The sequence below is a fragment of the Erinaceus europaeus genome, chromosome 4 (genome assembly GCF_950295315.1).
Source record: "Erinaceus europaeus chromosome 4, mEriEur2.1, whole genome shotgun sequence".
NCBI lineage: Eukaryota > Metazoa > Chordata > Mammalia > Eulipotyphla > Erinaceidae > Erinaceus > Erinaceus europaeus.
In genome coordinates, this window is record NC_080165.1 from 14,514,474 (window position 1) to 14,770,543 (window position 256,070).

Below are 256,070 nucleotides of genomic sequence, written 5' to 3' on the forward strand. Positions count from 1 at the left end.
TGTTTGTCTTGTTGAGTTAGGTGGGTTTCCTGTAGACAGCATATTATTGGGTTGTGTTTTCTGATCCATCTTCCTACTCTGTGCCTTTTAATAGGTGAAGTCAGGCCACTGACATTTACTGATATGAAAGAATGAAGATATTTTAATGCCATTCTTGTAGAGTTTTAGAGTGTTCTGACATATGGCCTATTTATGGTGGTCTGACTGTTTATAGGAGAACTTTCAGAACTTCTTTCTGGGCAGGCTTGGTGATACTTGACTCCTTCAGCTGTTGCTTGTCTGAGAAGACTTTTATGCCTCCATCTAGTCTGAATGACAGTCTAGCAGGATACAGTATTCTTGGTTGAAAGCCTTTCTAATTGGCTACTCGATAGATATCTTGTCATTCTCTTAGGGCCTGTAGTGTTTGTGTGGAGAAGTCTGCTGCTAATCTTATGGGTTTTCCTCTGTAATTGACTCTTTGCTTTTCTCTTGCAGCTTTCAGGATCCTTTCTTTATCCTTATTCCTTTCCATTCTAAATAGGATGTGTCTTGGTGTCTTTAAGTCTGGGTTAATTCTGTTTGGGACTCTCTGGGCTTCTTGAATCTTCATGTCTTTGATGTTGTCTAGACTAGAGAAGTTTTCAGCTATTATAGCCTGAAGAATGATTTCTTTCTCTCCCACTCTTTCTTCCTCTGGTAAGCCAATAATGTGTATATTGTTTCTTTTGAAGTTATCCCATAGGTCAATGTTGTTGTTTTCAGTATCTCTTAATCTCTTTTTGAGATCTCTTACTTCTTTTGTAGTTGTCTCTAATTCCTCCTCAATCTTGCTAATTCTGTCTTCAGTCTCATTGATTCTATTTTCTCTCCCCTCTACTGTTTTCTGGAGTTCATCTATTTTATTACCCTGTTCTGGTACTGTTTTAGCTTGTTCAGATAGTTGTGTTCTTAGTTCAGCTATTTCAGCTTTGAGCTCTCTGATAACCTTGAGATCATTAGTGTTTTCTTCTAGAGTCTCATTTATTGTTTCTGTATTTCTGATGACAATTCTTTCAAACTCTTTACTCACTCCTGTGATTATTTCCTTAACTAGTGTTTGGATGTTGACCTCATTATTTTGTGCTTCAGCATTTGGGGGGCTTTTACCTGGACTCTTGTCCTGGTTCATTTCTCCAGTATTTCTTCTTGTTGGCTTAACCATTTTATATATTATGAGTTCCCTCTCTCAGTACTTTTCAAATTACTGATCACTATTGCCTGGATTGTCTTGTGTCTAAGTAATGTAATTAAAGGGTTCACAGTGGAGAAAGTTAACAGTTGTTTCAATAGTATTTTAGTCCCTGAGTTGGAGCTCAGTGGCTTAAAAGCCTCTTTTAGAGAAATTCCTATCACCCGCCCAAGCTGGTTTCCACCCAGGTAGATCTACCTGCGAACAAGTCCTGGCCCTCTCAACTTACATTGAAAATGGATTCCAGAAGAATTTAAAGACAGGTGCTGTCTTTGTTGATCTCACAGCAGCCTATGACACGGTCTGGCACCGTGGTCTCCTAGTCAAGATCTCAAGATGCCTGCCTCCATGGGTGACCAACACTATATCGTTTCTTCTCCAAAACAGAAGATTCTGGGTGCATCTGGGTGACAAGTCTAGCATATGGAGACTTGTCTCAAGTGGCCTCCCCCAGGGCTCTGTTCTGGCTCCTACGCTATTTAATATTTACATCAATGACCTCCCAGAAACTTCTTCAAGGAAGTTCATCTACGCCGATGACATCTGCTGTGCAACTCAGGCATCCAAGTTTGACATCCTTGAGGAAACACTCACGAAAGACATATCTCTGATATCTTATTACTGTAAAAAATGGAGACTAATCCCTAGCACTGCAAAAACGGTATCATCTGTTTTCCATCTACACCATGCCTCGGCCTCGCGTGAGCTTAATGTGCAGCTTGATGATACGAGAATCCTGCATGAAGCCCAGCCAGTCTATCTTGGCGTTACTCTCGATCGCACTCTGTCATTTCACGAACATCTCATAAAAACTGCAGCAAAGGTGGGCGCAAGGAATAACATCATTGCAAGACTGGCCAGCTCCTCATGGGGCGCGAGCGCTTCCACACTACGATCATCCTCTCTGGCATTATGCTATTCCACTGCAGAATACTGTGCCCCAGGATGGTTCCGTAGCCCCCATGTCCACTTGGTCAATTCCAAATTATATTCCTCCATGAGGATAATTTCTGGAACCATCCGTTCTACCCTGGTTCCATGGCTGCCAGTTCTTAGCAACATCGCCCCGCCAGATATTCGTCGGGATGTGGCATCATCTAAGTTCATTTCCCACATCTGCGCTCGAAAAGACCTGCCAATATAAGCGGATATCTTCGCCCACCCTGTTCAACGTTTGACGTCTCATCATCCAATCTGGTCTCCTACGCCTACACTGAACTTCTCTGTTCCAGACTCTTGGAAACAGAGTTGGCAGTCAGCTGAGGTAAAGAACAAACACCTCATCACAGACCCCTGCAAGCGTCAACCCAGTCAACCCAGCTTTGACCTAGCACGTTATGATTGGGCCCTCCTCAATCGCTATCGAACAGGCCATGGCCGGTTCGCCGCTATGTTCCATCGCTGGGGAGCCAGAGACGACCCGAACTGCCCCTGTGGCTACAGACAGACTATGACCCACATATTCAATGACTGCCAACTCTCCAGATTCAAAGGAGGTCTCAAAACTTTACATCAGGCTCAACCTGACGCTGTTGACTGGCTACGGAAGAAGGGCAAACGCTAGAAGAAGAAAGCCTCTTTTGTGCTTTTTCTTCCCTGTAGGCTATGGAAGCCTGAGGGCTTTTAAACTACAAGTAGGCTTCTTAGCTTAATCACTGACTCCTGACTAAGAGATAAAACAGGGTGTGGCAGAGATAATCCAGTGGTTATGCAAAGAGACTTTCACAGCCCCACCACTATGCCACTGAGGTATAGGTCTTCTCCTGAGTTTCCTGGTTAGTTCCCTGTCCCCTGGTGTCAGCCCAGGGCCTCCCTGCCACTGCTTCAGATTCTGAGGGCAATGGAGACTCAGAGTTGCACTTGGTGAGTCTCAGGGGAGACTCTCCTATCCTCCCCTCAGCTGTCCCCTTGTTAGTGGAACAAACTGGAGATGGTGTCTCAACTGATAAACTGCTGGACTGTTACCAGCCATTTATTTATTTATTTTTTAAAATTTATGTCTTTATTGGGGAATTAATGTTTTACATTCAACAGTAAATACAATAGTTTGTACATGCATAACATTCCCCAGTTTCCCATTTAACAATACAACCCCCACTATGTCATTTATCATCCTTCATGTTACCAGCCATTTAATCTCTCCCTAGGCTCCTCTCTGACCACCAGCCACATGTGTTTGCACTCACCGGTGATTTGGTGGGTTCCTGAAGTCGTTCTAATCCTGTCTTGTTTTTGGTCCCAGGTGGTCTCCTCTGGTACTCCTCTCTCTCTCCCTCTCTATCTTCCCTCCTCTCTCCATTTCTCTCTGTCCTATCCAATAACAATGACAACAGCAACAACAACAATAATAACAATAATGACAATAAATAACAAGGGCAACAAAAGAGGGGAAATAGCCTCCAGGAGCAGTGGATTCACAGTGCAGGCACAAGGCCCCAGCAATAACCCTGGAGACAAATAAATAAATAAAATAAAATAAAGTAAAATAAAAAATAAATAAAACCGTCTTCCAGGAGGGGCCGCTGTGACTCACCCAACAGAGCATACATATTACCACCCATAAGGACTCAGGTTCAAGTCCTGGGCCACCACATGAAGGGAATATTCATGAGAGTGGTGCTGTGATATCTCCCCTTCACTTTCTGTCTCACCTGATATCAAAAGGAAAAAAAAAAGAAAGAAAAAATGACCTTTTGGATTGGTGGAGTGGAGTCATGCAGTCACAGAGCCCCAGTGATAACCCTTGTGGCAAAAAAAAAAAAAAAAAGAAAGAAAAAGATACCTAGGAAGCATGAGTTTGGGAACCAGGTGCCCAAGCCTAGAGTGCTGGTTAAGAATGCAGACCTTGGGCCAGGTGGTGGCACACCTGGTTGAGCACACACATTGCAGTGTGCAAGGACCTGGGTTCAAGTCCCTGGTCCCCACCTGCAGGGGGAAAGCTTCGCAAGTGGTAAAGTAGTGTTGCAGGTGTCTCTCTGCCTCTCTCCCTCTCTATCACCTCATTCTCTCTTTATTTCTGGCTGTTTCTATCAAACAAAATAAAGATTAAAAAATTGTTAAAAACAAAAATGAATGCAGACTTCTGGGGTGGGGAGCATGGGTGGGGCCAAGATGGTGGCTTGAAGACAACACCTGACATACTCTCTGCAAGATGACTGCTTTAAAGCTAGGAATTCTGGGTGAGGGCAGGATTTCCAGGCCAGTGGTTGAGGAAGTATGCAGGAGGCATCAAGGTGGAACCACAGCAGAATGTTGTAACCCATCCTTAGGCTGGCAGTGAGCAGCTGAAAAAGACAAAGGAGCCACGTAGCTGGCTCCACCGAGTTGCAGACGCTACCATGACACCAACCTGACTTCCTTGGACAGAAGACCTCACCAATGTACCATGGAGCCCCACCTCTCCAGAGCTCTGCCCTACTAGGGAAAGATAGAAACAGGTTGGGAGTATGGATCACCTGCCAATGTCCATGTCCAGTGGAAAAGAAATTACAGAAACCAGACCTTCCACTTCTGCACCCCATAAAGAATTTGGGTCCATACTCCCAGAGGGGTAAAGAATAGGGAAGTTTGGGAGTCGGGCAGTAGAGCAGTGGGTTAAGCACAGGTGGCGCAAGCACAAGGACCAGCATAAGGATCCCGGTTCGAGCCCCCGGCTCCCCACCTGCAGGGGGATCGCTTCATAGGCAGTGAAGCAGGTCTGCAGGTGTCTTTCTCTCCCCCTCTCTGTCTTCCCCTCCTCTCTCCATTTCTCTCTGTCCTATCCAACAATGATGACATCAATAACAACAACAATAATGGCTATAGCAATAAAACAACAAGGGCAACAAAAAGGAATAAATAAATTAATTAATTAAAAAAAAAAAGAATAGGGAAGTTTCCAATGGAGGGGATGGGATATAGAACTCTGGTGGTGGAAATTGTATCATTTTTGCTTCCAGCATTATCACTGGGGCTCACAGCTTGCAGTACTAACCCACTGCTCCTGGAGGCCATTTTTTCTCTTTTGTTGTCCTTGTTGTTTGTCAGGCATTAAGCCAGCTCCCCCTGCTCCCCCTGCATTCCTGATACTATGGCCTATTTACATAATCATTGTTTTCCCTGAAAGATCCCCACCCACTCCATTCCTTTGATCTATCTTCTTTCTACCTTGAGACCCTCCCCATCTGCAGGGTAACATTAATCCCACCAGTTAAAACCCTCGCAACAGTTGCTAAGGAAGCTTCTACCTTCCCAGCCTGCTTTTGCCTTTCTCCACCCCCTTTCCTAGTCATTTCTGTTTCCGACTTGCCACTTCCGGTTCTATCCCATTAAAGCATTGTCTCTCTGATCAATAAAGACATTGCATTATCACTCCGCCATGAGTTCAAGACTCTCTCTCCTGCATAGCTGAGTGAGTAGCAGCACAGGCTGGCTCCAGTCAAGTTCTCTCCAACCCAGAGAGCACATGCCCACGAAGAAGCACCCCCACACTAGCCTGGCAGTTGTTTAACGTTGTTGTTATTGCTGCCTTTGTTGTTGGACAGGACAGAGAGAAATCGAGAGAGGAGGGGAAAGCAGAGGGGGAGAGAAAGATAGACACCTGCAGACCTGCTTTGTGAAGCGACTCCTCTGCAGGTGGGAAGCTGGGGACTGGAATTGGGATCCTTATGTTGATCCTTGTGTTTTGTGCCATGTGTGCTTAACCCATTGTGCTACCGCCCAGCCACCGAATTGTATCCCTCCTATCCTATGGTCTTGTCAATTACTATTAAATCAATAATAATAATAAAAAGAGGGAGTCAGGAGGTAGTGCAGCGGGTTAAGTGCACGTGGTGCAAAGTGCAAGGACCGGCATAAGGATCCCAGTTTGAGACCCCGGCTTCCCCCCTGCAGGGGAGTCACTCAAAAGCAGTGAAGCAGGTCTGCAGGTGTCTGTCTTTCTCTCCCCCTCTCTGTCTTTCCCTCCTCTCTCCATTTCTCTCTGTCCTATCCAACAACAACATCAATAACAACAACAATAATAATTACAACAATAAAACAACAAGGACCACAAAAGGGAATACATAAATAAATAAATAAATAAATGACAATAAAAAGAATGCAGACCACTGGGTTAGGGAAGTAGCTCATGCTGCTTTGCGACAGCCCAGGTTCAAGCCTGGCCCTCCTTCACTGCACTGGAGGAAGATTTGGTGCTGTCCTCTGTCTACCTCTCTCTCTCTCTCTATCTTCCTCTCTCTGTCCTTCCCTCTCTCCTTCCCTCTCCCCTACCTAAATATAAAATAAAATAAGTAAGTAAATCACTGCATACCTCCTTGTGGAGCTGCATTTCCCAAGCTGTGTGACCTAAGCACATCAACCAACCTCTCTGAACCCAAGCCCGCTGGTCCATAAGCCATAGTGAGTCATAGCTCCTGCCTGCAGGGCTGTCAGCTGCACTGCTGGGGTGGAGCTGTGGGGCATTGCTGATATTCTAGCAGCAGGGGAGACAAAAGCCTCGGGCACTTGTCTTAGTTGGCACCATCTTGCTTCCTGGTCTCTGCTCTGCATGCCTGCAGCACCTCCTCAGACCTTGGTGGGAGGAGCTACTCCAGCCCATCCATCGCTGTAAAGGGTACAGCTGGGGGCATCTTATCTCAATGGTTTGAAGGGGAGTCATGAAGACACTGGGGTGGGGTGGGGGTAGGGGGAGCAGAGAGGTACAAGAGGCAGAATCAGGGAAAGCTGTTTGGAGGAGGTGACTTTTGAAGTGGGTCTTGAAGAAAGAAGAGAAACTAGGCAGAGGCTCAGGCAATTGAGGAAGCCAGCCTATTGATGTGTGGGCATGCCAGCAGGCAGCTTCTAGATGGCAGGCCTCACACTCAGAGCACTTTGATTTCGAGCAGGGACAGAGAGGTTCCTACTTACCTCATGTTGCAGACAGACAGAGTCTCAAAGAGGTTCACCCACAAACCCAAAGCCACACAAGCACAGCAGGGGGACCAAGAGGTCCAGAACCCAACTCCTCCCTCATCCTGGCTCTACCTACATGCTCCCAGCTCAGCTCAGGCCCAGGCCCGAAGTCCTCTGTCTGCCCAGCAGCAGAAACAGCAGACTTGGCAGCACTTACATTCCTCACACAGGCTGGCCAGGGTCCAAGGGGCAGTAGCTTTGGAATCTTGGCCCCGACATGTTTGAGTTGTAACTGGGGCCTGTGCTTTCGGGTCCCATCCCCATCTGTCACAGACAGAGCTGGGGATGGGGGGTTGGGCGTGGGGTTGAAACATCAGAGAGGTTGAGAGCTATGGGACCCCAGCAGAGGGGGTGTTTGGGGCCTCAGTCAAAGGGTAGGTACGGAGGGGTCCACGCCTGCCTGAAGCCAAGGCATGGAAGGGAAGAGTGGGCCTGCCCCAACTTGCTCTGTGGTTTCTGATTCAGTCAGCGTCCAAGCCATTGAGCTGAGAATTCCCACTTGGGGGTCGAGAAAGGGTGGTTCTAACCAACCTGACCACTTCAAGCAGGGTATCTGGGACAGTGCAGCAGCCTGGCTCCGGGCAGGGCTGGCAGGGAGCTGCAAAGCCTGGCAGGCCCTGGGCTGGGGCTGGGCTCCCCTGGCGCTGGCTCTGAAAGCCACCTGTCTGGGGCACTGAGTATTTGGTGTTGTGGGCCTAGTGACTGATCCCCTTCGCTGCCCCCAAAGCAATGTCATCGTGAAGAATAAAGTCCCTTTCTTCTGCTGCCAGCTGCTCCAGCCCTTAGATGACCCCATCTCCTAGAGCTATTGCCACTTCAAACACATCCAGTAATAGGGTTTAAAATCAAACCCCACTCCATCCTCCCAGTCCAGAAAGACTGTCCAGTCTGGGCCCCGATGTGCACAGCAATGCATCTGGCTGGACCTTCTCCTTCCAGTCAAATGGCTAAAAATTCATCTACTCTTTCAGATCTAAGATTTCTCTCACTCTGTTCATCAGAGGAACAGGTTCCAATCTGTATCCAGACTTTTTCACACAAAGCACTAAGTCTCTCAGCTGGGTGAGAGAGCTGGATATCCCCTTGCCTTGGGGAGCTGGAACAACCCTGATGGTGAGGGGCAGGGGGACATACTGGGGGTCCCTCATTTCGCCCGTATTCCCCCCACTCTGCACTGTCAACAGCGCCCCTGGATTCTTCCTGTGGGGAATCACCCCACGACATGAATGGGCTAGTTCTCTGTCAAGGACTGAATTTTAACTGACAAATTGGACAGGTTCCCTGAGGCAAGGTTACTGCGCTTTGTCATTCTCGCTAAAAATGTGATTTATACGCTATTCCTATTTGCTAGCCACTCCTGTTCCCAGGAATGAAGAGCAAGCACGCAAACAGGAGATCTACCTGATAGCCCAGCCCTGTGCACACCCGCGCTGCCCTGGAGTCTCCTGGAGCAGATGAACAGACGTGTGGAAATCCAGAGCCAGCAGAACCCAGGGAGCTTCATTTCATTAAGTTTTAATGATAGTGTGAACTGCCAAACGCTGAAACATTCAGGACAGGGCAAGAGTACCCCACGATTTACTTTCACATTTTATATTCTAAAGGAAAGGCCTAAGGGTCTGGTGAAAGAATCTTTCTTTCCTGGTACTTCTGTTTCCAGAAAAGAAAATTCTCTCTCTCTTTTTTTTTTTTTTTGATAAAAATTAAAAAGGACATAGTACCTGCAGTACTGTTTCACGGCTCCTGAAGCTTCCTCTCTGCAAGTTGGGGCTGGGGTCTTGAACCCAGTTCCTTTGACACTATAGCATGAGTGCTCTGCTGAGTGTGCCACCTCCTGCCCCCCCCCAAAAAAAAACACCTTAGTTTGGTGGAAAAAAAAAACAGTATGTGCAGTTCTTTAAGCACAGTGATTTTTATGAAGACAGACTGTCAGATAGCAGGAACCAGTCCTTGCCTTCCACCGGGCTTCTCTGGGGAGAAAAAGGTTGAGTCTTTGGTTTCTTAACATCTGGGGTGTAAACTGTAAACGCCCCCTGGTCCCACATCACCAGAGCTGCTCAGAGTCGTCAAAATGGGCAGATGTGGATTTCATCTCTTGCCTCTGATTGCTTGGCAGAAGTCAAGCAGCCATTTTTTTTTCAACCATGTCTCCATATCATGAAACTTCCTAAAAATCTTCAAGGCAGTAACCTGAGCTGGTGAAAAATGATCCTGAATGTCAATAGGACAAAGCTTCTCTTCCAAGATGTAATTAGGGGAGCTGGAGTCCTTCTTTCATATTTCACTTGACAAGCATCATTTTCTTTCTTCTGCCTGCCCAGAGAAGCCTTCGGCACGGTTTTGTGAGGGAGAATAGTTAAATAAACATATTTATATAACAGGAATCAATTAAATGGAATCTATCTGATAGTAATGTTCATTTTGCGCAATAGTGTGTGTGTGTTTGAAAACCATATTAGTTTTCTTAGGTAGTGCATGCACTTTGTTTGATTACGTGCATACTTGAGCCTCTAAATTCTTTGTTTAGAAGCAATGATTTGGGGTGGGGGGCGCTGAGCAGTGGAAAACCCAGTAGAGTGCCCATGCTATAGCATGCAAGGACCTGGGTTCGAAATCCATGGTCCTTGCCTCCGGTGGGGATAAGGGAGCTTCAGGAAAAGTGAAAGAGTGCTACAAGTGTTTGTTTTCCTCTTTATATTTACCTTTTCCCTATTGGGTTATCTGTCTCTATCTAAACGAAAATAATAATACTATCAGAAATTCAGGCATGGGAGGAAGGATCACTTGATATAGTCTTTAGGCCACACCGAGGGACGTCTGATGTGGAGACCTCACAAGCCCGTGAGTCCTAGGCTGATCAGATGTCAGCTGGAATCTGGACCTCACCACCATGAAAACTTCAGTGAATAAAGGGCATAAGCACACATGCAGAGACAAAGAAAGCTCTACTGGTGGGGGAACAGAGCTGTATGTCCCTCCTCTCTCTGTCTTTCATCCTTTACGTGTTTGTTTGTTTGTTTTACAAAGAGAAATAAAGAGAGAGATTGGGTGCTGGTGCACCTGGTTGAGTCCACATGTTACAATGCACAAGGACCAGGGTTTGAGCCCCCGGTCCCTACCTGAAGGAGGAAAACTTTGCAAGTGGTGAAGCAGTGCTGCAGGTGTCTCTCCGTTTCTCTACCTCTCTATCTCTCTCTACCCTCTCAATTTCTGGATGTCTCTATTCAGTAAATAAAGACAATAAAAATAAGAGAGAGAGAGATTGCATAGCAATGAAGCTTCCTCTGGTGAGAGTCATATGCAAAACAGCAGGTGAGCATATTATCGGGTGAGCTATCCTGTCATCTCTCTCAACTCCAGGCCATAGTCCACTCCATTCAGGGCTGGGTGACTTCTAGTGCCAGGAGCATGGGGGAGAGAGGGTGACTGTCCCAAGCTCGGCAGTTCCAGCAGCATCTTGGTCTGCTCCACTAGATGTCAGTAGAAGCTTCCTCCTCCAGGTGCCACGATCAAAAGGTCTCTAGACACAGCCCAACGTCCCCTGAGGAGTAAAAATCATCCTTGTCTGAGACACTGCTTTCAAAAAAGAAGGGTGTTCACTTAGCATCATTATTTATAGGGAACATAGAATCTGCTGGTAACACCTTGAAAAGACAAAGTATTCTGTATGGGGTGAATTGTAGAGAGGACGATATTGTCTAATGAGCACAGAGGACTGTCGAGAGGATCTGCTCGGCTCCTGTTCCCAAACTGCTTTTGTTTAGATGGACTTAGAATCCTAACTCAAAGATTTAGGCTCTCGGGGTGCAGAGACAGTATAATGGTTCTGCAAAACACTTTCATGCCTGAAGCTCTGAGATCCCAGGTTCAATCCTCAGCACCACAGATGAGCAGTGCTCTGGTGAAAAAAAAAAAAAAAAAAAAGCAATTCCAGGCTTTCTCCTCAAATGGTGTTTTTTGTTTGTTTGCTTTGTTTTACTGACAGCAAGGACTGTGCCCCTGACTTGATATCCATGAGTCAACTTCACTTTCTGTGAGGGTCAATATAAAAGTTTCAACAGTGTGTGGGGGAGACAGTATAATGGTTATGCAAGGAGATACTCATGCCTAAGACTCCAAAGTCCCAGGTTCAATCCCCCACACCACCACAAATCAGAGCTGAACAGTGCTCTGGTATTTTTAAAAAAAATTTTCAGAGGCAGGGGCTAGGCAGTGATGTACTTAGTTGAGTGCACATGTTACCATGCACAAGGACCCCAGTTCAAGTTCCCAGTCCCCACCTGCAGAGGGGAAGCTTCATGAGTGGTAAAGCAGGGCTGCAGGTGTCTATCTTTATCTCTCCTTCTCTATCTCCCTTTTCCCCTCTCAAATTCTCTTTGTTATATTAAATAAAATATACATTTAAAATAAAATCTTCAAAGGTAGACCTCACTCCTGAAGAAGATACCCCTGCTCTCAGCTCAGGGAAGGTGGGTAGAATGTAGAAGTTGGAGGTGAAGAAACAGTTTCTGGTCTCAGGTTTCCCTGCTGGTGTCTGAGCCAGGACAAGAAACAGCGCCCTTACCCAGTGCTCTTTCCAAGAATCCTCCAAAAGCAGGTGGGTGAGCCCCAGAAGTAAGCACCTGGTCCAGGTCTTGGTTGCAGGTATGTCCCGGATTCTGCAAAGTCACTTGGGGAGCCAGCCCTATGGTCAGTCTTGCAGCAGGAAGCACTTCCCCCAGTATCCACTAGGTGTCACTCTGGTACCAGGTGATAGCTAGAGGCCCTGGCCAGAACAGTTCTCTGTAAAGCTTGGGCCTTTTCCCCTCAAGGCCTTCAGCACAAACCGTTTTCAAATTCTTCATCGCAGAGATTTTTGCTTTTCTGCTAAGTGACCCTCCCTCGTTCTTCCCTGCCCGTTTCCTAGTTTTTGGTTTTGCTTTATTTTGTGGGTCCTCATCTTGCCGTCCTGCTCCCATTCAGATGTGACTCTAAGGGCTAAGGCTCCCCAGGAGAACCTCATGGGAAGGACCCCTGTAGGTGACTGGGAGGGCAGGAGGGACCACCCAGGCTACTCACCCGCCCACCCCCATAAGTATCCTGAGCCCACATCCCCTGATTCGGTTGCTTGACCATGTGATTTCTTGGGGGTGGCAGGTGACCCCTTTCTCCTGAGTTTCACTTTCTATTCTGTGACCCTGAATAACTCCCACCTTTCTCTGACCTGCACTGCACAGTGAGGCTTCGGTAGAATGGTTGGTGGTTTCTGTTACTGAAGGGAAGAGAAAAAAAAGCATCTAATAAGAAAATAACTACATGATAACCATCATGGAGGCAAGGGACATATTCAAATCAATAGTAAGATTAGGAAACAAAGAAGCATGTTGCCACACAGGGGGTGGGAAGCAAGTAGCCTGGGTGGTCTCTCCGCCCTCCAGTCATGTACAGAGGCCCTTCCCATGAGGTTCTCCCAGGTGCTTTAGCCCCTGGAGTCACATCTGGATGGGAGCAGGATGACGGGATGCTGCCAGAGTGGGCCCACAACCTGCCCAGAACCAATGCTGAGCAGTGGTCATATTCTCACAGGTTTCTGGGAGGGAAGACCTTTGTATACAATGTAGGGACAGGGGATGAACTCAAACTCAAACTCAACAACAAGAAAACAAATGACCCCATCCAAAAATGGGGAGAGGACATGAACAGAATATTCACCATGGAAGAGATCCAAAAGGCTGACAAATGAAAAAATGTTCTAAGTCTCTGATTGTCAAAGAGATGCAAATAAAGACAACAACGAGACACCACTTCACTCCCATGAGAATGTCATACATCAGAAAAGGTAACAGCAGTAAATGCTGGAGAGGTTGTGGGGTCAAAGGAACCCTCCTGCACTGCTGGTGGGAATGTAAATGGGTCCAGCCTCTGTGGAGAGCAGTCTGGAGAACTCTCAGAAGGCTAGACATGGACCTACCCTATGATCCTGCAATTCTTCTCCTGGGGATATATCCTAAGGAACCCAACACATCCATCTAAAAAGATTTGTGTACACCTATGTTCATAGCAGCACAATTTGTAACAGCCAAAACCTGTAAGCAGCCCAGGTGTCCAACAACAGATGAGTGAGTGGCTTGAGACAATTATGGTCAGTATACAGAATGGAATACTACTCAGCTCTTTAAAATGGTGAATTTACCTTTTTCAGCCCATCTTGGGTGGAGCTTGAAAAAATCATATTAAGTGAGATAAGTCAGAAAGAAAAAGATGAATATGGGATGATCTCACTCACAGGCAGAAGCTGAAAAGCAAGATCAGAAGAGAAAACCCTAAGCAGAGCCTGGACTGGAGCTGGTGTGTTGCACCAAAGTCAAAGACTCTGGGGTGGGAGGCGGGGAGAGTTCAGGTGCTGGAACAGGATGGCAGAGGATCTGGTGGGGGTTGTATTGTTATGTGGAAAACTGGGAAATGTTATGCATGTACAAATTATTGTATTTACTGTCTACTATAAAACATTAATCCCCCAATAAAGAAATTTAAAAAATATTTATAAAACACACACAAAAAAATCAGAGAGGACACATAGAGGAAATGTTGAGGAAAAAGGAGGGTCACCCTGTGGGTGAGTTCCCAGCCTGGGGCATAAGCCCAGGATATCAACTCATGTGCCAGCCCTGTACAGCGGGTGCCAGAGTTCCCTGTGCACTGGAGGGAACATGTGGGCACTTTAAAGGCAGTGGGGTGACCCCATAAGAGGCCTAGTGATAGAGGCTGGGTGGTAGCACAATGGGTTAAGTGCACAGAATGTAAAGAGCAAGGACCGGCATAAGGATCCCAGTTTGAGTCCCTGGCTCCCCACCTGCAGGGGAGTCACTTTACAGCACTTCACCTGTGGTGAAGCAGGTCTGCAGGTGTCTATCTTTCTCTCCCCCTCTGTCTTCTCCTCCTCTTTCCATTTCTCTCTGTCTTATCCAACAACAACAGCAGCAGCAGCAATAATAATAGCAACAACAACAATGGGAAAAAGATGCCTCCAGGAGCAGTGGATTCATAGTGCAGGCACCAAGCCCGGGAGATAATGCTAGAGGCAGGAAAAAAAAAATCTGCTGATGACAGTAACTGTTATTGAGCCCTTAGCTACTATATGCTGGTCATGCTCCGTTTACTGATTTATTTATCTATCCTTATTTATCTACCCTTTTTAAAAAATCTTTATTTATTGGATAGACACAGCCAGAAACTGAGATGGAAGGGGGTGATAGACAGGGAGAGAGACAGAGAGACACCTGCTTCACCACTTGTGAAGCTTTCCCCTGCAGGGGGGGATCAGGGGACTCGAACCTGGGTCCTTGCACACTGTAACATTTGCGCTCAACCAGGTGCACCAACTCCTGGCCCCTTATCTATCCTTGTTAATTGTCACCAGTGTTGTCGCTAGGGGTCAGTACCTGCACAACAACCATTACTCCTTTTTAATTTTTTAATATTTATTTATTTATTCCTTTTTGTTGCCCTTGTTGTTTTATTATTGTAGTTACTATTGTTGTTGTTATTGATGTTGTCATTGTCGGACAGGACAGAGAGAAATGGAGAGAGGAGGGGAAGACAGAGAGGAGGAGAGAAAGACAGACACCTGCAGACCTGCTTCACCGCCTGGGAAGTGACTCCCCTGCAGGTGGGGAGCCGGGCCTCGAATTGGGATCCTCACGCTGGTCCTTGTGCTTTGCGCCACCTGCGCTTAACCTGCTGCGCTACCACCCGACTCCCTCCATTTTTATTTAATTAAATTAATTAATTTATTTACTTGTTTGGACAGATAGAAATTGAGAGGGGAGGGGAGAGTGGGGGAGACAGGGGGAGACAGAAAGTGAGACCCCTGCAGCACTGCTGCACTGCCTGTGCAGCTCCCCCCCCTTGCAGGTGGGGACTAGGTCCTTGCACATGGTGATATGTTCGCTCTAGCACATGTCTCGCTGCCCAGCCCCCTCCACACCAAATGGTGTTCTAAGAGTTTCCAGTGCCCTCTCACTGAATGTCCGCCGTGGCCCAGCGAGACAGCTGTGTAACAATGGTCCAGGCCGACTAGGGAGGCAGGTGGACCTGGGCCTGCAGCTGGGAGTACTGAAAGCAGGGAGTTGGGCCTCTGCACTTGACCCACAGCCTACCTCCACCAATCTCCACTGCGAAGGCTCTGAACGAGATGAAGGGCCAAGCACTTTCGGGGAGTCTTCCCCCAGGGCCCGGTCTAAAGGAACACATGCCAAGAGCAGCTAAGTATGAAGAAGCAGAGACAACAATATGTAATTACAGGGAGCCTAAGACTTCATTGCTTATAAGGCATCCTCCCTCATATGTAGTCACACTGGGTACTCACATTTGCTTTGTATAATGGGCGAAGCATTTATTAGAAACTCCATTTCATGGAGAGGGGACCTGAGTTTTGGGGACTAGTTGTTTCTGACTGGAACCTGCCTGTTCCACAAGTCATGCTTAGTGGGTAAGTCTACACACACTCACACACACTCACACACACACACACACACACACACACACACACACACACACACTTTTTATCTGTGGACCTCACACATTCATAATCTTACCACTCTGGTCTTTCTTTTTTCCCTTTCTTTCTTTCTTTCTTTCCTTCTTCCTTCCTCCCTTTCTTTCTTCCACCAAAGTACTGCTCTGCTCTGGTTTATGGTAGTACTGGGGATTGAACCTGGGACCTCAGATACTCAGGAGTGAAAGTCTTTTGCAGAGCCACTATGCTATCTCCCTGACCTCTGATCCCTTTTCTGTTCAGAGAGAATGACAGAGGACTGGGGGGACAGCAAAATGGTTCTGCAACAGACTATCATGCCAGAGTTCTGAGGTACCAGGTTCAATCCCCAGCACCACCATAAGCCAGAGCTGAGTAGTCCTCTGGTCTCTCTCTCTCTCTCTCTCTCTCTCTCTATTTCTCTCATTAAAATGAGCAAGTAAATTATTCTGAAGAGAGAGAGAGTGGCAGAGAAGGAGAGAGAGGTGCCACAGTACTGGCATTTCCTGTGGTACACAGCACCTCCCATGAAGTGCCCAGTCTCAGACCTGACAAGGTATTCACCCTCGTTCCTGAGCAGTCTCTTTGTTTCCCTCTTCCACCTCTTGGAGGGAGCAGGCACACATCAGATGCCTACTATGTGTCAATCATGCTAACAGCTCATTTCTTTTGTCTTTTTCATAATATGCTTACTGGATAAAGACAGAGAGAAATGGAGAGGAGAGGGGGAGACAGGGAGAGAGACCTGCAGCCCTATTTTACTCCTCGCAAAGCTTTCCCGCTGCAGGCAGGGACTGAGGACTTGCACCTGGGTCCTTGCAGATGGTAACAGGTGCGCTCAACCAGGTGAGCCACTATCCTGCCCTGTTAGTAGCTCATCTCAACAAACATTGGCAACATCCCTCATTTGATTTTCTGAGCCTGAGAGAAGTCCTCACAGGGAGGTGGAACCAGGCCCCACACAGGTCTGATCATGAGGCTGAACTATTTTATTTCTGTCCTATCTGAAAGCTGCTTTCCAGCCAGTCTGTCTCCCCTACACACTCACTACTGTGGACGCCCCCCAGTCTTCAGCAGCCCCCTTCCTAGATCTCTGATGCCAATTTACCTGGAGGATTTTATCTCTGAAAATCAGAAGAAGGGAGAAGGGCTCTAGCTTAGCACTGTTACAGCCAGAAGAACCCAGGAGGATTCCTCACAGGACTAGAAGGTGGGAAGAAAACCAGCCAACAAGAGGAAAAGAATGACATGAACACTGGGGGATTAGAGCTGGGAAGACAGAATAATGGTTACACAAAAAGGCTTTCGGGCCCCAGGCACCAGAAGTCCCAGGTTCCATCCCAAGCACATCACAAGCCAGAGCTGAGCAGTGCTCTGGTCATAATAATAATAATAATAATAATAATTTAAAAAGCAGGGCTGGGGGAGATTGGGACAACTATAATATGATGATTAAAGGTGGGTAAACTTTGGTGGAAATAATTCTGGCGTGAGAAATGTCTGGGTGGAAGTGGCGGCAAACCCTCGTTTCCATGCTCAGGAGAAAGGAGAACAGAATGTGGGTAGAGAGCAGGTTGGGGTGCACCCCTGTAAGTCATTTGGCAGAGGGACAGAACCCCTAAAACTAGGCACTGAAGTCCTCAGAGAGCAGGCAAATGGTGAGCAAAGGAGACAAGACAGGGATACCAGACCTGCACCCCTTCCCACACCTCCGTCTCGCCAGCAGACCAGGTGACCTTCACCCCCACGCCGTGCCACCCAGCCACACCCAGGCTTTCTGTCATCATCTGGATGGTTCCAGCTGCACCAAGAGTCCCACTCCCTGACCACAGCTTCCAGTGCCGAACCCGCTCTGCCCCAACCATTTCCTGCTCTCCTCTCCCTATTCTTCCCACCTGGGCACGTGAGCCCCAAGCCCCCCCAGACCTCCCCACCACTGTGGCCTTCCTTAACAGCAAGGCCCTCTGTCCTTCCGCCCTGCCCATCCTGCCAAACTCCAGCCAGGGATTTGTACAGACACCTGTTCTCCTCTCGCCTCCACCCATGTCTGCACTGTGCTGGGAGAAATCCCAACCAATGGTGTCCACAAAGCCCTGGGGCCCGAGGTCAGCTGCTCGAGGGGCACAGCCTCTCCTCCTCTGTGGGCAGCTCATCCAAACCACCAACCTCTCCTTCCTGCAGATGACTCAGCCTTTGGTTCACAAAGGATGCAGGGAGCTTGAGCATGGAGCACCGTCTGTGCTCACCGTGCGTGTATTTCCTGCCTGTGCACCAAACTGTTTACTGTTGTGTTAGCTCACGGACTTGTGAATGACCTTCTTTATCAACCCCCTCTCTTTATTTCTTTCTCCCTTTCTCCTCCTCCTCCTCCTTCCTTTAGATCAGGAATCAGGGGCTCATTCTCTGCCACTGTGGTCAATCAATAAATGCCCATCGTGGTGGCTAATCACAAGGTTGGTGGCCAAAGCCATTCTGTCACCTCGGTGGGTAGATACCTCCCAGAAGGTATTAGCATATGACACTAAATCCTTTCTCTTGGGCCCCATTCTCTTAGGTTCCTTCATCTTGTCTTCCCCAGATGTTCCTGCTGCTAATATTTCTTCCTAAAAGGGTCCTTGCCCAACCAGCTAAGCTATTTACCATGGTTCCATGTGCTTCAGTCTGTCACAACCTTGGCCACTTGTCCTTCTGTGGGAAATGGTGGGCCAGGTCCACCCTAGCAAACTCTTTCTCTGTTGGTTCCAGTACACATCTCTCAAAATTGCCCCCAACAGGGCCGCACTGAACATTGAACCAAGTGTGATGAGCAGAGTGATAGTTGTCCCCTCAAAGAGGGCCACTTCCCAATCTCTGTGGACATGCTACATACACAGTGAGAGAGACTAAGGTTGCTAATTACTTCATCTTGAGATGTGAGTTTTTTTTGGTAATCGACCCAGCATGACCACAAGGCTCTTTCTTAAAAGTGAAAGAAACAAGAAAGACGTCATAGGTGGAGATGAGGCGATAGGTACGGAGGACCAGAGGGATGACAGTGTGAACACTCAACTCTTCAGCCTTGTCCCTGGCTCTGAAAATGGAGGACAGGACCTTACACCAAGTAAGTGAGTGGTCTCCAAACCGGGAAGGGACCAGGAAACAGACTCCCCCTAGTCTCCAGAAGGCAATGCAGACCTGTCTTGGTTGACACCTTAATTTTAGCCCAGTGAGATCCATTTCAGTCTCCCCATGCTCCCAAACAGTAAGATGATACGTTTGTGTTGTTTCAAGCCACTTCACTTTCCTTTTCTTTTTACTTGATAGGACAGAGAGAATTTGAGGGGGGAGGGAGAGGGAGTAAAGGAGAAAGAAAGATACATAGAGCACTGTTCATCACTCATGAAGCTTCCCCTGTGCAAGTGGAGGTGGGGGGCTTGAACCTGGATCTTTTCGCATGGTAACATGTGCACTCAAACAGATGCACCTCTGCCTGCTGCCCAAGCCACAACATTCAGGATGACTTGTTACAGCAGGAGTCATCACAAACTGATATTACACCAAACAACCACACCTGTGAGCCAGGGTTTTGTTTTTTTTTCCTCCAGGGTTATCGCTAGGCCTGACTGCTAGAACTATGAATCCACTGCTCCTGGTGGCTGCTGCTACTTCCTCTTCTTCTTCTTCTACTTCTTCTTCTTCTTCTTCTTCTTCTTCTTCTTCTTCTTCTTCTTCTTCTTCTTCTTCTTCTTTTTCTTCTTTTTCTTCTTCTTCTTCTTCTTCTTCTTCTTCTTCTTCTTATTCTTCTTCTTCTTCTTCGTCGCTAGGTTAGAGAGAAATTGAGAGGGGGAGGGGAATTAGGGAGGGAGAGAGACAGAGACACCTGCAGACCTGCTTCACTGCCCATGAAGTATCCTCCCTGTAGGTGGGGAGGGGGCGTGAACCCAGATCTTTGTGTGGGTCCTTGCGCTTCGTACTATGTGCACTTAACCACTGCCCAGTCCCCAGAAGGGTATCTTTCCATCTCCGTCTGATCATAAAGAACTCCCATTCGTGTGGAGAGAGAGAGAGAACTTAGCAGTGTGTGTCTGGGGGTAAATGATGTGCGTTTGGTTCACTAATTTTACCTTCCAGCTTTGCTACTGCTCAAACCAGATTTACTGCCTCTGTCTTAAGAAGGACAGCTGTACCTTAGAGGCTCTGAATATGGTCACTAATGTCATGATCAGGCATTCCGTGCTCAGCAGGGTCCAGCAGCATGTCAGGAGTTTGTCTTTTTCTTTTAACAGGTTTGTAGGTCTGATTACATTTATTCAGTTGTGTAATACCCACAACATTCCTGTTTTTAAAACATTTCCATTATCTCTTTCCAAATCCCCTTGGGCCATTTGTAGACTATCCCAGTCACTACCCCAGCCCTAGCAGACAAACCCAGATCTACTTTCTGTCTCTACAACATCTGCGTTACCCAGAAGTCTCCTATAAACGCATTTATGCGATGTCATCTTTTTGCTTGGTATCTTCCACTTGGGCTTCTTGTATCTATCTCCCCAATCTAACTGATCAAAAATGCAGTGCCTCTTGCCTCTGTGTGAGCTTAAGGGAATCTTCAGCTTAGTCCCCCCGCCCCACAGATGTTCTTTGTCTTGCTTCATAAACTCTTACCCTGTGCACCCACAGTTTAATATTTAGCCAGAGATTTAAGCAGATTCTTATCTGGTTTCTGGAGTTCACTCTGTGGAAATTTATCATTTTTATATACGGTTGAATCGCTAACATTTTGCTCAGGATTTTTGAGTTAGTGTGTGGGTCATGAGGGCTATCGGTCTGGTTATCTGCTTGTGCAGTTTTGTTTGGTGTTGAACACAAGGTGATGTTAGCCTCATACACTAAGTTGGGGAGTGTTACTGGCCTATTTCTGACTTTGGGGACTGATACTATTTCTCCCCTACGGGCACTGCAGGATTTATCATGGAAGCAGCTATGCTGCTCTTGAGTTGGTTTTGTGGGAAGACCATGAATTGGCCTGAAAACTTCACTTTGAGTAAAGCCTGAAGAATGGCTCCATCCTAAACAGCCTTTGCAAGTTTCTCCTGAATGATTTTCTGCTATCAGTTTGTCCATCGTGACTTTTCCGATGACCAATAGATGCTTATAGCTAAGAGCTCAATATAGACAAAACCAACACCAGCATACTGTGTAGGAAGTTTAAGTCCATGGAGAGAAGATGGTAAGAGTGCCACTAATCTCTGAATACTCGGTGTTGAGTGACTCACGAAAGCTCATGTTACATAAAGCAGGTTCTGGTCTTTATAGATTATACTTAGCAGACTCCTCTGCTCTGATGTCAGCAGATCTTCTTTCTTGTCTGACCTTCAACCTTCTATGACCTCAGCTGCTAGTGAGGACAAAGAGAAAGTTCTCAGGCAGGCAAGAAATAAGTCTGAGCCTGTGGCTTTTAGTCTCTCCATTTCTTTATTACAGCACAATATACATAGTATAAAATTGGCTATCTTAAGTTTTCTATCTTTTTTTTTATTAGTTACTTGAAAGTGCCTTTCAGCCTTCTCCCATTTTTAGCTTTAACCTTTCTTTCTTTCTTTCTTTTTTTTTTTTGGGGGGGGGGCTACCAGGGCTTTGTGTCTGCATGATTTCACCATTTTGGGTGGAATCCTTTTTTTCTTTCTTTCTTTCTTTTTTTTTTTTGGTGGAATCCTTTTTCTTTCCTTAAGGTAGAGGAGATAGAGGGGGAGAGACAGGGAAAGGAAAACAGAGAGAAGGGAAACACACCGCAATATTCCTCCACTGCTCCTGAAGCTTCCCTGTGCAGGCGCTCCCATGTAGTGGCTAGTGGCTTGAACCCACGTTCTTGCACATGACAATGTGCACTTTACTGTGTAAGCCACTCCCCAGCCCCTAAACCATTTAAGTGCAAAGTTCAAGGGCATTAAATGCATTTCAACTTTCATGAAGTCCAGTTTGTCTATGTTTTTTTTTTTTAATTTCTTTATTGGGGAATTACTATTTTACATTTGACAGTAAATACAATAGTTTGTACATGCATAACATTTCCCAGTTTTCCATATAACAGTACAACCCCCACTAAGTCCTCTGTCATCCTTTTTGGATCTGTATTCTCCCCACCCACCCACCCCAGAGTCTTTTACTTTGGTGCAATACACCAACTCCAGTTCAGGGTCTACTTGTGTTTTTCTGTTCTGATCTTGTTTTTCAACTTCTGCCTGAGAGTGAGATCATCCCATATTCATCCTTCTGTTTCTGACTTATTTCACTTCACATGAATTTTTCAAGGTCCATCCAAGATCAGTTGAAAATGATGAAGTCACCATTTTAAATAGCTGAGTAGTATTCCATTGTGTATATAGACAACAACTTGCTCAGCCACTCATCTGTTGCTGGACACCTGGGTTGCTTCCAGGTTTTGCCTATTACAAATGGTGCTGCTAAGAACATATGTGGACACAGATCTTTTTGGATGGGTGTGTTGGGGTCCTTAGGATATATCCCCAGGAGAGGAATTGCAGGTGCCTATGCTTTCTTTTGTCATCTGTGTAAAGGTGGCATTTTGAGGGAACTGGGGTACCAGACATCAAAAAGTATTCGGCTGACAGGGCTGAAGTGATAGTTCAGTGGAAGAAGAAAAGTGCTCAGGTGGCGCAAAGATGGTTTAAAGCACAGCCATGTCATACATATTCAGCTCATTTAAATCTCCATAACACAGCATATATTTTAAATGATTGGCTTGATGAAGCTGAATATTTACCATTCTTTTTGTTCTTTTTTCCTTCTTATGACTCTCATCTTCCACTTGGGGTAGTTTTTCCTCCTAGTCACATTCCTTATATTATTTATTCTAAAGATCACTTAATTTCTTTTGTCACTGAGATTATTGCTGGTGTTCAGTGCCTGCAAAATGATTTCCACCACTCTAGGTGGTCACTTTCTCTTCTCTCCTCTCCTCTCTTCTCCTCTCCTCTCCTCTCCTCTCCCTTCCCTTCCCCTCCTCTCCCTTCCCCTCCCCTCCCCTCCCCTCCCCTCCCCTCCCCTCTCCTCTCCTCTCCCCTCCCCTCCCCCCCTCCCCTCCCCTCCTCTCCCCTCCCCTCCCCTCCCCTCCCCTCCCCCCTCCCCTCCCCTCCCCCTCCCCTCCCCCCTCCCCTCCCCTCCCCTCCCCTCCCCTCCCCCTCCCCTCCCCCTCCCCTCCCCCTCCCCTCCCCCTCCCCTCCCCCCTCCCCTCCCCCCTTCCCTCCCCTCCCCTCCCCCCTCCCCTCCCCTCTCCTCTCCTCTTCTTTTCTTGGTGGAGACAGAGAAACTGAGAGGGAAGGAGTACAGAGGGAGGCAGAGAGACACGTGCAGCCTGCTTCCCCACTTGTGAAGCTTTTCCCCTGCAGGTGGGGACTGGGGGCTCGAGCCCAGGTCCTTTTGCACTGTGACATGTGCGCTCTACAGGGTGTGCACCCCCAACCCCCACTCATTGAGTCGCCACAGTGCAATTTGGTTTCAAATCTAGAACTTCTATTTCTTTCCTTTATAAGTATACTATATCACTTTTTATGCTTCAAATTCTTACTTGGAATTTTGAATTATGGTTTACTTTTTCAAAAAATTACTTTGTGTTGGTGATTTAATAATGGTTACAAGGTTAGACAATTTCATGGGTATAGTTCACATTGTACCCACCACCAACATTCTGTACTCACCTCCATCTTAACACCCTCTAATAACCACCACAGTTCTCAGAGAATCCAAGAGGCAGTGTGGTTACTTTTTTTTTTCTCCTTCAAGTTTGCGTATTTTCTTGTCTTTTCTTGTCTTTTTAATTTATTTCTTTATTGGGGGATTAGTGGTTTACAGTTGACAGTAAAATACAATAGTTTGTACGTGCATAACATTTCTCAGTTTGCCACATGACAATTCAACCCCCACTAAGTCCTCTGCCATCCTGTTCCGGGACTTGAACTCTCCCCCCACCATCTCAGAGTCTTCTCCTTTGGTGCAGTACGTGTGTTTTCATTATCTATATTCCGTATATGAGTGGAACCATCTGGTTGCTGTCTTTTACAGCTTTACTTAATTCACTAAACACTGCTGTTTCCATCCATTTTGTCCCATAGAGTACAATACCATATTTTAAAATAGCTAAGTATTATTTCATTGACTATATATTCTATAATTTCTTTATTGGGTCATCCTGTGATGGCTGTGTAAGTGGCTTCACTTTTTGACTAATGTGAACAGTGCAGCTATGAACATAGTGGTGCATATATGCCTTTAAGTTAGTGTTTTCATGTCCTTTGAATATATGTCAGGACTGGTATAAAGGGGTCATGAAGTGTTTCCATTGCTCCTTGTTTAAGGGCTCTCTATACTGTTTTTCACAGGGACTGTAACAGTTTGCATTCTCACCAGTAGTGTAACAGAATTCCTTTTCCTTTACATCCTTGCTAGCACCTTTCACTTCCTGTTTTGTTGTTGGAGGCCATTCTCACAGGTGTGGTTTTAATTTACATAAGTGAAGTGCGACATTGCTTCATGTCCCTGGGCCATATGTACATCCCTTTAAGAAAACTCTTTCACATCTTTTGTCCATTTTTTTTTTCTTTTTTAATTGCCACCAGGATTCTCCCTGGGGCTGGCTAGGGACAAATGCAACATTCCTGGCAGCCATTTCTTCCACCACACATTCCCCCCACTTCAGAGCCGCAGGCTAAAGAGTCTTTTTGCATAACCATTATGCCATTCTTCCCCCACCCCACCCCTTTTCCCTTTCCCGAATTTGACAGTATAGAGAGAAAGGTAGTGGTGGGGAGGGAATAGGGAGAGAGACAGAGAGACAACTGCAGTAAGTGCTTCACAGCTTGTGAAGCTTGCGCCCCTGCAGGTGGGGAGTGGTGACCTGAATCTAGGTCCTTGTACATGATAACATGTGAAATTAATCAGGTGCACTACTGCCCAGACCCCCCTTTTTTTTTTATCAGGTTATTTGGGTTTTATTGTGAAACTGTATGGTTTCTTTTCTTTATCTTTTAATTTGATAGAACAGAGATTAAGAGGGAAGAGGACTATAGAAGGGAGAGAGAGAGAGAGAGAAAGAGTCCTGCAGCACTGCTACACAACTTGTGAAACTTTCCCCATGTAGATGGGGAGAAGGGGCTTGAATTGGGATCCTTGCACATAATAACACATGCACTCAACAGAGTGTACCACTACCCAGCCCCTAAAATGTGTGACTTCTTTATAGACATTTGATGTCAATCCCTTGTCAGATGTGAGATATACAAATATCTTCTCGCAGTTATTAGGCTGCCCTTTTAAAAAATCTATGTGGAATTTAAAAAAATTATCTTTATGGGGGGTCGGGTGGTGGCGCAGTCGACTTGCATAAGGATCCCGATTTCGAGCCCCCAGCTCCCCACCTGCAGGGGAGTCACTTCACAGGCGGTGAAGCAGGTCTGCAGGTGTCTATCTTTCTCTCCCCCTCTCTGTCTTCCCCTCCTCTCTCCATTTCTCTCTGTCCTATCCAACAATGAACAACATCAACAATGGTAATAATAATAACCACTACGAGGCTACAACAACAAGGGCAACAAAAGGGGGAAAGAATGGCCTCCAGGAGTGGTGGATTCATGGTGCAGGCACTGAGCCCAGCAATAACCCTGGAGGAAAAAACAAATTATCTTTATTTATTTATTGGATAGAGACATCCAGAAATTGAGAGGCAGAGGGAGATAGAGGGGGGAGAGACAGAGAGACATCTGCAGCACTGCTTCACCACTTGTGAAGCTTTCCCCCTGCAGGTGGGGACTGAGGCCTTGAACCCGAGTCCTTGTACACTGTAACATGTGCACTCAACCAGGTACGTCACCACCCAGCCCCCCTATGTGGAATTTTCTTTTGATGTATAGAATCCCATCTGATTCAGTGTAACTCCATTATTTATTCTTGCTTTAGTTTCCTTTGCTGATGGAGCTGAGCCTCCAAATACATGTTTAAATAAGTACTGTGACAGTTTTCAATAAAATTTATGAAAGAGATAGTGGGAAATATTTGGCTTGTAGTTTGCTGACCCTTGCTCTTGATAATCACACTATTCTCTTAGTTTTTCCCCTTTCCGTGCCAAAATTTTTAGTTTTTAAATATAACAGATATTTATAGCATTGCTTCTAAGCAGAAGACATTGAGAATGGTACTGGTTGGAACGAAGAAGACAAAGTCCCTGCCTCTAAGGGTCTTAAATGCAACAAGCACAGTACAAGGCTGAGAAAAGTCAGTGCCAGCAGACATAGACTGACATAAAATGTTTCCGTAGACCAGGTTATAAAGGTTTACATTTTTCTAGTGAGAGAATCATAGGCAGAGATAGGAAGGATGCATTGTTGGATAGAAGGGCCAGACAAGTGAGGGTTTTTTAATTCACTTGTCAACTATTTTCCGTTTCCTTTAGCAGAATTCAGTTATTTCCTCTTTCTTTTCCTTGATGGGAGCATATGCATTTGGTTCAAATCTTTTTGCTCTGCACTTCTTTTTACCTCTTCCTCAGTTTCCCTTTATCCTCTTCCTCCTTTCTTTTAATTTTTACTTTCGATTGTTGAGTCACCGCTGATCCATTTCTTTCACAGTGGGCTCAAGACATAAACTTCTATCATATATTTCACCTGAAGTTTAATTTATGTACATGAACATGGTGACACTTGCATCTAAGTTAAACAAGCTTATTACATGTAAAAACACCATTTAGCCCAAGTGAAATATTAACTTAGTATTAGTTCTGTCAATTCAGTCAAGGTTGAAATCCTCTAGTTGATTCTGGGCAGTTAACAACACCTATTGTTTCACTAATTTGATACCTTTTTGTTTCTCACACTTGCCCATAGTTCTACTCTGGTTTGTCCTATTCATCTCTCTCTCTCTTTCTTCTCTCTATTTTTTTCTTTCTTCCATCCTTCCTTGTTCCTACATTTTCTGAATTGTGATACTTCCATTGGTGGCATGTTATTTCCTTTCTCTGTTTTAAAAGATATTTAACATTTATTGTTCATTATTTCAACTAATCATCACATAGTGGGACCTTTTTCAGGTGTTGAAGATAAGATGTATTTTTTTTTTAATATTTATTTTATGTATTTATTCCCTTTTGTTGCCCTTGTTGTTTTATTGTTGTAGTTATTATTGTTGTTGTCGTTGTTGGATAGGACAGAGAGAAATGGAGAGAGGAGGGGAAGACAGAGAGGAGGAGAGAAAAGATAGACACCTGCAGACCTGCTTCACCACCTGTGATCCCGGGGTTCGAACCGGGATCCTTATGCCGGTCGGTCCTTGTGCTTTGCACCACGTGCGCTTAACCCGCTGCGCTACAGCCTGACTGCCTGTATTTTTTTTTTTAAGTAGACAAAATCTCTGCCGTCTTGGAGCTTACATTTGCATATAAGCAAGATAGAAATGTAACAACAAACAAAACAGTATGATTAAATTTTAAGCACTGTGAGCAAAAATTCATGACACTCATGAAACCAAATGAGAGGGACCAAAGCCAAATTCTGCTGCACCAGCTTTTGAGTGAAGCAAAGTCTGCTATATTATTCAGGCTTGGAGTTTATTAACTCAGCTCAAGGCCTCCTCTTCCACGCAGTGTCGACTTTTCCTCCATGTGGTGGTGGGAGTGGGTGAGAAAGCCAGGAGTTGGGTTTTGGGACAATTGGGGAGGCGGCAGAGGCCCCTAAATGCTTCAACATCTCACAACTCTTCCAGCCACTAGAACCATGGCTCCCCCTCTAACAAAGTGGTTAATGTAATCATTGTAACAGGTGCTTGGAAGGAGATGGGGATTGGAACCCCAGGGACTCTTGTTTCTAGACTTGCATGCCAACTGCTTAGATTCGAACCAATTCATTAGTCCCTAGACACCCCCACCCCCTTAACCCCCCAAATCAGATTGTCATGCTCAATCTTTCTGGGGCATTGTTCCACCTAGGGATTTGAATAGCATGTTACAATTTTCAAAACTGATAAGGGAAACTCCAAGAAGAAAAGGAACAGTAGGGTAATGGAGGCAGACTGATTAGAGACTGTCTTTGGAAAAACTTTTGGCTTTTGGTCTGAGTGAAGTAAAAATCCTTCAGAGTTTTGAGTAAACTATTGACTTATATCTTTTAAATATTTACTGTGAACAACAAGGGAAACAAAAGGGAATAAATATTTTTTTAAAAGTTATAAAAAAACAAAATATTTGACTATGGGGAGGCCACAGAAGAAGCAGAGACTAGGATCATATCATATTGTTCCAAACAATATATTTGAATATTTCCAATAGGGAGTGTTTTCACAAAGAATTAGCTATTTTTTGTCTTGCAAATGAAGGTAGAACATTCAAGATCTGGAAGCATGGTAATACTTATGTATGTGTGTGTGTGTAGACTAATAACTAACCAGATAGGGTATCTGGTAGACTAATAACTAACTAGGTAGGGTGCCTGCCATGGTGGGTCTAGGTTTGAGTCCTGACACCACTTAGGAGTGACTTAGCAACATGGGCAACTCTGGTGCTATGGAGTCTATCATTCTTTGTCTCTCTGTGGATTAGAAGTGCCTTGGGAATGGTAAAAATCACACATGTGTGAGGTCCTGCACCATCTAAAATTATGTGGCACCTGAGTATGAACTACTGTGCATGACAGCACCTGCCCCCCCCCCCCCCGTGGCCTCCCCAGTCCATCATTCTTATTCTACTTTACTCAGTGAGCTAGAGAAGACAGAGACTGAGAATAACACCAAAGCACCATTCCATCAACCATGGAGTTAGCTTAGCTGATTCCTATCTGCGGTGCTTCCAGAGATGGAACCCAGGACCTCACATATAGTAAAGGCATGTCTTCTACCCATTCAGTTATCTCCTGGCCCTATGACGATACTTTTAACTGTTCTCTGCTGAAGAAAAAAAAAAAGGGGGGGGGGAATTTTGCTTTGTAAATCTAAGGACATTTTGAATTATTGAGCACTTTTAGGTGATCTAATAGGCACAAAGAAACACGTGCGGAACGCTTGAGTAGGGGTAAGGCTGGATTGCAATCTCAAGTAACCCGCCTGTGCATGATACATTTCTCCAGCATACTATTACTTATTTCTATTAAGCAAAAGACATCCAAAGAGTCATATTATATACTCCATTCTCCAAATCACAATTTCAAGGGTCTGCATGTATTTTAAGTGATCCTCATAGTAATTTGTACAGTCCTCCTTCATAGCTGTGCTTGTCTCTTTTTATCTCAACAGTTTTTGGGTTCCTTTAGGATTAGGTCCTAGCACAGGCTTGGCAATCAGGGGAGGGGATGGGATACGGAGTTCTAGTGGTAGGAATTGTGTAGAGTTGTACTCCTCTTATCCTATGGTTCTTGTGTTTCCTTTTTATAAATAAAAATTATAAAAAAAAAGAAAAAAAGAATGCTTGTTGTAAGTACACACAGTATGATACGTGATAAAGGGCAGCATAAAACATTCCTTTGGGAACAAAACGAAAACAAACAAACAAACAAACAAATAAAACCCCAACTTTTAATCCTCTTGGCGGACAACTCAACTTCTTGACTTCTAATTGTATTTTCAGCCCTTGATGAGCTGGAACAAGGTATTCTCAACCCTGGTAAGCTGCCTGGTAAATGAGCATGCATTTACAGGGACATGAGCTTCTAAGGTCTGACTTTTTTTTTTTTTTTTTTTTTTTTTAGTTTTCAACTTGCAGTTTCTAAGGTCTGACATTTTCAGGCTGGTGACAGTGGGCTGCAGTTCCCAGAGGGCAATGACCTACCCACTTCAAAGAAGGGCCCAAGTTTTCCTCCTCCTCCTCCTCCTCTTCTTCAGGCGGAGAAGCAATCACACAAGCCAGACCTTCTACCTTTTGTGCCCCAGAAATAATTTTGGTCCATATCCTTCCAGAGAAGGATAAAGTATAAGGAAGCTTCCAATGGAAGCGTTCTGGGTAGGACACAGAACTCTCCCGGTGGGAACTGTGTAGCATTGTGCCCTTGTTATCTTACAATCTTGTTCACATTTATTAAATCACTAATGAAAATTATTAAAAAAGAGATCTATTTATTTATGGGGGGGAGAGGAAGAGTCAGATTCATGCGATGTCTGGGCTGGAGCACCCCTTCTATTTAGGGGGTGGGGATCCCCACAACCTCCCAGATCAACAGCCCTGTCCTAGGGGCTGTCCCAGGGAGAAGCGTCCTTTACCCACCCCGCCGGGGGCGCCCGCTGGCCCTCCTGCAGGGGGAGACCCTGCCCAGCACCTTCTCACCTGGGGAGCCCTCCTACAGGCGCACCCCCACCCCGTGTCCCAACCCCCCTAGATGTCCCCCTCCCACCTTCAGGGGGTGCTACTCCCACAGCCTTTCCCTTGGGTCTCCCTGCACCCCCCAGACCTTCCCATGGGGGCAACTAGTCTGGTACCGCTCCTCCCTCAGGGCATTCAGGGCGCGCCTTTGCCCCAGGCCCCTGCCCTCAGTTTGATCACCCTCCCCAGTCCTCCCGCCGCCTCGGGCCTAACTTCCGCCGCGCCCCCTCCCCTCGGGCGGGACTTCCGCCCGCGCCCCCTCCCCCGCCGCGAGTCGCCTCCTCCCCCGCCCGAGGCCCGCCCGGCTCGCGCCCTGGTGCTCGGGGACCCGCGGCGGCGGCGGCGGCGGCGGCGGCGGCGGCGGCGGCGGCGCGCGCGCGCGAAGGGGGCGGCGCTCGGCTCCTGTCTGGCCGCCGGGTCTCGCGTGCAGGTCCCGCGGCGGCCGCTCCTCTCCCTCCGCTTCCTCCGCGCCGGCGTCCGGCGCCAGCCGAGCAGCGAGTGCAAGATGGCGGCGCCCAGGCCGCCTCCCGCCAGGGTGTCGGGCATCATGGTGCCCGCGCCCATCCAGGACCTGGAGGCTCTCCGCGCGCTGACGGCGCTCTTCAAGGAGCAGCGCAATCGGTAAACGCCCTGCGGCGGGGCGGGAGCGCGGGGTGTGCGGGACGCCGCACGCGGCCTGGGCCGGAGCTGCTGAGCCCCATCCCGAGGGGGCGCGGGGAGGTTGACACCTGGATGCCCCCGCCCCCGCCCCCGCCCCCGCCCCCGCCCGCCGCTGCAGGTGCGAAGACGCGGGGCGGGAGCCTCCCCCGGGAGCCCCTGGCCGCCGCGCAGTGCACCGCCCCGGGTAGGCCGCAGGGTCTCGGCGGGGCCGCCGCGCAGTGTGCGGGGTGACAGGTCCCGGGAGTCGCGGGTCTGCTGCTGAGTGGACCCTGCGGCCCACTAGGCTCTCCCGCCCCTGCGAGGCCCGCAGAGGTGCCTGGCTGCGACAGACCTGGAATTGGGTTCCTGGCCTCATCAGCCGCGCTTTCTTCCAGCCTTAGATTCCTTGCCTGAAAATGGGAATACGATGCGTACCTCCCTTTCTGGATTGTACAGAGGATTGCATGAATTAAAGCACGAAATAGATATATGCCTGTTTAGTCAATGCTTGCCTGATTGCGTTGTCGTCTTCTCTTGGTCCTCATCCCTCATCTGTCGGGTAGAGTAGGAATATTGTTGGACAGTACCTCCCTCTCCGGTGAGATTGTCAGAAGGATGAGAGAGGATGGTTATTAAAGCCTTAGTGTACATCTGGCATGTTGTACCGAACGAATGGTAGCAGCTGATGTTCTCATTCAGCACATCTATTGATGGTTCCCCAGTTGCCAGGTATTGAAGTCAAACAATGGAAAACCCCGGGCTGGCAAAATAGTTCATTGGGATACTGCACCGCTTTGTCCTGTGCACTACCCAGGTTGGAGCCCAGCCGCCACCACTTTGAAGTAAGCCCTCTGGTCTCTCACTCCCTCTCTGCCTCTTTGTCTCTGTCTCTTTTTATTTTAATTAATTAATTATTTATTTTCCTTTTGTTGCCCTTGTTTTTTATTGTTGTGTAGTTATTATTGTTGTTGTTATTGATGTTATCGTTGTTGAATAGGACAGAGAGAAATGGAGAGAGGAGGGGAAGACAGATAGACACCCGCAGACCTGCTTCACCGCCTGTGAAGCGACTCCCCTGCAGGTGGGGAGCCGGGGGCTCGAACTGGGATCCTCACGCAGGTCCTTGTGCTTTGCGCCACGTGCGCTTAACCCGCTGTGCTACCGCCTGACTCCCTTCTCTCTCTCTCTCTATCTCTCTCTCTCTTTCCTCCAGGGTTATTGCTGGGGCTCAGTGCCTGCAACATGGATCCACTGTTCCTGGAGGCTATTTTTTACCCCCTTTTGTTGTTCATGTTGTTTTATCGTTGTTGTGGTTATTATTATTGTTATTGATATTGTTAGATAGGACAGAGAGAAATGGAGAGAGGTGGGGTAGACAGAGAGGGGGAGAGAAAGATAGACACCTGCAGACCTGCTTCACCGCCTGTGAAGCGTCCCCCAATGCAGGTGGGGAGCCGGGCGGGATCCTTGTGCTTTGCGCCACGTGCGCTTAACCCGTTGCGCTACCGCCAGACTCCCTTCTCTCTCTCTTTCTTAAAATGACATCCCAGAGCGGTGCTATGAAACAGGTTCTTTGCTAGGATGTATATGACATGAACCCCTCCCCCCCTTTTTTTTGCAAGCATGGTAGAGATACTGCAGAGTAAACAAAACTGAAAGATTTAGACAAGTGGTGGGACACAGGGAACTTGTGCGCTGTAGGATAGACTGATGAGACTTTGGCTGCATGGTTTACAGGTGAACAGACTAGTATGAGCAGTATACAAAGGGGCCATATGCTGCTTTTGCAGGACCACTGAGAGGATTAGATAGAGTGTCCATACAAGTATTCTGTCCCGTTTATATAACCAATAGGATAAAATCCAGGACCCAGAGCTAATTTCCAAGGCCTTTCTTGATTTGGTCTGTTGTGAGCAGATTGAATGGGAGGAACATGAAGATTTTTTTCAGGTAGTTTGGAGTTATGGATCAGGAAGAACTCGGGGTACTCTTATGTGTGTGTGGGAGAGGGTGGAGAGTTATGCCACAGTAAGATTAGAGATAGGGATCTAAGAAGCTAATACAGAAGCCCCAATGAAAAATATTTACAGGGTTCACTCAACAGGGGCTAGATCAGTTGGGTTGGTTGGGAGAATGAGGAAATGAAGATGCCTCCCACATTAGATCAGACTTTCACTGGGGCAGTGAATGTCCTTGTTCCAGGGAGTGTGGAGACTGAGAAAGGGGTTTTGGGGTTCAGGGTGAGGGAAGTAAGAGCTCCTGATGGGTTATTGTTGTTACTGGCAGGGAGCTGTGGCCTGGTGCTGTTTCATTGCTTTCTTTAGGCAGCTTTTTTGTCTGCCTGCCTTCCTCCCTCCTTCCCTCCCTCCCTCCTTCCCTTCTTTCCTTCCTTCCTTCCTTCCTTTACCAGAGAACCGGTGGATTAGATTTACGGTGGTGCCAGGGATTGCACCTCAGAACCGCAGGTGTGAAAGTCTTTTGCATAGCCACTGTGCTATCTCCCTAGCTTGATGGGTTCTTACAAGGACCAGCTTCTTGTCCTGGTTTGATCATTGTTTCTTTGTGCCTTTAGGCAGATTGCTGTTTTTCAGGAGACTGTTCCATGGGGTATGGACTACCACCCTACAGCTCCCGGAGGGTCTCTTCAAAGCAATGACAGCAGAGGGAGGATTAGCCATGTCAGGAGCTGCATGGAACAGAAAGTGAACTGAGGAGGACCTCCTTTTGTCCCCTCAAGCAGAAAACACCAATGCTGAGCTAGACTGAGAAAAGCCAGAACAAATGAACAGTCTTAGGTGAAATAATAGACCTTGTGGGCCTTCCCATGTATTTGATGCTACAAAACTAGCTTCCTTCTATGGCAGAGTAATAGAAGTGTTGTAGAGTGGAGAGAACAGTGACTTGGGAATAAGCAGACCTGGACAATAATCCTTGAACTTCTTTTTTTAAAAAAATATTTTATTTATTAATGAGAAAGGAGGAGAGAAAGAACCAGACATCACTCTGGTACATGTCTGCCAGGGATCGAACTCAGGACCTCATGCTTGAGAGTCCAATGCTTTATCTACTGTGCCACCTCCCAGACCATAGTCCTTGAACTTCTTATCTTGAAAATGGGGATGATAATGCTTACTTTGTGGGATTTTTTTTTTTTTTTGGTGAGAGTAGTATATGCATAACTACTTTTTGTATAGTAGATGTCATTTATTTACTGCCTACTATTAAAAATAATTGTGGGCTAGGGAGGGAGATAAGGCAGTGGTAAGTACACACAAGAATTTCCTGCAAGAGGCCCTAGGTTCAATCCTCTGCACCACCAATAGCTAAGAGTTGAACAACACCACGATAGCAACAAGAACAAGCTATACTTGTAGGTGATAATGGAGACCCCGTTTAATCTCCTCCTTCTAGAAAGCAAAGCTGTTTCAAAAGGATGATAATTTATTCTTTTGGATTTATAGGGAAAGGACCCTTGGATCTTGTTACAGTTTTTTTTTTAATATTATCTTTATTTATTTATTGGATAGATAGCCCGAATTTGAGAGGAAGGGGGAGACAGAAACAGATACCTGCAGCCCTGCTTCACTACTTGCTAAGCTTCCCGCCTGCAGATGTGGACTGGGGACTTGCACTTGGGTCTCTGTGCATTATAACACATGCACTCAACCAGATGCACCACCACCGGGCCCCCTTGTTACAATTTTTAGCAAGCTCCAAGAGGGAGAAAATTCTCATTCCTTATAGTAGTTTAATCAATAGATATGCCAGAAATCCTTTGATATTCTTTTTAAATTTTATTTATTATTTTTTTTTATTTAAGAAAGGAGACATTAACAAAACCATAGGATAGGAGGGGTACAGTTTCACACAATTCCCACCACCCGATCTCCGTATCCCATCCCCTTCTCTGATAGCTGTCCCATTCTCTTATCTCTCTGGGAGTATGGACCCAGGGTTGTTGTGGGTTGCAGAAGGTGGAAGGTCTGGCTTCTGTAATTGCCTCCCCGCTGAACATGGGCGTTGACTGGTAGATCCATACTCCCAGTCTGCCTCTCTCTTTCTCTAGTAGGGTGGGTCTCTGGGGAGGCGGGGCTCTAGGACACATTGGTGGGGTCTTCAGTCCAGGGAAGCCTGGTCGGCATCATGCTGGCATCTGGAACCTGGTGGCTGAAAAGAGAGTTAACATACAAAGCCACACAAATTGTTGAAGAATCATGGACCCAAAGGTTGGAGTCGTGGAGATGAAGTGTTGGGGGGTACTCACTGCAGACTCTAGTGTACTTCTGCTTTCAGGTATATATTTTGCCCCAGTTTATGAATACCTGTGAACATATGCTCTATCTCACGGAACCTGGTCTATATCTAGGTTTTGGGACTTTGTTAGTAAGTGAACCACCTGGGATGGAATTAGAGAATACTATGAAAGGAAAGGTCTCACCTGAGTAATGAAGCTGAAGGGTTGTCATTCCACACCTAAAGTCTCTGGACACAGTCTGAAGTGAAGCATGCTAGGGTGGCACTCGTTGCGTTGATTAGGTTGTGATCAGTGGATGCAATATTATTTGATATGAATTGAGAGAAGCATGCAGGAAAGTGGGCCCTACCCTAAGGTTCCAGGACTGGGGAAAATGTAGGCTCTATAGTGGAAATGTGAGGTTCCTGCTGCCTTAGGGTTCAAGAAGACAATGGATAATTATTGTTATCATCACATTATTTGGTAATTGGGTTAACTTTGAAAAGTCCCTTTGTTAGGGTTTGCTGTAGATATTCTGTCTTTTAAGGGGAGGAGGTTATTCTCCCTTTGATTGTGGACTGAACTTTCCAGACTTGGTTTTTAAAGACTATATAGACTATGGTGGCTGTGACAGTGTGTGACTTCTGAGACTAGGTCATAAAAAGCATTGCAATTTCCTATTTGCCTGATAGCCAGCTGTAATGTCATGAGCATCATGGATACTCAAATGTCCACGTGGGGAGATACAGCCTTCTGCTAGCTGCCACCGATGTCTCAGTCACACTGACACCTGTGTACATCCTTGTGGCGAGACTCTGAACCAGAGCCACACCCTACTTAGCCCTCTCACTTCTAGTCCTCAGACCTGTGTGAGACCATACGTGTCCTTAGACTGCTGTTTTTTGGGGGTAATTTGTTGTATGGCAATAGATCATTAACATACCAGATTATTGTGTTTGTGCTCTTTTTTAAATATTTATTTATTTTCTCTTTTTTTTTGCCCTTGTTTTTCATGGTTTTTGGAGTTGTTGTTGTTATTGATGTTGTCCTGTTAGATAGGACAGAGAGAAATGGAGAGAGGAGGGGAAGACAGAGAGGGGGAGAGAAAGATAGACACCTGCAGATCTGCTTCACCGCCTATGTAGCGACTCCCCAGCAGGTGCGGAGCCCGGGGCTCAAACCGGGATCCTTAAGCTTTGTGATGTGTGTTCTTACCCCACTACCGCCCGACTCCCTTTATGCTCTTTTCTATAGTCTTCATGTACTCACTTCTTGAATAGGATAGTTATTAAAAATCCTTTAAACAGAGAAATTGAGAGGGGAGGGGGATAGATAGGGAGAGAGACAGAGAGACACCTGAAGCATTGCTTCACCACTCGTGAAGCTTCCCCCCTGCAGGTGGGAACCAGAGGCGTGAACCTGGGTCCTTGGGCACTGTAATGTGAGCACTTAACCAGGTGCACCACCACCTGGCCCCTAAAAAGTTCTCTCAGTAGCCCTGCTCTCTTTCCCTACCGGGAAGATTATATCCTGGTTGTTGGATTTTCATGAAATCATGTAGCATTGGAATCTTTCTTTCTTTCTTTCTTTCTTTCTTTCTTTCTTTCTTTCTTTCTTTCTTTCTCTTTCTTTCCTTCTTTTTTTATATTTATTTATTTCCTTTTTGTTGCCCCTGTTGTTTTTATTGTTGTAATTATTATTGTTGTTACTGATGTCGTCTTTGTTGCATAGGACAGAGAGAAATGGAGAGAGGAGGGGAAGACAGAGAGGGGGAGAGAAAGACAGACACCTGCAGACCTGCTTCACCACCTGTGAAGTGACTCCCCTGCAGGTGGGGAGCCGGGGCCTCGAACTGGGATCCTTGCTCCGGTCTTCCTGCTTTGTTCCATGTGCACTTAGCCCACTGTGCTACCACCCAACTCCCTGGAGTCTTCTTTCTATAAATTCTCGTACTCAAACTGATGCTTCATTATTCTTTCATATGATAAGCTTCTTGAATAAAATGTACGCATACATTTTTACTGGATCTCTGACATCCAGCATAGAGTCTGATAATTGTAGGCGCTAACAAATTCTTGTGGAATTGCTGTTTTTTGTATAGTTTTATATGCATGCTTGTTCTTTTTCCATACTTATGTAGACATTTATATATATATATATAATTTTATTTTATTTATTTATTTATTTGCCTCCAGGGTTATCACTGGGGCTCAATGCCTTCACTATGAATCCACTGCTCCTGGAGGCCATTTTCCCCATTTTATTGCCCTTGCTGCTGTTATTGTTGGATAGGACAGAGAGAAATGGAGAGAGGAAGGGAAGACAGATGGGGAGAGAAAGATAGACACCAGCAGACCTGATTCACCGCTTGTGAAGTGACACCCCTGCAGGTGGGGAGTCCGGGGCTGGAACCTGGATCTTTATGCTGGTCCTTGCGTTTCACACTCTGTGCACTTAACTCACTGTGCTACTGCCCGGCCCTCAATAATGTGTGTGTGTGTGTGTGTGTGTGTGTGTGTGTGTGTGTATGCCTTTTTGGTTTGGCTTATTTCTTCCTTTTTTTTGTTTTGCCTCTAGGGTTATTGCTGGGGCTCAGTGCCTGCACTAGGAATCCACTGCTCCTGGAGGCCATCTTTTTCCCATTGTGCTTTCGTTGTTGTTATTGCTGTTGTTGCTTAACTGGGTATGCCACCACCTGGCTCCCCATAGACTTTTTTTTTTAAATTAGAGACAAAGAGACAGTGAGGCAGAGAGAGAGAGAGAGAGAGAGAGAGAGGCGACACCACTGAAACTTCCTTCAGTTGATGTGGGCAGGCTTGAACTTGAGTCATGTGCATGACAAAGCAGCACACTATCCAAGAAATCTGTTTTGCTGGCCATACAAACACAGTCTCTCTCATTTTAAGTACTGAAGTATGAACCTAGGATATCGTGCATTTGTGATACTGTTAAACAGCCACTTGACCTAATTTCTATACATAAATATCTGCATATATTTTTAGAGAGAGTCAAGGAGAGATGCCAAAGCACAGCTTGGTTTTCCATAGATCCCATCCTCTTTGATGTCTGTGGTGCTGGGGATTGAGCCCAGGGTCTCATGCACAGTAAGGCATATGTTTAACCTTCAGAGTCATCCCCTGACTCATCATAGGATCTTTCTCTCTGTCTCTCTTTCATTTTTATTGATTTAATAATGATTGATAAGACCATAGGAGGAGAGGGCTACAATTCCATACAATTCCTATGACCATATTTCCATATCCCATCCCCTCCCTTGAAAGCTCTCCTATTCCTTTTTTTTTTTTACATATATGTATTTTTTTATTTATTTAAAAAAGGAGACATTAACAAAACCATAGGATAAGAGGGGTAGAACTCCACACAATTCCCACCACCAGATCTCTGTATCCCATCCCCTCCTATGATAGCTTTCCCATTCTTTATCCCTCTGGGAATATGGATCCAAGGTCACTGGGATGCAGAAGGTGGGAGGTCTGGCTTCTGTAATTGCTTCCCTGCTGAACATGGGCATTGACTGGTCCATCCATACTCCCAGCCTGTCTTTCTCTTTCCCTAGTAGGGTGGAGATCTGGGGAAGTAGAGCTCCAGGACTCATTGGTGGGGTCGTCTGTCCAGTGAAGTCTGGTCGGTATCATGCTAGCATCTGGAACCTGGTGGCTGAAAAGAGAGTTAACATACAAAGCCAAACAAATTGTTGAACAGTCATAGACCTAAAGGCTTGAATAGTGCAGATGAATGGTGGTGGTGGGGGAAGTTCTCCATTTTGTAGATGGCTAGTAGGCATATTTTAGTTATATTCCAAAGGGCCTGTGACTATACTAGTTTTTTTTTTCCCCTCGAGCCTGAAATCTGATATGTAGGTGGATCCAAGTTATTGTCTGGGGAGATGATGTCATGGCTGGAAAAGGGACAGAAAGCTGGATCAGGGAAGAGAGTAGCTCCCTAATATGGGAAAGGGGTATAAATATTGTTGACTGTAAACCTCATTGATTTGATTTGGTCTGGGGTCCATATTTAGCTTAGGAACCTATGTGATGTCTGCATCCCTATAGATCTGAACTCACATTCTGTGGTCATGACTAGGAACATTCCAGGTTGCCCCCATATCAACCCATCTTCCTCAGGTGTAGCACAGAGTATGTTGTCCATCCTCCCTTCGGAGGATGGAACATTCTCTACTGTTGTTGATCCAAGTTGAGGGCAAGGTCCTATGGGGGCCCCACAAAGGCATCTATTTTGCTGTTCCTGATAGAGATGACCGGTAACAAAGGAGAGAGGGATTTATTTGAGTTCTAGGCCCATCATGTCTGTTTGGGAATCTCAGGACTTCCTGAATAGGGCCCCAGCTGATAGGGTGGCCTGATAGTGACTAAAGAGTCATCGTTAAAGTATGCCGGTCTCTTGCCCTTATTCAACTTTTGCAGTCCTTGCTTTGATCAGGTTGGATTGAGTGAGAGAACTGTAATATGAAGTAGGTGAGGAGGGTATCTATGTCTAATTAGATACTATTTCATCAGGAACTTTATACTGACCCACTGCAGACTATTGTGTACTATTGTGGCTTCTGTAGCTGCTTCTCCATTGGACATGGGCACTAGCAGGTCAATCCATACTCTCAGCCCATTTCTGTCTTTCCCTCATGGGGCAGGGCTCTGGAGAGACAAGGTTCTAGGGTACATTAGTGAGATCATCTGTCCAGGGAAGTCAGGTTGGCGTCATAGTAGAATTTGCAACTTGGTTTCTGAAAACGCATTAAAATAAAAAGAAGAACAAATTGCTTAATAATAAAGAACCTAAAGGAAAGACTATAGCAGATGAGATTTGGGTCTCGATTTTGGAAAAAGCTAATAGGTCTATTCTAGGTATATTCCAAGGGGCCCATGACCACTAATTTTTGCGTGAGTCTGACAGCTAGCATGCAGGTATTGTCTGGGGAGATAGTATCAGAGTTGAGAATAGGACTAGAAGGCTGGACCAAAGGTGTACCAGCAAGTCCGATAAAAGCATCAGTCCAAAGCAAATGACCATGGAAGAAATGCCAGGGGATGAAACGCTGCATGTCTGTCTTGATGGGGAAGGTCAACCACTGTAATTCTGCTTTTCTGTAGAGAGTGAGCTTTGGAGTCTGTGAATCAGTTTCTTCAGGTTGTGCCAGGTCACATCATTGGTTTTGGGGGCGGGGCAGTGTTGGAGGACAGGGGTCCAAATGGATTTCCGGGGATTCTATTTGAGCAGATGCTTTTTCATGTGAAGACGACAGCTGTAATTCACTTACTTGTGAAACAAAACTTGTAGCAGATTAGAAGTTTACTATAATTGATAACTCCATTATAATTGGTTTAAGTACCTTTATAATTTTGGAAGACCTTTCTAGTATGATTTTAAGGTTGTTTAAACAGTTTAAGCTCTAATAAGAGATGGAAAGGTAAACAGAAGAACCATGGTTAGAAGCCTCAGACATAAGAATCATTAGCATAACCATTGCACTATCTACTCCACGCATAACTCATACAGTTTTCAAGATTAAACATTTCACATTTATACTGATGTAAAAAAAAAATCAAAAGAGAAAAAAACCAGGTTTTTTGGACTGTTTCTGGATGTCTCCAGAAATCATGGCTGCGTCCAGCATTTTTTTTTTAAAGTCAATAAGTTTCCAAATACTCAGAGCAAAAATGGGTTGTACAAAATTCAGTCATTCAAATCACTCTCTTTCAAAATACAACTGAAAGCAGACAGCAAACTTAAGAAGATATTCAGAGAGACCAATGAGGGGGGAAGTGAGAGAAAAGCTGTAGGTAGTTTTTTTTTTTCACCTTGAACCAGATTATTTAGATCCTGCTATGTTGCATCATGAGTTCCTGGAGGGCGTCGTAGTCCAAAAAGCTCCTCAGAATTCCATTTAGGGTGTTTCTTACGGTTCCTGTGGGATTGCTGCAGGCACCTATTTTTAAAAATGTCTTCCCATCAAAGAAAGAATCGAATCAGGAGGGTAGAGCTAACCACGTGCCTCCATTCTTGGGGACTGCCAGGGAACTGGAGAATGCTCTTCAAGTTAGAGTACTCCTTCTCCATGGGAAACATGGAAGAGGGAGTCCAGAAAGTCCCAGGGGAAATCTCCGCGCATCTCCCAAGCCCTACGATCACGGTCATAAGGAACCAAAGTGTGGCCCAGAGCAAAATGTTCAGAGACAGAGAAACTGTCTCATGAAGAAAGAGTAGAGGCTTTGGGAAACCTCTTCATAAGTAGGAAGGCAGCCCATGGTGGATGGGTAGCCAAGCGCTGTTTACTTATCTGGGGGATGGGCTGGTTAGGTCCCACATTGGTGCGCCATATGCCGGTCCCTGTTCAGCCGCCAGTGTGCTGGGCTAGCTTCACGGGTGGGAGACAGACGACCAGGGACTCATGGCTGAGCTGGGAACGCAGTTCAATCTTTATTGGTGAGCGGGGATGCAGTGCAATCAATCAGTCTCTATTCATTAGAAAATCCTGTCCTTTATATCTCCTGAGGCAGAAGTGTCAGGAAGAGGAAGTACGTAGGATGGGGGGCAGAGTGGAAAAAAAGCACGAACCAGTTGGGATTAAATGGTGGAAAACAGGATGTGATTAGGAGAGGGGGTGGAGTAGAAGAAGAGCAAGAGCACGAACCAGTGGGGATTAATCCAGTGTGGGTCTCAAACAAATCAATGATTATGTAAATAGACCACAGCATCAAGCAGTGCAGGGGAACCTGGCATGACATGCATAGAAACAGAAGCTGAACTAGCCAAAGGAGAAATGTTGACCAACACAGGCTCCCTATTCCTCACCTGTAGGGAGGAAGCTTCATGAGCAGGGAAGCAGTGCTGCAGGTGTCTCCTGCTTCCCCTTCCTCTCTCAATTTCTCTGTGTCATATAACAGATGAATAAATATTTTAAAATTGCAACAAAAAGTGAATGCTAGAGACTCACGTGATGTTTGAGCATAGGGATGCAGATGATTTCCCATGAAATGGCTGCTTTAGGAACTAACATTTATAAAAATCATACCATACATATTTGTCTTTTTGGTCGGGTGAGAGAGAGACAACACAGCACTGCTCCGTGCCCAAGAAACTTCTTCAAAGCAGCTGCTTCCCTGTGATGATGGTAACTCAAACCTGGGCCCTTGCACATGGTAATGTATACAGTCTGCTGGATGAGCTGTCTCCTGGACCCTTTTTTAAAAAAAAATTCTTTATTGGAGGATCAATGTTTTATAGTCGACAATAAATGCAATACTTTGTACATGCATAACATTTCTCATTTTTCCACAGAATAATACAACCCCTACTGGGTCCTCTGCCATCCTGTTCCAGGACCTGAATCCCCCCACCACCCACCCCAGAGTCTTTTACACCAGCTCCAGTCCCAAGTTCTGCTTGTGAATGAGATCATCCCATATTCATCCTTCTGTTTCTGACTTATTTCATTTAACATGATTTCTGCAAGCTCCATCCAAGATGGGCTGAAAACAGTGAAATCACCATTTTTACTCTGAAAATGTCCAATAGTTCTAGTTTATCTATCTCTTCACTTAGCTCATTCATTCTTTATTGATTTTTCTGCCTGGATTCTCTGTTAAGTGGAGAGAATGGGTATTTAAGTCCCCTACTATTACTGTGTTGCTGTTAATATATTGCTGCAGCTCTTTCAGCAGATGTTTGAAATGTTCAGATGGTCTCTCCTTGGGTGTATAAATGTTGATAATTGTTAAGTCCTCTAGATCCTCTGAGCACTAAGTAATGTCCATCCCTATCTTTTTTAGTTTTATTTATTTTAAAGTCTACCATGTCAGATATAAGCATAGCTATTCCTGCCCCTCCCCCTTTTTGTGGTCCATTGGCTTGTCTGGTAGTTTTCCATCCTTTCACTTTGAGTCTGTGTTTGTCTTGTTGAGTTAGGTGGGTTGTGTTGTGTTTTCTGATCCATCTTCCTACTCTGTGCCTTTTGATAGGTGAATTCAGGCCATGGACATTTATTACTATTATAGATTGAAGATATTTTAATGCCATTATTATAGATTTTTAGAGTGTTCAGATATATGGCATGTTTATGGTGATCTGATTATTTATAGGAGACCTTTCAGAACTTCTTTCAGGATAGGCTTGGTGATAGTTGAGTCCTTTAAGTGTTGCTTATCTGAGAAGGTTTTTATGGCTCCATCTAGTCTGAATGACAGTTTAGCAGGATAGTTTAGCAAGATTTAGTAGTCTTGGCTGAAAGCTATTCTCTTTGAGCACTCCGTAGATATCTTGCCATTCTCTTCTGGCCTATAGTATTTGTGTGGAGAAATCTGTTGCTAATCTTATGGATTTTCCTCTGTAAGTGACTCTTCTTTTGCAGCCATCAGGATCTTTTCTTTATCCTTATTCCTTTCCATTCTAAATATGATGTGTCTTGGTGTCTTTAAGTCTGGGTTAATTCTGTTTGGGACCCTTTGGGCTTCTTGAACCTTTATGTCTTTTATGTTTTCTAGACTAAGGAAGTTCTCATCTATTATGTCCTCTAGAATGCTTTCTTCCCCTCCCTTTCTTCCTTTGGTAGGCCTATAATGCATATATTATTTCTTTTTTAAATTTTTTTATTAAAAATTAAAAAAAATTGCTTATTTTCCCTTTTGTTGCCCTTGTTATTTTTTATTGTTGTTGTAATTATTATTGTTATTGATGTCGTCATTGTTAGATAGGACAGAGAGAAATGGAGAGAGGAGGGGAAGACAGAGAGGGGGAGAGAAAGACAGACACCTGCAGACCTGCTTCACCGCCTGTGAAGCGACTCCCCTGCAGGTGGGGAGTCGGGTGGCTGGAACCAGAATCCTCACGCCATTCTTTGGCTTTCCATCACGTGTGCTTAACCCGCTGTGCTACTGCCTGACTCCCGCATATATTATTTCTTTTGAAGACATCCCATAAATCTCTGTTGTTGTTTTCAGTATCTCTTAATCTCTTTTTATTTTACTTTATTATTAAAAAATACTTATTTATCCCTTTGTTGCCATTGTTGTTTTTCTTTGTTGTTGTAGTTATTATTGTTGTCATTGTTAGATAGGACAGAGAGAAATGGAGAGAGGAGGGGAAGATAGAGATGGGGAGAGAAAGACAGACACCTGCAGACCTGCTTCATTGCCTGTGAAGCAACTTCCCTGCAGGTGGGGAGCTGGGGACTCGAACCGGGATCCTTAAACTGGCCCTTGCACTTTGCGCCACATGTGCTTAACCTGCTGTGCTACCGTCTGACTCCCCTCTTAGTCTCTTTTTGAGATCTCTTACTTCTTTCTTAGTTTTCTCTAATTTATCCTCAATCTTGCTTATTCTGATTTCTGTCTCATTCATTCTATTCTCTCTCCCCTCTGTTGTTTTCTGTAGCTCAGCTATTTTGTTACTCTGTTCTGATACTGTATTCGCTTGTTCAGCTAGTTGTGCTCTTAGCTATTTCAGCTTTCAGTTTTCTAATTTCTTTGAGATAGTGTTTTCTTCAAGAGTCTCATTTGTTGTTTCTGCATTTCTGATGACAGCTCTTGCAAACTGTTTTCTCACTTCTTTTTTTTTAAATTTTTTATTTATTTTATTTTATTTATTCCCTTTTGTTGCCCTTGTTGTTTTATTGTTGTAGTTATTATTGTTGTTGTCGTCGTTGTTGGATAGGACAGAGAGAAATGGAGAGAGGAGGGGAAGACAGAGAGGAGGAGAGAAAGATAGACACCTGCAGACCTGCTTCACCGCCTGTGAAGTGACTCCCCTGCAGGTGGGGAGCTGGGGTTCGAACCGGGATCCCTACGCTGGTCCTTGTGCTTTGCACCACCTGCGCTTAACCTGCTGCGCTACAGCCCGACTCCCCTGTTTTCTCACTTCTGTGACTAATTCCTCAGCTAGCATTTGGATGTTGATCTCATTCTTCTGTGTTTCTACCTTTGGAGGGCTTTTAGCTGGACTTTTGTCCTGGTTCATTTCTCCAATGTTTCTCCTTGGTTTAACCATTACTACAGTGTGTTATGAGGTCCTTCTTTCAGTACTTTTCAGTTCACTTATCACTCTAGCCTGGATTGACTTGTGTCTAATTAAGGTACTTTAAGAGTTCACAGGGGTGGAAATTAACAGTTGTTTCAATGTTATCTCAATCCCTGAGTTGAAGCACAGTGGCTGTTAAAGCCTCTTTTTTTCTTTTTTTTTTTTTCCCCTGTAGGCTATGGTAGTCTGAGGGCTTTTCACCTATAAGTAGTTTTTTTAGCTTAATCACTCACTTCTGACCATGATATAAAGCAGGGTGTGGGAGAGATAATACAGTGGTTAATGCAAAGAGACGCCCACACTCCAAGGATCCAAAGTTCTGGGCTCAATTCAGCTTCTCTGCCAAGCGGGGTCCTGTGAGTTTCTAAACAAGTCCCGTTTATAGTCTGTAGGTTCTGAGGCAGTTATTCACCATGTTCTCATCAGAACAGTGTGGAAAGGCTTATATTATACAGTCCCATCTCTAGACTACCAGGATGTAGATCTTCTCCTGAGTTTCCTGGTTAGTTCTCTGCCTCCTGATGTCAGCACAGGGCTTCCCTCCTACTGTCCCAGCCTCCGAGGGCAGTAGCAAATGGAGACTCACAGTTGTATTTGGTGAGTCTTAGGGGAGTCTTCTCCTCCCTTCAGCAGTCTTTTTGTTGGTAAAGCAGTCTGGAGGTAGCTCCTCACTGGCAAACTGCCAGACTGTTACCAGCCCCTTGGGAGTAGAGACAGGCTTTAGCTCCAGGAATCTCTCCTTAGGCTCCTCTCTGTCCACGAGCCAAACATGTTTTTACTCACTGGTGACTTGGTGGGTTCCCAAAGTAGTCCCAATCTCGTCTTGTTGTAGTCTCAGGTTATCTTTGATATTCCTTGTTCTTTAGAGAAGTTTCTCAACTGGGTAGAGCTGGATAGCTGGGCATAGTTGTGGTCTCTAGATGCTCTGGTGATTTGGTGGGTTCCAAAAGTAGTTCTAGTCCTGTCTTGTTATAGTCCTACGTGGTCTCCTTTGATATTCCTAGTTGACTGAGAAGAGGAGAGGAGAGAAAGGCAGCTGCTGCTACTCTGTAGCTCTGCCTCCAGAAGTTCCCTGGACCCCTATTTTTAAACCATCGACAAATCAAAACCGTAGCTATCAATACAGAATAGTGATACAGCCTTTATTGAAGATGTTACTGCACATGATTTGGCAAGGACCCATGCCTTTCCCGTGCAGAATCAACAGTTGTTAGAGTTTTGCTTATGCAATATTCCCAAACTGCTGATAGTTACTATCCTTTACAAATTACAAGTCAGCTTGAATATAGGCACGCATTTACCTCACAGTCTATGAGGGCAGGGATCTGGGTGCTGCTCAGCTGGGTGGGGCTGGTTCGTGTCTGTAGTGACAAAAGCAGTGGTGACAACACCTGGAATGCTGCTGACCAGGTCTGTCACGGCCTGCAGATCTCACTGGAATTGAAGGACCAGAGCCCAAGCTTACTCACTTGATTTTGGACAAGATGCTTACCTCCTTACTACTGGAACCCTTCCTTAGGCCTGTTCTTGACATGGCAGCAGGCTTGTTCAAAGGTAGTTACAAAGGGAGAGTCAGTATGGGAGCTGGAATAACCCTTTAACCTAGTCTTGGAAGAGACCTGCCCTTGCTACTGTATTGTCTTTTTCATTTTTTTCTCTGTCAGAGCACTGTTCAACCCTGACTTTGATGGTGGTGCTGGGGATTGAACCTGGGTCCTTGGAGCCTCAGGCATGAAAGCCTTTTGCATCATTTATTTCAGCTGTTGAAAAGTTTACCACTGTAAGAATACCCCTTCCTCCTGCCTTGCTTCACTAGTAGATACTTGGATTGTCTCCATTGTTTTTAATTCAGAGAGAATTATAACAGAAGCCCCCTTCCCCCACCTGAGCATTGCTCAGCTCTGGCTATAGTAGTGCCAGGGGTTGAACCTGGCACCTCCATGTCTCGGGAATGAAAGTCTTTTCCATAATCATACTATCTCCCTGGCTCCAGTAGAACCATCTTTAACCATGTCTCCTTGTATATCTGAGCCGTAAATCCCCCCCCCCCCCCAGCAGAATCTGAGGCAAGCACTTGCATGTGATGTAATCAGAGGTGACACTCCCCTCACCCCAGCAATCAGGAATGTGGTGTGGAGGCAGCTAGACATGGAAGGAGAGACAACCAGTGAGGGATGCCATGATGTATGGGCTCAATCACTGGGACTCCTTGAGGAACATTCCTCTGAATTACCTGAATGTATGTAACCTGCAGCCTATTTGAGTTGCCTCTGGGCTCATTAGCCTAGACAGAGGCTAATGGCCTCGTGGCCTGGGAGGTGGCGCAGTAGATAAAGCACTGGACTATCAAGCATGAGGTCCCACGTTCAACCCCCCGAGGCACATGTGCCGGGCTGGGCTAGCTTCACGGGTGGGAGACAGACGACCAGGGACTCATGGCTGAGCTGGGAATGCAGTTCAATCTTTATTGACGAGCGGAGAGGCAGTTCAACAATCTAATCTCTTCTAATCTCTCTTGATTAGAAAGCTCTGTCTTTTATGTCTCCTGAGCCAGAAGTGTCAGGAAGAGGAAGTATGTAGGATAGGGGGTGGGGAGAAGAAAAATAGCGCGCGAACCAGTGGGGATTAAACCAATGAAAGCAATGATTATGTAAATAGACTACAACGTCAAGCAATGCAACAGAAGGGGTCTTAGAAGCAGAATTTAGAAGCATACCAACACACATGTATGTACCAGAGTGATACATGGTTCTTTCTCTCCTCCTATCTTCCATATAAGTACCATGCACTAACCGATTGCACCACTGGAGCTCCGTCTCCTATCTTCCTCATGAATAAATGAATTCTTAAAAAAAAGAAGGTCCAAGGGTACACAGCTGGGTGAGGGAACCATGAACGTTTGCCACACGGTCTGCTCTAGACCTCCTCTTGTCTGATACTGTCCACTCTTACTGACCCCTGTAAATAATAGCTACTTAGGATCTATCTATAAGAAAAAGCCGGGGAGAGGATGCTAGTGCAGTCAGCTACGTCCCTGCTGCTGCGCCTGGCCCAGGGTGTTGCAGGTGGCGGTCATGTCCCTTCCTCAATGGCACCCTTGCTGTCTGCTAGTACTTCCACTGGGCTCTGATGCTCAGGGGTCTGAGCCTTCGAATGCTTTTTTTCCAGCCTGGCTGCTGCAGTTATTTGTTTTTAATTATCACTGAGGGGAAGCACCAAGGACATACCTTCCAGTTCTCAAGTTCCAGGTCCACTCCCTGTCCCCTTGTAAGGTGTGGGTAACCCTGGCTCTTCTTGGCATACAGGGTCTGTAATGGGTCCTGCCAGGATACTAACACCTTTATTTACTTGCTTATTGGTTTATGGTTCCCAAACTGGTCATCCGAAGACTTCAGTTTCAGGGCATTGGGATCCAAGACTTAGACCAGCACAGTTTAGAATTATGGGACTGGGATGCCAAATTCTGTGGGTGGGTTTCTGGCTGGGATTAGTGAGGAAAGGACCAGTTTTCCTTAGATTAGTTCTCTGTGAGTCATTAGTTTGTATTTTCCCCGTTTGGGCCCATGCCTGTCTGTGATATCTGCTGCTGTTGGGCATTAGAGATCCAGCCCAGGGCTTCATATACCCCAAGTACGTGCTCGAACACTGGGCCACATCCCCAGCCCCTATAATGGTTTTGCACTTTATTCTGCCTATTCCCCAGTGCCCTGAACCTAAAGCCAGAGCTTGTGTTGATGATTTATGTCACTGTGGCACTGGGGATGTTGTATATCTGTCACTGAGCTGGCCTGAGTTGTTGGTATGCTTCTAAATTCTGCTTCTAAGACCCCTCTGTTGCATTGCTTGACGTTGTAGTCTATTTACATAATCATTGTTTTCATTGGTTTAATCCCCACTGGTTCCCACGCTACTTTCCTTCTCCCCACCCTCTATCCTATGTACTTCCTCTTCCTGAAACTTCCGCCTCAGGGAATATAAAAGACAGAGCTTTCTAATGAAGAGAGATTAGAAGAGATTAGATTGTTGAACTGCATCCCCGCTCATCAATAAAGATTGAACTGTGTTCCCAGCTCAGCCATGAGTCCCTGGTCGTCTGTCTCCCGCCCGTGAAGCTAGACCAGTAAATGGCGCCGAACAGGGACTGGCACTGAGTCTTTAATCACATCCTCTCTGTGAACTTCTCTTGGCTTCCTTCTAACACTGGAGGTACACAGCTTTATATCCAACCTCGACAGAGGCCAAACTGGGCTTTGCTTTCTGCTCCAATGCAGGGGAGTTCCCTTCTGCTGCCAGGCTCCCCAGTGCTCTCTTCTCCACACTGTAGCCCTGTCATCTTGCCAGAGGTGATTTGCACATGGCCTCTGACTGTTCTGGACTGGTTCCCCTCTTGGGTTTTACACTGATTATATCTGCTGCCATTCAGCTTTTGGTGTGTGGAGATACCCCACTTTAAAGTTGGGCAGTATACTTACCCTTTAAAAGCAATAATTTTCTTGCCTAGAACAGAGAGGAGATGTTTAAAGTGTGAATTCCCTCACTGCACTTTCATGTCACTATGAAACAGCCTTTTACACTCCTTTTTCTGTTCTTAACAGAGGAAGAGACTGTCTTCCTTTTGGTTTTTTTTTTTTTTTTTAAATTTTTTATTTAAGAAAGGATTAATGAACAAAAACATAAGGTAGGAGGGGTACAACTCCACACAATTCCCACCGCCCAATCCCCATAACCCACCCCTTCCCATGGTAGCTTTCCCATTCTCTATCCCTCTGGGAGCATGGACCCAGGGTTGTTGAGGGTTGCAGAAGGTAGAAGGTCTGGCTTCTGTAATTGCTTCCCCGCTGAACATGGGCGTTGACTGGTCGGTCCATACTCCCAGTCTGCCTCTCTCTTTCCCTAGTAAGGTGGGTCTCTGGGGAAGCTGAGCTCCAGGACACATTGGTGGGGTCTTCAATCCAGGGAAGCCTGGCCAGCATCCTGGTGGCATCTGGAACCGTTTCCAGAAGAAGTGATCAGAGCACACGCTGTTAGCGGCTTCTCAGTCCGCCATCTTCCCCTCCCTCCCCCCTTTTGGTTTTACTAACACAGTGCCTGCTTCATTTTGGGTCCTCAGTTCATGGGCATGAGGAGAACAGTGAGAGAGCCAATGGCAGTAATGAAAAAATAACTTCGTAGCATGGACTGAGGCCAAACACTAATACTCGTTCTGATCCCTCAGAAGCTAACAAATTGGGTTCTCACACTGTTCATTCACTTAGTCCTTTATGTAAGCACTTGACACTATGCTGGGGTAGTGCTCTTTCTAGTCATTGAAGCAGGAGTAGCTCACATGCTGTGTTCAATTTATAGATAAACACTTCTGGTGCTTTCCTCATTCTTTTGCTCACCCACATGTGCTAATTTCCCCTCAAGACATAACTATCATTTTGCCTCCTATTGAAAGCCCTTTAAAATAAAAAGATCTCTTTTAAAAAAACATATTTTTTAATTATTAATTAATTAATTAATTTCAAACAGAGCACTGCTCAGTTCTGACTTATGGTGTTGCATAACCATTATGCTATCTACCCCCACCCTAAAAATATTTATTTATAATTATTAATTTATTTTTTATTGGGGATTAATGTTTTACAGTTGACAGTAAATACAATAGTTTGTACATGCAGAACACTTCCCAGTTTTCCACATAACAGTACAGCCCCCACTAGGTCCTCTGCCATCATGTGATCTCTATTTATTAATGAGAGACAGAGAAAGAACATAACCCTGGTGTATGTGATGCTGAGGATCAAACTTGGGAACTCTTGCCTGCAAGTCCAGGGGTCCATCCATTGAGCAACCTCCAAGACCGCTGAAAGTCTTTTTAAAAATTTTTAAGTGCTCTGCTCTTTATTCCCGTTAGCATTCTCTGCTTACTTTTTTTTTTCCCCTCAGAAAATGTCAAGAGTATTTTAACCACTTAATCACCTGCCAGCGTCCCTAGAACGAGAGCAACCAGATGACAGGACCCTTCTTCCTTACGTCTGTGCAGACGCTGAGGCATGACACACGCTGAGATCACTCATGTTTTCATTACTACCTAGAATATTTTAATCCTCTGGAGTCAGTAGATACGAAATGAAACAGTAACAGCCTTAGTAATGCAGGTACAGAAAAACTGACCAGTAGGACAGATGATTGGCTTCAAGGGGGTAAGAAATATCTTGATATTCCTAACTGCTTATATAAATATCAACCAGTTCTTAGAAAGAAAGGAAGTAGAGGGGTCTGGGATAGAGTGATAGAGGCTGATCATGCATGAGGCCCTGGGTTTGCTCTCTGACATCCGGGCCAGATGGGTGGGGGAAATTGTGTAACTTTTATGCAGACAGACTCTCATGCTTGATGACCCGAAGTCCTAGGTTCAATCCCCAGCACCACCATAAACCAGAGCTGAGCAGTGCTGTGGTAAAAATAAATAAATAAATAATAAAAACGAAACAAAAACAGTAAAGAAAGAATTAAAATTTTTTTAGAGGCTGGGTGTTGGTACACCTGGAAGAGCACACTGATTACAGTGCCCAAGGACCTGGGTTCAAGCTCCCAGTCCCCACCTGCAGGGGAAACTTTTAAGAGCAGTAAAGCAGTGCTGCAGGTCTCTCTCTCTCTCTCTCTCTCTCTCTCCTTCCCTGTGTCCCCCTTCCTACTCAGTTTTCCTTTGTCTTTATAAAAGAAGAAGGAGAAGGAGAGAGAAGGGAGAAGGGAGAAAGGAGAAGGAGAAGAAAAAGAAGTAGGTCCCGGTGGCGGGTCACCCAGCTGAATGCACATGTTACAGTGCACAAGAACCCGAGTTCAAACCTCCAGTCCTACCTGCAAGGGGAAAAGCTCTGCAAGCGGTGAGGCAGGGCTGCAGTTGTCTCGGTCTTTCTCCCTCTCTACTTCCCTCTCAATTTTGCTGTCTCTATCCAGTAAGTAAAAAAAAAAAAAAAAAAAAAAAAAAAAAAAAAATATATATATATATATATATATATATAAAAGTAATTTATAAAAAGAGGAGAAGAAATAGAGCACTTTGAAGGTCAAGAAACTACAGAGTTAAAAAATAAACCTGGGGGGGGGGGCAGGTGGTGCTACAGCCAGTTAAGCTCAAATAGTACTGTTCTGAAGGGTCCTTACAAGGCTCTGGGTCAGAGCTCCTGCTCCATCTGTAGCAGGAATGCTTCACCAAAGGAAGAGAGAGAGAGAGACAGGAAAAAAGGGGCCGTAGGAGTGATGGATTTGTAGTGCTGGTACTGAGATCTAGTGATAACCCTGCAGGAGAAAAAAACAAACCAAAACTATTTACCTGTGTGCTTATATGCACATTCATATAATGTTCCCCTAAACATGCACTGACCCTTCGGCCAGCAAGTCTTTGTACCAGAAGCCAAAGCCAAAATAAAACAAGACCCCCGGGTAAGTTTGCATGAGTTTTCAGCTTAGCTAAGGGTGCCATGTGACGCCTTGACTCAACCATGATTCAGACACACTTTGTTGAGACCATCATGTTAAGTAAGATAAAGAAGAAAAAAGTGAGACTGTGATGACAGTTCCCTTTATTTTACCCACTCCACAGCACATGGGACTGACTGTTAACAAGGTGCTCTGACTCAACTTCCAAATACAGATGCAATTGTGAGCCACCCCTCACATTCAGTTATCCTGAGTGGACTGAATAGACAGGAAAAAGTTTGAGCCATCAAATCAAAATAAACAAGGTTAGGAGTGTGACCAAGAGTTTCCTCAGAAGAGTGTCTCAGCTCTCTTTCAGCCTGACTTTGTAGTGGTCTCTGGACCCAAGCGTAAGGTCACTAGACTGTGGGAAAGCATACTCAAAGCAAAGGCGCTCTGAGATTAGCACTAGGTTGAGTCAGCCTTGACTGCTTAGGAAAGTGTCTGCCACACAGTGAAAACAGTTTAAGTGCTAGTGGCTGTCATCAGCAATGACACACACACACACACACACACACGTAAATTAGAGAGAGAGAGAGAGAGAGAGAGTGAGAGAGAGAGGGAGAAACAATACAATACTGCTTCAACACCTGTGAAGCTCCCACTTTTTTTTTTTTTGCCTCCAGGGTTATCACGGGCTCGTACCTGCACTACAAATCCACTGCTCCTGGAAACCATTTTTTCCCCATTTTTGTTGCCCTTGTTATTGTTGTTGGATAGGACAGAGAGAAATGGAGAGAGGAGGAGAAGACAGAGGGAGGAGAGAATGACAGACACCGGCAGACCTGTTTTACCACCTGTACAGCGACCTCCTGCAGGTGGGGAATCGGGGCCTTGAACTGGGAACATTATGTGGGTTCTTGCGCTTCATAGTTATGCATGCTTAACCTGCTGCACTACAGCCCAGGCCCCCAAAGCTCCCACTTTTAGTGATGCTCCCATGTGGTGGCCAGGGGCTTGAACCTGGGTCCTCATGCATGATAAAGTGTGAGCTCTCCTGGCTAAGGCATCTCCTGACCCTACCTTCAAAGTCTTAAATGGCAAGATAGACCATTACTTGATAGAAACCTCAATAGTGTAAAGATATACCCTCCCCAAACTGATTGTGTTTGCAACGTCAGTTTTTAAACAAAGATTTATTTATTATGAGAGAGAAAGAGAATGTGAGGGGAGAAGGAGAGAGGAAGGAAGAGAGCACTGCTTAGCTCTGGCAATGCCATTTTTATGGTTTATTTTTAAAGATTTATTTATTTATTTATTCTAGAGGAGAAAGAGAACCAGAGCATCACTCTTGACACAGGTGATATTGGGGATTGAACTTGGTACTTCATGGTTTTGTTAAGTCTAATACTTGCTGTGTCTCCTCCTGGGCCTCTGGTCAATACTATTTTTTAAAAATATATGTTTGTTCACTAATCCTTTCTTAAATAAAAAATTAAAAAAATATATGTTTGTTTATTATTGGATATAGACAGAAAGAAATTGAGAGGGGAGGAGGAGATAGAGCGGGAAAGAAACAGAGACACCTGCAGCCCTGCTTCACCACTTGTGAAGCTCCCCCCCTGCAGGTGGGGACCAGGGACTTGAACCCAGGTTCTTGAGCACTGTGATGTGAGCACTTAACCAGTTGTGTAAAAGTCAATACCATTTAAAATTGTAAAAGTTAATTCCATTTAAAATTGTAAAAGTCAATACCGTTTAAAATGAAAATCTCAACAATTTGTTGTTGTTGTTTGTTTGTTAAAAATGTAGACATTGTCTTTTAATTTATGTGGAAACTCCTCCTAGGTTTTCTCTGATTTCCTGGGCCCCATAAATCTTTCCGTGACTCCTTTTCTGACTCCTCAGGTATAAGAACCCCTCTCGTGCTCTCAGCAAAATTCCTTCTATTCTCCTCTCTTCTGAAGCTTCCTTTCATCTTCTTGATCTAAGTGAAACGTGACTCACTTATGAGGCCATGTCTCTCCCAGAAGGTCTTCAAGGTGGGAGGTTCCCTCCAGCCCACAGCCGTTGTACTGCTGGACTTGAAGGTGGTGTGTGGATATTTTTCTTCATTGCCACTGCCACTTTCAGATGTTTTTTTTCTTCCTTTCATAACCCCTCCAATTTTTCATCTCATGCCAGAGTGTACTAAGTATGTAGTTACTTGTCCATTTAAAGATTTACGTGGGTCATTCTGCCTTCTTCCTTAAATAACTTAATTCTGGTTCACCGTTATCTCTGCATTATTTGTTCGGGCTTAGCTCTTAGCTGTATATTTGCTTTTCTTTTTAAAAATATTTATTATTGGATAGAGACAGAGGGAAATTGAGAGAGGAGGGGGAAATAGAGAGACAGAGAGACACCCGAAGTCCTGTCTCACCACTTGTGAAAGCCCCCACCCCCCCCCACCCCCCCCCCCCGGCAGGTGGGGAGCAGGGGCTTGAACTCAGGTCCTTGCACACTGTAGTGTGAGCATTTAGCCAGGTGTGCCGCCACCCCAGCCCCTTTGGCTACCCATTTTTTATTCCACTTTCCAGGCCCCTTTCACTGCCTATATGTCCCTGTTGTTCCTTATGATCACATTTTCCTACTTTAAAATATTAAATTAATTTTAGTTATTTGTTTATTTTTGTCACCAGGGTTATCACTGGGACTCATGACCTGTTTGGTTTCATTGCTGTCCGTGGCTGGCTGCCTGGCTGGCTGGCTGTCTTTCTTTCTTCCTTTCCTTTCCTTTCCTTTCCTTTCCTTTCCTTTCCTTTCCTTTCCTTTCCTTTCCCTTTCCCTTTCCCTTTCCCTTTCCCTTTCCCTTTCCCTTTCCCTTTCCCTTTCCCTTTCCCTTTCCCTTTCCCTTTCCCCTTCCCTTTCCCTTTCCCTTTTTCTTTCTTTCTTTCTTTCTTTCTTTCTTTCTTTCTTTCTTTCTTTCTTTCTTTCTTTCTTTCTTTCTCTTCCCCCCTCCCTCCCTTCCTCCCTTTCTTTTTTTTCTTTCTTATAGAGGGTAAGCAATAGAGGAGTGATACCACCAGATTGCACCACTGCTTGTGAAAATTTTCCGTGTGAGTGTTCCTATGTAGTGACTGGGGGCTTGAACCTTGGTCCTTGAGCATGAGAAGATAAAGCCTTTGCCCTACGGGGTGAGCTATCTCATATTCCACTTCTTAGTCCAGTTGTGATCTGTGGACAGTAATAAAAGCATTTATTTGTATATACATCATCAATCCCCCACCCCCTCTTTTTTTTTTTTTTTTTGCCTACAGGGATATCTTTGAGGCTTGGTGCTGACACTACAAGTCCATTGCTCCTGGGAGCCTTTATTATTATTTTTCTCCTTTAATTCAGTAGGACAGAGAGGAATTGAGAGGGGAGGGGAAGATAGAGAAGGAGAGAGAGAAACACCTACAGAGCTGCTTCACCACTTGTGAAGTGTCCCTGCTGCAGATGGAGAGCTGGGGGCTCAAGTCCAGGTCCTTGTGCTTACTACTACGTGTGCTTAATACTATGTGTGCTTACTACTACGTGTGCTTACTACTATGTGTGCTTACTACTATGTGTGCTTACTACTATGTGTGCTTACTACTATGTGTGCTTACTACTATGTGTGCTTACTACTATGTGTGCTTACTACTATGTGTGCTTACTACTATGTGTGCTTACTACTATGTGTGCTTAATACTACGTGTGCTTACTACTATGTGTGTTTAATACTATGTGTGCTTAATACTATGTGTGCTTACTACTATGTGTGCTTAATACTACGTGTGCTTAATACTATGTGTGCTTACTACTATGTGTGCTTAATACTATGTGTGCTTACTACTATGTGTGCTTAATACTACGTGTGCTTACTACTATGTGTGTTTAATACTATGTGTGCTTAATACTATGTGTGCTTACTACTATGTGTGCTTAATACTACGTGTGCTTAATACTATGTGTGCTTACTACTACGTGTGCTTACTACTATGTGTGCTTACTACTATGTGTGCTTACTACTATGTGTGCTTACTACTATGTGTGCTTACTACTATGTGTGCTTAATACTACGTGTGCTTACTACTATGTGTGTTTAATACTATGTGTGCTTAATACTATGTGTGCTTACTACTATGTGTGCTTAATACTACGTGTGCTTAATACTATGTGTGCTTACTACTATGTGTGCTTAATACTATGTGTGCTTACTACTATGTGTGCTTAATACTATGTGTGCTTACTACTACGTGTGCTTACTACTATGTGTGCTTAATACTACGTGTGCTTAATACTATGTGTGCTTACTACTATGTGTGCTTACTACTATGTGTGCTTACTACTATGTGTGCTTACTACTATGTGTGCTTACTATGTGTGCTTAATACTACGTGTGCTTAATACTATGTGTGCTTACTACTATGTGTGCTTAATACTATGTGTGTCTAATACTATGTGTGCTTACTACTATGTGTGCCTAATACTATGTGTGCCTAATACTACGTGTGCTTAATACTACGTGTGCCTAATACTATGTGTGCTTACTACTATGTGTGCTTACTACTATGTGTGCTTACTACTACATGTGCTTAATACTATGTGTGCTTAATACTATGTGTGCTTACTACTATGTGTGCTTACTACTACGTGTGCTTACTACTATGTGTGCTTAATACTATGTGTGCTTAATACTATGTGTGCTTACTACTATGTGTGCTTACTACTATGTGTGCTTAATACTATGTGTGCTTAATACTATGTGTGCTTACTACTATGTGTGTTTACTACTATGCGTGCTTATTACTATGTGTACTTACTACTATGTGTGCTTACTACTATGTGTGCTTAATACTATGTGTGCTTAATCGGTGAGCCACTACCCTCTGCCACCCCCCGCCCTCGTTTCTCTTTATGTAACTGTTACACTTTTTCTGGTAACACTCCATCTCTAGTTCAATACAACTTATTTCCTGTGCTCTTGCACCCAATTAGCTGAACAAGGCTGGAGAACAACTAAGCCAGCCTTGCTGACAGCTCTCACTTTAAATCGCTCACTAGCCTCTGCTAAGCATTCTCTGGTGGTCTGACCTCATTTCTGTAGTTCTAGTCACTTCATTCTCCACGACTTCTTTCTCATCTTTACACTCTGCTGCCCATTTTCCGGAGAGTGAAACAGGACACCCATTAGGTAATGTCCAGGGATTCCCATCACTCTCTCCACTTACCTGTACGTGTGCCTGTAACCTGCCTTCCTTTCTGCTCCTGGATGAGCCATCTGGCTCTGCACTGAATTTCACTCCCAGGAGTGCGCGTTGCTCCCAACAGCTCTCATTCCTCTCCTTTTCTTAAACCACTTTTAATCTTTTTTTTAGTTTATGTATGTCTGACGTTTTTCAGTTTTCTGTATAACAAGTCAACCTCCCTAGGTCCTTTGACATCATGTTCCAATGTTCCAGGAGCTGACCCTCTCCTCTTTTACTTTGGTGCAATTTTTTTTTTTTTTTTGGAACCAAGAACTCATGCAAGCACAACTTCAGCTTTAGTGCCTGGTCACAAGGGCGGGGTGGGGCGGGAGACACCGTTAGCAAAAACACTTCCTCCACTGCTAGAGCGTCCACAGCGCTTGAGCCTGGGCCCCTCACAGCAGTGTAGGGGCACCCTACCCCTGGTGAGCAATGCCTCCCTAGCCACAAAAATTTATTTATTTTGTATGAGGAGGAGGCAGAACTCTGCCCCACCACAAGCTTTACCAGGGGATTGAACCTGGTATGCAAATCCTGACCTCTACCCATTAAGCGATTTCCTCAACTGGGGACATTCAACTAACTTGGCAGAGGAAAATCAGGAAACCTTTAAGTTTTGGTATCCATATGAAGAGCTTTGTTAGAATGCAGAGTGTTTATTGTTTTACTGTCTCTCTCCCCCCTCATCCCCCCACTGCCCCTGCCCTGGAGGTGGACACCCTCGTTGTTTTGCTGTGACCAAGGTTGTCAGGTCCTCAAAGTCTAAAGCATTAGCTGTCTTCTTAACGTGTTACAGAACAAGTTTGCCAACCTTGCAAAATGGATTGGTTAAAAAATAAAAATAATAAAGGAGTGGTCTGGGCAGTCAGGACCTAAAGAGGGGACAAAACTGTAGGAAAGAGCTTTAGCAAAGATGGATCTCCAAACTTTGCCCTAGGCTGTTTCAAGGCAGGAGAACGAAACATTTTTATTTTCTGTTTTTGTTCGGTCCAACGCAGTCACATCAGTAAGTGAGGTTTCTGGTTTTTAGTAACAAGCTGCTCTTGTTATTTTAATCTCCGTAGTTGTGTATGTTTAAATAGTTTTCCTCAGCGACAGTGGTTAAACCACTCTAAGGCACACATGCCAGGTTTTAATTAAATCTAAGGTATTAGAATAAATCTTTTAACAAGGATGAAAGTCTTAGTTGTAGCAGTACAATGATGGGCATTTAGTTCCTTTTCAGTAGGAGGTGGTACCTGATGACTCAGCTGCAGAATGTGTGTATCTGTGACAGGGCAGTCCTTGAGCCTGGTACGTATAATCACAGGTAGTTTTCTTTAATTTTACTCAGGCAGGACTTGCCAAGATTAAAACCTACAGATCTGTTAAAACTTGAAGGAAGTGAAATTCTATCTTTTGTGTAATTCAAAGGCTCTTTTCTGGGGGGTTGGAGGGGGGGCCCTCTGTAATGTAACATTTCATTTATATGTTGTCTTCAGGGTATGCATTCCTATCTAATAGGAATGTCTAACGGTTGAATTTTAATTGTCCTCATAAGTACTTTCTCCCTTCTGTGAATGAAGTAGCTAAGCTTTTTAAAGTCTTTGTGAAAATTTTCTGTTAGTTTGGTTAAAGCAGAAATGACAGCAATTATTATTAATAACATTCATAATATAGAGATGATTGACTGGTCTTCACTAAGCTATTTCAGTGTTGTTAATCATTAGACATTATTTAGCTTCCTTGTCTTGACAGTGAACACAGAATTTGCAGATGGAGTACATTAGAGGACTACTTTGGATCTGTAATGCCAAATAGCTTTCTTTCAAGATTGTAGAGAAGGTAAAGAAATAAAGACAAAAGTTAAATGTTTTCATAGTACTTACTGTTAGTGCCTAAAAGCTCCCCCCATCTGATGGAAGTTCTTAATGTATTATGTTGTATAAAATACACATTAAATGTTAGGGATTATATGCCTCTAGAGCACAGGATTTTTCTCTCCCATTCATTTTGGAGGGATCCAGATATCTAAGAGATTGTCTCTGTTCTCCAGAAATTTAAAATATGTTAACTTGGATTTCACATTTTTCCCCTCCTCCTTTAAAGTAATCCATTGTAAGCTGCTTGCAGCAGACCTGCAGTCATCATTATGTGCCAAGTCTGTGAAACAGTCAGATGTCACTCTGAGTATGTAAAGTCTCATCACTATTTTATTAATTTAATTTATTCATGTAGAAGATAGGCAGAGAGAAAGAACCAGGCATCACTCTGGTATGTGCGCTGCTGGGGATTGAACTTGGGATCTCATGCTCAATGAGAGTCCAGTGCTTTATCCACTGTACCACCTCTCAGAACATTCATCACTACTTTAAACTTGAGCAAAGACAATTGGTATTTGCCAGTTCTGGACAGTAGAAATGCTGGGGGGCGGGGAGGGGGAAGGTGGCTTCCTACTTTCCTGGGTTTTCTAACTGGACAGATAGAAAATGAGTCTAGTTGATGTGGACAAGTGTTACTCTTTTCTTGTGCATCGAATCAGTGGATCAGAGATGGGAGCTGGTTCTCTTGGTATCGTGGAGGAATTTTTGTAGCAAAAGGCTTGAAAGAAGATGCAAGTTTTTTCTAGGCAGAAACATGTGTGGGGATGATGTGGAAAGCGCATTCTGGTGGAGGACCTACTTTTGAGCCTGCGCAAGGTTCCAGGTTGCTTGGTGTTTCCCGGACTCCACTCTGTGGGATTTCAACTTGAGGAGAGTAATGCCAGCACTCACAATCCCCATTTATTTTTTCTTTATCCTGCAAATTACTGTGTGCTAGATGATTAGTCATTAATAGCTATTAAAATAGTTATTTGCATTTCAGGAAACTTTTGATTGGCTCAGTTGAATGCATTTCTTTTGATTAAATATGTAATAAAGGAAAAAAGAAGGTTGCATTTCTAACAGACAGATTAACATGTAACTGGGAATTTATCACAGGGTAGTCATGAATTTACTGATTGTTCTTTAGCTGGTCTATCAGTTATCCTAAGAACAATACTTTTCTGGGGAGGGGGGTTGAGAGAAGGGGTTGAGTGGGTGTTGACTCCCAGTCAGGTAGTGGAGGAGGACTTAAGTTGCTATGCAGATACCTATCACAGAAAAACAAGAAACTATACCCACAAATCTAGTGATTTGCATTATTTCTCTAATCAAAACAATAAAAAAGAACAATGCTTTTCTTCTATCTTGTTTAGTCTAATACTTACATATATATATACTTTTTTTTTTCATCAGAGCACTGATCAGCTCTGGTTTTTGGTAGTGCGGGGGATTGAACCTGGGACTTAAGAGCCTCAGGCATGAGCATTTTGCTACCTATCCCCACCTAGTCTAGCATAATTCAGTTACCAAACTTGCTTTGTTAGATACTAATCTTGAGTGAGGCAGATACTGAGATTTCAGAGAGTGACTCAGGTCAGGCACATCGGGAGGGAGCTTGCAGATAACTTTCTACAAATGAAGAAGGAAATCACATTGGCTTGGGGCTAGGTGGTGACGCACCTGGTTGAGTGCACATGTTACAATGCATAAGGACCTGGGTTCGTGCCCCTGGTCCCCACCTGCAGGGGGAAAGCTTTGCAAGTGGTGAAGCAGTATTGCAGTTGTCTCTCTTTCTCTCTCCCTCTCTGTCTCCCCTATCCTCTCGATTTCTGGCTGTCCTTATCCAGTAAATAAAGATAACTAAAAGAAAAAAAAAAAGAAATCACATTGGCTTCTTCATCACAGGCCCAACTACCTGTTTCTTAGCTGCTTTAGTGGCAAAAGAGGCTGTCTCGTAGACTATTCACATTACAGAGCTCAACTCTCTTTGCAAGATTAAATAACAGCATCAAGGCTTCTTGCAGGTGGTATAAACAGTGGTAGTTAGTTTTTGCTGTAGAAATTATAATTACTCTTAGCACTCTTCAGAATGCTTTAAACTCTTGGGTTTTTTTCTTAGCATATCCATGTTTGTGATAGGTTTTACGTTCCTGAAATCTGTCTTGAGAGTGTTGGTGAATGTTCTTTTTTTAAAAGCATCTCATAATGGAAAGTGACTTACACTTAATTGTTTCATGCAATTAATGAGGTAGGATTAGTACTGTGCCCTTGAACGCTGATTTTTTTTTTTTAACTTGATCTTTCAGTCACTGAGACTCTGAGTAAGAGCTTCATGATCCATGTTCAAATAGGACTGATAAGGGACACTTATTTTATGTGTAACTTCCCAGTTTTCAGTTGATTAGTTTATATTCTTCCTGTTTTCAAGAAATTTATTTGAAGTGCTTTAAAGAATACAGTTAAACCAGGTGGTTTCACTCATGTGGAATCTAGAGATCTGATTTACATGAAGTTGCCAAAAACAAACAAGCAAAAAAATCCAAACAAAACAAGTGCAAGCAAACTGTTTGTAAGACTTATTGAGTACTATGATGGTTACCTTTGGGAGGTGGGAAGGTGGTGGTGGATACAAGACTTTGGTGGTGGATGTGGTGTGGAACTTACACACTGTGATCTTACAGCCTTGTAACAAACTATTAATAGCAGCTAAACTTGAGAGAGAGAGAGAGAGGAAGAGAGAAAACAACGTAGTTAATATAAAGGGTAAAGATGAAAATTGAGAAGGAAAAATCCAGATAGAAATAAGGAGGTTGGTACCCAGTGCTGCAGGATTCCTATTTTTAAAGATGGATCGTATTTGGCTCTAGACTTATTAAAAGTTCAGAAAGGGCACAGGGATGTAAATAATGTGACTTTCCATGCACAAGACACTGGTTCAAGTCCTGGCATCACATGGGAGATGTTATAGTAGCAGGGAAAGCTCACCTTCTCTCTATCTGAATCAAAGAACAGAACCCAGGAGAAGCAAGAGTTGTGTAAGCCTCCGGTTCTATGGGAAACAAACAAACACAGTTTATGTTATTATCCAGAAGAGGAAAAGTATGTCACCCCATGTGGGAAACGCAGGTAGGAAGTATCATCTGGATCCTGGTGTCCACACCAGTTCCTGAACGTGCATAGCACCCGGTGTTTAATGCCAGTAGCTGTATGTATACATGCATAGCTCCCCTGTCACCTGGTTTAATTCAAGAGTGAACTGTAGGGTGCTGTGATTCTACAAAGAGCAAAGGAAGACAATTGATATGGTCAGCATTAATCTGTGAGACTTTCAAACTATACAACAGAGAAATTTTTCTTCTAAAATAGATCTTTCTCATTTCTTTTTTTTTTATTTTTTAAATCATTTGTTTATTGGATAGAGACAGTCAGGTATCGAGAGGGGAGGGGAAGATAGAGAGGAAGACTGAGAGACACCTGTAGATCTGCTTCACCACTTGTGAAGCTTTCCCCCTGCAGGTGGGGGCCAGGGTCTTGAACCTGGATCCTTGTACATTGTAACATGTGCACTCAGCCAGGTGTGCCACCATTTGGCCCCACTTTTTTTTTTTGATTTAATTATTTTTATGGAAGGTAGGTGGAGACCAGAACACCACTTAGCTCTGGCATAGGGTGATGCCAGGGGTTGAACCTGAATTTTAAGTGGTGACACTTAAAATTTGGGGCCTCAGGCATGCATGTCCTGTGCTCTAATGCTGAGCTGTACCCCGGACCAGATTGCTACTTTGGGTTCGGATTTTGGAATGAGGAAGTTGGCTTGCATGGAGGTGTGCCATGTTGCATACATGCCAGACACTTGCTTTAGTGACTCTGGAATGATAATCAGTCGAGGTGATACTCCTGGCATGAGAGGCATGTGGAAATTGAGATGCCCAGAGGAAACAGTCCTAGGTTTATTTTTTCTCCTGGGCACCACCAGAACAGTACTCAGTCAGGCTTATGTTCTTTCTCGTGTTTCTTGGCTCTCTGTCTCATCTATGTGCTTGGATATATGTTAGTTTTCAGCTCAGCACAATCTAAAGAAGGGGCAGTATATTCGATCCCCAGGCAGACTCTCATGAAGACTGTTTCTCATGGTTGTACTGAGGTGCATAACGCTGACTGAGGACCTAGAAGTGGTCTCTCGGATATAGAGATGCTGTTTTAAGGGGAGTCATAAGCCACTCACCTGAAACTGGTTCTTGGGTTGTTACAGGGAGCAGAAACACTCAGTTCAGACTTCTGTTGCTGGAATTTGGTGGCACAGCCCCTTGCTACCTGGGTGATATGGACATTAACTTAATCTCATCTCTGCTTCAGTAGTCTTCAAAATGGAGAAGACTGTTGGCATCATAAGATTAATGCAGAGATTAAAGGACAGAACATGTGGAAAGGAACTGGCTAGACTCTCTGTCTTTGCGGCTCCTATCCCTGTGTCTGGACACCTTATCCCACCTCCCCACAGCATTAAGTACATGCAGTGTTTTAAATAGGACATTTTGATATGAGACTTCTGTCTTCAGGTTTGTAATAATTGTATCTTTTTTTCAGAGAAACTGCACCCAGGACTATCTTCCAAAGAGTCTTGGATATCTTAAAGAAATCTTCTCATGTTGTTGAGCTGGCCTGCAGAGATCCAGCCCAAGTGGACAACCTGGCCTCCAGCCTGCAGTTAATAACAGAATGTTTCCGGTGTCTCCGAAATGCTTGCATAGAGTGTTCTCTGAACCAAAATTCAATCAGGTAGTGTTCTTTGTCTATAAGCCTTTGTCCAAAGCCCTAGGTTCAATTCCCCACAGCACCATAACCCAGACTGAGCAGTGCTCTAGTAAACAAACAAAAACCGAAAAACCCTTTGATTATGTTTCTTTGTGTATATTTATTCACACTAGTTTATATGTTAGAAATTGATATGACAGAACCACCCATTGCTACTAGGAGGCAATGCCTAGCTGTGAGATATGCCTTGCAGAACTTACCCCTGGAGACTTGCAGATGAGCACATAATGGTACATTTGCTGCAGGGTGAGTGAACTAGGGGTTCACTATGATTCTTTTAAAACATTTAAAAAATTATTCATTTATTGGATAGAGAAAGAAATTGAAAGGGAAAGGGGAGGTAGAGAGGGAGATAGAGAGGTACCTGCAAGCCCTGCTTCACCTCAAGTAAAACTTTCCCTCTGCAGATGGGGAGTGGGAGCTTGAACCTGGGTCCTTGCACATTGTAGCATGTGTGCTCGACTGGGTGTGCCACCACCTGACCCCTCATCATTTTTCTTATTTATACTTGGAATGTATAAATTTATAAATAATGTATAAGTAAATTGAATGTATTTGGTTTTCTACATAGCAAGATGATTTGAAATTAATTTTGAGTCTCAATTCTGCAGTTTTGGACCTTATTTTTCTTTGTTGTGAATGTCTTAATTAGTTTTGGTGTTTCTAAAATAAGATGTATTGACTTATTGAAAAGAGAGAAAGAACCTGACCGCCACTCTGGCATATTGGTGCTAGGGATTAATTCTTTCAAGTCCATTGCTCTAGCTGCTGTACCACCTGCTGGGCTAGTGTTAGTGTTTTCATTAATTAGCCTGTATTTACTTTGAACAAAGGACACTGTTTTGTTGTTGTTATTGTTGCCTCCAGGGTTTATGCTAGGGCTTCACACCTGCACCATTCCATCTCTCCTGGCAGACTCTTTTATTTGTTTTTTTCTAGAGAGTAAGAGGCAGAAAAAGAAGGTACCACAGCACATGCTCTGCCACTCCTGAAGCTTTCCCTTTGCTTGGCACTGCTATGTGGTAGCTGCGGGCTTGAACCTAGGAAATGGCTCAGCCAGTAGACTGTGTTTTGAGAGTAGTTGGTTACGAGGTGAGCAAGTGAATGGCTCAGTGCTGTTCTTTTAAGTCCTCCCAGAACTGAGCACCTTCTTTTTTTATTGCTTTATGGAATCTGGTTTTTACTCATTTTTTTTTTTCACCTGAGATGAAGTCAGAAGTCATAAAAAGCTTGCTCACCTTTCTTTCCAAGACATGAATGCAGACAGAGCCTCCAGGCCTCCCTGTCACTGCTGTGATGGGCAAAGTTGGGCTGGTCCAGAAGCCACTTGAGGGACTTTCTTCACTGCCTAGACAGTCTAATACCTGAGGCTTTGATATGATTAATGAGGTTTTTAAGATCAAAGGGGTGGGGGGGGGGAGAAGCCAGGGTTTAACTTGAATACTAAACTGAACCTGCCATCCATTTGCAGATGAGTGGGTAGAAACAATACTCATCTTGAGAATAGTAGTTAACATTTTTAAATGAATTATGTGCTGGAAGCAGTGGGCCAGAGACAAGTTTATTTTGCCTCTTTCCAGGAAGGGGGCCCCTCCAGTCTGAGGGGGAGGAGAGGAAAGTCTTAGAATAGAAATTTGGTGTGTGGACTGGCAAACTTAACCTTGTTGCTGCCGCCACAACTTGTGCATGAGAATGTGAGCATGCCCCCTCGTGCCCAGTATCTTGGTTAACCCTTAAACAAACCTGCTTCCATGTTTTCATCTCCAAAAGAAGAAACAGTGACTCAGGAAGGTTAAGGAACTTGTCCACGAGTCACTTATTCTGTAAACTATAAAGTCTCAAGCGTTCTGACTTCAAACTATGTGACTCTAAAACTCCAAGCAGAGGAAGAGATCTGTGTGTGACTGTTGGGTGTGACTGTGCCATCCCTAAACAGCCAGGTGAGCCTTTATGAGGACCAGCTTGCTCTCCTTTATAAAACAGAGCAAGTGATGTTTTCCACACAGAACTGTTGTGAGGTTTAAACGCGATTACCGATGGAAAACACTCCGCAGTGCCTGTGCACACGGGGTGCTTGGTTAGTTGAAGCCTGTCCGCCCTGCCTCAGGAATGAGAGTGCAGCAGAAGCTTATCACAATAGGACTTTTGTTGAAGACAGTTGTTACTTATTCATCTTTTTTTTTTTTTGTACAAAAGTAATAGATATCTGTCAGAAAACAAAACTTGACCAAAGTAAGTGCCTTGGCAAATAAAATATCCACTATCTTCTGCCCAGGTCTTCAGAGTGGAGGCTCTCCTTTGTGTGGTGGGCGTCCTTACTGTACACAGTTGATGATTGGGTTGACAGGAAAGGGAACATTTCAGGGTAGTAGTTTTTCTGCATTTTCCCTTGTAGGAAGGACTGAGTCATTATTCACAGGATTTAAAAGAAAAATCCCAGCCATTTAATATATCGACTCCCAGAAAAACGACTGTTCAGAAACATGATAGGGATTCTAGTAAAGACTGTGAGGACAGCCTTGAGCAAAGCCAATATTGCTAAACCTGTCCCGGTCTGATTCAGTGTCTGCTTATGTTGAAGTCTCCAGTAAAGAGTTAAGAAAAAGGTGTGATGCTGTTAAGGCCTCAATCTCATTTCATCTTTTGTCTGAACATTGTACTTTGTGTGGACTGGGTTCTGTTTGGTCAGACATGTGGAATGACGTATAACCCAACAAGGCAAACAACTTGAATCCTATGAAATTTCAGGAAGTCCTCAGAACTGCTCAAAGCAGTTAGCTCAGAATGTAAATATAACCCCCTATTGCCAGGGTTGCTGCACTTTATCTGTAAAAGGCCAGATAATGGATAGTTTAGGCTGTGTTATCTGTATAAAAATTTCTCAATTCTCTGAGCATTCTAGTGTGGAGTCATCCACAGACTGTGGAATGACTAAGCCTGGCAGTGTTTTAAAAACATTGTTTTTGAACATTGAAGTTTGAATTCCATCATATTTTCATGTCTTGACATTATGTTTTTTCTTCTGATTCTTCCCCTTTCCCACAAAGTCTGGCTGTACAGAAACAAGCAGTGGGCCCATTGGCCTGGCAGCCACTGTTTGGGTAGAGGCAACAACAAGAAGCCGGGTGGAGCTACTTCTGGTCAGGGAGGCAGGTGCAGAGCCATTTCCCCCTACTCTTTTTTAAATTTATTTTTGGAGTAGAGACAGAGAGAAATTGAGAATGAAGGGGGAGATAGAGAGGGAGAGAGACCCACAGCACTGCTTCACCACTTGTGAAGCTTCCGGGTACCAGGGGCTTGAACTCGGGTCCTTGAGCATGGTAACATGTATACTCAATCAGGTGCACCACCCTACCCCCCACTCTTTTGTATGAAGAGAAAAGGAACAGTGGCCTTTTACTACCTGACCTTGGGCGCAGGAGCGAGGACCTAAGTTGTGTAAAACACAAGGACCTGTGTGATTACTCACCTAGATAACCAGGATATACTTCCTTTCTCAAGATTCTTAATTTATTCATGAATACAAAGTTGTATTTGCTGCCTAAGGTAACAGGTTTTGGGAATTACCACAGGAACATCTTTAGAGGAGCATGAATCTGTCTACCTCTGGAGCTACTACTGAGCAGTACTTGGAGCACCGATCCTCGGGTTACCATCCAGTATGCAAGTTTAAGAAAAAGAGGATGGGGCAGGGAGATAGCATAATGGTTATGCAAAAGACTTTGGTGCCCAAGGCTCTGAAGTCACTGGTTCATTAGTCCCCTCAACCAGAAAAAAAAGGTATATGATATCCATCCTTCCTTCCTTCCTTCCTTCCTTCCTTCCTTCCTTCCTTCCTTCCTTCCTCCCTCCCTCCCTCCCTCCCTCCCTCCCTTCTTTTTTTTTAATTTGATACAGGAACTTGGATACAATTGGTGTTGCTGTCGATTTGATTCTTCTTTTTCGTGAGCTGAGAGTGGAACAGGAAGCTCTGCTGACAGGTAACTTGCAGTATGACTCATGAGTTATTTATAGCTCTGAAAAGCATTTAAAAATGAGTATTAAGTCGTTTATTGTAGCAGATGTCCTGGTACACTGTTGGTGGGGATGCACATAGTCTCAGTCCCTGTGAAAACAGTATGGAGAGTCCACCAACAAATAAAATGGAACCACCTGATGACGATCCAGCAATATCGCTCCTAGGTATATATGCAAAGCATATGAAAGTGCTACTTGAAAAGGATGTATGCACCTCTCTAGTCATAGCTTCAATTTTCCAGCCAAGTTATGAAGCCACCCTGAATGCCCATCGACAGATGACTGTGCAAAGAAGTTATGGATATATATATATATATATTCAGTTGAATACTATTCAGCCATTAAAATGACATTATACCTTTTGAGACAAAATAGAAGGGACTGGAGGTGATTATGCTAAGTGCAATAAGTAAAGAGGTGAAAGAAAACTACTGGATGATTTTAGTCATATGTGGACTGTAGGTAACTGAACAGATGAACTTGCCAGAAAAAATAGAAAGCAACCAAACTGTCTCTTCGGCTTGATGAAATCGATGGTGGCATCAGTGTGCTGTCTGTGGCGTTGCCCCGATGTGCTCCCACGCGGTGCTGGGGCTCAAACCCTTTGTACATGGTACATGATGAGCTGTCTCATGGCATGAGACTTAAAGACTTTCTAGGCTGCTAACTTAAGCCTGATAAAATTCTGGGAGGTGACTCACTGGTTGACTGGCCTGACTTGTCTGCTCAATGTCCTGATTGTGATCCCCAGCACTACATGAGAGCAACAGAGACAAAACAAGTCAGAATCCATGGATGGTGGACCAGTGCTGTGCTCTCTCTGTCTCTACTTCACTCTCTCATGAATAAACAAGAATTTCAAGTTAAAAAAAGATAAGGGAGTTAAGACGGTGGTAGTGCAGTGGGTTAAGCGCACATGGTGCAAAGCGCAAGGACTGGCATAAGGATCCCAGTTCGAGTCCCTGGCTCTGCATCTACAGGGGAGTCACTTCATAAGCGGTGAAGCAGGTCTGCAGGTGTCTGTCTTTCTCTCCCCCCTTTCCATTCCTCTCCTCTCTCTATTTCTGTCTATCCTATCCAACAACAACATCAATAATAACCACAACAATAAAAACAACAAGGGCAACAAAAGGGAAAATAAATAAAAAATCAAAAGATAAATGTATTCTAGTTTCTAATGAAAGACCTGTGCTATCTTTTGATAGTTTCTCTGTGAGAACATTATTCTTAGAATTTGAAGAATATCTGTGCCAGTTTTTTTTTGTCATTGTTGTTACCACTCTTGAGGTCAGGACTGCAATTACATTGTCAAAATAATATTTAGGGTATTATTTTCAGAGAATAATTGCAGTGGTGTGATGAATATATTGTGCTCATCAAATTGTATGTAAACACAAGCATGAATTACTATAAATGACTTATTGGTGTTGCTTTGGGTCTTTATTCTTCTCTAATCTGTAAAAGTAATGTTGGGATTTTCTGAGGGGCTTTGTAGCATTTGCAACATTTACATCAAGATAGAGGATAAGCTATTTGGTAAAGGTGAATTCTCACTTGTCTGGAGTTTTCTTGCACATCTTTCATTTCCTAGAATATCTGTTTCCTTACCAGATTTGTGTTCTGAATCACCTTGTTAATTTCAGACCAACTTATATTATTGACTTCTTTTGGTTAAGTTTTACAAGGATTTTAGTGTTATTATTTACAAATATCCGGTAGAAACGTGCCATTTAAAACTATGGCTTTTTTTTTTTGCCTCCATGATTATTGCTGGGGGCTTGGTGCCTGCATGAAGAATCCACTGCGTCCAGTGGCCATTTTTTTCATTTTTGTTGGGTAGGACAGAGAGAAATTGAGAGAGGAATGGGAGATAGATAGGGAGAGAGAGAAAGACACCCGCAGGTCTGCTTCATTGCTCATGAAGTGTTCCCTCTGCAGGTGGGAAGTGGGGGCGCGAACCTGGATCCGTGCACAGGTCCTTGCGCTTAGTACTATGCACTTAGCTGGGAGCACTATTGCCCAGCAGACTTTGCCCTTTGTAAGATCAAGAATGAATATATATATTTTAAACTTTCAGTACTGAGGCGTATAATTTGCCTGCATTATTGACTTAGTCACAGTCACTCAACAATTAACTCCTTGCTCAGAAGTGCAAACCTGTAGCCGGAAGTCAAAACCCTGAATTAAAAACTATATAAATAGGGAGAATACAGGTCCAAGAAGGATGACAGACGACCTAGTGGGGGTTGTACTGTTATATGGAAAACTGTATAGTATTATACATGTACAAACTATTGTATTTGCTGTTGAATGTAAAACATTAATTCCCCAATAAAGAAATAAAAAAACTGCCATTCTAATAAAGACACTTAAATAGAAAAAAAAACTGTATAAAAAAATCATGATTCAAGACCCTCAAAACTGAGTTAATTTATAATCTTCAATAAAGAGGCAGGAACCGTGATCTGGGAGGTGGCACCGTGGATAAAGTGCTGGACTCTCAAGCATGAGGTCCTGAGTTCAGTTCCCAACAGCACATGTACCAGAGTGATGTCTGACTCTTTCTCTCCTCCTGTCTTTTTAATTAATAAATAAAATATGAAAAAAAAGAAACTATCTATTAAAAAAAAAAAGAAGCAGGAACCAAGTATACTTGCACACCACACACACAAGTACTAAAAAATGACTCAAAAGACAGGCAAGTGTTTGTCTAATGTAGTCTGCATTTACTGTGGGGATTGGTTTTCTTTCTTTTTTTACTGAGTTAAAAATTGTCTATAATGAAATCATACAAAATATAATAAAATCTGCATTCTTTCTAGCTGTATGCTGATGTAATCCCCGTGACAGCTCTATTATGGAACAGGCATTAGTATCACCCTTTCCGCTTGTGAGTAAAACAAAGAGAAGAAGATCGAGTAACTCACCCGCGGGTAGAAAGCTTGTAAGTGAGAGAGGCAGGCTTGGCAGAACTCTAGTGGCGGTTTTTTCCCAGGTTAGGGTCAAAGCCAATCAAGTTGATTCCAGAGCTCCGGTTGTCTGTCCTAAGACTCTGCCAGGAATCTTCCATTCCAGCCCTGCTGCCTAGTTCCTGACTCAGCAATGCCAGCTAAAGTAGTAGAGTTAACCTTCATGGGCCTTCATAGACACTTGATCACCACCTAAAGTTTACATTCGTGTTGCTATTCTGTTGTTCTGGCAAATATGTAGTATTTAATCGCTGTTTGAGTATCTACTGAAGAGTGGTATCACTGTCCTTTCAGATAGAAAGAGTGAAGCAGAGAGAGACAGAGGGAAAGAGGAAGCACCGGGACTTCTTTTAAAGTAGTTAGGGGCTGCACTTGAATCTGGGTTGCTCACATGGTAAAGCAGGGTACTATCCACATGAGCTGTCCAGCTGGCCCTTTGCTGCCCTAAGAACTTTCTCTGTCTCTTCCTCCCTTCCTCTCCCTAATTCTTGGCAACGATTCACCTTATTTCTGTCTCCATAGTTTTTGCCTTTTCCAGAATGTCTCTGGTTGGAATCATGAATGATAGACTCTTTCCAGATTGGCATCTTTCACTTACTAATAAGCATTAAAGTTTCTTCCATGTCTTCTTGTGGGCTCAAAAGCTCGCTTCACCCCCCACCCCCTTTATTGGCAGGGTGGAAGGATGAATGGTTTATAGTCGACAGTAGAATACATTAGTTGGTACATGTGTAACATTTCTCAGTTTTCCACGTAACAGTCTAACTCCCCACCTAGGTCCTCGTCCTCCATCATGTTGTAGGACCTGAACCTTTCCATCCCCTCCAGTGTCTTTTGCTCTGGTGCAATATACCACCTCCAGTTCAAGTTCTGCATTGTGTTTTCCCTTCTGTTCTTTTTTTTTTTTTTTAAATATTTATTTAATTTATTTATTCCCTTTTGTTGCCCTTGTTTTATTGTTGTAGTTATTATTGTTGTCGTCATTGTTGGATAGGACAGAGAGAAATGGAGAGAGGAGGGGAAGACAGAGAGGAGGAGAGAAAGATAGACACCTGCAGACCTGCTTCACCGCCTGTGAAGCGACTCCCCTGCAGGTGGGGAACCGGGGTTCAAACCGGGATCCTTATGCCGGTCCTTGTGCTTTGTGCCACCTGCGCTTAACCCGCTGCGCTACAGCCCGACTCCCTTCCCTTCTGTTCTTAACTTTTGTCGATTGAGATCATTCCATATTCATTCCTCTCTTTCTGGCTGATCTCACTTTACATGATTCGTTCAAGCTCCATCCAAGATGAGGTGAAGAAGGTGAGTTCACCATTTTTAATAGCTGAGTAGTATTCCATTGTGTATAGAGACCACAACTTTCTTAGCCACTCATCTGTGGTTGGACACCTGGGTTGCGCTTGTTTCACTTAATGCTGAATAATATTCCATTGTGGGGATGGACTACAGTGTATTTACCCATTTATCTGCTGCTTAAGGACATCTTGGCTGCTCCCCAAATTTGGCATTTACATGCAAAGCTGCTATAAATACTTGTGTGTAGGCTTTTATGTAGGCATAACATTTCAGTTCTTTTGGGTCAATATCAAGGAGTACAGTACTTGGATCATATGGTGAGACGCTGCTCAGCTTTATAAGAAACTGCTAAACTGTCTCTCAGAGTAGCTAGATTATTTTGTCTTCCCACCAGTAGTGATGAGAGTTCCTGTTGCTCCACATCCTCACAAGCATTTGGTGCTGTCTTTGTTCTGGATTTTGCCCAGTAGTTTTATTTAGGGAAAAATTCAAAATATGTCAACTAGTTTGTTATACAATCTTACTGAAATCTTTTAAACATACGCATACTTTCGTCCGCCTATACTTTTTTTTTTTTTGCCACCAGGGTTATCTCTGAAGCTCAGAGCCGACACTAGAAATCGTCAGTTCCCAGTAGTCATAGTCATCTCCCCCACTTTCTCCCTTCCCTCCTTGCCTTCTCACTCCCTTCAGCTTTCCTTCTTTCCTCCCTCCCTCCCTCCCTCCCTCCCTCCCTCCCTTCTTTCTTATTTTATTAGATAGGATAGAGAGAAATTGAAAGTGAGGAGGGAGAGATAGAGAGGGAGAGAGAAAAAAGACACCTGCAGACCTGCTTCACCGCTGGTGAAGTGTCCCCCCTGCAGTTGGGGTATGGGGGCTCGAACCTGCATCCTTATGCATGGTAGTATGTGCTCTTAACTGTGTGTGCAGCACCCAGCCTCCTTTGCTTATTTTATAAGTCACTGAAAAAAGTTTTATTATTGCTGAATTTAACTATGGATTTTTCTCTTTTCCTGTGCCTTTATCAAATTTTCTTTGTCAGATTTCTATACTTTTGTCAAAGATTTAAGGCCATGTTGCTAGGTGAGTCCAATTAAAAATTTTTATATCTTATTTATTTATTTATTTTGAAAGTTGTTATATCTTTCTGGTCATTAAGAGTTAAGTCATAAATGTGCCCAAACTATTAAATAGGGAAAAGAGAGTCTCTTTAACAAATGGTGTTGGAAAAAATGGGTTGAAACATGAAGAAGAATGAAACTGAGCCAGTGCTGTCTCATCAAGCACGAAAGTAAATTCCACATGGATCAAGGACTTGCATGTTAGACCAGAAACTATCAATATTGGCAGAACTCTTTTCCGTATATATTTTAAAGACATCTTCATTGAAATGAATCCAATTATAAAGAAGACTAAAACAAAAATAAACCAATGGGACTACATCAGATTAAAAAGCTTCTGCACAGCAAAAGAAACCATTACCCAAACAAAGAGACCTCCCACAGAGTGGGAGAAGATCTTTACTTGCCATACATCAGATAAGAGACTGATCACCAATATATATATAAAGAGTTCACCAAAACTCAACAACTAGAAAACAAATGACCCCATCCAAAAATGGGGGGAGAATATGAACAGAATATTCACCATAGAAGAGATCCAAAAGACCAATAAACATGAAAAATGCTCCAAGTCATTGACTGTCAGAGAAATGCAAATAAAGACAACAATGAGATACCACTTCACTCCTGTGAGAATGTCATACATCAGAAAAGGTAGCAGCAGCAAATGCTGGAGAGGTTATGGGGACAAAGGAACCCTCCTGCACTGCTGGTGGGAATGTAAATGGGTCCAGCCTCTGTGGAGAGCAGTCTGGAGAACTCTCAAAAGGCTAGACATGGACCTACCCTATGACCCTGCAATTCTTCTCCTGGGGATATAACCTAAGGAACCCAACACATCCATCCAAAAAGATTTGTGTATACCTATGTTCATAGCAGCACAATTTGTAATAGCCAAAACCTGTAAGCAGCCCAGGTGTCCAACCACAGATGAGTGAGTGGCTTGAGACAATTATGGTCAGTATACAGACTGGAATACTACTCAGCTATTAAAAATAGTGAATTTACTGTGGTCCAGGATATGGTGCAGTGGATAAAGCATTGGACTCTCAAGCATGAGGTCCTGAGTTCAACCCCTGGCAGCACATGTACCAGAGTGATTACCAGAGGGATGTCTTGTTCTTTGTCTCCTCCTATCTTTTTCATTAATTAATAAGTAAAAACTTAAAAATGGTGAATTTACCCTTTTCAGCTCATCTTGGTTAGAGCTTGAAAAAATCATATTAAGTGTGATAAGTCAGAAAGAAAAAGATGAATATGGGATGATCTCACTCACAGGCAGAAGCTGAAAAGCAAGATCAGAAGAGAAAACCCTAAGCAGAACTTGGACTGGAGCTGGTGTGTTGCACCAAAGTCAAAGACTCTGGGGTGGGGTGGGTGGGGGCGAGGGTTCAGGTGCTGGAACAGGATGCCAGAGGACCTAGTGGGGGTTGTATTGTTATGTGGAAAGCTGGGAAATGTTATGCATGTACAAATTATTGTATTTTCTGTCAACTGTAAAAATGAATCCCCCAATAAATAAATTTGAAAAATTAAGTCATTTTAAAATGGCTTAACATTAAAAAAAAAAAAAGAAACTATTTTAGAGAGAAATAGACTACATCACTGCATCTTCTTTCAGTACAGTGGGAGTGAGGCTTGAACCTGGGTCATGTGCCTGGCAAAACCCACACTATTCAAGTGAGCTATTTCACTGACGCCTGAAATTACTTAAAAAAAAAAAAAATCCAGTCCCCACCTGCAGGGGAGAAGCTTCACAAGTGACAGAGTAAATGTGCAGGTGTCTCTCTGTTTCTCTCTCTCTATGTCTCCACCACCATCTCAATTTCTGGCTGTCTCTACCCAATAAATAAATAAAGATAATTAAAAATTTTTTCAATATAAAAATTTAATAATGCTTTAATATTTATTATGTCTGACTTTATGTTTGACTTTCATTTTGTGCTGGTGTTTACATGGTGTAATTTTAAATGTTTTTTTTTAAGTTAAAATACTTTTATAGTTTGTGCTTTAGATGACTATATAGTTAGATTTTAGAAATCTAGTCAAGGGAGGCAGTTCAGTTGTAGAGTGTCTATTTTACATTTGTGAGTTCCAAGTTGGTACCAGCTTAAAAGAAAATATAGACAAAAGCAAATAGAACATCACAAGTGGCAGAGAATTGTGGTATCTTTCTCTTTTTTTTTTTCTTCCTCCTCCAGGGTTATTGCTGGGCTCGGTGCCTGCACCATGAATCCACCGCTCCTGGAGGCCATTTTTTTTCCCCCTTTTGTTGCCCTTATAGCTTCGTTGTGGTTATTATTATTGCCCTTGTTGACGCAATTCGTTGTTGGATAGGACAGAGAGAAATGGAGAGAGGAGGGGAAGAGAGAGAGGGGGAGAGAAAGATAGACACCTGCAGACCTGCTTCACTGCCTGTGAAGCGACTCCCCTGCAGGTGGGGAGCCAGGGGCTCGAACCGGGATCCTTACGCCGGTCCCTGCGCTTTGCGCCACATGCGCTTAACCCACTGCGCCACCGCCCGACCCCCGGTATCTTTCTCTTACACATATACACACTCTAGTCTAAGACTGTTTTTTTTAAGTTTTGTATTATTAATAGTATGCTACAAGATTATAAAAATATAGTTTGACATCACACCCACCACCAAAGTTCATTATTCCCACCTTCCCATCTCCCAAAGATAACTACCAGAGTTCTCTCAAGTCTAAGATTGTTTTGTAACTGGAATGCATACTCTCATGATTTTTTTTTTTTACATTTACAAATGATTGTTGGAGGAGGGGGCAAGGACCCAACCCAGGACATTATATATGTGAAGCATGTACTCAGTGAGCCACATCTGGACCCAGATTTATTGTCTTTTTTTGATTTGGAGACTGAGCATAGCTCGCCAGGCAGAGTTTCCACTATCCATGCCCAAAGATCTGGGTTCCGGTCACAGCCACCACAAGGCTGCTCACAGGAGGTTTTGCAAGGTGTTTCATCAGTGCTGTGGTACTTCCTCCCCACTCCTGTCTTTCCCTTCCCCTCTTTCAAAAAAAAAAAAAAAGGCCTTTGGGAGCAGAGGAATCTCCTGCAGCTGCAGACCCCCAGTGATAACCCTAGTGGGAAAAAAATGTTGATTTATTTTGCTTACTGCACACTGTTTTGGTAAGGCATTTTAATATCAGTGTCTTACCCTAAGTTTCATTGTGGTAAGAATCTTTTATAGTTGAAACAGGTTTGTGTAAACTTTCTATCTCTGTAAGTCAAAATAATTGCTTTTAATGCGACGCCAAAGAATGGACCCAGAGCCTTAACTGCTGAGCTTAATCCCTGGCCCCATTTTTTTTTAAGTTTTTTTTTTTTAATATTTATTTATTCCCTTTTGTTGCCCTTGTTGTTTTATTGTTGTCCTTGTTGTTGGATAGGACAGAGAGAAATGGAGAGAGGAGGGGAAGACAGAGAGGGGGAGAGAAAGACAGACACCTGCAGAACTGCTTCACCGCCTGTGAAGCGACTCCCCTGCAGGTGGCGAGCCAGGGGCTCGAACCGGGGTCCTTACGCTGCTCCTTGGGCTTTAGCGCCACGTGCGCTTAACCCGCTGAGCTACCGCCCAACTCCCCATTTTTATTTTATATTTTGAGAAAGGGAGAGGGAGGGTGGGAAAACCAAGAAGGGAGAGACATCTCTGCATCACTCCACCATCCACGGAACTCCCTTGGTGCAGTCTGTGTTGCTCCCATGAGATACCGGCTGGGAATCAAACCCAGGACCTCGTGCATGGCAAGGCACTTAGCCACTGAGCCCTTTCCCTGGCCCCTGGGATATTTCTTAGTAAGATGTATTCACTCATGTTGTTACTTTTGAAAACCATTTATCATTTTAACTTTTGTAAATCTTCAGCTTTTCGCTGTGGCCTGCAGTTTTTAGGCAATGTTGCCTCTCGGAATGAAGACTCGCAGTCTGTTGTTTGGATGCACGCTTTCCCAGAACTCTTCCTGTGAGTACAGTACTAAGAGGTTTTCTAACTTCTAGCAAAATTTTGGTTATATTGTTACAGTAAGATGTTACAGCTCCAACTGAAAAGGAGACTGAGACCACGAGAGGGCAAGGAGTACAGCTTGTTTCAGCTGAGGGTGGGCAGGTAGGGTGGGGCGTTTGGCATACAGTGCTGGTGGCTCACTGCTAGCTGAGAGGACGTGAGGGGTCTCCTGGACTTCGGGAAATGTGCTGTCTTTTAAAAAAAAATATTTATTAATTTATTTTTCCTTTTGTTGCCATTGTTGTTTTTCATTTTTGTAGGTATTGTTGTTGTTGTTATTGATGTCGTTGTTGTTGGATAGGACAGAGAGAAATGGAGAGAGGAGGGGAATGGAGAGAGGGGGAGAGAAAGATAGACATCTGCAGACTTGCTTCACCGTCTGTGAAGTGACTCCCCTACAGGTAGGGAGCCGGGGGCTCGAACCGGGATCCTTACGCTGGTCCTTGCGCCTTGTGCCACATGCACTTAACCCACTGTACTACCGCCCGACTCCTGAAATGTGCTCTTTCTTCACTCGGGTAGTTACATGGTTTCTGCATACCTGAAAGTTTAGTGAGTGCACTGAAAATCTGTACACTTTCATATGACTGAAAATAAGGCAAATTGTTTAATGATCTGTGGCATATACAAAAGTACCTAAAAGTTATGGCATTGAAGTATGGTCCATGAGGTAATCACTCATTCACTTACTGAGTAGTTCTTATGTGATCAGCACAGGGTTGTGTTTCGGTTGATATGGAGAACTGAAGATTTAGATAAACACTTTTTAAAAAATATGTAATTGTTTTAATTAATGTTTATTATGATTCTTATTAGTGATTTGCTATTAGTTTACAAAATTACATACCTATTTTATTTTTAATATCTCTCCTTTATTGTTTTATTATTTATTTATTTTTATTGCCACCAGGGTTATTGCTGGGGCTGGGTGCATGCACTATGATTCCACTGCTCTTGGTGGCCAGTCTCTTCTCTTCTTTGTTCCTCTCCTCTCCTCTCCTCTCCTCTCCTCTCCTCTCCTCTCCTCTCCTCTCCTCTCCTCTCCTCTCCTCTCCTCCCCTCCCCTCCCCTCCCCTCCCCTCCCCTCCCCTCCCCTCCCCTCCCCTCCCTTTTCCCCTTTCCTCTCTTCTCCTCTTTTTTGCCTTATCTCCTTTCCTTCCCTTCCCTTCCCTCCCCTCCCCTTTTCTCTTTTCCTTTCTTTTTTTATTAGATAGGACAGAGAGAAATTGAGAGGGAGAGAGAAAGAGAGACACCTGCAGATCTGCTTTACTACTCATGAAGCTTCCTTGTGGCAGGGGAGGAGAGGGGACATTGGTGTTTGCACGGGGTAGTAATGTGTGTGCTCAACAGGGTGCACTACCCCCGTCCCATTTTGTTTTATTTTAATGACATATATATATGGGGCGGGGGTGATACACCCCCCAGAGCTGGGCTGTGGCTTATGGTGACGGAGGGGATTAAATCTGGGATTCTCAAGCCTGAGCCTCAGCATAAAATTCTTTTATATTGTATAACCATTATGCTCTCTCCCTGCCCACGAATTTGTGTATCTATATAGATTGGTTCCTGGCACCATCTTGGTGACTGACTGCTTTTTCACTAGCTGCGCTATTTCTTAAGATTGAGCACTAAGATGAAAGATGAGCTGGTGATATTGACAGAGTGGCTTGGAGGAAAGATACTGTCTGGGAGCAGGAGGCCTGGCTTCTATTCCAGGCTCTTTGGCCAAGAGGGGATTTTAGTGGTGGAAGACAGTATAAGCAGAGCAGCAGTTACTGCAGGTTGGACTTTTTCTGTGTTTTAATCTCTATTTGTGGGTAAGTGGTACTGTTCCTACAGGGACAGACGAGGGGACTGATACGTGCTTGCTGTTAAATGGCGTAGCCTATTAACTTCACGCTACTCCCTGGTTTAAGGTCTGTGTTCTTTCGGAGTAGCAGGCTGCCTAAATCCTATGCTTCCTTCCCTTGTTTTGTAGGGTTTTAGCACTCGCTGTAATGTATGGTAGTACTTTATAATAACAAACTCGATAAAGTTACTTCTAGTTCACCAAATATATAACTGGCATTCCAATTACTGCCAGTAGAGTTGAAGATACGCATCTGTGGTTAATAATAATTGAGTTTTAGGTGGAACAAAAGGATGATGAGAATTGAGCTATTAAGTTTATGTTTTACTGTAAGAGACCAGAACTCTGCTCTGCCATTTATGATGTTCTGTTTGTTTCTCTTTCTCTCTCCTTCTCTGTCTCTCAGTGTGATATGGTGTCAAAGATTAAATCCAGGGCTTCACACATAAAGCCATGATCCACTGAGCCAACTCTCTGACCCCTGGAAATAGCTAATTGATGATGATTTGCTCCATTAAGACAGTTGGAATACCTAGTACTTTCCAGGTTCTGAGGAAGATAGGCATTCAGATAAATATATTCAGTACTCCCAAAGAGCCCATGCCTGGTGGGGGAAATAAAGGCATTGCAAGTCCCATGTAGGAGAAAGTGGGAACTAATATAAACATGTAAACCCAGGTGTCACAGAAACTCAGAGGAGAGGCCCTTAAATTGATGTGAGTGATCAGATTGGCCATGACAGCTAACATGGTGGTTTAAGTCCACGGTCTTTTCCGATCCCATAGAGCCCTGTGAGATAGATAGATAGGCTGAGAAAGTCTTGTTACTGTATCCAATTTTCATGCCAGAAAATAAACTGAAAGAGGTTATGTGGCTTCACACTTTATGCATGTGAAACAGATATAGCCAAATTTGAATTTCAGCATTGGCAGGTATTTCCTTTGTGTCCTTGGCTGAGTAAAGTCAAACCCACTCATTATCATATTATAGGGATAGCACCTCTTGTTTGGTGTTAATGAAGTTCAAATGAAAAAGTATCCCGTCATTCTGTATATGAACCATAAGATAACTGGCAGTAGAGAAGTGACCTTCTAAGATCACATAATTGACAGTAGATGATTCAGGGCTTACATTGTGGCTTTGGACTCCAGACTCTATTTCTTACAAATATACCTACTATCTTTCCCTTAAACATTCTGTTCCTCAGGAACTAATAAAGGAATGCCTATAGTCATGGAGGTATTTTTGTCTTTTGAGCATTCTTTCTAATAAGAATGAACATTTTTATTATAATTTTTATTAATGATTTAATATTGGTTTGCAAAATTACAAGATAACAAGGGAACAATTCCACAGGGTTCCTACTATCAGAGTTCTCCATTGGAAACTGCAGTGCTTCTCCCAAGGTCACATATATGGGTTGACTATTATTTCTATAACTGTCTGTCTTTCTGTATGTCTGCCTGTCTGCCTGCCTGCCTGCCTGCCTGTCTGTATGTCTGCCTGTCTGCCTGCCCGTCTGTCTATCTGTCTTTTTCCCTCATTTTTTTTCTGTGGTCATGCCTTCTCTTCCTTTCTAAGGCACACATACACCTATTACTACTTTTGAAATGTTTTCCTTTTTTTCCCTCTTTTCTCTTCTGGGTCTTATGGAATTGAGATTCAGAGCCCTCTAGTCATCTTTCCCTAACATTTCTCCCCCTCTCTGGGAGTACAGACCAAAATTCTTTTTGAGGTACAGAAGGTGGGAGTTTCTAGGTTCTGTAGTTGCTTCTCCATTGGACATGGGCATTAGCAGGTGGATCCATAACCCCAACTTGTTTCTGTCTTTCCCTAGTGGGGAGAAGTGAGGTTCCAGGACACAGTGGTGAGGTTGTCTGCCTGTGGAGTTCAGGATGGAGTCATAGTAGTGTCTGCAACTTGTTGTCTGAAAGGCAGTAAGATATGAGACAGGACAAAATGTTTAAGAAACAAGAACCCGAAGATAGGAATAGAGCAGATGAAATAGGGTTTGTAGGGTGGTAAGAAGCTAGGAAGTCTGTTTCAGGGATGTTCCTAGGGGTCCATGACTTCAGTAATTTTTACGTAAGGTTGATAGCTAATATGCAGGTGGACTAAAAATATTATTTGGGAAGATGTAGAGAATAGAACTAGGAAGTTGAATTAGGGCAGAGAGTAGCTCCCAAACTTGAAGAAAATACGCAAATACAGTTGTTTACCACATCAGTCTGACCCAGGGCTTGTATATCTTCATATTTAGCACCAGAGCCTGTAAAATCTCTACATCCATGTTGGTCACAGCTAGGAACATTCTAGGCTGTACTCACTTCAGGACCAGTCTTCCTTGGATGGCAAAGTAGGCTGACCCAACCTCCTTTCAGAAAGTGGGTCAGTCCCTGCCATTGCTGCTTTATAGCAAGGGCAAGGTCCTAGAGAGGCTTTTCAAAGGGCTTATGATGACATTCCTAATGGAAGGGACCAGTAATGGTAGAGAGAGGGGTCTATTAAAGGACTAGGCATGTCATATCTGTGGGGGAATCCTAGGACTCCGTAAGGCCCACGTTGGTGGGGTGGCTCAGTAATGACTGAAAGGCCATTATCAATTGAGCCGGTCTTTTGCCCTTTTCCAGCTTTCATAGTCCCTTCTTTATCTGAGGAGCTCGGACTTTGTTTCACTTGTTAAAATGTTGAGTGTCATTTGATGTGTCCAAAGGAATGAACATTTTAATACTTTATGAGTTAATTGTTACTTGCTTTTGAGTCCTATCAGCTGTAATTCTAGTATTAGATACTTTGTGTTATGACTTAATATTTGGTCATTTTTACAGTACTTCGTGTATAGTGAGGTCTCACTGTCCTTGATAGATTCTTGGAAACTGCAACATAAAGTGAAATGATATATAGTAAGAGCAGATATTGGATAACATCCTTCTGTTCAACTATTTCTTTTCCTACTAATGAACAAAGCGATGCTATTGCTGCAGCACTTGTTTCAGTATACCACAGTTCTTCACTAAATCCTTAAAAAAAATCAGTTAGTGATATAAAGCAGGATTGTTATTGATGTTATAATCATTTCACCATGTTGTAAAATTGGGCTTATCCTCTTTATTTCTTTATTTGCAAGGTCTTGCTTAAATCACTCAGACAAAAAAATCGTTGCCTACTCTTCGATGATACTGTTCACATCCCTTAATTCTGTAAGAATGAAAGATCTGGAGGAAAACCTGAACATTGCAATTGATGTCATAGCTGCTCACCAAAGGCAGCCTGAATCAGAATGGCCGTAAGTATCTTGCTGGAAATCCGATTTTAAGAACATCTGGGTAGTTTCTAAGAAGATCTAGGAGGCTTGTAGAAGAGGTGAAGTGAGGTTTCCATTGGGCCGTGAGCAGTGAGGAGAAGTGAGGTTTCCATTGGGCTGTGAGCAGTGAGGAGAGTTCTTCAAAGCGGGCGGGGAGGAGTGGGAGTGTGTGTTGCTTTATTAATGTGTTTGTATATCTCTGAAGTTTCTGATTTCTAATTTCATTGTATTGTTGTCAGCACATTTTTTTATAATTTCATTCTTTCAAAATGTATAGTCATTTGTTTTATTGTCTAATAGCTGATTTGCCCTGGAGAGGCTTGATGTATATTTTAATATTATGTATTTGTTAGGCCTGTTCTGTATAATGTTGTTCAGATCTCCTATTTCATTAATGTTCATCTTTTTTTTTTAAAGATTTTATTTATTTATTAATGAGAAAGATAGGAGAAGAGAGAGAACCCGACATCACTCTGGTAACATGTGCTGCCAGGGATTGAACTTGGGACCTCCTGCTTAAGAGTCCAGTGCTTTATCCACTGTGCCACCTCCTGGACCACCTTAATGTTCTTCTGTCTAGTTATTCTATTTATTATGAAAATGAATGGTTTTCTATCTGTTTTTTTCAGTTCTTTCAGATTTTGCTTCACTTCTCAGGGTTTGTTGCTAGATAATATGTATTTAAGACACACACACATATATGTATGTGCTAGAGAAATAAGTATATAAAAGATATTTATATTAGACAAATATGTATTTATCTAAAAGATATATATGTGTTTATAATTATTATGTCTTATTGACAAAATGACCCTTTCATTGCTGTAAAAATAATTAAAATTTAGTCAGTTTTCTTTTCATAGTGCTCTTTTATTTACCTTTAAATCTGTTTTTGCCCACTTTCCAAGTGATTACTAGTGAGTTTAGGGCACAGATTCTGTGCAGGTTGGAAACTTCAAACTGCCTATAATCACATTAGTGATTAGATAAACTTCCTCACTTTCAGCCTTTTCAGTATAAACTTTATAGTTCGATTGAGATTGTACCTACTTTTTAAAAATTATTTATTTTTTTTCCTGATTGTTTTGTTTGTATTTTGGAAACCATTTGAATGCAAGAAGTTGGCATGTGAACTATTGTGATACTGTGCCTGTCTTGGAAAACCCCCCTCAGCATGCAGGTACTTTGAGCCTCATGGATGAGTCCTTGGAGTCAGCTTACCTAGAGACATTTTCTGCTGCTCAACTGTTTCATTTGTTAAGTATTTTGGATTGATGCTTTCTCCACTTGTAGCTTTTTTTTTTTTCCTTCCCTTTTCAGCATGGAATAAAGGTCAAGATAGAAAATATGCTTCGAATAGTTCTAAGTTAAAGTTACCAAAGTCCATTCGATGGAATTAGAGAGGAAAAGAATGGGAAGTAGCAATGGGGGACTGGAGTCTGGACATTTAGTGCTGGGTACTTGATCTTAGAGTGTCATCATACTCTGCTTACATCACAAAATATCTAGAATTATAACCAAGTGGTTACTTCTCACTACTAAAAATAAGTCTATTTCTGGAAATTTGAAAACACCTGCTCTTTTACCCTCCGAAGTCTCAGCATTTAAGGATAACTGACAACGTGTGCAAACCTACGCGATGCAAGAGCTCATGACTTAAGTGTCTTTTCCTGGGAAGGGATAAACATTTCACTAAGTTAGGGTCTTTCTGTTCAGACACACCAGCAAGCACAGGAAAGTGTAGGCGAGCAAGGCTGTGGCAGCATGTAGCTTGAATAATTGGGGTAATGTCCTTCTAAAAATGTCTGTTTCTTTTGTTCTAGATGTGAAAGATGTTTTCATGCTCTTAGGTAACCTTGGATGAATCCAAGGCTTGAATTTTTCTAAATCTGGCAGCCCAGCTAATGTTTTTTACTACTAGTTTAGTAAGACCCAAGAGAAAGCCAGTAGGGAATTCACTATAAGACAAGGGAGGGCTACCAATTTTTGTGCTGGAGAGGCTTGATGTATATTTTAATATTATGTATTCTGTGTTTGTTAGGCAAGGTTGTTCAGATCTCCTATTTCCTTAATGTTCTTCTGTCTAGTTATTCTATTCATTATGAAAGTGGATTGATTGTTTTCTATCTTGTTTCTTCAGTTCTTTCAGATTTCACTTCACTTCTCAGGGTTTGTTGTTAGACAATATGTATTTAAGACACACACACATGTAGTGTATGTGTTAGAGAAATAAGTAGTTATATAAAAGATGTTTATATTAGACAAATATGTATTTATCTAGAAGATATGTTTATAATTGTTTTTTAAATATTTATTCCTTTTTGCTGCCCTTGTTTTATTATTGTAGTTATTATTGTTGTCATTTTGGATAGGACAGAGAAATGGAGAGAGGAGGGGAGGGGAAGACAGAGAGGGGAAAAGAAAGATAGACACCTGCAGACCTGCTTCACTGCCTGTGAAGCGATTCCCCTGCAGGTGGGGAGCCAGGGCTTGAACCGGGATCCTTAAGCTGGTCTTTGTGCTTTGTGCCACGTGTGCTTAACCCGCTGCGCTACTGCCTGACTCCCATGTTTATAACTGTTATGTCTCTTGTGCTGAAGCTACAGTGTGAGGGCTATTTTCTGTCTCATTTTCACCTTACTGGTGTCCATCACTATTCTTGCTACCATGTATAGATGGATAATGAGACTTAAACAAATTGAATTAGCTTGACCAGAGTCACTGCCTAGTGCTTAGCAGAGACAGGGTAGAAAGGCAGAATTCTTATGCTGGTCATTTCCCTCTAAATTTTGTTTATGAGGACTCTCAGTTTTTCAGGGAGATGGGATACATTTTAGTTTTGGCCTCTTTTAGTATAACTTTCATCACTCTGTTGAACTTAGGTACAATTTCATTATGAGACAAATTTACAACTGTGGGCAAAGCATTATTTCTCTTCATATTTGGATTATCTGATTGATTTATTTTTACATGACAAAGTTCCACTTCCAGATTAATATTCCCTTTGCTATAGGGATTCTCCATGTCTATGTATATAAGTTTTACCATCTAAACTATAAAGATGTGAGGAGGATAAATGCAATTGACTTTCCTCTTGTAGTTTAAATTGTTATATGGTACCCAGAGCGATCTCCAAAAATTTTGCAGTAAATCTTGCTATTCTTGTTCAAATAGAGCCCTCAATGAACTCCTGTTGCACTTAAGGGTAAGTCTGAAGTATAGCAGCCCCCTTAACCATTGGGGATACATTCCACGCCCCCCAGTTAATGGAACCAGGTGATATGCCAAATATACATTCTATGATTTTTCCATATATATACATGCCCATGATAAAATTTAATTTCTAAATTAGGAAAATAGTAGATAAGGACAGTAATAAAAATGGAATAGTTATAGCAATATATGATAATTAAGGTATATGAATGTCTCTTTGTTACACACATAATCTATTATTGTGTGTCATTTACTTGGGCCTCAGTTGACCATGGGTTACTGAACTTGATGACAAGGTGGGAATGACTGTACTTATTATGTTCTAGTTCCTGATCCCTTCCATCTATCTTCTCTTCCTTTACCCTTTCTTCTCTACCATGTTCTCCTCTCCTCTTCTCTTCTCTTCTCTTCTCTTCTCTTCTCTTCTCTTCTTCCTTCCTTCCTTTCTTTCTTTTTTTTTTATTTTTATCTTTATTTATTAGATAGAGATAGCCAGAAATTAAGGAGGGGGAGATAGAGAGAAAGCAAGACAGAGTGAGACACCTGCAGCACTGCCTCACCACTTGCAAAGCTTCCCCCCCGCAGGTGGGGACCAAGGGCTCGAACCCAGGTCCTTGTGCACTGTAACATGCACACTCAACCAGGTGAGCTACCACCCAGCTCCCTCTTTTTACCCCTTCCTTCCTTCCTTCCTTCCTTCCTTCCTCCCTCCCTCCCTCCCTCCCTCCCTCCCTCCCTCTTTCTTTCTTTCTTTCTTTCTTTCTTTCTTCCTTTCTTATTTTATCAGGAAGTTAATGGTTTACAGTACAGTTGTTGACACTCAGGTCCAGTTTCTCATCTCTGCATGACAAGTGTCTGCTAAACACTGTCTACCCAGTGTAGGTCTTTTCCCATTATCGTGCACAGGGTTCCAAAGCTGCCTCCTTCCCCTTCCCCCCAAGTCCTCTCCCTGCCCTCCTTCCCCAGAGTCCTTCACTGACCTGCTCTCATACTACTTTTCCTTTGGTTCATCCTTCCAACTCCTCTTACTGCTTTTCTTTGAGTACGTTGCTTGTCCTCTTCTGAACCTTTACGCCTGGAGTTTTTCTGCTTGGAATGGTCTTCCTGTAGGCCCGGCCCACCTGTCGTGGTTCTCCAGGTCTCTGCAGGTATCATCTCTTCAGAGAGACCTTCCTGGCAGCTTATGTTAGCTGGTGTTCTCCGGATCTGTTCATCTGTTTCCTACCCCACCCCCTTTCATAGGACCACCACACTGAAAATTATATATATTTCATTTGTTTTTGATTATTATTGTTTGTGTGTAGGATCAGCCCCATCGGCCGTGTAATTTGTCATGATTACATCTTGGCAAACTAGGGCCTGTGAGCCAGTCCAGCCCATTGTTTGTTTTGTTTTTATAAATACATTTTTACTGGAACACAGCCATGCTCACTCATTTTTGTTTTGTTTGTGGCTGCTTTCATGCCACAATGGCTGACAGAGTAGCTGTAGCAGAGGCGTTGTCTTGCAAAATCGAAAGTGTTTACTATTTGGCGCTTCATAGAAAGAGTTTGCCAACTCCTAAGGAAGAGTGTCCTTGGCATAATTTGAATGAGCGTGTGTGATCGTCTAACAGAGCATCCTGGTGTGAGGTATTTGTGAATGAGTTAGTCCCTAGTGGCAGCACTGACTCTAGCTGCTTAACTCGGAGGCTCCACCTTAGTCTTCTCTAGCACACTCACTGTGCAGGCTTCTTGCACTTAACAGCAGTAGTTCCTGAAAACCAGACATTCTGTGCAGAAATGGAGTAGAGAGCTCAGTTCTTTGTTTAATAAGAGGAAAAACCATTACCGATCGTCTCAAAGCTCTAACCAGCTTCTTAAAATAGGGCCCAAACTGTAAAACTATTCAGCAATACAAAGAAACAAGCTATTGATAGAAGCGTTAATTTGGGAAACTGTTATGGGAACTGTTGAGTGAGCAATAGCTGCTTCCTGTTCCAAAAGGTTAAGTCATGTACACTTCCATTCAGATTTTCTTTCAGTGACAGAAGTATAAAAATGTACACATTGGTAATTGTTAGGGACCAGGGAGGCTGCTTGGGAGATTTGTGGGTTTATTTTTGGCTTCTCTAGTCCATTAGGCTGAGTGTCTGATTTGTTTCATTACAATACTGTTTGTTTGTTTTACCTGAACACTACTCTGCTCTAGCTTATGGTGGTGCTGGGGGTGAAACCTGAGTTCTTATAGCCTCAGGCATGAAAACCTTTTTGCAGAACCATTATGCTATCTCCTCACCCCCTTCCATACTGTTTTAATTACTATTGCAGTGTAGTATAGTTTGAAGCCAGGGAGAGTGATATCTCCATTTTTTCCCTTTTATTACAGAGTTGATCTGTCTTTTTTTGTTTTTTTGTGGTTCCAAATTTTATAATTCTTTGTTCTGTTTCTTTTAACAATTCCTTTGGGGTTTTGAGCCTGGGTAATATGATCATTTTAACAGTGCTTATCTTTCTGAACCATGGACATGGGGTACGCTTCCATTTCTTTTCTTTTATAAAAAGACTTATTTGTTTGTTTGTTTGTTTATTTATGAGACAGGAGGGTGAATGGGGGAAGGAGCCAGAGCACCTGGCATATGCAGTGCCAGAGAATGAACTTGAGTTCTAATCTCTCAAGAGCTCATGGCCTTATCCCTTGTCACACTTCCTGACTTGAATACTTTCATTTCTTTGTGTCTTTCTTAATTCAACCATGTCATGAATCATTTTTATTGTGAAAGTCTCTCACTTCTGTTAAAGGAGAACGCGTGAGGGGACAGCATCTGTCCCCCCCATTCTAAAGGTTCATCACACATGATCTCAACAAAGAATTGATGGAAAACCATGATTATCCAGGTAAATTAAACTTTATTAAAAAAATGTTCAAATGTTAGGGCATGAGAGAGAGAGAGAGGGAGAGAGAGAGAGAGAGAAAAGGAGTAAAAGGACTTACATTGTGGTAGTCACACCGTAAAAATCAGAAAGACAGCCAGCCCCCCCAAGGCTTTTTAAAGTTAAAGCCAGGGGCTGGGTGGTGGTGCACCTGGTTAAGCGCATGTATTACAATGTGCAAGGACCGGGGTTTGGTCCCCACCTACAGGGGGAGTTTTACGAGTGGTGAAGCAGGGCTACAGGTGTCTCCTTGTTTCTCTCCCTCTCTATCACCCCCTTCCCTCTTGATTTCTGGCTGTCTCTATCCAATAAATAAAGATAATACAAAAATTTTTTTAAAAAAAAGGTAAAAAGAAAAAAAAACTAAAGCCCCGCCTATACCTGTAACCACTCCTATTGTCTGGGTGGTATCTTCTCCCTTAGCCCTTCCTTTGTTAGATTTCCTCCAAGGCATTTTATCTTTTTTGGTGTATCCTGAAGGAAGTTGCTTTCTTTTCCCCCCATTCTTCTGACTCATTTGTGTAGAAATGCAACAGTAGGGGCTCAGTGGTGGTGCAGTTAATAAGGCTTTGGACTTGGAAGCGAAAGGTCCCGAGCTAGACTGGCACCCTATGTGCTAGGATGGTACTTTGATTCTTTCCCTATATACCTTGTCTTAATAAATAAATAAAGATCTTAAATTGAGAAGGTAAACAAGTCTAAAAAAATGAGAAATGCAACAGACTAATAGCTGTTGATTTTTGTATCCTGCTGCTTTGGTGAATTTATTATTTCTATTGATTTTTTGGTGTAATCTTTAGGGTATTTGATGTATATTATTATGTCACATGCAAATAGCAGTAACTTAACTTCTCTCCCAGTGTGGGTTCAGTGTGTGTGTGTGTGTGTGTGTGTGTGTACATACACATTCTTTGTTTTTATTTTGTTTGCTGTCATTCTTCCCTCTCCCTCCATCCCCAGGGGCTTTATACCTAAATGATTCTACCAATCCCAGTGGACTCTTTTTTTTTTTTAATTTTAAAAAGGAGACATTAACAAAACTGTAGGATAGGAGGGGTACAACTCCACACAATTCCCACCACCAGATCTCTGTATCCCATCCTCTCCCCTGATAGCTTTCCCATTCTCCATCCCTCTGGGAATATGGACCCAAGGTCATTATGAGTTGCGGAAGGTGGGAGGTCTGGCTTCTGTAATTGCTTCCCCGCTGAACATGAGTGTTGACTGGTCGGTCCATACTCCCAGTCTGCCTCTCTCTTTCCCTAGTAGGGTGGGTCTCTGGGGAAGCAGAGCTCCAGGACACACTGGTGGGGTTGTCTGTTCAGTGAAGTCTGGTTGGCATCCTGCTGGCATCTGGAACCTGGTGGCTGAAAAGAGAATTAACATACAAAGCCAAACAAATTGTTGAACAATTATGGACCTAAAGGCTGGAATAGTGCAGATGAAGTGTTGGGGGTACTCACTGCAGACTGTTGTGTACTTTTGCTTTCAGGTATATATTTTTCCCTGGTTTATGGATATGTGTGAACCTATGCTCTATCTTAGGGAACCTGGTCTATATCTAGGTTTTGGGACTTTGTTAGGAAGTGAACCACCTGGAATGGAATTAGAGAATACTATGAAAGTTTTTTTTTTCTTTTGTTTTTTTTTAAGACAGAGGATAAGAGATAGATGGAGAGACAAAAAGGGAGGAAAGACCATAGTGCTGTCCCACTGCTCGGGGAGTTTCCCTTTAGCACGTTTCTCTCAAGCAGTGGCAGAAGCTAGAACCTGTGTCCTCATGTGTGGCAAAGTGTGCAGCTAATGCAGGACAGCTCTCTGCTGCAGGAACTAGTTCCCTGACCCATACACGGCTGCCATTTAGTTGTGACTTGGGCTGCTTTCATCCAAATGGTCCTTTTTCTTTTTTCTTTTTTTCTTTTCTTTTTAGAATTTGTTTACTTATTCATGAGAAGGAACCAGATACCATTCTGGCACATGTGCTGCTGCTAGGGATTGAACTCAGGACCTCATGGTTGAGAATTCAGTGCTTTACCCACTGCGCCACCTCCCAAACCACCGTCCAAATGGTTCTTTACTGGAGAATGGGTGTTGATCAAACCGTCTCCGTTGGTTCATTTGCCAGTTTTCAGTAGTTTCCTTTCTGACCCTGAGGTGAGTCCTGAGGGAACTTTAGTACCCTGGCTCTCTTGGGAATTCCCTGAGGGCAGGGTTTAGAGGCCACAGTTTCTCCTCTGTCCTTGAGCCCACAGCACAGCATCATTGCTCTGAGTTGCTAGCTACAGTGATGGCTGGCGAGTGCCAGGCTGCTGGTTCAGATACATTCGCTAGGCCTGACACTCTCCCCTCCACACCACTGTCCATGCATTCAGCCACTTCCAGAAAATGTGTGTCTTCTGGCAAATGTGTCTGTGTTTTAGCCAGGTATTTCTGTGATCTGTTCTTTCAATCTTCTTATTAAAAAAAAAAAAAAAAGCTGGAGCTGGGCGGTGGTGCACTGGATTAAATGCACAAAGCATGAAGCACAAGGACTGGCACAAGTGCCGGGATAGCCTGAGGGTACTTCTTCCCGAGCTAGTGCTCTCTGGGTTGGAGAGAACTCAACTGGAGCTGATCTAGGCTGCTGTGTGGGAGAGGGATCAGGAACTCGTGCTGCACCAACTTCCGCAGGAGATACACTCTGGAACTCTCGGAGCCGGAAAGCAATTTCCAAGTGTCTTTAATCAGAAGAGCAGCTGTTTTTATACTCTCCAAGTAGGGTGGAAACAGGATGTGATATAGAGAGGGTGGAGAGAAAAGTGACTGGTGAAAATCAGGGTGTGACAAAGAAGGGATCAGGGTGTGACAAGGAGGGGGTGGAGCAGGCGAGAATCCTATCACTGAACCACCAATGCCCTGGAGTGCTTTATGTAAAAGTGATTTATGTAAATAGACCAAAGCTTTGGATCAGTAAATCCCTATATAGGCATATGGTTAAGCAGAAGCCAGGGGGAGGTGGCAACTACCCAACATCTCCCCCTTTCTTTTTAACTTTTTGCCATAGTATCAGGAGTGCGGGGCACTTTGTGAGGCAGGGAGACTGATAAGAGGCACACCTTTTTTGGGGTTCTACTGTCCCTCCTTGCTCAACCTCTCCGGGGAGAGAGAGACTAACAGGATTGACACACTCCTCAGGCTCAAGCCCTTCCAAGCTCAACCATATCCTCACAATTCCCCAACATCTTCCTCTTACTTAATGGTCATATATAACTGGGTCAATGTCTGTAAAAGGCTTCATCTCTGTCAGGGGAATAGCAGTGTAGGGGTGAACGGAAACCTGTTGGGAAGAAAGCAGAATGATAGTGTGTAAGTGTCTTCAAAAATAACTAGCACAAGACAGGGAGGGATAAGTAAGAGTAGCAAGAGATAGAGTGAGCCTGATGGGTGGAGGAGTGGGGGCCTGATAAGCCGAGGGGCTAGAGGGGTGATCTGGCATTGCAAAATCCCGAGTCAGCTGGCGGTAAGTTCTATGAACTGCTACAGTCATTCTTCAAGAAGTCCAGCAGTATAAAAGGAGTGTCCAGCAAGTTCTATAGAAGCATCAGTCCAATGTCAAAGGCCAGGAAATAAATGCCACACGTCTATCTTGATGGAGGAGGACGGCCACTGGAACTTTTCTTCTCTGTAGAGAGTGACCTGGAACCGCCAAAACATGATGGGCGAAACAGAAGCAGGAAGAGCAGACACCGATGGTTGAGAGAAAGGCAGTAGGAAAGTCTTGTCCTTCGGAGTCTGTTAATCAGGTTCTCTAGATCGTGTCAGGTCACATCATGGGTTTCGGGGGATGGCTGTAATTGTGGGTGATGTCAGAGGTCAGGGGTCCAAGATGGATTTCTGGGGATTCTATATCAGCAGATGCTTCTTTATGCGAAGGCTTGTCATAGCTGTAGTCAATTACTTATGAAAAAACTTTGTAACAAATTAGAAGTTTACTACAATTGATAACTCAATGATTATAACTGGTTTAGGTATCTTTATAATTTCGTGTAAAGGTCATCTTACGTGACCTCATGTAGCAGTCTTTATATAGCAAAGTTTTCATACCGAATTTAAGTTACATATATTGATTCTTAACTATTTTTACATTGGGTTTTTAAGCAAACTCAGGTTACTAGAGTTAACACATTTTAGTGACATTTTTTTTTGTACATTTACAATATCAGATTGATGCCAAATTTGTTGTGGATTAATTTCCACAAGATAGCTTACAGGACATTTTTGGGGGCCCTCCAAAAACGTCCTGTATAGAGAATCTGTATTTTAACTTAGGAGATGATGAATTGTCACATTGAATATTTAGAGTTTTACCTTAAACACTCAGTTACTTAAATGAATTGATTTTACCTCTTCTCGTAAAAATGTAACTTCGAAGTTACAATTTAACTGTTAATGTTTACCAAACTTGAAACACGCATATTAAAACATATAGTTTATAACACACAGGAGGAGAAAAACTTGTAAATAAGATATATCATTTCAAATGTGAATTTAGAACTACTGTCATAGTTGAACCATCTTTACTCACACAGTTTAAGACTAAATATTTCATATTGATATCAAGACTTAAAAAAGAAATCAAAAGGGGGAATGAACAATTTTTGGACTGTTTCTGGACGTCTCCAGAAACCATGGCTGCGTCCAGCCGTTTGATATAAAGTCAGTTAACTTTCAGAGTACTCTGAGCACAATGGGTCATACAAAAATTTTGGTCACTCAACTCACTCAATTTTTTTTTTTTTCACTCACTCACTCAAAAAACACAACTGGCCAGTCATAGCATAAGACATTCATTCGGGGTGGGGGGGGAGAGTTCTGTGAATCAGATTTTTTTTTTTTTTTGATTCTGCCATGCTGTATTATGGATCCTGGGGTGCATCCTGTAGCCAGTCCTCTTGCAGCCAGTCTTCTTGCAGTGTTTCTTGTTCTTCAGGGATATCAGCACCATCATGTGGGTATTGCCGGACATGGCGGGCAGGAACCCAAACAGGCTTGGAGTAATTTTGTGGAAAAATACATGCGAAACCCCTCCCCATAGTCAACAGGGGGTCAGGTCCTTTCCAAATTTTATCAAGTGGGTCTTTCCATTTGACTTTAATAGCTGGGAGGGTGGGTGGTGTTTGCCAATGAAGAATTATAGGAGGTTGGTCGGAGTTTTTGTAAATATTAAAGAGATTTAATGTAGTTAAGGCTTTTGCCAGCTGGATATTAGGGGGGTACATTTCCCCTTTTTCTTTATTTAATTGAGCCTTAAGAGTTTGATGGGCCCTCTCAACAATGCCTTGTCCCTGTGGATTATACGGAATGCCTGTAGTATGAGTAATGTTCCAGAGGGAACAAAAATCTTTAAATTGTTTGCTGGTAAAAGCAGGTCCATTATCCGTTTTAAGTTGAAGAGGTAAGCCCATTACAGCAAAACAGGAGAGCATATGGCTTATAAGCTTTTTTGAGTTTTCTCCAGTCTGAGCTGTAGCCCACATAAACTTAGAGAAGGTATCAATTGAGATGAACACATATTTTTGTTTGCCAAAGTTAGGTATGTGGGTAACATCAATTTGCCAAAGAGCGTTGGCTTTTAAACCTCGAGGATTAACCCCTAGAGTCTGAATAGCAGGTGTTTTGATTAGACCTGCACAGGAGGAACATGTAGCAAGAATACGTTTTAACTGTGGCAGAGGAATATCAGGAAATCGAGCTCGAAGACCTTTAAGATTAACATGGGTTAGGGAATGAAAGTCAGCAGGATTAGAGACAGAGGCTAGGAGAATTCCTGTGGAGGCAAGGCGGTCAGCTGCAGCATTCCCTTCGGACAGGGGACCAGGAAGAGGGCTGTGGGAACGTAGGTGCTGAACATACAGTGGATGGGTTCGAGAACAGAGCATAGAGGCAATTTGAATTAAAAGAGGAGAAAGTGGGTTGTCATCAATTCTTACATAAGATCGAGCAAGCCATGGAAGTAAGTTAACAGTATACACACTGTCAGAAAAAAGGTTGAAGGATTCTGGTACAGCTTTTAATGCAAGGAAAACAGCATAAAGTTCTTTGTACTGAGGGGAATTATCAGGAAGTTCAGTAAAGAGAGGTTTGGGGTATTGCTGGTCTGGATAATATATAAGGGCAGCAGCTCCCTTTTTTCCACTATCAGTGAACACTGTAGGAGCAGAGGGGATGGGATCTCGAGAGAAAAGTTTAGGTACTAGTAGAGGCAACAGAGGTAAAGAAGCTATCAAATTATTAGAGGGAAAATGATTATCTAATTGTCCTGGAAAACCCATTAAACTTATGGCAAAACGAGAATGGTGGCGTATGAGCCATTCTGTATCAGTGAGAGAAAAGGGAAGAATGATTGAATCTGGTTCCCTTCCTAAGACCTGAACCGATCTGTTTCTTCCTTGGCGAACCATAAATGCTAAGGCATCAATCTCGGTAAGGAGTCTTGGAGCTCCACCTACTGGCGTATGAAGCCATTCGAGAACGCCATGTTTCTGCCACAATGCCCCCACTACCATGGGGGTGGAGTTAAAGATTAGAAGATTTACTGGAGAGGAGGGGGAGAATCGAACGAGGTGCATGTCCTGGAGAGCCTGGTTAACTTTTTCCAGAGCCAAGGATGCTTCGGGGGTTAACATACGCTTTGAGGAGGGCTGTTTGTTTCCTTTTAACAGATCAAACAGTGGTTGCAGGCAGCTCGTAGGCAGATAAAGATACTGCCTAAACCAATTCAAATTTCCAAGAAAACTTTGTAAAGAAGCAAGAGTGAGATTAGAAGGAAAAGTAACATAAGGTTTTAAAGGACGAATCTGCGTTAGGGAAATCTCTGAGCCTAAGAAAGATATTGGAGGGATTAGCTGTATCTTCTCAGGGGCTACATTAAGTCCACTTCTCTTTAAGGCAGGGATTAGAAAATCACGTAGGGCGGAGAGACCTGTATCTAATTCTCCCCATATTAACACGTCATCCATATAATGAAAAACCTTAAGGCCCTTATGAATATATGGAAAAAGGGCAGATTTAACAACCTCTTGACAAATAGTAGGACTATTAGCCATGCCCTGGGGCAGTACCACCCATTCAAATCTATCGGCAGGGCTGGCATTATTAATAGAAGGAACAGAGAAAGCAAAACGTTTACAATCTTGTGGGTGTAAGGGAATAGAGAAAAAACAATCCTGTATATCAATAGCTATGATTGGAATTCCTGTGGGAATTGTGGAAGCAAGAGGCAAACCCCTTTGGGGGGAGCCCCAAACCTGCATGGTTTTATTAACTGCACGAAGATCTTGGAGGAGGCGCCATTTTCCTGAGCGCTTTTTAATTACAAAGACTGGAGTATTCCATGGGCTCCGAGAATGACGAATGTGTCCCAAAGATAACTGCTCTTGGACGAGTTTTTAAAAAATTTCTAGCTTCTCCCTAGGCAAAGGCCACTGTTCCACCCAGACAGGCTCATTAGAAAGCCAATCTAAGCGGGGAGTTCTGTTACGAACAGTGGCAGTTAGTATTGGGGGTGCTGGTTGGGTCTAGCAGTCTCACAGGAGTGAGTGTGGTATCCTGCAGAGGTGTCTGAGGATATCACTACATCTAAAGATTCCAGCAAGTCTCTTCCCAATAAATTGGTGCTTATATCAGCTATTAAAGGCTGAAAGCGTCCGGTAGTCCCTTCTGGATCTTCCCACACAAGGGAATCTCGTGTGCGGAATGCCTGAGTCAATCCTCCAACACCATGTAAGCGTGGTCCTGGGAGGAGTTCCCAACTCTGGGGAACCTCTGCTTGTCTTAATATTGTCTTATCTGCTCCCGTGTCAATCAAACATTTAAAAGGAATATTACCAATCTTTACTGTCATAGTTGGGTGACCCCTTTCTAAAACAGGGGTGGTCCATAAAATCTCAGGCTCTGAATTCGAGCTGTTCTCTTGCTCCAGCCGGTTATTTCTATGCTGGAAGTTCCCACATACCGTGGGTTCCTCCTTCTGCTCACCCTCTGTTATTGTTACTTGGCGTGGTGGGTATAGCGACGGATTGGGTCCCAAACTGGGCTTCTGTTTGTGGAAGAAGGGTACAGCACCAAGCGGGCGACCTGCTTCCTTCCCTCTTGGGGGCGGGGCTAAGGGAAGCCCCATACCTAGTTTAAATCCCTGTTTACATTTGGCAGAGGCGTGCTGTTCCTATGGAACCTTGACCAACAATCTCTCCTCCAGTGAAATCCTTTCTGGCATCTGGGACAAGGCATTTGTGGTCTCTGATTCCCTGTCTGGAGGCGGGGTTGCCCTGACTGGAGGCGGGGTCGCGGTCTATTTTCTGGACATTGGTTACGCCAATGCCCTTGGCGACCGCACTGAAAGCAAGCCCCTTTTTGCTTATGTAAGGTAGCTGCACAGGCCTGTAACATAGGTCCTTGAAAAGAGCTTGATCTGAGATCCTGTGTACCTATAATCCAAGTATCTGGGTGTTTGTTTTTAAGAGTGATACAGGCCTGTCGAAAATGCGGAAGCATTCCATCCCAGACTATGGATCGCAGGAGGAGAAAACGAGCGTCAGGATTATAAATCTTCCTTTCCAAACTCGACTGGACCCTGGCAATGAATTTAGCGAGGGATTCATCAGGTTCTTGTTGCAGGGAGAGAATGGGGGCTGAGGCTGCTCCCATGGGTGGTGTTAATTGCTCCCATGCTTTTAATGCACACAGGCGTACTTGATCAAAATACCCCGCTGGAAACTTGGCTTCCGCCTGTTGAATCCCTGTTTCTAATTGGCCTGTTCCAAACAATGCATCAAAATTACCCTCTGACTGATTTTGAATATTTTTCCGCGATTGTTGTAAACATTCGTCACGAAAGAATGCCTCCCATTGCAGGAAGAGGGGGCCTGGGAGCGTAGCACGAGTCACATCTCTCCAATCTTGGGGGTTATTAAGGTTCTGAAGCAGGCCTTGTAAAATGGACCTGGTCCATGGGGCATGAACACCGTCATCTTTGATAGCCTGGCGTAGTTCCTTCAGGTCTGTGGCGGAATATGGATACCAGGCCTGAGGTTTTTGTCTATTGGGGGCAGCATTGACCGGAAATGTGTGGACTTGCTCTGATAAGTGTGTAGCGGTAGGAGGAGTCACCGAAGTGGAAGCTTCTGGACAAGTGGCCGAAGAAGTGGTTTTGGAGGCTACAGGAGAATTCGGACATGTGTCTATCAAAACGGGTGGGTGAAGAAGCAGCCGTGGAGGCAGCAGGAGGTTCCGGACACGTGTCTGCCAAAATGGGGGTGGCCGAAGAAGTGGCTGTGGAGTCCAAAGGAGAATTCGGACACATGTCTGCCAAAATAGGGGCCTCAGGGCAAGATGCAGAGGAATTAGGGTGGGTCAAGATCACAACAGGCCTTTGCTTCTTCTTGTTTTTAAGGTGCTGGTTAAGTTCTATGATTACTTCCTTTATCTCTTGGACCTCAGCCTCTAGGTCCTTAAGCCTTTTGAGAGGTTGCCCTATATATCCCTTAAAAGCTGCTATGATGATCAACAGGATATAAGGTGAAGCCCCGAGAAAAATGTCCCAGATATATAAAAATTGTATACTGGAAAAAGAATGCAGGATTTGGAAAAGATTTTCCATGGTGGAGAGATCTCAGGAAAACAATAAGAAAGAAAAAAAAATCACAGTGCCTTAACACAATATTGCAGATACCCAAAAGGTGTGTACTTATCTAAGATGTCTTCTTGAAAATCTGCTGCTTACGTGTCCCTGTTCCGGGCGCCAGATGCTGGGATAGCCTGAGGGTACTTCTTCCCGAGCTAGTTCTCTCTGGGTTGGAGAGAACTCAACTGGAGCTGATCTAGGCTGCTGTGTGGGAGAGGGATCAGGAACTCGTGCTGCACCAACTTCCGCAGGAGATACACTCTGGAACTCTCGGAGCCAGAAAGCAATTTCCAAGTGTCTTTAATCAGAAGAGCAGCTGTTTTTATACTCTCCAAGTAGGGTGGAAACAGGATGTGATATAGAGAGGGTGGAGAGAAAAGTGACTGGTGAAAATCAGGGTGTGACAAAGAAGGGATCAGGGTGTGACAAGGAGGGGGTGGAGCAGGCGAGAATCCTATCACTGAACCACCAATGCCCTGGAGTGCTTTATGTAAAAGTGATTTATGTAAATAGACCAAAGCTTTGGATCAGTAAATCCCTATATAGGCATATGGTTAAGCAGAAGCCAGGGGGAGGTGGCATACTACCCAACACACAAGGATCCTCGTTCAATCCCCTGGTTCCCCACCTGTGGGGGAGGGGGGGACACTTCACAGGTGGTGAAGCAGGTCTATAGGTGTCTTTCTCTCCTCCTCTCTGTCTTCCCCTCCTCTCTCGATTTCTCTCTGTCCTATCCAACAACCACAATAACAGCAACAACAACAAAATGGAGATAATGGCCACCAGGAGCAGTAGATTGATTTGCAGTGCAGGCACCAAGCCCTAGCAATAAGCCTGGAGGCAAAAAACCCAAAAATCCGTAGAGTGCCGAGCTGGTGTAGTAGCTCTGCCCATGGACTCTGAGGCAGACAGGGCTTCAGGTTCAAAGCCTATCCTCACCAGAAGCCAGTGGTTAACTGCTCGGGAAACAAAACAAAACACAAAACAAAACAAAAAAAAAGCAACCTTAAAACCCTGACTCTAGTTATATTTCTCTTTACTAGTGGCTAGTTACTATGCTCCTCAATGTTTAGATGCCTTTTTATTACCTTCTCTGTGCCATTTAAATATGTGATACACACACACCACACACACACACATATATATTCTTTTTTTTTTTTTTCTTTTCCAGAGCACTGCTCAGCTCTGGTTCCTGGTGGTGCTGGGAAGTGAACCTGGGACCTGGGTGCCTCAGACATGAGCATCTGTTTGCATAACCATTATGCTTCATTGGGAGCAGTGATACAGATATTTTTTAATCTAACTGCAACTTCAAATACTTTACAATCAATCATCAATCTAAGAGATTGAAAGAAAGGGATGAAAGGGGGACCTTCATGCAGTCTTTTTTATTTTTTAGCTAGTGTGGAAAATGATATAAAAATGTGGTTGGTGCCTTCACTCTTCTGTAATCAATGAATTCTCAGACTAAACTGATGAGCTTGGCTTTTGACTGCCTGGGTCAGTTCAGCTTTGGCACCAGAGACAGAAAATGGTGGATGGTGAGCCAGCTTCCTGCTCACACAGGGGAGAGAACTTCATACTTAAGTGTAGATGTGGAATACAGGATTAGACAAAGACAGTTATTACTGTCTTTGCTTTTCCTCTTTACTGTAAAAGAAATGTGTTTGTTTGATGCTATCTCACTATTACTTCTGCCTTCAACAGAATAGATTTTTGCTTCTCCCCCCAAGAAATGTGTTTATAAAAAGTTAAGATAAAGAATCTCAAGTAGATGGCTTTGAAGAAGACTGCACAGCATACTAAGGCGTCCTGTAGAATGCTATGTAGCTCACTGTAAACACTGTTGTATTAGTTATTTTGGTGGTGTTTTAAATGTGATTGGTGAGAGGGCAGACAAAGCTAAAAAGAGTATCAGCTCTTGACTCAGTGCTCATGTGAGGTGATATGTACTTGGTGCTACTTTGAAATTTGGAGGCCAGGGTAATCTTTTCTGAATTGGTGATATATGAGCTGAGAACTTGGTGCCCAACGAACAACATGAAGACCCATGGGAAAGAAAGGTGATTTGGAAAGAAGTACACGCAGTGAGTATATGAAGTGCAAAGACTCCAAGGCTATGCCTCTGCTGTAGACTGGACCACCACCCGGTGTCCTTACTGTGTAATGGCAAAGGGGGCTCAGGGCCAACACACAGTTCAGAAGGTGAAAGAAGCTAGGTACGGGGGTCGGGTGGTAGCGTAGCAGGTTAAGCGCATGTGGTGCAAAGCACAAGGACAAGTGTAGGATCCTGGTTCAAGCCCCTGGCTCCCCACCTGCAGGGGAGTCGCTTGACAGGCAGTGAAGCAGGTCTGCAGATGTCTGTCTTTCTCTTCCCTCTCTGTCTTCCCCTCCTCGCTCCATTTCTCTCTGTCCTGTCCAACAACAACTTCATCAGTGACAACAATAATAATAATCACAACAATGATAAAAACAACAAGGGCAATAAAAGGGAAAATAAATGGCCTCCAGGAGCAGTGGATTTGTGGTGCAGGCACCGAGCCCCAGCAATAACCCTGGAGGCAAAAAATAAGAAGGCAGGCACAAAGGGCTTTGAGGAAGGCAGCTGGTCTACTCTCTGTTTCTTGGGGGGGAGTGGGGAGTTTTAAATAGTATGTGCAAATGTTTACAACAGATAAGGTAGGCTTGAAATCTACTTTATGAAGGTAAGGGGCGGTGGCAGGCAGTGGTGCACCTGGTTGGGCGCACACATCACAATGCACAAGGACCCAAGTTCAGACCCCAGTCCCTATCTGCACAGTGGGGAGGGGCTTCACAGGTGGTGAAACAGTGCTGCAAGTGTCTCTCTGTGTCTCTCCCTCTTATTAATCTTCCCCTCCCTCTCAGTTTCTCTCTGTCTCTATCCAAAACAAACAAACAAATAAACTAAGACTAAAAAGAAGACGATAAGGGGATGCAGTAAACGCTAAGTATAAAGAAGAAAATAATAGAAGAAGACAAAGACTAAACTGGAAAAAAGATCAACAAAGGCATATAGCTGGTTCTTTAAAAAGCTGAACAAGGGTCAGGAGGTGGCTTACCTGATAGGGAACATACTTTGCCATTCTTGAGGACTTGGGTTCAAGTCCCCAGAGCCACGTGGGAACACCATACAAAGGGGAATCTCTATGAATAGTGGGGCCGTGCTATGGTCTCTCTCTCTCTCTCTCTCTGCCTTTTTCTGACTGAAATTGAAAGGCGGGGGAGGGGAAGGCCTACCAGTAGCAGTGGAATTGTGCAAGCATGATGCCTTGGCAGAAAAAGATCAACAAAACTGGTCAAGAAAGAAGACACACTAAGTGGTCCGGGTGGTGGTGCAGTGGATAAAGCATTGGACTCTTAAACAAGAGGTCTCGAGTTCAGTCCCCGGCAGCACATGTACCAGAGTGATATCTGGTTCTTTCTTCCTATCTTCCTCATAAATAAATAAATAAATAAACAAACAAATCTTATAAAAAAGAAGACACATTAATGATCAATATCATGAAAGAAGGTGTGGTTTTCACATCTATCTGTCTTCAATAAATACAAACCTTGGTTTGGGTAACTTTCTTCAGTGAGATGGTGGAGCCCGAGCTGGCAACAGAGTTCTTTGCCATGTGTCCAGAGACATAGACTTTCATTCCGAGTTTCTCTTTAAATCCTCATAGTATTTTATTGCTTATAGTTCCCTGAGCACACTGCCTTTCCTCCCTGTTAATGCCATGTCATCCCCCCGCCATGTCATCTAAAATGTACTCTGCCTGCACTAGGGATTTGCCAGCCGCCTCCTATAGCTGCCTTCATCTTGCCTTTCCCACCATCCTACCACCCCCCCCCCCCTTTCTGGTTAGATAGATGTTGTTCCTGTCTTCTATCCTGTATGTTAGTTTGTTATGCCTAATACAGTTTTCTCTAATTATCAGTGTGTGGACCTTTCGCTTCTGTTAAGAGTTTGGAAACATGTATTATGACCTAGCCCCTGGCATAACACTTATGTTTTTGAATGAATGTTCTCACAGCAAAATGTTCTGAGCTGCAACTAAGAGAATCATGAATGAACTTTAGGATTAAAATTTGTGTACCTATCATCAGGGCGTGACTTTTGATTGTTGCATTCACAACTCCGAGGCTTAGTCACTGTACAATCAAGGCCTTTGATTACCTACCAAAGTGGAGAATTGAAAGTGCTGGAGAATTTTGAATATTAGCCATTCTTGTTAGAAACCATCTTCCATCAAGGGCTTACACCCTTTTCAGTGATGTTAAAGGTTATAAATAATAGGATAAATGACCTTAGAATTTTTTTTCATGTGAAGTAACAGCGTTGTATTAGTTAATATGCTTCATTCAGCCACCATAGTAAATAACATTTTATATTCAAAAATTTTAATATTTATTTTCCCTCTTTTTTTTTTGCCCTTGTTGGTTTTTATTGTTGTAGTTATTATTGTTGTTGTTTTGATGCCATCATTTTTAGGGCAGAAATGGAGAGAGGAGCGGAAGACAAGAAAGGGGAGAGAGAAAGACACCTGCAGATCTGCTTCACTGCCTGTGAAGCGACTTTCCTGCAGGTGGGGAGCTGGGGCCTCAAACTGGGATCCTTACGCTGGTCCTTGTGCTTGGCGCCACGTGTGCTTAATCCGCTGCGCTACTGCCCGACTCCCTAAAATTTTTATTTATTTTTATTTTTCCCTTTTGTTTCCCTTGTTTTTTCTTATTGTAGTTATTATTGTTGTTGTTACTGATGCTGCCATCATTAGATAGGACAGAGAGAAATGGAGAGAGGAGGGGAAGACAGAGAGGGAGAGAGAAAGATAGACACCTGCAGACCTGCTTCACCACCTGTGAAGCGACTCCCCTGCTGGGTAGGGAGCCAGGCTCAAACCAGGATCCTTACGCTGGTCCTTGCGCTTTGCGCCACGTGTGCTTAACCCACTGCACTACCACCCGACTCCCCTATACTTTATATTTTATTTGAAATATATTTAAACTGAAAGAAGCAAATAATATAGAAGTAATGAGAGCAACTAAATACATTGAATGCCTCGGTGTTACTTTATTGCTCTGACCTCGATTATAAACAGTGTATTCTTTAGTTCTTAAGCCTTCAGATACCCTCTGGTAAACACAGTTCAGAATTATTAATAATACTATTCGGTCTTTTTAGTTGTCACAGTGAAACTTTGAAGAAATATGCTTATAATCTTTGCCTTGGGGTTTCCATAAGTTGATCTCTGGGTTTAGTTGGTGGCGTGCTTGACAATGAGGATGTTTTCTTGGTAACTTGAGAGCATGTGGAGAGCAGATAATCAAGCCAGTGTTCATTACTGTGTTGTTGGCATAGCTTTAAATAAAACGTATGAAATGTTCCTTTTGCTGGTTAATTTTTAGCACTAAACTTCTCATTTAAATAATTCAGTGTTCTTGGTTTATACAAGCTTGTTGCTAAATTTCACTTTACTGTTTGATTTATAGTGAGGTAATTTATTTTAAAACTTAGTAGACCCTTTTCTCCAATTGAAGCTACTTGATAGGTTTTTCAAAAGTGAAAGTAGAGAAAACTATTTTGAGGTTTTCTTTTAGTTACAAGTAGGAGAATGGTATATGAACCTTTTAAAACATTTTAAGGCTATAATATGTATAGTAAGTTTACTTATTGTATATAAGCTGTGCCTTTCAGTTAGAGAAGGTCGTTATCTGTTTTACTTTGCTTCTAGTAACCCAGTTTCCCCCTCCTTTCTTCCTTAGGTTCTTGATTATTACCGACCATTTCTTGAAAAACCCGGAATTGGTGCAAGCAATGTATGCCAAAATGAGCAATCAAGAAAGGTAACCCCCAAAACCAGTGTGTGGTTTTGAGTATTTAGCATTCCATATAGAGTATCCTGTGCACATGATTGAAAAACTGTGTGGTTTCTTAGCTGGCACAAAATCTCTAAATACATGTTTCTGTGTCAGTAATGGTTTTAAATTGGTTGGTTAACATTACAGCTCAGCCACAACAGGCAGTGATTCACACAGGGTTGCAGAATCCAGGTTGGTGTGATTATTCAGTAGAGGCACATTAAATAAGGTGAAGAACAAAATGTCTTGCCGGCGCTTTGATGTTATAATAGTGGCTCACACAACTGTATATTACAGCTGTATGTTTGATATGTGCTCATTTGTTTACATCACTGGTATAATGATATCAGATATGCTGTGCTAGGGTTTGTAGTTTTTCGGTACGTAAGTCTGTAAAAAAAGCAAAGCAAAGGCCAGCTAATATCCACCTGTAGCCTAACAGTCCCCTGTGGCCAGGACCGAATAGAGCTTTCAGAGACTTTACAGAGACTTTGGCCCTGTGCCTCGTGGTCAGAGTCATTCTTTTCATGGCCTTACCCAGGCATTTTCTTTTTACTTTGTTGGATTCAACTTCTTGACCTTTAGAACAAGAACACTGACTAGAGATCACTCGAAATAAGTACTCTTACCTCTTTGAGGGTGTGTGCTTTTCCTAGCCTTATTGGAAATGTTGCCTTAGGAAAATAAAAGTACTCCGAATTCACAGATCTAATGATCAAAAACGGAGAAGAAAATAACTTTAAAAATGTTAATCTTTTGATTGTAGTCACAATCTTTATAATCGCTGTGGTTTTAAATTCTTACTATGTTTTTTGGGTTCCAAAAATTAAGCTTTACGCATTCCTTTGTAGTCTTGTTAAGTGGCATTTTATCTTCTGTAATATCTTTCAGGAAAAAAAGTTCAGACTTTTAAAGTCAGTCTGAAAGCGGCATTTAGGAATCCAGTGCTGCCTGCCACAACCCCCAGTTGCTTTCTGCCACTTGCACAGCCCATTCACACCTTCAGCATACACACCCATGTGCACACTTCAGCTGTGGAAAAAAAACTGTGGTCTGGAAAGTGGCGTAGTGGATAAGGCATTGGACTCTCAAGCATGAGGTCCCGGGCAGCACATCTGCCAGAGTGATGTGTAGTTCTTTCTTTCTTTCTCTCCTCCCATCTTTCTCATTAATAAGTAAATAAAATCTTTAAAAAAATGAAAAAATGTATTTGTAGTTTTCCTACCTAAATAGATAGCTGATGATCAGTGCTATAAATTAGTAAAACAATAAAAAAATAAAAAGAACAGAAAATTGGAGATGGAGAGGCAGAGACAGTTGAAAGAGACTATTGCACCGAAGCTTCCTTCGATGTGTTGGGTCCCAGGCCCCAGCCTTGGTCATGCACATGGTAAAGCAACACATTACCGTGAGCTATTTCACCAGTGCCCAAATTAGTAAACTGTTTTGCAGTAAGAAACACATGAATGGAAGAGACTTCAGCTAGTTTAAGTGTACTTTACTATTATTTAAATTATGTACGTATGTATGTATTTGATAGGACAGGGAGAAATTAAGAGAAGGGGAGATAAAAATAGATAGATAGATAGATAGATAGACAGACAGACAGATAGATAGATAGGAGATAGACCTGCAGTACTGCTTCACCATTCATGAAGCTTCCCCCTGTAGGTGGGGATTGGATCTATTTTTAAGATCCAAATTTTACTGATGAGAGATTGTAGTTTCTTTTTTTTTTTATTCTTTTTTATTTAAGAAAGGATAAATTAACAAAACCATAGGGTAGGAGGGGTACAACTCCACACAGTTCCCACCAATCTCTGTATCCCACCCCCTCCCCAGTAGCTTTCCCATTCTCTATCCCTCTGGGAGCATGGACCCCAGGTCGTTGTGGGTTGTAGAAGGTGGAAGGTCTGGCTTCTGTAATTGCTTCCCCGCTGAACATGGGCGTTGACATGGTCCATACTCCCAGTCTGCCTCTCTCTTTCCCTAGTAGGGTGGGTCTCTGGGGAAGCGGAGCTCCAGGACACATTGGTGGGGTCTTCAGTTCAGGGAAGCCTGGCCGGCATCCTGATGACATCTGGAACCTGGTGACTGAAAAGAGAGTTAACATACAAAGCCAAACAAATTGTAGAGTAATCATGGACCCAAAGCTTGGAATAGTGGAGACCAAGTGTTAGGGGGATACTCACTGCAAACTCTAGTGTACTTCTGCTTTCAGGTATATATTTTGCAGTAGTTTATGGAACATATGCTCTCTCTCTCACAGAAACTGGTGTATATCTAGGTTTTGGGACTTTGTTAGAAAGTGAACCACCTGAGATGGAATTAGAGTATACTATGAAAGGAAAGGTCTCACCCGAGTAATGAAGCTGAAGGGTTGTCATTCCACACGTGAAGTCTCTGGACACAGTCTGAGCTGAAGCATGTTGAGGTGGCCATCGTTGCATTGATTAGGTTGTGATCGGCAGATGCAATATTATTTTATATGGAATGGGAGAGGCATCCGGGAAAGTGGGCCCTATTCAAGGGTTCCAGGACTGGGGGAAGTAGAGGCTCTATAGTGGAGATATGAGGTTCCTGCTGTCTTAGGGTTCCAAAAGACAATGGATAGTTAATGTTATCATCACATTATTTGGTAATTGGGTTAACTTTGAAAAGTCCTTTTGTTATGGTTTGTTGTATAGTACCCAGTATCTTGTATATAGCTGTGCTATTGGTTGCTGCTTTTTTTTAAAAAAAAAGATTTTATTTATTTATTTATTCATGAGAAATGATAGGACAGAGAAAAAATCAGACATCACTCTGTTACGTGTGCTGCTGGGGATTGAACTCATGACCTCATGCTTGAGAGTCCAATGCCTTATCCTTCCAGACCACTGTAGTTTCTATTTTCGTTTATAAAAATGCGGTAGCTATTACTTCCCTACTTACAAATTTTTGTTCAGATGTTACCTCTCTCCCCTTTATTTTTCTCCCATAGGAAAAGGGCTGTTGTTCATTATACGTACATAGTATCATATCACGGTGCTGATTGCTCTTCAGTGACACTGCCCTCAGATTGTTTGCTCTGAGGGCTAGGATTTAATTTTTATTTATTTTTTTGGTAGCATTCTTATTTCTGAGACAGCGTGGCCCATAAAGGTGCTATGCAAGAGTGGTGTTTTCATGAAAGCATGAGTAAGTGAACGAATGGTCTTAGTTGCACAAAGGTTTATTGAGAATCTGAATCGTCACCTTTTTCCTCTAAACTTTCAAATTTGCTCTCATCAATCAGTAAGCCTCATGCAGTATACCATCACAGAGTTGGAGTTCAGTCTAGTCCATGGTAGATAACTGTACATACACACAGAACAAAGCATACAGAAAACAAGAACACAAGAAAAAACAATTAAGAAGAGTTTAATCTTTATCCAAAGAAGGAACACTTTGGCTCTGAACAAACCCTCCTCCCCCTGGTGGTGGGAAAGTGGGATTTCAACCACCCTTCCTCAGTGCTGATTAGATAATGAGGCAAATAGGTCATTAATTGCCTGTTTCAGCATCCTGAGGGATGAGGGGAGAAACATCACACATGAGACCAACTAGAAGTTTCATGAATGGTACAGTGGTGCTGTGATATCTTTTTTCTTCGTATCTCCTTCCCTTTTTAGCCAAAACTGAAAGGGGGAAAAACTGGGGGGTGGGGTAGTGGCGCACCTGGTTAAGCACACACATTATAGTGTGCAAGCCCCTGGTCCCCAACTGCAAGGGGAAAGATTCACAAATGGTGAAGCAGGGCTGCAAATATCTCTCTGTCTTTCCCTATCTTCTTCTCTCTTCTCAATGTCTATACAATAATAAATAAAAATATTTTTTAAAAACTATATCTTCCAGAAACAGAGGAGTCATGTTGGCACTAGATCCCATGAGGGGAGAATTTTTTTTTTTTTTTTGCTGTAGATTGCTTTTTCTCTAAAACCAGCATGTATGCATTGATCGATACTAATTTTTAGAAATAATTTTCTACTTGAGTGATGTGCTCTCTGTGTGTGATTCCTTTTTTATATTTCAAGGTATTAATTTTGCTTGGGAAAATGGGTTTCTCTGTGCTAGCCATAATAAAGAAAGGAATTAACAGTAACTTTTAAATATTTTGAGCATGTGTGCTTTCACTGTTTTCGTATTCATGCAGAGATCTTTTGTTTGACAGGGTCACATTATTAGATCTAATGATAGCCAAAGTTGCGAGTGAGGAGCCATTAACCAAAGATGACATCTCTGTGTTTTTGAGCCATGCTGAGCTGGTTGCAAACACTTTCATAGACCAATGCAAGATGGTACTGAAGCTGACCTCCGAGCAGCACACTGATGATGAGGTGAGAGGACACAGTTTATCATTTCCGATGAGAGAGCAGTCAGATTTTCTTATTTATCTAGATGTGCTGTGAGAATGTTTTTTTTAAGCCTAAAAAATACTATACAAAAACTGTATCTTCTGTGAATTGAATGTTAGTGCCCATAGCCGTTTCCAGTATTCCAAACCCACTATCTAAGACAGTGGTATCAGGAGGCAGGGCTTTTAGAAGATGATTAGGTTATGAGGGCAGAGCCCTATTGAATGGGATTTGTGCTTTTATGAAAATGGCTCCAGGAAGATCCTCCCAGTGGGTGAGAACATAGCAAGAAGTTGACTGCAACCTGGAAGAAGGTCCTCTCTAGAACCCAGTTTATCTGGTGCTTCTTTATTTTATTTATTTATTAATGTCATCCCTATCATTAATAGGGGGAGAGAGAGAGCGAGAGAGAGAGAATGAACCAGACATCATTCTGGTACATGGGGATCGAACTCAGGAACTCACGCTTGCTTTATTGCTTTATCCACTGTGCCACCTCCCAGACCACTATCTGGTACTTCTAGCCTCTAGAATTGTGAGACATAGATTGTTATGTAGAAGATACCTAGCTTATGGTAATTTTTTGTTGTAGTAGCCCAAATGGACTAAAATAGAATTCTTAATTAAGTAATTAATTAATTTTGATATGACAAAGAGACAGTGAGAGGAGAAGGGAGACAGAGAAGGGGAGAGAGACACTTGCTGCACTGCTTCACCTCTAATGAAGCTTCCCCCTCAGCAGGTGGGGGCCAGGGACTTGAACCTCCGTCCTTGTGTGTGGTACTGTGCGTGCTCAAGTGCATACACCACCATCTGGACCTGGTATTCTTACATCAGAAAAACATTCTCCTTTTAATTACTACAGTCTAGAGTTAGTGCAGGTATAAAACACTGTTAGTCACTAAATTTTTCTAGTCAGATTAACATCTAACGTATGCACAGATGTGTGTACATGCATGCATATATGTATAGACATCATTTTATATATGCACAAATGTGTGTACATACATACATACATGTATAGATATCATTCTATGTATGCACAAATGTGTGTGCATACATGCATCTATGTATAGATATTGTATGTATGCACAAATGTGTGTGCATATATGCATCTATGTATAGGTATTCTATGCTAGCTAGTTTATTCTTCTGAGTGTGAGCTCCACATATGTAGGAGATTTGGCTGTTAAGTTCATAATACCTTGTACATAATAGGTGCTTAGCAAATGTTTGTTACTGTGTATATCTCTTATCAAATGACCTGCATTTCTGTAAAGGACACCTAGGAGATATTTTTTCTCCTATGTACAATATACATGATTGAAACATGAATCTGTGGCGTGGGGGGAAAGTTTGACTACTGTCACTGAGACTTTGTGAAAACTCTTGATGGTCAGCCTTGTTGGGAAAGGGGGAGAGTTTGGGCTGAGGGTGGGGTTGGGGGGTGGACACAGGATTGTGGTAGGAACTGTACCTCTGTAATTTTATAATCTTGCAAACCATTATTAAATCACTAATACAAAAAAAAAAGATGAATAAATTGAAAAAGAGAAGAAGACCAGTTAGAGAATGTTCTATAGTATTCCATCTCTGTGAAACTGTAGCAGGCAGAATTTATTGATGATGACAGAGCAGATCTGATGACACGGGGTGGGGGTTGCTGAACATGGTGGAGTAGAGTGGTACAACTGATTGCGGGCGGGGGACCACATGAGGAACACTTTGGGCAACAAAAGTGTCACAGGTAGTCGCACTGAAATGGGTGTGCTTCATTACATGTAAGTCATACCTTACTTTAGCTTAAACACAAACAAAACGATAAGAGAAGCCATTTGTATCTGTGTAGGCATGGTGAGTAGAGGGAATCACGGTAGCAAATGGGTGGGGATAGGTGAGGGCCACCCATCAGCCCCAGATGAACCACGCACCGCCAGCCTTTCCTGGAGAATTGTGCGGGATTCTGTGAACCTGACTCCCTGTGTTAGAGTAGGCCAGTGATGGTGATTACTATTTATCAAGGTGATTACTATTTATCAACCTTTGCTATTCAAAGGTTATTAAAATTCTTGTTTTCAGTGATAAAAGCTCAGGTCTCCCTGGCTTTCTGGAGATGGATTTGTCTGTTTCCACCAGGAGGAGCAGTGAGCTATGCTTTAAGAAAGTAAAGAAAAAAAGCTGGACAGTACTTCTTAATTCCTGTCTTTACACATTTTGAAGGCATTTATATTTATAATGCAAATGACTTTAGTACTGTAATAAAAAGTTACCTGATAAAATAATTATATTTAGGAAAGAAAGTTTATATTTGGCCTTCAGTTCTTTTTCTTCTAAGGTGGGAGAAATTACATGTTAATAGAAGTTTTAGTTAACTTTCTTTTGAAAGGTAAAGTTAATTGAAAATTCACTATCTGTAAACTCATAACTTAATGAGTTAGTTTTAATATTAATGGATATGTGTTGTCCTTTGAGTTAGAACTTTGGAGGAAAATGCCACAGTAGTTCTTAAGAGGTCGTCTTACCTCAATATTTAAATATACCACATATCCAGTGGAATAGTATAGCTGACTGATAGAGAAGAATGTGTGAGCTGATTGTTATGCTGCTGATAGCCTGAAATCAGCACTGTGGAAGTACTTAGACCCAGGACACTTGACAGCTAGTACAAATCAGGGCTGCTCCTGCCTCCTCTCTTCTCCCCCAGCCCCAGCCCCAGCCCCAGGCTAGTTTACTGGACTGTGCACCTGATTAAGCAGGAACCTTCCCAAGTGAGCTGTCTTGCCAACTCCCAAGGATTCTTTCTTTCTTTTTCATTACTTAAAAAAAAAAATGGGATGGGGGTAGGGAGCGCACTGGGCTAAGCGCAAATAGTGTGAATCACAGGATGAGTGCAAGGATCCCAGTTTGAATCCCTTGCTGCTCCCCCACACCTTCAGGGGTGGTCACTTCATAAGTGATGAAGCAGGTCTGCAGGTATCTGGTATCTGTCTTTTTCTCCCTTCTCTGTCTTCCTCTCCTTTCCCGATTCTCTGTTCTATCCAACAACACCAGCAATAACAGCAATAACAGCAATGGAAAAAAGATGGCTACCAGGAGCAGTGGATTTGTAATGCAGGCACCAAGCCCCAGCGATAACCCCGTAGGCAAAAAAAAAAAAAAGTTTTTAAATGATTTGTTAGATAGGGAAAGGGAAGGGGGAGATAGGGAGAGAGAGAGAGAGACACCTGCAGCACTGCTTCACCATTTGTAAAGCAAAAAGGATCTTGATTTTTCCAACAACCCAGTATTTTACTGACTAGTCATACTATTGGTAGGTAGTTGGTAATTTTGAATGGACTTTTGTTTTAAGTTTTTTTATAATTCATTTTAGATATTATTTATTTTAATTTATAGAATTGAGAGGGAAAAGGAGGGGGAAAGAGAAATAGACACCTGCAGCACTACTTAAGCACTCATGAAGCTTTCTTCCTGCTGCTGGGCACAGGGTGGGGGGCTTGAATGTGAGTCCTTGTGCATGGTAGTTTGTGCACTTAACTAGGTGGACTACTATCTGGCACCTGGTAGTTGATACTTTTTGTGATGGATAATAAATTACTGATCTAGTTTCTAAATTACTTTTCTAGAAATTTTGAGATGATTTATTTTTAATTTTTTTTTTTTTATGGAAGAGTTGTTTTATAAGATTGGTGTTGTCACAGGGAACTCTTTATTTCCTGAGAGAGAAATGAGAGCACTGATCCACTCCAGCACATGCAGGGCGAGGGATTGAACCTAGAAGCTCAGGTATTTTTAGTCCTTCACTTTACCCATAGAGTGACCTCCCTGACGGCATTAATAAACTATTTAGGGGAGGGGATAAAAATAAAAAAAAAATAATTATTTAGACTTTATGGGAAATAAATTTTCAAATAATATTTTGTTTCAGCCTACCAAGACAATGCATAGAAGTTTCTATTTACCCAGGAGTAATGCAAGTTCTTGCAGCCAGAGCGCTTTCGACCACAACATTTTACAAGATTCCTGTGGACAAGAAATTAATGTATTTCTTGGGATACTTGTATCTTTAAAGTAGAACTTGCTTGCTGGAAACACTTTAAAAAGAAAGAGTTTGTATAAATGTTATGTATGTAGCTAGTAATTTTGAATATTTATCCCACTGTTGGAAGGTATTTTGCTTGAATAAGAACTTTTCTGACTCTTTGCTCCAGGAGGAGACATAATGACACATAATTCTTGATATCAGATGTTTACAGTTAGTGGAAATTATTGTCCGTGTACATATTCAATAATTCTCTTTTGTTCGGGTTTGCTTCTATAGATGTGTTGCCTGCATGGGCCCTAACATTCATCGTCATAGTTTATTCTCTTATAGATCCTCCTAAGATCCCTTAGTTTGACTTAACTGTCCTGTTTCATTCTCTGTTTAGGAAGCTCTGGCCACCATTCGGCTCCTGGACGTGCTGTGTGAGATGACTGCAAATACGGATCTGCTCAGCTACCTGCAAGTCTTTCCTGGCCTGCTGGAGGGAGTGATTGGTGAGTGAGAGATCATACAGCACTTGGAACTAACAGGTCTTTGGAAGCAATGATTTCTTTTCTAGTGAGAATTTAAATGCCATGAGACAGGGAAACTGAACTACTGTAGTAAAGACCAGACATTTAGAGGCAGGGCAGACCTGGGTTGCCAACTCGAGCTTCTTTGAGCCTAGTTTCTTAATTCAGGAAAAAAAAAATAGGAAAACAGTATCACCCTTTAATAGGCCTGTTGAGAGGGTTAAGTGAGATGCCATGGAAACACTTTTGGGAAAGTGTCTGCTTTCACAGGCTGCCTGAAGACATACATATGTGGTTTTTTTGTTTTTGTTTATTTGTTTTGTTTTGTTTTTACCAGAGCACTGCTCAGCTCTGGCTTATGGGGGGTGGGGGTGGGGATTGGACCTGGAACTTTGGAACCTTAGGCATGAAATTTTGTTTGCATAACCAGCTTGCTGTCTACCCCTGCCCGAGACATACCTTAAAGTATAACAGTATAAAGTTATTCCTTCTCTGTGTAGCCAAAGTAGATGTACGGAAGACTGTTGCTGCCTCCTGGTTATCTGAGCAATGAGAAAAATACCGACACCCTTCTTGCTTCTGGTCATGTGGCTCATCAGCATTGGGCATTGCATTGTGGGTGACAGCTGTGCTTAACTCTCTGCTATGATGCCACCAAAATACAGCAGGGGTTATAGTTTAGACTTAGCTGCCTGTAGTGATTACACAAGCCCCTTCAGAAAGATGCTGGGACTTTGGAAATCTTTTCTAAGAGAGATGATGGGAAAATTTTAGCTAACTTTTCTTTGTAGGGAAATAGAGAGTCTGCATTGGGATAATCATGTAGACTTACCTTCCCAAAACTGTGTTCATGGAAATGTGTATACAGTGAGACCAGAGGAATGGTGTAGTAACTATTTAGAGAAAACCTTCAGTATTTGTCCTATATTTTAGTCCATTAAAAGTAGTTTTGTGGGAGTAGGGCTGTAGCGCAGCGGGTTAAGCGCAGGTGGCACTAAGCACAAGGACCCGCATAAGGATCCTGGTTCAAGCCCTGGCTCCCCACCTGCAGAAGTGTCGCTTCACAAGCGGTGAAACAGGTCTGCAGGTGTCTATCTTTCTCTCCCTCTCTCTGTCTTCCCCCTCCCCTCTCCATTTCTCTCTGTCCTATCCAACAACAATGACAACAATAATAACTACAACAATAAAAACAAGGGCAACAAAAGGGAATAAATAAATAAAAATAAATATTAAAAAATATTAAAAAAAAAAGTAGTTTTGTTTCTGGAAAGCTAGCAAGAATGTATTCTGTGGGGAACGTAACTTAGTCTCCTCGTTATAGATCTGTTACGACTGATTCATGTTGCTGGCAATGACACCACAAGCATCTTCAGTACCAATCACTGTATAAAAGCAGAAGGTGAAGTCTCAAATATGGCTGAGGGGTTTAGGTCTCATCTCATTCGCCTGATTGGAAATCTGTGTTACAAGAATAAAGACAACCAAGACAAGGTAAGATGATTTCTTACAGCATATATATATATATATATGGCTTCATTCAGAATATAGTATTTAGAATTTAGAATATATTCACAGTTTTTGATGTGAAATCTCAAAGTCCCATAGAAAGGGGCTTGAGCTGTGTACATGCATACACACACTTCCACACTAAGCATATTGTCATTGATCTGTACTAGGGTTTGCCGTTTTTGTTCTTCTTTGTGGAATTGGTCCTTGGCATGCTGGAGCCAGTTGTCTTTCTTTTAAATCGTCAGTGCCAGGTGTTGGCACACCTGGTTGATTGCACACACTACAGTGCACAAGGACCTGGGTTCAAGCCCCTGGTCCCCACCCGCAGGAGGAAAGCTTCACGAGGGGTGAAGCAGGGCTGCAGGCGTCTCTCTTCCTCTATATTCCTCTCTGTGTATATCCAATAAATAATATTTATAAATAAACTTATTTAAAAAATAAAAATAAACTATCAGTGCTTGTTCTAAGCCTGTGCATTTAAACACACCTATATAAAGAGAGCAGTCAATAAAAACAACTGTTTAAAGAGCCTACAAATTTTCAAATCTATCATAAACATTCCATAGGCAGCAATTATTACTGACCATCTTCTAGCGAACGAACAGACTTTAATTTACATTTGTGTTCTACAGCTATACAAGATTTCTAAAGTTGCCCAACGGGATGATAACATCATGAAATTCTCTTTTGATGTGTTTTGAAATGCACAAAATTAAATCTTAAATCTTGGAAAAGCCAGTAGATCACCATTAGAAACTTCTACTGTGCTGCATAGCTCTGAGGTTAATAATTGGAGAGGGTGATCTAGAAAAGATGGTAAGAAGAGAGGACACAGGGTGGAGCGGAGGCTAGTCGTGGTCAACGGCAGCAGAGCCGAGGACTCTAAGGGCAGTGGAGGAAGTTGGGAGGGCGGGCACCAGACGCCAATTCCCATGGGTGGAGGCAGACTTAAGTTTGTGATGGGAGTAGTACACAGACACCTATCATAGAAGATAAGACATTGTACTCATGTGACAAGAGTTACTATCTGCCCTGCTAAGTGGTGTTGGAGGGAGAGCAAGATGGTAAGGTAGTTGAACTGCATGCTTCACAGTGAACAGTGCCAGGATCTTTCTAGAGTTTTATTTGTGGGGAGTGGGGGCATGCATTTTTTTCCCTTTTCTTTTTTATTATCTTTATTTATTTATTAGATAGGGACAGCCAGAAATTGAGAGGGAAGGGGATAATAGAGAGGGAGAGAGACAGACATCTGCAGCACTGTTTCACCACTCACAAAGCTTTACCCTTGCAGGTGGGGTCTGGGGGACTGAACCCAGGTCCCCACACATGGTAACGTGCTCTCGGCCAGGCGCACCACCACCCAGCCCCACATATGTTTGTTTTCCTTCATCAGACACTGAATAAACTGTGTGACAGATCGTATTTTTCCAAGTTGGTTGCAGAACTATCAGTCATTTTACATGTATTCCGACAATGTGACTTTGCCACTTCCCTATGAGGGGCTAGGTTTTTATTTTGCCATTCACTCGAATCTGAACAACTAAAGTCCTCATAGCACTTCGAACAATAAAAGAAGACGGGAGCAATCCTGTACCATTTGAGGTGTAACCTTGGGCTGGGCTGGCTGACTTTGCTTCTGACCTATTAGAAACTAGTTACCTACCCTGTGAGGTTTGCAGATCTCTGAGTTCACATGCCAAGAGCTGCCAGATCTTCAAGAAGTCCTGGAGGATGATATGCACTGAGGAGGGCTGCTGCTGCTGCTGCGGCTGATATGCCATGCACCACACCCGAGTGGGAAGCTGTTTTTTTTTTTTTAATATTTGTTTACTTATTCCCTTTTGTTGCCCTTGTTTTTTATTGTTGTTGTAGTTATTATTAATGTTGTTGTTGTTGGACAGGACAGAGAGAAATGGAGAGAGGAGGGGAAAGCAGAGGGGGAGAGAAAGCTAGACACCTGCAGACCTGCTTCACTGCCTGTGAAGCGATTCCCCTGCAGGTGGGGGGCGGGCGGCTGGAACCGGGGTCCTTAGTTGGTCCTTGCGTTTTGCGTCACATGCACTTAACCAGATGCGCTACTGCCTGACTCCTGGGAAGCTGTCTTAACATGGACCCAGGCTCACTTTTTCAAGTGCCCAGCTGATGCCTTGTGAATTAGCCCACTTGGCAAAGTCCTTTCAGAGTCATGACTCACAACATTATGAGAAAAAGTGAAAATTGGGGAGCAAAAAAAAAAAAAGTAAGTTATGTGGGTTCTGAATTTGCCAGTGATGCTGAAAGCTGCTTTTGCACATATCCAGATAATAACAATGAAATTGGGATTAGCAGCACATAGTGAAGGTGTTCAAATCTGACACAAATAGACAGAATCTGGAGTTGAACTGGTACCTGGAAGGATGGAGTGGAGCGATAGGTGCCATTCATTTCAGTTAAAACACAGATCAAAGACACACAGTCCTTTTATAGCTTGAAGAATCAAAGGACATTTTAGTGTCGTTAGAAAGTAAGGAGAGGGGCGGGTGGGGAGAATACAGGTCCAAGAAGGATGACAGAGGACCTAGTGGGGGTTGTATTGTTATATGGAAAACTAGTGGGGGTTGTATTGTTATATGGAGATGTTACGCATGTACAAACTGTTGTGTTTACTGTCGAATATCAAACATTAATTCCCCAATAAAGAAATAAAAAAAAAAGAAAGGAAGGAGTGGGGGTTCCAGAAAGGAGAAAGCAATCCCTTCATTTTACTTATAGTTACATCGATCCTGGCTAATGCCTGGATCCCACATGTGTGGCGCTGGGTAAGCCAATGATGAAATAATCACACTGAGGTTAGAGTTTATAGTTTAAGTCTGCCTAAGATAATTAACTGCTAAAACAGAAACATCAGCGTTCTCAAGATGAACATAGCAGAGTTTTCATAGCACCACATTTATAATGTTTAGAGCACAATCCAAGCCGACTTGACTTTACAGGAAAATAAGCAGCTGAGACTGCAGTGACAGGTGTTGGAGTTAGTGGGCTCTGATTCTTAAATCAGCTGTAAGGCCAGCTGGTGGTGCACCTGATTGAGCCCACATGTTACAGTGAGCACAGACCCAGGGTCAAGTCTCCGGTCCCCGCCTACATGAGGGAAGCTTCACAAGTGGTGAAGCAGTGCTGCAGGTGTCTCTCTTTCTCTCTCCTTTTTTTAAAAAAAATTTTAAAATATTTTATTTATTTATTTTCTCTTTTGTTGCCCTTGTTTTTTATTGTTGTTATAGTTATTATTGTTATTATTGATGTCATTGTTGTTAGGACAGAGAGAAATGGAGAGAGGAGGGGAGACTGGGGGAGAGAAAGACATCTGCAGACCTGTTTCACTGCCTGTGAAGCCACTCCCCTACAGGTGGAGAGCCAGGGGTTCGAACCGGGATTCCTTACGCCAGTCCTTAGACTTTGTGCCTTGTGTGCTTAACCCACTGCACTACCATCTGACTCCCTCTCCCTCTCCCCCCTTTTTTTTTTCTCCAGGGTTATTGCTGGGCTTGGTGCTTGCACCATGAATCCACCGCTCCTGGAGGCCATCCTTTCTCCCTTTTGTTGCCCTTGTTGTTGTAGCCTCGTGGTTATTATTATTATTGCCATTGTTGATGTTGTTTGTTGTTGGATAGGACAGAGAGAAATGGAGAGAGGAGGGGAAGACAGTGAGGGGGAGAGAAAGATAGACACCTGCAGACCTGCTTCACCGCCTGTGAAGCGACTCCCCTGCAGGTGGGGAGCCGGGGGCTCTAACCGGGATCCTTACGCGGGTCCTTGCGCTTTGCGCCACATGCTCTTAACCCACTGCGCCACCGCCCGACCCCCTACCTTTTTAAAAAAAAATTTTATTTATTATTGGATAGCGACAGAGAGAAATTGAGAAGAGAGGAGGAGATAGGGAGGAAAGAGACAGAGAGACACCTGCAGCCCTGCTTTACCACTCGTGAAGCTTTCCCCCTACAGGTGGGGACCAGGGGCTTGAACCTGGGTCCTTGAGCACTGTAAAGTGGGCTCTTAACCAGGTGCTCTACCACCTGGCTCTTTCCTTCTCCTTTTTTATCTTCTTCTCCCTTCTTGTTTTTTCTCTGTCTCTATCCAATAAATAGATATTACTGCACAAGGCTGCAGTGGAAGATGTGCTTTAACTAATGAAAAGTGTCACATCTCAACAGATGTAGAGACTATATAAATAAGACTCAAATGAGAACCAAACAGAGGCTATGCAAATGAGAACCCAATTAAAGTTTCTGAGCTGAAAAAAACACCATCTGCAAAATAAAATGTTAAACATCTTACTGAACTGAACAGCTTAATAGAATAGACAGGGCATAGATTCAGTGTGTTTGGGGACAGATTAACAGAAATTATGTCTACAAAATAAAGGAGAGAAAAATTTAAAAATAAAATCACCATTTTCCTATATTTAACTTGGGGCCAATATGTTATATAGCCTTTGATAACTGAAATAATTCCTGTGGGTCACGGCACAGAACCAAATGCTGGATAACTTACACTGTTATTGTTCATGGACAGTATTTTGACTCCTCCTTGTCTTCAGACAGGCATAAGTGGAAGACTACTAATCCCTCCTTGGAAAATTACTGAACTGTTTTTTAAAAGAAAGTTGAGAGAGAATAACATATTTTACCTTTTTGATGACCAAGACTGCCTTTCGTGAGGAGCACAAAAGAGCTGATCCCGCCCGCCCCCCCTCCCTGCTTGTGTTTAACTTATTCTTTTGTTGCTAATTTGGATTGGTCTCTTATAGGAACAAAATGTAGTAACCCTTAAAAGGCTTATGAAATAACTCACTGAAGTCAGGATCGGATTGCTCCATAAGTAAATATGGAGTATGCCCAAGTGCTGCTGTGGAGAGGTCACTGGGGCTCATAGGAAGTCGATGGTGTGTTTCTTCACATGTGCAGTTGCTAATAGCACTGCTAATTTCTGAGCAAACACTCTCGAAAGTATGAAGGAATTCATTCTTTGAGTATAAGAATGCCTCTGCTTCTCCCACTTGCTTACCTATGCCAACAAAAGGCCTTAACCCGAAAGCATTACCTCTGTTTTTTTCTTTTTCTTTTTCTTTTTCTCCTTCCAACGAGTGTGACACAGTCTCATTCTGGATGTGCTAGAAACTTCTTTAGTCTTATAGCCAAATCCTCACACTGGGTAGGTGTTTACAGACAACTGGTTTTCCTCATTGTTGCCTCAGTGAATGAGTTCATTAGTGCCAAGGTAACTTGAGTTCTGATTTTTGGAAAATGGATGGTTATGTTGCAGGCCTTTAGCACCAGGCTATTAATTCTCATTTTAGTGTCTAGATGGATTACCCCACTTCTCCCTAAACTGGAGGCCTAAAGGGAGATTTGGCTTTGCCACTGCTCTAAGACTGAAAATCTCCGTTAGGGGGGATTTTGTATCATTTAGCCTTATTTAGTTCATCCCTTGCCCAGAAGGAAAAAGGGACTGCTGATTTGTTTAGTGTCTTCTGTGTTTCAGCATTGTACTCAGTGAATTACACACATTATCAACCTTAATCTTTGCATCAGCCTTGCAAAGCAGGTTCTGCTAACCACATTTTAGGGAGAGGTCACATAGTGAATTGCAGAGCCCAGAATAGGATTTAGATTTACTGACTCTCTCCCCTGTGCTTTCTCTCTTTTGGGGGTGGGGAAGCTTTTGGGGGCTTGGATGAAGAAGTTTGAAACAGACTTCAAGGCTGCCTTGGTTCTTGATTCAGATCTGGCATGTGATAGCTCACGTCTCTGTATGTTGACTCTTCTAGTGTGAGCGTCCCTAGCCTTGGGGACCCTGTGATGGATTAAGCAGACCTGTATCCTACCTTCTGTGCCATTCCCATGATAGGAGTAGCTACGGACTATCCTTGCCTCTTCAACTGGAATCTCAGAATTATGAGCGACCACAGTTTCCCTAGAATCTGTTTGTATGTTCTGTCACTACCTGTTTGCTCTGAAGTTTGATCAGAGGACATTTAAGTCCAGTTGGGTCTCTGTGCTTGTCGACATAACTTCATTCCTGTAACTCAGTAAGATGCCCACCTCTTGTGTCACATTCTTGCACTGTGTGGCCCTCCCCCTGTCAGAGTCCTTTCCATCCACATAAGTTAGCTGGAACCATTGACTCCTTAGTAAAAAACTGAAGAGTAATGCCATTGTTTCTCTCTCTCTCTCTCTCTCTTTCTCTCTCTCTTTCTCCTCCCTTCCTTCCTCTATCCATCCCTTCCTTCCTACCTATTTTATTTACTTGTTTCTAATGGAAGAGAGACACAGAGAGAAAGATACAGAGAGCTACCAGAGCACTGCTCAGCTCTATTGTGGTGCTGGGGATTGAACCTGGGACTTTGGAGCCTCAAGCATGAAAGTCTTTTGCATAACCATTATGCTATCTCCCCAGCCCTTTTCTTTTCCCTCTCTCTGTCTTCCCCCCCCCTCCCTCCCTCCCCCCTCCCCAACTCTGCTCAGCTCTGGCATATGGTCTTGCTGGGGCTTGAACCTGCAATGAGAGTCTCAAGCTTGAAAGTCTTTTGCTGTCTTCCTAGCTCTGCGATCGTTTTCTAAATGAAGAAACAAAGATACAGAAAGAAACTAGATGTGAGTTAGCTCAGCTAGTAACTGTTACAAGAATGCCTGTGTGCTCTGGAGAAGCAGAGTCCCCTTCATTGGGAAAGCACCCATGGGCTCTAGCAGCTCCACCAGAAAGCCATGTGGGGAGACCTGTGGCACAGAAGTGGGTGAGGGTTGACTATGCCAGGAGCAGCCTCTCTAGACCCGGAGGAGCTTCCTGCTAGCTGCACCTGCTTAACAGCAAGGGTAGTGGTCTTCCTCATCACGGGTGGCTTTGGGCTGCATTTAGACAGTCAAGTGTCTGCTCTCAGCTTGAAAAATCTGCTCTGAAATGCATTGTCCCTATCTTCCCATGAGTCTTGAACTCGTAAGTCTGTGCACATGACAGACTGTAATGTTTCCTGAATCAGAAGCCGTAGTAGGAGGTATTTTTAAATACTTACTAAACCTTGTTTTTGTGCTCGACTTACCTAGTATTTCCTTGCTACATCTCTAGTGATTGGTTTACTTTAAAACCTTTGTGGTCCTGAAATGGAGATTCTGTTTTGGTTTCTATTGTAAGAAGCGCATGGATATTAATGCTGTAAACATGAAGAAAGCATTCCTTGGCTGCTTCTTTGTTCGATTAGGAATGTATGGTTTACCTTTCCTTCCCCATTCTTTTCTTCATTATTGTCATGAATTCTTTACATGAATGCTTTATTAGGAAAAAAACCAAGCATAGAACTTTTTTTCCCCTCCATAAAGCTACATGCATTTTTTTTTAAAAAATGCAATTTTCAAAAAGGTTATCTAATTTATCTGCCCGCTCCTTCTTCTACGCCACCCCTAAAGATATCGGATAGACTGTGATGAGCCACCCATTGTTTGGCTTTGAGTTCATTCTGCCGAAGGTTTCATAAAAATGCTGTCTAGAGGCTCTTCTGCCTCCCCCTCCCTGATAGTAAAAATTCCTAACTTTCACACAGAAGGCACCATCCCATGTGTTCAGACATATGTAGACATAAGCTTTCACTACAGGCATTATTTCATTTTAAAAACAAGATTAGACTGTACTAAATAGTTCCATATATAAAGGAAATCAATTTTATTTGACTGCAGTTCAGGATTATCTGTTTTAAAGGTTCATTTTATTTGTATACATTAAAAAATACCTTTGTGATATACTTTTTTTCCCTCCTGCCTCCAGGGTTATCTCTGGGGCTCGGTGCCTGCGCCACAAATCCACTGCTCCTGGAGGCCATTTTGTTGCCCTTGTTGTTTTATTGTTGCCATTGTTGGGTTTTGTTTGTTTGTTTGTTTGTTTGTTTTGTTGTTGGATAGGACAGAGAGGAATGGAGAGAGGGGGATAGAAAGACAGACACCTGTAGACCCGCTTCACCACTTGTGAAGTGACCCTCCCTGCAGGTGAGGAGCAGGGGGCTCGAACTGGGATCCTTACACCAGTCCTTGTGCTTCATGCCCTGTGTGCTTAACCCACTGCGCTACCGCCCCACCTCCATAATATACTGTTCATGAAAATATTTTACCCATTCTGTTACTTCATTGTCTAAGTTCACAACCACATAGTAGACTTTCAATACATTTTTGGTGAATGAGACTTCATTTTTAAAATCTTAAAATTTTAATACGTACTCAATATAGTTGTAGGTTTTTAAAATCTAGACCAAATAAAATGAAGTCCTCCTTTTCAAGGACTCTACAATCTATTATAATAGCTCCTGATTATATTCATAAGGACATGTAGTAAAAATAACATTTTAAAAAGGCAGTGCCAGGTGGGGTTGGGTGGTAGTTCACTGAGTAGAATACAAATGTTGTCATGCTCAAGGACCTGGCTTCAAGCCCCTGATTCTCACCTGCAGGGGGATGTTTCAAGGCTAGTAGAGTAGCGCTGCAGTTGTCACTCCTCTCTGCTTCTGCTCATCAAAAAGAAAGAAAAAGTAGGGCTGCAAGGAATGGTGGAGTTGTTCAGACACTAGCCTATAGATAGCCTTGGTGGCAAAATAAAATACAGTAAAGTAGGTTGTAGTAACTGCAGCTCAAGGGAATGAACTTATTAGGACCTCAAGTATGTACACTATTACTAAATATTTCCAGACCCAATTTCTAAGAATTCATTATACTTAAGAGAAAAAGGGAGAGAGAGGGGAAAGGAAGACACAGAGGAGAGAATGGAAGACTCACTGATTGGGTTGTTGAAGCCATGATGTATTTTTCTGTGCTTTTTTTTAATGCAAAGATGCATCACTGCTTTTCTTTCTTTTTGCCTCAAGGGGTTATTGCTGGGGCTCAGTGCCTGCACTATGATGAATCCACTGCTCCCAGAGGCCATTTTTGCCATTTAGTTGCCATTGTTATTGTAATTGTTGCATAGGACAAAGAGAAATCCAGAGAGGAAGGGAAGACAGGGAGGGGGGAGAGAAAGATGGACACCTGCAGACCTGCTTCACTGCTTATGAAGCGACCCCCCTTGCAGGTAGGGAGCCAGGGGCTCGAACTGGGATTCTTATGCTGGTCCTTGCACATCACGCCATGTGCGCTTAACCGCCCGGACCCCCTGTCATGGCTTTCCCAATGACCCAGTGGTTCCATTTGCTGCTATCCCTGATGTTCCCATGTGGTGCTGGGGAGTACACTTGGTAAGAGCTGTCTTCCACCTCGTAAAAAATGACTGTTTTCAATTAAAGAAGCCAGACCTCTTACCTTCTGCACCCCATAAAGATCTTTGGTCCATACTCCCAGAGGGATTAAGAATAGGGAAGTTTCCAGTGGAGAGGATGGGATGTGAAACTATGGTGGTGGGAATTGTGTGGCATTGGACCCCTCTTATCCTATAGTCTTGTTGATCATTATTAAACTGCTAAACAATTATTTTCAAAGCCTTTTGGGTTTCAGATATATTCTAATATATTCTTGCCACAGTTTGCCTCATTAAAATTTTTGTCTGTGTATGTATTTTAGGCTATAAGGACAGATCCTTAACTGGGTTTGGTATATTGCACCAAAGCAAAGGATTCTGAGGGAGGAAAGGGAGGGGGCTGAGGAGGGCTTTGGGGTCCTGGTGCTTGGTGGAAAAGGACCTAACTTGGGGGTGAGTGTTTCACAAATACCTATCATGGGGAGATGGAGAAATTTTATCCATGGGGGGCTGGATGGTGGTGCACTTGATTGAGCACACATACTGCACTGCACAAGGACCCGGGTTCGAGCCCCTGGTCCCCACCTGCAGGGGGAAAACTTCACAAGTGATGAAGCAGTGCTGCAGGGGTGTCTCTTTCTCTCTCCCTTTCTATCTTCCCCTACCCTCTCGATTTCTGGCTGTCTCTATCCAACAAATAAAGATAATAAAAAAATTAAAAATAAAACAAATTGTACCCATGTATCATTAAGTGTACCGCAATCCATTAATCCACCGATTAAAAAAAAAAAAAAAAGAAAAGAAAAAGAACACCTCCAAAGTATGATATTTGCACTCAGCCTGATGAGCCACCACCTGGCCCCATAAATAAATCTTTTTCGAGGCCTGTTGCTCAAGGTTGGGGGATAGCCCGCCCAGGAGAATGGATGCCTTACTGTGCAAAGCCCTGGGTTTCGAATCCTTCACCACATGGGAGCGTCATGGACGGCACTGCAGGGAATGCTGTGGATGGTCCAGCTGGGCTGTGAGGTCCCTCTCTCACTGCCCCATCCTCTTTCTAAAGCATGGGAATTTGATGCTCAGAGACCACGCAGCCGTGATACTGTGCATATGCAGAGTGCTGGGTTCATCCCCTGCTTCCTTTTTCTTTAAAGTCTGCTTTTCCCCCCCTTTTTTTCTGAACCTGCTGCTTTTTCTCAATTATTTTATTCAGGTTATTGCTCTTAGTAAGGTTTAGTACTTTTTTTTGTACAACAGTACTGGTTGGCTTCCCAGCTGCCAGGAGAAATGAATGTGTGATAAGTGAGAGCTAGTGTTTGCCTGTGAGTTGATATAAGACAGGCTGGGGTGGCCTGTGATGTGGTGTTCTCTCCTCAAGCAAAGCTGGCCTCTGAATCCGTAGCTGGTGTCTATCCTGTGTGGACCTCCCAACCTGCAGGTCATGCGGTTCCTTCTCTGTGGAGCCTTCTCAGGCCAGTGCAGCAAGGCTTTCTACTCCACACTTTCCTGTGCACCCCTGTTTTGTCCTCCTGCCTTACACATTACATCTGGTTTTGGTTGTTAGTGCTGACATATAGTTCAATACATGTGTGCTATTTTTACTTCAGGCTCTAGCATGATAAACTGACCATTGCTCAACCCATGACAAGCAAATTGTTATTTGAATATCACATAATTTTCCTCTAGCAAGTCCCATTCCTTCCTAGTCAGCCCAACTGCACTTTACCTGAATGTTTAGTCTCTCATGGAATCTCTCTCCCAGGGTCCATCGTCCTGAGTTGATAATACAGCAATCAGTTCTTTCCCTTCCACATACCTTTTTTTTTTTGGTTCCAAGCTTTAAAAACATAACTCTCAGCTTAAGTAATCAGAGAATTCCAGGTAGGAAGTTGCAAATGTCCAGGCAATGGGTTCTTCCATCACAGGTTCTTCTATCTTTGCTTAGATTATAACCTTTAGGTCTATAAATGTGTTTGATACTCATGGCAGAGCCTTACATCAGGCAGGAAGTTTGGAGTAATGGTACCAAGAACCGAGATAGGGTTTTAATTACGTTTGCTTCCAGCTTTTTAAAATATTTTCTGTCATTTTAACTGGGTAAATTTGACAAATGTCTTACCCTCTCTGAGTCTCTTCTTCTTGTGTAAAATGGAGATTTTTAAGGGTCTTAAAGGGTTAATGTGATTTTATCATCTAGTAGATGATATCTACTACCACCTCCTGTGGACCTTCTTTCCTGCCATTCTCTCTGTAAATAAATAGATCTGGTTCATTTCAGAGTCACTCCACTGTATATGTAAATATACATTTATAAACCATGTTTACAGGTATTTACAAAGCTTAAAGTAATCCTCATATATTGTGTACATAATTTTTCTAATAGCTGGGCCTTTTTGGAGAAAATAAAGTGAAAGCAAACATGAGAACTCTCGTTAGACTCAGTTTCTGTTTTTTTTTTTTTTTTCCTGAATTGAATTTCTCACTGTCATTATAAGGATCTGAGGTATATTCTGTGTAAAATCCAAGATTTGTTCTAGCTCAGCTTCCAGAGTGTGGTAAGGCACTTGGGCCTATCTCTCAGTCAGACCATGTTTCTCCTTCTGTGAGGTACAAGTGGCAGAGAACCCAGCTCATTGATACGAAGACTAAACATGTGGGCAAGATCTGGCTTGCTCAAAATTCCACTTCTTTGTAATGTAATCCCAGTTCAAGAAATACATCAAAATTCATAAATCAAGGTGTCACCGTTAGTTTCCTGCACCTACAGTTCCTGTTACAATAAATGAAATTAAAATTCCTATCTAAAGAATAGATATTATGGCTGTAGCTGTAAAAGAAAAAAATATATTAAGACCCCAGAGCCCTTTCTGTCATGTCAGAGCAGTCAGGTTGCTCTTTGGCAGAAAAGGCATAACATCATTTAAAAGTCATGAAAAAAAATCAGATTACACAAATAAATAAGACTTAACAGTTGGGGTCAACTAGGAATACCAAAGGATACCACCTGGGACCAGAACACAACAGAACTAGACTTCAGGAACCCACCCAATCACTGGTGAGTGCAAACATGTGTGGCTCGTGGACAGAGAGAGGAGCCTATGGAGAGACTAAGTAAGTGGCTGGTAACAGTCCGGCAGTTTACTAGTTGAGACACCACCTCAAGTCTGTTTCACCAACAAGGGGACAGCTGAAGGGAGGACAGGACTCCCCTGAGACTCCCCAAATGCAACTGTGAGTTCCCAACTGTGAGCTACCGCCCTCAGAATCTGGAGTAGTGGCAGAGAGGCCCTGTGCTGACACCAGGGGACAGAGACCTAACGAGGAACCTCAGGAAAAGATCTATACCTTGGTGGCCTAGCAGTGGAGCTGTGAAAGTCTCTTTGCATAAACACTGGTTTATCTCTGCCCCACCCTGCTTTATCTCTTCGTCGGGAGTCAATGAGAACCTGGAAGAAACAGACAATTTCCTAGATACCTACAAACTTCCAAAATTAAGTGAAGAGGAACTAGATAACATGAACAGGTCTATCACAGCTAATGAAATTGAAACCATTAGCAAAAACCTTCCCAAAAATAAAAGTCCTGGACTAGATGGTTTTATAAATGAATTCTTCAAAATCTTCAAAGAAGACCTAATACCTTTACTGTTAAAAGTCTTCCAGAAGATTGAAGACACTGGAATACCCCCTTCCAGCTTCTATGAAACCAACATCACTTTGACACCAAAAGCAGAGAGGGACACAACCAAAAAGAATACTATAGATCAATATCTCTGATGAACATAGATGCTAAAATACTGGACTTAATTCTAGCCAACCGGTTATAGCAGTATATTGAATAGATTGTTCATCATAACCAAGTGGGGTTTATCTCAGGCATGCAAGCTTGGTTTAATATACGTAAATCAATCAACGTGATCTACCACATCAACAAAAGCAAAACCAAAAACCACATGGTCATATCAATAGATGCAGAGAAAGCCTTTGACAAAATACAGCATCCCTTTATGATCAAAACACTACAAAAAATGGTAATAGCTGGAAAATTCCTCAAGATAGTGGAGTCTCTAGATAGCAAACCTACAGCCAACATCATACTCAATGGTGAGAACTGGAAGCATTTCCACTCAGATCAGGTACTAGACAGGGCTGCCCACTGTCACCATTACTATTCAACATAGTGTTGAAAATTCTTGCCATAGCATTCAGGCAGGAGCATGGAATTAAAGGGATACAGATTGGAAGAGAAGAAGTCAAACTCTCCCTATTTGCAGACTACATGATAGTATACATAGAAAAACCTAAAGGATTCAGCAAGAAGCTTTTGGAAATCACCAGGCAATACAGTAAGGTGTCAGGCTATAAAATTAACATACAAAAGTCAGTGGCATTCCTTTATGCAAACACTAAGTTAGAAGAAGTTGAAATCCAGAAATCAGTTCCTTTTACTATAGCAACAAAAACACTAAAATATCTAGGAATAAACCTAACCAAAGTAGTGAAAGACTGTATACTGAAAATTATGGGTCACTACTCAAGGAAATTGAAAAAGACACAAAGAAATGGAAAGATATTCTATGTTCATGGGTTGGAAGAATTAACATCATCAAAATGAATATACTACCCAGAGCCATATACAAATTTAATGCTATCCCCATCAAGATCCCAAGCACATTTTTTAGGAGAATAGAACAAATGCTACAAATGTTTATCTGGAACCAAAAAAGACCTAAAATTTCCAAAACAATCTTTAGAAGAAAGGACAGAACAGGAAGCATCACACTCCCAGATCTCAAATTGTATTATAGGGCCATTGTCATCAAAACTGCTTGGTACTGGAACATGAATAGACACACTGACCAGTGGAATAGAATTGAGAGCCCAGAAGTAAGCCCCCACACCTATGGACATCTAATCTTTGACAAAGAGGCCCAGACTATTAAGTGGGGAAGGCAGAGTCTCTTCAACAAGTGGTATTGGAAACAATGGGTTGAAACATGCAGAAGAATGAAACTGAACCACTATATGTCACCAAATACAAAAGTAAATTCCAAGTGGATCAAGTACTTGGATGATAGATCAGAAACTATCAGATACTTAGAGGAAAATATTGGCAGAACTCTTTTCAGCATAAATTTTAAAGACATCTTCAATGAAACAAATCCGATTTCAAAGAAGACTAAGGCAAGCATAAATCTGTGGGACTACATCAAATTAAAAGCTTCTGCACAACAATAGAAACCACTACCCAAACCAAGAGACCCCTCACAGAATGTTAGAAGATTTTACATGCCATACATCAGACAAGATGCCAGTAACCAGAATATATAAAGAACTTTCCAAAGTCAGCAACAAGAAAACAAATAACCCCATCCAAAAATGGGGGGAGGACATGGACAGAATATTCACCACAGAAGAGATCCAAAAGGCTGAGAGACACATGAAAAAATGCTCCAAGTCTCTGATTGTCAGAGAAATGCAAATAAAGACAACAATGAGATACCACTTCACTCCTGTGAGAATGTCATACATCAGAAAAGATAATAGCAGCAAATGCTGGAGAGGTTGTGGGGTCAAGGAACCCTCTTGCACTCTGGTGGGAATCTAAATTGGTCCATCCTCTGTGGAGAGCAGTCTGGAGAACTCTCAGAAGGCTAGAAATGGGCCTATCCTATGATCCGGCAATTTCTCTCCTGGGGATATATCCCAAGGACCTCAATACACCCATCCAGTAAGATCTGTGTACACATATGTTCTTAGCAGCCCAATTTGTAATAGCCAAAACGTAGAAGCAACCCAGGTGTCCAACAACAGATGAGTGGCTGAGCAAGTTGTGGTCTGTATACACAATGAAATACTACTCAGCTATAAAAAATGGTGACTTCACCGTTTTCAGCCGATCTTGGATGACCTTGTAAAGTTCATTTTAAGTGAAGTAAGAAACAGAAGGATGAATATGGGATGATCTCACTCTCAGGCAGAAGTTGAAAAACAAGATCAGAAGAGAAAACACAAGTATAACCTTAACTTTATTTGGCATATTGCACCGAATTAAAAGACTCTGGGGTGGGTGGAGGTGAGAATACAGGTCCAAGGAGGATGACAGAGGACCTAGTGTGGGTTGTATTATTATATGGAAAATGGGGAAATGTTATGCATGTACAAACTATTTACTATTGAATGTAAAACATTAATTCCCCAATAAAGAAATTAAATATATAAATAAATAAAATAAATAAATAAGATTCCTTGTAGAATAATAATAATGATAATAAAAAACCATAACAGTTGCTATTACTTCCTATCACATGTAGTTTAGGCTTTGGACCTGTGTCAGACCATCTCCTCTTTCTTACATGATTGCCACCATAGCTCTCTCTTGCTGCGGTGCTAAAGGCTCCTTTCAATTTATTTATTTGTTTATTTATTTGTTTGTTTTTTTATGAGAAAGATAGGAGAGAGGGAACCAGACATCACTCTGGTACATTTGTTGCCGGGGATTGAACTTGGGAACTCGTGCTTGAAAGTCCCGTGCTTTATCCACTTCAGCAGCTCCCAGTCTCCATACAAGCTCCTTGAAGTTGGAGATCTCCTGAGTCTGGTATAACACCTGTTTCAACACAGGGTATGAAATGGATGGAATGAATGAACAGTAACTTTTACCCATTCATCGAGATTCAGAGTAGGTGATTTAGAGTGCTTGGATACAGAATTCTTTCCTAGGAGCCCCAGTTGCTTCCCCACTCGTCATCTAATGAGACCTCTGTGGCTTGTCCTTTGAATGTTTGACCAGTTGAGAGGGAAACCTTAGTGGGCACCATTTGTAACATTGCAGTAGCTCTTCAAATTGGTTGCATTCCTCAATTCCTGCTAAGCTGTTTTCTTTGCTCTCTCAAGTCTTCTAAGTAGTAGTATCTTGACTTCCTTGAGGTTAGAATAGAGAACTATGATTCAGGGATATGCATATTTCTGAGAACCATGACGTACCCACATCTTAGATGAGGAAAAGAAGCTGTTGGGGAAGTGTTTTACCTATAGTGACTCAGCATTTTGTGAAAGCATAGACCCTGGTTTTCTTAACTGCTGTTCAGTTTTTGCCCTTGTTGTTTTACTGTTGTAGTCATTATTGTTGTTGTTATTGATGCCTTTGTTGTTGGACAGGACAGAGAGAAATGGAGAGAGGAGGGGGAGACAGGGAGAAAGAAAGATAGACACCTGTAGACCTGCTTCACCGCTTGTGAAGCGACTCCCCTGCAGGTGGGGAGCCGGGGGCTTGAACCGAGACCCTTATGCCGGTCCTTGTGCTTTGCGCCACCTGCGCTTAACCGCTGCGCTACCGCCCGATTCCCTGCTGTTCAGTTTTCTTTACTGTTTTGTGACCAATTTTTAGACAACAGTGGTTCTAAGCAAATTTGTATTTAATGCTACAAGTAAACATTCACAGTATCCACAGTAGAAAATACCTAAGAGGTAGGTTAGGGAAAACGTATCATATAAACTGAGAGGTAGGCAAGGGGATATATAGCATGATGGTTATGCAAAAGCCTTTCATGCCTGAGACGTTGAGATCCCATTTTCAATGCCTCATAACCCCATAAGCCAGAGCTGTGTAGTGCTCTGGTTGAAAAGAAGAAAAATAAATAAGTATTCTGAGAGGTATACCTTGTTGTGGGGTGGAAATATGGAATAGTGTAAAAATATTAGTTTTTTTAAAATCAGTTTATTTTTTGCTGCTGTTTGTTTCCCATCTGCATGATTCTGCTGCTTTTTTCTCTCTTTTTTTTCTTTCAGTATCAGGTGGAGATAGAAAGAGAGAGAAGGAGAGACACCACAACACCATTTTACCACTTACGAAGCTTCCCTTGTGCTTGGTGCTCATACGTGGCTCCAGGGACTTGAATCCAGGACTTCACCTATGTTAATCATGTTAAAACATGTAAAAATGTGGTACTTCTAGCCCCAGACTAAGTTAGGTTTGCAGAGACCAGTCAAAGTCCCTGTGATGGGGGTAAGGAGGGGGCTGGGGCGAGGAGAGGGGCTCTAGAATTGTGGCAGAAGTGTTAGTGGAAGAAAGCAACTATTTTATAAACAGGTCCTTGAGAAATTATGAATGTGATAGTTTAGCCCAAGACTCCAGAGAGAAAAGGAAGACTTCCTTCTCCTTTTTTTTTTTTTTTTTTTTTTTTAATTTTTTTACCAGTGTACTGCTCAGTTCTGGTTTTCTGTGGCACAGGGGATTGAATCTGGGATTTTGAAGCCTCAGGCTTGAGAGTCTCTTTGCATAACCATTATGCTATGTACCTCTCCTGGAAAACTTAATTTCAAAGTAAATCAAGGATATTTAGTTTGCTGTTTAGAAAAACTAACCTCATTTATAAGAAATCAGTTTGGAATGGTTAAGGAATAAAATGTTGGAGAGGGAACCATGGACATAGAGAATAGAATTGAAATGGTTTTTCAGAATTTGCAAGCGTATTCTATGGATTACTGGCTCTACAGACATCAGACATTTGACTATGAGAAGGAGAACTTGGGCTCCGGAGCCCATCTAGAAAGGTGTAAGCCTGGGTTCTGCTGAATAATATCAAAATGACCTTGAGCACTTTAGTTTGCTGCTTTATATCTTAATTTACTAAACCAAAACCAGACACATTAGTAGTATTACCAGAAAAAAAAAAAGGGGTAGTTGTGAGGAATAAATTATGTAACCAAGACATATAATATGGTCTCAGCTATTTTAATACATTTGCTTATGTTGGCATCATTGATATTTATATTTTAAAAAGCCTACTTTTTCATCATTTGGAGTTGTTTAAATTAGTGATATGATATGCACTGTATAAAAATCATGCTTCCCAGAATGTGGGATAAACTCACTAGATATCAAGCTCATGATATGGTCTGTGAGAATCATATTCGGATGCAGTGCTGTCATATCCCTGCTCAAATAAACCTTAGCTACACTTTGCTCTGTGTATTTTTAAGGTATACAAATGCATGTATGTATTTGTGACAGAATGACTCTCTCAAAAGGCACTACAATATTATATAAAGACGGCTTTCTTTTTCCTAGCACACTTTTTGTAATCTTTTAAGTAAATGTGTGTTAACAAGATACTGTTAAAATAGGAGAAGGGTATGTGTCTAGAAGTCATCTCTTTATATAAGAGGAGAATATGCTTAGCTCATAAGTGACACAAGTGAGCCTTTGTTCTATTTTTATAGTAGCACATCATCTTTTAATTGAAAGATTGAAAAGTGTAAACATCAACACAGGATCTAGCAAATTTTGCAAAGCAATAATAAGTAGAATGAGGTGGTAGGTGATGTATTTGAGAGAAAGAGAGAAGAAAATATAAAAGTTATTCTTTTAATATGTTGACTCTTGTTTTTTCCCCTTTGAAGGGATAGGAATTTGAATTTTGGATTCACCCTTTATCGTTAAATATCTTGATTTGGGTACATTGGCTTTTGTTAACTGCAAGCGATTCAAGATATCTGTTACATATTGCTATCAACTTAAAATCTGGGTGCTCCTGACATTGTGAAATTTCATTGTATCTCCCCAGGCTTTATTTATTTTATCTTTGGTTTGATGAAAAAGTGCTTGTATTTCAAGTGTCAGTAGTTTTCTTCTTTTACTTTATTTATTTATTTATTTTGCCTCCAGGGTTATTGCTGGGGCTCAATACCTGCACCATGAATCCACTGCTCCTGGAGGCCATTCCCCCCCCCTTTTGTTGTCCTTGTTGTTGTAGCCTTATTGTGGTTATTATTATTGTTATTGTTGATGTCATTTGTTGTTGGATAGAACAGAGAGAAATGGAGAGAGGAGGGGAAGAGACAGAGAGGGAGAGAGAAAGACAGACACCTGCAGACCTGCTTCACCGCTTGTGAAGTGACTCCTCTGCAGGTGGGGAGCTGGGGGGGGGTGGCTCGAACTGGGATTCTTACACCGGTCCTTGCACTTTGCGCCACATGCGTTTAACCTGCTGCACTACTGCCCGGCCCCCAGAGTAATTTTCTTCTAAAAAGAAAACCCAAGGAACAAAATAGAACAGTTTTGATCTTTAGCATATTTAGATTCCCTCTCCCACCTTGACAGCAACTGAAAATTAAGAGGATCAAAGTCATGTGACTAAAAAAGTTTTGTGGGGGCTAGGCGGTAGTTAGCACAGGGCATGAAGTGCAAGGACTGGCATAAAGATCCCGGTTCAAGCCTCCAGCTCCCCAATTGGGGGGGGGGGTCACTTCACAAATGGTGAAGGAGGTCTACAGGTATCTTATCTTTCTCTCCCCCTCTCTGTCTTCCTCTCCTTTCTCGATTTCTCTCTGTCCTATCCAACAACAGCAATGCTGACAATAACAACAAGGGCAACAAAATGGGGAAAGTGGCCTGGAGGAGCAGTGGATTCTTAGTCCTGGCACCGAGCCACAGTGATAACCCTGGAGGAAAAATAAATAAGTAAAATAAAATAAAACTTTTGTTTCATTTTTCCATCAGCACTTTAAGTCTCTATCAGTCTCTTCATCCCTTCACAACCTATTCCTTGTCTTGTTCTAGTAGAATTTATTTCCGTACCTGTTACATTCGAATGACCAAGAGTGGTATTCAGTCTAAAGCTGCCAATTTAGTTTGAGTTTAAATCTGTTGCTATATTGCTATGAAGAGTAAAATCAGGAATAATTTTGACTATATGCCAGAACAAGCGTGCTACTTGGCATGGAGCTTTTAGTTCAGCTCCACAATCTTGTATCAGCCATACGTTGTGTGCAGCCAGCTCTAAGATGCAGGGCATGCAGAAGTGGAGATGGCCTAGTGCTGACTCGAACGCAATTCATAGAGTAAGGGGGCATGTGGGTGGGTGGGTGGGCTGCAGGGTAGATGTAAAACATAGACCATGGCAGTAGGGTTGAATGAGTGATGTGTGCAGAATACTCAGAGTGAGTAGTAGAAAAGTCCCAAATGCTCAGCTTAAAGGGCTCACCTTGGAGCTTCAGGAGCTCCAAGGATCTGGGCCCTAAAGGATGAAGGAGAAAGAAGCAGGTGGCAGAGAGGAGGGGAGGCCCAGCAGGCAGAGCAGCACTTGTGGGCACACACACTCACTTGGAACCTGGGGCTGGGTGGCAAAGAGCATGGCCCTCAAGCACATTTACATCAGCTGCTCTCTGAATTCCATTTACTGGATGAGGTGAAGCTTTAGACATGGTTTTCATCATTATTATTGTTATATATAATATAGAATATATATGTATATATATTTTTTAATTGCCACCTGGGTTATCAGTGGGCCTCAATGCCTGCAGGGCTAATCCACTGTTCCTGGAAGCCATTTTCCCCCCTCCCCCTCCCCCCTCCACTCCCTTACTGTTTTTGATAGGACAGAGAAAAATTGAGAGAGGAGAGGGGAAATAGGATGAAAGACACCTGGAGTACTTGCTTCACCTGCTTGTGAAACCTCCCCCTGCAGGTGGGACGTGAGGGCTCAACCTCCCGGGCCTTGCACATGGCAGTGCGTGTCCTTAACCACCTGGGGCCCAGCCCCCAGCTCTTCAGTCTCTGGAGTCATTACTGTTTCATCACTGCAGAAACGCCCTTGGGCTCTGGTTCAGACCCCTTCATTCTTCCACTGTATAGTCTACATGTGTTTTGTCTTCACAGTCATTGGACATACTCTCATTTTCTCTTTCAGACTTACTATTTCTAGGCCTTGGGATGTAATTTTGGGAGTGTCTTTCAGTTGTTCTTGTTGAAACTTTCTTTCATCCTTCTTCTTACTCTGCGGCTCTTCCTCGTGATTTTTTTTTTTTTTAATGCACCCACCTTCTATGGGGATATTTTTTCCTCTGTGGAAGTACCACAGTCCCTGGATTGTATACTTATCCTTAAAGAGGGCTGTGTCTGCATCCATCCATCTGCTAGGGTCCTAGAAGTTCCGTTGACCTTCCACCTGTTTTCAGAGTAATGCCGTGTGGGCCCAGCATCTACCTTTGATAGCGGTTTTCCCCACACCCTGAGATTCCTGGGCACACCACAGCCTGATTCAACCAGTGAGAGGTTTTCTGGAAACTGCAGCGTGTGGGGCTTCATTCTGGATTAGAGCTGTTTCTTCTTGTCTAAAGGTGTCCACTTAACTTATACCCTAAAGCCCCCAGCCTCTTAGGATTTAGTCCTGCTTGGGTCCCAGGTCCCTCCACTCTTATAGGCAACTCTGGCTTTCATTTCTGGCATCTTTGTGATGCAAAGACTATCTGGTGACAAGATGAACCCTTAGGGAGTTGTGTGGAGAAATGAGACCATCCACCAAATAGAGCTGCTGGGACAGCACAAGCCAGGCTAGAACCTCCCTTTCCTGACTGTCTGCTTCGAGAGTGACCCTACACTATTCTTAGCATAGCTATGGAAAAGTTGTGCTGTGGGCAGCCTAAGGCTTAAATTCATTGTTTTTTTTTTTTTTTTTTTAAGTTACTAACACAGCAAACTTGTACATGCCACTTCTCAGTCTCAATTTTCTCTATCTGTGAGACAACATTGTCTTATACTTGTTTAGTCTGGCCTTGAAGTTATTATTGATGGGGGTTGGGGTTGGCACACCTGGTTGAGTGCACACGTTACCATATGCAAGGATCTGAGTTCAAGCCCCAGACCTCACCTGCAGGGGAAGTTACACGAGTGGTGAAGCAGTGCTGCAGGTGTCTCTCTCCCTCTCCTATCTCCCCATCACTATCAACTTCTGTCTGTCCAATAAGTAAAATGTTTAAAAAGTAAAGCATTATTGATGACAACATTAGTGCTTACCTTTTGGAAGGACCTTCTTTGGGTAGATAGATATTTTCTTCTAGCCTGTCTAGCCCAAAGCCCATGTTCCTTGCTGCTTTCTGCCTTGCTAAGTCAAAGCTATAGGAATGGCGGAACTTATTGCTGGGCTCACCTAGCGGCAGTGGTTCTCAGCAGCAGTGCTGTTCTCCCCTCGGTCTTGGAACAGGGTTCAGCCTCTCCAGATATACTCTGGAGCAGTCTGCAGCCGTGTGTGATAGCCAAGAGAGGGGAGGCTGGGGCCCTGCCAATTCCTTCCTGCCTGTGGGCTCCCACATGGCTCCTGCCCCTTCCCCTCCAAAAGGACTGGCTGTTCCTCTCCTTGAAGACAGCACCCTAGAACTCCAGAAGGGTGATCCCAGAGCCCTAAGTGAGAAAATCATGTGCGGCGCCATTGGCCATGTTCACCCTTCAAGCAGATAGCCTCGAAGGCCTCTTTCCAGGGTTCTCTGCCTGCTTAGTTCTTGTAAGGTCAGTGAGCCACTTCAGGATGGGCAAACAGGTGGTCTGACTCTTGATGACTGGCCTTACAAGTTTTATCATGTTGAATGTAAATACCAAACCAAGAGGTGGCTCCGCTGGGAGAGAGAGAGAGAGAGAGAGAGAGAGAGAGAGACAGCTGTACCATGCCTCTGGCTGGCACCACACAGATGGTGGAGCAGGCTGTTAGCGTCTCAATACCACCACCCCTTCCCCCCAGCAAAAAAGAAAAGAAACGGGGGTCGGGCGGTGGCACAGCGGGTTAAGCGCACGTTGTGCAAAGCGCAAGGACCGGCATAAGGATCCTGGTTCGAGCCCCCGGCTCCCCACCTGCAGGGGAGTCACTTCACGGGCAGTGAAGCAGGTCTGCAGGTGTCTGTCTTTCTCTCCCCCTCTCTGTCTTCCCCTCCTCTCTCCATTTCTGTCTGTCCTATACAACAACGAACAACATCAACAATGGTAATAATGATAACCACAACGAGGCTACAACAACAAGGGCAACAAAAGGGGGGAAAAGTGGCCTCCAGGAGCGGTGGATTCATGGTACAGGCACCGAGCCCAGCAATAACCCTGGAGGGAAAAAAAAAAAAAAAAAAGAAAAGAAACATATAGACTAAAGGGGGAATATTTTTCACTTTTTCCATGGGCTCTTGGCTTCTCCTCAGCCTTGTGTGATAACTTGATTTGCTCCTGGACCACCTTGTTTTCACTCGTTTTTCAAATAGAATGAGACACAGAGAGTGAGAATGCTGCATCTTCTCTTGAAATAAAGAAGCTAATCAGATAGTTAGGAGAGAACAAGATGTCCATGGGGATAGATAGCATTATGGTTACACAAAGAGACTCTCATGCCTGAGGCTCCAAAGTCCCAGGTTCAATTTCACGAACCACCATAAGCCACAGGTGAGCAGTGCAGTAGTTAAAAAAAAAAAAGACCCCCCCCCCCAGCTAAGACTGAATTCTGTTGTCAGTCATTGTAGGCAATCCTTTGCTTATTCCCCTTATACTACTAATAGTAACAATTTAATAGTAAATAATATTTAATACTGATAGTAAACATTTGTAAGCATGCACACTTTCTTTGGGAGAAAGGTGTTAGATATCTTGTCCACATATTTAGATTGGCGATATGCATTTTTAAGTCTTGTGCTAGACCCTGGACAGATAAATTACCTCCAAAATGAACAATAGCAGCAAAAATTGCAACAATAGAGCCGAGCATTGTACACTGCTGTCAGCCATTATTGCTGAATAGACGCTCATGGAGATTAGGGGCTCTTACCATATGGAAGGGAGTACATGGAACCAGGAGAGAGAGAAAAAGACTAAGGCCAGCAGGCTGATAAGCCCCCATTTTGACCCACTTATTCTCTTTATTGTCAAGGGAGGGACGTGGCCGCCGGGCTCCCATGCACTCAGGCTGACCTATCTTCCATCTATCCGTCCGTCCGTCCCCAAAACAGCCTTTATACCGTTGGCTAGTGCACTCAGTATAGTTACGTCAGGAATCAGCATTACACCCATTAGTCAATACATCAAGTGCATAACATCATTCACACCAGGTGCAGAAGGTGCTGTGTGCAAAACACGAGCTTTGAGCCGAAGCTAAATACGGGCTTTGTGTCAGGGCGCAGTGCTGTGTGACACATCTGAGTCTTTCACATACGTCACTGCCCCGTCCTCACATTTCCCTGTGTTGGTAATATTTCCATCTTATAAATGTGTGAATGGAAGTTCATCAGAGTTAATTTACCTAATTGGTGAAACCATGCAAAATTCCAAACAATTTGCATCCAGGTCCTTGACTACTCTTGACAGGGGTTCAAAACCTGCCCACATCTCCTTCCATGTTTGGCTCAGACTCACTGTTGTCCAAATCTTTGTGATAGTTGTCCCTAAGGACATTGTTGGCCAAAGACATACTTTTCCTAGTTTTTTATTTGTGGCTATAATCTGTCTCTCTTTTGAGTGTCAGTATTTCAGGTGAAGAGTAAAGGTGAGTTTTTGAAAATTATTTTATTTCCTAGAGCACTGCACAGTTCTGGCTTGTGGTGGTGCTAAGGAGTAAGCCTGGGACTTCAGAGCCTCAGGCATGACAGTCTGTCATATCACCATTATGCTATTTCCTCAGCCCTTAAACAAGAGTTTGGTCCGTTAAGTTTGAGATAGGATTCTTTTTGCTTATTTAGACTATTTTCACATAATTTACACTCTCAGAGCATCTTTGAAAAGCTTACGTGCCCAGGAAGAATTTTTAACAGTTTTGTCAGGGCTGGTAGATGTGTACCTCACTGTACACAAGGATGTGGGTTTGAGCCCTGGTGCTACAGGGGGCCACTTCTGGACTGTGGCAAATTCCATGAATGGCTTCTGTACCTGAAAAACTATTTAAAAAATTCAGAAATTATTCAGATGTATTAATTGTATATGATTTTTTTTTTTTAAGTGAAAGGAAGAAAAAGTCAGCCTAGGAGTCATGGTAGCATGTCTATGCAAGACACCAGTACAGGAGGAAAAAAAGCCCTACTAATATATGCCACCCATATACACATGCACACAAACAATGCATGTCTAAATAAATACATGTAATCTTTTAAAGTACGATAAACTGTTTGGTCAAAAGAGAATGACTAAATAGCTACAGTGAAATTCTCAAGGCTATTTCCCGCTTGAGTTTGACTGAAATTTTCCAAGGCTTCCCTGTGGTTGTGTTTTCAGTTTTTACTGAGAATCACAGAAAATCATTCTCCCTTTGTATTGAGACCACTTTTGTAGCCTATTAGAGTTCCTCCATCTCTCTTTCTCTCTTATTATGATTGTCCTTTTCAGGGTCAACTATGTGTATTATTGTTATTATTGTACATCTTATGTTACAAATCCTTCCCCAAGCTGCACTTAGCTCATGTTACTTTTGGGCATTTGAATAATTGGTTTAACGTGAGACTAATTTCTGGGAATGATTCATCGCTATTTACTTAGGATGGTTTAGTGACAATGTTGAATTTACCCACTGGAAAAATCCAACACAAAACTCTTAGAGTCAGTCACTTCCACAACGGAGTTAGAGGAGTAGTGGTTGGAGGTGAGTTTTCATCATTTTGATTCCATGCAGTCAGTGAATAAAAGTGGAGGAAGAGGGAACCAATAGAAAGACCGTAACGAAGGCCAGGAATACAGTTTCAAATGTTTTCCATGGCAGGTCAGTCCCTCCTCCTTTTTGTGGGGAGGAATGACTCCTCTGCACCTGCAGCTCCAGAATGGACAGCCCGGGGGCTGGGGGTGTGGAGGAGGAGGGCTGGGGAAGTCTGAGCAGGGAGGAGGTGAGGGGGGTGTTGACAGGAAAAATCCCACTGGCAGGCCTCTGGGACCAGGGAGGGAGAGGGCGTGTCCCTTGCTTGCTGGAATTTCAACCCTGGCAGCTTACAGCCATATCCTCCTTGCTCTCTCCCCCAACTAAAAACAAAACACACACAAGTAAACAAAAATACCTCAATGCTGAGAGGGTCACACCAGATGACCTCTGAGACACTGCAGGTGACTGATGCTCCCTCCCCAGCCCAGGAGCTGCCTCCATTTCCCCAAATGCAGAAGCATCATGAGAGGACCAAGGGGGACCTACCCTCGGTGTAGTCAGATTTGGAGTTTTGCTTGGGCCCCCCGCCCCGGGGCCCCCAGGGAATGTGTTCTAAAAGGGAGGAGGAGTTGGTCTTTCATTCAGCATTTCGAAGGCAGAAAGAAATCAGCCCTTACAGTGTCTTCTCTAAGACGGATTTGTTTTTCATCTTGAAGCATCATTTCTAACAGCTTTAGAAGAAAGACCACAAGTCCAGCACTAGTGAGGAGGAGCAGGATGAAAACAAGACTCAAATCACACACAAGTAGTATGCAAGGAGTTTCCAGTTATACTGACTTTTATAAGTCAAATATTTTGAAATTTAAGTTTAATTGGACTAGAATTCTCACAAGCCACTTGATACTATATTCTCTTTAAGTGTTATTCTTTCCATAACCCCGCTGCCCCCCCCCCCCTTTTTTGGGTAGCACTGGTGCCTTGTGCATGAATGGTTTCACCAGCCTGAGCCCACTTTCTTAACTTTTTGTTCAGAGAGGGGGAGGAGAGAAGTGGGGAGGGGTAGAGAGACCCCAGTACCATTCCACTCTCTGTGGGAGCTTCCTTCCCTGTTGTCCATGGTGCTCCCATATGGTGCCTCAAATGTGCTAAGGTGTGCACTCTATCCAGTGAGCTATTTTCTGGGTTCCTGGCCTTTCAGTAGTTTTTATATATAATTTAGCTTGGCCTTAGTAAAAAAGATGGACACTGATATACTTGCTCCAGTCAAACCTATACATTTAGGTTATGTTTATTAAAGTGACACTTGCTAGACTTCCATGCATGTTTTATCTGAATGGATGGGAAAAGGAAGTACAAGTTTAGGACTGATACTCAAACCCAAACTGATGCTTCAGTGTTCTGTGGCAGAGACCACCTTAGCTGTGTATTGCTGGGGTAGCAGAAGAGGAAGGCCCTGCAAAGTGGTTGGGGCCTCCTGGTGTTGGCCCCTAGCCTTGTGGCCCTCAGCTTGCAGTGTCCCTACGTGGCTTTTGGCTCACTGTCGTCCCTACCTCCTGTCTCACCTGCAAAGTATGTCTAGCTTCCCCTTATCGGAATGCCAGCTGAGGCCCCGAGGCCCACTGTGTGTCCCGCATACACTCACACTGACCATCAGTGGAGCATTGAAGACTTTTCAAAGCCATGCAGACGTTCAGAAAAAAAAAAGTTTTTTCTTTTATGACGTGACATACAACTTGAATGGTAGACCTTCTTTAGGGTTGTACATCATGGTCCCTGATGGGGTATCTTAGGTCCACATCGTTGGCCTGGAAAAAATGAAAGCTTCCTACAGCATTTCACCTGTAATCTGAAGTGGTTGTTGTGCCTGTTCACGGCCTTGGGAATTCTTGGTGAGTGCAGCGTTTCATGCTCTGACAATTCTCATTCAGATGTTGTTTTTAGGTTGCCAGGTGTTAATTTAAACACAGTGGCCTGTGTGCTTGCTCATGCACGCATGCCTACACACTCCCAGCCGAGTGCCAGGAGCTGTCGTTTGTGGGACTGACAGAGTGGTAGGTAATGCTTTAGATTTAGGGCAAGCCCCCAATGCTCAGCTTCATGGGACAGCTCGTTTTCTAGAAGCCTGAGGCATCAGTAGTCTTTACAGCAAGAATTCTAGGGCTGTGGTATGCATTCCAGACTTACTTTCTATTCTGCCCAGTAAAAAATATGACTTTATGGACTTATAAATCATGACAGTAGGCTTCATATATATCCAAAAAAGAGAAGAGATTTCAATCATTACAGTTAACAGGATCTAATGTAATTTAGATAGTATTCTTACGTAGAAGTAGCATTCTTATCTAAAAGCAGTATATTTCATATTTTTGAAGGTAAGTTTAAAAAACACTCTGCCAGGGAAACAAACACTTATTAAAAGCACCCTGTGTGCCAAATGTTCTACTAAATACTGGAGAGAAGAAAGGGAGAGAAATGGTCCCGGCCCTAAAGTCAGACTAGAGGAAGGTGCTGGAATGTCAAAGATGACAGCACTCTCTGTGTCTTTGTGATAGAGATGAAGAGACAGCCTGTGTGGTGGGAGCTGGAGGGCAGAGCAGTGGACCTCCCATTCTTCACAAGGCTCTGCAGCAGGAGGGAAGGCTTCCTGGGAGACTGACACCACACAAGCTCTGTCAGTAATCAGTAGTATTTAATGCTGACCTCAACAGAGCCCATGAACTGGCAGTAAATCTCTCTACCTGTGAGGCTTTGGCTTTGGTGGGAACAAACCCAGGATGTATATAGAAGAATTGGTCATGGGAGTCAGGTGGCAGCGCAGTGGATTAAGTGCATGTGGCACAAAACACAAGGGCCGGCGTAAGGATCCCGGTTTGAGCCCCCGGCTCCCCACCTGTAGGGGAGTCGCTTCACAAGCGGTGAAGCAGGTCTGCAGGTGTCTATCTTTCTCTCTCCCTCTCTGTCTTCCCCTCCTCTCTCCATTTCTCTCTGTCCTATCCAGCAACAACGACATCGATAACAACAACAATAATAACTACAACAATAAGAAAAACAACAAGGGCAACAAAAGGGAATAAATAAATAAAATATATATAAAAGAATTGGTAGTGCCCATGCTCTGCTTTCTCTCCTTCAGTGCCCCTTCATTTACATGCAACATAGTGCACAGGCTTTTAAGTGAGTGGTTTGCTACGTTTTGAGAGACGTATACAGCTCTGTGACTGTCATCCCAGTCAGTATTCCATTGATCAGTTTAGTCACCATGGAAGTTTCCAGTGGGCTCTTGATGGCTTGATTCTGTGTCTCCTTGCACCCTTGGGCAGAGGAGATGGCTCTAAATGTATTGAGGAGCCGGGTGGGACCTTGACTTGTGTCTCTTCCTATGGTAGAGACTTGTGCCAGTCCTAGGAATCCTGGCTCATGGTGTGCACTGGATCAGGAACTTCAAAGCAGCAGGTTTTCCCATTTGCTGATGTTGACTGTGACCCTCACCATGTGCTTCTAGTCAGGTTTCTTGCTCAGGTGCCTTGGGAGTGTGACCTCATAAACATGACACTCTGTTCACAGGTGGATTCAGGCAGCACCAGTTAAGATTCCATGCCAGTCCCTTCAGTTTAGCAAGCATCTCTTGAGTGTTTGCTGTGTGGGGTTTGAATGTTGAGGCAGGTGCCATCCTTATTCCTAAGTAGCCTGTGGCTTCTTGTGGGGCATTGTTAAACAGAATGCTGAACCGCAGTGTGCTTAGAGTGGGGAAGGGGCTAGGTTTTTGAGCAAGACTTGGGACATCAGGGAAGCTGCCTGTAAGCTGTCACTTACAGAGTGCTTACTGAGTGCCAGGCATGCTTTTAGATACTTCACCTCTCTCTTTACATATATATATGTGTGTGTGTGTGTGTGTATACATATATATATATGTATATATATTACATTTAAACACTTATTTTGGGTAGAGACAGAAATTGAGAAGGAAGGGAGAGAGAGAAGGAGAGGGAGAGAAACATCTGGAGCACTGCTTCAACATTCATGAAGCTTCCCCCTTGCAGACGGGCAGGGGCTTGAGCCTGGTTCCTGGTGCACTGTAATGCATATGCTCAACCACCACCTGGCCCCTAAATATTTACCTCTTCACTCAGTCAACTTGATGTTATTTTTTTCTCCACTTTTTCAGGTGAGATAACTGAGGACCAGAGAAGTAAGGTGACCTAAACCACACAGCTAGCTGTCAAATGTCATGTGTTAGAAATAAACTCCGTTGTTGTTTAATTTTTTATATTTTTTTACTGGGAGGTTGTTTACAGTACAGTGTTTGACACATGGCTATGATTTCTCACTTCCCTTCTGGGGAAGCAGCATAATGGTTATACAAAAGGCTTCTCCGAAGTATCAGGTTCAACCCCCAGTAGCACCGTAAACCAGAGCTGAGTAGAACTCTGGTCTTTATCTCTGTTATCTCTCTCCCTGTCAGTAAAATAAAATAAAAAATACATGATCGCTCACCTTCCCATGATAGGTGTCTCAGGACCCTCACCCCAGCTTAGGTCCCTTTCCATCTCCGTGTACCAGGACCCCAAATCACCCGGGTCTCCTTCCTGCCTTCCTTCCCCCCAAGTCTGTTGCTTTCTTACAGTACACCAAACCCAGGCCAAGTCTTACTTTGTATTTTCCCCTTCTGTCCTGTTCCTTAAGTTCTGCCCATGAGTGAGACAGTCTGGTGTTCAGCCTTCTTTTCTTCATAGACCTCACTAAACACGATTCCATCAAGCTCCATCCAACATTCGGCAAATTGCCCAATGATAGATGAGAGGCTAAGAAATTTATGGTGTAAGTACACAATGGAATATCTGCTAGGAAAATTTCTTGTTTTTAGTCATCTGCATAGTTTTAGGTCCTTGTTTACTTCGTGTCAACTAGCCTAACCCAATCAACTAGAGCATTTGTTTTCATAAGGGATTAGAGAAGCTGGTCACTCCATCCTCAGGGGAACCAGGTAGGGTTTGCTAACTGGGGTGGACAAAGGCAGAGAGAGGCCTGATGAGACTAAGGTGCTGTTGAAACTGGGAACAGAGAAAAGACTTGAAGACAGGAACGCAGAGGGCATTGCTCTGTTATGGGTCTGCTGTACTTGGTTATTGTTAGCCGTTTGAGGAAGAGTTTCTTCACTTACTGCCTTACAATTAATTCAGGGACTGCCTCAGCATTTCAGTGCTCTTATGTCAGTGGTTTTGAGGAAAGGTCAAAATGCTCCCTACTACTGGGAGGCTGCGAACTGACTCCATGTTCTCCTTCTCAGCCCCTTGAGCAGTAGTTTCCCAGGCTGAGGAGGTCTGTCCATTTCGGGGGTATAGAGATGAGTTCTCAACGACAGTGAGACTTGTTACGGCCCATCTTCTCTAAGCTCTTTATTCAGTGCTATGATTTGTTAGTTTTCATCTGCTTCTAACCTTTATAGGAAGACTAGGCACAAAATTACAACTGGTAAAATTCTAACATAGCATAAACTCCTTTTAAAAGGTGAAAATTAAATACCACATAGAAAACATCCTCTTTTAACTTTCTGAATCTAGCAGCTAGAATATTTTATATAAACCTTTGTTCTTAGTCTTATTATTTAAGAATATTGATTTATTTTTACCAAAGTAGTACTCACCTCTAGTTTATGGTAGTGCAAAGGATTGAACCTGGGACTTTAGAATCTGGCCTGAAAGTCTTTGCTTAACAACCATTATGCTATCTCCTCTACCTTCAGATTTTTTTTAATCATGTACCTCTTCTCAGCTTTTGTCTGGTCATTATTAGTAATTACATTAAAATCTGTTTTAATTGATACCTCAGTTACTAGTAAAAGTTGCTTGCTTATCTAAATAATCTCTAATTAAAGTTGGAAAAAAATCAGACCATAATGAAGAACATGTTTTTAGCATTGGAAGAAGCTGGATTAAGTGCAGTTGGGTTGAAACAATTTGTACTTAAATGGATTACAGTATAATATGGCTTTGAAATCAGCCACACCTGTCTGGCTGGTGTTGCGGTGCCTCTTGTTGTATGTGGATGAATGGCCCCGCCAACCTTTGGAGTCTGCTGGCTATCAGTTTCTAAGTTTTAAAAATTTTCCATGTAATGCTATGTGATTACTTCACTTTTTGGTTTAACTAAGATGAAGCTGTAAGTACAAATAAATTAATTTCCTATACCTACTGTTTTTTGCCATAAGATTTCTGATTTCACAATTCCCTTTTGCCTCCCTCACTGGTCTAGATTTCTTTGTGAAGTTTGCAGGTCATGAATACTCATCCTGGTAGAATGTAGACTGTTATATTGTTTATCTGTCGACGGGAGTCGGGCGGTAGAGCAGTGGGTTAAGCACATGTGTTACCAAGCGCAAGGACCAGATCAAGGATCCCGGTTCGAGCCCCAGGCTCACCACCTGCAGGGGGGTGGCTTCACAGGTGGTGAAGCAGGTCTGCAGGTGTCTGTCTTTCTCTCCCCCTCTCTGTCTTCTCCTCCCCTCTCCATTTCTCTCCGTCCTATCCAACAACGAGGACATCAGTAACAACAATAACTACAACAAGAAAAAAACAAGAGCAACAAAAGGGAAAATAAATAAATAAATAGTTTGTGTAATAGTGATAGATAACAGAGACAGTAGTTTATTTCAGTCGGAAGTACATTAAAGCAGTAGAATCCTTTGCTGCAGTATTGTTAATTAAACACAGACACACACGGACACTTTGAAGGTGCTTCACACCAGAGTTGTTCTCTGATAAGATAGTTTTCTCACTTTGTTGGACTCAACCACACTGTGTACTTTTAAATTCTGGGTGCCTTTCTGTATAAGCTCTAGATGTGGCATGGTCAGAATCTTCCTTCTCTTTGCTATCCAGAAAAAGAAAAGCTGGGAAGAGGTTTGGTAGTGAGCACATGGATTCCTCCTGGGCCTCAGGGAACCCCAGAACTGTGCCTATGTCCCTCAGATGCCAAGTGGCCTCTTCTTGTGTCTTCTGTCTGCTCATCTAGTCCAGTCTCCTGCCCACCTCATTTTGCTATGACTCTAACTGATCAGCCCCCAACCGAACTGTTCACACCTCCGTCCCTCCTTACCAGTGGGCCTTCCACTGACAGGTACAGGACCAGTGTATCTTGGTTCCAGATTCTAAGTAAGAATATTTATGTCTCTTGGCTCAGTTTCCATCCTTACTTTGTAGGCTCCTCTTTACTCAGACTGGGGGCCCTGCATCAGCTACATAGATGTCCCTTGAGGCCTTGTCTCAGCTTTTACCTCAGACCTACTAAGCAGTGCCTGCACCTTAACAAGACCCCTATGTGATCTCAGTACATAGGAAAGTCGCATTCTCTAACCCATGGCCATGAAGAACTGTTTGCTTTGTACTGTTTTTTTTTTAACTTCTTTATTGGGGGATTAATGGTTTACAGTCAACAGTAAAATACAGTAGTTTGTACATGCATTAACATTCCCACATAGCAATACAACCCCCACTTGCTTGGCACTGTTTTTTTTTTTTTTGAGTATGAGATTGTAAACATAGTATCTTGTCTGGCAACTCAGTGAGAGTTTTGGGTAGGTGGTAGGATGATGGTCAAAGCAAATATTCAAGCTAGAGTATGCTCCTGAGGTGTTTTCTATTTTTATTTACTTATTTTTGAGTACCTCTACTCAAAATAAGAGATAAGACAGTGGATGAGGGTTAAGATCATGGAAACCTTTGAATTATCACATCAAGGAATTTGGACTTTGTCTTGTCCACTATGCTCTGACATACAGACAGCTTTTTCCTTCGCATTCTAGGTTTGCCTCTTCCCAGGCCTTTTATTTTTATTTTATTAGTGATTTAATAGTGAGCCACAAGATTGTGGGATAAGAGGGGTACAGTTCCATACAGTTCCCGTCACCAGAGTTCCATATCCCTCCCCTGCATGGGAAGGTTCACTATTCTTTACCCCTCTGGGAGCAGGGACCCAGGATCTTTATGGGGTGCAGAAGGTGGGAGGCCTGGCTTCTGTAACTGCTTCTCTGCTAGACATGGGCATTGGCAGATGGATCCATACCCCCAGCCTGTCTGTATCTTTTCCAACTGGTGTAGGACTCTGGGGAGGTGGGGCTCCAGGACATATTGGTGAGGTCATCTGCCAAGGGAAGTCAGGTTGGCATCATGGTAGCACTTGCAACTTGTTGGCTGAAAAGCATTAAGCTGTAAAGCAGAATAAACTGCTTAACAATCTGGAACCTACAGGTCAGGCGAGAGCAGCTGAGATTTGAGGTCTTTCCTCACTCTTTTCTGCCTGGTCCTCAGAGTTTAATGACTCTTCTCCCCACTCCGGTTTCAGTTCATCCTAGCAGAGGCCTTTCCTCTGTCCCTTCAGATCTGTAGTGCCCGTACCCACCCTCAGTCCTTAAGGCTCAATCTCTCTCTCCCCTCCCTTTTCCTTTGTTACTCTCTACCTTTCTTTGTAACATCTGCTGTTGTCAAATTGTAGATTTATGTGCATATATATGTATATATATATTTATATAAGTATATAGTTTTTTTTTTTTTGGTCTGTATTTCATTCCCACTTTCCTTTCTATAAACTCTTGAAGGCATAAATGGATGTTTTCTCTCCCTCTTGATCTCAGTGCTTAGAGCAGCGCCGGATATAGAGTGGGCTCTCAGGGCCAACTTATTGCCAAGTCAGGATGGAAGCTGTCAGGAGTTGAAGGATGTGAAGTGGCTGCCATGTTGGACCCTTCACCACCTTTCCCTCCCCCTAAGGGTTTTCCAGGATCCTTTCACTTCTTTTTCTTTTTGTTTCTAAAAAGATCAGAACCTCCCATATACATGATTAAGCTGCTTTAGAGCCACCTTTTTCATTTAGACAGAAACACACAAGCATACATGCTGCGAGAGAAAGCCAGAGATGTCACAGCAGCAGAGAAAACTCCAGTACATGGCAACCCCATGTGATAGGTGCCGGGGTTTGGGCTTTAAACCTGCCACGCGCTGTGGCAAGGCACCCACCCTACCCACTGAGCCACCTCTCCAACTTTGTCTGCTCCTTTTACTTATTTTTTTAAATACATTTTTATTAGATAAAGACAGAGAGAAGTTGAGAAGAGAGGGAAAGATAGAGAGGTACCTGCAGCCCTACTTCACCACTTGTAAAGCTTCCCCCACTGCAGGCAGGGCCCAGGGACTTGAACCTGGGTCCTTGGGCACTGTAATGTGTGCACTTAACCAGGTGCACCACTGCCTGGCCCTTGTTTGCTTCTTTTATTAAGTTACTGTTACCAGGGGCGGGGAGGATGTGCATGTTCCATTCCCCAGATTTGCCAGCTGGTTCCCCCGGCCTGTCCCACAGCCTTTCTGCCTAGCTTTGACCCTGTGGTGCTCCACAGCTCACCCAGACCAATCTCTCTCTCTCTCTGCAGGGCATCTACTTCACTACTTAAGCTGTCTTCAGAAATGTGTTTTCTAAATCTAATGTCTCCACATTGAACCTCCTGCTCTTTTCCCCAAAGGTAGGAGGAGCGCCTCTCCCTCCCCCTTTGGGGTCCATTTGCACCCTCCCCTCCCCACCGAGTCCCTTAGTCTATACCTCCTCTCCCTTCATCATCTTTCTGCTGCGTCAGTACTTGGTGAGGGCATCTGTCAGGGTTGAGTGGAGGTTGCTACTAGTCTGCCCCCTTTCCTGCATCCTTCAGACTCTTGATTTTGGAAATAACTTGATTTTTGGAAATCAGAAATACCTGTTTTATTTGTTTGTTTGTTTATTTACTGGGCAGAGAGAGAGGGAAATCAAGAGGGAAAAGGAAGAAAGAGAGAGGGAGAGAGAAAAAGAGACAGACACCTGCAGCACTGCCTCCTCACTGCTCGTGAGGCTTTCTTCCCCTCTGCAGGAATGAGGGGCTGGAACCGAGGTCCCTGCACATCACGTGTCCTCATCAGGGTGTGCCGCTGGCTGGCCCCAACACCTGCTTTCTATCAGGCTAATGAAGGTTCACTTTGCTTCGCCTTGTCTAGAATTCAAAATTTGACTCCTGTTTGTTATCCTTTGCCTTTCCGTTGGCACTTCTGTAGCCTTCTTTACCCCACAATCCATTGTGGCTAGATTTAAGCTAAGATAGTGCTTTTCTTTTCTTTTCCTTTCTTTCCTTTTCTCTCTTTTTCTTCTCTTCTCTTTCTTTCTTTTTTCTTTTTGTATGAAACCCTTGTATGTATACCTTGGTGAAGAGCAGCTGAGTGAGCTTTTAGACAGCCAAAGGCTTTATTTAAAGCCCTGTTTAAAATGAGATTATTTAGATGGAACAAATAACAAAACGCCCAAGCCACATATATATTTCGTACACTGTGTAGTTCTCTGAAATTCACAGATACTTCTGTTCCGGATACATCCCACCAAGTGCATGCTAACCCGCTCTTCTGGTGTGCTACCAGCCATAGGAATCTTTGTTCCTTTCCAGTGTTCCTGGAGCCTGGTTGTTAATGCCTCACATGCTTAGTACCTGTTGCTCAGTTCCCAGTCAGCTCTCAACAACCATTATTTCTAGCCCCCCACCCCCTTTTTTACAGTGTGAATGATCATATGATTATTTTTGTTAGTAAGTGATAAACAACTTTGAGAATCTTGAAGAGCTATGCAGATGGGAACAGTCTGTTAAGGAAAGTGCCCCACCCCACCTGCCCCTGGGAGAAACACTTGGAGAGATCTACCCTCTGTCATTCCTGGAACGCATTTCTTTCTAGAACGGTGGCAAACGGAGATTTCTTCCTTAACATAGGGATGAGAAAAAAATAGCAGTAAGTGGCTGCTGAGAATCAGAGTGTTATCTAGAAACAGAGAGAGGAGTGAGAGAGCTGGGGAGCAGTTAGGGAAGCTGAGAGGCTTCTTGGTGAAGACAGACTTTGCTAGGAGTTAGAAGAGGGAAAGCTGGGAATCGGGCAGTAGCGCAGCGGGTTAAGCACACGTGGCGCCAAGAGCAAGGACCGGTGTAAGCCAAGAGCAAGGACCGGTGTAAGGATCCCGGTTCGAGCCCCCGACTCCCCACCTGCAGGGGAGTTGCTTCACAGGCGGTGAAGCAGGTCTGCAGGTGTCTATCTTTCTCTCTCCCTTTGTCTTCCCCTCCTCCCTCCATTTCTCTCTGTCCTATCTAACAACAACATCAACAACAATAAAAACAACAAGGGAAACAAAAAGAAAATAAATATTTTAAAAAAAGAAGAAGCGGGAAAGCTTATCTTCCAGGATTTAGGAAGCACTCCAGCTTGTTAATGCCAGGTCCTGAGTGCAAGAAGCACTCCCGAGTTGCATCCTATGGCTAACCTGGGAGCGCACCTGTGTGCTCCTGCATTCACTCCGATCCTGACTATGCCCTGCTCACACTCTCTTCCAGTTACTCCGGTCTTCAGTGCAAACACTTGAAATCCTATGCCACAGGCTGGCTCTCCAGCAAACAGTTTCCTAACAGATTGCAAGTCTTAACCTGGCTGTTCAAAATATTGTCTGTATTGATTGTTCTAGACAAGACTCTGTTGTGTAAATGATACCCACCCTGTGCTTTGCATAGGAAGAGTCATGCAGGAGGGTGTTTGTCTTTACATTGGCTTAAAAATTTAATATGGGGCCAGGAGGGCAGCATAGTGGTTATGCAAAAGACTTTCACACCTGAGACTCTGAAGTTCCAGGTTTGATTGAAACATCACCATAAGCTAGAGCTGACCAGTGGTCTGTAACAAAAATAAAAATAAACAAAAGACAAGTAAGATAGCAGCTAGCTCTATCACATATTAAAACAAAGTTCTACCCTCACCTTTCCAGAGCCCTACCTCACTAGGGAAAGACAGAAACAGGCTGGGGGGTATGGATCGATCTTCCAACACCCAGTTCTAGTGGAGAAGTGATACTAAAGCCAGAACTTCTACCTTCTGCACCCCCAAAACAACTTTGATCTGTATTCCCAGTGGGGGAGAAGTGATAGAAGGAAGAGGACAAGGGGGCTCTGAACTCCAGCTCTGTGGGGTCCCAGGGAGAGAAATATTTGGATGTAGTAATAGGATGACATGTGGCTTGGAGGAGAAGAGAGGATTGGACCTGGAAGAAGGGGGGGGCGATACCTACAAATGTAGACAGATAATTGTAGAGATGACAGTTAGCCCATATCTGCAACCTTGGGAGAACCGTGGTGGTTTGCAGTGGAGGGACTTGGGGCTCAAAACTCTGGTGGTGGGAATGGTGTGGAATTATATCCCTGTTAACATGTAATTTGTAAATCAATATCAAATCTCTAATGAAATTTAAAAAACCCCATAAAATTCCACTATTATGAAGCTTCCACTGTTAAAAGCAATAAGGTATTGACACATGAAAGTTTGGCTGATTGAACAGAATAGGAAAATCCAGAAGTAATACAAATGTTTCTTTGAAATGTATGTGGAGATGACATTTCATGTCTTTGGGGGCAAAGGAGGACTGGGTAATGTAGAGACAATTGGATGTTCTATTTATCTTGATGAAACTGGACCCCCCCCCCCCCCGCCTTGTGCTGTGCATATACCAACTTGGGGGAATTTCAGATGTCAGAAATACGGATGTGAAAACACCAGTCTTAGAAATATCGGGAAAAACGTAAGTGAATTCCATTACAAACGGAGAAGGAAAACCTCCCTATTCAGTATCGTCTGAAAGCAACAAAGAAATTCTTGACGAACCTAAGTATGCTACTTATTTTTATTTTTTATAAAAGGCTTTTTTTTTAATGGCACAAAACAAATGAGTAAAATAAAATGACAATGAAACGAAGTAAAATATTTACTACTTAAACCTCAAACAGGAAGCTAGTACCCATAAAAATATTTCTAATGATGAGAAGCCCTGTTGAAAAACAGATAAAAGATATGTACAACTTCCAGAAAAATAAACGTGAAGGGCCCTCAAACCAGCGAAGCCACGCTCAGGCTTACTAAGCCCACTTTACACTGCACAGAGGAAGATCATTTCTCACCTAGTTGACAGTTAAAAAAAAAAAAAGTTGGCAAGACTGTGTGGTAACTATCTAGTATGTTGTAGTGGAAATGCAAATTGGAATGATCTTTGTGGCTAAGAATTTGGTACTGTCCAGTAAAATTAATGTGTATTTACTCTTTGACTCAGCAGTCTTGCTTTTTGGAAACCTATCCCACAGAATAGCTCAAGAACATTAATTGCAGCATTAAATTCGACAATGTTAGAAGCAACCCAGATCTTCATCATTACTGCAGGGGGAGGGGAGGTGTTGTTTTGTTTCAATGATATACAGTGTGTTGTAAAAAATAAATGAAGTAATAGTTCCCTATTCTGAGGAGTGAACTGAGTGATATATTATGTATAAGATAGTCTCATAGGATGCTATCTTTTGTGTAATGTGTGGAGAGAAAAATGAAGATATACATGTTACACACCCAAAATGGATTCCCACCCCCCCCATCTTCAGAGAGAAATTATGGAACAACTAAAAATCAGTTTTTTTTTTTAGATTTGTTTTTTAAATTTTTAAAAATATTTATTTATTTTCCCTTTTGTTGCCCTTGTTGTTTTATTGTTGTTATTGATGTCACTCTTGTTGGATAGGACAGAGAGAAATGGAGAGAGGAGGGGAAGACAGAGGGGGAGAAAAAGACAGACACCTGCAGACCTGCTTCACCGCCTGTGAAGCGACTCCCCTGCAGGTGGGGAGCCGAGGATTCGAACTGGGATCCTTATGCTTGTCCTTGCACTTCGCACCAGGTGTGCTTAACCCACGGCGCTACTGCCCGACTCCCAAGATTTGTTTTTTTAAATTTATTATTATTTATTTACTTATTACACAGAGACAGAGAGAAACTAAGAGGGGCGGGGGAGATAGAGAGACAGCTGCAACACTGCTTCACAGCTTGTGGAGCTTCGCCCCTGCAGGTGGGATTGGGGGCTTGAACCTGGGTCCTTGTGCATGGTTAATGATTAAAGAGTGAGCTTAACCAGGTGCATCACCACTCCTCCCACACCGAAGCTTCCTTCAGAGCAGTAGGGGCCAGGCTCAAACCTGGGTCCTACACATGGCAGTTTTCCCCTATGCCAGCCAACCTAATCTTTCTCCTCTACTTCCCCATGGAAAACCCCTCCAGCTCATTTGACTAAACAAAGTAAAAATAAGTTGCATTGGAACAATGTGAAAGTCCAGAGAGACATCAACTCCATTTTAAGTTGCAGTTGACACAGTGTCTCCAAACTACTTTCTCCTTCCTCTGGAGCCCACAGCAAGACATCTGGAAGCTTGTTTCAGTTTATCTTCTGCCAGAGTTACTGCTGCCACTCGGTGCCTGCACCTGCCCACCCCACCCCCACCCATCTTCACTTGGCTTTGTCTTTTCAGGCTGACTTTTTCAGATAGACAATAGACAGAGAGATAGGGGAAAACTATCCAGTTGAACTATCTTGTCAGTTTTAGTTATTTATTTTTTTCTGATCTTGTTTTTCAACTTCTGTCAGAGTGAGATCATCCCATATTCATCATTCTGTTTCTGACTTATTTCACTCAACACGAAAAATCAGGTTTTTAAAATGGTTAATTTTAAGAGGAAGGGGAAGGGTGGAATGGAAACTAGAATTCTCAGACTATATCTGCCATATAGTAGCTGTTTGAAAATCATGTATACATTTTGTTTAGGTCAAATAAAAAAATGAAACTCAAATTCAGTCCCTCAAATGAAAGCTGGTAGATAGTGAGTGAGAGAGAGAGGACAAGGAGGAGGAGGAGGAGGAGGGAAGGAATTTATCATATAAGATTATTTGAAGTTACTTTAAAATACTGTTTGACCACAAGTAGAACCTGAACTAGAATTGGCGTATTGCACCAAAGTAAAAGACTCTGGGGTGGGGTGGGCGGGGAGAATACAGATCCAAGAAGGATGACAGAGGACCTGGTGGGGGTTGTATTGTTATATGGGAAATGTTATGCATGTACAAACTATTGTATTTACTGTCAAATGTAAAACCTTAATTCCCCAATAAAGAAATAAAAAAAATTACTGTTTGACTATCAAGGTCCAGTGGAATATATTATAGGAATAAAAGAGCCACAGGAAAAAATTAGTAGCAATGCTGGTATTGCTTTTCTGAAATACACACTTTTAGTGTGTATGCCACAAACATTACATTTAGGATAAAGGAAATAAGCAACCAGGGGGCTGGGCGGTGGCGTACTCAGTTGAGCACCCACATTACTATGCTCGAGAATCCGGGTTCAAGCCCCCCTCCCCACCTCAAAGAGGAACACTTCATGAATGGTAAAGCAAGTCTGTATCTATCTCTCTCTCTCTCTCTATCTATCTATCTCTCTGTCTGTCTGTCTATCTATCTATCTCCCCCTCCTCTCTCAATTTCTCTCTGTCCTATCAAACAAAATAGAAAAAAATAAAAGAAAGAAAAATGGTCACCAGGAGCAGTGGGTTCGTAAGGCTGGTACCGAGCCCCAGGGATAATCCTGGTGGGGGGGGGGGAAGGCAGCTCTGTTAGTACTGTTAGGAAGTAAGAATTTCAGTCTAAAAGAAATATATAGAAGCAAGGAAGTTAATAATCCTGAGTGTAAAATTTGAGTAGGAAATAGCATGATTTCGTGATTGGTAATTTTTCCTTCCCAAAAAAGTGTATATTTCCTAGTGGAGTTTACTGGAAAGGACTTAAAACATACCCTGCAGTAGTGTGTTATCCAGAAGAAGCTAGGGCTCTTTAGAGAAATGGCTGACTTAAGTGGGGGCAGGAACTAAGGAGCAAGTACCTTGGACATGTATAAATGTGCAAAAATGTGATTAGAGACTATCAGACCATCAGCTATGTTACAGAGACACAAGCGCCTACCTGAAACCTTGTCCAGTGACCAAAGGAGGGCAAGGCATGAGGATAAAAAGGAGAAATAACTGCAATGGATTGAAACACATCAGAAACCGATACACAAAAGACCATTTGTCGTAATAATAGCAACAGTGTGAGAGACAGGGAAACACCACAGCACTGTTGATGTTTCTCTGCCATTCATGCTACTGCCCTTAATACTTCCATATGGTCTGGAGGTTTGAACCCAGGGCTCCATGCTTGGTAAGGAGCATATTTGACCTGAGCAGTCAAGAGAGCTATCTCCTGAACTGTGTCTTCTCATTTTCTTTTCTTTTTTTTTTTTTCATTATTGCATTTATTTATTTACTGGACAGAGACAACCAGAAATCGAGTGGGAAGGGGTTGACAGAGGGAAAGAGACAGAGAGACACCTGCAGCCCTGCTTCACCACTCATGAAGCTTTTTCCCTTGCAGGTGGGGACCAGGGGCTTAACCAAGTGCACCACTACCTGGTCCCTCCTTTCATTTTCTTAGCAGCATGGGTTTCTTAGAGCAAGAGTTTCATAATCTTTATTCAGTTTGTTTTTTAAAAATTGATAGTGCCTTTGGTATTCTGAGAATTTCACCTTATTCAAGACAGAAAACATTTTCTCTTCTAGTCATTTTTAGAAAATGGAAATTCAGGTGGGCATCAGTGCGTGTTTCCTACTTCTTCTTCTAAATTTTCTGTGGTTTGGGGGCCATATAGGTGACTTAGCAGACAGAGCACGTGTCTTTCATGCTTGAGACCCTGTGTTGGATCCCCTGAATCATGAGAAAACACCAAAGGCAAAAGAAAGATGGAACTCCGTGGGTGATGTAGTGATGCTTTTGATGCGTCTCTTTTTCTCTTTCATAAAAAAATAGAAGAACTAAAACTGTATCAGGTTGATAACTTCCCAGCATGTATGAGGTCCAGGATTCAATACCCAGCATTACATTTGGGGGCGGGGGCGGGAAGCCCAGACTGATGAAGAATAAGGTTTCCAGTGGAAGGGATGGGATATACAGAGCTCTTGTGGTGGGAACTGTATGGAATCATACCCTTATTTTCTTACAATCTTGTAAGTCATTATTAAATCACTAATAATAATAATAATAATAATAATAATAAACCTCTGTTTTTCACTTAAGTCAGTGTTTATATAAGATGTGAAGTTTAGTGAACACCCCCCCCCCCTTTTTGCGTATGGATTTTAGCACCATTTATTGAAAATACTTTTTTTTTTCTTAGTCCATTGAGTTTCTTTTGTTAAGAGAGCAGGTGGCTAGGACCAGGGAGATAGCAGTGGTTGTACAGAAGATATGCAAACAAGACGTCACCACCAATAGCCAGAGCTGTCAAATGGCTTTATTTGTGTAGCTCTACCTCTGGACGCTTTGTTCTTTTGGTCTCTGTGTCTTTCTTATTTCACTAGTACTACAAACTGTCTATTACTATAGGTTTATATTGAATCTTAAGGCTGGGGTTTGTGATTCCTCCAGCTTTGTTTTGACTAGTCTGCCTTCTTTGCCTTGTAAACTTTAGAGTTACTTGTTATGACGCTACAAAATCCTCCTGTGACTAATTGCATTTGGATCAGATCTACAGCTTCCTTTGGGCAGGTGTGGAGGGAGGGCAGGGGTTTAGTATCTTTTACATCACTGGATCTATTTACTTACTTACTTACTAATTTTTTGCCACTAGGGGTATTTCTGGGGCTTAGTGCCAGCATGATGAATTCATCACTGCTCTTGAAAGCCATTTTTTCCTTCCTTCCTTCCTTCCTTCCTTCCTTCCTTCCTTCCTTCCTTCCTTCCTCCCTCCCTCCCTCCCTCCCTCTCCCTCTCTCCCTCCCTCTCCCTCTCTCCCTCCCCTCCCCCTCCCCCTCCCCCTCCCCCTCCCTCTCCCTCTCCCTCCCGACCTGGGCCTTCTTGCAGATATACCCTGAATCTTTCAGTTTATCAACATGGAAAGTTTTTTTTTTACATCTTTGATTATTTCATCAGTGTTTTGTGGTTTCTAGCATGCAGAGCTGACATATGCTTTGATAGATTTATATGTAAATGTATTTCATTTTTGTAAGGGTGCTTTATAAATGTCATTTTAACAGTAGGTTCAGTTTCTGGTTTTATGTGCATATCCGGAAATATGATTAATTTTTGTGTCTTGAACTTGTATCCTGTAGCTTTGCTAAATTAACTTGTTCTAGTATTTAAAAAATAGGTTGTTTATTTTTAAAATATAGACAATCATATCATCAGTGAATAAGGATAAAATTATGTTTCTCTCCTTTCTAATCTGAATGCCTTTATTGGTATTGCTGTTATTATTGCTGTTGTCTTAATGTACCTCTAAGCCTTTGCTGATTATGCTGCAATATCTGTCTCTTCCTTCTTTTCTGGGGAAAGGGTTACTGAATGGGAACAAGCCACTTTTTAAAAAACATTTATTTATTTATTATTATTATCATTAATTTGTTTATTTATTCCCTTTTGTTGCCCTTGTTTTATTGTTGTAGTTACTATCATTATTGATGTCATAATTGTTGGATATGACAGAGAGAAATGGAGAGAGGAGGGGAAGACAGAGAGGGGAGTGAAAGACAGACACCTGCAGACCTACTTCACCACCTGTGAAGCGACTCCCCTGCAGGTGGGGAGCTGGAGGCTCGAACTTGGATCCTTACGCTGGTCCCTGCACTTTGCGCCACCTGCGCTTAACCCGCTGCGCTACTGCCCGATTCCTATACAAGCCACTTTTTTAATTTAAAATTTTATTTATTTATTTGATAGAGACAGAGGATTTGAGATGGGAGGGGGAGACAGCTTAATGGTTATGCAAAAAGACTTCCATGCCAGAGACATAACAAGACCCAGGTTCAATCCCCAGCATCATTGTAAGCCAGAGCTCGGCCGTACTCCCGTAAAAAAACAAACAACTAGAAATGAATTTTAAAGAAATACAAAACCAGACCAACAGAGTATCACCTGGTCTTTCAGATGGAAAGGATCATCTGAACCACCTTTTAGGTGTAACACTGGGTAGCTCTTACTGTCAGTATGAGCCGTGCCCTAGGTGTGTTGCCTTAGAAAGACTGTGAGTCACTGCCTTCCCTTGGCATTTCCCTAGCGTGTCTGTGGCCAGGATTACCCTGCAGCTGTTTGTCGTGGTTATTTGTTTAGTGGGAAGAGAGAGCATGCTGTGCCTGCTGGGGAGTGCCTGCCCACCTCTCTCCATGTCACAGTTGTAGAATTAAGATGGTCTAGAAGGGAGGGCCTAGTGAGGGTTATATTGTTATGTGGAAATGTTACACTTGTACAAACTATTATATTTTACTGTCGAGTGTAAAACATTAATCCCCCAATAAAGAAATTTTTAAAAAATGGTCTAGAAGACGGTGGGAAGCGGCTCAGTGGGAGCACTCTGCTTCCTCCCTTCCTTGTGGAACCAAAGCTGCCATAGAAGGAAAGAGTCACAGTGACTTTGTTGAAGAGGCCACAGCCATCAGATTCCCACTGTCCTCACATGGCTCTGCCTCTCCAAATCCTGACTGGTGTTGGACTGTAAAGAATTCAACTCCAGGATATCACCAGAACCAGTTTCCTGAGAAAGAGAAAACCATGTTTTTCTGGTTTTTTTTAAAAAAATATTTATTTATTTATTTATTATTGGATAGATATAGAGAGAAATTGAGAGGAGTTGGGAAGATAGAGAGGGAGAGGAAGACAGAGACACACCTGCAGCCCTGCTTCACCACTTGGGAAGCTTTCCCCCTACAGGTGGGGACCAGGGGCTTGAACCTGGGATCATGGCACTGTAATGTGTGCGCTTAACCAGGTACGCCACTGCCTGGCCCCCTAAAAGAATTTTTAATGATTTTTTTTATTGCCCCCAGGGTTATCAGTAGGGCACCATACCAGCACTGTGAATCCACTGCTCCCAGCAGGCTTTTTTTTATTTTTCATTTTGTTTATTTGTTTTTTCTTTCTTCTTTTATTTAATAGGACAGAGAGACATTGAAAGGGGAGGGGAAGGGAGAGAGGGAGAGAGGGAGATGGACGGACACCTTCAGACTTGCTTCACTGCTCGTGAAGTGTCCCTGCTGCAAGTGGGGGGTGGGGGCTCAGACCCAGGCCCTTGTGTATGGTGGTATGTGTGCTTACCTAGGTGTTCTACTGCCTGGCCCCAGTGACTTGTTAAATAAATAAAGAGAGGGAAGGGGGGGCTAGGTGCTGGTGCGCCAGGTAGAGCACACATGTTAGCATGCACAAGGACCCAGGTTCAAGCCCCATTCCCCACCAGCTAAGGGAAAGCTTTATGAGCAGTGAAGCAGTGCTCTCTCTACCTCTTCTTCCCCTCTCAGTGTCTCTGTGTCTCTGTCCAAAAAAAAAAAACACAGTAGGGGACGTATCTACCAGGACTGGTGGATCTATCTTGCAGGCACCGATCCCCAGAAATAACCCTGGCGGCAAGGTAATAATATAATGACAAAAGAATGAAAATTGAGGTGTGTGGGTGGTTCCCCTCCTCTACCTCTCAGTCCTCCTGGTAATTATAAGACTTGAGCGCTGTATCGCCTAAAGCATTTAGAGAGTGCAAATCTTAGTACCCCAGTCATTTCCAGAGATTTTAATATTGGCTGGGGACTTTTGAAAAGCACTGCCCCTCAGCTTTTATCTTCCTTAGATGAGAGGAAGGAACGAGGGACCAAGGACAGATAGTCAGACCCATATGTGCCCACAAAGGAACGTTTGTTTACGATACACTGGGAAGCTTCATGACCGCAGCTCAGCAGCTCTTGGATGGGCTCTGAGTTGGTGTCCTGGGCTCACATTCTGGACCTAAACAGAGGGACTGTTAGCTTGCATGCTCCCTCTGTTAAATGGCTTAGTTGAGACTGTAAGAAAGTAAGACTCAAGTTGGAGAGCACATTGTGAGGGTCTAGAGAGAGGATGTGCGCTTGTTACAAGTTGGTAATAGGTGTTCCATCTCTAGTCGTCTTCATTCCGAAGTTCAAACATTTACACGTTGACTCATGTTCAGAAACAGTCGCCCTACAATATGTCATGTTTATGAAAATACAGTTAGCACTGAGAAAATGCGGTGCAAATGAGGTGACTGCCTAAGATCGGATTCTGGGCAGTTTTAGTCCAGGGTGATGACCCCATGGCTCCTCAAGTGTGGCTATTTATATTCAAATAAAACCCCAGTATTGCTGAGGGATATTTTGTGAAATAGAGCATCAGAGTAGTTTCCTGCTTCACGTTTTGTCTCTTCTTCAGTGCCTCGCGTGGTACTCTGGATTTTCATGTAGCACAGAAATGCCCACAGTAGATGCTTGGTCTGTGTCCTCCAGCCCTTCAGCAGTGGGTGAGGGAAGATTAGTTAGTGTTGCTTTGTTGTTGGCTAGCAGCCTGGAGATCTGGAGTCAGGCGCAGCTGCTGAGTGCCCTCCCTTCCCAGCCACTGTGCACTGGCTCCATAACTGGCACTAGAGCTTACACGTCATTACCCTTGAGCATGGCCTATTGTCCTTGTGAGCTTTAGTTTTCATATCCTTAATGTCAAGAAGGTGATAAACCCTGTAACTCTACTGTTTAGTGTGTGTGTGTGGGGGGGGTAACATTCACAGTATAAGACCACATTTCCATTTTTTCCAATTTAAGAAATGTGAAATGGGCAGGGGAGATAAGATAGTGGTTATGCAAAGAGACTTTCATGCCTGAGGCTCCAAAGTTCCGGGTTCAGTCCCCTCCACCACCATAAACCACAGCTGAACAGTGCTCTGGTTAAAAAAAAAAAAAAAAAAAAAAGAAAGAAAGAAAAAGAAATGTGGACCAAGTTTTATTTTGAATCCTGAATCACCTATTGTGAGTGGCTAATTTTTTTTTCTTTACAGCACTTCATATCTTACAAAAAATATGTTCACATGCACGTCACTGAAAGAGGGTTTTCAGAATAGTTTTTTTGCTTAAAGCACTAAAGACTCAAGGTATATTGGAAAACGGCTACAAGTTGATACACATCGTGAAGTGGTTTGATGCATGGCGTTGGCTTCTCCAGATAAACTCCTGGAGAACTGCAGTGAATCTTCTTGATCTATAAAAGCAAAACTGGTTTCCAGTTAGTTGATAGCTTTCCGGTAGTGTTGTCCTGGGAATTGTAATTCATGTTTGCATAGCAAATATTTCTCAAGGTGAAAGTGAAAATGGTCAGTTCCTGCCATTCTGAAAGAGCTGAAAGTCTCTGGGATTGGGTTTTATCAGGACACCTGCATCATTATGATCAAAGTAAACAAGTAAGTGACACTTCAGAAGTGCTTATGGATGGGACCGGTAGGTTTTTGAGAAGCTTTAGTGCACAATGATTAAGTATCGAAGGTATGATAAAAGATGTGCACATTTTGTCTGGCCATTCTTCATTTTTATTCCTCATTAAGCGCCTTCTCTTCAGAAAATTCCACATACCTTAGCGGCAGAAAGTTTCACATAAACTTTACAGAGGTACATAAACTCCCTGAGTTCTATTCTGGGACCTCAGGATTAGAGCTCTGCTCTAGGGAATTGAATGATGATGATCTAGAAGAAAAGTCTGAACTTGAAGACCAGGCAGACATGAGTCTAAATCCCGCAGGTGTCCATGGTTCTTAATAGCTGTGTGATTTAGGCAAAAATAACTGAACTCCAGTTTTCTCAACAGAGAAAGTTAAAGTGGTAAAAGTAACACGTATACTTTAACATGTTGGTTTTTGTTAGTTAGTTTGTTTCTTTGTTTTTCACTAGACCACTATTAAGTTTTGGCTTATAGAGGTACGGGGGTTTGATCCTGGGACTTTGAAGCCTCAGGCATGAGAGTCTTTTGCAGAACCACTATGCTATCTCCCTACCCCATGAGTTCCTTAAAAAAAAAAAAGATTTATTTATTATTTGTTTATTTTGGATAGAAATTGAGAGGGAAGAAGGTGGGAAAGAGGGAGAGAGAAAGACACCTGCAGCACTAACTACTTCACCACTTGTGAAACTTCCCCCTCTATAACCGGGGGCCTGGGGCTTGAACCCTGTCCTTGTTCATTGTAGTATGTGCACTCAACCAGGTGTGCCGCCACCCAGTCTCTAGGATTGCTTTAAGAATAAGAAATAAGATATGTAAGTACATCAAGAGATGCTTGGAATGTGACAGTCACCTCAAAATCCTAATTGCTGCTTCTGTTTTTTTAAATAAATATATATAATTTTTGTTTGTTTTAATAAGAGAGACAGATACAGAGAGAGAGACCAGAGCACTGCTTAGCTCTGGCTTATGGTGGTGCTGGCGATTGAACCTGGGACTTCAGAGCCTTCGGTATGAAAGTCTTATGCATAACCATTATGCTGGTTTTTTCTTTGTTATTTATAAATCTGGCCCTGATATATATATATATATATATCCTACTTAGTATGGGGGCCATTGATTCTAGAACAAATGTGAGTATTTAAAAAAAATTTCTAGTGAACTGCAAAGCAGCTTGGCAGTCAAGTGCAGAACTTGCATGTATGAAGCCCCAGGCTTGATCCCCAGCAGTGAACATGCCAGACTGATGCTTTAGTGTCCTCTCTCTCTCAACAAGTAAATCTTAAAGTGTTTCTTGGGTGAGATTACTCATTGTGAGAGTATAGGACATGTGTGCCTAAGTGCCCAGAGGCTCCAGGTTCAGTTCCTGGCATAACCATGTGTTCCAGTCGCTCTCTGTCTCTCAAACACACATGCACCCATGCATAAGCTCACACGTACACACACACACACACACACACACACACACACACACACACACACACACCATTCAGTTGTTCTTTTTAAAAAGTTTCTCTATGGGAAGAACTGTGCCTTTCTCAACTTTTATCTTCATGCATCATTTTGCATATAATTTCTCAGTCCATGTATTCAGTTCTTTGAGGCAATTTTACCTGTATATAAAATTTCACTAATAGACAAGATTGACTGTAAATTATCATATATACATATATAGTGAAATCTTTAAATGTATTTCATAAGAAATCAGTAAATGAAGAGCGAGAGACCAGAGCAACACTCTGGCACATGCAGTGGTAGGAATCTAACTCAGGACCTCAGCATATGAGTCGAGAGCACTGTCTTCATGCCACCTCCCAGGCTAGGGTTTTACTTTTATATATGCATTTTCCTCAGACAGAGTTTCACATGAGAGGGAGGGAGGGGAGCGAGAAAGGAGAGGACACCATTCCAGAATAAGGGTGCTGGGATTGAACTGGGAGCCACCAGTATGCAAGTATCAGTGGTCTACCAGTGGCGCTACCTCTCCACCGCTCTGCAGTGATCTTAAATAAACTAAAAGCTGCTTTTATATAATTCCTAAGTAATATCTTATTTACTGAGATCAGCCTGCTTTAAGGAGAAGTTGGTTGTACTTGTTAAATACCGAATAGCCTACAATTATCAAGATTATCCAGTTAGCATAAAGTGCAGTTTATTTTTTGTTATGTAGTTGTTACCATAGCTGGAGTTGGATGGATGTTTAAACCTCTGTGAACTCAAAATTCCTTTATGATGATGGAATATTTCATGTTTCAATACTCTTGGTAACAGAGTATGTGTTCAAGTATTTTACCAGGTATGTGTTTTTTTACAGGTTCATATAATATATAAAATGCATTTCTGTTCCAAGAAAAATATAAGTGGTAAACAGTTGGGAGAGAGCTTGCATATTTCCCTTTATTATCCTGTCTGATGATTAATGCGCTCAGCTATGTTCTGCCTCATGTTTAACCAGGTTAGTGTTTAGTTTCGGTTAGCTGTTTTCCTTATGAGAACAGAAATGGCCAATCCTGCGCCCTGCCTGTCTTCCAGATGGAGTCTTTGCATTGTTTCCAGATCACAGTGCTTAATGGAAGGTCAGATCTTCTTGTGAAAACAGATTTCGGATTAACCATGTCTGTGCACTTGCACACACCCTCCACACCTGCCAGTTCCCTGAAGCTCCCGCAACCTGCTGAGGTCATGGTTCTAGTATAGGGATGCTCAGGAGAGTTGCGATGCTGCTTTGTAGCACAGACATGCATGAGAGAAGGCCAAGCGCACAGCAGACCTCCACACCTCTGATTCATAGAGACTGGGGTGGGGGAGGCAAGGCAAAGACCGTGAACTTTAAGGTCTGCTGTGTAACCTCGGAAGGAGTGCTCAGTTGAGTCTGTCCAGTCTGCCTGGAGCGACCAGCTTGAGGATTTAAGTGAGTGGCTGGTAAACTACAGCTTTTGGCCTCCCTTTTGTGAATGAAGTTTCTTGTGACCCAGCCATATCCCTTCCCTTTGGTATTGTCAGTGCCCACGACTACACCGGCACATGTGTGCAGCTGGGACAGAGACAACTGGATGGCTTGCAAAACTCGCACCCATTTATATTCTGGTTCTTTCAAGACAAAGTTTATATATGATGCAATCATTGGTATAATGCAGTGGAGCAGGTGCGGTTTGAGTTCCTGCACAGCTACTTAGTGGACATGATCGTTTGTTTTTTTTTTTCTAATTTTTAAAGAAATCTTTATTTGCTGGATAGAGACAATCAGAAATTGAGAGGGAAGGGGTGATAGAGAGGGAGAGAGACAGAGAGACACCTGCAGCACTGCTTCACCACTTGTGAAGCTTTCCCCCTGCAGGTGGGGGTCAGGGGCTTTGTGCACTGTAACGTGCACTCAGCCAGGTGTACCACCACCCGGCCCCTTTATGAACATGATCTTAACCTTTCCGAGCCTTACTTTGTTCCTCGATAAATGCCATTTATACAGTCAATATTCGGTGCTGCTAGGTGCCAGGCAGTGTTGTAGGCATAGGGAAGAGCTTGGTGAACGAATCAACACTAGTGCCTTCTCATGGAGTTTACATTTCAGTGACATATAGTTTGTGAGGACAGTATTATATGCCTCCCAGGGAGGATCAGATGAGCTAAGACTTGTAAGTGCATGTAGAACACTCCTTGGCATAGGCAGTCATAGCTAGATGTTAGCTGTTATTAGCACGCTGAGTGTATATGTGAAACGAAAGAGAGCTTCAAAGAGGGTGGGAACCCTTAAAATTCCATGTTTACTATGTTCAGGTTTTTGTTGAAAGAGTAAATAACTAAAGGTAATAAAATGATATCCGCTACAGTCATCCTCATGAAGAAAGAGAATAGCTTGTGTGAAATTAAGTGTGATTCTCCACTTGGTGAATTCAGTATAACCAGCAAGGTCCCACTTCAGAACAAGGTGGGCCTCACAGATGGCTCTCCGTGCAGAAGACAGTTCAGATGGTGAAGATTCAGATTTCTTTATAAGACTTGGGGTTAAAGCCTGGAATTTTATGTCCATTCCATGTCTTTAAATTTCCACTAGATGGAAACACTGACATAAATCATAGGATAAGAGGGGTACAACTCCACACAATTCCCACCACCAGACCTCTGTATCCCGTCCCCTCCCCTGATAGCTTTCCTATTCTTTATCCCTCTGGGAGTATGGACCCAAGGTCATTGTGGGATGCAGAAGGTGGAAGGTCTGGCTTCTATAATTGCTTCCAAGCTGAACAGGGGCATTGACAGGTGGATCTATACTCCCAGCCTGTCTCTCTCTTTCCCTAGTGGGGCGGGGCTCTGGGGAAGCAGAGCTCCAGGCCACATTGGTGGGGGTCATCTTCCCAGGGAAGTCTGGTTGGCAACATGTTAGCATCTGGAACCTGGTGGCTGAAAAAAAAATTAACATATAAAGTCAAACAAATTGTTGCCTAATCATGAACCTAAAGGCTGGAATAGTTCAGATGAAGAGTTGGGGGGGGGGGTCTCCATTTTGTAAATAGTTAGGCCTATTTTAGTTATATTCCAAAGGGCCCATTGCTATACTAGGTGTTGTTATTATTATTATTATTATTATTGTTATCTTCCTGAGCTTGACATCTAATATGCAGGTGGACCCAAGTTAAGTTATTGTCTGGGGAGATGATGTCATGGCTGGAAAAAGGACCAGAAAGCTGGATCAGGGAAGAGAGTAGCTCCCACATATAGGAAAGGTGTATAAATAATTGTTGACTATAGACTCCATTGATTTGATCTGATCTAGAGCCCTTATTCAGCTTTGGAGCCTATGTGACCTCTGCATCCCTATAGATCTGAACTCACATTCTTGTGGTCATGAGTAGGAACGTGCCAAGCTGCCCCAGTTTCAGGACCCATCTTCCTCAGGTGTAATACAGAGTATGTTGTCCAGCCTCCCTTCAGAGGATGGAATATTCTCTGCCATTCTTGGTCCACATGGAGGTCAAGGTCCTGTGGGGGTCCACAAAGAAATCTATTGTGTTGTTCCTGATAGAGATGACCAGTAACAATGGAGAGAGAGGGATTTATTCAAGGTTTAGGCCCATCATGTCTGTTTGGGAATCTCAGAACTCCCCAACTAGGGCCCCAGCTGATGAGGTGGCCTGATAGTGACTAAAAAGTCCTCATTAAAGTATGCCAGTCTTTTGCCCTTATTCAGCTTTTGCAGTCCTTACTTTGGTAAGGTTAGCTTTGGAGTGACTGAGGGAAGTATAATAGGAAGTAGGTGAAGAGGGGATTTAAGTCTAAGTAGACACTATTCCATTAGGAACTTTATGGTGTCTTTTTAGGTCTTTCTACTTGCTTGCTGCATATACTGACTCACTGTAGACTATTGGGCACTTTTGCTTTCAGGTATATATTTTGCCCTAATTTATGGATACATGTGAACATATGCCCTATCTCATGGGACCTGGTCTATATCTAGGTTTTGGGACTTTGTTAGGAAGTGAGACACCTGAAATGTGATTAGAGAATCCTATCAAAGAAAAGGTCTCACCCAAGTAATGAGGCTGAAGGATTGACATTCCAAACCTAACGTCTCTGGAAAGTCTGAAGTGAAGCATGCTGAGGTGGTCCTCATTGCATTGATTAGGTTGGGATTGGTAGATGCAATATCATTTGGTATGAATTGAGAGAAGCATGCAGGAAAGTGAGCCCCACCCTAGAGGTTCCAGGACTGGGGAAATATAGGCTCTATAGTGGAAATGTGAGGTTCCTGCTATCTTCAGGTTTAAGATGACAATAGATAGTTATTGCTGTAATCAAATTATTTAGCAATTGGGTTGACTTTGAAAACTGCTTCTGTTTTCCCTGGTCTAAGCTTTTTTATAGAGTCAACATTTCAAAGACTCAGCCTATGGTCTGTGCATTAAAAAGTTTGAGATATTCAATCAATTTTTCCCCTCTCATATTAATTAAACTGCAAGTTAATAGGAATGTACATAAACACCATTCCCACCACCAAAACACTTTTTTTTTTGGCAGATGAGATTCTTAGTAAGCATTGCTGTTGCTTTTCCTTGGTGTTTATAGGATATATATATATATTTTTTTTTTTTCTCCTAGTAAGGTCTCCCTTTAGAAATAACTGTACTTATCCCTAAAAAGTCAACTGTGTAATTACAGATGTGAAAACTAGGACCTGAAATATCTAACTGGTGGTTGTGATCTCACAGAGACTAAACAGAATATATACCTTTTTTTAAAAAAATGAGAAAAAATATTTGTACTTTATCTGAACACGTCATTCTTTTGGAACTTTCATTTTTAGTGTATTTGACAATTAGTAATATACTTTTGAGAAAAACCACCACTTGATAAAGTAGGAAAATATGATCCGTTGATTTTTACCAATTGAGAATCATTGCCTCTAAAAAGAAAAGGCAAACTTGTCTATGACTTTGAATATCTATGGTATTCTATGCACATGAAATTCCCACTAAAAAGGCAAACAGAAGGACAAACTATAACTCCCCACCACTGCTACTGACATGCATTTCCCTTGTATGCTTTGAAGATAGTCAAGTGTGAGTGAAGCCCTTCTGACTGCCCATGTGGAACGTGGGGTCTTTAGGTAGGATGGTAGTTAGGAGTGCTGGCTCTAAAGTTAGGTCCATTCCCTGGTGGGCTGGGGTGAGCCTACAGGAGTTCATGTATCCCTAAAAAATGGGAGAACAGACATCCTACCTCCAAATTCTTTTTTTTCTTTTTTTTGCCAGAGCACTTCTCAGCTCGGGCTTATGGTGTTGTGGGGGATTGAACCTGGGACCTGGGGACCTCAGGCATGAGAGCTGGCTTGCATGCTATCTCTCCTACCCTCCCCACCTCTGAATTTAATGAATGTTAGGTTAGATTGTTCATGGAATGACAGTGCTGGCCAAAAGCGTTGTGAACATTACCTGCACTTGTTTTTGTTTGCTCATGTGCATCCTGATCTCCCTTCTGAAATCTAAACTGGCTCACTGACTTCCTTTAACTCCTGGTGGAGGTTCTCTAGCACCATAAAAACAAGTTCCTGAGCGTTGAACTGGATCAAAATGGAGTAGAAATACTGCTTCCTATTTTTCTTGCTAAGTACAGCCAAATTCCTGTGATTCACAAGTAAAACAAACACAAGGAGATTCTGAAATGTGGGGAGAAGAGGGCAGGTTGCCCAGGGACTCAGGAATCGGGTATGGTAAATTCTCTAGGTTCCCCCCATATATATATCTATCTATATGGGGCGGAGAAAAAAAATGACGGGGGAGAAAAAAAAACAATGAATGCAGACCAAAGCAGACCCTAAGAAAACTTTTTTCTCACCAGAGACCTACAAGAAGTCCTTTTAGCAAGACACATTTCTTAACAATAATTGTCCCGCCTCAGCTAAATACTATAGAAGAAATAGTATAGCCCCACTGATTTAGTCAAGGTCATGGGCAGGGGAGAGATAAAGCCTAGGATAATCCTCCGCCAGAACTTTCCTCCCCACTCCGTGGCGTAGGCCCTATGTCCCTTGCCCAGACCTTGTGGGGAACTGAAGCTCCCACCTCTGCCTGCCAGGAAGCAGATACTCGAGTCTCCACAGACCTAGGTGTCAGAGGACTCCATCTTGCGGTATCCAGATGCTCCCCCTTTGTCTTGTTACTGGAGCAGCTCAGCAGAAACAGATATACTGAAGACCCACGGCTTCATTACACCTTAAGTGTTGAGCGTGCAGTTAGAAGTCATGCATTACACCAAGAACCAGGACTTTTTTTTTTTCCCCTCCAGGGTTATTGCTGGGCTCGGTGCCTGCACCATGAATCCATCGCTCCTGGAGGCCATTTTTCCCCCTTTTGTTGTCCTTGCTGTTGTAGCCTCGTCGCGGTTATTATTATTGCTATTGTTGATGTTGTTCGTTGTTGGATAGGACAGAGGGAAATGGAGAGAGGAGGGGAAGACAGAGAGGGGGAGAAAAAGATAGACACCTGCAGACCTGCTTCACCGCCTGTGAAGCGACTCCCCTGCAGGTGGGGAGCCGGGGGCTCGAACCGGGATCCTTACGCCGGTCCCTGAGCTTTGCGCCACATGCGCTTAACCCACTGCGCCACCGCCCCACCCCCAAACCAGGCCATTTCTAACTCAGTGAAGCTTGTCAACAGATGCGAGCACCTAGAAGACTCTGACGGAATTTAAAACCAGCACGTATAAGGGTGCTTATGTGAGCACCCAAAGCTGATACCTTGAGGAATTATAAAAAATTCATTGAAGGACTAGAATCTGTAAAGAAAAGCCAACTGGAAATTTCAGGATTGAAACAAAAGTAAAATACACAATAGCAGACTTAGTGTCAGAATGGAGGGCACAGAGGAATGAAGCAGTGAACTTAAGGAAAGGATAAGAATTATCCAGCATGGGCAATAGGAAGAAAATAATCTGGACAATATTGGGAGAGGCTCAGGGACATGTAGGACTTTAATAAATGGTTTGATGTTCTATCACCACAGTCTGAGAGAGAGAAGAAGGGAGGTAAGGCTGAAACAAAGTATTCAAAGGAATGTTTTCCAGTGTTGGTGTGTACACACACACACACACACACACACACACACACAGACACACACACACAGAGACACACACACACACACAGACACACACACACACAGACACACAGACACACACACACAGACACACACACAGACACACACACACACAGACACACACACACACACACAGACACACACACACACACACAGACACACACAGAGAGACATATCTACATACTCAGGAGGGTGGAGACTGGGTTTGCTTCCTTGATTTGCCTTACTTAACGTATCTCTGGAAATTTCTATGACCCTACTAACCCATTACTATGAAAACAAGAATCTATGTTCAGTCTTTTATTCTTAATGTTTAAGACCTGTGTGCTTTCTTTAATCCTGGCTACATCATTTTCAATAAAAATCTAGCAAGATAATCTAAACATTTTATGTTTTCTTTATTATTATTATTTTCTTTTTGATAGGACAGATAGAAGTTGAGGAGGGCATGTAGAGAGAGGTAGAGTGACAGACAGACCCCTCCTGTACTATTTCACCACCTCTGAAGTGTCCCTCCTACAGGTGGGGGCCAGGGGCTTGAGCTTGGGTCCTTGCACATGATAATGTGTGTGCTCAACCAGGTGCACCACCCCCCCCCCTTATGTTTTCTTGAACCAACAGATATCTGGGTAATGTACCAAAGAAGAAAAGAATGCTTGTGTCCAGCAAACATCACACACACTAGTATTCATAGCAACCTCCTTCATAAGATCCCAGAGCTGGAGACAGCACACATGCTGATCTCTGTCAGAACGGATAGGTGCACTTGGCTACTATACAGAATGAGGAAAATGGATGAGCTTCTGAGATATGCAGCAACAGGCTTAGCAGTGGAAACCAGACACAGGACAGAACAACCTCCAGAATATTATTTACCCCAGGAAACAGTAGAGGTTAGAGTCTTAGTTTCCCAGAAGAATAGCGACTTGGGGAGGGTGCAGAAAAGCGCTGGGCTCGAGATCACTAGCTTGATCTGGGTGGTGGTTGCACACTACATGCACATGCGGATATAAGGCTTATACAGTGGCCAGGAAGTGGTGTGCCTGGGTGGGTGCACATATCCTAGTCCACAAGACCTTGGTTCAAGCCCCCAACCCCACCTGCAAGGGGAAATGTTTCATGAATGGTGAAGCAGTGCTGCAGGCATCTTGCCCCCCTTTCCATCTCAATTTATCTGTCTCCATAAAAAGAAAAAAGGCTTCTGTATACAACTAGGATTTGTGCACTTAACTAAATTAATTTTCAAGTTATAGCATATATGCATTCAGAACAAATCTCTGTACAGTCTTTCTGTTGCCTCCAGAATAAAGTTGATGCTTATTATCATTATTGTCATTATTGAATAGAGACAGAGAGAAACTGAGAGGGGAGGAGGAGTAGAGAGGGAGAGACAGAGAGACACCTGCAGTCCTGCTTCACCACCTTCCCCCTGCAGGTGGGAACCAGGGCCTTGAACCTGGGTCCTAGTGCGTTGTGGTGTGAGCATTTGACAAGGTGCGCCACTGCCTGGCGCCTCCACGCCCAGGTTGGTTGTTGTTCTTCGGTATCCCATGGTACTTCATATTTCCTTCAGCTCTGGATATTAATGATTTATTACCTTCTCCTCCCCTGTCTCCACCCCCATCCTGACTTTGCTAAGAAAATAGTAAATGTGTGTGTCACCTGCTCATTCTTTCTATAGGGTCTGTCACAAAGTAACTTGCTTTTCGATGTTTGTCAAATGAATAAACAGTTGTAGGTTGGGAGATTTTTTAGGTGCTGACAGGCAGAGAAATCAATCATGAGGAAAGGGCCTGAGCGCAGCGCTGTCGTTTCATATTGTCTAGTGGTGAGATTCCCAAGGACACGGAAGGAGCAGCCAGAATTCTTTCCTGCTGGTTTGGCTCAGGAAGCCACTTCCCGGGGCTGCAGAGGCTGGAGAGGCAATGTCTACATTGTTCCAGACAGTCTCAGGGCTGGGCCTCTCAGCTCTACACTTTAAGGGTTTCCAGCACATTTGAAACTACTTAAGCCACTCTATCTCCTGTGAAGACCAGAAACAACCTTCTGTAATTGGATGGCATGATTAAGGAAAATGTGTGTGTGTGTGTGTGTGTGTGTGTGTGTGTGTGTGTGTGTGTGTGTGTGTGTGTGTGTTTAATACTTTTAACAGGCCTGCAGCTTTGCCAGTCACACCAAGGATAAGAACAAGTTAATCAATCCATACAAATCTCATTTTCTTTTTTTTTTTTCTTTTTTTATTATTTATTTTCCCTTTGGTTGCCCTTGTTGCTTTATTGTTGTTGATGTCATCGTTGTTGGATAGGACAGAGGGAAATGGAGAGAGGAGGGGAAGACGGGGGGCAGGGAGAAAGCTAGACACCTGCAGACCTGCTTCACCGCCTGTGAAGGGATGCCCCTGCAGGTGGGGAGCTGGGGTTCGAACCAGGATCCTTACTCCGGTCCTTGCTCTTTGCACTATGTGTACTTAACCTGCTGCGCTACCACCCGGCCCCACAAATCTCATTTTCTTTATCTGCTGGACAAGAACACTGTTTCCTGTATTACATGCTGCTGTGAGTACCTTGAAGTGTTTGGCACCTAGGAAGATATGGATGTGTGTTTTAATTCCCCACTCTCTAGCAGAATGGGATTTCTGAAATGAATCCTCTCCTTGCATAGACATCTTTCTCTTTTGTAGTCTACACATGAAAACTTGGGGTGGGGGGTTGTGGCTGGTGGGTGGTGGTGGCTGTCTTCAAACGTGCCCTTTAGAGTCTGTGTCAGGCTCTTAAGTAGCCTGTCAGGAGTCCTCTGTGGCCACAGAGAAGAACAAGTGGTTGGTTTCCCCAGGGCTCACCTGCTGGCTTCACCTCCTTCTGTGTCCAGAGGACTAATGGCTCAGAGCCAGTGGGGGGAGGGGGGGTTTGTACCCAGGGGAAGTATGGCTCTCTGTAAACAGAGCAGCTCTTAGGCCTTCCAGATGTGCCTTCAAGGCCTGTGTGTGATAGACTCCCAGTTCTGGGAATGAACTTCAACTCTCAACAAGCTGTGTGTGTGTGTGTGTGTGTGTGTGTGTGTGTGTGTGTGTGTGTGTGTGTGTGTGTGTGTATGAGTGTGTAATTTTTTTTTTTGACACCACAGGCATTTTTTAAGCAGTTTCCAAGGCTTGAGTAGTGGCATGGAGCTCATCGGAATACAGAATAGTTGAGATTCTGTCCATGGGTTAAAAATTAAAGAGCAAATGCGTTCAGGACAGGATTTTGTTTGTTCAAGCACTGAGGTGTGACATTGCAGATGATGCATTCTGGGTGGGAATTGCACCCCAAGTAGCAGAGGTGGAATGCATATTTATAAAAACTCGCAGTATGGGTTATTTTTTGTTCTAAATGTAGCTGTGCGTGTGAGTGCAGATGTGCCGGAGCAGCTTTCTGAGCTGCTTGTTTTCTCTGCCGCTGACATGGTTTACCGATCCCTTTCTGGTATTGCCGTTTTCTCAAGTCAGATCTTGTGGCACTTCACAGACGCTGCTAAATGGAGTGGAGCTGTAAGCATGTGTGCTCACGCACAGGAGAGATAAAGCCACTTCTTGGTTCATATTCCCCTGCCTCTGCTTAAGAACAAACGGGTCTTTCATGTAGCTCTTCAAACATTTCACTGGTCAGCTTGTAACCTTTTGCGTAGTTGAACTATCCTAAAGAAATGACAGGAATGGAACTATGACACTGAGTTGACACTTTTCCCCCTGTATGATTCAGATAATTAAAAGTTCCTTATAAAGAATCCAGTAAAGTGTCAGAAGTAGGATAGATTTTGAAAGGTGATTTTATTTTTATATTTGTTCATGGGCAGGGGTAGGGAGCCAGAGCACCACTCTGGCACATGCGATGATGTCAGGGACTGAGCTCAGGACCTCGGCTCCTATGCCTTCAATGCTTTATGGACTTCTCCTCCTCCCAGGCCACAGAAAAGATTAGATCATGACCCATCAGTCCATTGAGTGCTTTGTTACTCTCATTTCTCACACTCTTTAAATGATACTGTTTTCTTGATCCCTTGAGTGAGACAGTGTCCGTGCTAGTCTTTCACCAACTTCCCCTTGTTTGGGTGAAGTTGAGAAACTAGGAGTTGGGGCAGTGCTCAAAGCACACAGTGCCCTCCTATGAGAAGGATTTTCTCAGCTAGGCTCTGACCTCCACGCTGCTCAACACTGAGAGATGTTCTGCACTCCATATCAGTTGAGAATCCCGACTCTAGCTCCAGAATTTCTGAGTCTTTGGGGACTGGTGCGCCTGAAGAGAGATGATGGTGGAGCTCTGAAGTGATAAACACTCATTCACTCATTCACCAGGTGGTACTGAGTTTTTGTGTAAGGCACTTCTCTCTAACTTAAAAAAAATACCTTTAAAAAATCAGTCTCAGAAACAGATTATAGCAAGTTTTTTTTTTTTTAAACAAAAAGCATCGACTAGCAGTATGTAGACAAGTATTTAGGGGAGAAACCATCAGGAAAATCGTACTCAACTCCGATGCAGGTGTCCGCCAAAGAAAAGTTAGTTGTTAATCTTCTGGAATCTCGTAGTTGAACTTAAAAAGTATTTTATTAATCACACTGTTCTTTGTACTTCTAGGGACATAAAGAGCCTCAGTATTACTGTTCTTGAAAAGCGCCTTTGTTTTTCTATAAACACTTTCAGAATGCTACTGCATTTCCTCTGTACCCCACTGGAGGTAGCTTCTGCATTATAGGCTCATTCTTCTGCAAGTTCTTCTCTACGTATACTTGCTCTCTTAGCCTTTATACAATTGATTTCTCGTGAAATGAGATGCTCTTCTCTCCTGGAGTGTCCAACTTTGCAATCATAGGGGACAGGATTAGAACCCTATGGGATTTAGTCGCTGAGGGAGCTTAGGAGTTCTCCCTTGTGCCCTTGCTGTTGGCACCAGAACTCTTTGCTGAGATTGCAGGGAGTGTATGTTGTGCTCATCTTCTATGAGGAACCTGGTGAAAGTTTATTTCACATCTTATTACTGTTCCTGCCTCCATCTATGCTCGTCCGTTTGAAGAATAACTGCATATCCTTGCTCAAGTTCCAGGATCTTTGCCACATTTTAGTGGGTCAGCAGAATTTTACTGTCAGAAGCTTTTTGTTCTCCTAAACCCTTAATTTACAAAACTTAGGCAGGTGGAAAAAATACTCGGTCTTAACTAATTAAAAAAAAAAAAGTAGTCCATGTCAAGACACCTAATAGTTAAAATGCCAAAGTTAAAGACAAGGAGATAACCCTAAAAGTAGCAAAATAAATAAATAAATAAATAAAATTTAAAAAGAATATTTTTACATGTGGAAAAAGCAACTGAAAATTATAAGAGTGAAGTGTGCAGTTTTAAGGGTGGTATGAATTGGAAAAACCCTCTTGAGGTGAATTTGGCAATGTACATCAAAGAGATTTAAAGATATTTATATATTTTTTAATCCAGTAATTATTTGGGGGAATTTCCCCAAAGGAAATAATCCATGACGTAGTTACAAAAAGAAATGGGGGCCAGGTAGTGGTGCTCCCAGATGAGCACATACGTTACAGTGCTCAGGGGAAAAGCTGTGTGCGTGGTGAAGCAGTCTTGCACTTGTCTCTCTGCTTCTCTCCTATCACCCCCTTCCCTCTCTATTTCTGGCCGTCTCTATCCAATAAATAAAGATAATAATTTTTAAATGATCAGTGGATAAATAATATAATAAGTATGATAATCACCATCTCTGATACCACCATATGTCAGCTGAGCAGTGCTCTGGTTCAAAATAGAACACACACACACACCTTAAAGATATAAAACACACACACACACACACCCCTTAAAGATAAAGAACACACACACCCCTTAAAGATATAGAACACACACACACACCCCTTAAAGATATAGAACATACACACACACGCGCTCCTTAAAGATATAAAACACACACACACCCCTTAAAGATATAGAACACACACACATGCACTCCTTAAAGATATAAAACACACACACACCCCTTAAAGATATAGAACACACACACATAACATACACACACACACACACACACACACACCTTAAAGAAAATCTCATCAGTGCATTTTTCACTTAAAGTCTGTCAGGGAAACTTTCTTCTTTCAAGTATATGTGTTGGGAATGAGTACTTACTTGTGTCCAAAGTGTTGGGACTGTTGGGCCGCTCAATCTTTCTAAATAAATGGCATTTGGTGAGGATACCAAGATTATAGAAGGGTTTTGGAGCACCAGGATTTCTCTGCTGAAACTTATAAAAGGGTCAAATACCTTGGAACTTGGTCCAAGGCTGCATCTACCCCCTTCCCAGACTTGAATGACCACGTGTCTGAAGAGTACACTAAATACCTGGCCCCTGCACACTGTACTAGGACCCATTCCCGCTGATGTTCTCTGTGAATTCTCCATAGCCCATAGACGCATACAAGGATGTCCTCAAATACCTCACACTCTTCACTTGTCCAGAGTGGTGCTCTTGATCCTCCAGCTCTGCCTAGATTTTTTCTCCTCTAGCTCAGTAAATGGTGGCACCTCCATCTGGCTCACTAGAAACTTAAACTCTTGAATTCTCACTTGCCCCTAACACCTGTCACTCTAGAAAGCATCTCCTGTCTGAGCCACCTTGAAAACTGATCTCACATCAGCCTGTCTGTCTTGACCTGTGGCACCCTTCAGTTCAACTCATGCAGGCCTCCCTGCTGCCACTCCTGCATCTTTCTGCCCATTTGAGATCATCAGAGGCCAGCTACTTAAAATTTCAGAAATGTTTTTCCCTCCATCTGCGTATAATTACCACAGACTTGTTTCATGCTCTAATATATATTATATAATATAAATATATTTTTATATATCTTATATATATAAATTGTTTCCCTGTTTGAGGCTGTATTCTACCCTGATGAATCACCTAGGAAGCTTTTAACACACACACACATGCACGCATGCGCGCCCTAGATCATCATCCCCAAGTTTCAGATTAAGTTGATATGAGGTGGGGCCAAGATGGGGCTAAGGCATGCCTAGTTTCAAAAGCTTCCCAAGTGGCTCACAGTCAAGACTGAGAACCATTGCTCAGTAGCAGTGATCGCCAAGACTTAGTGTTCCTCATACTCATTAAACCGTCTGTTTGGGTCAGGTGGTGGCATACCTGGTCGAAAGTGCGCGATACCATGCCTGAGGACCCAGGTTCAAGTCCCTGGTCACAAGCAGTGGAGCAGTGCTGCAGGTCCTTGTCTCTCCCTCTGTTCCTCTCTACTCCCCACCGCCCAGCATTTCTCCCCACTAGAAAAAGAAAGCAAGGAAAAAAGCCACTGAGAGGGGGTGGAGTCATGGAGGGGTTGCGGAGGAGGCAAGAGCTAGGATTCTGCTCTTGTTCACCATCCAGACTCTCTAAGTGGGTCTTTGTCTTTCTGCTCCCCTCTATCTTAAACTAGTCACTTCCCTCTAGATCAGGGCTGGGGCGCATGGAATCATTCGATCTGCTCTGACCTAGGCAGCCACAGCTCTTTGCATAGCAACAGCAGGTGTTGATTTTCAAGTTGATAGTTGTGTGTGGCCTGTGAATGACATTATAACTGTCCAAATGGCCCTTAGCAGAAAAAAGTCCCCCATTCCTGCTCTAGATCTTGGAGAGTCTGCATCGTTTTCTTTTTCAAAGCATGTATTTGCTTTATTGCAATGAGATCGAGATAGAGAGGGATAGATATATAGAGAGATCAGAGTACTACTCAGCTCTGGTTTGTGGTGGTGTGGGGATTGAAACTGGGACTTTGGAGCCTCAGGCTAAAAGGCTTTCTGCATAACATTATGCTGTCTCCCCCACCCTGTCTGCTTCATTTTCACAACTTTGGTCTCAGTTCCAGTGTTTCCATTTTGGGCTGGAGAGATCACATAATGCTTATGCAAAAAGACTCTCATGCCTGAGACTCTGAGGCCCCAGGTTCAGTCCCCAGCACCACCACAAGCCAGAGCTGAGCAGTGCTCTAGTACAAGGAAAAAAAGTTTCCATTTTATGGAAAATTCTTACCTGACCACCCTGCCTAAAATAAAGCCTTTCCTTTCATGCTCTGTTTGGCCATCCTATTTATTGCCACTATAGGAACCAACATGATCTGTAAGTATATGTTATGTCTACTTATGTCTCCAGATGTTCAGTACTCCTCCCTCCCTCCCATTTCTACCCTGTTCTGTGAAGTTTCTGGCACACAAGAACCTTCTTTACTTCCATACTGGTAGATGTGTGTACAGACCATTTATAAAAACTATTTTTTTGTCCTTCATACACAAGTGTTTTTTCCCCCCAGAAAATTCTTACTGGCATCTGAGAGCAAGGCAAGGGATGCAAGAATGGGTGAATCATGCCTTATGTAATTGAAAGCCCCAGAGTCTAAAGAAAGTCAGACAGATAAAGAATTGCTGTAGATACCATGGACTTCATGCAAGCACTCACTGATTGTCACTACCCTGCTACGAGAAGGCACGGAATAGTGTGTTAACACAGCTGTCTCTGCAACAGGGAGAAGGAGAGAACCCTCATTTCTTGGCATTCTTCTTTGTTTTGCTATTCTTCTGCTAATGGCTCGGGCTAGAGCTATGTGTCCCTTCCTTGAGAAAAGCTTAGTTTGTTGGGTCCATTGTGTTTCTGTCTTTATGAGACCACTCTTGCCTTGCACACCCATACCCCTTTCATTTCTCCTGGACCACTGGTGGGGGAGTGGATATTTGGGGCCTCAGAAGACTCTTTAAGTGGGTCAGACCAATGCACGAGTCATATTAACTCCACAATCACTTTGACCTCAAGGCAGAAAATTCATTCCATATTAAGATACTCCAGCGAAAGGCCTAAATTTCCTATAATGGTAAAATGCCCACAAGAGGTACTCTATATTTGAATATTAATTCCATCTCATTATCGAATTCCCTGGGAGATCTGAAATCCAAAGATTACATTTCATTTTAAATTAAAGTCCTAAGATATTTAAGTCAAATCCTCTGCTCATGTGAGCCAATGTTCAAAGAAATTTAACTTCAAAGTGTATCCTCCTCGATTTTCTTACTCTGCTTAACCCCAGTAGAAAAGACATGGGTCAATATTTATTTAACAACTTCAGCCTGCTTGGTGTCTTGTGGTTTCATGGACTCCAGCACCAGATCTCCAGTACGCCTCCCTTAAATTAAGGAAAGTTAACAGGCACAGAGGGTTAGCACAGCGCTGGCGCCTGTAAACCCAGGTTAGAAAAGAAGCCAGGGCCAGTGGGACAGCTCACCTAGGAAGGCGTCTGCTTTGCCGTGCACGCTACCCAGGTTTGAGTTCACTGCACTGAGAGAAGCTTTGAGTCTCTCTGTCTCTCTGTCTTTCTTTATCTGGGAGTCATCCAGGAGCAGTGAAGACCTGCTGATGGCAAAAATAGAGTCGGGGTGGGAAGAAGTCAATTTTTAGTCTTCTAATAGTTAGCCCAAGCAGGAATCTATCCCCAGAAGCCTGTCCTGAGCAGTTAGTTGTTGATAGAGGATAATAGAAAATCTGTGCTTTGTGCCAGAGAGTTCATGTAGAAAGTCTTGGCTTCTGTGTTCCCTGTGACATTCGGGGACAGTCATCCACAGACTTCCTTTCCTGGATGCTGCTGTCTGTCTGTATATGACTGATTCCAGTGAGCCAAGACATCTCTGTTCCCCCCCCCCCCCGTCAGTATTTCTGTTCTAGTAACAAGTAAAACCTCTCTCCCTTTTCAAAAACACGTCTTAACAAGTGTTAGGATCAGGAGTGTTTTCATTTCACTCTAGTCTTGTCATCTCAACTTTCTAGGTAATTATCCCCCATACACACACACACACACACACACACACACACACACACACACACATATACATACATATACATATATACACAGAGAGAGAGAAAGAATCTGTTCTCTTATGGTTTCAACTTCTGCTCAGGAAAAAAAAACTGCATCTAAATCAATTTGTTTTTTTCTCTTTTAGTTTTGATTGTCTACTGCCTCTGTTCTTCTGGGGATTGAACCTGGGACTTTGGAGTCTCAGGCAAGAGAGTCTGTTTGCATAACCATTATGCGTTCTGCCTCCGATCCTGAAACACTTTTCATACCACTCTTTGCTGCTTTCCAAAGACAGGTTTCTCCAAAGAAAGACATTTTCTTATTTCTCCCTACTGCCCTAAATTGCTTATTAGGTAAGAGTTTCTGTTTCAATTACTTCTTGTCAGTGGTAGCAGTGGAGCTGCAGAATATCAGGCCATCCTCCAGCTGCAGAGAGAGAACTCCCATGAGAGTGATTGGACTTAGGCTCCTTTCCAAGCTCACTGCTCTTCAGCCCTGGGGGTGTCAGACCTCTCCCTCCCTGTGCATGTGGACTGGAGTGCCGACCCACTGGGCACCAGGGCTGCTCCTGATAGCTTTGTAGGATGGACCAGTGAGAACCCAGTGAGAACTCAGGACACTGAGTCCCAGGTAGCATCCAGCTCAATCTCAGCAGCAGACTGCAGGCTCTGGGCTGAATGCTGTATAATGGTAGCTTGCTGGAGATCACACCCTTAGGAACTGGAGCCCGTGTCCACCCTCCTGCACACCAGCTCAGGATAGGACATGACTTTTATTCATTCTATTTATTTCAGATGAGGTAGAGTAATGAGGAGAGAGAGAGGGAGAGGGAAAGGAAGTGGAGGTGAGGAGAGGAGAAGGGAGGAGAAGAAAGAAGAGGAGAGGGGAGGGGAGGGGAGGGGAGGGGAGGGGAGGAGCCAGAATACCACTCTGTTACCATAGGAGCCTCAGACATGCAGGTCCTGCATTCTTTCCTCTGCACTATCTCCCCACCCCCACCCCCTCAGCAAGCACCCAATCTTGCTTGGTCCTTTAGTCTCCACATTGCATCAGCGTGGGTGGGGCAGGGGCTCTGTGGAGTACTAAGAACAGGTCATACTGGCACCCGCACCGGGCAGTGGCACACCCAATTGAGTGCACATGTTGCCATGTGCAGGAATCTGAGCTCAAGCACCTGGAACCCACCTTCAGAGAGAAAGCTTCAGGAAAGGTGGAGCAGTGCTGTAGGGGTCTCTTCTCTCTCCCAATTCTTTCCCTCTCAATTCCTGTTTCTATCAAATAAATGAACAAAAATAAATAAATAAAATGTTTATTTAAAAAACAAAACAAAACTGGCCATACAGACTGCAGTGCACCCAGAGAAGAAAGTGGGTCCGGTCAGCTGCTTCTTTCTGTGCACCTCCTGTGAGCACCCATTATGGCTTACCTGCTGGGGATGGCCAGCCAAAAAGGAAAGAGCCTTCTATTCCGCAGAATACTTCACTGGGCTGTTTTTCGACATCAGAGTAAACAACTCTTATTACAACTCAGTAAGAAAGAGCAGCCTAATTGAGAAAAAGGGCGAAGTGTTTGAACATTCTTTTATTGTTGATGAAGGACACCTTCAGGTTTTTAATTTTTTTTCTTTTACCATTTGTTCTGTAAACAGTTGAAATAATTAGCACTGTTTTCTGTCTTCCTACTGTATTGTCCTAACTCTATAATGCATTTGTCCTAATGCCACTGTCCTCTTTGTCTAGACAAGGTCATTTGTACTGTAAATATTCTGGGGGGGGGGGCAGGCAGTGACGCACCTGGTTAAGTGCTCGCATTACAATGCTCAAGGTCCCAGGTTCAAGCCCCTGGTCCCACCTGCAGGGGAAAAGCTTCACAAGTGGTGCTGCAGGTGTCTCTGTCTCTCTCCCTCTCTGCCTCCCCCTTCCTTCTCAATTCCTCTGTCTCTGTCCAATAATAAATAAATACATTTAAAAATATTCAGTGAGGAGCTCAGTATGAGTTAGGCTTACCCACTATGCAGTGTCTTCTTTGCTGAGATTACTGGTGGACGAGAGCAGCAAATCAATTAGTTGTCCTTCTGTTTACACCCCATTTCCAGAGACTAGTGTTAGTTTGTTTAAGCCAGACCTATTGTCTTGTTGAGATGTGTTATCTCATGAAAGCGTTGACTGAGCTGGGCTCCTTGATGTGAACCACTGTGACTCACTATTATGGGTCTAGAATCAGCCCTCAACATGTCAGGTGAAAAAACAAACAATTTCTTTGCTTGGTGAAGTGCGAACAGAAGAAAACCTGTTAATTTCCTAATTGTTCTTTCCTGCCCCAAACACTAGCCTGACTGAAGTAGCTATGGCAGTGAAACTGGTAGAAATACCCCCTTCCAATGGCGCGTGCGTGTGTGCGTGCGTGCGTGTGTGTGTGTGTGTGTGTGTGTGTGTGTGAACTCTGTGCTCCTTCCTAAGCTGTACTCAGAGGGGTTATTATAATGCCACTGCTGTCTTTGTCTAGACTTGACCATACATGCCATAACATTTAATGAATTTACAAAATTCATCTCAGTAGCAGCGTGAGTGACAAGTATTTTTCAGAAAAGCATTCCCTCAATTCAACCACTACTGTAGTGTAAGCATGGCTCTCAAGAACTCTTAATTCTCCCCTTCTGCCTGCTTAAATGTCAATTTTTAACATGTGATTCCCTTTTCTTTCTTTCTTTCTTTTTTTTTTTTTTTTTTTTTGCCTCTAGGGTTATCACTGGGGCTTGGTGCCTGTACCATGCACAAATCACACTGCTCCTGGAGGCTATTTCTCCTTCCTTCCTTCCTTCCTTCCTTCCTTCCTTCCTTCCTTCCTTCCTTCCTTCCTTCCTTCCTTCTTTCTTTCTTTCTTTCTTTCTTTCTTTCTGCCTTTGTTGTTTTATTATTGTTGTGATTGTTATTGTTGTCATTTCTGTCATTGTTGTTGGATAGGACAGAGAGAAACTGAGAGAGGAAGGGAAGACAGAAGGGAGAGAAAGATACCTGCAGACTTGCTTCACTGCAGGTAAAGCGACTCCCCTGCAAGTGAGGAGCTGGGGGCTCGAACCAGGATCTTTAAGTGGTCCTTGCACTTTGTGTGATGTGCATTTAACTGCCCGACCCCCTGATTTCCTTTTCTTTGAAGAAAAACTTGCCCATTTAGCATATTTGAGAATTGTACCCTCCCCCCATACACAGGAAAATAAGATTTTTTTAGTTGAATTTTAGAACTTGAATGCTTTCATTTTTTACCCAATCCTTTTTTTTTTTTTTTTGCAAGTTGATTTACAGTGTGCTTAATAAGAGTAGAATTACGGGAGTTGGGTGGTAGTGCAGCAGATTAAGCGCACATGGCACCAAGCGCAAGGACCAGTGTAAGGATCCCGGTTCGAGCCCTCAGGTCCCCACATGCAGGTGAGTTGCTTCACAGGCGATGAAACAGGTGTCTGTAGGTGTCTGTCTTTCTCTCCCCCTCACTGTCTTCCCTTCCTCTCCCCATTTCTCTCTGTCCTATTCAACAACAGCGACATCAATAACAACAACAATAAAACAACAAGGGCAACAAAAGGGAATAAATAAATAAATAAAGAGTAGAATTATAAGCAGACTATATGAACCTTATCCTTCGGTTTCCTGACATTGTCCATAGCCACCACTTAGCTCCCTGCTTCAGCGCTGAACTTGTAGCTAATAGGACAGATTCCACCAGCTCTTGCCATCAGGGTCACTTCCCCTTACTGCACACCTCCTGTGATCTAACTTCCATAGGACTCCACCCCAGTCTCCCAGTCACCCTTCCACATAGCCCCTGCCATCACTATATTCTGAGTGACGAAGTCTGAGGGTATGGCTGGCTCTAAACCGCTATGCTCAGAAGTGCTGGAGACCCAGGGTACATCAGCATCGCTATCCTCGCCTGTTAGGAGACGTTACCATAGCCACACCATGCTGCTAGTCTATGCTGGCAGCTTATCGGAGAAGTGGAGATGGGAAGGCTCCCCAGGGAAGCTCTGAATACAGTTTCAGGTGGTTTCCCTACCAGGTTGACCACATTTCCTTCTGTGCTTGTCTGATCCCTTCTGGTTCAGCCCTCCCTGTCAGTGCTTCTCAGACTTTCTGTGGTGAAGAGCTAGTGATCTTCCACCAAGCCGTCCTAGACCAACATGCTTCTCAAATACAGTACAAGTGAATTCCTAGAAAATAAAATAGCAAGAAGACACCGACTGTCCAAACCTGCACTGTATTATAAGAGTCGACAGCTTAGAGCCTAACTGTTGAAGTATCACTGCAGTTTCTCACTTGCCTCTCTGTTCTCTGATTGGTGGGAGTCCCCAGACCTCACCTGGAATAGTACTTACTCATTAACTGGCTGTAGGGAGGGCACTTCACTTTTGAACCTCACTCCCTTTTTCTGTAAAATAGAGCCAACAATGCCCCCCAAATGGTCAGAATTGAATGAAATGTTTGTCCAGCATCTGCTAGGTGCCTATCAAACAGTGATTCATGACACACCCTACTGCCAGTATCTGTATGGATCCTGTTTACTAGATCTGGTCTCCTCTTCCCTGCCTGGTGTGTCAGTCACCTGGACATCTGCTTTCCTTCAGTGGGTCATGATCTTTAGAATAATTCCTTTTGTGCTGGGAATGCTCATTGCCACTGGCTTGGCCTTTCAGTAAATAACTCGCAAATGCAGATTATTTTAGAAGGAGAACAAGGTGTCTTGAATTCATGCTAATGTGTCTGATAAATTTTTGTTGTTGCTGTTGATGCTTCACTGCTCTAAGCTAACTTTTCATAGATAGATAGATAGATAGATAGATAGATAGATAGATAGACAGACAGACAGATACCGCAGTGCTTCCCTGAGTCATGGCGGGGGGTTGGAACCTGACTCATGGCTCATGTGTAAGATGACTAAGCTGACAAATGCCACAGTGTGCCATCTCACCAGCCTTCTAATTAGAGTTTTTTTAAAAAATAAATTAACTAGCTTGATTTAATGTTTTTAAAAATGTGTGTGTGTGTGAAAGAGAGAGAGAGAGGAGAGAGAGAGAGAGAGAGAGAGAGACTGAGACCAAAGAGAGGCTATAGCACCACTCCTTTCCTATGTAATGCTGGGAATCCAAATCAGGCAAGACACATGCTCCACCAGTGAGCCACCTCCCCAGTCCTTCACACTTTCCTTATGCTGAAAATGTTGGTTCCTAGTGGCATTACTTAATCATTCAGAGAGGTTGATGTAGGTGTTTGAGAGAAATGCATAGTGAGCAGGGAAATAGAAAGGGAGGAGCAAATCATCAGTAATTTCTGATCTTGCCAGGAGGTTTCTAATGAATAAGTTTGTCCTCTTCTCTTTCTCTAGGTCAGTGAGCTGGACGGCATTCCTTTGATCCTGGACAGCTGCAGCATCGATAACAGCAACCCCTGTATCCTTGCCTGTGATGCGCTGAGCATGGCTCACACCCAGGGGCCTTGACCCAAGTCCCTTTTTGGTGTTCACTGACAAGTCACTGACTTTCATATTGACTTGGACTTAAGGACGAACCTGCTCTCCCAGAGTTAAGTTATGGGGCCATCACCTCTGAAGCTTCCATAGTATAGTGAGTAGAGATTGCATGGTGAATAGGACATTCTGAGTCTGCATCCCACTGACAATACAGTGAACCTTTGGGGGGCAAAACCAGCTCATCCCTGCCCCCGTGTGTGTTGCTTGTCACCGGTGTCACCTCCCCGGACTACACTTGTGTTCCTCGGAGTAAATTGAAGATGTTTACATGCTTTTGCTATAGAGATTCAAAGTGACCAGTTCAGTAAAAGGAAAAATTAAGAAAAATTAATTAATTTCTTGGCTAGAGAATTAGAAATTGAGAGGGAAGAGGGAGGTAAGAGAGGGAGAAGAGAGACACCTACAGACCTGCCCATACAGGTGGGATCCAGGGACATGAACCTGGGTTCTTGAGCACGCATCTGCTCTACCAAATATGCCACCCTCTGGCCCTGAGAGAATTTCTACAGTGGACTGGCAGCCTAGTAACATGAGAAGCACCTGTGAGCCCAGGAACAGGGAGAAACTCAGTGGTGCCGAGTTCTCATGCTTCCTGGGTTCTGTGCTCTGACCCTACATTTCGGAGGCTGGGAACTCTGGCTCTTCCCCTTTCTTGGGTCCACCACCCTCACTGGAAGGGGCTCTGCAGGGAACTTGGTTATTCCCAACCACTTCACCAACTAGCTGTAGCTAGAAAGCTACAGCTGTAGTTGTATTGTGATGAGTAATCAGGGACTGGATGGATACAGCCTGTTTAAGTCTGAGATATAATCTGTTTAATTTCAGAAACTTTCCTCGCGAAAGCCAAACACAGCCCAGGACCTGCCTTGGTTTCTGTGTGGCCTGGGGCTAAATGAATGTGGGGGCTTGGAGGGAAGCCTGGGGGACAGTGAGGAGCCCAGCCTGGGACTGAGGAGACAGAGAAGGAGGGCATCTCAAAGAGGTAATTCCCCACACTGGTTTCTGATAAGAAAAGCACCTGATGAAATCATGTGTTTCAAAGTAAGTAGATAGCCCTCATTCACTTCTCCTCTTTCAGTCTTTCTCTTATTCATCAAAATAATATTTCTGTGGTTTGCTCTTCGCTATCTGTCCACTTAGTCAAACATAGGACTAGTTCTTGTAGTCCATCTAACTTCCTATGTGCTCCCATTAAGTTTAAGCCACAGACCCAGTTACTCTTGCCTAGATTACTAATGAGATTGAGAAGTCTCTAAGATGTTTATTTGCCGCTGGTCTGTGTGTGTTCATATAAGATGTGCTGAGCAAAATCTTCTCATTTTTTTCACTGAATTATCCATTAACAGTTTATTCGTAGTACATCTTTATTAAGTTTTTAGTCAGCTGTATGTACTGTATGTTTTCTTTCTTTCATTCTAAGACTTGTCATTCTCTTTTTGTTTCTTGTGATTCACAGCCCTTTAAAAAATCTTTTTGTTAGGGAAATGATGATTTACACGACACTTGTCATTGCACGAATACAATTTTTTATCACACCCCGTGATAGGTGTTTGTACACCATTCCCACCACTAACTGAAGCCTTTCTCCACCATTATGTGCTTGGTCCTTGACCAAGCCCTTCTCACCTCCCTTCCTTGGCTTTGTTGCAATTGACTATGTTTCACTCTGTTTTTCCTTTCTTTCCCGTTTCTTAAATTCCACATATAAGTGAGATCATCTAGTGTTCAGCCTCCTCCTTCTAGCTTATTTCACTTAACATGATTTCTTACTGCTTAGCAGTATTCTACTGTGTGTATATTACAACTATTTTAACCATTTATCTGTTGTTGGGCATGTGGGCTGCTTCCAAGTCTGGGCTGTTACAGATAGTGTTGCTATGAACATAGATGTGCATAGAGTTCCTTAAGTATTTTTGTTCTGTTTGGATAAATCCCTAGAATTGGAACTGGAGGCTTGTAGGTCTGTTTTCTTTTCTTTTCTTTTTATATTTTCCCTTTTGTTGTCCTTTTTTTTTTTTTTATTATTGTTGTTGTTGTAGTTGTTGTTATTGTTGGATAGGACAGAGAAAAATGGAGAGAGGAGGGGAAGACAGAGAGGGGGAGAGAAAGATAGACACCTGCAGACCTGCTTCACTGCCTGTGAATTGACTCCCCTGCAGGTGGGGAGCCGGGGGTCTCGAACAGGGATCCTTACGTGGGTCCTTGGGATGGTCCTTGCGCTTTGTGCCACGTGCATTTAACCCGCTACACTACCGCCTGACTCCTATAGGTCTGCTTCTAATGTTCTGAGATGTTAACTTTTAGTCAGCTTTAACATGTCTTGTTTGTGAATAGTTTTCTGGGGTGTGTGTCTGACATATCTTTGTATTCTCAAGTTGTGTTGATAATCTGTATCATCTCCTGAAGACTTCATAGTGTTGTTTAACCTCCTATTCCTTAGACCTGAAATGCACTCGGAGAGGATTATTGTGCATGATATGGGCACATGCTGGTCCTGGCTCAGTCATGTCAGTCGCAGTGCCTTTTCTTTTGCAGTCTGCAGCGGCACCAAGCCTTTCTGCTGCTCTGCCCAATATATTCCAAGTCTGTCCGTTTCCTCAGCTCCAGGGCCGCCGCCATTTTGGCCACCTCAGGGTAGCAGCAGCTTCCTAAGTTTCTTTCACATTTCTGTGTCCTCCTCAAGAATATTTGGTTCCCCTTTCCATTCACTGTGATCTTTTCAAATCAAATTTGATAGTAGTACTTGTATTAGTTACTTAATATTGATTTACAAAATTATAAGATAGCAGGGGTATAATTTCACACCATTCTCACCACCAGAGTTCTGTGTCCCTATTCCCTCCATTGGACTGGAAACTGCAGTAGTTCTCCCAAGCTCACAGATATGGATTGACTATTACTTCTATAAGTATCTATCTATCTATTTACCTTTTTCCTTTTTCCTTTTTTTTTTTTTATTTGTGATTTACAAGATTGTAAGATAATAGGGGTATAATTCCATACAGTTCCCACCAACAGAGTCCTGTGTCCCAGCCCTTCAATTGGAAACCTCCCTATTCTTTATCTGTCTGGGAATATAGACCAGAATTCCTTATGGAGTATAGGAGGTGGAAATTCTGGCTTCTGTAATTGCTTCTCTCCTGGACATGGGCATTGGCAAGTTGATCCACACACCTGGCCTGTTTCTGTCTTTCCCTACTGGGATAGGGCTCTGGGGGGGTGAAGTTCCGGGAAGCACTGGTGAAGTTGTCTTCCCAGGGAAGCCAGCCTATGTCTTAATAATCTTTGCTTGAGCTTGATGGCTAACATGGGGGTAGACTACAAATACTGTCTGAGAAGATGGTGTCGGGGTTGAGAGTAGAACTAGGAAGGAGGATTAGGGCAGAGAGTCACTCGCAAACTTGCAGAATATACATAAATGCAATTAACTGTTTCACTTCTTCTTCTTCTAGCGTTTGCCACTGTTTCACTGTAATCTTTTTAAAACTTAAACAGGATCTTTGTTTTGTTCTCTGGTTTTTATATCCTCATAGTTTCCCATGCACATGCCCCTGTTAGCAAAAGTTCTAGGATTGATCACTACACTTCAAATAAACTCAATCTCCAGCACATGCCATAAGGCCTATATGATCTTGCCTGTACATACCTGGAGTCTCTCTTCTCCTTCTTAGCTTCCCCCAGACATGCTTTTCACTGCAAGGCATTTGCTGATGCTAATGTCTTTGCCTGCACTTCTCTCCCTTAGGTGAGCCCTGGCTGAATCCAGCTTCATGTATTTTTTCCTCACAGAAGCCTTGAATGAAGTCAGGTTGTCCCTTTCAACCTCCTCTTCGAACCTGCTCTGTTGTTTTAGCCTATCACAGTCTGGAAATCAGTATTTGTGCTTTACATCTGATATGCCCACAAGAGTAAGTCCTATAAGAGCAGGAATCACAATTTTCTGTCCTTCACTTCATAAAAAATATACCTCTGTCTGGAGCATGAATAAATGAATGAGTTAAAGATATAAGCCGGGGGTGGGCACTGGTGCAGCTGGCTGAGTACACTGTACACATCTGTCTTTCTGTACGGCAGTGTGTGCACTCTACTGAGTGAGCCACCACCCAGTAGTTTTAAAAAGTGTTTGTTTTAATTTGTTTATTTTGATCATTGTTTTAGTAATTCACATCTGCCAAGCTCTTACTGCCTGAATGCAATATTTGTGTTAAAAAGTAATAATATTTTGGCCATGCTTATTAGACCATGCTTATTAGGGATCAGTGCTGTTGTTTGGTGGCTGTGAGTCAGAGTTCTTCACTCTCTCCCCACTTTGATCCCCTGGTAGTGCCCATGTGCTTAATTGTCCCCTGTGCAGTAAGGGTGAGCTTACAGTACTAACACCAGCATCAGTGCAGGGCCGTGGTGCAGTGTTTAAAGCTCCAGACTCTTGAGTATGAGATCCTGGGTTTGATCCCTGTCATCTCCTGTGCTAGAGTGATGCTGTGTAGTTCTCTCTTCACAAACAAACTTCCAATAGCAGTTCTTGTACTCCAGGAGAGATCTGTGGCTAGGACTCTGTGAAGACTCCCACTTTCTCCCCATCCTTTGGAACAGGGACTTGAGGCTGACATGCCAGAGCAGAGGAGTGCCTAGACTCCCCCAGGCTGGAGGCTGATGGGGATTTCCAGAGGTGTTTAACTCGCAGGGACTTCTGCCTCAGGGCTGCAGGCCTGTCGTGCCCAGCTGTTCACCCAGCCCACTCTGTGTATTACCCACAGTAATGACATGTTAGCAGATGCCATCGGAAAATTCCAGCTCTGCTACCACAGAGTCCATTTCTTATTTGTCAGTTTATTGTGGCAAGTGGGATTTTTTGTTGTTGTTGTTGTTTCCAAATAGAAACAGCTGAACTTTATTTGAAATGTTTTTCTTTCATTCTTTTTTGATCTATGTTTTGATCAGTTGTCCTTGATGTGGGATTTTTTTTACATTGTTTTTATTGGAGGGGGAGGGGACAAGGACCAAATGAGAGTCCAAACAGTTTTTTTTCCCCCGCCTGTTCTTCCCACCCTACCCCAATTTCTTCTTTCCTTTTTGGATGGAAAGATATCCTTTACAAGTCTTAAATGTGACAATTTTAAGAAATAATAATTAGTCAGTACCCACCCACCCCCAAGTAATTCTCTGCGGTAAGAATGATACACTGGCAAGCACACAGCCTTGGGGCAGACAGACCCAGGTCTACTTTACCTCTCTGCATTTGTGTGTCTTTGTCTATAAATTAAGACCTACTTCCACAGGACTGCAGTGTGTGCTAAATACCATCGTGTTTTTCTCAACAAATAATCCTCTTGTACTAATATCCTATTATAGCTGTTAACCCCTCTTAGGAAAAGTAAACTATGACTGTACTGTGAGTCATCATAACACTCTTTTTCCTGCTGTTGTTGTCGTCATCGTCGGAGTCAGGACTTGAGCATTCTGGGCTGACTTTTTCAGAGAGAAGGAGAAAGGTAGCATCGAAGAGCCAAGGAGAGAAGGGCAGACATCACAGCACCGGAGCTCCCCGAAGTGTCAGGGAGGCCCGCTTCAGATCTGAGCTGTATGCCTGGCAAAGCAGGTCCCTTCCAAGGTGAGCTACTTTGAGAGCCGGATGGTAAATGGTTAATAACAATAGTATCTCAGAACTGGCTGGAGGACCCAGAAGCTACTCACACCTGCACAACAAAAGCCCCACTGCAGCTGAGAGAGACGAAGAGTGTCTGTTCCATAAGTGGACCTGGACAAGTTCAGTATCCATCAGCTGTGTTTCCGGTATACTACTTCTTCTTTTTTTTTTTAAGACTTTTAAACATTCTTTATTACCTTTATTTATTTATTGGATAGAGAAATCAAGAAGGAAGGGGGGAGATAGAGAAGGAGAGAGACAGAGAGACACCTGCAGACCTGCTTCACCACTCACAAAGCTTTCCCCCTGCAGGTGGGGACCTGGGGCTCAAACCCAGGTTCTTGTGCATTGTAAGATGTGCGCTCAACCAGGTTTGCCACCACCTGCCCCCCAAGTATACTTCAAAATAACCCATATCCCTAACTCACAAACATTAATTCCACATGACTCATAGACCTCAATGTGAAAGGTGAGTAAAAGGTTTTTAGAAGGAATCACAGAGAATGTGATTATTATCTTGGTTGGGCAGCAGATTTTTAAAAAATAAGACATGTAATTTTTCTGTCATCATTAAGGCTTCATCATTCCAGGATCACTCCTTTTCTCCCTTTCCCTCCCTCTCTGTCTCTCTAACACACACACATACACACACACACACACACACACACACACACACAGGGAGAGAGAGAGAGAGAGAGAGAGAGAGAGAGAGAGAGAGGAGGACCACAGCACCGAAGTTACCGGGAAGTTACCTCTAGTGCAGTTGGGGGCCTGGTTCAAACCTGGGTCATAAAAATGGCAAAGCAGTGCCCTGTGCAGTTTAACCAGCTAAAAACATCAATATTTTGACCTAGAAGTACAGTCATTACCTGACAAAGAATTTATGGACACAGCATATTAAAAAATTTGAAAATGGGCCCAGTAGTGGCACACTTGATTGAACACACATGCTACAGTGCTACAGTCCTTAAGGACTCTGGTTCGAGCCCCTGCTCCCCACCTCAGGGGGAAAGCTTTGCGAGTGGTGAAGCAATGCTGCAAGTGTCTCTCCCCCATCCCTCTTGATCTCTGGCTGGCTCTAGCCAATAAAGATAACAATTTAAAAAAAAAACATCAAAAATATAGTTTAATTTTTTTTTTTTTAATAAACAAAAGGCCCATAGCACTTCAAGGAGGAACTCTAAATGACCAGCAAATATGGGAAGAACTCAGCATTCCCAGTCATCAAGAGATAGAGTCAGCCCACAATATGGGACCCTCCACAATGGCAGTCCCAGATGGTGGCCAGGATATTACACTTCAGCCCTAAAACACTGCAGGTGGAGATGACTGGAACTAGCCATCTGGCAAACCTCCTGGCGGTGCCTGTTAACACTAAGCGTTCCATCTACTCCATGAACTTGAAGTACTACTCCTAGGTATAGACCCCAAGAGAAATGCATACATGTGAGTATCAGAGAGAATCCAGAACATTCACAGTGACTTTCTTTTTTTTTTTTTTCCCCTCCTCCAGGGTTATTGCTGGGCTCGGTGCCTGCACCATCAATCCACCGCTCCTGGAGGCCATTTTTCCCCCCTTTTGTTGCCCTTGTAGTTTCGTTGTGGTCATTATTATTGCCCTTGTTGACGCAATTCGTTGTTAGATAGGACAGAGAGAAATGGAGAGAGGAGGGGAAGACAGAGAAGGGGAGAGAAAGATAGACACCTGCAGACCTGCTTCACCGCCTGTGAAGCGACTCCCCTGCAGGTGGGGAGCCGGGGGCTCGAACCGGGATCCTTACGCCGGTCCCTATGCTTTGCGCCACATGCGCTTAACCCACTGTGCCACCGCCCGACCCCCGACTTTCTTTTTTTTAATTTTTTAAAAATTTATTTTATTTATTTTCCCTTCTGTTGCCCTTGTTGTTTTTTATTGTTGTAGTTATTATTGCTTTTATTTTTGCTATCGTTGTTGGATAGGACAGAGAGAAATGGTGAGAGGAGGGGAAGACAGAGAAGGGAAGAGAAAGACAGACACCTGCAGACCTGCTTCACTGTATAGTGACTCCCCTGCAAATGGGGGGCTGGGAGCTCGGACCGGGATCCTTGCCCAGTCCTTGCGCTTCACGCTGCACTACTGCCCAACTCCCCAGTGACATTATTTCTAGTAGAGTAGAATCTGCTTGATGAAGACTCAGTAGAATGAATAAACTAGGAAGTGGCCATAGTTATTTCTACTATAGACTACTGTGGACCACGGTAAAGGAGAATGGATTATTACGTGTAACGGATAGGTTAGCCTCACTGGCACAATAATGATGGCATGACCACTAAGCTCAGAAACAGGAAAAATAAATCAGTGGTGGTAGAAATCAGAATAGTAGTGGCCTTAGGAGAGGAGAGTGGCCATTGACAGGGAAGGGGCCTCCCAGAATGCTGAGTGTGTTCAAAGGATTGTTTGGGGCGGGGTTGTATAGGTCTGTGTACTTGAAAACTAATTGACTTCTATTCTTTAGATGTGTGTGCTAATATTGGTTTTTTAAATCATTGTTTCTGTATGCCAAACTCTGTATACCATTTACATACAGATCTTCTTTTTGTATTTTCATTAGTGATTTACAAGATGATAAGATAGTAGGGGTGTAACTCTACCACGCCCACCACCAAAGTTCTGCGCCTCCATCCTCCTTCCCCTAATGATAACCACTGTAGTTCTCCCAAGGTCTTAGATGAGGGTTGACCTTTTTTTTTTTTCCCCTCAAGTTCATGTGTTTCATTTCTCTATATTCCACCTATGAGCAAAATGGTAGTTGTCTTTCACTTCCTCAGTGACTTCATAATTACTAAACATCATCACCTCCAGTTCTATCCATTTTGTCTTAAAAGAACCAACATCCAACATCGTCTTTTTAATTGCTGAATATTCAGCATTCTGTTGAGTCTGTAGCCCACACCGACAGCAAGTACGAGTAGTAGTCGTTAGTTGTTGCTTTCCTCCTCCTCCTCTTCCCCTCCTCTCCCTCCTTCTTCTCTTGTATTTATATGACAAGAGGCATTTTCCCCATTCTTAAAGACTCCCCTCCCTTACCATATCAAAGCATTCCTCATAGTGTTTCGTTTTGTTTTGTTTTTTAAGATATTTTAAACTTTTAACCAGGAAAATGAAAACGAATATGCCAGAGAAGCGCATGTGCCATTTGGGCAAAGATGGCTGAGCCCATGTGGAAGCTGATGCCAGTTTTGATTCACTTCTAAGGCCCTGCCTTCACTTCCTTTCTAAGTCACTCCTTCACTTATTACAGCTTCTAGGTGTCCTTCCTTTTTCCACTTCCCTGTCAGCATGCATTTTTAAAATTATTATTATCTTTATTTGTTTATTGGATGGAGACAGCCAGAAATTGAGAGGGAAGGGGGACATAGGGAGAGAAACAGAGAGACACCTGCAGCCCTGGTTCACCACTTGTGAAGCTTTCCCCATGCAGGTGGGGACTGGGGGGCTTGAACCTGGGTCCGTGCGCATTGTAACAGGTGCACCACCACTGGGCCCCTTAGCATACAATTTTTTTAATATTTATTTATTCCCTTTTGTTGCCCTTGTTTTTTTATTGTTGTGGTTATTGTTGTTATCATTGGATAGGACAGAGAGAAATGGAGAGAGGAAGGGAAGACAGAGAGGAGGAGAGAAAGACACCTGCAGACCTGCTTCACCTCTTGTGAAGCGACTCCCCTGCAGGTGGGGAGCTGGGGACTTGAATCGATATCCTTACGCTCCTTGCGATTTGTGCCACCTGTGCTTAACCTGATGCGCTACTGCCCGACTCCCAGCATACAATTTTTTTTAAGCACTCTTCTTTGCTCTTACAAATGAGAGAACTACTGCTGAAGAGAGTTATTTTTATATTCCCCAGCAGGTGAATACCATGGCCAAGATACAAATCCAAGTTTGAGCCCAAAGCCTCTTAAGTCCCTAGACCTCCACTGAGTGCTTCAGGGGTGGAGGTGTGGCTGTTTAGCAGTGCTGGACAAAGTCTTGGATGAATCCTTTTGAATATCTCACACATAGATAGTCCAGCTTGCTATTCTGTTTACCTCTTCCAGAAAGAAGAGTCACAGTTACTGAATACTGAAAACCAGTAACCCCTCTGATTTCCTCTCCTTCCTCCTCCAAGTGATGTGAGTCTTCCTCTTGGGAGATTCCATGATCCCCATTTGCTGAGCGCTGCCTCGATGTGGTCTGTGGTTCTGCTGGGTTGTGTTGACACCCCGTGAGCACAGTAGATGGAAGTGTCTGGTGTGCGACTGTTTCCCCTAGGAAACTTTATCCTGGGTGGCATCTTGCTCCTGCACACTGTGTGCAGATTCCACACTGGACCCATAAACCCAAGGGAGTGTTATCAAAATGTGTTCCCAAGCACTCTTTTCCAGTGTTAATTACATGAAATGAGACTTCTAAATAGCAGAAAGCAAGTGTCTTTCGTGCAGGCCTTCATGGAGTCTTTGCTGTTGCCATGTGTATTCTGAAGATTCTGGGGGAATGCAGGTGTTAAGGGCGGGTGGAGGGGCATGCCCCACCCGAGTGGTTCAGTGCCTCCCTTGTGACTGGGCCTCCAAGCTGCAGCCAGAAGGTGGACCATTCAAGAAAATGTCCTGAATGTTTCGGGGTGGCACAACTGACCGGGTTTGATGTTTCTAAAAGTCACTAACAGTTTTTCACACCATAATGCTTAATGCCATTGGATTGTCAAAAAAAATCATGGTGTACTTTTTGGGGCAAAAATATGTCATGACTTTTCCAGCAACCCAATCTTTTCACAAAATGATGCATTTCTGCTTATAATACTCTGTTTTTCCCATCCTAATTAAGAAAAAACTTAAAAGCCCTTAGTACAGTTTTGCTTTATTTTATTTTACTTTATTTGCAGAGACAGATAAATTGAGAGAAAAGGAAGAGATAGAATAGAATAGAAGAGAGAGAGAGAGACCTACAACACTGCTTCACTACTTAATGAGCTACTTAAGCTTCCCCCCTGCAGATGAGTACTCAGGGCTTGAACCTGGCTCCTTGCTCACTGTGATGTGTACACTCAACTACGCTCACCAACACCATGTTTTACTTTAATAAGATAGATTATTTGACTGATTACCCAACTGATTTTTTTTAAAGATTTTTTTATTGAATCTCTCAACACCCTCCTCCTGCTACAATCTAGAGCAATTGAAGGTGTCCAGACCAAATATTCACTTTTCACAGGTTAGTGGAGGTGGAGGCCTCCCTGGAACCCTTGGCTGAAGCAAGTCAAGTTTGGAGCTAGAATCTGACTGATGCTTTGGTGCCGCTCCTGGGCCAATGAGTGTAAGTTGCTCTGTGGGCTCCTCTCTCCCCACCCCCAACATACATGGATGCAGTTGAAGTCCGCGTCTAAATAGGTCCATTTAAAGTGAGGGAAGAAAGGAGACCTGTTTCATGGAGCTTTTGTGGTATCCTAGCAACTGGTTCCCCAGGGCTCGGAGCCAGAGGCTGGAGGAGTCAGAAGTAATGAATGAGACTCTCTGAAGTGGACTCTTTCCTCATTCAGGTGTTTTGGCAAATAGTCAAACTATTTTCAAAATGAGGCTAAAATGAAATACTCTCAGTTATATTTTTGCACATTGTCTCTAGTCATGTGCTGCGTTATGCATTTTTTTTTCCTTTCATATGGATGAGGTCATCAAAGCTAAGAAGAAATATGGTCCCAGGCTAAGATGGCCGCTGTGCAGACTGGTGACTGTGCTGCCTCTCCAGCCTCAGGCCTTCTGGTCTTGCACACAGGCTCTCCCCAGCTTTGTCTTGCTGAGCCTGGCTTACTCTGCTATCTGCTTGCCTCCTGGAGGTCAGGACGCATCAGGCTCTGCTTTGTCTAGTGTAACTGTACTCAGAGCAAGCTTGCTGGGGGGGTTATTCTCTTTAAGTTGTTAAACAGGAATCTGCACGCTTTTCCCAGTGAAGTGCCCCTGTGACACTGCCCTCAGTCAGCCCAGGGGTGGCCAAGCAGTGACAGGGCCGATGGCCAAACACCAGGAGTGTGGCCATGGTCTCAGAACCCCTCCTTGGCCTTCCTTTGGCTTTAGCTGCCTGACTCTGGAGTGACACCATTTCTCTCCTCGTTTTTTATGTGTTTGTATTTCAGTTAGTGTTCAAGTGTCACTACTTAAAATTCCCTTGAAAATAGGGACAGAACTTTATGTAAGCATCCATTACCACCAGTTCTTACTCTTCTGAGATCAGACAAGATCAGGTGTGTTCAGGGTGGGTACGGCCATAGGGCCCAGTTCTTTTTTTTTTATTTAATTTTTATAATTTTTATTTATAAAATGGAAATATTGACAGGACCATAGGATAAGAGGGGTATAATTCCACACAATTCCCACCATCAGAACTACATATCCCATCCCTGATAGCTTTCCTATTCTTTATCCCTCTGGGAGTATGGACCCAAGGTCATTATGGGATGCAGAAGGTGGCAGGTCTGGCTTCTGTAATTGCTTCCCCACTGAACATGGGCGTTGGCAGGTCGATCCATACTCCCAGCCTGTCTCTCTCTTTAAGATCAATTCCTTGTTGCTGATTCATTTCACTGATGCCATTTGCTGAGTCTCAATTTGTGACATAACTTGAATTTTAGGGGAAGGGTGTCACTGAGAAGGCATATCAGAATTACTTGCCTACATAATTTTACCTAGCCTTCCATGGCAGTTTTGAGTTTGGTATACAATGAGTTGTGTTTATTTAGTCACCCAGGTTATCAGAACAGCATGGCTTGGAGTCCTTTGTTATGCCTCACCCCTGCAGCTTCTCTCCCCACCCCACCCCACCCCAGCTTGGAGATTCACCTGTGGAGTAGCTTCTGGAGTGAGAGCAGAAGTGGGAGGGCCAAGCCCCATGTGCCCAGGGCACCCTGGCTTCAAAAACATGATGTTGAAACATAGATTTTCTTACAGGAAATTAATCAATCTTTCTCTCTTTTTCTATTTGCATTTGCTTAGTATAATAAAAAAGAATGGTGTCTCTGGGGTCTGTTTAGTTTTTTTTTTTTTTTTTTTGGCCTCCAGAGTTATTGCTGGGGCTCCATGCTCCTGGGGTCATTGCTACAGTTCCATTGCTCCTGGAGCCATTTTTTCCCTTTTGCTGCCCTTATCGTTTATTATTGTTGTTATTACTGTTGCTGTTGTTATTGCTGTTGTTGTTGTTGGATAGGACAGAGAGAAATTGAGAGAGGAGAACACAGAGAGGGAGAGAGAAAGACAGACACCTGCAGACCTGCTTCACTGCTTATGAAGCGACCCCCCTGCAGGTGGGGAAGCCAGGGACTTGAATTGTGATCCTTATGCGGGTCCTTAGGATTAGCACCATATGTGTTTAACCCTCTGTGCTACCACTTGGCCCCCAGTATGCTAACTTTTGAGTTGCTATACTTAATTCCCATTGCTACACTGAGTATGTATTTTTTTAAGCACTTGAGAGGATTGGTTGCCAAAGTTTGGCAGAGAGAACCATATTTCAGGTAACCCCGTGTCATGTCAGTCGTTTTGCCTAAAATGACCATAGTTAAATTTGGCAGTGACAGAGAAGAGTCTGGTCAAAGCCTCAGTGTCCGCAGTCATTCCAGCCCTGCTACACGTTATAGTTGCCACTAGGTGTTTATTCTGAGATCCTCATTCTTAGCATGGTGTATTGTGTTCTCTGTGTTACTCATTTTTATTTTAAAAAATATATTTTTTATTTATGTATTGCAGAGATAGTGAGAAATCTAGAGGGAAGGACAAAAGAGAGAAAGATACTTGCATCACTGCTTCACCACTCATGAAGCTTTCTCTCTGCAGGTGGGAACTAGGGGCTTGAATCTCATTCCTTGTGCATTTTGACTTGTGTGTTCACTACTTAGTTTTCTAGAACCAGGATATTAAGAAAAAGCTTCATTGGACAAGTCTTTGATTCTGTAACAGGTGGTCATGAGGTCTCTGCTGGGTCTGTAGACAAATGGCCTTGGAGAGACCAAGTAAGGGGAGATGGGACCCCACCCCCAGGCTAATGGAGCGGGGGGGGGGGGGGAGTGTGAAGGGTTATCTTCTGCGTGCTGTGGGCAGACAGGATCCACCAGGGATCAGCACCTCTCTCCCATTTGTGTCCTCTGATCTCCCTGAGGGACTTGAGGCAGTTCTGGGCCTGCTCAGACTGGCACGGGCTGCTGGACAAGGGCAGAGGCTGGCAGCCAGGGCAAAGGGTAGGCTTGTGGTGGTTTGACGAATCATCTCCCAGAAAACACTTGCTTTCACTGCCACCGCCACCACCTCTGTGCTGAGCATCTTCTCTGGGATAGAGATGATTGCACCCAGCGCCAAGACTCAGCCCCTGTCCTCCCCAAGGAGCCCACTTCGTCCTGTCCTATCAGAGGCGGTTTCTGTGAGCTGCCAGGAAAGACTGTGTGGGCACAGACACGTCTTTTCTTGGGGTTATTTTAGTACCCCAGAAGCAGGTCACATGCTGTGAGAAGGGCTCATAGATGTTTCCACATGACTGAGCTTCACATTTATTTGTATCTTTGTTTATTTTGCCTCCAGGACTGTCACTGGGGCTCAGTGCTGGCACTATGAATCCACTGTTCCTGGTGGCCATTTTTTCCATTTTATTGGACAGGACAGAGAAATTAAGAAGGGAGGGGGAGGCAGGGGGGGATACACAGACACTTGCAGACCTGCTTTACCTCTTGTGCAACTTCCCTCCTACAGGTGGTGCGTAGGGGCTTGAACCCAGATCCCTGTGCTTCATGCTATGTGTACTTAACTGGGTATGCCCCCGCTGGTCCCCAGTTTGACTTTTACACGATATTCTTAGCCTCATTTTTCGTTAATGATATAAGTTTACATTCTCCTAGAAGTTATAGAAGGACAACTTTGTTAAATCTAGGTAGAAATCTACTCTTTCTGGTTAAGGAGAGGAAAACTTATGAAAAGTCAAATCATTCCCCTGCTATGTTCCATCGCTGGGGAGCCAGAGACGACCCCTGCGGCTACAGACAGACTATGACCCACATAGTCAACGACTGCCACCTCTCCAGATTCAAAGGAGGTCTCGAAACTTTACATCAGGCTCAACCTGACGCTGTTGACTGGCTACGGAAGAAGGGCAAACGCTAGAAGAAGATTCCCCTGTTTTGGAGAGAAACTGAGATAAGTCTGAGTGAAAACCACTCCTGCTGTCTTTTCCCTCCTAAAGCACTTTTTAAAAACTAGTACAACTCTTCACTGATTAGGAGCACCAGGAATCCTGGTGGGTTTTTAAAAGAGAGTTTCAGATCAGTCATCATCCTGATCTTTCAAAACTGCTTTAAAGTATAAGTCTGCATTCTAGAAAGTGCAAATGGCCAATGTATAAAGTTCACAGATAATCACAAAGCTGACATCCATTTAACTCCATAAAGACAAAATGCTGCGGGCAGGCGGGAGTAGGTAACATAATGGTCATGCAAACAGACTGTCATGCCTGAGGCTCCTAAGGTTCAGTGTTCGGCACCACCATGAACCAGAGCTGAGCAGTGCTCTGTTAAAAAAAGAAAATGCTGCCAGGTATCCCCCCACCACCACCCCTTTCCACCAGAACTGCCCAGGAGCCAGGCTTGAGGCAGGCGTGCCCTTTAATTAGCTCTGGGCAGGCGCTCCAAGTGCGTTGGGTTGGCTGTGCTTAGAGCTCATATAAATGGTGGCATGGTTTGCATTGTTTTGTCATCTGTCATTCAAAGTCACGACTGCAAGATCCATCCAGATTGCTGCATGTGGGTGGCTATATAATATCCCATTATAAGGAAAGTTTGCCTGATACACTCAGCTGCTGGTGGATTTTTTGGCTTGAGTTGGAAGCTTTTAAAGTTTTGTTCCCAAACCTTCGGCTCAATCACCTCACATAAATGGCCTGTCTCCGTACCTTTGTTTTCTCATGTGTTGAATGAGGGTAACTCTACCCACTTGAGGGAGTATTTGTGAGGAATGAATACTTTGTTGTTTGTTTTTTGTTTGAGATAGAGGCAGAGAATGAAAGATCCCACAGCATTAAAGCTTGTGTCATTGTGGCAGCAACCAGTTCCAATCTGAAGCCAGGCTTGACAGTGGTGCTCACTATCCAAGTGAGCTGTTTCGTCAGCCCTGAGAATTGAATGCTTTCTGTGAGTGCCTAGAACCCCCCCACCCCCACCCACACACACCTCATGTATGTCCTGGGTTGCTGCAGCCATTATACTTAGAATCGTTACTATGTGGATGGATAATCTTGGCTTATGTGAGACACACTTAAGTTAACTTCTTTTACAAAGGCTTACCTTAGGGAGTCCAGCGGTGGCGCAGCAGGTTAAGCGCGCATGGTGCAAAGCGCAAGAACCCGCTGAAGGATCCGGTTCGAGCCCGGGGCTCCCCACCTGCAGGGGAGTCGCTTCATAGGCGGTGAAGCAGGTCTGCAGGTGTCTATCTTTCTCTTCCCCTCTCTGTCTTCCTCTCCTCGCTCCATTTCTCTCTGTCCTTTCCAACAACAATGACATCAATAACAACAATAGTAGCCATAATGTTAAACAACAAGGGCAACAAAAGGGAAAATAAATAAGTAAATAAATATTTTTTAAAAAGTAAAAAGAAAAAAAAAGAAAGGCTTACCTTGAAGGTAGCAGTGGACACCATGAATAGAATGTGATTTGGCCATTTTGTCACTGAATCAACCCTCTGTCCCAGAGTTCCAGAGTCCTTCAGAAGCACCGCCTCTCCTGGCAGCCAGGGCCTGCAGCCTCCCAGCTGCGTCTGCTGTGCTCCCTCCAGCTTCCACTTATTAGTCCTTCTGCCCTCAGGAGTCATGGCCATGACCACTTCACACCGCATTTGGCTGCGGTGATGGGTCTTGCGCTGATGCTCAGCAATGAGCCTGGGTGTCCGGGATGCCTCTCCCTGGCAGATCCTACATCCATGGCGGCCAGCAGTGCACAACAGCGGTTCTGCATACAGGCCTCGTGTCTCCTTTATAACCCAGTTCTGACTGGAGAACTGGGGGGCTGCTCCTTGCAAGTAGGTGAAGCCTAAATGCCATCACCCCACAGGTACTTAAAACATTCCTGCTTCTCTCTGTGCCAGGACTAAGACTAATAAGAGTTCCAGCAGTAGCTGGGCACCATCCTGTAGGAGTCAAGGACTTATACCACAGTAGTGTGAGAAGTGGCACAAGAGAGTCAGGGTCAGGAGACAAGGGGCACCCATCTGACAGACACCCCACATGCCAGCCATGTGCCGGACACTGCTGAGCACGCTGCTCGCTAGTCTCCGAAATGACATTGGAGTGCTGCCCCCCATACAAATGGAACTACTTTGTGGCCCCAGAGCCCTTTAGTGTGGTTTAAGTCAGAAGTGCTATCGGTTGTTTCTGATCCTGAAACCTGTTGTGTGACACGGATGCCAGATTGTGACTGCTGTGGACCACACTGTGCCTTGAAGTGGTCAGCAAAAATGATTCCAGAGAACGTAATGCACAGAATTAGCCTCAGTGCCATTGGATCCTTTACCACCAAAACCCCGTGGCTGTGAGGTACCTGCAAGTGCAGCCCCGGCTTGGCTACGGAGCTGTGGGAGTGGGAAGTGTATGCGGTAGCCATGTGGGCACAGGCTCAGGGGTATCATCTTCCCGTGACCTCACCGCCAAGCTGATGGGCCCAGCCCATTTGTCGCATGGACAGCAGCGGCGTGTTCCGCTATGCTAATCTTGGATGCTTGCACTTCACACATCTGGGATTTGTAAAGAGCTGTACTCTCCTAACCCAGCCAGGGTCCAGTCTACAGCATGGACTAAGGTTTTTTTTGCCCGTGTGACCTGCGTAGGGACAGGGCCCCATCGATTCTTCGGCTTCTAGAAGAATTCTGTGAAGACGTGTGCCTCCCGTCTCCTCCCCACCCTTTTTCTCTCTCCAGGATTATCACTGGGGCATGGTGCTTGCATGGTGAGCCCACTGCTCCTGGCACCCATTTCTTCCCTTTCTTTCTTTCTTTCTTTCTTTCCTCCTTCCTTCCTCCCTCCTTCCCTCCCACCCTTCTTCACTCCTTTTCTTCCTCCCTTTCTCTGATAGAACAGAGAGAAATTGAGAGGGGAAGAAGAGATAGCCAGGGAGAGATAGAGAGACACTGGCAGCGCTTGCTTCACCACTCAGTAAACCTTCCCCCCTGCAGGTGGGGAGCGGGAACTAGAACCCAGATCCTCCCACATGGTGGCACGTGTGCTTGACCAGGTGCACCACTGATCTCTCCCTTTAAAAGTCAGCTTAGGGAAAGTCCGTTGTGTTCAACCAAGGGCCAGAGAGTGTGGCTTTCACTTCAAAGTCAGTGAGAAAGTTCCAGCTTGGATCATGGGCACAGATCAGATGGACACTGGTGTGTTATGATTCTGTCAGAATTCAGTAATGTGCTTCTCTGGCTCCTGTACCACTTCCTTTAATGCTCCAGTTCTTTGTGGATTCAGGGACCAGGCAAGCAGCCTCGGCTCTTCCAGCAGTGGTGCTCTGAGGTGACTTTTCCCCCCTCTGTAAAAGTAAGACTCTTTTCTCCTTCTGCTGCTAGCACGCATGAAACACACGTAGTGTCTTATATTCTTCAGATGATGACCTCCCATTTACAAATCTGGTGATTATTTATCCCTTTACCTTCTATTAGCTCCCCCCCCCCCTTACCATGTTGACTGTTAACAATTAACTGCTAAGGGGTGAGGGAGCACACACAGTTATTTGCAAGTTCTGTGAAGATACAATATTCTGCAAACAGAACAGTGCATGGCTTGAGCCACAGATGTTCCCTCATCTTAAAATACAAAAATATGGAGGGAAATTAGATACCAGACAGACCAGCAATTTGGAAAAGGAAGAGGGAGCCAAAAGTGGGTGGGTTTTGGCAGTTACTGAACTTGCTGTTTCCAGTGCCAGGCGGGGAGACCCTGCAGAGAGTCTACTGAGGAAGGCCTCGACAGCCGCTTCCTGAACATACCGAGAGCCTGTCGTTTAACTGACAACTGCGAACAAAAGCTAGGTGTGCTCGGTGAAAGTAGGTGTAGGCTGAACTTGGCAGTGGACATAATGAAAGTGTCAACCTGTGCAGGGCAAGCGTGTGGCACTGGGAACTTGACGGTGCTACTCAGGTTCATTTCTTCCAAGAGGGCCTCTCTGTTTCCACACCACCACCACCACCACCACCACCACCACCACCACCACCACCACCACCACCTCCACCTCCACCTCCACCTCCACCTCCACCTCCACCACCCATCCTCATAGGTGAGCTTCTGTCCCATCAGCCGCACAGAGCTTTCTGATCCTGTGAAGAGTTGGGAGTTCTTCCTCTTTCCCCATCTCCTCTTGGATTTCCTCTGTGGTTTGGACATGATTCTGTTTCTCCAACAGCTGAAGCCTCAGTGAAGCCCAGGGGTCCCTGGGGGGCTGTTTGGGAAATTCCCCTTCCCCCCCCTGCTTCACAAAGTGGCAATTCAAGAGTAGAACCGTACTGCTTAATAGTTTGAAGATGAGCGTCAGAGAAAGGACCCCCACAAGCACCACCAAGGGAAGACTCCCCAATGTACATCCCCTCTCTGAGCCCATCTTTCCCTAACATTCTTCTCCTGGGAATACAGATCAAAATTATTTTGGGGGTGCAGAAGGTGGGAGTCCTGGCTTCTATAGTTACTTCTCTGATGGACATGAGTGTTGGCAGGTGGATCCACACCCCCAGCCTGTTTCTATCTTTCCCCAGTGGGGTAGGGCCCTGGAGAGGTGAGGTTCCAGGACACAGTGGTGAGGCCGTCTGCCCAGAGAGGTCAGAACGGAGTCTTTGATCCGATAAGATAGAGAGAGACTGAGAGGTACAGGAAAGGGAGAGAGACCTGCAGCACTGCTTCAGCGCACTTGAAGCTTCCCTTCTGCAGGTGGGGAGTGAGGACTTGAACCTGGGTCCTTGTGCACGGTAATGTGCGCGCCACCAGCTGGGCACCTATAAAGGACTTTTAAATTTGTGGCCATGCAAACACAGGCCAAAACGCACCCACTACCATTCACAGTTATTGTCTAGAACTGTGTCCTGTGGTCATGAGGCTGCGTTCTAGCAACTTACAGAGAACTTCAGTGGCTCTGACACTGACAGCTGAGAGAACCTGGCCTTTTAAAGACATTCTCTTCTACAGCTCCGGCCTTAGTGTTTGAACCCAGCTGACTGTGAACACGAATCTGGCGCCTGAGGATGCTGGTTAGTTAGGTCCTGGGCAGGAAATGTTCTCCTGCACTGTGCTGACCCCCGGCCTACACTAGGCTGTGCTCATCTCTCCTCCGCCAGTGTGTCAGGCCAGTGTGGCCCCGCATGCTTTGCACAGATGTGCAGAGTCCCCGCACAGCTCACACTGCCGCTGCCGCCCAGCCAGCAGCCGCAAGGTGCCTCTTGTCACTGCCATCCTGTGGCTGGCTCCAAGCCCCCCAGAGTGCTCCCGCCTGCTGCAGGGTTCTTTCCAGGCGGTGCTGTAACACATGGGCTCGCGCCTGCTATTTGTAGTAGCTATGGAAACTTTAGAAACCCGCTTTCTAAAGCTCAGCATACAATAAGGCACTTCAAGTGTTGGTGGGATTAGAGACTTTAGAAGATGTTTAATTTTCTCCCCCACTCTCTTTCTTTCTGTCTCTTTAGAGAGGGAACAAGAGGGCAAAGTGAATATTAACCGGGAACTCGCTTTAATCTCCCTTGTGACACTCAGGGCTGTCTAAGTCTTCACAGGCTGCCTGGCCTCTCAGCCTCTCCCGGTGGGCTAGCAGGAGGGGCCATGCATATTCATGAGCAGTCTGTGTGTTAACTCAGCTCCAGGTCACTGTGCTTCGCTGTTCTCAGCTCGATTTTGTGCAGGGGAGAACTATAAACATGAGGTTGTGACTGTTACTAAGTCTGAGACCCTAGACCTATGCTGAAATAAGGACACGTTAGAGCATCTCTGTGCAGTATGTGTGCACGTATCTATCTGTCTGTCTACTTACCTATCTGTCTATCTGAGAGAGAGGCAGAGAGAGTGTGTGTGTATGTGAAAGAGATCACAGCCCTGAAGGTTCCTTCAGTGCATGGGGCCCAGGCTCGAACCCAGGCTGCTCACATGGCAAAGCAGCATACTATCCAAGTGAGCTGTTTGTTGTTTGTTTTTACCAGAGCACTGATCATCTCTAGTTTATGGTAGTGCTGGGGATTGAACCTAGGACCTTAGGTTTCTCAGGCGTGAAATGCCTTTTGCATAACCACTATGCTGTCTCCCCAGCCCACAGGTGAGCTATATCACCACCCTCCCTCCGCCGTGTTTGGTGTGTAGATAGACAACACAAACTGGACTATGAGGGTGCTTACTCAGGGCAGAGATGGAGAATAAAAACGTTCATATCCGCCCAAGCACAGAGCCGCACACAGTATTCTGATGTTACGGAGCCCTCCTCCTTAACACGGAAACAAGGCAGTCACCCAGTTCAGTATATTACCAAGTTCAGGGACCCTGGTTCGAGCCCTGCTCTCCATCTGCAGGGGGATGGACACTTTACGTGTGGTGAAGCAGGTCTGCAGGTATCTGTCTCTCTCTCCCTCTCCTCTCTCAATTTCTCTCTGTCCTATCTCACTAAAATAAAAAGAAAGAAAGAGACAAAAAGAAGAAAAAGAAAGAAAGAAAAGGTCACCAGAAGTGGGTTTATAGTACTTGCACTGAGCCCCATCAATACCTTGCTGGCAAAAAAAAAAGAGAGAGAGAGAGAGAGAGAGAGGTTAATTTCCCCTAGAACATGGACAAGTGTGCGTGTTGACTCTGGTGAGTTGACTGGGCACAGCGGTATGACCACCCACCCCTCTTCCCCCACTTCACTTCTTTTTGTCCTCTGAAGACCTATTTGGGAAGAAGGTGAATATCAATATATAAATATATATATATATATCTTTTCTACCTTGTTCTCCATTGGTCGTCTGCTTAGCGGCTAGGTCAGGTATCTGCTCCTTGTGACGTTCTTGATTGATGGTCAGTTTGTTCCTCTCGTCGTGCTGACCTGGCCAGGGTGGGGGGAGAGCCCTGGTGGGGTGAGGTGCTGTGTGGGGGTGGGGATCCTCATTCACCTCTCTTCTCCTCTGCCTGAGTGTAAGATAGGGATCGTGCAAGCATTTCATGGAAATCAGCTGCCAGATGCGCTAAGCGTGGAATGCCATTAAAAGGCCACTGCATTCTTCTCACAAAACAAAAAAAAAAGCTGCCTCTCTCCTAGATGAGCAGGATTGAGACCCGCCCTTTCATCCGTCCACAGGGGAGAGCTCCCGGTGTTTTGTTGTCATGGACCTTTTATTTACTCTGTGAGCTTGCTTGCCTGGGTTGCATTTATATTGGTTTACTTTCATCTAATCTCTCGGCTCTGCAAGGCCCTGAGTCAGGAAACCACAGGGAGAACAAAAGGGGAGTGCACAGCCGGTGTGGGCCACAGCCGTGCCGCCACCACCCCGCCCACGAGATGAACTTGCAGGCAAGTCCACCCCTCAGATGTCCGGCCCACTGTGTGAGGCTTGGGGACAGAGGTGAACGAGACACCACACTGACGGCCCGGGGCGCACGGGGCGTTAGGGCAGACAGGAGTAGAAGCAGGCAGTCATAGCTGATACCATGTCACTAAACACTCTGCAGATAGACTTTGTGTCAGGAAGCAGACTGGGTGCTGTTGATACAGAGCTGAGTAAGGTCTTTCCCCTGCCATGGTGGCTCTCACAGACATGGACAGATAAGAACGGTGCAGCAGGAGAACTGCTAGGGAGACCACACAGCGGGTGCACCTAGCTGACACTGCCTTCCGGGGGGATCTAGGAGAGTGGAGACAGCTTCTAGAAAGAGGAAGCTTGACTGAGGCGGCTTTTAAATTAATTTGTTTTATTACCAGAGCACCACTCAGCTCTGCCTTATGGTGGTGCAGGGAATTGAACCTGGGACCTCAGAGCCTCCAGCATTAGAGTCTGTGTAACGTTTGTGCTGTCCCCATCCCACCCACTTTTCTTTCTTAATATGATATGGCAGAGAAATTGAGAAGGAAAGAAAATGGGAGCAAGACATCTGCAGTACTCGCTTTACTGCTCCTAAAGCTTCCCCCTACAGATGGGGGCTCGAACCCGGGTCCTTGCATGTGATAACAAGTGTACTTAACCAGGTGTGCCACTTCCTGGCCTCTTGACGGAGTCTTTATCCATGCAGGCAGGTACCCCTCACAAAAGGAGGGGCGGGTGAGGGTGCAGCAGGGCCCAGTCAGGGACTCGCATGGGAAAGGCAGAGGCAAAACCCAGCATTTTGCTGTTGCTAAGAGCCCAAGGTGTGAGGGCACCTGGCAGGAAAGGTATGCAGGAGTGTGCGGAGGGGGCCTTGTTTGCCCTGGAACCGAGAGAATTTGCAGTTAGAGGCTCTGGGTGATGGTCTTTTCCACCAGACACACCGAGTTTGCAGCTGGCAGGACAAGCCTGGCATGAGATTCCTTCCTTCCTTCAGTTTTTCTTTGAGAAATCATTTGATTCACTTTCTTCCCCAAACACGACAAGAGAGAGTCATGAGTTTTCCGCAGACTTAAGCCTGCCTTTCTCTCTCCATGGCTTCTCTGTCAGCTTGTGGAAGCTAGAAATGTCTCAGAATGGACCTCACCATCATGTCTAGAACTAGGCTAGAACCATAGGTACTGACGCCAAAGGCCTGAATCCTGGGATGGGGGGAGGAGGCCCCGGAAAATGCCTCGATTCTGATATGAGAGATGCTTGGGTAGGTGGAGGGTTTATTTCACTCTGATTCTTGTTGTTTTCTCTAAACCAACAGATGGTGCCACACCCACTGGGCACAGGGCCTGTCCTTGGTAGCTCGTGTGTGTCTCAGAGCGAACCACCAGACACAGTTCCTGCACAGCAGCATTGTTGTTGTTGCTTGTTTGTCATCCCCAGGGCTTAGGCCCATCTTTTTCAGACAGGGAGAAAGGGAAAGCACAAGGCTTCCTCCAGCGTGGAGGTGGAAATTGGTGTCCCAGGGCCCTGTGCGTGACAGAGCAGGCCCACTGTCCAGGTGAGCTCTCAACGGCAGTTTCTATACAGTCCATTCTTGCTCTGCTTCACTACTTCTGACAGGATCTCTGCAGCTCATGGTGACTAAATAAAAGATCTTAGTGAACAGCGCAGCCTTCCTCCGTGGCCTCCGTCTCAGATGCGACTGTGTGCGGGGCGTTTACAGTCAGGGCTGGCTCGTGGTCTCCAGAGGGCACGTTCACACTCCACACCCTAAACCCTTCTTCCCGCTTTATCTGCAAATACAGAATGAGGGAAATTCCAGGGTGACTCCTAGGAAACAATTCTTATTTATAACTGGACTTGCTTCAGGCAAGATGATGTTCTTGTCTGACTACCCCGAAGTCTTTGTGACAAGTTCTATAATCTGTAGCTCTCTTATTCTTTCCCCGGTGATGCAATGGCATAATTAGAGAGGGAGAGGGAGAGAGAGACTGTGTGTGTGTGTGTGTGTGTGTGTGTGTGTGTGTGTGTGTGTGAGAGAGAGAGAGAGAGAGAGAGAGAGTGTGTGTGAGAGAGAGAGAGTGTGTGTGAGAGAGAGAGTATGTGAGAGAGAGAGAGAGAGAGTGTGTGTGTGTGTGTGAGAGAGAGTGTGTGTGAGAGAGTATGTGAGAGAGAGAGAGTGTGTGTGAGAGAGTATGTGAGAGAGAGAGAGAGTGTGTGTGTGTGTGTGTGTGAGATCTTGTGTTCATTAGCTTCAGAGGTGGTTACTAGACATCACACACTGGGTATACATGTGCATGTCATTATATACTTTTAGTTACTTCCTGCTTTGGATGCAAATCTGTAGTGCACCCTCAATGACAACGTGTTAATAGATCCTAGAGGCTCAGTACTGCCAGGAACCCCCCCTCTTTTCCTAGTCCTACTCATGGGAAATTCTCGAACTGGAAAACGCACCAACAGGTTCCTTCACTCTGCTTCCAGTCCTGACCCAGTGGGTGGTGTATGCCATCCGAAACCTCACGGAAGACAACAGCCAAAACCAGGATTTGATCGCCAAGATGGAGGAGCAGGGGCTGGCAGACACATCTCTGCTCAAAAAAATGGGTTTTGAAGTTGAAAAGAGGGGGGACAAGCTGATCCTGAAACCCACTAGTGACACACCTCAGCTGGTGAGTGCAAGCGTGAGCTTGTGGTGTGGACAAAATGTTTACCCCACTGCCTCCCCCCCCCCCCACCCGTGACACCAGTATGGGTAGCAGCATTTTGGTTTTGAAAATGGCATTAAAGGGAGTCGAGCGGTAGCGCAGCGGGTTGAGCACACGTGGCGCAAAGCTCAAGGACCGGCATAAGGATCCCGGTTAGAGCCCCCGGCTCCCCACCTGTAGGGGAGTCGCTTCACAGGCGGTGAAGCAGGTCTGCAGATGTCTATCTTTCTCTCCCCCTCTCTGTCTTCCTCTTCTCTCCATTTCTCTCTGTCCTATCTAACAATGACGACATCAGTAACAATAACTACAACAATAATAAAAAAGGGCAACAAAAGGGTAAATATATATATATACATATATATACATATATATATGTATGTATGTGTGTATATATATATAAAGAAAATGGCATTAAAATGCCCAAATAAAATTGCAAGTACATCTTTTTGTTCTGGCTTTATGCTGCCATCTTCTTAAGAGAGTTATAATCTCAAAGCTGCCCTCAGGAAAAACTGTAAAATGCATCTCACCATTTTTACATGGTCTAAAAGCCACTCACAGGAATTTGATTTCCATAAAAGTAAGCTAACGTGGACTGTGTTGAAAAGAACAGAAAATTATTTGGATCATTTCAGTGAGTTGCCCAGGGCTCTGTCATTTGTGAACACTGACCAAAGTCCTTGCTGCCTCTTTTTTTTTTTCTTCCTGTGATGTTTCTTGAATATTTCCAGGTATATGTACAATTTTGTCTTTTTTCTTCTTTTTCTTAGTGAATGGCCTCTCCATCGAGATACTGAATTTTCAGAATGTTTCATGGATTTCTCATGTTCTGCAATATGTGAAATTGGAAGTATTTGAAGATTTATAAGTACAAATTCAAAAACACATCAATCATTTAGATAATAGTTAATAGACTTGTATGCAGAAAAGCTTAAAAGTGAATGTCCGTTCATATCCTGTTGTTTCTCGCTTTTCAAGTGTAACTGTCTGATTTGCCATTGTCTCCGTGGGCACAACATGCATTTAAGTGGTATATTGTACTCGCCGTAGCAGCAAATAATAAACATTTTTCTCGTTGAGGACGCGTCCCTGATTCGCCAGAGGCTTGGGCACTGGCTTGGATACCATTTGTTCCTTCAGATGGCAAGTCAGCCCCACTCCTCTATCCCCCTTCTCATTGCATTCTCTGAACTCTGGCAGGCAGCTGAAGTACTTTCTCACTGTGATTAATTCTAGCAATCTCTTTTCACCCCTTCTGCCTTTCCAAAACATTGACAAGACTCATTTCCAGTTAATTAATTCGAGAGATGCTGAAGAATAGAAAGCTCCCCCTCTTCACTTTAGGTTTGGGGCTGTGTTGTCGCTCTGCCTTGTCCCTCTGGAATGTGCAGGGACTCGGACAGACGAGTGAGCATTTGGACCATTAACTCTTCTCCTTCCAAATCGCCTAACACTTAAGACTTCTCACATCTTATAAAGGCCTATCTGGAGCCTTTTCCTTTTCAGGTAGCAGAACTCCAGCCTCATAAAGATGCCCTCACCTTTAGCCATGGCTTCACTGGAATTGTAGAAGTAGTTCCGGAAAGTGGGGAGTTGATTTGACCTGTATCTTCCTCTATCTCTGTATAAATATATACCGTGTGTGTGTGTGTGTGTGTGTGTGTGTGTGTGTGTGTGTGTGTGTGTGTGTGTGTGTGTGTTCATTCATAAAACTGGGTTAAGTGAACACTAACATCTTAGTAACCACCCACCTCACTAATTAAAAAATAAAAAACAAACAAAAAAAAACTAGTGGGAAGTCATGTTGTGAATATTTCACATGTATTTTCTTAGTCAGCTATGTACTAAACTAACATATCTAGCAATTCTGTACAAGCCGTGTCAAATCCCCCAAAATAAAAGCTACAAAGTCCCAACCAGAAGTGTTACAGAAAGACTGACTGTTCCCAAGTAAGGTTCTTGTAAGATTTGTGTGCTCATACTTAAAACTACTTTGTCAGAACAACTTAATTAAGCACATAACGACTGGAATAGAAGTTTTCCCTATGTGCTACCCAGTGAAAAGAACTCCAAAGATGGAGTTCTGGTAACCTGTGAGTAACATTTTTTTTTTCTCTCTCTCGTGTATGACATCTCCTCAATACATAAGCCATTGTGAAATTTCAAATGCACAGAGCAGGCATTCTCTTCTGGGACACACAGAGTTAAATCCTATTCTCTGAATGAAAGCCTGGCCAAAGGAAGAAAGCAGTAGGAGTCCCTTTTTCCTTTTAACAAGTTTGCAATAGACACTTCTTCTTTTTTTTTTTTTTTATTCTCCCCTTCGTTCAATGGATGTATGCACACCAGTGGAATCACACAAACATGTCAGGGTAAGCCACATAATAACAAACACAAATAAATAAAAGGAGGCCTTGTGGGAATATAGAATGGGGGAATGGGTCTGTGTTTCCGAAGTAGGAAACGTGGAGCTCGCACAGTGAAAACACGCTGATGGCTGCATTGTGGCTGCTTTTGATGCCTCTGGATAGATTAAGTCTTGAGCACAACAGCTTCCCTGTCTTCCACCAGTGCGCTTGGAGCTTCTGAGAACCTTGTTTTACATGCTACAGAGGATTAAATCACCACCTCAGTCAGTCATTTAGAAAGGGGAAAGAAAGCAGCTCAGCCTTAGAAAAGTTGTAAAGAGACAGAGTGGCCACACAGTGCACTCTGTCACCATATTATTGCTCTCAAGAGCAGACTGACAAAGCAGTTCAATTTTTTCAAGGCTTGCTTCCTTTTAAAAGATAGTGAGGAAAAGTCTTTTCTGTTTGACAGGGCATGCCAGTATTTGCAGAATGATTTTTTTAAAATTCCTTAACAATGGGTATTAAGATTTTGTATAATACTTTTATGATTTTGATAATACACTGTTAGAATTAGTGTTATTATCTATGTCTATATAATGCATCTCATGGAGTTTTTGTTGTTTGTTTTTTAGAAGCTAATCTTGAGATGCCCTTTTTTTCCCTCTCAGTAACTTGTGACTAATAGCAGGACTTTGGATACAGCTAAATTATGTCCATTTGGAAACATGGGACAAAAGATTCAGGGTCCTTTTGGTTTCCTGACAGTCAATTTCAAATGGGAAATCAGCATTTTATATGTGTGTGGTTATATGTATCTGTGTTGGCTTTCTTTAAAAGACATTGTTTTGCTACTCTAACAACATTAGATGCTTAAAACTAAGTTATTTAAATGATTTTTATGACCCTTTTATTTCTCTCCTTGAGTCAGCAAAAATATATGTATTTTTTCAGAAGAAAGACATTTTTTTAAATGCAAGTTCCATAAAGGTAAGATCTGCACATAAAGAAATCTGATTTTACGTAAGAGGAAAGAGTGTTTGGGATTTTTAAATGCAGAGGAGTTGAAGAAGAGCCTAACATTTAAGATCTAAAACTACCATTTAAAGTCAAAAGGGCCTTTTGGTGCTGTCCAAGGTTCTGATAATTTCAGCCACAGTGGCCTCTTTGTGGAAAATCAATTAAAGACTCCCCCCCCCCCAAAATTCATTTTTCTCCCTCGTATGTATATAATGTAATATCTGTTTTCTTCCTCTCTCCATTTTATATATTCATTTGTATTTTTAAAATATTTTGATTTTTCTTGGGAGCTAGAAAGTGAGAGAAAGAACAGAGCATCTTCAGCTCTGGTATGTGACAGTGTCAGAGATTAGCCCTGGTTCTCAAGGTCTTGGGCAGGCAAGTACTCTGCTCTCGATCCCTCTAAATGCCCCCCCAGCTCCTCATCTGCATTTGTTTAGGTCAAATCTTACCCCGGTGATATTTTACAATGGAATGTTACTTACCACCAGCAATATATATGCATTTACAGGTGATCCTTTGCTTCCAGTGGAGTGGCTGTGGGATTAACTCATCCATCAGACTCTGATCATCATAGCCAGAGCCAGTTATCTTGGTGGGAGTGACTTTGAAGAGTCATGTTTGTTCAGTTTGCTTAAATGAGAAGTATTAAACTAGAGGTTCCTTGTTTAGACAACATAATATACACTCCTCGTGTCTGCACAAAATTTTGTTGTGATGTTTTTACACCTGCTAAGCAACGTCGCAGTGTAGATATAATTCCTGCTGCTGTTTAATCAAGCAAGATGTATTTATGTCCTTTTTTGTTTACATTTTTATTGGATAGAGAAATTGAGAAGGAAAGGGGAGATAGAAATAGAGATGACTGTGGGTTAAGCGCACGTGGCGCAAAGCGCAAGGACCGGCATAAGGATCCCGGTTTGAGCCCCCGGCTCCCCACCTGCAGGGGAGTCGCTTCACAGGCGGTGAAGCAGGTCTGCAGGTATCTATCTTTCTCTCCCCCTCTCTGTCTTCCCCTCCTCTCTCCATTTCTCTCTGTCCTATCCTACGACATCAATAACAACAGTAATAACTACAACAATAAAACAAGGGCAACAAAAGTGAATAAATATTTTTTAAAAATTTATAAAAGAAATAGAGGCAACTGTTTCACTGTCTGTGAAGCTCCTTCCCCCCCCCCCCCCCCCACACACACAGGTGGAGACCAGGTCCTTGAAACAGGCCCTCGCTCTGCCAAGTGCACCAGCGCCTGGCCCTACAGGAAGAATTAAGAATATAAACTGAAGCAGTGCTGGGCTGTAGACCTCCACCCACCCCCCCGCCGACCCCGTTTCTTTGCCTGTATCATTTGGAGCAGCTTTTTGTTTGTTTGCTTCCAGTCTCGGGCTTGGTGCCAGTGCTATAAATCCACCACCACTTCCACTCCCCCCCTTTTCTATCTTTTTTTATTAGATAGAACAAAGAGAAATTGAGAGGGTAGGGTGGATAGAGAGGGGGAGACAAAGACAGATACCTGCACAACTGTTTCACAGCTTGTGAGGCAACCCCTTGTAGGAAGCCAGGAGCTCAAACCAGGATCCTTACATAGGTCCTTGCACTTCATAGTGTGTGTGCTTAACCCAGTGCGTCACCACCTCATCCCTGGAGCAGCTAGCTTTCTCTCTCTCTCTTTTCATTTCTTTATTGCAGGATTAATATTTTACAGTCGACAAAATATGATTGTTTATACATGCATACCATTTCCCAGTTTTCCACATAACAGTACAAACCCCACTAGGTCCTCTGCCATCCTGTTCCAGGACCTGAACCCCCCCCCCCCCCCATCCACCCCAGAGTCCTTTACTTTGGTGCAATATACCAACTCCAGTCCAGGTTCTGCTTACTGTTTTCTCTTCTGATCTTGTTTTTCAACTTCTGCCTGAGAGTGAGATCATCCCATATTCATCCTTCTCTTTCTGACGTATTTCACTTAACATGATTTCTTCAAGTTCCATCCAAGATGGGCTGAAAACGGTGAAGTCACCATTTTATAACAGCTGAATAAATAACCATTGTATACTATATAGACCACAACTTGATCAGCCACTCATCTGTTTTTGGACATCTGGGTTGCTTCCAGGTTTTGGCTATTACAAATTGTGCTGCTATGAACATAGGTGTACACAAATCTTTTTGGATGGTTGTGTTTGCTTAGGCTACATCCCTAGGAGAGAAATTGCAAGATCATAGGGTAGGTCCATTTCTAGCCTGAGAGTTCTCCAGACTGTTCTCCACAGGGGTTGGACCAATTGACATTCCCACCAACTATGCAGGAGGGTTCCTTTGACTCTACAACTTCTTCAGCATTTGTTCCTGCTCCCTTTTCTGATAATATGACATTCTCATAGGAGTGAAATGGGATCTCACTGTTGTCCCTGGAGCAGGTTTCATAAACTGTCTTTGTTTCCTCCCCACTACACTACTACTCTTAGGAGTGCATAAAAATAAATATAAATGCATGTGCTCACAGGGTTAGGGTGTTATCTGACACATGGGAGATGCTCTCTGACACAGGTTGCACTTCCTGTTGCTATGACCTGTGTTTCCGCCCTTACTAGCTTGTCACGAGTGTCTCTGATGGAGGTTTTTGTTTTAGTTTTTTAGTTTTTTTTAAATTTATTTTTTTAAAAAAGGAGACATTAACAAAACCATAGGATAAGAGGGGTACAACTCCATACAATTCCCACCACCAGATCTCCGTATCCCATCCCCTCCCCTGATAGCTTTCCTATTCCTTATCCCTCTGGGAGAATGGACCCAAGGTCATTGTGGGATGCAAAAGGTGGAAGGTCTGGCTTTCCTGCTGAACATGGGCATTGACAGGTGGATCCATACTCCCAGCCTGTCTCTCTCTTTCCCTAGTGGGGCGGAGCTCTGGATGGAGGCTTAAGGAAACTGCTCCTATCTCCCTGGCACTGGTTCTATGCATAGTTGCTAACTTGTACATTGTTTCTGGTGCCAGGCAGTGTAGTCAGCATTCTAAAAATATTAATTATTGGGCTGGGCACATAGCACAAAGGTTATTGCAAAGAGACTCTCATGCTTGAGACTCTATAAAGTCCCAGATTCAGTCCCCAGCACCACCATAAGCCAGAGCTGAGCAGTGCTGTGGTTTTTCAAAAGGAAAAACAAAATAATTAGTTAATCCTCATAGTGAATATGCAGTGCATTCCAGTATGAATCCCTTTAAAATATGCATGAGGCTGTTGAATTGCACGGTCAATGCCTAAGGGCATGTAGCAGCCAGTGTTTGGTGGTTAGGTGGTGCTGTGGTGTCTCTGCTTTTTAATGATCTTTGTTTATGTATTGGATAGAGACAGCCAGGAATTGAGAGGGAAGGAGGGATAGAGTGGGAGGGAGAAAAGCAGAGACCTGCAGCCCTGCTGCACCACTCGCAAGGCTTCCCCCCTGCACGTGGGAACTGGGGCCCCAGGGGTGGCTCTCTTTTCCTGTCTCCCTCTCTCTGTGAAAGTGAAAAGAATCCAGGAACAGTGGGTTTGTGTAGGTGCGAGGCCCTGGAGACAATTAGCAATGATAATTGTAGATTCAAGAGTAGGGCTGTGCAAGAGAACAGTCTTGCAGTGGTCCATTTGGAGTCATTGGTATTATGTATGGGTGATATTTGAAGTCATGGAAATAGATTCTTTGGAAAATGGTGTGGGTAGAAAAGGGGGCCTTATACAACCCTGCAAGGGAGCCCACACCTAACACTGTAGCACAAAGTTTGTAGCAAAAGTTAGAAACCTCATATAAGAGGAATTCCCATGGTGACATCATCAGGATGCTTCTGTGTGGAGTTGCACCCCTCTAGAGTATCCTGTGGTTTTTGTCAGTGTTTCCTTTTTATAAATAAAAATGAACGGAATAAAATAATGTCATGTTTGTAGAGTTAACAATAAAGATAGAATTAAAGCATGAAGAAAAAAAGATGTTTTTGTAGTGGTGCTGGAGAGAGAACTCACAGGCAGGGTGCCTGCAAGGCCATGGGTGTGACCCAGCTCTGCGTCCTGGAACTACACGGGAGGTCCTGCTGAAACAGAGGAAACCTGAGTGCTGTGGTGTCTCACTTTCTGTCTAAATGAAAAGGTGGCCAAAGAAATGAAATCACATGTGAACAAGGCCCTGAAATCACATGTGAACAAGGCCCTGGTTACACACACCTGCAGTGGATAGCAAGGCCTTGGTTACACACACACACACAAACACACACACACATGCAGTGGATTTTACCATTCTCTTATTGAACATTTTGCATTCTGTTCTGGTTACACACACACACACACACACATACACACACGTTTTAAATTATGAATGCTGCCTTAAAGCTTTTAGGTGGACTGTCATGAGGGGTCAAGGATGACAGCAAACGAAGATTTTCTTGGATGATGACTTCGATTAGAGAATAGAAGTCCTTTCTGAATGCAGTGGTGGTTGACTAGGAAAGCCTGACCAAACCTCCCTTGGAAACCACTAAAGAGGAGGCCAGAATAGTTCTCATCTACTATTTGAAGGTGCCAGAAAGTGAGCAAGATAAATAGTGCAGAACTGCAGGGCCCGGCTCTGGGGATGGCCAGGCTTTGAGCAGTAAGGCAGCTGGACTGCTTTCTCCTCTGAAGGCACTTCTCACATCAGGAAGGAGAAGCCAGGGGGCCGAGCTACACTCTGCACAGCCCTGGGGGCGGAAGTCCCTGCTCAGGCAGCCTGCCATGTTCCTAGGTGGGGCCCCAGTGGGCTGCATCAAATGAATTATAGTGAGTTTACGAACAGCTCCTCCCAGAGACCACGTCCAGCTACAGATAATCTCAGCCCCAGGTAGCGAATCTCAGGGCCCCTTGGCTACCTGGGGGCCTATGTTCTCTCAGAAAACCAAAGTGGCATCTCAGATATCAAACTAGCATGGTGTCTGGTACTCACTCAGCACTGACATGAGGGGCGAGTGGTACCACACACAGTTGTCTCTACCATGCACGGGGATCCAGTCCCCACCTGCAGGGGCCAAGCTTCACGGAGTGAAGTGCTGCAGGGGTCTCTCTGCCTGTTTCCCCTTCCACTCTCAATTTCTCTCTCCTATCAAATAAAACAAGTATGTATGTTTCCAAGATCTCGTGAGGTGATGATGTGACATCAGGCTCAAAAGCCATGGCTGACAGAAACGGGCTCCGGAGAATGGAATGATCAGGCAGAGGTCACAGTAGCTTGTTCAGCATGTTTAGAGAGAGAGAGAGAGAGAGAGAGAGAGAGAGAAAAAAAAACAGGGTTGAAAATTGGTATTGAAGGGGCGAGGAGGTGGTATGGTATACCTGGTTAAGCGTTCCCCTTACAGTGCATAAGGATCCAGGTTCCAAGCCCTAGTCCCCACCTGCAGGAGGAATGCTTCACTAGTGGTGAGGCTGTCACTTTACCTCTCCACCTCCTCCTCTCCTCTCGATTTCTCTGTCTCTATCTAATAATAATAAATAAAATATATAATTAATTATATATTATAATTATATATTTTAAAAATAAGAACAAGAGGGTGCCAGGGAGACAACATGTTGGGTCTGAAAAAGACTTTCATGCCTAAGGCTCTGGGGTCCCAGGTGCAACCCCTAGAACCACCACCACCAGCCAGAGCTGAGCAGTGCATTACTTTAAAAAGCAATAATAATAATAAGGAAACTTGGTATTGAAAATGCTGGTCAGTGGGTGGTGGTTCACCTGGCCGAGCACACACATTACCGTGTGGTGTGCAAGGGCCTAGGTTCAAGCCTCAAGTCCCCACCTACAGGGGGGATGCTTCATGAGCATGAAGCAGGTCTGCAGTTGTCTGTCTTCCCCCCCCTTCCCCTCTCAATTTCTTGCTGTCCTATCAAATAAAATAGAAAAGAAAAAAATAATTAAAGGAAGCAGTAGATCATAATATTGGTACAGAGCTCCAGCAATAGCCCTGGTGGAAAAAAAAAAAAGCAAGCTGACAAAAAAAAAAAAAAAAAAAAACGGACACAGTGTGGGGAAGGAGTCAAACAGAAATTTTATGAACTGGGGGCCAGGTGGTGGCGCACCTGGTTAAGTGCACGTATCAATATGCACAAGGACCCAGGTTCAAGCCCCTGGTCCCCACCTGCAGGGGAAAGCTTCACAAGTGGTGAAGCAGTGCTGAAGATGTCTCTCTGTCTTTCTCTCCCTCTCTATCTCCCCCTCCCTCTCAATTTCTCTCTGTTCTATCAGATTGAATGAAGTTTAAATTTAAAAAATTCATGAACTGAAAAAAATAAGAAACCATTAATAGGGCTTAGCCAGAAAGGAGCAGAACTATAAATTAAAGACCACGTCACTTGAAAGTGTTCACTATAAATCACTAAGAGACAAAGTGACAGAATACTGTAGGCAGGTCAGAGGCATAGATGCCATAAAGAGGCCTAGTGTCTGTATTCAGAATCTGAGAGGAGAGAGGTGTTTTAACTTTAGATAGTAGCGCCTGGAAGTCAAAACCGGACTTTGGGCCTGTGAACAAATAGGCAGTAACAAGAAAGCTGACATGAGCGGTACTTAGCTTGGATGGATGACTCTTGTATTTCATCAGACAGTTTAGCAGTGACTGTGACAGAGCAACGGGGAGGACTGTGCTTCCTAAGGCTTGCCTGTCTCGCTTCCTGACCCCAGTAACCACTCCTATCACCTGTTCACAGCCTGTGGTTCTAGTGATCACCACATAGACAGGGGCTGCAGAGGACATAGAGCTGTCATATGGTTAGTACACAGTGGTCTTCTGCGCTCTTGACCCAACCCAGAAAACAGACCATCATAGACTCTGGAAGTCACCATGGGATGCTGCCATGCCACTGCCTTGTCCCAGTGGAGCGGGAATGTGGAAGGAGGAGGGTGAGAGGCACTCTGCAGCTGGCCGTTGGGATGGGACCCCTGGTCCTGCCTGCTGAAGCATGTGTTCCCCCTGCCATAGATCATGGGCCATTTCTGTCTGATGAACAACTGTGTGTGTGGTACTCTTTGAGGCTGGTTCATGTCCCCCATGTATCAAAGCCCAATCCCCAGGACCTCATAATGTGGCTCGGTGAGACCTTTAAAAGGTAATCCAGGGGCCGGGTGGTAGCGAATAGGGTTAAGCACACATGGTGCGAAGTGCAAAGACCCGAGTAAGGATCCCGGTTCAAGCTCCCGGTTCCCCACCTGCAGGGGAGTCGCTTCACAGGTGATGAAGCAGGTCTGCAGGTGTCTGTCTTTCTCTCCCTCTCTCTGTCTTCCCCTCCTCTCTCCATTTCTCTCTGTCCTATCCAGCAGCAATAACAATAACAATGATAAACAACAAGGGCAACAAAAGGGGGGGAAAAAGCTTTCAGGAGCTGTGGATTTGTAGTGCAGGCACCAAGCCCTAGCAATAACCATGGAGGCAAAAAAAAAACCTCAAGAAAAAAAGGATTTAATCCAGTGCCAGGAGTCTCTCAGAGTGACCCTAATCCAGTTTGACTGGCCTCTCCCCATAAGGAGATGGATCTCAGACACAGAGACAGCATGGTGTGCTCAGAAGTGAGGCCTCATGAAGAGGCGGCAAGGGGGCAACCACCTTCAAAGACGGAAGAAAGCCCTCACGTGAAACCGGCTTCTCAGGCACCTTGGTCTAGGACTTGAGACCTCCAGACCGAGAGAATTTTTCTGGATGCAATGGTTTCAACAGGCAGAGATGATTTCAAGTAGAAATAGTGGCACCACTTCTTGAAATGATTTCAATAAAACTAAAGTAGAAAAATGTGATTGTCACATTACTGGGAGAAGCTTCAGTGCTATGGTGTTTCTCCCCCTTTCCGTCTCTCCTGTTCTGAAAAAGTCAGCCCAGAGCCCAACAATGATAACAGAAAGAAAAAGACAGCATGATGCCCACCAACATGTATTTAAAAATATGAAGATGCAGTGGTCAGATGGTGGCGCATCTGACTGAGTGCACACGTTACAGTGCGTAAAGTCCCAGGTTCAAGCCCCTGGTCTCTGCCTACAGGGGATAGCTTCATAAGCAGTGAGGCAGTATTGCAGGTGTCTTACTCTCCCTCTCTCTATCTTCCCCTTCCCTCTCAATTTCTGTCTCTGTGCAAAGTAAATAATTTTCTTTTTAAATGAGGATGCTGTCTCCTAGTGCTCGGAGCTATTATGACTTTCTTATGGGGTCTGTATTTCCATTTCACACCTCTCAGTCTCATCCTAATGTAGTTTTTTTCATGGTGGAAATGAGGTGTATTACTTCACATATAGAATTTAATTCTGGCCATAACAATTTAATTAAAATCTATAGCAAAGAGATAAAAGATCTGAATATTTAGAAATTTAAAGGCATGCTTTCAGATAACACTTACTGGGTCTCAAAAGAATATGTCCATATGAATGGTAAGTAGAATCATCTGAAAATTCTTGAAACATAGCTAAAGTGATGTTTAAAGAGAAAGTTAGTTAAATACTTTGTAGGAAAAGAAAAAAATTAATTTTTTTCTGTTTCCACCACAAAATATTAGAAAAAGAAGAAGAGTAAATGTAGCAAAATAGAAAGATGGGAAAATAAACCAATAAAAGCAGCAATCAATGGAGTACGGTGTCAAGCGGGGCATCCTGAGACTGCCTGTTTTCTTCCCAAAGAGCAGTGAAGTTGCTAAGCGCCCAGCAGAACCTCCCCCGCCCCCATGATCAATAACAGCAGTGGTAGACGGGCCATCGCGGTCACCCCTCATTCTTTAATCAGGTGAGGACAGAGGATGGAAGTGGGGACAGTCCATGCCAACAACAACAAAAAATTCTGTGATTTAATTATCCCCGTGAGAGGCATGAATTATCACCTGGGGACACAGTAGAAAATCTAAATGACCTGTTTCTAGTAAAGACATTAACACTGATCCGCCTTTCCACATAGAACATTCCAGGCCTGTCTCCGCCATCTTACTCCTCAGCATGGAGTTTCAGTCAGATTCAGGTCCAGGGGCTCCCTACCTCACCTGTAGCCCCTGCTGGGCTTTGCTGGCAGTACCCCCCACCCCCACCAGGGGGCATTTGGCATGTGTGTGAGTGAGTTATCAAGGTCACTGGGAATGTCCCGGGCATTGAGTGGGCAGAGGCTGGGGGGCCAGGTACCAGCAGTGTGAGTGCTGTGGGGGTTACCAGAAGACTACAGCAAGTCTCCCCCAACTGTGTGTTCTTGGGGTTTCACCTCTGCGATTGGCCACTTCCCCTCTCTGCTTGTGACTGTCCTCTCTCACCTTAGCCCTTGGGGTTCCCGCTTCCACGGGGCTTCTGGGAGACCGCCCCCCAGACATGAGCTTCACACACGTGCTGCCCTGGCTTTGCCTCCCTCCCCCACACTCCTTCTATCCTATAGAAGTTGAGCTCAGTTCCGGGAGCAGAGACTTTTAATTTGAATGTACTCCGAAAAACAAGGAGGGAAAAAGGAAATTGTAATATTTACTCTGTAGTCATGGCAAAACCCAACCACTCTTGAAAGAGAGGCTTCTTCCTGATCTTCTCTTCCTTTGATTGTGAGGGTTCCCCTGGGCTCCCAGCTCACACCTGGGCTGTTCTGACACCCCACCTCTCCCCCCTCCCCACCCTGCCCCTCCCACCTCCTCCCCACTTATCTCTGCTTATTCTTAGAAGAATATTCCTTATTCCTTCCCTCCAGGTGCCAGCTTCTGCTGAGGTGGTAGCCTGCTGACTTCTACTTGGGGAGTCCATCTCCCTGGCTTCCCCTGTGAAGGCCTGGGCACGTGGGGGAGGGGACGGAGACAGGGCCAAGCACACTGTTCATCTGTCTTTACCAGACTGGCCCAGCTCAGGCCTGGTGTCCCATTTTTAAACACGTGGTGTTGGTAACCATGGGCCACGGTCCTTGTGAAAACACATCCAGGGGAAGACTCCTGCCCGGTGCTCCCATCCTGGGTCTTTTGCTCCTTTTGCCTGTGCGGCTGAGTCTATAGACCCATCAGTCAAAGCAGGAGGATTAGCCTCACCCATGTGAAGGGAAAATCGAGAAGGAAAAAAAAAAAGAGAGAAAAAAGAAAGAAAGAAAAAACCTTGTCTGAACTTGAAAATAAAAAATGCTGATGTGGTTTTTATTCCAGAAAACATATCTTACTGATTAAGAGTATGGAGAGCTACCGGCTCGTGGGTGGGCTGGGCCTCCCTGCTCTGCCGGGGCCTGGCCTGCCTCACCACCCTCAAGACCTAGGAGACCAGGGCCCCACTGGGTACACGGGCGGATGGGCATGACTGCAGTGCCTGCACATGTGGGCACAAGCATCGAAACAGCCATCCTGGCTCCTCTGTGCCCACCAGATTCCTCTGCTAGGCAGGTGGCAGTCTCCTTGGACGGATGGAATGGCTGGAGTTCAGTTGGGGCCGTATTTCTACCAGAATTTCCCCTTAGTAGTTGGGTAACCCTGGTTGAGGGACCAAATTTGGGGGCCTTGGTTTCATCTACAAAACAGGGACCACGGTGCCTGCTCTGCTGAGGCTGCCATTGAGAAATAACCAAAGTGCAAGGCCCAGGATGGTGCCAAGTGGCTGGTGGCCAGCGGTCTGCTGAGACCCTCTTCCGTCCCCCCATCCTCAGCTCCTCAGGCTCCACACTCTGTCGGACCCTCTTGCCTCAGTCTGAACTGCGGGAGCAGCCTGGCCCCGCCGGGCCTTAGTTTCCAGGACTGTGAAATGGGACTGACACCTCGGCACATTTCGACCACACAAGGCTTGTGGCTTGGCATGGCCGCAGAAGCCGCTGCCAGGGAGGCAGCCTGCGCCAAGGGCTGGATTCCTCCCGGCCTGGCCCAGCTGGCATTTTCTCCAGTTTCATTGGGTTGGGTTACAGGGCGATGGCAGTGACTGATAATGCTGTAATTGGGGTGACTTGGGTATCTTCCTAGGTGCTGCTGCTGATGACTCAGGCTCTGGAAGTCAACATTCCACTGTCATCAGGCACAGGAGACGGTTAAAGAGCCTAATCAGGTATTCAGGTTTCATAACTCTGGTGTCTGAATGTGAGGTCTTTGAGTCACCTGGAGATTCCACACCTCGGGAGATGTTTCCGTGGGGCCTTTGTTCCCAGAGGCCCTGCAGTCCTGCGTGTGTGCGGGCGTGCGTGCGTGCGTGTGTGCGGGGAAGGCTTTTATTGGAGGCACGTAGCTGGCACTTGGGAGTGGGGGGGAGGGAGAGTGAGAGCTTTCCAGCTGCATTCTGTGCCTAGTAATTAATGAGGAATCAACTCAGGAGAGCATTCTTCCAGCTGCATCTCTTCCTGCCCTCCCCCCCCTCCTCCACTTCCCCTCATTTCTCCCTTCCCTTCTGCCTGTTAGTCTAGGTCCTTCCCTCCCTTCCTCCCTCTCTCTCCCCTGGCTGGCTCTCTGGATCTAGGTTGGGGTGCTCCATGCCAAACTACAGAACTTAGGCCCAGCTGAGCACGGGAATGGGTACCCAGCACAGGCAGGCCCCCAGGGGAGCATTACCACAGAGCACATGGCTGGATCTGAAAAGGAATGGGAGCTCCTTCAATGGGGGACGGGCGGTGGAGACCAACCCTTCCTTCCAGCCTCCAACTCCCTGCATAGCTGCTGCAGGAGTGACCCACCCAAAGGGCGGGGTGCAGGTGAGGGCCTTTCTACAGGTGCTCAGGATGGGGCGGGCAGGCGTGGGGTGGAGGGCTTTTCCTGCAAACACAGCCCTGGGTGTGACCTTGACCCCGACAGTGGTGGCACCTGCTCTCCTGGCCCAGGGGCTGGGAAGATGGTGCGCTCAGGGCAGAGAGAGATCCATGCAGGAGCGGCACAAGATTAATAAGCAGGTGGGGTGGGGAGGGAGGTTGGGGACCCTGTTCACAGTGTCTGGGAGCTGGAGCACCCCTGCAGTAGACTGGGGAGATCTGAACCCCTGCTCTGACTACAACCTCCCCCTGTCTTCCCAGCTGCATGGCCCAGGGCAAAATCCCAGCCACCTCCACCTCTCTGTCCTCTATAAAGTGGCAAAGGTGACAGAGACCCTGGTGGGCTGTTGGGAGTTCCAGGAGACAGACAGGCAGACCCTGCTTTACTCTGGGGAGGGGGAGAGAGAACCTAACTCATTCAGGGGGAGAGAGCCCACCGCAGTAAGCCAGCCCATTTGCAGGTATTTGGGGCAAAGCCAGCTTCCAGGCAACAGAGAGGCCACCTTGGCCCAGAGGTGATCCTGCACTGCCCTCTGGGGGATGGTGGCCTCACAGGAGGGCTGCCCAGGCCACTAGGCAGGGAGCACAGGGCACCCTAGCCTCCCCCACCCGCCACCTGGCCACACTGCACCCCTTCCTTCCTAGTAGCTGCTAAAGTCACTGCCGCGAGGCGGATGGAACTCCTCCTGGTGGACCTAGTGGCCTAGCTTACAGCTCTTCCCCAGGGACTCTGGGGACAGACAGACCTCACCCCATCCCCACCACCGATACCAGCACCACTGGCAGCACTCACTGTCCCCCAGGCTTTGTCCTGAGCCCCCATATCCCACCCTAATCTTCTCAGGGAGGCAGGTGCCACCACGCTTTCTGTTTTATACTTGGGGAAACTGAGGCGTGGAGCATGCTAGTGACCTTTGCTCAGCCTGGCTCTTGTTGCCAATCATTGTGTCCTGTTTCAAATGTCTTCAGCTCCATTCCTGCTCTGTCCACAGTCCTCTCATCCAGAACCTGCCATGGCCTCATCTCCTCTCCTCCGTGCAGCCCTGACACAGAGCTTTCCGAACTCCCGCAATGCCCCCTCTCTTGTCTGGCACAATCTCAACTTGGAGGAAAGACTGTGGACTTAACAGCCTTAGTACCTCTGCCCATGGGGTGTGCAGCCCCTGCCACCAACACCCTTGACCTCAAACCCCCCCCCCCACACACACACACTCTTGATATCTGTCTTCCAGCTCTTGAAGCAACTGGAAGCTGACACCTCCTGTCCCAGCTCCACACCACCTCCTCCCCACTGTCCGGAGCTGCCCTTCCCCTGCTCAGCAGCCCCCCACACCTGCCACCCCTGGTCTGTGCTGTACGTACTCACAAGCACTCTTATCCTGACTCCTCCCACCTGAAAGTCCTCTACAGTCCCAGCTGCCATTATTTCTTGGCTCCTTTCGAAAGCACAGCCCCTGCAAAGGGTTATGTTTGCTTTGCTGACTGCTCTCCCCCTTCTCTTAGGAGCCTCTCCCCAGCTCTTCCTTCATGCCACTGAGATTTCATGGCCCTCAGCCTGGGGTCAGCTCAGACCACCCCCTCCTCCTATGAGGTGTCTGACACTCACTCAAAACTCACATGATGGGGGCAGGTGGTGGCACACCCTGTTGAGTGCTCATGTTACCATGCACAGGGACCTAGGTTCAAGCCCCCCCAGTTCCCACCTGCAGGGGGCAGCTTCATGAGTGGTGAAGCAGGGCTGCAGGTGTCTCTCTGTCTCTCTCCCCCACTATTTCCCTCTCTGTTTCTCTGTCTCTAACAGAAAAAGAAAGGAAAAGGAAAAAAAATCTATCTAAACGACCAGTCAGTACTCTGATGCTGCCCTCCACAAATATCCCAGCAGAATTGCTCCCCTGCTCCAGACCCTGCACCCAGCTTCTCTCCTGAGTCCCCCCTCCATGACTCTCACAGGTAAAGAGATGCATAGCACTGCTGGCCTGCCCTCAGGGTCCCTTCTCCAGGTCTTTCTAAACTCAGGAAGTGACTGCTTCGCCCTTGCATTTGTGCAAACCCAAATCTCCAGGGTCAACCGGGCTCCCCACGCCCATCCCCAACACCACACTCAGTCCTTTCTCGGAGCCATAGGCTCTGCCTTCAAGTACGACCTGGATCTAGTCTCCTAGCCACCGCCAGCTCTGAGCCTGTGGCCCATCACGGTTCCTCGAGCTTATGCCCCTCACCACCATGACTGTTTTTCTGCCAGACTCTCCTCTCCCTCAGAGCCTGGCCTCCTCTGCTTTCTCTTTCTCTTTGCCTGAGCACCCTGCCCTGAGGTATTTGCTGCCACCTCCCTTCCTCCCTGTCCCTGCCAAGTAATGTTACCTTCTCAGTGACACCACTGGCAGCCTCCTCTCTGCACCAGCCCACACCCATCCCTGCCCTGCCCCTGCCCCAGACTGAAGCCACCTTCAGTGTCTGCTTCACAATGACGGGGTGCCCACTCTGCTCACTATAGTATCTTCCCCTCCTCCACACACCACCAGGTGCCAGACAGCTGGTGCCCCCCACACATCCAGCAGGGACTAACCCAGGAAGGCCTCCACACCTCTCTCAGAATCAGGATCCTGGGGTAGACCCTGGCCCCCACCGTCCAGTCTTCAAGGGTCTTCAAATCTGGCATATGTGTGTGGGGGCGGGTAGGGGTGGCTCCACACTCAGCGCTTCACACAGACCTGAGAGGGTGGTCCTGACCCGGGTGCCCTGGGCCCTCAGAGCGTCAGCATCAAAGCCAGATTAACCCTCAGCTTGGCCCAGGCTGCCACATTTTTGTGACAGTTGTAGGTCAGAGAGATTTAGCAGTCCTGGACGCAGACCCCTGGGAATCCCTGCCAGCACGCGCGCGCGCGCGCGCACACACACACACACACACACACACACACACACTGATTTTGCCCATCTAAAAGTCCTGACATGGAGCCAGGTGGTGCACACCTGGTTGAGCACACACATTACAGTGTTCAAGGACCTAGGCTCAAACTCCCAGTCCCCACCTGAAGAAAGGAAGCTTCATGGGTGGTGGAGCAGTGCTGCAGGTGTCTCTCTCTCTCTATCTCCCCCTTCCCTCTCATTTTCTCTCTGTTTCTATGCAAAATAAATAAATAAAGTTAAAAATAAAAGTTTTGGCACTTCCACTGGTCCTGGTATCAAACTAGACTCCAGAGAGGAAGAGGCAGAAGGCTCTCTCTGTCCAGACCATCTTATACAACACTTCATTTTTATTTTATTTTCAACCAGAGCACTGCTCAGTTCTAGCTTATGGTGCCACTGGGAACTGAACCTGGAACCTCAGAGTTTTAGGCAGGAGAGACGTTTTTTATCGCCATTATATTATCTCCCAAACCGCTGTCTAGTATCTTATGTCACAAGCAATGGCTCTTCCTAGAGAAATGAAGTATTTCGAATCACCTTTTTTCTCCCAATCCCAGGCTACCCTATGCTTGGATAGGGAGAAGGTCAGACACCAGAGAATGCCTCCTCCAAAATGGGAATGGATAAAGGGGGTCTCACTGGGTCTCTGTGTGGGCCAAATGAGATAAGCAATAAGATTCCCCAGAGCTCAGGGACCCTCAGAACTAGGGTGGTGAGAGCTGTGACCACTGTCACCATGACTCCAGTTCTACCACCCTGGATCAGAGTAAACCCACGAAGAGCTGGGACTTTATTTTGCCCATAGCAAGGTGGACCTGTCTCTGCCCTTTTGACAAAATCTGTATTCACCCCTGATGTAAACACCAGCAAACTGGAACTAGATGGGAAACTCTTCTACTTGAAGAAAAGAATCTAGAAAACATACAAGCTTAAAGGGGAAGGGTGGATGTTTCCCCTGAGCTCAGAAAGAGGACAAAAAATGTTCTTACCACATTTTTGCAACTTTGCACTGGAGGTGCTAGCCAGGGATATTAAGCAAGATAAATAAATACAAGGGGGTTGGATTGGAAAGGATGAAGTAAAACTTTCTTAATTCACAGATGATACTACCATCCATGCAGAAGACTCAACAGGTGGAAGGGAGGGCGGGAGGGACAGAGTAAGAAAGAGGGAGAGAGAGGAGCTAAGAATCTACAAGATAGCTCAGCTCAGGCCTTTTTTTTTTTAAGTTTTTAAAAATATTTATTTATTTTCCCTTTTGCTGCCCTTCTTGTTTAACATTGTTGTGGTTATTGATGTCATCATTAATGGATCAGACAGAGAGGAATGGAGAGAGGAGGGGAAGACAGAGAGGGGGAGAGAAAGATAGACACCTGCAGACCTGCTTCACTGCTTGTAAAGCAACTTGGTTGCAGGTGGGAAGCCGGGGGCTCGAACAGGGATCCTTACTCCGGTCCCTGTGCTTTGCGCCACGTGCGCTTAACCCGCTGCACCACTGCCCGACTCCCAGCTCAGGCCTTCTTTGCCATATACATGATACGAGTAATAGCTTATCTAGATTGGGAGAAAGTCATCTATCAGTCTGAAGACACTTTGGCGAGCTTGGCTTTATTTATCTTGTCCTTTCATGCTAGGAGAAATGTTAAGTAGATAGAAACTGGCCTGGATTAACGTAGAACTTTGATCATTGGACAAAAGAGCCCTCAGTAGTGAATCAACTATTAGCATGTCCTAATCCAAAGTCAGGGTTGTAAACCCAACCATTGACAGGGAATCTAGAGCTACTGTCCCTTTTGATCAGTTGTTTGGATCAGTCAGTGATTGATATTTTGGCTCATTACTCTAAATGAAAATCACTTGGAAACTGCTTGGTAACCTTGACCAAAATTGCCAGTCCACGAAAATTGTTGTTTCTTGTTGGGTTTCTGCTTCTCTTTCTGGGTAAGTTCACTACAGCTCCATAGGGTCTCCTCATCTTATTTTTGTATATTCCTGCCTTTTCACAGGAGGGTCAGTCTCACTGATCAGAAGTAAAGGGGTAGCTTTGGTACTTGTGGTCTCTCTCTCTTTGACTCTGAAAATATGGGCCCAAAGCAGTAAAGCCTCAGTGACAGCAAAATAATAATACAAGAAAGGAAACCCAATAAAACTACTAGAATAAACAACTGTATCTAACAGAGCTTTGAGAATAAGATATGCATAAATTATATTTCTATACATGTACAACAGCTAGTCAGAAAGACTGGTGATACAAACTATGGTCAAAAATGCAGAGGAGGGGCCAGGCAGGGGCACACTTGGTTAAATGCACCTGGTTAAGCGCACAAGGACCTGGGTTTAAGCCCCTGGTCCTCACCCACGGGGGGAAAGCTTCACGAGTGGTGAAACAGTGCTGCAGGTCTCTCTCTCTCTCTCTCTCTCTCTATCTATTTCTATCTCTTTCTCTCTCCCTCCCTCCCCTCTCAATTTATTACAATCTCTATCCAATAATAAATAAATAATTTTAAAAAGAAAATAATTTTTAAAAAGATGCAGAGGAAATGGGACTTTCATAGGTTGTTGGTGGTAATGCATATGAAATGGTACAAGAACTTTGGAAAACAGTTGTGTGGGGAATCGAGTGGTAGCCCATCCAATGAAGTGCACATAGTACCTAAATGCAAGGATCCATGCAAAGATCCGGGTTTGAGTCCCCGCTTCCCACTTGCAGAGAGGATACATCACAAGCGGTGAAGCAGGTCTGCAGGTGTTTGTCTTTTTCTCCCCTTCTCTGTCTCCCCTCCCTTCTCAATTTCTCTCTGTCTTATCCAATAAAATGGAAAAAATGGCCACCAGGAGCAGTGGGTTCATAGTGCCAGGACCCAGCCCCAGCCCCAGCCCCAGCAATAACCCTTAAGGCAAAAAGAAAGAAAGAAAGAATGAAAGAAAGGAAAAAGAAAACAGTTGCATGTTTTCTTTTATTAAAGGCTTATTTATTTTCTTATACTCTTTTGAGAGAGACTGAAAAGAGAGAGAGAATGGAGTAAGAGGGAGAGAGAAAGAGAGAGAATTACTCTGGCACATGTGATGCTAGAACATGTGATGTGAACTTGGGAACTCTGGCTGAGAATACAATGCTTCAACCACCGAGCTACATTAATTTCTTTAAAAACTGAACATAGACCCCTGCATCTCCAGGTCTCCCCCCACATCACTCCTGGTGGCTATTTTATTCTCTCTTTCCTTCCTTCCTCCTTTCTTTTTTTTTTTTTTGATAGAGATAGGGATAAAGAGAGGAAGAGAGAAAAAGTAGAGACACCTGTAGCTCTGCTCCACTGTGTGTGAAGCTCCCCCTCCCACACCCCACCCAATGGAGTGAGAACCAGGGCCTTGAATCTGGGCCATTGAATATGGTAGTGTGTGTGCTCTGCTGGGGGCACCACTTCCCTACCCTTCATACACCCTTGTACTTCCCATGACAAATAAAAGCACTTGTCTACACAGAGACTTGTATGTTAGTGTGTGTAGTAGCTCTGGCTGGGAACACAGCTGGACACACTGAATGCTGAGTAGTCTGGCCACAGAGACTAGAGATGAAAGGAATCCCATGAATAGTCCCTAAACAGAGAGGACTCTCAGAATAACTAGACTGAATGTAAAAACTCAGATGAGAGATAGAGATAGATAGATAGATAGAGAGAGAACACCACACAGTTCCAGAATTATCTAGAATTCTTGGAAATATAAACTAATTTCTAGCACAGATCACAGTTGCCTGGAGACAGGGTGGAGGAGGGGGCAGGAGGGAGAGATTGATCCCGAAGAGCACTTAGAGGGATAATCGCTTTGTTCATTATCTTGATTTTGTGGTGGTGGTTTCACGGGTGCATACATATGTCAAAACTCATCAAATTGTACACTTGAAACATGTGCAGCTAATTGTCTAACAATTATACCTCAATAAAGCTGCTTTCAGAAAAAAGAAGAAGGAGAAGGAAAAGAAAGAAGTGTTCCAGAAGTGTGATTCCCTTGCTGGGCATAGTTATCACACAGAGCTACTCTGTCACTAGCAGCTGGCCTGGAATCCGAACAACCACCCAGAATCCAGACGTTCTGGCCTTTCCCTTTCCTTCCTTCTGCAAACTGACCTGGGCCAGGGATTTGTCAGGTGGAATCCTTTCTGACCCCTCCCGATTCCTCCAGAGCCCAGGACCATCTCACTGTGGCCAGTGAAACTAGCACAAGTGGCCCCCACCCATCCCGTGTGCACACGGAGCCCCAGGGCCTACGGAGAGAAGCCAGGCCACTTAGCCAGGGAAGCTTCTAGGCAGCTGTGCTGCTGGGGGGGGGGGCATTGGCCAGAGGGCCTCTGAGCAGCCCCCAAGTCGGCCCAGACAGCTGAGCAAAATCCAGATGGGCTCACGCATGGACTCCTCCTGGGTGATGCTGAGCTCGAAAGACAGGGTGAGAAGAGGCCTGCTCCTGGGGCCAGTGGACCATTGCCTCCTCGTGGGTTACAGGTTTGCTGCTGAAGAGCTAGCTGGCGGGTGTGACGCACAAGGTGGGTGGTCAGCCTGTTGTTCAGAGATCAGTACAGATGAGCATCTCCTGTGCGCTGGGTCTTAAGCAACAACCATGGATGATGGGGGCAGGGACAATAATCCTATCACAGATCAGAAACTGGGTTTTCTTTTTTAAATCAAGTTTTACTTCTTTTTAAAAACATTTTATTGGGGAGTCGGGCTGTAGCGCAGTGGGTTAAGCGCAGGTGGCGCAAAGCACAAGGACCGGCATAAGGATCCCGGTTTGAACCCCGGCTCCCCACCTGCAGGAGAGTCGCTTCACAGGCAGTAAAGCAGGTCTGCAGGTGTCTATCTTTCTCTCCTCCTCTCTGTCTTCCCCTCCTCTCTCCATTTCTCTCTGTCCTATCCAACAACGACAACAACAATAATAACTACAACAATAAAACAACAAGGGCAACAAAAGGGAATAAATAAATAAAATAAATATTTTAAAAAAAGCTGCTGATGTCCTCCTTTGACCAGTATTAAAAATATTAAAAAAAACATTTTATTTACTTATAATTATTTTTAAATGCTTTTCTTTTTTAAAAAAAATATTTATTTATTTATTTATTTATTCCCTTTTGTTGCCCTTGTTGTTTTATTGCTGGAGTTATTATTGTTGTCATTGTTGGATAGGACAGAGAGGAATGGAGAGAGGAGGGGAAGACAGAGAGGAGGAGAGAAAGACAGACACCTGCAGACCTGCTTCACCGCTTGTGAAGTGACTCCCCTGCAGGTGGGGAGCTGGGGGCTCGAACCGGGATCCTCACACTGGTCCTTGCGCTTTGGCCACCTGCGCTTAATCCACTGTGCTGCTGCCCGACTCCCTATTTATTTTATTTTTAATGACAGATACAGAGAGAAAGACCAGAGCACTACTCATCTCTGGTTTATGGTGGTGCTGGGGATTAGACCTTAGAGCCTCAGGTATGTGAATCTTGCAGAACCATTATGGGATGGTTTTATGGGCGACATGCAGGGGCGGAAAGTCAGCCATAGGCCGGCAGCTCAGGGGGGCCCTGGGCTGGTGTCTTCCGGTCTAGTCCAGGTCTTCTCTGCTTGCCTCCTCTCCTGCCCCACTCCTACCTGCTTACTGCTCTCACTCTTGTTGGTCACAACCCATGACCTTCTTCATCAGTTGGGAGCTCAGGGCCTCCCCCCCAGCCCCTTTCAAGGTGGACGGGCCAGATTTCAGTCACCTCATTCACAGCAATGCCTCTTCCCCCAGCACAAACGACAGACATCATATCATTTCAGGAGACAGTTTTAAAAAATAAAGCCTTGGAGCCTTTCTGGGTTTGGGACTATAAGGAGCATCCCAATGTCACCTGGCACTTCTGTTCCCACCTAACACACACACACATACACATGCACACACACACATACACGTACACACATGCACGCCCGCACATGCACACACACATGCACACGTGCACACGCACACACGCACACACACACACACACACACACACACACACGGATAGGGTGGAGAGGGCAAAGCTTTGGGGGCACAGTTAAACACACATAGTACAACGCTCAAGTGCCTGCACAAGGACCCGCACAAGGATCCTGGTTCAAGCCCCCAGCTCCCCGCCTGCAGCAGGGACACTTCATAAGCAGTGAAACAAGTCTGCAGGTGTCTCTCATTCTCTCTCCCTCTCCATCTCTCCCTCCCTTCTCAATTTCTCTCTATCCTATCTAATAAAATGGGGAGGAAAAAAGAGGAAATAATGTGTGTGCTTAACCAGGTGTGCCACTGCCTGTCCCTGCAGAAAAGGAAATAAACTGCCACCAAAGGAATGGATTCGTAGTGCCAGCACCAAGTCCCACTGATAACCCAGGGGGCAGAAAAAAAAAGTGGAGGAGGGGGCGAGCCTTCATCTGAGGGGAAATCACAGGAAGGAAACTGGGGTGGAGAGCTCCACAGCCCCCCAGACCTAGTTAAGAAGATTCCATAAGGTCGCTATTTTTTAAAATCATTTTATTGGAGGGGTGGTTAATGGTTCACAGTACAGTTGTTGATTCATGGATTCAATTGCCCCTGCCCACAGTAGGTGTGTCTGCGACACAGTCTCATCCCCAACTTACACCCTTTCCCACTAGGACCCCAAAGGACCCCCAGCCCCTCCCCTTCCTCTCATTTCCCAGAGCCCCTTGCTTTGCAGCAATACACCACACCTATTGATTTCTCTCCTGGGGATATACCCAAAGGAAGCAAAAACAGATCCAAAGAGATCTGTGTGCATGTATGTGCATAGCAGTACAATTTGAAATAGCCCACACTTGCAAGAATCCAGAAGCCCAACAACAGAGTAGCTAAGAAACTTTAGTATAGAGCCGTGCAGTGGCACACACAAGATACCAGGCTCAAAGACCTGGGTTCAAGCTCCCGGTCCCTACCTGCAGGGGGAAGCTTCATGAGCAGTGAAGCAACATTGCAGGTGTCTTTTCCTTTCTCTCTCTCTAGCTCCCCCTTCCTTCTCAATTTCTCTCTGTCTTTATCAAAAACAAAGGAAGAAATAAAAAGGCCTCCAGGAGAGGTGGATTCATCATGCAGACACTGTATCCCAGTGATAACCCTAGTGGCAACATAAAATTAGAAATAAAAAAGAAGGTTGTGATATACATAATGGAATTATATATATATATCATATATATATATATACTATATATATAATGGAATACTACTTAGCTGCTAAAAAGAGCTGAGAGAAGAGCTCTGAGGTAGGAAGTTCACTGGAGCCAAATCCTAACTCACCCAGGAGGCAAAGGGTGAGCCTGGATAGGGGGGAGCCTGGAATATGTGGGTGGCGACAGGCACAGCCAGATGGAAACTGAGGTGGGAGGAGGCCATGGTTATCCCCTGGACCAGGTCTCTGTCCTCCCTCTCACTCCCACGTAGAGCAGTTTTCTGTGTGGAGTCACGTGGGCTGTTTGAGGAAGAGAAGTCAAAGTCAGGAGGACCAGGCCATGCCCTCTGACAGTTAAGCAGGTGCAACCCCAGCAGAGCAGATCCTGACCACACATAGTAGGACTGCTGTCCCAGGAGCAGTGCAGGACCTGAGAGGGTGACAGTGTGCCCTGAGCACTGTAGGTGGGGTCCCTGAGGAGAGGATTTGGCTTCTGTGTTCCCCGGAGACCCCTGGGCCCCACTTGACAACCTAGGAGCACAGAGAATTAGGAATACTAAACCTGCAGGTTTTGTATGAAGATGGATCCTCACCCCCACCCCACCTCACACACACTTGTGACTAAGGAGATCTGGGCCCATGTCAGGGCTGAGAGCAGGGGCTATAAAATCAGTCGTGTCTTAGAATAATTTCAGTGTCACCTCTGCTCACCCTTGGTGATTCCATGTGGTTCTAGCCTTCTGGAGAGAGAGACAGAGACAGAGAGACAGAGAGACAGAGACAGAGACTGCCTGTGTGTGCAGTGGGGGAGGGGAGCTTTCTTTGGTAAGTCACATGTCCTGTGTCACCCTACCTGCCTGTGACTCAGTCTACTTCTTTCACCTCTTAGGACCTCACTTTCCCAACCTGTCAAATGGAACTGACAGCTCTGGCCTCTGGGACCCCTGTGAAGGTCAGTGTCTGGCACAGTGACCTAGATCAAAGCCCTTACTCAGCTCTTTGCCAGAGACCAGGCTTCTAGGAAGCTCTTCCTGACAATCCCAGCTTCATTCCCAGGCCTGTGAAGCCGCAGCTCCCAAGCCCAGAGAGGGCAGATTCCCCTGCATGTTCTCATGGCAACACCCTGGGCCTCATGCAGGCCTCTCAGAGCCCTGCGGTACCTTTGCACAAAATGCCCAAGGTGACACTTGGCTGGCCTTGCCACGGCCACTCCTCACCCATCCCTCAGAGGCACGCAGCTGTCTCCCCCACCCCGTCCTTGGAATCTGTGAGACACGTTGGAACAGAATCATTTCTAACAGTGACGTCCTCAGAGCCCAAGGGGCCCAGAGACACCCTTCCCCCAGCCCGAAGCTGCCTGGGGGGGGGGGGGGTTGTGCAGAGAAGACTCAGTCCCTTCGGGACCAGACGTGCTTCTGAGATCCCACCTGTCCCAGCAAGACAGGCTGCCTTGGCGAGTGGATCGGATTCCAATTAGCACTAATTAGTGCCTCCTCAGGCAAGCTGCGAGACAAGTCACCTGCAACAAAGTCGCCCAGCTGAAGCAGTTCCCGTGAGTGCTGGCCTGAGCTGTGCTTGGTGCATTGCAGGGGCACCTCCTGCCCCTTCTGAGGTGTGACCTTGAACCAGCTCATCCCTGTGATGGACTGGGGTGGTGGCATTTCAGGGCACTAGGCCAGGTGTGCTTGTCCAGCCTCCCTTCCTCCCTCCCCCGTCTCCCCCAGAGGACCGCAAGTGGGGTTCATTCCTGAGGGCAGTCACTCAGCATCCAGGAACACAGCTCACCACTCCCACCCAACCCGCCTGCATGGGGGCACTTGGGAAGAATGACAGGCAGGATGCCATCCCTGAGAGTTCACAGTCCAGGGAAGGTCAGGTGCTAGGGGCTTGGGGAAAGAACCAGGCACTGGCACTTGTGGAGGAAGAGACAGCAGAGGGGGCTGGGAAACAGCAGGTGCCCCCCCGCCATGGGCACACAGGAGCCCCACCAGGGGTCTTTCCCTGCACCTGGTGTGCCAACCCTTCCCTGCCCCTCCCTATGCTCAAATGCTCTGAGTCCCAACCTGCATTTTTTCCCAGATGGGGGACTCAGTCCTGGGCTCTGCCCCCAAGCAATGAGGAGGGATGATGGGGTGGGCAGACCTAGGTGTCACCTAGATCCCTCTCTGTGGTCTACTCATACCAAAGGAGTGACTTTGTGGCCCAGGGTCATAGAATGCTCTCTCTTTATGTATACTATATGGTCTGAAAACATTTCTCTCCTGGATTCATTTTAATGCTCTGGTATCAAACAATGAGAGATGAGAACGGATGCTTCTTTAGGGGAAGATGACCAGAGGGCTCTGAACCTCAATTCTATCAGGTCCCAGAGATAAGAGGGAAAAAAATGAAAGACGTTTGGAATTAGTAATAGGTGTAGGTGTGACTTAGAAAGGAAGAGAAGGCAGGGCCATAGGGAAATTGGACAAAAATATAGACAGCTAATTACAGAAATACTAGTCGACCCCTATCTGTGACCTTGGGAGAACCACTGCAACTTCCAGTGGAGGTAACAGGGACACAGAACTCTGGTTGTGGGAACAGTGTGGAATTGTTTCCTTGTTATCTTGTAATTTGGTAATCCAATATTAAATCACTAATAAAAATGCTAAGAAAGAAAGAAAGAAAGAAAGAAAAGAAAGAAAGACTATTTCTATGAACCCCTATTCTCTTTCAAAGAGGTGGCATGCAGGTAAAGAGGGACAGGTAAGGAGGGAAAGGTCATCTGACCTATCAAGGTCAGGAACAGAGGTGTGTTAACCTCCCAAACCTACAGTGATTCTGAAGATTGACAGCTTCTGGGGCCTTGGAGCCAGCAGGAGAGCTGATGACTGAGGCCACAGATGGCAGGCCCCACACAGCCACCACCGATGGTGACAGTGACGTCTTGTGTCCGGGAGGCAGCAGCTGAGTGTCTTCACTGGGACCACAATCCCTGAGCCCACCTGGTCTGGGCAGAGGCAGCAGTTCTGGGGCGACATAGAGATCAAGTTCAGGGGTGAGCCCAGCATGCAGCCCTCAGACCTCCTCCCCAGCCTCCTCCCCAGCAGAGGATTTCTGGCTGCATGTTCGGAGCCTGGAGCTGGGCAGACAGGGCTGGTCAGCTTGTGGGGATGTTTCTCTCCTCCAAGACTTTCCAAAATCTCTGTTTGACAGGGCTTGGGTTTCTTCTCCTCTAATTGAATTCCATCTGTGCTGGGTGAGAACAGAAAAAATACTGTTTGGCTCTTCCCAGCTCCGCCCCCTGGCAGTTCAGAGCAGGGGAAGGGGGGACTGTGCCTGGAAGGGGCTCCTTTCAGGCCCGTGTGAACAAGCCCCGGCACTGGTGACCCCTTGGGCCTGCCTGGGAGGGACAGGTGACCCTAGGACAATACCCACAGCGCCCCGGGGAAAACTTGAGGGGGGCTGCAGCAGGCAATGGGGGAGGGTCTGGACCACCCTAGGGGAGAAAGCTAGGACAGTCTAGGAGGGGGGGTGGGGGGCAAGGGTGGTGACCCTGAAGGAAGCATGGGGATTCCAGCTTAACCTATTCAGAGTGTGGTAGGCTTGGTGCACGTGCCCCCCCAACCCCCAAGCCCTGCAGGGCTGCCCCAGCTGTCCCAGCTCTGGGGACATTTCTGTAGACACAAAGGCACTTGTGGGGACCGTGGCTGCACTTCCTTTGAGTCTGGGTCTTTTGGTGCCAAAGTCAGCGAAGCAAGGGAGAACTGGGCTTCAACTTGACCGCCTGGCAGTCCCCAGCATCCCCTCAGGACTAGACGTCCTGCCGGGAACTTCTTGGGGACACGACCACCATAGTGACTAAGGGCTAAGGGTGGGGAAACTGAGGCTCTGTCTGGGAGGCAGGGCCACCCCCACCCCGGGGGGCCAGGGCAGGGATTAGAATCTGGCTTCCCACACCCTGGCCTCAGGAGTCCCCACTCCTCCTCTGTTCTTTAGCACATGTCCCAGAGTCCTTGCCTTTAAGCCGGATGGCACTCAGTCAGGTAATGTGAGGAAACATCACCTGAATGACCCTCTGGTCACAGGTGACTCTCCTCACCATCCTCTGGGCAACTCTCTCCTCCATCCCCCTGTCCCCCATCTCTGGGGGGGGGGTTTCAGGCATAATCCAATGAGCCCAACCTGAGCTCCTACAATACCCACTGAGTCCCACATGTCAGGGGGACCTCGGCACAGAGAGGTTAATAACCTCCCAAAAGGCCAGGCAGTAAAACAGAGGGTGAAGCACAAGGACTGGTATAAGGATCCTGGTTGGAGCCCCTGGCTCCCCACCTGCGGGGCGTGGGGGGAGGTTGCTTCGAAAGTGGTGAAGCAGGTCTGCAGGTGTCTATCTTTCCCCCTCTCTGTCTTCCCCTCCTCTTTCAAGTTCTCTCTGTTCTATCCAACAACAAAAACAGTAATAACAATGACAACAAGGGCAACAAAAGGGGAAAACATAGCCTCCAGGAGCAGTAGATTCATATTGCAGGCACCAGTCCCAGTGATAACCCTGGAGGCATAAAAAAAAAATATATAGGGGGCTGGGAGGTAGTGCTGTGGGTTAAGCACACATGGTGCAGAGGGCAAGGATTGGCATAAAGTCCCCGGTTCGAGCCCCCGGGTCCCCACCTGCAGGGGAGTCACTTCACAAGTGGTGAAGCAGGTCTGCAGGTGTCTATCTTTCTCTCCCCTTCTCTGTCTTCCCCTCCTCTCTCCATTTCTCTCTGTCCTATCCAGCAACAACAACAGCAATAACAAGAACAATAACAAGAGCACAACAAGGGCAACAGAATGGGGAAATGGTCTCCTGGAGTAGTGGATTCGCAGTGCAGGCACCAAGCCCCAGCAATAACCCTGGAAGAAGCAACAACAACAACAACAACAATAATAATTTAAAAATAACTCCCCCCAAATCACAACTAGCAGGGAAGATGCAGGCACAGCCTCACAGGGCCCAGGTTCCCACACAGGTGCCTGCGAAGAAAGGACCCACCCTGCTCCCTAGGAGCAGATTAGGGACAGAACCAAGACTCACAAGTGGGGGGAAGGCAGAGGTTTGAGTAGGTGTGGCTGCAGGGGCTGGGGGTGGGGGCTGACTCTATGTTTAGATCCCATCATATTGATGGAGGGAGAAGAAGAGGGAGAAGGAGAGGGAGGGGGAGGGAAGGGGGGAGAGGAAGAAATAGACAGCGATGGGGATGGAGATGGAGACTGAGAGACAGAGACGGAGAGGAGAGGGAGGCATGCACCTCAGAGTTACATTGGAGGGACACAAGCTCTTCTGGGGGACACGGCCTGCAGAGCAGACCCACATGAGCTACGTGCCCTGCCTGCAGAGTGGGGCCCAGGAAGTCACTGGAGGAAGAGCACAGAACAGAGTCTGGGAGTCAGGTGGCAGCAGCAGCAAGGCCCCTCTTACCGCATGGAACAGCAGCATCCCCTCCCCAAGCACAGAGACTACAGGTTGCATAAAGATTAGTATAATTAAAAAATTATTAGTGATTTGATATTGATTTACAAAATTATAAGATAACAGGGGTATAATTCCACATTTCCCACCACCAGAGCTCTGCATCTCACTGCCCTCCTATTGAAACTGCATTGGTTTTTCCAAGATCACAGATATGGGTTGACTATTATTTCTATGACTATGTTTATATATATTTTCCCATTTTCCTATGGTCCTGCCTTCTTTTCCTAAGTCACACCTACTAATTCTGAGTGTCTGTTCCTTTCTTTCTTTCTTTCTTTCTTTCTTTCTTTCTTTCTTCCTTTCTTCCTTTCTTCCCTTCTTTCTTTCTTTTCTCTCTCTTCTTTAGAGCCCTCTGGTCATCTTCCCCTAACATTTCTCCCTCTCTGGGAGTAAGGATCAAAATTCTTTTTGGGGTGCAGAAGGTTGGAGGTCTGGCTTCTGTAATTGCTTCTCCACTGAACATGGACATTGGCAGGTGGATCCATACCCCCAGCCTGTCTCTGTCTTTCCCTAGTGATGTGGGGCTCTGGAGAGGTGAGGTTCCGGGACACATTAGTGAGATTGTCTGCCCAGGGAGTTCAGGATGAAATTATAGTAGCATCTGCAACTTGGTGGCTGAAATGCAGTAAGATATAAAGCAGGACAAAATGTTTAATGAACAAGAACCAAAAAGTAGGAATAAAGCAAGTGAAAATAGGGATTCTAGGGTGGGTAGAAGCTAGGAAGTCTATTTGGGGTATGTTTCTAGGGGCCCATGACTGTGGTAAGTTTTTTCTGGAGCTTGATAGCTAGTTAGCATAAATTTAGCAATCGCAATCAGGTATTTTTAGTTTGTTTTCTTTAGACAGAGGCAGGAAGAGAGCAAGAGTGAGAGTGAGTGTAAGGATTGGTGTAAGGATCCCGGTTTGAGGCCCCAGCTCCCCACCTGTAGGGGAGTCAATTCACAGGTGGTGAAGCAGGTCTGGAGGTGTCTATCTTTCTCTCCCCCTCTCTGTCTTCCCCTCCTCTTTCCATTTCTCTCTGTCCTATCCAACAACAACAACAATAATAACTACTACAACAATAAAAAACAATAAGGGCAACAAAAGAGAAAATAAATTTAAAAAAGAGTGAGGGAGTGAGAGCGAGAGAGAGATCCCAGCACTGAAGCTTCCTTTAATGTCTTGAAGGGCCAAGCAGCACACTAACCAGGTGAACTATTATGCTGCATTTATTTATTTATTTATTTACTTATTTTGCCACCAAGGTTATCACTGGGGTTTGCAACGACACCGTTCCCACCAGTCATTTTTTGATAGAGGGTGAGATACAGAGAAAGAGAGAGAGAGGGAGAGAGAGACAAAAAGGAAATGCACCTGTAGCCCTGCTCCACTGGTCAGGGAGCTTCCCTCTTGAAAATGGGGGTGGGAGCTTGAACCTGCGTGGTGACCTGTGCACTGTGCTGGGTCCACCACCACCCATTCCTGGAATAGAGTTGTTGTTTCTATCACAGTGTAGGTGCTTGGTACCTACATTGCAAATCCACTTCTCCTGGTAGCCATTTTTTGTCCTTTTCCTTTCTTTCTCAATAGATAGGACGGAGAGAAATTGAGAGGGGAGGGAGAGACTGAGAGAGAGAAAGAGAGACAACTGCAGTCCTACATCACCACTCGTGAACTGCCCCCCCCCCAGCAGGTGGGGAGTGGGGGCTTGAACCCAGGTCCTTGTGCATTATAAAATGTGGACTCAACAGGTTGCAATACTGCCCGCCCCTTCAATGTTTATTTTCAATTAGTGATTTAATAATGACTAACATCACTGTAGGATAACAGGGGTACAATTCCATACAATTCCCACCACCAGAGTTCCATGGCCCATCCCCCCACTGAAAAGTTCCCTATTCTTTATACCTCTGGGAGTATGGACCAAAATTCTTTATGGGGTATAGAAGGTGGGAGGTCTGGATTCTGTAATTGCTTCTCCACTGGACATGAAAATTGGAAGGTTGATCCATACCCCCAGCCTGTTTCTATCTTTTCTTAGTGGGGTAGGGCTCTGTGAGGTGGGGTTACAGGACATGTTGATGAGGTCGTCTGTCCAGGGAAGCCAGGTTGGCATCATGGTAGCATCTGCAACTTGGTGGCTAACAGGCAGTGAGAGAGAAAGAAGAACAAATAGTTTAATAAACAGGAACCTAAAGATAAGAATAGAATAGATGAGACGGAAGATCTTTGTGTGGGAATAAGCTAGGTAGTCTATTTTAGGTATATTCCACAGGGCCCATGACATTAGTAATTTTTGCCTAAGCTCGATAGTTAATGTGCAAGTGGGCTAAAAGTTCAATGGAGTATTTTCAATGGAGGCATGAACATCGCTTTCATACTGATGCTTAGTAGCATGGTGGAACTGAACATGCAGCCCTTCCAAGGTGCCCTTAAAGCACCTGGGCCAGGCCCAGACGTGCAGAGCCCCACTCTCACCTTCAGGCACAGTGAGTCAGCCATCAGAATGAGTGGGTGCAGACCCAAGAGTCTTCCCCTGGTGACAGCCTTCCTCCCTGGTGGGGACAGCTGCCCCTCACTACAGCACTTGGATGACTCATTACAATGTTTTCAAAAGCAAACCCCAGTAAATCTGCATGTGGGTACCCTAGTTCCCATTTGGGGGGGGGGTGTCAGGCCAAGTGGACTATGTGCAGGGGACCAGCTTGGTCCCTCAGTGCCTTTGGCTTTCTGGCATCTACTTCCCCTCGAATCGTGCCTGATCTCCCCACAGGGGCTGGTCGCTGGGGTGAAGTGGACCTTCCCTGCTTGGCAGGCCTACAGGAATGAGCTTCCTGATGACTGTAGGTGAAAGTCTCAGACCACAGCGCACTGGGACAGATGCTGGGGAAGCTGTGACCTTGAGCTGAGCCTCACAGAGCACTCAGGGCTCTGCAGGGTGAGGGGCACAGTGAAGGACCCTCCCCACCACCAGGATGCAGAAACAGCAGAGCATGTCGAGCGTCTGGGTGGTGCAGTTGGAGGCTGGTGCCCATTGGCCACTCTCTGTGGGCAGTGGGGAGGCATGGGAGGTGGTGGAGGGGATGATACGCTTTAAAAGGAAGGAAAATAGGGGTCGGGCGGTAGCGCAACGGGTTAAGCACATGTGCCGCTAAGCGCAAGGACTGGCGTAAGGATCCCGGTTCAAGCCCCCGGCTCCCCACCTGCAGGGGAGTCGCTTCACAGGCGGTGAAGCAGGTCTGCAGGTGTCTATCTTTCTCTTGCCCTCTCTGTCTTCCCTTCCTCTCTCCATTTCTCTCTGTTATATCCAACGACAACATCAATAACAACAATAATAAAAATAACCACAACAATGATAAATAATAATAACAACAACAAGGGCAACAAAAAAGGGGGGAACAAAAACAAGGGAGAATAGTGGTTATGCCCTGCAGCTCGTGAGGTCTTCAGCACCCTTCCTTGGCTGTATCCCTGGGCCCTGCTCACTCACACACTACACCATCATCGTTCATTCTTAACCCTTCTCTTAATTCCAGGTGCATGCACGGGTAGACAGCATAATGGTTATGCAAAGGGACTCTCATGCTTGAGTCTCTTAAGTCCCAGGTTCAATCCCCCCGCACCACCATAAGCTAGAGTTGTTTAGTCCTCTGGTAAAATAAAAATAAAAATTAATGAATAAAGTATATATATATATTTATGGGGGTAGATAGCATAATGGTTACGCAAAGAGACCCTCATGCCTACAATTCCAATGTCCCAGGTTTAATCCCTCACACTACCATAAGCCAGAAAAAGAAAAAAAAATGAAGGGGGTCAGGCAGTGGTGCACCTGGTTGAGTGTTCACACTATAGTGCACAAGACCCAGGTTCAAGCCCCTGGTCCCCACCTGCAGGGGGAAAGCTTCATGAGTGGTGAAGCAGGGCTGCAGGTGTCTCTCTGTCTCTGTCTCCTCTTCCCCTTAATTTCTCTCTGTCTCTATCCGATAATAAATAAATAAAAATGAAAAAAGAACTGAAACACATGAACTTGCAAAAAAAAAAGTCAACTCGGGAGTCAGGTGGTAGCACAGCAGGTTAAGTGCAGGTGGCACAAAGCAAGAAACGGCTTAAGGATCCTGGTTCAAGCCCCTGGCTCCCCACCTGCAGGGTAGTCGCTTCACAAGTGATGAAGCAGGTCTGCAGGTGTTTATCTTTCTCTTCCCCTCTCTATCTTCCCTGCTTCTCTCCATTTCTCTCTGTCCTATCCAACAACGACGACATCACTAATAACTACAACAATAAAACAACAAGGGTGACAAAAGGGAATAAATAAATATTTTTAAAAGTCAACTCCAGGTGCAGATAAGAGGTGTCCCCCCCACTATGCCTCCACCATGCTAGCCCTGCTCACTCTCTCTTTCCTCTCTCCACCAGTTATCCTATGGTAACTGTTCCTTGAACACATTTGGCTCAAACACTCCCATCTCCAGGAAGCCCTCTTTGACTGCACCAGTCCAGTGATCAGAGCACTGGAAACTATTTAGGTTTCAAGTGTTCTACTGATGTCAGATAGGGGCAGTGTTAGCTCCTCAACCCACCCCACTCCCCCATCCCCCCCACTTAGACACACACACAGAGACAGAGAGAGAGAGAGAGAGAGAGAGAGATACACAGTGCTCTGAGTTCCCCAATGGTAAGGGTCAGACTCTGATGGCCCCAGGATCCTGAGTCCTGTATCCAGGACCTTGGGAATATCTGCCGGGTTCCCATAGAGTCTCTGGGGCCTGCAGGGAGAGACTGGTCTATGCAGAGGCCTCCCTCCATCACACAAGCTCTACCTGAGATACTTGACTGGGTCCTAGAAGCCACAGGCCACTGAGAAACATCATTCACCTGGCTTCTGCCAAGGATCCAGGCTGTGTGTGGAGGTGGGAGGTGAGGGTGGTGTCAAAGCCTCACTCTTGCTGTTCAGCCATCTGTGCCTAATCTCCAGCACCCCTTTCCAGGTGGGTAAACAGAGGCTGGTGACCTAGACATGGCAGGAGCAGAGATCAGGTTGGCCTGTCGGAAGTGGGTGCACAGGGAAATGGGTGGAGCTGGGACCCCAAAAGGACTCCCCCTCCTCCCCGGGAGGGACCTGAGTCTGGAACCTCACACACGCATGTACGCATGTGCAGGCACACGCTCACGCCTGACCCTCCACAGCCTCTGGCCCCCTGCCACTGCCCTCCCGGCAGCCCCCAGACATCAGCCAGGCATTTAGTCACATCCTGGCGGAAGCCCGTGACCAAAGCCTGGTGGCTGGGCCGGGTGGGGGCCTGGGCAGCCAGGCACCACCTGATGGGGGCTGGTCCTATGAGTTGCTTCCTCATCAGAAAGGCGCCCTCCCCTCTGGGGCCCAGCCAGACTCCAGCAGCAGGCCTGGCCTTGAGGCTGTTTTTCATACTCCCACGGAGACCACATGCTCTTGGCCCGGGGGAAGCCTGATGGGACCCAGATGGGAATGGGGTAGTCTCCAGGGGGTAGCTCAGCCTGTGGGGCTGGGGGATCCCCCTTCCTGGGTTAGGGGAACAGCTCTGTGATACTCACTGTGACTGATTTCCAGTGAGTCCTACCCAGTCTTAGGGGTGCTCCATGGGCTTCCTGTTGGGGTGAGCTCACCTGGTATTTGGGCAGAGGACCCTGAGGGAGATCCACCCATCCCAGGCCAAGCCCTGCCAGGCCCAGTGCCCAGGGCCTCAGTTTTTCTGAGTGTGAGCAAGACAGCACCAGACGACAGTTCTCGGGATTAATCCTGGTGTGTGAGGAGGCAAGCAGCTCAAGTTCTCTTTCCATGCTTACAATTCCAGTGTTTATCTGAGCCCCTCCAAACAGCCCACGCCCCAGTCTTGTGCCCTTCTTGCTCTCAGGAGCCCTGCCTCACGCCTAAGAATGTCCTCTCATGGAAACTGACCACCGTGATTGACCTCACCACCCCAGAACATTCTCAGAGCAGACAAGAAACCTTTCTCCAACTCAGCAGTGAGCTGTCACCCTCTGTGCCCTTTCTGTGACCTCAGCGCTCATGGGAAGCCCCCCCCCCAACACCCCATGTCAATGTCTGTGCAGATTCATCTCCAAGAAATGCACAGCCCAGCATCAGTCCCCACTGAGGCCTCTGAGGAGGAAGGGGGTCCCCGCCTTGCTTTACCTGTGTCTGGCCACAGGCCGCAGGCTCCATGGACATGAATGTGTAGGTTCTTGGGTCTTCAGAAATCCTTGGGGAGCCTGGGCCCAAGTGATCTTCTGTGCTCCAGCTTTGGGGGGACTGTCACTTGCTCCCCTTCCTGCACCCCTCCTGAAGTCACTCACTCTGGCCTGGGGGACAGAACTGTGCATTTTATGAACAGGCAAGACACAAGGGTTCCCCAGTCTCCTTGGCACAGCCCTGCATCCCCAAACTGCAGCCCCTCAGACAGTCAGCCAGGGTCTTGCTCTGCCAGGTCCTGCTGCTCCCCCATCATCACTCTGCCATGCACACTGAAGGGGGAAGTTCCAGCCCTGGTGGGTGAGGGGAGCCCTTGGCCACCAGGTGGATTGTTGGGCATAGGCGGTCAGATCTGAGGTCACACCGGCTGGGTGCAGTGGTCACTGGGAGCCTGGGTAGTCCCAATGTCCCTGCACCATATTCTGAGGGGGCAGCAAAGGCCTGCCAGTCCCAAGGGATGTCCCTGTGACAAGGGGGGCATCAGCAGATGGCTCTGGCCATTCCATCCCCATCCTGCTCACCCTGTATAGCCACGGAGCCCTAGATGGCCCCCCTCAGCCCCACCGTGACTAAAGCCCGCACCCCCGCCCCATTGACTGGCTGCCTTTGTCCCCAGGCCTTTCTTTCTCTGCTGGACCATGGAAAAGGCCGAGTCAGCGGCAGCCTTTGTCTGGCCCCACCGGCCCGTTCTCAGGAGGGACAAAGCCTGTACGTTCACAGCCGCTTGGGCGGATGGAGCAATTCAGTGTTTGGATAATTCGACCACAAAAAAGCATGTGGCCCTTTCGCCTTCATCAGCTGGACTGAGCATCACCCCCGCCCCCTCCTACCCCCGCCAATGGTCTTTCAGGCCTTGCTGGAGAGAAAATTCCCACAGGCCCCAGGGGTAGCAGCAACCTTGCACAAACAGTGGCACTGGCTCCCCTACACCCCATTCCTGTGCTGGCCCTGGGGGCTGGGACTTGTCACTGTGGTGATGAAGTCCCCTATTCCCAGGCCTGACAAGGGTCCACAGGGCAGCAGGTGAGACTCTAAAGCAGGCCCCTCCCTCTCTCTAGTCTCAGCTGCACTTAGAATCTGCATAGACTAAAACAAAGTCAAATAAAATACAAAGGCAATCGAGGTTAAGTGGTCTGCACACTGGGAGTCCCAAGGTCATGGTGAGGTCATCCACTTGCACAGCCGACACACAGTGGGTGTGAGGATGACATGCGTAGGGACCAGGTGACCATGCAGACCCAGGGAGACACCTGCTAGGCCCAGAGGCTCCAATCCCACCCCTCCACACCTCCTGCCCCACAGCCCCTCAGACCTCAGACCAATGTTAGAGCAGATGTTTGTCCATCAAGAACCATGTCCTTGAGTGTGTCATCCCTGCTCTGGCCCAGCCCTCCTGGGCCTCAGCCATCAGCCACCCTTCCCTCCAAGGGCTCAGGTCAAATTCTTTATTATTTTTTTTAAGCTTTTTAAAAAAATATTTATGTATTTATTCCCTTTTGTTGCCCTTGTTGTTTTTATTGTTATAGTTATTATTGATGTCGTCATTGTTGGATAGGACAGAAAGAAATGGAGAGAGGAGGGGAAGACAGAGAGGGGGAGAGAAAAATAGACACCTGCAGACCTGCTTCACCGCCTGTGAAGCGACTCCCCTGCAGGTGGGGAGCCGGGGGCTCGAACTGGGATCCTTAAGCCGGTCCTTGTGTTTGGCGCCACATGCGCTTAATTCGCTGAGCTACTGCCCGACTCCCCTCTTTATTATTTTTTAAACACTTTATTCATATCTTTTTCTTTTTTTTACAAAGATTTTATTAATTTATTAATGAGAGTGATAAGAGGAGAGAGAGAATGAACCCGACATCACTCTGGTACATGTGCTGCTGGGGATCAAACTCAGGACCTCATGCTTGGGAGTCCAGTGCTTTATCCATTGCATCACCACCCAGACCACAACTTATTTATTTTTATATTTTATTTGATGAGACAGAGAAATTGAGAGGGGAGGTGGAGAGAGGGAGAAACAAAGACACCTGCAGGCCTGCTTCAGTGTTCATCAAATGTCACTCCTGAAGCTGGGGACTGGGGGCTTGAGCCCAGGTCCCTGCACATGGTAATGTGTGTGCTCAACTGGGCATGCCACCACCTGGGTCTTTCAAGTCAAATTCTCACCACCCCCGACCCCGAATTCCATCCTTTTACCAGCCTGCTTTGCTGGTGCTGGAAGTAGCTCTGACGTGCTCAGCACTCCCTGCAGGCCCCCTCCCATCCTAGTCCTTGCCCCTCACCTGGAAAGGCAGCTTCCCTCTTAACCTTATCTGCCTGTTGGCCCCAGTCACAGCTCCCCGTGTGTCCTGGTCCCACATGCACACCCACTAGGGCAGCAGTTCTGTCTGCTCTATTGTGTGGCCAGGGCCTGACCCAGCATGGAGTCACGGTGCAATGGAGTGAGCCTTGCTGGCTCTGAGCCTCAGCACTGCCTCGTCCAGCTCCTGGGGGTTCATGGGAGCCTCGAGGTCACCCTCTGCACTACAGTCCCTTCTGTGAAGTAGACACCGACTCCCTCAGCCACACCGTGGATCCTAGACACTTAGAAGCGCCTGTTGGTGCATGTGTAAGGCTCAGATAACAGAAAGGCTAGCCCGGAATCCCAAGACCTGAGCACCCCAGTGGCTGAGATGAAAGCTGCCTTGAGCAGCCTTCTCCCAAATGGCTAAGCACAATCACAGATCTCCTGTCCTGTGTTTGCCATCACGGTAAAGCCTTCAGAAGTCGATTCTGCTCAGGTGAGGAGAGCAGCTGCTTTGCAAATTCATCTCTCTCTCTCTCTCCCTCTCCCCCTATTTCCCTCTCAATTTCTCTCTGCCTCTATCCAATACAAACAAAATAAATAAATAAAATAGATTCAGCTGGAAAGTCGGGATGAAGACAAAACCATTTGTTTTTGTGTGGTGTTTGTGATGCAGGTCCTGGGTCAGAATGGTGCTCCTTTTCCTCTCAGAGACAGTGTAGGGCCCTGTCCCTCTGCAGCTGCACGGCTGTGGGGAGCAGCTGCTGTTGGTCACTGCTTGCTGGGAAGCCCAAGTTGAACTAGGAGGACTCTGTTTCTACACAGAAATGGACTCTCACAGAATTGTCCCCCACGCCGTGCCCTTCAGAACCCAGGACAGGAAGTGCCGTAGCTGCTTTGGGAACCCACCTGAGACTTTGACACAGTAAGACCATATTTAAAATACTTACTGTGTAGACAAATACCCAGGGCCAGTAGAGACAGATGGCTCACAGATAGGAGTCTGAGCAAGAATGAACATTCCTTGTACTGCTATATTGCCTCCAGGCTTATCACTGGGGTTTGGTGCCTATATGATCATGCCATCACCATTTTTTTGCCCTCACATTTTCTTTTTCTGAGAGGGAAAGGGGGAGAGAGAGGGAGAGGGAGAGAGACAAACACTTGCAGCACTACTTGATAACTCTTAAAGTTATTTCCCTGTAAGTGAGTACTTGAACCTGGGTCCATGCACACGGTAATGTGAATGCTCGACCAGGTATGTCGCTGCCCCTATATGTTGTGTTTTGATGTCTTCATGACCAAGATATGAGTGGAACTTGTTTTCAAAATATGCCTCAGGGACCAGGTGGTAGAGCAGCAAGGACCAGCATAATGATCCTGGTTCAAGCCCCTGACCTGTAGGGGGATTGGCTCACAAGTGGTGAAGCAGGTCTGCAGGTATCTATCTTTCTCTCCTTCTCTCTGTCTTCCCCTACTATCTCGATTTCTCTCTGTCCTATCTAGTAACAAAAAGAGAAATAACAATAACAACAAGGACTACAAAAAATGGGAAAAATGGCCTCCAGGAGCAGTGGATTCATAGTGCAGGCACTGAGCCCCAACAATAACCCTGGAGGCAAAAAAAAGCCTTAATATAAACTAATAGAATGTATATAACTGATGTCATAAACAATTCCATTGCTTTCACTTTTTTTTCTCTTAGCTAGAGACAGAAAGACAGAGAGACAGAGGCAGGGACAGTAAGTGAAAGAGACCACAGCCCCGAGGTTGCCTTCACTGTGGTGGGTGTCAGGTTTGAACCTGGGCTGTGCACATGTCAAAGCAGCACACTGTGAAAGTGAGCTATTTTCACCGACCCAGTGACATTACTATTATTTTTTAAGGTCCTTTAATAGACCTACTTGCTGGCTCCACCAATGTCGTAAAAATGATGTCCAAAGACAGATGAGTGGTTGAGAAAGTTGCGGTGTAGAAACACAATGCCATTCAGCTGTAGGAAATGACGGAACTTCCTTTGCCACATCTTGGGTGAAATCTGGAGGAATCAGCTGAAGTGAGATAAGGCAGAAGGAGGAGGACAAATACCGGATGATCTCACTCATCATTGGTGGAACATAGGAAACAAAGGCAGGCAAGACACAGGATGACTAGCTGTGACCTACTGCAACAGAACCAAGGGCTCGAAAGCAGGGATGTTGGGGAGGGGCTGGTCAGAGGATATGGGGACCCAGTGAACGATGGTGGAGAGAGGCTTTAGCTGATGGTGGGAGTGATATGCAGACACCTCTCGTGGGAAAATGAATAACTGTGCTCCTGTTATAGCATCTTTCTCTGTCTCATCAATCATTATTTCCCTTCAATATAGCGATTTAGGAGGGCAGAGGTGGGCGATAAAGATGGTGATCAAACAAGTAAACAACTGGATAATTTAAACAAGTTTCGTATCCATGACCTTTCATTTCTAGAGTGTCCTTGTTTGGATGGCGAATCACTTGTTCCCCGATTTTTTAAATTTATTTATAAAATAAAAAATACAAAATATCAACAAGACCATAGGATAAGAGGGGTACAATTCCACACAATTCCCACCACCAGAGTTCCATATTGCATCCCCTCCATTAGAAACTTTCCTGTTCTTTGTCCCTCTGGGAGTATGGACACAGATCATTATGGGGTGTAGAAGGTGGAAGGTCTGGCTTCTGTAATTGCTTCTCTGCTGAACATGGGCATTGGCAGGTGGATCCATACTCCCAGCCCATTTCTGTCTTTCCCTAGTGGGGCAGAGCTCCGGAGAAATGGGGCTCCAGGGTACACTGGGTGAGGTCATCTGTCCGTGGAAGTCAGGTTGGTGTTGTGGTAGCATCTGCAACTTGGTGTCTGAAAAAGCATTAAGATATATAAGAACAGGGAGTCGGGCAGTAGCGCAGCGGGTTAAGCATACATGGTGCAAAGCACAAGGACCAGCGTAAGGATCCTGGTTCTAGCCCCTGGCTCCCCACCTGCAGGCGGTGAAGCAGGTCTGCAGATTTCTTTCTTTCCCCCTCTCTGTCTTCCCCTCCTCTCTCCATTTCTCTGTCTTATCCAACAATGACGGCAGCAATAACAACAATAAGAACTACAACAACATTAAAACAATTTAAATATGAAAAAAAGATATATAAGAACAAATTGTTTAATAATCTGGAACCTAAAGGCAAGAATATAGCAGATGCGATTTAGGAGTCTCCATTAAAAGTTAGTAGGTCCACTCGAGGTATATTCCAAGGGGCCCATGACTTTACTAATTTTTGGCTGAGCCCAATAGCTAACATGCCAGTGGGCCAAAGGTACTGTCTTGCTCCCTTAGTTTGAGTGGCCTGTCCAGAAACTCAGCCTCACATGCCCCAAATTACTAGCTGCCCCTCTGCCCTTCCCTGGGTCTAGACAGTGCCTTGTCCTGATCTTGCCAGGGGGACATAGGGTCTTCACCCACTCTGGAGGGTGCCTCCTTTCCTCGGGTCTTTATCCCTCCCTCTTTCCTCGATTTCTGCGTTCACTTTCCCCTCCCTGCTCATCAGGGCCAGGTACCCTTCACCTGCACACAGTCCCTTGGAGAGGATTCAACCCAGCCCCTTCCCTCAAAAGGTGTCTCCCCTCCACCACCCAGAGAGGCAACATAATAACAAAGACCCTCTGACAGGATTCCTGGACCACCACCACTACCACCGCCCCTTTCTTCAATAAACCCTCCCTTTTTCCCTCTTGACTTAAGCCTTGGTTACATCACCACCTCCTCCAGGAAGCCCTTCTGACCCACCGGCAGGCTTCCAGGGCCCTTGTGTAGTCCCCACAAGGCCCTGCTCAGAGAGGAAGCAGGAGGATTCCCAGAGCAGGAGCCTGCTGCTGTGATTGGGAAGAGGGAGTTTTCCTGGCAGATAGGGAAGTGGGAGCTGGGTCTGAGGTCAGGCAGGGCCACCAGAGGGGAAATGTGTGTGAGGGTGCTGGGATCTCTTTATTGTGGGTCTGAGAGGGGCAGCCTTGGGGGAGGGGGCCCAGAGGGGGTTTCAGCAAGCCTGTAAAAGGTCTGGTGGGGGAGGTCTGGACAGGTGGGCCCAGGCTGGTGGGGGCAAGGGCAGGGTGGGTCGGGTGGGATCAAAGATCACAGTGGAGAAGACTCTAGAAAATGGGGGAGCCCATCCTCCTGCCACCGCACTGATCTTGGCTTTGAGTCCACCCCCTAGCCCCCACCCTAGATGCTGAGCTCAGTGGCTGACTGGAGGGAGGGCTTCACTCTATGGCTGTGGAGCCACAGAGTGGCTGGAGGGTCTGGGACAACACTGCTCAGCCCAGCAGGGTCAGACCCACAGCCTCAGGGCTGCAGGGCAAGCTGGGTGGCACCCAAGCTTACAGACAGGCCACAGATGCCTAGGAGCCAAGGCCTGGGTCCACTGGTGAGGATGAGGGCTCCAAGTTGGAGGTCCTGGGCCCCCTGGCCTCTGAGGCTCAGCTCCCACCCTGGGGTGCTGCCTTTATTCTTCCATGCTCCCTGAGGGAGCCTGGCACATGGTGGGTGGGGTGGGTGGGGTGTGTGGGGACCATAAAGGTCTGTCAGACTGGATTTGGAAAGAGCTGTGTCCTCCCAGCTCCACTTAACAAAGAGGGAAACTGAGGCCCAGGGAGACAAAACTGCCTCGCCAGAGTCTACAAGGAAGGCTATGGTTTATCCCAGGGTGCACCTGTCCCCTCCTCTTTCTCTGGGAGTGGGGGCTGAGATGAGGAGAGGGAGGTCATGGGACCAGACACCCCTGGGGTGTCAGGCACAAGGCTGGGAGGGCACCAGGCAAGACAGTACCTTTGGCCCACCGGCATGTCAGTTATTGGGCTCAGGCAGAAATTAATAATGTCACAGGCCCCCTGGAGTGGACCTACTAACTTTTAATGGAGAGCAGAGGAGTTGCTGCAGGGAGTTCTGACCTGAGCCCCATTTGACCACTTTCTCTGTCCTCCTGTGGAGCCCAGGATGTTCTCTTCAACTTTGAGAGGTGAGGGGGCGTCTCCTGGACCTCTCAGTCTCCATCTCTAGGTCTGTGAAATGAGGAGTGGTCCACGGTCACTGGACCCCACACCCTGAGTCTCATGTGCAGCAGCCCACCTGGCACCAAGTGCTGGAAGAGAACCCTCCATGTGGCCAGTGCCCACTGGGGCTTTTGCCCTTCAACTGCCTCCCATCTCTAACATGTCACTTCCTCCTAATCAAGAGATTGCTTCTGTGCTGACACTAATATAGAAATAAATATATGGGGTAAGGGAAATAGCATAGTGGTGCAAAAAGACTCTAATACTGAGACTTTGCGGTCCCAGGTTCAATCCCCAGCACCTCCATAAGCC

General features: G+C 44.6%; 1 protein-coding gene and 1 long non-coding RNA gene across 3 annotated transcripts; both read left to right on the plus strand.

The window, feature by feature from the left end:
* Positions 1–30,257: 30,257 nt before the first annotated feature.
* On the plus strand, positions 30,258–212,641 carry ATXN10 (ataxin 10). 2 transcript variants are annotated; one of them, XM_060188766.1, is made up of 13 exons: positions 30,258–30,321; positions 30,353–30,600; positions 63,996–64,187; positions 68,121–68,203; positions 77,515–77,611; positions 82,630–82,788; positions 104,362–104,442; positions 108,650–108,815; positions 113,261–113,369; positions 114,709–114,878; positions 186,522–186,585; positions 211,339–211,526; positions 212,333–212,641. In XM_060188766.1, exons 2-13 carry the CDS (start codon positions 30,485–30,487, stop codon positions 212,333–212,335), a joined length of 1,428 nt encoding a protein of 475 aa, XP_060044749.1. In that variant the 5' UTR covers positions 30,258–30,321; positions 30,353–30,484; the 3' UTR covers positions 212,336–212,641. The 2 variants fall into 2 exon arrangements, with proteins under 2 accessions (XP_060044749.1, XP_060044748.1); XM_060188765.1 differs by lacking the exons at positions 30,258–30,321; positions 82,630–82,788.
* Positions 186,597–201,092, plus strand: LOC132537987 (uncharacterized). The gene is made up of 3 exons (XR_009549386.1): positions 186,597–187,647; positions 196,390–196,464; positions 197,502–201,092. It is a non-coding gene; the product is annotated as an uncharacterized LOC132537987 (long non-coding RNA).
* Positions 212,642–256,070: the final 43,429 nt, after the last annotated feature.

Coding starts and splice junctions, on each gene's coding strand:
- ATXN10 (XM_060188766.1), top strand. CDS start 30,485: ATGGCGGCGCCCAGGCCGCCTCCCGCCAGGGTGTCGGGCATCATGGTG. Junction 30,601..63,995: donor TTCAAGGAGCAGCGCAATCG/GTAAACGCCCTG, acceptor TCTTTTTTTCAG/AGAAACTGCACCCAGGACTA. Junction 186,586..211,338: donor CATCGATAACAGCAACCCCT/GTATCCTTGCCT, acceptor CTCTGCTTCCAG/TCCTGACCCAGTGGGTGGTG.